Below are 288,358 nucleotides of genomic sequence, written 5' to 3'. Positions count from 1 at the left end.
ATTATTCTAGATGTTATATTATTAAAATGTACCTGCACCTGTTGGTTTTCTGTGCAAAGGTCCACCTGCCTACTCCTGTAGCACAGGTTACCTGTCTGCCCATGGGCTGCAGGGATGCGGTGGAGACATGGGCCGCAATGAGATACACCGGGCCAAACAGTTCCACGTGGGACTTTATTTAAGATGGGAAAGGGGTAGCGGGCGGGAAGGAAGAAGAGAAAGAGAGAAAAAAGGGAGGGGGAGAAACGCTGCCGGTTATATACAGTTATATTACAGGTAAAGGTGGGCCATTGAATTCTGGGTATACAGCGGCTGTTGCCTTGGCAACAGACCTATACATTGTGTTAATTGTCACTTGTATGACGTCACAGGCCTCGCAGGTCTCGGTACCTACAGCACCTGTAGCAATTGTTAGAACCTGAGCCAACAAGTTCATCAGAAAATGTTCAGGAAGTAGTCTGTAGTCAGTGTCATTGTTCAGAAGTATTCAGAATTTATCATCACGTTGCTAATAAACAATTTTATCACCTCTTAAGAGTTTTTAGTGTTGGCTCAAAGTCCTCAGTGAGGACCGGTACATTCTCTGAGGGCATGCTGCCCTGCCCGCCGGGATGGAGAGGGCCCTACTCGTGGGCACCACTGATCCACGCTGGTGTGAGGGACTCTCCCACACTGGCTCCTGGCTTGGCCTGTGGCTTGCTTTGCCATTTAAAAAACATGTTTTATTTTTTATTTGTGTGTGTGTGTGTGTGTGTGAATAAGTGCACATACATACCTGTGGAGGGCATTACATCTGTCACTAGAGTTGCAGTCAATTACAAGCTACCTAGAGGAGGTGCTGGACACTGTCCCTGCAGTGTTTCTAACTGCTGAGTCATCTCCCTAGCCTGCTTGGCTGTTTTTGTTTTTGAGAAGACCATGGGACGCCTAAGCTAGTTTGCATATCCAGTAGCTATGTGGCTCAGCTAACTCCAGATCTAACCACCAAACTAGTCAGCCTTCAGACTATGCAGCCCCAGTTCAGCCAGCAGGACTTCAGGCATGCATGCAGCTCCAGGTAAGAAAAGTCCGTGCATCTCAAAATCGAGCTCAACCCGGATTCCCTGATCCGTGGAATTCTGAACAGATAACAGAGACGCTGTCTGAAAGCAGTCTTCTGTGAAGCTTGGTTTTTATATAGCAATATATAATTAACATACCATGATATGAATTTGGCTTTCATCCTAAGTGAGATGGAAAGGTTATAAAAGAAAACAGGAAGCAGAGAAGAAAGTTGTGTGCCAAGAAGTGACATGATCTGACCTTTCAAAACCATCACTTTGATCGCTGCACTGACAAAACAGGAGCAAGAGAGCCAAAGAACGGTCAGGCGATCTGACCGTGGGGAGACCTGCTGTGAGCAAGCCACGACATGCTGTTTCTTAGGCCGCTTTAACGACAGATAATAAGATACGGTCCCAGTCCGGGTTCTGAATCTATAATGATGTGTTGATATTTTGAAAGTAAATGTGATGGTTAGTATTGATCAGTGACTGAGTAGGGCACACGCTTGTGCTCACTGTGGATGTCCCGACCAGCAAGCACCAGACCAAAGAGGCCGTGAAGCAACTCTGTGACACGGATGTGGCCAAAGTCAATGCCCCAATAAGGCCTGACAGAGAGGAAGCGCATGTTCAGCCACCTCCTGACTATAGCACTCTGTGTATTGTCAACAAGACTGGGATGTCTAAGCTGAGTCTAGCTGGCTAATTCTCAATATAAGCCTTTTTACCATAAAAAAGTAAAAAGTGTGGAAAGTAGAGAAAGCGTAGATCAGGACAAGTTTAGTTATAAGATACTTGTGAATCTTTTGTGCAGTGGCAGTCGTTATGATTTGTGAGAATATGGAAATCAAGTGCCCCAATTTTTTTGATCATTGATCTGTTTCAAGGTCATGCCGTTGTAATAAAATCTCAGTCTGTAGAGCTGCCAGACATGATACACAACACCTAGGAGAGGCAAGGAAACCTGCAGTGCACTGACCCAGGAAGCCACAAGGAGAGACAGAGTGTGGAGCAGGAGAAAAGGGAGATGTCCACGTGGGTGTGGCAGGCTGCAGAAGCCAGAGGGATGCATAGGTGCACAGCAGGCCGGAGCCCTTAGAGCAGAGACAACAGGTTAGACAGCAGGCAGAGGGCGGCTGCAGCTCGAGAGTTCTAGAGTCTGCTCCAGAGTTTGGACTCAAACGTCGTGGGTGGCAGAGGCCAGCAGAAACCAATGATCTGTCCATACTTGAAGAGAGTCAGAGGAGCAGCTTGGCTGGGAGTGGAGGCTTCCGGGGGACAGAGATTCACCACAGCCAGCAAAGGGCCTGCTCCTTCACTTTCTCCCCTCCGGCTAAGTGGCCATTCCTGGCTCTCAGCTGGGAACAAACTTTTAGACCCAACAACTGTAACTTAGAGACAGGACACTTAAACAGCCTGCAGGGGAGAGCAGACAAAACAACGAGGTAGGTCTTGGAGCAGAGAAAGAAGAAATAGGGAACGGAGAATCTCTTCCTTTCCCCTCAGTTACTCGCAATATTTATAAATTATAATATATTATTATAAATTATTATAAATTCCAACAGTCCCGAAGACTGTTGGAATCTAGGCCGCCGCTGGTCGGCCACATTTGGATTGATTATCTAAAGGACACCGGGGCCAGATTTTATTGCAAAAGAAAATAAATTTGGGGCCCTTTGGGTCAAGTGCCAGGTGGAAAGGCTGGGGGTTTTATAAGAGGCATTGTGTGTGTATGTGTGTGTGTCTGTGTGTGTGTGTGTGTGTGTGTAGCCAGAAGCTATGGATGACACTGTTCCTCTCAGGATGTTCCCAGGACTCAAAGAGGACCAAACAAGGAAGACACACGCCCTTCAGTGGGTTTCTACCACACCTCATGGGGCTCAGGGAGTCTTGGTGCCCAGTAACGGGGCTTTTGAAGCCAAAAGATAAAAAACAAAGCTCAAAAAATTAAAGCCTTGCTGAAGGGGAAGGGTCTGGAGTGGAGCGGGTATCTCCACCTCCAAGGCTAACAGAGAATCAGCTGTGAGTAGACTAGAGATAAACGGTAGGGTCCCAGTGCAGCTCAGTCCCCCAAAGGGGAACAAAGGCACAAGGATATCCTACGGCGTCACATAGCACCAATATTAACTTTTTTTCATTTATCAGAGAGCCAAGCAATGATGCAAAGATCACATCTTGCAGCAGATCCCACACCAGATATTTATTGGGGGCGGGTATACAAAAGATTGCCTCTTTGTGAGGATGGAACAAAAGAGGGTAGGCCTGCTGTGGTGGTTTGAATATGCTTGGCCCAGGGAGTGGCACTCTGTGGAGGTGTGGCCTTGTTGGAAGACTTGAATGACTGCATGAATGGGCCTTAAGACCTTTGTCCTAGCTGCCTGGAAGCCAGTCTTCCCCTGTTTGCCTTCAGAACAAGATGTTAAACTGTCAGCTCCTCCTGCACCATGTCTGCCTGGATGCTGCCATGTTCCCACCTTGATGATAATGGACTGACCCTCTGAACCTGTAAGTCAGCCCCAGTTAAATGCTGTCCTTATGAGTTGCCTTGTTCATGGTGTCTGTTCATGGCAGTGAAACCCTAACTAAGACAGCTGTGAAGATGTAAGCTTTATATAACATATTATATAGATTACATATAACATGTTATAAATATATTATATACATACTATAAACATATTATAACATACTATGCAGCTCATGACAACAGTGGAAATATGTTGCTTTGGCAGCTGGCAGCTGGTGGTAACATGGCCGCTGGTGCTGAGCCCCTGAAGACTGCCTGGGGGAGCACCTGGTTATGGAATGTGGATAGCTCTTGGTTTACCAGCATGCCTTACATTGTTCCCTCAGATTTATGTCACAGCCACAGCCGGTCATCCAACACACTGGCATATGTTCAGAGGGGTCTGTGAGACGAGATGGAAAGGGATTAGAAGGACACACACACACACACACACACACACACACACACACGAGATGGAAAGGGATTAGAAGGACACACACACACACACACACACGCACACACACGTACACAGGAATGCACACATATACATGGGACACACACATGCAAATAGACATGCACACAAACATAGGAACATGCACATGCACACAGACATACAAACACATACACACATATACACACGCACACACGTACATAGGCATGCACACATATACATGGGACACACACATGCAAATAGACATGCACACAAACATAGAAACATGCACATGCACACAGACATACAAACACACACACACACACACACACACACACACACACACGCGCGCGCGCACATGAACATACACACATGCACAGACATGCACACACACAAATAATATTTTTTTTAAAACCAAAGAATGGCTTAGAGGGTTTTTGTTTTGTTTTGTGAAGTAGGCGATCCTCAAATGAGGTGGTAAAGATAGGAGAAACGGCAAGTGGAGAGAAGAAGTTAATGCTCGGATTCTGGAGGCTGTGCTAATTTTGAACACACACAGACATCTCACCTTTCTGTCTAGCTTAGATTGAAAGCCCACCCTCATATCGTTGGGGGAAAGGGTTCTGCATGCGGCACGGTGCACATGCAGAGGTCAGAGGTCAACTCTGCGGAGTCGGTTCTCTCCTTTCCGCCTTTATGGGCTCTGGATCAGACTCAGGTCCTCAGGCTTGCTTGGCAAGCGCCACCACCTGCTGAGTGTCTCACAGGACCCTCTGAACAGAGCCTGACTCTCCTGACTCTCTTCCATTCGTACTTCACCAATCAACAAGTTGGGTTGGTGCGATCTGCAGGGTCCAACCAGGCCCTGACCTTTCAGGGAAGAGGGGGGACGCCCTGTTTCAGAAGAGGCAGTTAGTTAGCTTGCTCCCCTCTGCTTTGTAGTTCCTCCTTCGCCCTCAGAGCAGTGGCTGGCACCTGCCCACCATGGTGAGGGTGGGCCTCCTTCTTTGCTCAGTCTACTGATGTTCATGTACCTTCTCAAGAACACCTCCAAATCGTCCTGTATTTGCTATCTGGGTTTCCCTTAACCCAGACACAGCCACACACAAAATGAACCATCCCAGCAGTGACCAAAGATCTGGCTTTATCGCTGGAAGAGGCCCTGGCTCAGAAGCAATGGGCAGTAAACAAGGAAAGGAACCACTGGAAGGCAAGTGTGTAGGCGGGCACAGCCGCAGGAAACTGAGGGCACGCCTGCCAATCTTTCTGCTTCTATTTTCACTTTGAAGTAGGAGGGAGGCATCTGGGGAGATGGGGAGGAGGTGAAGGGTGTAGAGGCTGAGAGAGTGAAAAAGTGAGAGGCCGGGGGCACAGGCTAGGGAAAGGAGAGCTTGCCTGGTCATAACTGACGGGCTTCTCTTCAGCAAATGTTGACGCAGGCATTCCTGTAATGTACCCGATAGTTCTCATGGTGCCTTACACACATTTTTTTTTTTAAGACAAGAGCTTGCTTATTATGTAGCCCGGGCAGGCCTCTAACTCTCTGGGATCCTCCTGCCTCCGTTTCTTGAGAGCTGGTAGTACCTGCTTGGGTCAGCTCCAACTGACAGTTTATATTTGAAGATCTATCTGCAAGCCTTTACAGTGCATCCGGCTTTTTGACACAGAAACACAACAGCCTCCTCATATTCTAGAACCATGCAGTTGATGTATGAGGAAAACATGCAAAAATCAAGTGTTCTATGGCTGGGAGGTTGCAGCTGAATCCACCTGCAGTCATTACCATTCCTGCTGCAAAATGCATACCTTCCACCGTAACCAACTTAGGGGTGGGCATCTTTTAATTTTTCCTTCCTTCCTTCCTCCTATCATTTCTTTTTCTTTTTTCCTTTCTGTGTTGCTTGGACTTTATGGGGAGCTGTGCGTTGTGGTGGGACGGCACGACAAAGAGCTCAGAACATGGGGATAAGAGCTGTGTATTAGTTTGGGTTCTCTAGAGTCACAGAATGTATGGGCAGTCTCTATATAGTTAGGGAATTTGTTGACTTATTGATGACTTACAGTCTGTAGTCCAACTCTCCCAAAATGGGCAGCAGCAGCTGTGGATGGAAGTCCAAGGATCTAGCAGTTGCTCAGTCCCACGAGGCAGCAGGCAAGGAAGAGTCAGAGAGTCTTCTTCCAAAGTCCTTATATAGCTCCTGCAGAGTGTATAGCTCAGATTAAAGGCTGTAGGTCTCCATCAGAGGGTGTGGCCCAGATTAAAGGCGTGTGCCTCCATGCCTTTAATCCCAGATGATATTGAACTCGGAGATCTCCTTTTCTTAGCCACTATGCTTCAAGATCTCCATACCAAGATCCAGGTCAGAAACTTATATCTCTGAGCCTCCAAATTAGGATCATAGGTGAGCTTTCCAAATCTAGGCTGTCCTTCATTCCAGATGTAGTCAAGTTGACAACCAGGAATAGCCACTACAAGCAGGCTGCAACCTCTTCACACATGGAGGTTCTGACTCAGAGCAAACCAAGCTATCACCCGGAAAGCTTGCCCTCCTGTGATGATACATGGCCTCCTGCTAGGCTGCATCCTAAATGGTCGGGAACTTCTCAGCACAGTGCCACCACCTGGACAAAGCCTACAGGAGACACTCGGCCCTCTAAACAGTCCCAGGAAGGGCATGATCTTTAGCCCGCATTTCTATGGGCTTGTTTTTCTGAGATGATTCCAGAAGCATACTGATCATAAAAATGACCCAATATGGGCTGGAGAGATGGCTCAGCGGTTAAGAGCACTGACTGCTCTTCCGAAGGTCCTGAGTTCAAATCCCAGCAACTGCATGGTGGCTCACAACCATCCATAACAAGATCTGACTCCCTCCCCTGGAGTGGCTGAAGGCAGCCACAGTGTACTTACATATAATAAATAAGTCTTTAAAAACATGGCCTGAGATGTGCTGCCCTGAATACAGGAGAACACTGCCATGATGAGTTTGTGCCCTCTGTTCCATATGCCAGAGCAGACAGCCTCACTCAAACTTCTGGAAAACTCTGACCTACTTGTGGCCTTTGACATTGTCCTCCTATAAAGACTTACATTCCCAAAGACAGGGGAGGTAGCAGAGACAATGGCTTCCTGCCCAGGTTGCCAGCCTACCGCCTTCTCCCAACACTCTTTTCTCAGATGCTGGCTTTTCTCTGGCCCAATTTCAGTAACACTAATGAAAAATAAGCACACACCCTTAGGCTTCATATGTAGTATTTCATCCTATGCGACAAACTCATGCAGATGCTCTGATTTCCTCCCTTTGCCCCTGATGTATGAAACTGTGCACGTGTGTGTGTGCGCGCGCGCGCGTGTGCATGTTTTGCTGGGATTGAAAGCACTGGATCTTAACCACTAGACAATCAGGAAAGAGGCTGGCTAGAGATGGAACCCAGGGCTTTACATATGACGCAAGGCCAATGTTTCCCCACGGAGTCAGAGCTCCAGCCCCCAACAACCTTCATTTCACAGTCAAAACACCAAGTGATGAAGTTTCACAATTTCCTTCCTTGGTATCTTGCAGAATCTTCTGGTTTCTACCACCAAGAAGACTCCACGCTCCTCCTTTGGCTACTTCCTGTGTGAGGCTGAGTACCCTTGCCCCAGATGTCATTATCCCCATTTCTGAACCCAGTGCCTTGCATAGGAAAGGGGAATTCGCAGGGATTAGGTTAGGAGCTGTTTTTGTTACAGGATAAAGCTTCATAATGACTTAGAATATACTATACAGGCCAGGCTGGCACTGAATCCATGATGACCCTTCTGCTGGGGTATTAGCCCCAAACCAGGCAGGGGAGGATTAAGGAGAGGGTAAGAGTCTCCTGAATCATCTGGTCAGGCTCAATCTAATGACAGAGACCCTACAGGAGTAAAAGCGGACCCCAGGCTCCCCTCAGACCCCTGGCCTCCTGTGACCCCAGGCTCCCCTCAGACTCCTGGCCTCCTGTGGGTTGGCAGCACTTGCTTGCTTGACTGCTTCCAGCTGAGACTTCACATCTGAAGAGCTGCAAGCTTTGCAGCCTGACTTTTTGTCATGGAAACACAATGCCTTTCACATAATTCGTGTTCTAAAACCATGCACTTGAGCTGAAAACAAAAGCAAAACAAACAAAAATAACAACAACAACAAAAAAAAGACAAGCAAAAAATACAGTGTTCTAAGTGAGTTAAGATTCTGTGTTGGCGGGCTGGAGAGATGGTTCAGTGGTTAAGAGCACTGACTGCTCTTCTGAAAGTCCTGAGTTCAAATCCCAGCAAACACATGGCAGTTCACAACCATCCGTAAAGAGATCTGATGCCCTCTTCTGGTGTGTCTGAAGACAGCTACAGTGTACTTAGATATAATAATGAATAAATTGTTAAAAAAAAAGATTTTGTGTCCAGCTGTGTTCTTAGTGGTATGCGGTGGGCAGATTGGGTGACTGGGTGCACAGGCCCAGTCACTACCACAGTTGTTCAGCTGTTTTTCTGATGGGAGATGAGCCACAGATGCTATCTACACCAATGAAGGTTTCTACAGGACACCTACTTCAATGAAGGTTTCTACAGGACACCTACGTCAGACTTATGCTGAAATCTAAAGTCAATGTAATTTTCATTTTTCACGAAATATTTTTTCCTTGGATTGTTTTTTGAATGTTTGAAAAACATCAAAACTGTCAGGCATGATAATGTACACTTTGAATCTCAGCATTCAGGAGGTAGAAATGAGAGGATCTCTATGAGTACCAGGCCAGTTTGGTCTACATAGTGAGTTCCAGGACAGCCAGGGCTATACAATGAAACCATGTCACAAACAAACAAACAAACAAACAACAACAGCAAAAGAAAATATCAAAACAGTTATCTAGTAGATTATGCAAAAAATAGGTAGAGGGTAAATGTGGCTGTGTGCCTCATAGTTTGGGAACCTCTAGCCTCTTATGTGGAAGATCAGAAGAGAAGGGGCCCAGATCTCTAAGCAAAACTTGGTTTTTATTGCAGGGTCCTCTTGTTCAACACACACTGTGCTGTATGTTATAAAAGGGAAAACGAAGCCAGGGATATGTTTAGTGGAGGGCTGGTAAGGTATGGGGGAAGGGGTGCCTCTGCTGGCCCACACTGAGGCATCCCTTCCCCTGAGGTACCAGTCACACTATGGTATAGTACAGAACAGAATTTATTTAGGGCAAGGGGAGGGGAGTTGAGGTAGAGACAGAGAAAGGCAGAGACAGGGAGAGGAAGGGGGAGAGGAGGGGGAGGGGAGGGAGAGGAGAAGGGAGAGAGGGAAGGGAGGGGAAGGGAAGGGAGGAGGGGGGAAGGGGAGGGAGGAGGGGGGGAAGGAGAGGGAGGAGAGGGGAGGGAGATGGAGGGGGAGGGGGAGGGAAGGGAGGGAGGAGGGGAGGGGAGGGGGGAGAAGGAGGGGAGGGGGGAGAAGGAGGGGAGGGGGAGGGGAGGGGAGGAGGGGAGGGGAAGGGGGAGAGACTGAAAAAGCTGGCCTGAGAAGAAACAGAGGAGGGAGAGAGTAAGAGAGCAAGAGAAGTGTGTGTGTGTGGGGGGGGGGGGGGTCGGAACAAGAAGCCTCTTTTATAGCAAGTCGGGCACACGTGGCTGTTGCCAGGTAACTGGGGGGGCGGAGCCTAAAACGAAATGCCAACACACTGTGTTTGTGGTGGTCACTGTAGAGCTAGCAATGCGTCCGCTGATGTAACAACAGAACCTGGGTCCATTTCCTGAACCCATGTTTATTTCTATTTATTTGTTTGTTTGTTTGTTTTGGTTTTTTTGGATTTTTTTTTTTTTTTGAGACAGGGTTTCTCTGTGTAGCCCTGGCTGTCCTGGAACTCACTCTGTAGACCAGGCTGGCCTTGAACTCAAAAATCAGCCTGCCTCTGCCTCCCAAGTGCTGGGATTACAGGTGTGTGCCACTGCCCTGCTTGAACCCATGTTTAAAAGAGAGAATGTACTGTGAGTTGTGCTTTTACCTACACACACACACACACACACACACGTATGCACGCACAAATAAAGTGATAATGGGACAGATGTGGAAAGGGATTAATGGCAAAGCTGTGGCCGAAGTGGTGTGTCCTCGTGACACAGTCTAGGCAGGGGGGAAGGGAAGGCCGCAGTGACTGATAAGCTTCCTTGAAGAGGGGTTGAGAGCCACAGGGCCCTACTGAGTTCAGAGAACGTGTGTACTAGGAATGACATCAGGAAGGCCAGGAAGATGAAAGCCCCGACTTGGTGTGTATGAATTTGAGACATCAGTAAAGAGTTTCCGGTATGAGATGCCTGCCTCGTGTGGTTTATGCACAGGTCAAAGTCTTTGCCAAGAGAAAAAGGAACCAGGCGGTCGGCGATAGAGAGATGAGGTCAGAGTTTGAGGCGCGAGCCAGAATAGAAAGAACACTGAGCGGGGAAGAGGGGAGCCCGTGGATGGTCCGAGACACAGGAGAGAGCTCCAGCCAGGTCTGGCGCGGTAGGACGGCTGTGTTGGCTGCCTCCCTCTGTACTTCTTCCAGTGTCCAAATGTCTGAGAGAAGACATTTAAGGGAGAAAGGGTTTAATTTGGTGTATTGTCCTTCAAACTTGAGGAAGACATCGCAGCAGGAGTGGAGGCTGGCTGCTCGCATTGCATCTGCGCAGAGGGATGGAAGGAAGTGGGGGTCAGGCTGTGACACCTCAAGGCTCGCCTCCATGAGTTACTTCCTGCAGAGACTCACTACAACACCACCAGCTGGAGAGCACGTGCCCGAACATGGGACCCTCCGCAGACAATTCAAAGTCAAACCACGCTACTTCCCTTTTGCACTCCAGCTCTCCACTTACACTCCTATGCCCCCCCCCGAGGATCTAGGTCCTTCAGGGTCCCTTTCCTTCTGGCAAGAAAAAGCCAGTGCGAGACTAAAGGGTAAAAAGTAGGAACATGAAAGCTGAGGTTGTGCGTGGGGGAGACATTTCCCTTCCTTCTGTTCTTTATGGTTCTTTTAAAAGAGATTGTGTGTGTGTGTGTGTGTGTGTGTGTGTGTGCGCGCGCGCGCGCGTGTGTGTGCCCGTGTGCCCAAGGAGGACAGAAGAGGGTGATGAATCCCCTAAAGTGACAGGCTTTTGTGGGCTGCCCCACAGAACAAGTGCGCTTTCTCAGTCACTCATCTGAGCCATCTCTCCAGACCCTTCTTTCTCTTCAGCTGCCTCGTGGACTCTCCAGTGAGATTGTCCAGAGGCTTCTTAAGCTCTTCATTTTCAAAACGGAACTTAATTTCCTCCCTGGACACACCACTCTTCCCTTCTAGTAATTTCTATCTGCTTCGGTAACCGACATCACAAAGGCCCCTCCTCCCCACCCAAGCAGGCAAACGACTTCTGCTGTAATTTTCTTCAGTCCAAATGCAATATCGTCCATTCAATGAACTTGCTAATGTTCATAGTTCTTCTTCCCAAAGCTTTGTGTCCTTCATTGTATTTCTTTGTTCTTTCTTTCTTTTCTTTTCTTTTCTTTTTTTTTTAATGGTTTTTCGAGACAGGGTTTCTCTGCATAGCCCTGGTTGTCTTGGAACTCACTCTGTAGACTAGGCTGGCCTTGAACTCAGAAATCCCAGAAATCTGCCTACCTCTGCCTCCCAAGTGCTGGGATTAAAGGCGTGCGCCACCACTGCACGCCCTTTCCTTGGTCTTATTTTGACTTTTTAAAACATGTACTAAAATAACCTTTATTTTGATTTGAACATATTCAGCCGAAAGTGCCTCATCCTGTGCCCTCTGAGCCAACTTTCAATCTTGTCTACCTCAATCTGTTTCTTGTCAACCAAAACACATTTGTGACGGTGCTATGATAATGCTCAAAATCCCTCAGTTTAATATGGGCATGACGATGCACACTTGACACCCAGCCTCACCCGGGAGGCTGAGACAGTTTGAAGCCTGATGGGCTGCATTGTGAGGAAGAAGCCAACGGGCGCGCGTGGACACATGCACATATGAGTGCATTTGCCCTTGGATTCCAGAAGATCATGCCATGGGTGCTAGGAACTCCATCCGGGTCCTCTGGGAATCCGTGTGCTGGTTTTAATAAGAATGCCCCCCCCCATAGGTTAGTATCGCTGATTGCTTAGCTATCAGGAAGTGGCACTACTATCAGGAAGATTTAGAAGGTGTGGCCTTGTTGGAGGAAGCAAGTCACTGGGGCTGAGTGTTAAGGTTTCAAAAGCCCATGCTAGGCCCAGTTCTTTCTCTTTTGGCCTGTGGGTCCCATGTAGCTCTCAGCGCAGGCTCTAGTGCCATGGGTTCTGCCAAGCTTCCCACCACGATGAAAGGACTCAACCTCTGAAACTGTAAGCAAGTCTCCAGTGAAATGATAGATGCAGCCGCCTGTAATCCTGGCACTGGGGAGGCAGAGGCAGGCGGATCTCTGAGTTCGAGGCCAGCCTGGTCTACAGAGCGAGTTCCAGGACAGCCAGGGCTACACAGAGAAACCCTGTCTCAAAAAAAAAAAACAAATCCAAAAAAAACCCCAAAAAAACAAAAAACCAAAAAAAGATAGATGTATAGGTCACATAAAAATATAAATTTTATACATGTATATGTATATATACATACACACACATATATATATGTATGTGTATGTATGTATATATATTTGGTCATGGTGCCTTTTCACAGCAATAAAACAGTAAGACAAGCAGCAAAGCTCTTTACCACTGAACTATCTCTCCACCCCAAGACTGGTGATTTTCTGGTTCCTACATTAGCATCTTTCTTAGGCTAATTCTCTTCCTGCAGTATGCACCGCCATGGCTAACTTAAGCTGTCAGTGTCACAGTGCTGTCTTGGTGTCCACCTTACTTTACTTTGTTCCCTGTCTTGTTCCCAGGATGCATCTTTTCTGTACATTCCTTTGAACATGCTCATTTGTCTGAGCTGATTACACTGCTGTGACAAAGAGCTGGCAAAGGGTAGAGGAAGGGAGGGAGGGAGGGAGGGAGGGAGGGAGGGAGGGAGGGAGAAAGGAAGGAGGGAGGGAGGGAGAAGGGAGGGAGGGAGGGAGAAGGGAGGGAGAGAGGGGAGGAAGGAGGGAAGGAGGAGGGAGGGAGGGAAGGAGTAGGGAGGGAGGGAAGGTGGAGGGAGGGAGAGAAGGGAGGAAGAAGGGAAGGAGGAGGGAGGGAGGGAAGAGAGGGAGGGAGGGAGGGAGGAAGAAGGGAAGGAGGGAGGGAGGAGGGAGGGGAGGAAGGAGGGAAAGAGGAGGGAGGGAGGGGAGGAAGAAGGGAAGGAGGAGGGAGGGAGGGAAGAGAGGGAGGGAGGGAGGGAGGAAGAAGGGAAGGAGGGAGGGAGGAGGGAAGGAAGAAGGAGGGAGGGAAAGAGGAGGGAGGGAGGGGAGGAAGAAGGGGGGAGGGAGGGAGGGAGGGAGGGAGGAAGAATAGATTTTGTCTCACAGTTCAGTAAGAACCTTTCTCAACAGCAGAGCAGACGTGACCGTGGGCTTGGTGAGCTGCCACTCCCTGCCGGGGACCAAGTATTGAAATAGGTGAGTCTGGACATTTAGACAATATATTGTCTAAATACATAAATTGATGGACAGGAAACTTCATGTTTAAACATTAACGGCTCAACTTTGGAAGTCTCTTCCACAGTCTTAGGCTCAAGACTGTTCAAGAGTCCAAAGCACTTTCTGAGAATCAGGGCAAACTCTTTGCTGTCATTTCCTTGGAGTAAGAAGCAGCCTACATACTTGGTGCATAGAGCCATGGCACAGTGTGAATAATGGGCTCATTTTGTATTTGTAGCTTTACCCAGCAGACATCCCATGTTCCTGGCATGTCCAGTGGTTTGGAGTCTACACTACAACTTGGGCTTTGCCTTGTAGCTTCATGTGCTAGTCTCGGTAGTCCGATCTGTGTGTCGGGATGGTGCGTGGTGTCTTTCTTCCTTGCTACATTTGCTAAGGATCAGTGGCTTTTCTCTGAGCCCTGGGACAAGCCTCTACAAGTTCATAACTCTGAAGTTCTACATGTGATTAAAACAATGAATCCAGGTTATGTATTGTGGCAATTACCCTAGGCAGATCACCCCACTGACCAACACAGTCACCTAGTTAACTAATTAGCGGGTGCACAATAGCAAGCAAAAAAAAAAAAAATTAAACCTAAAACTATGAAGTAAAGATGTATGTACTATCATTTTGCAAAATGTTCTCCTATCAGGGATTTGAAGATGACAGGAACGTCATGAGGAGAGCAGTGTTGAAAAGCTTCAAAGCATAGTTGAAAGGCAAATAGGAAAGAGGGCTTCTGTCTCTTCCAGCTGCTGTGTGGCTGGGGGCCACTCCACACTTTTAGTGACGGCATCTGGGAGGCCCGCATGCACTTGTCCTGAGCTAGAGGCTCAAGATTCACATGAGGAGGTCGTTGGTCTCTAGTGTCATTGACGTTGCTGATGCAGTGGTTATTTTGTTGTCTTCTCAAAGGGAAGAATTTAGAGGAAAGGAACAGACAGTTTAAGTAGAGGTTTTATTAGCAGAACAAAGCAAAGCACCCCAAAATGAGACTAGAATGGACTGCCCCTAAAGAGAGGGGGGATATTTATATATGTTATATATGTGTGTGTATATAAATTATATATAAAATACATATTTATTTATATATACAATATATTTATATACATTTATATATAATTAAATCTTTAAATATATATATGTTTGGGAACAGTGTGCATGGGACACTCTGTTCTTTTGGTTTTTGATCTATCAGGAATGGCCTGTCTGCAGCCTCTAGGACATTTACCTACTATATTCTAGTGCTTTGACCACTAGAAGCCAGTTACCCAGACACCACTGCAGTTTTCTCACTAATTCCTTTGAGATTGCTCAAGGTCCAGGATTGATCTCACAGCCGTGGATTAAGAAAAGTAAGATAAGACTTTGTCAGGAATCCCGGGGCAGGTTTACAATAGCTTGTTGGAGCCAGGTGGTGATAGTACACGCCTTTAATCTAGTAGTCAACCTCCCTAATGCTGAGGTTCTCACCCAACCTCCCTAATGCTGAGATTCTTACCCACGTGCCTTTTGAGACAGGGTTTCTCTGTGGGTAGCTTTGGCTGTCTTGGAACTCATTCTATAGACTAGGCTGGCCTCAAACTCACAGAAATCCTCCTGCTTCTGCCTCCTAGGTGCTGGGATTAAAGGTGTGCCCCACACTGCCAGATATTATATCCCTTTAGTACAGTTCCTCATGTTGTGGTGACCCCCCACCCCTCACCCCCACCCCCAACCATAAAACCATTTTGTTGCTCTTTTAAAAACTTTTTTTTTTTTTTTGGTTTTTTAGATTTGGTTTTTTTGAGACAGGGTTTCTCTGTATAGCCCTGGCTGTCCTGGAACTCACTCTGTAGACCAAGCTGGCCTGGAACTCAGAAATCCGCCTGCCTCTGCCTCCCAGAGTGCTGGGATTACAGGCTGTGTGCCACCACTGCCTGGCTAAAAATGTTTTTTTTTAAAGATTTATTTATTAATCTTTTTATTTATTTATAATTATTATAAATAAATGATATAATTTATTTAGGCAGTAGATCACTTGCCTAGAATAAGTCTAACCTTGGCAAAACATATACATTTTTTTCCTTATTTTTAAAAAAGCACAATTTGGAGACAGAATGAGATTAGAAACCTGGGGAGCGGAGACTTTCTTGGGTGAGGAATCTCATCCTTGTGCTGTGGAAGGCGAGGAAACCCTGGCCAGCTCTGCTCAGTCAGCGTGTGGGGCAGCGCTGGAGCTCCACCTGGCAGGTCGGCTGCTTCTTCCTATTTTGGAATGTGTGCCTGATTCAGAATAGAAATGCTAAGGTTTTGTTTCTTTTCAAAGTTTCCATCAGATTGGGCAGAGAGTAAATATTTTAAGCATCAACAGTGTGACTTTTTGTAACCACCAAAAAGAGACTGATTGCAAAAATAGCCCAAGGAGCAAGATGCAGATTTCCTTTAGCCGTGTGCCTGTGACGCCTGCCCCTGTCTTGCGACTATGAAAGCCATCATGCTTCTCTTCTCTTGGACCAACTAGGCAGGGTGGCAGGAGTGTTAAGTCCTTAGTTTCATTGCAGTTCTGCTATGAGAAGTGTTCAGGACGGTCGTAACTCAGCGTGTGCAAGGACCTGGGTTTCATCCAGAGCGCTGCCAAAAGAAAAAAAAAAAGCCAGACAGACAAATGTGACATATTCTTCTCATGTGTGGGATATTTTAAATTATACATATGTGAAGATATTGAAGGGCAAATGAAAGAGGAGAAGGATTAAGGAGAGGAGTAGGGGAAAATAAACAGGGTGATAAAATATATGTGACAGGAAACTATTTAGAGAGGGGACCATAAAAGAGGGGAATGGAGTATGTGTGAGGGCTGGGGAGACGGCAAAGAACTAAGTATAATGACTGATATGCAGGTAGGTATGTGTGTGTAATATATAATATATATAAATATTACAGTAAAGTCCATTTCTTTGCATGCTAATCAAAAATGGAAGGAAGGAAGAAGAGGGAAGAGAATGTGAGATGTCTGACGCTGGGGTAGACAGTGCACATAGCCAGCTTATGCAGGATTTGGGTTCAATCCCTATCTCTGTGAACAAAACAAAACGAAACAACCAGCTCTTTAAAAATAATTAGCATGGTGTACATCTGTAGTCCTAGATCTTGAAGGAAAAAGCAGGATTGGGAGCTCAAGGTCGTGAGTTCAAGGCCAGCCTCAACCACAAAACCCTGTTTCAAATATCAAAGAAACAGTGCATTCAACTCTCACAGAAAAGCTGAGTTCTGTTTCAAGTCCCCACATGGTGACTCACATGAACCTGTAACTACAGTTCTAGGGGATCTGATGTGGGCTCTGTGGGCTCTGCATACACGCGATGCACATACATACATACATACATACAGGTGAAACATCATACACAAAATAAATAAATCTAAAAAATATTATAACAAGAACTGAGGGAGTGATTGATGTGTTTATAAAAAGATAAAGAAGCCGGGTGGTGGTGGCGCACGCCTGTAATCCCAGCACTCTGGGAGGCAGAGGCAGGCAGATTTCTGAGTTCAAGGCCAGCCTGGTCTACAGAGTGAGTTCCAGGACAGCCAGGGCTACACAGAGAAACCCTGTCTCGGAAAAAAAAAAACAAAAAAAACAAAAAAAAAAACAAAGCCAAAAAGCCAAAAAGCCAAAAAAAAAAAAAAAAAAAAAAACAGATAAAGAGGTATAAGAATACGTTCTATTGGGGTGTGGTGAGGTAAGAGAGAGAGACAAGAGGGGAAGAGAGGGAGGAGGGCCAAGAAGCCCCTCTGAGAGTGGGCCAGGCCTACCTGGCAGTTGCTAGGTAGCTATGGGGTGGAGTTTAGACAGAATGCTAACAGTGATGAGGTGTTTTTTGTCATGTTGTTTTAGTCTATACCCTGAATAAATTGCAAAGGGAAAACTTTATTGGATATCCTTTTGGGCCCTGTGGTTGGGGAAGGTGACCTTGCAAGGCATGTGTGGGTCTCCCTGCTCTCCTGGATCATGGGCCCATTCGGTCCACAAGTGCAGTGTGAGCAGAACAGGGGGTCCAGAGCCTTGGGAGTATATATGGCGAATGACCACACCAGGACCACTTGTCAGTAGGTAGATCAACTTAACTTAGGGTGATTGAAAGCTTATAAAGTTTTGGGGGACTGAGGGCAGGAACATCCAGGATGGGCAAAGACCATTGGCTGGGGCTAAGCCTACCTGCATACCTCGTTAGCATGCGGAAGCACTTCAGGAATCTCAGGTGCTGACTGGAAAGGTTTTGTCAGGAGAAAGAAAACTGATCCTTATAAACTAATTGAGGCTATGTGACCTTTCTTGGGTAGGGGTGAGTATGGGGGCTTGGAGTCCCCCAGAGGAGGTCAGAGAAGGAGAAATTGCCAGAGAAGGGAATCTCCCATATCGCACTGAGCCCAGAGACTGAGCCCAGAGGCTATCGGGTCGGAGTGGACTTTGATGAGCGGAGTTTTCCCACAGGAAAGGAGTGACTCTCCAGATTCTGGGTCAACAATGCAAGCAAGTTCTATTGGAAGACACCTTCAGCATCAGGCTGCAAAACAAAGGGACAGGAGGCAGGATGACTGACAAACCAGCCCACAGAAGCATCATACATGTTTAACTGTCTACATGTTCAAGCGGTCATGACAAGTGGGAAGAGCCGCATAACTTCATGGAACCTGATGTGTTCAAAACAGGCCTGCTCGATCGGTCGTATTTCTGAGGGGTGAGAGGACCTCCTGTTGCTAGTTTGGCCTTGAGTTTACCCTGTAGACAAGGCTTTCCTCCTGCCTATACCTCCTGAGTGTCTCGATTACAGGTGTGCACCATCATGCCCAGTTTGTGTGGTACCCTGGACCAATTCCAGAGTTCCACATGTGCCAGGCTCTGCCCACTGAGCCGCGTTGCTAGCTCTGGACCGGTCATCCTGGCCTTCCCACTGTTCCTACTGCTCAGTTGCTGCTGCTTTCTCCACTGGGTGTTCTTCCTCATCTCTGCACTTTGCTTGCCCTGCGTGCGGTACCCAGGTCTCATCAACTTGTCCCATTTTTTTTTTCTCTCCACTTGATTTTCACCAAGGACAAGATAGCTCAGCAATTTCCTCCTCAGTTTTCCCGTCCGAGTTTGTGCTAACGGAATAATGAAGGAACAACAGGGCCCCTATGCTTCTTGTTTTCAGTTTCCAGTTTAGCCTGAAATCTCACATGATGGTCACTGTAAAACGCAGACTTTACTAGAGGTTTCCCCGCACTGCCTTCTTTGATTCCACCTTGAATCACCTCCTTCCCAGTTCTCCCTGTCATGTTATTTTTCTGGACATGACTTTTCTTTCTTCAAAGTCACCACCTTTCCGCACAAATCCCAGTTCTGCCCAAATTAATTTTGTCATTGTTTCTAGTCTAGGCCATTTCCTTGTTCAGATTTTGACTAGATCAAAAATGGCCAACTCAGGCTGGAAGGATAGTTCAATAGTTAAGGGCACTCACTGCTCTAGCAGAGGAGCTGTGCCCAGCTCCCAACAGAAACAATGGATGGCTCACAAGTTCCTGAAACTCCAGTTGCAGGTGGTCCAGAACCCTCTGGCCCCTGTGGGCACATGTACACACAGGGTACACATGAGCTCATGCAGGTACACATACAATCGTGTAAATACAAATATTTTTAAAATGTCTAGCTTGAATTCTGTCCTCTTTTCAAGAACCTGGACCTCAGAATGCCTCTGCCTAGACCTCTGAGTGCTCAGATGTTAGGGGTACAGTTGTATACTTGCACCCTGGATTTCTATCCTTTAAATTCTACCTTTACATGAGGGTTCTGCCACAATTATTCTCAGATTATTATTTTTAAACCCATTTCTTCTTTTTCCTCCTCCTCTTCCTCTTCCTCCTCTTTGTCTTCTTCTTCTCCTCCTCCTCCTCCTCCTCCCCCTCTTCCTCCTCCCCTCCTCTTCCTCTTCTTCATCCTCCTCTTCTTCCTCTTCTTCTTCCTCCTCCTCTTCATCCTCCTTCTCTTCTTCCTCTTCCTCCTCTTCCTCTTCCTCCTCCTCTTCCTCCTCCTCTTCTTCCTCCTCCTCTTCCTCCTCCTGATGATGATGATGATTATTTTAGTTAGGGTTTGCTGCTGTGAAAAGACACCATGACCAAGGTAACTCTTGTAAGGACAATGTTTAATTGGGGCTGGCTTATAGGTTCAGAGCTTCAGTCTAGTATCATCAAGGCAGTAATGTGGCAGCATCCAGGCAGGCATGGTGCAGGAGGAGCTGAGAGTTCTACATTTTCATCTGAAGGCTGCTAGCAGAATACTGGCTTCCAGGTAACTAGGATGAGGGTCTTAAAGCCCACACCCACAGTGACACATCTACCCCAACAAGACCACACCTATTCCAACAGGGCCACACCTCATAATAGTGCTACTCTCTGGGCCAAGCATATACAAACCATCACAATTATATTTTGAGACTGGCCTTCTTTGTATAGCCCTGGCTGTTCTGGGATCACTTTGTAGACCAGGCTGGCCTCAAACTCACAGAGATCCACCTGCCTCTGCTTCCTGAGTGCTAGAATTAAAGGTACGTGCCACCAGAATTTGTTTTATAACTCATTCGGTTGACACCTTGCTGTCATTTATCATGTTATGCTTTCCATTCATAGATATTTTACCAATAATCTTGTGGTTCTCTGACAGCTGGGTGTGGTAGTGCACAGTTGTACTCTTAGCACTTGGGAGACTGAGGGAGGAGGACACTTAGGGCCAGCCTTGGCTATTTAGTGAGTCTGCAGCCATTGTGGGCTACATGAATCCTTACATCAAAGAAAAAAAAATATTAGGACTTGTAGACCACATCTGTAATCCCAGCACTAGAGAGTCTGAGGCAGGAAGATTGTGGTGAGTTTTAGACTAGTTTGGTCTAGAACATGATTTTCAAGCTGGTCTAGGTGAGAAACCATGGCATCCTTGTAGACTCTAACTTACAAGTCTTGTGCCTTGTATAGTGTGTTATTATTAATATTGATATGGAGGTTGTCTTAGTTAGGGTTTTACTGCTGTGAACAGACACCATGACCAAGGCAACTCTTATAAGGACAACATTTAATTGGATCTGACTTACAGGGTCAGAGGGTCAGTCCTTTATCATCAAGGCAGGAACATGGCAACATCCAGGCAGGCATGAGCTGAGAGTTCTACATCTTCATCTGAAGGCTGCTAGCAAAATACTGGCTTCCAGGCAGCTAGGAGGAGGGTCTTAAAGCCCACACCCACAGTGACCACCTACTCCAACAGGGCCACACCTCCTAATAGCACCACTCTCTGGGCTGAGCATATACAAACCATGACAGGGCAGTAAAATTTGGGTCAACGTTGAATAGCACTACCTTAAGGTAGGGGAAACAAGATCAATGGTGAACAAAATGTGCCTATTTTTTTTCTAGAGAAAGATATCAAAGCATGAGCCCACTTAAATCTTTGGCAACAATAAGAACAGTAACAGTACTGACCACCAGTTTTTCTCTTGTCTGTGTTTTCCTTCAAGATGCAATTACACTCATCTTTTGCCTCCCAGATTTTTGTATTTGCAGAAAATATGACAACTGAAATAGAATGTTAAAATTAGATATTGTTTATATATTACAGGAAGGAAAGAGGGGGAGTATTCACAAAACAGACAAATTTCCATGTTAACCTAGTTTCTTAAAATATAAAACCAAGGGGCCTATTTTTATCCTCACAAGCCTTCTGCTCGGTGTGCCTTGTGGTCAGGAGGGAGGAAACATCTCACCCAGTGGTGCCAGGGGAAGGCAGAGTCCTAAGATCAGAAGGTCCTAAAAGGTCTCAAAAAGTGATGACCAACCTGGGCTTGTTCGTTCACACAAATGATCTCAGCCTTTGGGAGGCTGAGACAGAGCTTATGAGTTTAGACTAGTTTGGGTCACAGCATGAATTAGAGCCATTGTGAACTACATGTTGAGATCCTGTCTTAAAAAAAATAAAAATAAAAACAAGACACGGTGAATATATTTGAAGGGGTCAAAGGTTGGTCAAATAACACATTGGAAAATAACCATCTGGATGAAGCCTCTACTTTCTCTTTCATTTTAAAATTCATTCATTTGATGATGATGCTTAAATTAACAGAACTTGTAAACATCAAATTTTACTAAAAGAAATATGTCATTAGAAAATAGAACTTGAGCCAGGCGTGGTGGCACACACCTGTGATCTCAGCACTTGGGAGGCAGAGGCAGGTGGATTTCTGAGTTCAAGGCCAGCCTTGTCTACAGAGTGATTTCCAGGACAGCTAGGGCTACACAGAGACACCCTGTCTGGGGGGTGGGAAGAAAGAAAATAGAACTTGGCCTAAGCTTTCTTAATATGAGTGAACTAGACTCCAGGGTTAGAGAAGCGGTTCAGTGCTTACAAGCACTTTCTGCTCTTGAAGAGGTCTGGAGTTTGCTTCCTAGCAACCATGTGGTGGCTCAGAACCAGGTGAGGCTCCAGTGACAAACATCCAGCACTGTCTTCTGGCCTCAGTCAGTACCTCACGTGCACATATTCCCACACAGACATGCTCGCATATACGTAATTAAAAATAAACAAATAAGGGCCAGGCGTGGTGCTGCCCGCCCCCCGTCGTCTCACTATTTTGGAGGAAAAAGGCAATTGGATCTCTGTAAGTTCAACATAGTGAGTTCCAGGACAAAAAGGATGAGAGAGAGAGAGAGAGAGAGAGAGAGAGAGAGAGAGAGAGAGAGAGATTCTCTCAAAATAAATAAATAAACAGGTGATTAAAATAAACTAAAATAAAAATCAAACCTTGAAAAAAAAATCTCAGTTTCAGGAAGCTACAGCGATTTTGTTTACGTGGGCTCTGAGTAGCAGCCTAATACCTACAAATCATAAACATATGGGAGTGAATAGGCAAATCCACAGCTGTGGTATGTTACTATGGTAAAGTATGTCAGATTTTTGTGTCACTGTGACAAACATCGAACACAAACAACTTGAGCGGAAAAACTTTGTCTTAGCTCATGGCTTCGGTGCAGAGTCTCTGGGTCTCATCTGCTTGGCTTGGATACCCTGGCAGGGGACCCTGTGGGGGAGGAGGCCCACTACCTCATGGTAGACAGGGAGGAGGGGCCAGGGAGGCAAGGAAGGGCACCACGCATGCTCTTCAAAGCATGTCCCTGTTCCTTCTTCCTCCCATTGTAAAGCTGTTACTACCTGACAAAATATTGCCATCCGAGGATGACACATTTGACACCGAGATTGCTATAAATAGCTGAGCCTGTGAGAGCATTTCCTATTGAAACCGTAACTAGAAATTAACTTCTTGCGCCTCTTCTCCCTGTGCTTTGCATTACCCATCCCCCCCCCCCACACACACACACACTCTAGCTCTTGAGGGTTGTTTTTAGGTTGATTTTATGTGTTTGAGCATTTTGCCTGCAGGACCACATGTATGTAATGCTCATTGAAGCCAGAAGAGGGCATCAGAACACCTGGAACCATAGTTATAGATGACTTCAAGCCTCAATATGGGTGCAGGGAACCCAACCCAGGCTCTCTGTAAAATAACATGTGCTCTTAAGCCCAGTCCTATCCTACAGGAAGGGTAAGGAACTCACCCATCTCATGGTTAATACATGACAGTCAAGATTTTAATTCAATGGAATTGCCGATTTGCTAATCCCTAGAATTATTAGATACACATATCCACCCAGTCCCCTCTTCTTTTTAAGGTTGGGTGTTGGGTGGTTGGCCTGGCTGGCTTGGTGTTTACTATGTAGTCAAAGCTGTCCTCAGCCTAGCTGTAATCTTCCTGCTTTCTTGTTCTGAGTGCCATCATAACAGGTGTGTGCCACTATGCCTATCTCCATCACAAGGCCATGTGCAGGGCAAGCCATTTTCCCCTTATAATAAATGTGTGATAAAATACCTGCTTGTATCATGAGCCAGTGGTGCAGTAGTAGTTTGTGGAAGCCGACAATGCTGATGTCATGGGGCTTGTGTTATTAGCAGTGGGGAAGAAACACTCGCCAACTGTCAGTATTTGGCTCATAGCAGCAGAAGGGATCACTTTGGCTAGTTATTGCACCGTATCACAAGGCAAGCAATCTGCTTTGGGGGTTCACGGTCTTTAGGAACTGATGTCTTGGTTGGAATCTGAGGCATGAGTAGGGTTCACTTCACTAGAGACAGGTGGAAAGATCAGGAAGGGGTTCTGGGCATCCCAGACACAGGTGGGAGAAGAGGAATGCTCGTTGTGTTTTGAGACAGGATCGCTTGTTGCCCAGACTGGCTTCAAACTCCCTGTGTAAGGATGAAGTAACATCTTCCAGCCTCCCCCTCCCGAGTGCTGGGATCCTAGACGCACGCCATCGGTCCTGACTAGAGGAACTTTTTACCCTGGAAAAGAGCAAAATTCATAATCTGAGGTAGGGTGTGGATTGAATGAGTATGGATTTCTTATTATTACAAAACAAAATAAAACTAACAAAACAACACAAAACTAAAAGCAAAGTCTGACAGGGCTTGCTTTTCTCACAGGATTTTAGTAAAACAGAAAAAGCGGTCCCGATCTGAATTCGGCATCTAGCATGCAGCAAACATACAATACCTAGTAGCTTTTATTTAAAAGCTAATCTGTGAGAAGAAGGGCAGCCTACGAAGCTGAGGATGCGAATCAGAGGTCACCTCATGATTTATTTGTCAGGAAAGTAAGCACTGTCCCCAGCATTAATTAAAACAAACGAGTACAATTCCCAGGAACCGGCTAAGCTGCAGCTAGGCTTAATTCCACTGAAAGTCTTCAGGAAGCATCTTAATTACAATCTCCTGTTGATGATGCCTCAGGCAGCAGGTATGCGCAAGCACTTTATTAGGGGGTCCGCTAATTAGGAGGCCAAGCCTGCTAACCTCTAATTGTGCAATTTGCAAATATTTTCTACATCACAACATCTTGTAACTCTGTGAATTATGTCCCATTAAACATTATCACCCAGCCTCGGTTTTCTTGCACCTCCCTGTATCTCCCTCCGGTTTGTCGCTGTTGTCTGTGGTTCTGCAGATTGAAGCCAAAGGCTCCTGTGCCCAGCAAGGCCTGGCCTTTGAGCTATGTTCCCAGATTCTTTTCTTCTTCCTTTCTGAGACAGCGTCTGTCTCACTCTGTAGCCCAGGCTGGGCCTCAAGTTTCAGCAATCCTCCTGCCCGCCTCTGCTTTTACATTTAAAGAGAGGAACTGATAACAAGGCAATACATTTTCCTTAGAAAAGCCCTCCAAATAATAAAAAGGCTCTAGTCTTTGGGTCTGTTGCTGGTGGGTGACTGTCAAACTGAAGGACTTTTGTAATTTTTTTTCCTGGGTAGGAGGGGCTGCAGGCAGAGAAGGACGGTCTTTCACCATGTAACTCTGATCGACATGGGACCAGCAATGTAGACCAGGCTGGCTTTGAACTACCTCCCTCTGCCATTGTGATGCTGGGGATTAGAGGCACGTGTTGTGTCATGTCACCATTCTCAGCTCTTTCTCACTGGAGCAAGGTAAAAGGGATCTCAGGGTCCCTACCCGCTTTTCCAAAGATCTGAGGCAGGGGCTTGATCTCTCTCAAAAGAGCAGACTATTTTCTTTGGAATAATTCAGCTTTGCCCATGGGCAAAATTCCTTTCCCAGGAGGACTTCCATTTGAAAAGGAGTGTCTTCATTCAGTGTCTCCAAAAGGATGAAATTTAGGTTGTGTGAGGACACTTAAAAGGTCAGCTAATTGGCAAGACAGTCCAGGTTTACAGGAAATGTCATCCACAATTGAACAGGGACAGCAGAAAAGGCCAACAGCACACATGTCCATGCAGGCATTTCCCTCATCAAGGTGTTTATCATCAGACCAAAGGCTGCACAGACTACCAGCAAGCAGGGTGAGGAGGAAACCACTGAGAACTGAATTGAAGAATTGAGTGCGGGAAGAGCAATCTTACATATAGATTTTATTTAAAAAATGGTTCATTAAAAAAATGGTTCAAAGCCAGGCGGTGGTGGCACATGCCTTTAATCCCAACACTTGGGAGGCAGATGCAGGCGGATTTCTGAGTTCGAGGCCAGCCTGGTCTACAGAGTGAGTTCCAGAACAGTCAAGGGCTACACAGAGAAACCCTGTCTCAAAAAAAAAAAACCAAAAAAAAAAAAAAAAAGGTTCAATGAAGAGGGAAAACAACATAAAGAATATGGGTTGCATTTGTAGTAAACCTTTGATTTCAGCAAGGATAGTTTAGGTGCTTAGAAAAAAGCTACAGGGGCTGGAGAAATGGCTCAGTGGTTAACAGCACTGACTGCTCTTCCAAAGGTCCTGAGTTTAAATCCCAGTAACCACATGGTGGCTCACAACCATCAGTAAAGAGATATGACGCCCTCTTCTGGGGTGTCTGAAGACAGCTACAGTGTACTTACATATAATAATAAAAAATAAATCTTAAAAAAAAAGATAAAGAAAAGAAAAAAGCTACATACAGATCCTGTAGGAAATTATTGGAGATTGTGATCTTTTTATTATAGAAAAGGATGGAAGTTTCTCTAGTTTAAAAAGTCTGCAATAATATATCTTTTAATTTTTTTTCTTCTTTTGAGCAGACTATTTTCTTTGGAATAATTCAGCTTTGCCCATGGGCAAAATTCCTTTCCCAGGAGGACATTTTTTTGAAAAGGAGTTTCTGGTTCATTACTGTTTCAAGTAATTTTTCTATCCTGTTTTAGTATTATTGAAGTTAAAAAGATCATGCTGATATCTTCATTTAAAAATTTTCCATTCCTGATAAATTCAGTGCTGTAATTTTTCCACTGTCATTTTCAATGTTGAATTCGGTATTTGATTTGAGTATATTGGTAATGCTGGGTTTGCCATATCGTAGGACATGATCTTGTTACATTCTGTGTGTGTGCTTCAACCCGAATCACTTTCTTATAGTCTGAACTGTATCTAATACCTCCCTTTGGCAGGCTCGCGATGTATATAGAGTGGGGTCAGTTTACAAAGACCTCACTGTTCTCCGGCTTCATTTCTCACACTGACTACATGCACTGCTAGAGGTTCTGTACTTAGAGCCAGCACTGTAGACCCTCCCTTTAGGCTTGTGAATGCTTAATACTTAGAGAGCTGGATGTGCAGGTGCAAACCCAGCACTCCAGCTTCCTGGGACAACGCAGCAGGAAGACTGCCACATTCAAAGCCAGCCTGGGCTGCATACCAAGGAGAGCAAGACCTTGCCTCAAAAAAACAAAGTTCATACTGACGCGCCAAGGAGTGTAAGGAAGGCTCTTCCAAGTGTGAAGTGACATCTATAACCCAGTACACAGTACAACTGCCTGTGACTGAAATAATTCTTTCAGGAAATAATACTTATTTTCGCTATTTGAGTTGCGCGCGCACGCGTGTGTGTAATTTTTTTTCCTTTTCCTTTTTTTTTTTTTTTTTTTTTTTTTTTGAGCCAAGCTTTTAGTCTGTCGCCCAGGCTGGCTAAGAACTCCGAGGCAATCCTCCTGCCTCCATCTTCCAAGTTCTGGGTTGACAGGTGTGCGCCCCAAACCTGGCTCTAACCAGAGGTTTCTTACTGAAATTCATAGAAAACCACCACTCGCACCAGTACCCCTTCCTGGTGGCTGTCTTAGGAAACATTAAAAGTAGACTCCTCTAGCATGCTCGGCAGCAGCAGTCTGTCCAGGAGCCAGCAAAGTGAGGCGCGGCTGTGCTGTCACCAGCGCCGGGTCTCCAGAGCGCTGGGCTGGAGCGTGGCTCGCGCACCTATCCTTAGGGAGGCTGGGTGGATGATGCAGGGCTCGACCGGCTATCCTGCTCTCCAGCTCAGCCCCGCCCCTCTCCTCCGGCCCGGCGAATTCAAATCGGCCCCGCCGAAGGGCAGAACACCGAGTGATCGATCGCTCCCGCCCCGCGAGCCGCCATTTTTGGAAGGTGGGAGGAGAAAGGCAGGTGGGCGCGGTGCCTGCTGTGCCTGCTCTGCGGGATGCTGACCGGACTTGGCGGCTCTCTGCAGCGCGTCAGGGCTAGGGCAGCACGGCTGGCCGGCGCCCTTCCTTCGGCTGCTTCTCCGGAATGAGGCCTCGGCGCCCGCGCGGGACGACTCGGTTCCTCAGAGCGTGAGTGCGGCGCGCGCGCGCGCGCGCCCTCCGCTGTCAGTTGGCGCGCGCTCCCGTCGTCCCTCCGCGCGCCCCCGCGGCTCTCCCCCCCCACCCCTCCCGGCGCTGGCTCGGCGCAGACTCGCTTGTTTGTTTCTGCAGGAATCCTAGGAGAGGCCGAAGCCGCCGTGATGCCGGGGAAGCTGAAGGTGAAAATTGTGGCCGGTCGCCATTTGCCGGTGATGGACCGTGCCAGTGACCTGACGGATGCCTTCGTGGAGGTTGGTTCCTGGTCCTGCCCCTCAGAGCACGGGGCGCAGAGCCCTGCCCTTCCCGCGGTCCCCGGCTCCGTGGAGGGATGCCGCCCTCCCGCCCCCAGCCCGTGGGATGTGGCCATCAGCCCTGGACTCGTCCCGCTGCCGGGCTCGCAGTGTCCCCCGGGGTCAGGGCGTCAGTCCGACCACCTGCCGGTCCGAGGCGTGGCCACGGAGGATTAAGAGGTTAAGGGCCATTGCTGCAGCAAGTCCACGCAGCCAGCCCTCTGGGGGCACCCGCAGTCCCACGGTGCGACTACATCCAACCCCAACACTGTCTGAATCATCAGTGCAAGTCACACACAACAGCAGCACTAAAACTGCCCGTGTGTAGACTGGTAGGGAGATGAGCTGTCTCTGGGTAATTTATTGCCTTGAGGTAGGAAGTCAATTAAGTGCCATGGATTTCAATTGCAAAATTGCTTTTTAAGTCTAATGATTAGTTTAAAAGTCATGCAAATTAGCACAGGCCTACTGTCCGGAAGTTAATAACTCAGAACCTGAAAGAAGCCGAGGAGAAATTGTAATAAAAGTTGACATGATGAGGCAGACCATTAGAGCAATAATCATTTGGGCTATTAATGCTTAGGGTTCAAAGACATATGACAGTATACTTCTACTCAATATATTTTTAAACATTCTAGAACCTAATTAACTGCAATTCACTCTATTTATTTTTTATTTTTTATGGCATTTGTTGAGTTCAACTTCATTTTTTTTTAATTTAAAATAAAACAAACAAAACCAGTTTGTTCTTGGGCCAGATGTTAACAGAGAACTAAAGATAACTGAAACTGTATTACCTTTCAGGAAGCCTGGAGAATGATTCACACAGCTGATATCTGTTGAGCTTCATTTTTGCGGCGTTTGTGTTATGTACTTTTGAATCCTTAATCTTTACAGTAGAGCTGCTAGGAGCCATATTTCCCATCTTCCAGGTTAGGCTCTGGAGAATTGGGCAGAAATAATATGCCTGTGATTACCTACCTTGTAAACCTCCACAGCCCAGCAGCAGCCTCTTCCATTCCTGCTTCTCTAGAGAAGATGCTATTATGTTTGAACAAGGGAACTTAAATTTGTATCAGAGTTCAAGAAATCCCTCCAGGAAGTAACGTTTGAGCCGAGCCATGAGGAGCACCTGGGACTTTTCAGACAAAGGCACAGAATTTGGTAAATGCAATGTTCAGGAAGCCATTTTAGTATAAGGTATACCTGGAGTAAGACGTGGGTACTGGAGTTTGGAGATGAAGCTGGAGAGATGGGTTGGATGGAGCCAAGCCTTTTTTTCTTTCTTTCTATGTTTCCCTTTGTAAGTGGGAGAGGGTTTTCAGTAGAAAGGAGATTGTTTGTTTGTTTGTTTTTGCCACCACTGATTTTTTTTTTAATTATGTTGTCCATAAGATGGCCTGAATGAGTATGGCATTTATTTTATTCTGAAGGTAGAGTTTCACTTAATTGGCCAACCTTATTTTGAGATTAAAATCCTATCTCAAGACAGGCTTGGTATACACACTCTTAATCCTAGTGTTTAGGAGGCACAGGCAGGTAGATCTCTGAGTTTGAAGTTAGTGTGTTCTATAGAGTTCCAAGGCCCACCAGAAATACATAGACTGTATGTCAGAAATAAGGGAATGAAATAAAAGCATGGCTGTTCTGGAGCTCACTCTGTAGACCACTGGCCCCCATGTTCTGAGAAGCTAGGATGACAGAAATGTGCCACCAAACAGCCCTTTCCATAAATAGGTCATGATGGCTGTTTGCTGGGCCCTGTGCTGTTCTGGTCTAGCTAATGTGTGTATGATGATGAACAAGATGAATTTGGTTTCTGATTTTAAGGAACTTTTATTTTGGTGACTAAGATAGACGATTAAAAAGTACAGAACTTCTGAAGTATATAATGCAAATTAGGAAGAAATTGTTATGGGTGCCTTAATAGAATACAGTGGAGAATGATAAGGATCATCAGTTTTAGGCTGTGAGGTCAGTGTCAATCAAGCAAACACCTGTTGGTTTGTGTAAAGGGATGAGGAGGCAGAAGAGAAGCTGGGGGAGCCTGGTGTGTTACAGGAATGTAGGAGCAGGTAGGTGACTGTCTTAGTGAAGGGGAGGGAGAGGAGTGTGAGCTACATTTGGGGAAATGATCAAGGCGCTAATGGTGCAAGGCATGGGAAGCCATGGCTAAGACTCAATTTTATAACTCACTTGGTAACTCATTGAAGGATACTTTAACTGCAGTGTGTTGAATCCAGTCTGTGTAGTTCAAATAACAGGCTCACATGGTGGATTTGGTAATGGAGAGAAGTGGATGCATTCCAGATCTATTTTAAAGGCAGATTAGAGCATTTGTTGGTAGAGTGGAACCAGGGACCAGGCCAAGGAGAAGTAAAACACAATCCCCGGCTTTCTGGAGTAGGTAGGCCATGTTTTCTACAACTGCAGGAGGATGGGGATCTCTTGAGAAGACTCAGTTTCCTCCTGGATGTGTTAGGCATGAAATGTTTTCTAACAACATTTGTCAAAGAGGCAGCTGATTTATGGCTGTAATGTTAAAAGAACACCTTGAGTTAAAGCTGAGGGCAGCTTGGTCTGTCCTGTGAGATCGACTACCCTTGATCCCTGTCATTGCTTTTTCTTCTTTTCTTTTCTTTTCCTTTTCTTTCTTCCTTCCTTCCTTTCTTCCTTCCTTCCTTCCTTCCTTCCTTCCTTCCTTCCTTCCTTCCTTCCTTCCTTCCTTCCTTCCTTTCTTTTTCTTTTGATGTGGTTTCTTTGTGTAGCCTGGCTGTTCTGGAACTCACTCTGTAGACCACTGGCCTTTGCCTCCCAAGTGCTGGGAGTAAAGCTGTGAACTACCATACTTGGCTCTATATTTTGCTTTTAAAACATATTCTTTGTATGTATGTATTATAGTGTGTATCTTGCTTTTTAAAACATATTCTTTGTGTGTATGTATTATAGTGTGTATCTGTCTGTCTGTCTGTCTGTGTTGTGTGTGTATGAGTGTACACATGCTACAGCATGGTGAATATAGAGGTCGGAGGACAATTTTTAGGAGTTGATTTTCTCATGTTGATTTCAGGGTTCGAATTTAAGTTATAAGGCTTGTGTGGCAAGGTCTTTACCTGCTGAGCTATCTAGCTGACCCTATATCATATATTTTGAAGTCTATCTTGAGATATATGTGTAGAAACTATAATTTATTTATACTCATGATAAAATGAGCTCAGATAGGACAACAGTGTGTGTGTTGTGCATGATTTCCGTATTGAGGTTCTTGCTCATAAATGTAGTAGAAAATGGGAACTCATCAGGATGAATCATTGGCTAGTTATTGTGCTCTGGTATATATTAGACACTGGAGTGGGCCAAGGATATAGTGATGAAAGCAAAAGACTTTCTTCAGGTAGGAGGGGGTAATTTATATGTCATATAATTAAATAGTGAGGTAGATGAGAAATTGGTCTGGACTACGGACTAGGGAGTATCTCCTGTGGATAAGAATTTCACATGGAAAAACAGTTGTATAGTTTTGAGATTTGTCATTTCAGATCTTCAGTGCTATTGGCCATCTGGTTTTCCAAAACAAGCTGTCATAGAAAATATTTAATCTCTCTTGGGGCTTTTTACCCTACCTTTGATTATTCAGTTCTCAGATAAAAGACACACAACCTTTATATTTATAATAAGCCTTAATCAGCACTTTAAAGCAGGGTAGATATCTACTCTCAAAGCTATTATGTCTTCTTCCCTGCCAATAACTCCACAATATGACTTGCTATGTTCTGTCTGGGCTGTTCTTAACTCCAACTGGCCAGTCCTCATGGCCATGATTCAAGGTTCTTACTTCGTGGCATCTTCTCCTCTTTCCATCTTTTGCTTCCTCACCCACTCCTTGTAGTCTCTCCTCAGACCCCCAAGCCCAGGAACCAAAACCCCTGCCTATCTCCTGCCCAGCTACAGGCAGTGAGCATCTTTATTTAATAAGTATTTTTAAATTAAGGAGCAAGTTCACATTGTACATGTGGATTCCTTCACTGCTGTGGGCAACTAGGCTTGGAGACCAGTATTTAGCATTAGACCACATGGCACAGGACCAGACCTCAATAGCCAGCAGCTCACCAGAGCAAGCAAGCAGTATTCATGTAATGTGATGGTTCTAGTTCATTTGTTGTTTATTTTAGTCTGTCACTGTGTAGTCCTGTGCCTCAAACTTTTGGCTATCTTGCTTCTGTCTCTGAAGGGTCTGGATCATAGATATCTGCCCGTGTGTTTAAGTTACTTTTCTGTTACTGTGAAGATGTACCATGACCAAGGAAACTTATAGAAGAAACTTTATTGTGACTTCCACTTTCAGAGGGTGAGTCCATGACCATCATGGTGGGGAGCATGGCAGCAGATAGGAGGACATGGTGATGGAGCAGTAGCTGAGAGCTCCCATCTGATCTATAGACACAAGGCAGAGAGAGACCAACTACCATGGCGACACACCCAGTGACATACTCTTCCAACAAGACCACAGCTCTAAATCCTTCCCAAACAGCTCTAACGACTGGTGTCTAAGCATGCAAACACAGAATCCTGTCATGGTCATTCTCCATCCAGTCAGGCCTGGCAAGAGCTATGGATTGTGAAAGTTATAAGGATATTAAGACCTATTACAAGGACTAGAGAGGTGGCCAGTAGTTAGGAGCAGTGAATAATCATGCAGAGGGCCCTGGTTCAATTCCCAGCACCAATGTATCCATTCACCATGGTCTGTAATTCCAGTCAGGGAATCTGACACCTTCTCTGGTCTCCACAGATACTAGACATTGCACGAGGTGTGCAGATATACATGTACACAACACACACACACACACACACACACACACACACACACACCTTATTACAAAACTTTGTTCTGTAAAACTGTCTTGGAGTCTAGGTATATTTCCTTTGAGACAAAGTCTTGCTTTGTAGCCCATGCTACAGACTTGTGTGGCCTTGCCTGGCTTTAGATTTCTCAGTCATGTGACTATCTATTGGGCTATTCAAAAGCCATGACAAGGTGGGAATCACTGTTGGGAATTTTGCATTGCAGGGCACCTAGTGTTTCTGGATCTTATATACTGCCTCAATTTCCCCAAAACATGACTAGAAATTTCTCAAACTTGAGGCTGGTGAGGTGGTTCAGTAGGTTATGATGCTCATTGCCAAGCCTGGGAACCTGAGTTCAGTCCCTAAAACTGTATAGTGAAAGGAGAGAATTGACTTCCAAAAGTATCCTCTGACCTTCATAGGTGCCAGGCACACACAAACTACATATACATATAAAGAGACAAATCAGTTAACTAGTGTTTAAAAAAAAAGAGTGACATTTCTAACACTCAATTAGAGGCTGGTCCTGTTCTTTAATTTAATGTGCATGGGATATATCCTTGAAAAAACTTGACTTTAAGAGGACATTCAAAGATGGGGTGTGGCGATGCATATCTTTAATCCTCAGAAGCAGAGTAAGGTAGATCTTTGAGTTTGAGGCCAGCCTGGTGTGTATAGTGAATTCTGTGCCAGCTAGAGTTACATAGTAAGACTGTCTCAAAAAATGTTATTTGAGTAGGAGGAGAAGGAGAAGGAAACTGTTAAGAGTATGGGAAAAAATAAGGAAAATAATAAATGTCTTAGTAAGTTGGCGAGGCAGTTTCTGCAAAGAGGAAACCCTCAGTTTTTGAAAATAATTTATTTTATTTGATGTGTGCAGCTCTTTGCCTGCATGTATATATGTGTACCACATGCTTGACTGGTGTCCAAGGAGGTTGGAAGAGAACATGGAGTCTCTGGAACTGGAATTGAGGCTCGCTGTCAGTTGCTGTGTAGGTCCTAGGAAGCAAGCCTAGGCCCTCTGTAGGGACTGTGCTTTTCCAGCAGAGCTGTCTCTCCAGCCCCAAGCCTCAAGTGCTCAGGTAGCACTGATGTGGAAGGGACTCGATGGGTCAGTATGGAGAGTTACTGAGCTCGTGTGTGAAGCTGAGGTCTTACTCTAGGGACTTGCAGAGAATTGGGATGCTTGAGCGAGAAGTGGCATGAGCAGGCCGTGATGCAGGAGAGGAGGAAGGCTGTGCTCTTTGACGTGCACAGAGTTTTTAGCAATTAAGGAAATAAGATTCTAGGACATATTGTCTAATAAGAGTAATCCTGCAGGACGGAGGAAATTAGCAGGAAATGGAGGATAATGAAGGATTACAATTAAAGGGATAAGCTCTGTGACACAGATTGTGAGATAAGCTGGGGGGAGAGGGGCTAAGGGAGCCTAGGCGGCTCACTCCTAATGAGAAACCCACCTCCCTCACATCCTCCAGCCTTGCCAGTGACAGCTCTAGTGTGCACTGCCATAGGAACTCGTGATGCTGTCTCTGGAGGATAGTTAAATGCACACAGGGACATAGAAAAAGTCCTTTTCACAAGAGTAGGACCACCTTGGTGATGGCAAGGCCAGGAATAGAACATATGTAGTTGGAAGGAGGTTGTTGTTGAAAAGATTAGGAAGTAAATCCTGCTTGGTAAAAGGGTACAGATTGTTGAGCAGTCTTGAACTTAGGGTGAGAGTCTGTTTAGCTACCTTCTCAACTGGTTCCTTTGATAGCCCATGGAGCTGTATAGGTTGTAGTGGTCTGCGTGCTCCTGTACTGTAGACTGCTGTCCAGTGTGCATGGAGTTTCCCATCACTTGTCTAATAGAGCACACTAGGAGGGACTTACGTCTATTCCCAGAGAGGGTTCTGTCAACTGTATTTATTATTGCTATTTATTTAAATCTTAGTACACCAGTAACATGAGTTTTAAAAGAGTTAGTCAGTGCTATATATAAAGTCTTATAGAAGTAGTCACTGCCCAGTGTAGGGGATGCTAGAGTAGTGGCCAGGAGTGGATGAGTGGGAGGAGGAGCGCCCTCATAGAGGCAAAGCAGAGGTGGGTTTGTGGAGGAGTAACTGGGAAGGGGGATGTCATTTGAAAATGTAAATGAATAAAATGATTAGTAAAAAAATAACAGTACACTAAGAAATTTTAAAATAAAGATTTAATTTTCATTGCCCCAAAAAAGTAGTCACTGATAATTGCTCTTGAATTAGGAGAAAAGACTTAAAAAATACAATACCTTGTTTATATTAAAATGTAAATTAAAATTAAAAAATATTACAACTGGCTTTAAATCATGCTATCATATAAATATAAGCCAGATTACAGATCATATCAGTGTAGTTTGTGCAGAAATTGTTATTTTATTGTAAAATGCATTTAATTTGTAATTAAAAAGATATTTTGTATGTGTGCCTGTGTGCACATGAGCATACACACACACACACACACACACACACACACACACACACGTGGAGTTCAGGGGGACTCTCTTTCTCTGTGGGTTCTGAGGAGGAATCTCACATAATCAGACTTGCAATTCATTTTTCCATACTGCACTTAAGTTTTTAGTAATTCTGTGATCTAACCAAATTTGCTTGAATAACATATCAAATATTGGTCCAAGTTGTGCTGGCTGAGGGAATTTCTCCTTTGATGTGAAGACCAAGTTGTAAAGGTGGTTATTCTTGAGCAGACAATGGAGCTCAGAGGTGAAATGTGTAAGACCCGTGGCCTAATCGCCAATACAGACAAAACCAAAATGTTCTTTTTGCAGGAGTCTTTAGGATGAATAATATAAGGAGTTTAGTAAATAGATCTTCATATTAACGTTCATGCTACAGATTGGCTAAACTGTGCTGTCCTTATCTGTTTATCGAATCATCTGAGGGAGCATGGAGAGAAAACTGATTTTTAATCAGAATTTTTCCATCATACCAGGTGTTTTCATGGATACCGTATAGTCATGAAATGTCCTGGTAACCTTATTTTTAGAGGAAAAAGCAGATTTGAACAACAGGTTAAGTAACTTGAGTAGAAAATGCTCTACCCCATTGTGGGACTCTCAGTTAAAATCCTGCTGCTCTAAAGGAAGTTGTAAGATGTTCATTTAATTGCTGAGTAATAAAATCTCCTTTGAAGTTAACTAGACTTAAGGAACTGTGGTTTTTCATTAGAAGGGTGTCACCCACAGTGGCCGTGTGTGGTCTAACATTTTCCCACTTTTGTTTATTGAAATGTGGGGATGATAAATCTTTAAGTTATTTTGAGTTGACAGTTGACAAAGAGAAAAGATGAATTATCCGTACTACCACTTGTCTACTCCTAAGAAATCCCTTTCCCCAAAGTGTGGCATTTAGACAAAAGACAATACCCACTCAGGGACTGGGGAATCAGCTTCTACCTGCTATCAGGAAGCATTCTTCTTATCTGCGGACCTTGGACTTGACCTTTAACACGTGCCTTTGGGGTCTTGCATATCTCAGTCTTTACTAGCTTCTAGATTCCTTCAAGGTCTACCCAACAACTACTCCAGTTTACAGATTTCCCTCCTTCCAGGTACTTGCTCCCTGAAAGCCCTGGAAATGTTTTCTGCACTGCCTCTCTCTGCTTCCCTAGAGACAGACAGCCTTGGCGGATGGAATAAACTTTGCCCTTTTCCGCCTGCAACCGCTATTTTGGTTTCTTTACTGTGCCCGGTGTCATTCATTACTGTTGTGGAAAAAAGAGGACTGTGAGCTTAACTTAAAATATTGTGAGCACTCTTTGCCATGAGTCAGAACCCTTCAATATATTTGGCTTTTGAGTGGTTTTGTAATTCTAACAGACATTTTACCTCAAATATAGAGGTTTTAGGTAAATTAAACAACAGTGTATCTAAAATACTTGGAAGAGCTTCTATTCCTTGATCACCTTTGGTGTCCTGATTGGCTCAGTCCTTCATATGCTGTGGTGAGCAGAGAACAAAGCTGTGAGTGGCAGCTGCACCTGCAGTCCCAGCCACAGAAAGGCCATGGGCTCTAATTTTTTTTTTAAAAAGTTTTAATTTATTAATTTTTTAAAAGGTAGGGATGTTTGAATGTTTTTAATCAGTATTAAAGACTGTTGGATGAACTATTTATGCTTTTAAAGTGTATTTTGTTACTTAAGTTAAATAGAAGTTGCCTTTTAATAGCTGTAAATAAGAATTAAAAAGTCTTTCAGTTTGGGTGTGTTAATGCTCTTTTGAGTATTTCCTTAGAGGTATATTGAAATGCTAGTTGTTAGAACTTGTGCTTTTAAGGTAGTATTCATCAATTATTTTAGGATACTAGTGGTTATAGAAAATGTCAACGTCTAAAATTCATGTTTGTTTGCTAGGCTTTTTCTTTTTTGAAACATGCTATTTTCATTTGATAGCTTGTTGCACTAACACCTGTAACCACGTTGTTGAAGAAATTTCAGGCTTATATTTGTTGTTATATAAAATTGTAGATTCAAGATGCTTCTTTTAACAAAATTTATTAGTAATATGTTTTTGATTTTGTTTAGAATTAATTTCTTGAAAGTTGCTGACTTGTCTTTGTCTTCTGTACTATTGGTAAAGGTGGCAGACTTAGAGGTGAAAATTATTACCACTGTGTTGATTTAAGGTTTTTTTTTTTTTTTTTTTTTTTTTTTTTTTTTTTTTTGTGAACCTGGAATTTACTCTGTAGGGCAGCTGGCCTTGAACTCTTGGCAAGCTTCCTGACTCAGCCTTCTCAGTACTGGAATTATAGGCATGTGCTATCTACCCTTCCCCTCCTGGCTGCTTGTGACAGACTGGGAACTTAGTTCGTCATTTGGCAAATGCCTTTCTCAGTTTATGATTTATCTTGATTGCTTAGATGAGGATCCGATGTCTTCTTTCTCTTCTGATTTTGTTGTAACTGTTCTCCTTCAAGTGGATGTACCAACTCCTCCCTCAGTGCTGATATAATGATGCATGTGTTCTGTTCCCTGTAAAGCCACTCAGGTAGACCAGTAGGTGGTCCCTGTGCCTTGTATCCTGCTTGCTTACCTGGGCAGATCAACCCTTCTTCATTTTTCTTAGGATATTTATCTTTCCCCCTTCATTTTATTAATCCTCACTTTGCTTAGCTGCCACTAACATTTATTAGCCCAATACCCCCCCACCCCCACCCCATTTTAGGTAATCTCTTGCTATGCAGACCAGACTGGCTTGGAATTTAGAGATCTGACTTCTCTTCTGAGTGCTAGAATTAAAGACATGTGCCACCACTCCAAGACTAGCATTTTAAAACTATTTTTGATGTTATATTTAAATAGTTTCTTCTTATTCTTTTTTTTTTTTTTTTTTTAGGTAAAATTTGGTAATACAACCTTTAAGACAGATGTGTATCTCAAGTCACTCAATCCTCAGTGGAACTCAGAGTGGTTTAAATTTGAGGTAAGCTGTTGAATAACTTTGTTGTTTGTGTGTGACTCCTTTTCCTGAGAATGATGAAGAGCATGTTCTCCTTTAAGTATGCTAGTTTTTATGCCTGGGAATATTTCCTCCTGTTCATTTGTGAGTATTGGCTTTGAAGCATTACATCATAGTTAAAATATATGCCAATGTAAATGGAAACTGGTGTCCTCATAGGCATTGTGTTCCTGAGTTCTTTGAGCTCTGGCATATACCAGATCTGAAGAGCAATGCAGACTTGGAGACAAACACAGTCTTGTCTTTTTAAACTACGTCGTAGCTATAATGGATCTGAGGTTGACCTTGAGCTCTTGGGCTTCCTGTTCCTACTTTGCTGGATCATAGGCATTTGACCCCAGGCCTGGTTCCAGCCACTTTTGCAGTTTGAATTTTGAGGCCAGGACTTGCAGTATTATTGTTGCTGGCCTCAAGCTGAGACCCTCCTGCCTCAGCCTCCCTCGCAGCTGGTTCATTCTTGCTCAGCTTCACTTTAGGCATACTCCATAGCATTAGGTACACTTAATGTTGTGCAAACATTACTACTATTTCCAAACCTTTATTATCCTAAACAGAAACTGTGCCCTGTGAGCCATAATTCCATCCCCTTCTTTTTATTGACCTTGGTAGCTTTTTATGTTTCTTGTTCCTTTGAATTTATTTAGGATATAACTCTTTATGCATTTGAGGATGACCTTGAACTTCTGGTTCTTCTGTTTCTATTTCCAAAGTTCTGGGATTATAGGCTTCTTGTTTTTAAATTTTATTCATTCATTCATTCATTCATTCATTCATTCGTGTACTCACTCACTCACTCACTCAATTTTTACTAATATAGGTGTTTGGCTTGCCTGTGTATGAGCACCATGTGTGTGCATGGTGGCTTGGAGAGCTAAACCTGTGTCCTCTGGCAGGGCAACCAGGGCTCTTAGTCACTGAGCCTCTCTCAGCTCCTGGACTTTATTTTTAAATTTAATTATTTATATTTTGTTGTTGAATTGTAGGAATTATTTATGTGTATATATATTTACATATATACCCAGGGATTGAGCTTAGGTCTTTATATGTTTTATATATTTTAAGTATTTATTCTTATCATATACCACTTGCAGATACTTTCTGATCTTTAGTAGGTTTTACTTTCTTTCTTTCTTGATTTTTTTTTTTTTTTTTGGTCAAGACTAGATTTCTTTGTGTAGCTCTGGCTGTCCTGAAATTCACTCTGTAGCTCAGACTATCATTGAACTCAAAGATCTGCCCTTCTGAGTACTGGGATTAAAACCATGTGCATCACTGACTGGTTTCTTGATACTTTTTTTTGATGTACAGATTTTTTTTTTTAAATGAAGTTTGGTACATGTATTCCTGTTGCTGTTTATGCTTTTGTATCACAAATTCACTTCCTGTTTTTTCTTCTGAGAATATCACGGTTTAGCGCTTATCTATAGGCCACTGGTTAATTTTGAATCAGCTTCTTTGGTGGTATGGAAGAGACTGGCTAATTTCTTTCTTGTGTATGAAGTAATTTAGATATTTAATTCTCATTTGTTAAGAGTCTTACTTCTCCATTGATGAGAGCTAAGACTCTCTCTCTTTTTTTTGTTTACAAGTCAACCAGGTGCTGGAGAGATGGCTCAGTGGTTAGGAGGACTGGCTGATTTTCCAGAGAATCATTTGGTACCTGACTTTCATGTGGGCAGCTCATAACTGCTTAGAGAATTTCTGAGGATCCAGTGCAGTTTTCTGGCCTCTGTGTGCACTTGTATTCATATATGTATGTGTAAATAGACATACATACAACACAAACACACATACCACACAAACACATGAGACACACACATCTCACATACACACAAATACACACTCGAACATACACAGATAAACACATGCCCATACCTACACTTTCAAAAGTCAACAGAAGAGGCTTTATGTTAGACTCACCGGGACTAGGAATTAATTCTCATTGGCTGTGGTTGCTGTGGGTTATTGGGCATAGATGTGACTCTGTGGGGGTGTCTGGCGGACAAAGGGTCAAGGGTGAATGAAAGTGGGGCAGGAGTTGAGTGGGCTGTGAGGTCCTGGTAGAGAAGAGCCTGGCTCAATGTTGGGTTCCGAGACGGAAGGAGAAGGTAGGCAGGGTTGAGAGGAGTGCTCACGTCCAAGAGCACTGCCATCTTCTCCAAGGCTTGGAGGAGGTGCTTCTTGTCCTCTTATCCATGCTTATTTTCTGCCTTCTTTCTCTATCTGCACTTTGTCTCCTGCCCAGCAGGGATCCTTTTGAGGCATCTTGGGTGTTTGGTGGCTGTGTGGAGTACTCTACACTATCCTGAGCCATTCTCTCTGTTATGCCTATGATGGGTTCTTCTAGCTCTCTGTAAAAACGTTGGTTTCTTGTTGTGCCTAGCTATCTCCTGGTAGTGTCTGCCTTTTTTGTGTGTGTGTACCTATTTACTTAAATCAATTGTCTCAGTTTCCAACAGTCTAGCTCTACCATTGTGAGTTGTGGGGACAGGGTTATGAGGCCTTGAAGAAGCTCTTACTTACAACACAGTTTTGTTGTGGTTCTTACATAGTACAGACAATGATTCCCTGTCTCCCTCCTCTGAGCCCTACTTTGCAGTCATTGTGCAACTGGGTAAAGGGTAGCTCCTCTGTCCTTTAAGGAAAGAGAATGAAGTGTAGCAGACTGTTGGCTAATCTGCAGGGTACTGTGGTTTTTCTGAGAGCCTTCCAAGCTACCAGGGAAGGAAAAAAAAATCACACTGCTTTGCTCCTGGTCAATGGCAGCATTGCGATCTCTCCTTTGGTGCCAGAAAATGTATTCTGCAAGAGTCAGGATGCTGTGAAATGCCAAGGTCTGACTCCTATTCCTAGTCCTGGCTAGTTTATCCATGTCTGCACTCATGCTACCCATTTTGAGTTTCATTTTCCTCAGTGTAATCTTTTCAGAGGTACATCAGGGTGGCTGTAATTCTGTGTTCATACAGGAAAATCTTGTGTGGTAATATGAGCTGGCAGCAGTGAAATTGGGTGTTACTCTTAAATCAGTTAGGCATTAAGTTGGTTTGAATATTGGCATTTTGAGACATTTGTGTTCTTCAGGTAATATACGGGCATGAGTAGTATAGGCATGCTGTCTTAGTCACTGTTCTTTTGCTGTGAAGAGTTACCATGACCAAGGCAACACTTAAAGAAAGCATTTAATTCAAAGTTAGCTGACAGTTTCAGAGGTTTAGTCCATTGTCATCATGGTGGGAGCAGATATGGTGGTAGAGCTACATCCTTATCCACAAGCAGAGAGAGATGGGCCACGCGTGGCATGGGCTTTTGAAACCTTATAGCCCACCCCCAGACACACTCCCTTCAACAAGCTCACATTTCCTAATTGTGTTAATCATTACCAATAGTACCACTCCCTAGTGATCAAGTATGAAATATATGGGCCTCTGGGGGCCATTCTTATTCAAACCACCACATTCTACTTCAGGGCCCTCACAGACTTGCAGCCATATCAAATTCAAAAATGCATTCAGTCCAGTGTCAAAGACCCCATAGATATTGCAGCCTTAACACTCTTTAAAAGTGCAATATTCAAAATCTCTTTTGAAACTCATGGAGGTCTATTAACTGTTACCCTGTAAAATCAAAAAGCAGATCATATACTCTCAGCATACAGTGACACAGATTATAATCATCATTCCAGAAGGGTGGAAAGGGAGCTTAGTAAGCAAATACTAGACCAAAGCAATACTGAAAACCAGTTGGGCAAACCCCACACTCTGCATTTCCATGTGATCCCAAAACACTCTTCAGAGCTCCAGCTTTTAGCTTTGTTGACTGCACCATACTTCTCTTTGACTGGTTCCACACCTCATCTGTAGCTCTCCTAGGCAGAGATCCCACAGCTCTTGTTGAATAGTTTTAATCCTAATCCAGGGTTTGTAGTCGTCTTTGACCATTTAGTTTCCAGATAAAAGACACACATAACCTTTATATTTATAATAAGCTTTAATCAGCACAAGAGCTGGGCAAATTTATACTCTGTGCTATTATATCTATTTCCCAGCCAGTAATCCTTTTATATAATTTGCCATGTTTCATCTGGGCTGCTCTTAACTCCAGTTAGCCAGCCCACATGGCCATCACTTTAAGATTCTTACCCCATGGCAGCAGCTTCTTTTTTCACCTTCTTCCCTCTCCTTGTGGTCTCCTCAGACCCCAAGGCTGGGAACCTATGGAGTCCCCCCACCCCCACCCCTCTCCATCTCCCTTCTGCTTAGCTATAGGCTGTAGGCATCATTATTCTCTAATCTTGGATAACTTGGGGGCAACTTTACATAGCATCGCTTGTGTATATCAGACTCTCTTGTCCATGGAGGCAACTAGGCAATGGGGGCCAATAGTTAGCATTACAATACAAGCAAAAGACCAAACTTTAACAGACTCTGGCATCTCTAACATCTTAGGGGTCCTTACCACAGTCCAGGCTTTGCCTACACAACTTCATGTTATGGCCTCTCCCTGCTTTTATGAGAGGACACCCTGATACACACCTGGCCTCAGCACCTTTGTCTCCTTGACTCTGAAACCTGAAAACATGGTCAAAACTTCCAAGTTCTACCTGTTAGGGCTGGAACATGGTTCCCTCATTCAAATACATTTTCATCAGCTTTCTGTTTCAATGATTTCCATCACTCCTTGAGTTTTTCTGAATTACTTTTCACAAGTTGGAGCTGAACTGAGGTTACCACTCTTTATTCCATTTAGTATCAGTCATTCTTTCTCTCCTCTCAACCCCTAACAGGATTTCTCTTTGTAGTCTTGGCAGTACTGGTTTACTCTGTAGACTAGGCTAGCTTCGAACTCACAGAGATCTGCCTGCCTCTGCCTCCCAGGCGTGGGGATTAAAGGCATGCACTACTACTATCTGGCTTTCTTTAAACTTTATATCTTTGTGCAGTGAATTTAGCTCCATTACACTTCCTGGTGCTCCTTCCTCCTCAAGCCAGACACTTTTTCCTTGTTTAGCTTGCTCCCTTTCATTTAGATGTGTATCAGAGTGATCACTGATAACCTCAGGACAGAGTCAGTACTAGACTGCCTTGAAATCTCTTCTGCCAACACTTAAAGTGTTCAGCTGCTTTCCTAATCTAAAGCTTAAAAGTCTATGTTCTGCCAACAAGCAGCATGGTCAGGCATGGTACAGCAATACCCTTCTCCCTGGTACCAATTTCTGTCTTAGTCACTTTTCTGTTTCTGTGAAGAGACACCATTACCGAGGCAAAACATAAAAAAGAAAGCATTTAACTGGGAGCCTGCTTACAGTTTCAGAGTCTCCTTACTGCATTATTATCATAGTGGGAGCAGACATGGTTCTGGAAAAGTAGTGGAGAGCCACATTCAGATCCACAGGCAGAGAGAGAGACAGAGACATTGACAGAGAGACCAAGAGACACGTGGGGGGAGTGCTCATACAGAGAGACAGACAGACTGCCAGACTGCACCTGGCATGGACTTTTGAAATCTCAGAGCCCTGCACCCCCTCCTGCTCACCCCCTCCCTATGATACACTCATACTTCCTCCAAAATGGTCATACCTCTTAATCTTTTTCAATAGTGACACTCCCTGGTGACTAAACATTCAAATATATGGGGCAATCCTTTTCAAACCACCACATATACTAAGGAAACAAAACTGCAAGTTGAAAACCTGCTCAGCTGAGCAGTGGTAGCACATGCCTTTAATTCCAGTGCTTGGTAGGCAGAGGCAAGAGGATCTCTGTGAGTTCCAGGCCAGCCTGATCTACAGTCAAGTTCCAGGACAGCCAGAACTACAGTGAAACCCTATCTCAAATAAAATGAAACAAGCTGCTGCTATACTTGTGCCTCAGCTCACAGCCAGTAATGGATTCACTTGTGATATGGGCATGGTGGACAGTAGCTACCATTCCTAAGTATCTCCCTGTGGGATGTGCCTGTGTGTCTCCAAAGAACCACGTCTGAGTAGCTTGGCTGTGTCCCCTACAAAGGGACTCAGATGTAGAAACTGTTTTTCCTAGAAGTAGCTTTTCTCCAAAGGTTACCAAGGGATGGATCCCTTTTAAGAGGTTTCCCATTTTACAAAGCTCTGGGTACTAGTTGCACTTGTAATTTACTACTTGAAAGAGAGGCTGGGAAATGTAGTCTTTTAATGGGGCATATTGCTATGCAGTTGATAATGTCTAAACATTTCAAATATTTCTGAGAAGCCAAGCTTGTTGACACATGTCTTTAATCCTACCATTGGGGAAGCTGAGGTAAAGCCCATCTTGGTCTATCTATTGAGTTCCAGGACAGCCTGGGCTTCATAGACCTTGTGGGGGAGGGGCATGCAGACACCCACACCCACACACCACACACATACCTAACATACATGAGGTCTAGATGTGTATCACAATGCTGTAATTAAACATCACAGTCCTGAAATAAAATGCATAAATGCAAAATTCATTCTAAAAACATAAACTTTTAGCTCATACTTGTAGAATTAGATTGCATATAGATTCAGATACTACCTCCTTTTCTATAGCAAATTTCATTAAAGACTTATTTCTTGAAGCCAATTACCATAGTATGCCTATAGTCTCAATATTTGGGAGGCTGAGAGGCAGGATGCTTTCAAGTTGGAGGCCAGCCTGGGCTACTTGGTAAGATTCTGCCTCTAAACACACACACACACACACACACACACACCACATCACATACACACACACACACCACACACACACACCACACCACATACACACATACACACACACACACACACACACACACACACACACACACACACACATTTCTGAGGAAGTTTTTATTTCTCGCTATTCTGGAATTGCATCCAAGGCCTTGTGCTGTATGCTGCAGGTGCTCTGCCACTGGTTTATAGTGCTTGGCCCAAGTCACTATGCTTGTGTTTGCTAATCTCTCTCCCTCTGCCCTTGACGATAATCCCCAAGATCCCTTTATGATTCAGCAGTGTACAGCTTAGTGATGCTTAAGGTTTCAAAGGTTTAAGCTTTAATTTCAGGGTGTGCTTTTAGGTGGATGATGAAGATTTACAAGATGAACCTCTGCAGATCACAGTTCTTGACCACGATACTTACAGTGCGAACGATGCTATTGGCAAGGTATACATTGACATCGACCCCTTGCTGTACAGTGAAGCTGCCACAGTCATCTCAGGATGGTTCCCCATTTACGACACCATACATGGTAAGGAGCAGTGCTGGGAGGAAAGGAGGTGCAGCGTGTCTTCTCTGTGTGCCTGAAGGACATTTGTACTATGCTGTTCTTTTTAACATCATATTTCTAAAAGACATCTTAGAAAATAGCCAAGTATCCAAAAGTTGCAGAGAGAGTCACCATTTCTCTGAGCAGTTAAAATGCCTGCTGACTCCATGTGACAGACAAAGGAAATGTGTCATTTAAAAGTTGTCCAAGGGGTAGGGTGGGTCTGCTAGAGCATTTCCTAGCCAGCATTATACTGTGGGATGGTTTCTAGCACTAACAAAAGAAAGAAAGGAAAAAGTAAAATACAGAATAATGATGTATTGATAGTCTATACTTTAAGATATGTTTTCTAACTGATTAATGTTGTTACTTAAAGCTAGCTCCTTCTCCAGAGATGGTAGTACGTGCTTTCAATTCCACTATCTGAGGCTAAGGGGAAAGACTGGGTGGAGGCTAGCACGTGGTCTGGGAATGTCAAGGCCCACACTACAGTTGTGGGTTTTGTGAGTTGAGAGCTATTTTCTTCACAGTGGTCACGTCAGTCATGGTTTTAGTCAGTTTCCCGTGTGTTTCTGAGGAGTTGTGACATGTGGAGCAGAAGTGAGACAGAGATTTGCAAAAATTGTTTTATTTTTATAAAGTGTTCAAGTTCATTTTTTATGAGTAAAGAAAGCAATGATTAAATTTTTAAAAATTGGCAACATTAATTTTATTATGATACATTTTAGTAAAATTTATAAAAATTTATATGAAAATTCCTTGAAATTGTCAATAGTTTTTAGACTGTAAAGTAGTTGTGACCAGCAAACTCCGATCCTTGCTAATCTAACTGGAAAAGAGCATGAGCTCAGATCCCCAGCACCAGTGCGTGAACACGGCACCTTCTGTAATACCAGCGGGAAACCCCTGGAATTTATTATTCTGTCAGTGATTCCAAAGAACTCATAGACCCAGATGAAAGCAATAAACTGCTATGTGCATGAAATAGTTTCCCAACATTCTTTTTTTCTCTTGTTCTTTCAAAACAGGGTTTCTCTGGGTAGCCCTGGCTGTCCTGGAGCTTGTTCTGCTGGCTTTGAACTCAGAGATCCACCTGCCTCTGCTTCTCACCACCACCACCACATGGCTTAATTTCCCAACGTTTAACCAACATTTAAGGTTGGTTAGTTAAAGGTTGAGCATAGTTAATTGGCTTAATATGGGCTCTGTATTTGAACTATCTCTTCTTGTTTTAGTAAATCCTAAAGGCTTTTCTTAGAAGTTGTTAGTAGATGAAGACAGTCATGAAAAGGTAGTCAGTCAGTGTTTAGCAGCAGGGCGGGGTCATTTCTTTTCATTGCAGCATGTTCCGAAAGCCCACGGATGAACGTCTCCTGCTCAGTCAGCGTCTGCGTGGCACAGGAGTGTGTCCTTGTTCCCTGCGAGCTGGCCTTTGTTCTTGACCTTCCCTTTGTTAGTTACTAGCACTGTGTAAGTTAGTAAACCTTACTTACATACTGCTTTCCTCGTTAAAATGAGGACGTGCTACTGTAGGAATGAGCTCCCTGGGTCGGTGCTCTGAGCGGGTCATGTCATGGCACACGTCCTCCATCACTGCCAGCGCCCACTATCAGAGCTGGGACTCGGGCCTCAGTCATCTTGGCTCACATGGCTGAGCTGGTAGGGAATGGATACAGTGCCTTTCTCAGCCTGTCTCCTGCTCACCGTCAGCGCACTGAGGGGCCTGCCGGGAGCAAGGCTCCTAGGAGCACAGCGGCTGTGCACAGAGGCTGGACATGGCCTGACAGGCAGTGATTGCGTATGTTTGTGGCATGATTTCATTGTATATTTTCTCAACTTAGAAACTTGATTTTCTTTTTTAAATCTGAAGGTATCCGCGGAGAAATCAATGTCATTGTCAAAGTAGACCTCTTCAATGATTTAAACAGGTTTAGACAGTCTTCGTGTGGAGTTAAATTCTTCTGCAGTAAGTAAATACATTGTCTTGTTTAACATTAGTAATTTTTAAATATGGAAAACTAATACTCAGAAGAATTAGTTGAGAAACTGTGTAGTTTTGATGTAAGAGGGAAAATGGTAAGTTTCTAGAAGTAATTGCTGTAGCTGTGACTGTTTAATCTTGTTTTAGAGAAAATGATGTCTAATTTTTACAAGTTCTTAGAAATTTTTGTTAGAAAAACCCTGAGGCATTTTGCTGCAGTATAAAATGCTGGGTAAGAAACAGAACTGTGAACAGCACTGAGGACCAGTGCAGCCTGGACACGTGACACCCGGGACAGTGATGTGTAGTGTCATACAAAGCCTGTACCCATGATACCCCAGGACAGTGATGTGTGCGGGTCTGCTCTGGCTGCTCAACACCAGCCTCTGTTATTGGGTGGAGCCCCCCAAGTAGCCATCATCAGCATGTGAATGTTTCTTGAGATACTGGTATGGGTGTCCCCCTTCTGAATCTGACTAGATCTGACCATACATTTATTTCACTGAGTGTCAAATACATCTGTTTACTGTGTACCCTGGACCGGGTATTGTGACTACTGTACCCGTAGGTTATATGGCTGTGGATGCTGCTAGGGACAGTAGGTCTGCGGGGCTCTAAAGTGTGAGATGGAAAAACTCACAACGCTCATCTTGTTTTCATAGACTTAAATTTATTTTTAACTTGTATAGATTCATGTGATACTGTGATATTTTGATTTTCTATTTAATGTCTAGCTATTCTCTGAATCATGAAAGTACAGTTTACATTTGTTACTCTTTTTTTTTTTTTTTTTTTTTTTGGATTTGTTTTTTTTCGAGACAGGGTTTCTCTGTATAGCCCTGGCTGTCCTGGAACTCACTTGGTAGACCAGGCTGGCCTCGAACTCAGAAATCCGCCTGCCTCTGCCTCCAAGAGTGCTAGGATTACAGGAGTGCGCCACCACTGCCCGGCTTACATTTGTTACTCTTATGTGAGAGAAGTGAGAGGTTTGACAACAGGAAATTATTTTTAGGATAAAACAGATCTAACAGGTTCTCTGAGGACTCATAATTGCATTGAGGTTTGTCATAGATACTCTTGCATTAGATCTAAAACATGAAAACTGGATGGATACTTTTTCTTTTGTTTATATGCATATGTTTTAAAGATTTAAGTTTGGCTTTATGATTTATTAAAGGATAATAACTAATTTATTTTAACAGCAACATCTATTCCAAAGTGCTACAGAGCTGTGGTAATCCATGGATTTGTAGAAGAACTTGTGGTTAATGAGGACCCCGAGTATCAATGGATTGATCGAATCCGTACCCCAAGGGCATCGAATGAAGCTAGGCAGAGACTCATTTCCCTAATGTCAGGTATTCTAGTAAAGCTCTTACTTGATTAGTAAAGCACTTACTTGACTTACTTGATTGACTTAGTCTTAAAATCTTCACTTTCCTTTCACATGGTTCTTGAAATTTTACAACATAGGTTGTGAATTTTAAGTGTTGATTCCTTTCCCCAGGTACCATCCCATGGAACCACTGAACACTTTAGCAAGTAGAGATCTAAATCAGGTTGTGTGTGTGTGTGTGTGTGTGTGTGTGTGTGTGTGTGAACATGCAGACACATAGGTATGTGTGTCGTTGTGGAGAATTAAGTATTCCTCAACCACTGGCTGTTAAAAAAAACTTTCTTTTTTCTTTATAAGACACGGTTTTGCTCTGGTCTGGAACTCACCAGACTAGTTTGACTGGCTAGTTGATCTCCAGGAATCCATTTCCTCAGTGTTCTGATTATAAATGTGAGCCACTTTTTCAAAACAAAACAAAACAAAACAAAAACGTGGTTTCTGGGAATTGAGCTCAGGTCTTTATTGCAGTATAAACACTTTTCTGACTGAGCTGTTCACCTGGCCCCTTAAAATTTCTCTTAACTGGGTAATGTAAGGACATTGTGTTACACGTGATATAATGTAAGGGAAGAATTGTGTAGATTCCAGAAGGAACTCTGAGCAGGGAGCAGTTGTTTTCTCCTTGGCGTCATTTGCAGTCACAGCTTAGGCAAGCCATGTTTCTTGCTCACGTGTTACCTGTGCACAGTCCTTCCTTGAGAACTGACTACATAGCCTTCTGACTTCTCTACACTTGCCTGACTACCAGTAGATACATGCCAGTAGATGTGGAATTTGTTTCTGTTTGTGTGAGTGTATCTGTACATGTGTGTGTTGCTGCATATATATGTGTGGGCCAGAGGTTAACATCAGTTCTTCTGTTTTCTTGATCCCCTTCCACCTTATGCTTTAGAGGCAGAGTTTCTCACTGAACCTGGAGCTCATCAATTGGCCAGAGTAGCTGGCCAGCAGGGCCCAGGGCTCTACTGCTGGGAGTGTAGGACTGTATTGTCAGAGTTCAGGTTTGTTTATATATATACATCTCTCTCTCTCTCTCTCTCTCTCTCTCTCTCTCTCTCTCTCTCTCACACACACACACACACACACACACACACACACACACTGAAATCAGGTTCTCATGCTTGCACAGCAGAGCCAGAGTCATTGCATGGTGTCTCCCTTCCCTGGATTTGGAGCACGCCTTTCTTGTTCATCCAACTGTCCAACACCTTGACATGAGAGAATGCAGGTATGCAGTGCAGAGCTTAACACACTTCTTCACTGAGTAAGGCACACGGATGAGCGAGTGAGCATTTACTCACCGTGCTTCGACTTATAGCCAGTAGCATCTTACCTCCCTGGGGTGGAGCCCGGGCCAGATAACCTGTTATGAAGTTACAACTGAGTTTCTTTCTTTCTGTAGGTGAATTACAGAGAAAGATTGGCTTGAAAGTCCTTGAGATGAGAGGAAATGCAGTTGTTGGGTACTTGCAGTGCTTTGATCTGGAAGGCGAGTCTGGGTTGGTGGTGCGAGCCATCGGAACAGCATGTACTCTGGATAAACTAAGTGGCCCGGCAGCACTTCTTCCTGCATGCACTTCCCCCTCCAAGGACATGACGGAGTAAGTACGAGTCAGTGCAGGCTTCCCAAGGAGGCTTCCATCTCTCACCGCACGTCCCACTTCTTCTCACACTTCAGCAGCAGTGTTCAACATACAGTTTGCACGTGTGTGATTTTTCTTAAATATTCCAGATCTTTAGACATCATCTATCTAAAGCATAAAATGAGTATTTATGTCCTGTGTGGAATTTGCCTTCCTCTCTAGGAGATGCTTAACTGTAACTATATTTACTGTTAGCAATGTGTAAAGAAGACTGCAGGCTGTCCTGTGTGGGATTCTCAGGCTCCAGTGTCCACCATGTGCAGGCAGTTCATAAAAATAAAGCATTGGCCTCATTAAGTAGTCATACTGGGTCTGTGTAAGGCAGGGTGGGCAAACCTCTTCCCACTCCTCCCCTCCCCTCTGCCCTTCTTCCTTCCTTCCTTCCTTCCTTCCTTCCTTCCTTCCTTCCTTCCTTCCTTCCTTCCTTCCTTCCTTCCTTTTTTCTTCCTTCTTTTCTCCCTTCCTTCCTTCTTTTCTTTCTTCCTTCCTTCTTCCCTCCCTCCCTCCCTCCCTCCCTCCCTCTTTCTCTCCCTCCCTCCCTCCCTCCCTCCCTCCCTCCCTCCCTCTCTCCCTCCCTTCCTTCCTTCCTTCCTTCCTTCCTTCCTTCCTTCCTTCCTTCCTTCCTTCCTTCCTTCCTTCTATCTTTTCTTTCCCTGTTTAGAGATCGGTTCTTACTTTGTTGCCCAAGCTGACCCAAAATTATTGGCTTTAAACTATCTTTAGCTTTTCAAGAGCTGGGATGGAGGTGCTTAGCACTGTGCATACTTAAGCAAACTTTTTCTTTGAAAGACCAGGTAGTAAATTTTAGATACTAGCAGTTTAGACTGTCTTTATTCTCTCTCTCCCTCTCTCTCTCTCTCTCTCTCTCTCTCTCTCTCTCTCTCTCAGACACACACACACACACACACACACACACACACATACGGACACCAAAAAAAAAAAAAACCAAAACTAAACCCAGAAAGCACCCTCCCACCTAGTACCAGACCCCCCCCCCAAACCCCCAAAACAACAACAATAACAACAAGTTATTCCCTTCAAAAGAATTCCCAGTCCATGATGTAAGGACGTCTAGACCTACAGACTGCTTGAAGGCTGTGTGCTCAGTACACCTAGTCAGTGTTCCTATGGCTATGAGATACCATGAGCAAAGGAACGTGGGGCAGAAAGGGCAATTTGACTTATACTTCTACATCACCGTTCATCATTGAAGGAGTTGGAACAAGAACTCTAACAGAGTAGAAATCTTGGGAGAGGAGCTGATGCAGAGGCCATAGAGGTGTGCTGCTTACTGGCTTGCTCCTCATGGCTTGCTCATTGTGCTTTCTTATAGCATCTAGGCCTACAGCCAAGGGATGGCACCACCCACAATGGGCTTTTCCCTCCTCAGTAATTAATAAAGTGTCCTGTGATTGACTTGGCCTGTGGTTTTCACTTGTTTCAAAGGTAGATTCAGAGTTTGGTTAGTTTTCCATACCTAATCAGAAAATTCTAAATCTGGAATACTCTAAAACTGGAAAAACAGTACCAGTCCCCAAGAGCCTTGGGTTTCAGAGCTTAGATTTTGGGGTTTTTAGGTTAGCTAGTGAAGTCTACTCAAATATTCTAAAATCTGAGATACTCGATGCTCTTGTTCTCAAGTATTTCAGCTAAGTTCTCTTCTGAACTGTCAGTGGAGGATGTTTGAATGATGATTTTTTTCTGTTGTAATAATTATGTTGAAAGTCTCATCAGGGACCAGAGATGCTGACTGGTCTATGTTAATTGGCAGGACTCTGTGCAAGTGAGATTCCGGGCTAGATGCTGTTAGTTCTTCTGTAAGGACCAGTGATCTGGAATTAGTTCTAGGTTGAGACTTGGGAAATTATGTGCTCAGTCAGGTAGGCCAGACAGACCTGTAACCTCTGCTGCTGCTGCCCTGTAGCTCTATCGTCATAGCATCTACAGGACACAACTAGGGAGGGGCTCAGCCTCAGCCCGCCATCTGTCGGCTTTTTCCTAGTTTATATTATCAGGGATCAGATTTTGTACCTGGACAGTCTAACTCATTTCCTAGATCAGCAGTAGTCAGCGTAAAGGAAATGGAAACAATTGCAAATCTCAAGAAAGGTTTTTCTCTAGTATCTTATTGAAAAAGGAAATTTTCTTCATCTTGAGCACATATTTGTTTAACCTCCTCCTTTGGTGGTCTTTAGTTATTTGGATCAAATTCTGCTCACAAACTTTAGCACAGTAGTAGCAAGTTTTATTGGGAAATGTACTTACAAATGAAATTAATTAAAAAGTGGTAACCTCTGTTTGCTTTATGTTCCATTAAACACATGTCGTAAGGCTGGGGATATGTTAAATGTTTGCCTAACATACATGAGGTCTAGATGTGTATCACAATCCTGTAATAAAACATCACAATCCTGTAATAAAATGCATAAATGTAAAATTCATTCTAAAAACATAAACTTTTAGCTCATACTTGTAGAATTAGATTGCATATAGATTCAGATACTACCTCCTTTTCTATAGCAAATTTCATTAAAGACTTATTTCATGAAGCCAATTACCACAATACATGCCTATAGTCTCAATATTTGGGAGGCTGAGAGGCAGGATGCTTTCAAGTTGGAGGCCAGCCTGGGCTACTTGGTAAGATTCTGCCTCTAAACACACACACACACACACACACACACACACACACACACACACACACACACACACACAGACCTGAGTCTATTGCCTGGGCTACTTGGTAAGATTCTGCCTCTAAACACATACATACACACACACACACACACACACAGACCTGAGTCTATTGCTTGCCACTATCTTGTTTTACCTATATGTCAATCATCTGGGCTTCTGCAGGCTCATGTCTGATGTAATCTATACACTGAGGTTTGAGTGAAAAGAAAGTGTTTTACTTCACAGACGTTAGTAAGATAGAAACAAGAGAGTTATGTTTAATGTACATTCCTAAGGAAGCTTCTGTAAGCCCTGGTGCGTGTGTCTCTCCTTTTCCATCACGGCCGTTTACTTTAAATGTGAGTCAAGGAGCGAACTGTCTACTCTGCATTATTAGGATATTGGGAGGGCATCTTACAACGGAGGCCATGTTTAGAAAACCGTTAGGATGTAGGTTGCTCTGTTTCAACTGGCTGTCCTGTATTTGTTACAAGGAATCAGTTTATGTGATATTTTAACATTAATTATGATTTATCTTCTAACTGATCTCATCTTTGGTTATTGCATAACATTGCTGGTTCTAGGTTGGAATTTGGTAAATGAAACGGCTTGGATTTAATAGGTTATCTCAGTGAATAAATGATTAGGATGGATTAAACACTAGAAATGTGTTATTTTGAGACAAACTTTCATCCAAGGAGACTGGTTGAACTCAGAATACATCATGGTAGTGCTCCAGTATGTTTGAACTTTGATTTTACCTGCATTAAGGACATGTATGCTCTCTGTACGTTTCTTCTCTTGCTCTTAGCTGTTGTGTAGCAAAACAAATCCCTTTGATTTTCTTCCCAAACACTCATGGTGAAGTTGTATTGCATGTGATTTATCCCTGCTCTGCACACAAGGTGCTTTCTAAAGGACTTAAGTGTGAGCTCTTGTGTGCACAGAACAACCAAGTTGAGGAATTAGAAGACCCTTCCTCACTTTAGCAGAGAGAAGAACCCCATTCAGTCAGTTGTCTGTATAAAGGCAGAGCACCTCAAAGAGCTTTAATGTGTTACTCATTCTGTTGCCCACAGCAGCAGAGCATCTGTCCTGTGTGAGTCTGAAGCTGGGTTCTCTTGCAGTCTGGGGCTGCATTAGTCTCTGCCGTCTAGTCTGTTAGGTCCTACGCCCTCAGCAGCCCCCGTTCTCTCTTCCTGCTGCCCGTTCTCATGTTCTTAAGTACCTTGCTCTGGAAATTCTGGCTTTAAAAACCTAAGTAACTTCTAAACTTTCTTCTTAGAAAGAATAAGTAATGGTGTCAGCAATTTCTATCTTAGTTTCAAAGAACATGACAACTCTGTATTTGACCTTTCCCTTTTATGGGTGGTCCTCCGTAAGTATAATAGGAAGTCCTGTTTGATGAAAACGAAAGCAAGTATGTTTAAAAAAAAAATCTTAAAATTCAAGTCGTAGTCGTCTTTCTTAGTTCCATTGACAATTATGTTTGCTGTTTTTCTTATTGACAGTTCTTGATTTACTAATCTGATGATTCTTTAAAATTATATATCCTAACACATTAATTATTAATTTCAACTTTTTGCATGTTAGGGATTAAAAAATAAGTTTTCTCCTTTAACAAAAACTCCTTTGAAATAATTTTAACATAGCTTTTTGCAATCTGTTGTATGTATTGTTTTCTTTTCTTCCACCTTGACCACAAATTCCTTCAGGTCTCCGCTGGTTCATCCTCCAAGCCATGGATGCCGCTCGACTCACAACAGCCCAATTCACACTGCTACTGGCTCACGACTCACTCAGAACTTCTCTGTGTCTGTTCCCACTCTCATCTATACTGGTACGAGACTGCTCAGACGCCAGAGCTGGGGAGAGGCAGACCACGGGCACAGTGGCTGCAGAGGCAGGCAGGCAGGTAGTTAGGCAGGTACCTTAGTCTTTGCTTCTTCCCTTTCTTCTTCTAATCCAGCATCAATGAAGGACTTCTGTTTAGCTGACACAAAGACTCTGACTATTGAAGTGAAGGTGTTTTTTCAGCTTCCAGAGTCTCTTCCACAGATCCTCTCAGAGCCCTATGATTTTGTGTATTGTATTCTAAGAGCCCTCCAATTGTATTCATATGGACGTTTTTGTGTTGTTTAGAATAAAATTAATATACTTCAAAGTGAAATAGACAGAATCACTTTGATTTGCTTATTTTCTTTATGTACAAAGTCTGCAGAGTTTTGTGATGATAGGGTCTGTTTGATTCTGTGGAAGAGGGCTATTTGGGGAAACAGGTAAGCAACTGTTTGCATCAAATGCAGTGTTTTCAAAGCCCTACTTATTGTCCTCTTCGCTGTGTTTTTAGCTGTAGCACTCTGATGCTATAGGATAAGGAAACAGTTTTTCTTTCAGAGATACTTATGTGTGTGTAAATATGGAGATAGTTACAGATATTTCCACACACCATTTGTGGTCATCATTTTCGTTTGTAATTTACTAAAACATTTATTTGAACTATTTTGTCATTTGTTTATTCTTTTTGTTTCTCTTTTTAATATATATATATATTTTAATCCCCATTAGTCTACCATTTCATGCTTCTTTGCTTTTCCACTTGGCTTATTAACTGTTTCAATGCAGATAATATTTATCTGGAGAATGACGAATGGTTAAACAGCAGTTCTTTGTCTTTGGCCTCATTCCCAGCTCCACACTTAAGAAATGACTGCCGGCCCCACCCCAGTTCTTTCCTGATGTTTGGATCATGCTGCCAATTGTCAAGCCCTTTGGCACATGATTGCTTAATATGTCTCCACCTTCTTCTGGCAGGATGCCCTTCAATGAGGACCCCAATCCCAATCCTCACTCATCAGGACCCTCCACCCCTCTGAAAAACCAAACCTATTCCTTTTCACCTTCCAAGTCCTACAGTCGGCAGTCCTCCTCTTCTGACACAGATTTGAGTTTGACACCCAAGACTGGTAAGGCGCTTCCTCCCACGTGTGTCCTCGTAAGAACTTGTGTCTGTTCTTGTGAGCTGCCCGCCCATCCAAACCTTTCCTCCTGTTTCTGCATTTAAGTTAACGCTAATGTGAATGCTGATCATTTCAGTTATTAAAGTTAATTTTTTGTTTGGAGAATGACATTTTAATCAATTTAATTATTGTTGATATTAAGTGCAGAGTTTAGTTTGGGTGTTGGCATTCTTCATATCATGTTGAAGTCAAGAGGAATGCCATTTTAGAATAAAGCATTTGCTTAGTAACCCTAGAGGTCTGCTATCAAATTGTAGTTTTGAACCATAACTCCTCTTAAGCATATGATTAACTTATTTCTTATTCATTTCTGTCTCAGAATTTAGTTCTGTTTTTATTATGGGACTAGTTCAGAACTAGAATGGTTGTATAGTAGTACAGGCATCTATCTGTTCATCTGCTTTTTCGCTTAAGGTTTGCTCAGTGTAGAGTATTACCTTGAGTTTAACTAGAAAACAGAAAACAGAAAAAAAAAATTAAAGAGGAACTGATATTGGTCACACCTATTTATTAATTTGTTTATATGCTAACTTAAAAGGTAATATAAATACCGATCATTTCAGTTATTAAAATGATTTTTAAAGAGAAGTTATTTTATTTGGAGAGTGACATTTCAACTGTCTTAGTCATTCTTGGTACAAGCTTGCGGGGCCAGGTGCTTGGCTTTGCGACTTACTCTTGCTCTCTAGGCTGAGACTGCAGCTTCAGGTTCCTCATCCTTGAAATGCTTTCAATTTTTTAAATTAATAATTATCCATCTCTATGTATTGTGAATGGTTTTGTTAATGTTTTTTGATTAAAAAGTTGATAAATATTAAATTGGCTTCTACGAGAGAATTCAATTTATTTAAATAAAATTTTAAAGAAAGATCGAAAACTTAAAGATTTTCTATTTCTAGTATTTTAAGTACTAGAAATAGTTTTCCTATCAGATTGGCTAAAACTGTTTTTATTTGTATTATTTTGAATTTATCATCTTTAATAACCTGTAATGTTTTAGTGTTAGAAGAATTTCTAAAATGGATCCAGATTTTTGAAATCAATCAAAAATATTACTTATTTATTATAGACTTAATTTCTTTCTTAGTTTTAAAATTTGATCACAGAATATAAACACTATAAACACCCATTTCTGTGTTTTTTATTACCATCCCTGTCACACCTCTCTAATACAATTTATTTTGTCAGCTACTTTATTTTTAAGTATATGCAGTCTTAACCTATTAAGCCAACTACAGATCAGAAATCCTTGAGAAACCACTGTATCTGTCCCCAGTACAGGCAGCCTTTCCTGTTTCCTTTTTGCCTAGATGATAACGCATTAGAACTGCTCTGGGGTTAGCATATATTATAAGTAATACAAAGATGAATTGAAATAGGCAGAAGGATATGCAAAGGTTATTTGCAGAGAACACTCCATTTTGTATAAGAAATTAGTATTTATGAATTTTGTTCCTGGGGTGGTGTTTATGGCCTCAGCACCACTCCCTACAGGAGCTAAAGCCTTACTGTATATAATTATGAGTAACAATTAAAAGTATGATAGCATTTTATAGTAATGGATGCTCTGGAATGTGGCATTTTAACTGTCTTTGTGCCATAAAAATTGAACCATTCAAATTGTGATAAAATGTTAAAAAAAAAAAAAAAAAAAAAAAGGAGTTAGAGCCTAGCTCGCATGTTCTGACACTCAGAACGAGAGACGGACGGGATGGGATCCGCTCCTCTGCTTCTTTCTATAGGCGCTGGAGATGGGACCCAGCACACAGTGCGTGCAGGGCTCAGCTCCCAGACACTGGTAGAGACCAGATCTTCAATTGCTGGCTGGAGCAGGCCTACTGCGCGTAGCCAGGACCCTGGCTGTGCTCTTATAAACAGGGAGATGTGACCGTAGCTACCAGGCTTTGGTCTGCTCACTGGGTTCTAAGCAACTTTTCAATATGCTTGCCGATTATGTGTGTCATACCACAGATAAAGTTTAGAAAATTATTTTTTTTTTGAGTTTTTTGTTTCCTAATTCTCACAAAAGGACAAACCTAAAAGTTGTACAGTTATAAGTAATGGCAGCTTTCTGACTGGCATCAATGTGCTAGCAAGGACTTCTGTAGGACTGGTCCTAAAACCTCATTTCTGAATGCTGTGACTGACCCCGTAAGCCGACTCTGAGTGCTTGGTTCTGTCGCTGCCTCAGCAGCGTGGGGAGCCCCTCGCCACCCCTCAGTTATGGAGCGCAGAATCATGTTCTAAACCTTCTAAGCTGAGGTTCAGTGAGCATCATTTCTGCCTCTGTCAGTCTTCTGAGAAACAGTAGAAGAAGCTGATTATGATTGACTTACTGTTTATAAACTGAGACGTCAGAAATAGAGCAGCATAAAGGGTACCCTCAGAAAGTTATTTTTCTGTTTATAATAAATGTTTTTGTTAGTTTTCTTAAATTATTTTTTACTTTATTAGAATCTAATTTATAACATCTTAAAAATGAGATTTAATTTTTTTCCCCATGTTCTCGACTAGTAGGAGTGGAACTTTGGAATGCTGGTGTAGGTGTGTGGTGGAGATTCACTCACTTGACTTGGGTTGGTTTTATGTGCTTAGGCAGGGTGGTCGTATGTATATATTACAGTACACAGGTACTTGACTTTTATATGTAAACGCCTGTGATTAGTGCTATGATCACATTAAAGTATGAGGATTAATGTGTACCTCAAAAATGGAGAGCAAAAATCTAGCTATTTGGGATTCATAATGCAGTACTCTTTATTTTTTAATGATTATTCTATTAGCACAAAATATGCAGTATCTTAGCTAGTAACATTTGAAAGTACCAAAATTTACTACTTTAGGTAAGTGTTTAGGATTGAAGCAACAAGCTTCTCACCGTAACAGAGAGTGGTGGCTTTCAGACATACGAGTTCTTAAATACAGTCAACCAACCAACCAACCAACCAAAATAAATTGGTGGGCAATTTAAGTATTTGAAGAAGTCGGTCAAAAGTGATAGAATGGCATAAAATCTTGCCAATGATTTAATGTTTTTGGTGAGTTCCGAGTTTGAAAGGCTTTGTTAATTTAGAAGGTGTCTTTGGTCTGCGTTATGTGGGCCTTGGGTGGGTGGGTCCTGAGCTCCTGTTGAGGTGTCTGCATGTGAAGCCATTGATTGATATGTTTTGCTCTTCACTGCTTTCCTTCTCCTGCATTTTCTGATCATCTTCTGAACCTACATCTTTGCTACTTTCCTCCACAGCACCTTACCCACAGGGGCCGGGGGTCTACCTGTGTCCCAGCTCCATCCCCCTCTCTTGTGGTTCCCTCCACCTTAAGTCCCGCCTCCTCTCGGAATCCACCCTTACCCCTCATCACTCTAGCCTTGTCAGCCCCGTTCTGAGGAAAAGTGTTTCTTTCAGTGAAGAGCTGTTCCTGGCTGCTTCTGGTAGGATCATATTATGTCAGCTTTTTAATAATCCCTTTATTTTAAGTCATCTTTGAAAACATATTATTTTATACCATAAAGAATGATTGTGTGCTTTATATGTCTATTAGTGATTTTACTGACCGAGTTAGTCAGAATCACAAATATGTCATTGGAGGTTACTTGATGGATAATTATGAGTATTCACTAAATTTTCTGTTTAACGAAGATTATGTGGATGTGGATGTTTACTGTACCTCTCGGTACCCGGGTTCTCACTCGTGTCTGTTGTAGATGCTCTGTTCCCCTCTCCACACCTGCTCATCCACATCAGACCTGTGCCATCCTGTGGCTAAACCATAAAGCTACATGAGAAAATTATTCTGTTTGAACCAGTTTAAGTCTCATTTTGGTGCTATTCTTTTATTATACATTTGTTTTCTTTCCACTACATTAATCAAGTTATTCTGCTATGTTTTCTGGTACTTTATTTATCACTGCAAACTTACCTTTTATTTTGTGATTTTTAATACGCTTCATATAAAGATCTTAGTTTTATTTCTAGTTAGCATTGTGTAGTCTCTAAAAACCTTAAGATTACTACAAGAAAAACTTGTTTTCAGAGAACAGGATGGGACTACACACATGTTAACCCTTGTTTCCTTATCCAAGAACAGCTAAAAATATAAAGGTGAATTAACTCCGTCCTCAGGCACTGCAGTGGCCGTGACTGGATGCTTCTTTAACTTTGAGGGTGGGACCCTCCCCGGCACTGGCCTGAGCCATTCCATCTCCATACAAGTCTGGGCCATATTTGTCCTTGTGCTACTATCAGAACAACAACAACAGTAACAAATGCTAGGGAGAATGTAACGTTAGCCTTAAAAATACATGTAAGAGCGAAGAAGCAGAATTCTGCCCTTCACGACTATGTGCACTGTGATGTGTTTCCACGTGCAGTGATTGTTGTTAGTGAGCACACTCCATGTTCAGAGCAGGGCACCAGCAGAGCATGTGCTTTGTTCTGAAGGCTGGTTCGCTCTTTAGCTTTCCTGTAGTTTTCACATGAGCAGCGTTAGTGTGTTATCCCCATATTTCACTAGATATTTTGATGTGTTAAAATTGTTAGAATAATAAGAGTTATTCTTTTGGTTATTTTATTAAAATTATCAACTTTTAAATATTGACTATTATCAAAGAATTGTTACCTTGTTTTAATATTCATATTAAAATAAATTGATTCTGTGACCAATCTGTGTCAACTTTGATATCTTACTTTAAAGAAAGTTTTAGTATAGTAGAGTAAAATACATGTGTTAGTTACCATATCAAGGTATGCTAAGTGTGTGGGTGATTTTATTGACACACTGTCTATGTAGGTGAATGCAACTGAGCTTGCTGTGTTATAGTTACATGGCTGTTGTTTACGTGCTGATGTCCTGTAGGAATGGGCAGTGGCAGCGCTGGAAAGGAAGGGGGGCCCTTTAAAGCTCTCTTACGGCAGCAGACCCAGTCGGCGCTGGAGCAGCGGGTAAGAGTCCACTTCCTGTTCTCGCTCTGTCACTGTGCTTTGTGTGCCTCTGCTCCTCTCCTGAGTGCTTAAAAGCTTCTGAAAGGTGGTTTTGATCATTATCTATAATGTTGCAGTTTTAAAGTTCAAATGTATTTAAGATATCAAAGTAATTTATTCACCAATATTTGCTTTTAGTTTGGAAAAATTCTGTAACTTTTCTGTTTTGTAGAGCTTCTTAATTTAAAATGCTTAAATTGAATTTTAATTTTTCCAATCTTTGACTTAAAATATTTCTTCTAAAAATATCTATTGAATACTGAAGTCATTTCTAGTTTTCATTAAAGATGCAATATAGAGAAGAAAATGGTTACAATTTTTGCAGAAAACCATCTCAGTAATGCTCCCTTAAATTGGCGCTCTAGTATGTTAACATTTACATTCTGACATCACCTTTCTATTCTTGGTACATTAAAGTTAAGTGTGACTGTCTAGCATAATATGTTTATTTAATTATCATGTGTAATGTTTACTTAACTTGTTGGGTGCAAAACTGAGTCTAGTTTTTGGATGATTTTCCTCTCTCTCTCTTTATAAATGTCCTTGCAAAGGGAGGATCACCTCATAGGTTCTGTAGAAGGCGGGTATGTTTCTAAATGTATGAGAGCCTGTTCCTTGTGCTAGAAGCTTTTCTACTTTTAATCTTGCTCTCCTAAGTTTTATTTAAGCTTTTAACCGATGTTGCTGGCAATCCCTGGACTTGGTACTGTGAGGCTTTTGCTCTTTTCTGCTGATGTGGTGCATGGCTCCATGTGTCCTGTCCTGGGCTTCACACAGAGCTCCAAGCTTTCTCTGTGTCTGCTCTAAGCACTTGGAGGACTGGATTCTGTGTGTTCATTTTACACCAGCACTTGGGAGAGAACAAAGGAGACAGAGTGAGCCCTTTATAGGCGCACCTCCTTCTGCACTTGTTCTGAGAATCGTCTGCTTTTTCTGATTCTGTGATAGTAAGGTTGTTTTTTTTTCTTATGCTGCAAGTAGATGTGTACACACATACACACAGACACATATGTGCGCACAAACACACACACACAGATACATGTGCTCACAAACACACACACACACACACACACACACACACACACACACACACACACACACACACACACACACCCTGTTTGGACAAGGGCAGAGCAAGCCGAGCTGAAGCATAGTAATAGGTTGAGCTCTACCCAGGTCCTGTTTTCTCCAAGCACTTGGATTGACGCAAAGGTCTTGTTAGGTCTTGTTAGGTCTTGTTGCTAGGTGAGCGTCTTCCCACTGAGCTGTGTCCCAGCGCCATGTCCTGGCCCCGTTCTTTGTTTTATACCATGTTTCAGCTACACTTACCTTTTCAACAGCGCCAGTCATCATGGGTGAAAACCAGACAGAGCCGTAGATTAGAGCTATGGAGAAGAGGGTCGGAGTGGAGCTGCGGGTGTCTGTTCACCATGTTTTTGGCCAGAATAGTTTTCTCTTTGCCTCCTCCCACTTTTAATCCAATTGATTGATGAATTGAGTGCACTGGAGATTTGGCTGTGTGCAGTGCTGGGACTTTACGGGCACTACAGACCTTTGCGGCCATTTCATGGAGAAAATAGTAAACTTATTTTGGATTGAGTTTGATAAGATTTGTGGATTTTATTGTTTTGTTTGTTTCTGTTTTTTGAGATGGTATCTAATCTGAAACCAGACTAACATGGATCACTATGTAGTTCAGGCTAGCCCTGATCTCATGATCACATGACCTCAGCCTTGCAAATGCTTGGATTACAATGCCCATGTGAAGGTTGTGTGGGTTAAATATGTTTGAAATTGAGAGGGAATGTCATCGCCTTTACTCCCTTCTTTCCCTGCGCCCAGCTCTTAGCATGTCTACCCACACTCACGTTTGTAGCCTCTTTTTAAAAATTATTATTCCATATATATATGCAAAAATATGTAAGTACAGTCTGCCAAGTTTGTTTTTGTTGTTTGTAGCATCTAGTTTCGGGGTTGGCTACTCTGGGTTGGACAGCCAATACCTGGCTCATCCCTGAGAGAAGCTGCCTTTTTGGCTGCTTGCAGTTCTTTGACCAGGAGTCGGAGCCGTGAGGGTCACCCCTTGCCTGTCAGCCGTGCACTGATGTTACTGTTGTTCTGGCTTGTTTATGTGACCCTTTCTAGGAGAGAGGGTTTCAGCAGACTTGGTGGGCTCTTACAGTTTTTCTGTCTTCTTTCCCTAGAGGCTCTCTGTGTCAGACCCAGGGGCTGTGATGTAGATGTTTCTTTTGGGGCCGGGCTTCCTATGATCCCTGCATGTCCAGTTGTGGCTTTCTGTGCTGGTCTCCATTTGCTGTGGAGAGGCTTCCTTGCTGAGGAGTGGTAGCTGCCCTTGCCTGTGTGTGTTGGGATTACACTTGTGACTGAGGAACTGTGCTGCTTTAGTAATGTGGCCGTGTTGATTGTTTTCTGATGTCCATGACCTCACTAGGTGGAAAGTACTGATTCAAATATGATTTTCCTTCTGTGAGTGCGCTTTAAGTCCATTTACACAGCTGTTGGTTACCACAGCCAGGTGAGTGTCACATGGAGAGCCTTTAGGATGTCTTGCATGCTGTTCATTGTTATGGGTCATAGGTGTCATAGCTAGGTAGGACTGTCTAATTCCATCCCTCTGTGCAGCTTGCATAGTAGTTTCTGATACTGTGGAGGCTAGATTGCAGAAAAAGAGAGGCTTTCAGATGCAGCTCAAGTCATCTGAGTGTGGAGTTGTGAGTGCATGGGGTCCTCAGTAATAGAGGCCCATGACTGACTTCTGAGAGACAACCAAGGTCTACATCAATAGTTTATATTGCTTTAGGAGCCACTTGGACTACCCTGACCAACCATTTGAAAGGGGTTTCGTGGCTGGTCCTGGGGGTTTTGCTAATGTATGCTTCTTGTAGGGAGCACTGTTAGACCAAATGCTTTAAACTCTGTGTGTGTGTATGTACATGTGTACATGTGTACATGCATATATACACCTATGTATTACTTTTAACTTTAAGTATAAAATATGATTCCACGTAGGTCTGTCAAGCAGCCTTGGTAGCCTTGGTAGCCTTGGTATGATTTGCCTCTTTCCTTCTCCATGTGTTCTGACCTTTGTTCTTCTACAGTTGGAGTCCATTCCCTGGCTTTTCTGTCTCTCACTTCCTGTTATCACCACCCTTCCCCCCACACCTAGGGTCTTTATTCCTTCTTGGTTTCTGTGGTTACTCTTTGTTGTATATTCGAACGATAGCATCTGAGGATTTGAGGCTAGGAATGTCAGATGAGTGAGAACACGTAAGGCCAGGGGCGGCTCAGAGGAGTGGCCCTTCTCCTTCCACTGTGCAGGTCAGTAGAACTCAGGTGGTCAGGCTTGGCAGCGAGCACCTTCCCCTGCAAGGCCCTCTAGCTGCTCGCTCTCTAATGTGCTTTTAAACAGTTTAAAACCTTGGACATGTTAGCACACTGGACATACATTACTAGATCTTTATAGTATCAGAAGCAAAGGTGTTGAGAACTACAGCTTTTGTGTGTACTTATGTAAAACCTATTGTGTATCACTCTTCTGTGCACTAAGTTTCCCCGTGTTCAGAAGCAGCCACACACAGTGCCTTAAGCTTTTCTAGTCACCTCTGGCCGCTGTTGATGCTGTTTATTCCATCCATGTTTCAGTCTAGGCCACATATAAACAGTTTCTGGGGATAGTCTTTCTGCTCTTCTTAAACAGTTTATCTGTTCTTGCCTTTATTAAGCTAAAGGTCACGTCTGAGTTCTGACCAGGTGCTAACGGACGCCTGTCTATGTACCCCATGCGTACTTTCTAACTTGTGCTCCTGAGGACAGAGGGCTGCTCTCCTGTGCTAGTGATTGAGCTTGCCGTGCCTACACCTGTGCTTGAGCTGCTTCTGTCTTCCTGCTTCCAGCGGCCAGCAGCCAGCCAGTGCTCTTGCTGCTCTTCTGTGCCTGCTTTCAGCAATAGCTCTTTCCTTTTATTTGCTTCATTTGATCTGTCGTAGCCTAGAAAATGCAATAATGACAAGTTCTTAAAATGACAAGCATTTTAGTATGTGTAGCTACTTGATAGCAGTGTGACATCCCCTGTGGAGATGCTTGGGCTGCCGTCCGTGAGCCACACACAGCACGTGCAGTCCTGGAGCGCTCTCTTGCGCTGTTCCCAAGCTTTCCTCATGTTGAGTAGCTGGGGCTGTGGGGGACTGACCTCCAGTTAGGAGAGTGACATTCATCTCTCAGCCAGGCAGCTCGGGCAGCATGCATGCCTTCCTTGTGTCACTTTGTCCAGTCAAATGGCCGGTGTTAGGGTGACTACAGACACTCCCTTCTCCTCCTGGTGCTCTTCCTGGGGTGCCTATCTTGAGTTTTCTTCTGGGTTCTTCATGTCATTCTATGGCAGAAGAAACTGCAGGGTCACGCTGCGTCCCTCACTCTGACCACGCACTTCTCTCTTCTGTTTCACGTTCAGATGTACTTCTGTGTGCCTCTCACTACACAACCACTGCCTCACACTTGACCCAGGTGTTTACCTTCCCTCTTACCCTGCCACCCTGCCTGTCCTTTCACTCCATGACCCGCCCTCCATTTTTCTCGGTCTCATGTTGCATGCTGGCCTCTGGAATATGTACCAATAATCTGTATTGCCTATATGTGTGAGAGACGACTTTACCGAGAAATGCAAATGGGTCGCCAGGTTGTCCAATTGTGTACCTCACTGGGAAATGGGGCTGGAGAGGAGTTGGAGAATAGAGGAGTGTGTTCTAAATATATCAGCTGGGAACTCTTGAATATTTCCCTCAGTCAGAATGGATTTTGAATTCCGCTAAGCATGTGGGGAAACAGATTTGGATCTGTGAATGTCTGAGAAATTTGAATGAAAAAGCAGGTCTAGTGTATTTATTTCAGGCTATGCATTTCCTGTGCTAGGCTCTGCATGAGCACAGCCTTCTACAGAGCACTTGGCCATCTTTATCCTGTCTCTTATCTTCACCAGGAGTTCCCCTTCCTCACCCTGACGGCCTTCCCCCCTGGACTTCTCGTGCACGTCGGTGGTGTTGTCAGTGCACGCTCTGTGAAGCTTTTAGATCGGATCCACAACCCTGGTATGTTCTCTAAAAAGTTTAATTTTACTGTCTTTATTTAAGGTGTGATTGTAAAAGATTTTTTTATTAATATTGAAAGCAAATTTAACCTGAGAGATAAAAACATATTATAAACTGGCATAAGTTACTCTGAGATATTTTTAGTCATCACAATTAAAGGTAAACTAAAGTATACTTTAGTTATTTTTTAATGTACAACAAATGAACACATTTTGATTTGTTTTTGACAGAGCTGTCCTTTTGAGGGCATCATTAATTAGTGTTTGGGCTAGCTGTTATATTAGTTTAGGGAGATCAGGGATTTTACTGTGTGTCCTTCATGGACATTGCATTAGGCCGTTAATTTTTTTGCTTGCTCGTATTGTCGAAAAGGAAGAGCAGTGGCTCACGTCTTTAAAGCACACAGAATGACATGGAAGCAGGCAGCTCAGTCCTGGCATGCTTTAGAGCTTGGATTACAGGTACTTAGAGTGGGGCCTGGAGAGATGGCTTAGTGGTTAAGAGCACTGACTCTTCTTCCACAGACCTGGGTTCAGTTCCCAGCACTCACATGGCAACTCACAGTTGTCTGTATCTCCAATATCTGACACCCTCCCACAAAAATAGGTGCAGGTAAAACACCAGTGTGCATAAAATAAAAACAAATACATTTGAAACAAAAGGAAAGAAATGCTTGGGTGAGTTTCTCAGTCCCCAACAAGCATGATCAACAATGGTAGCTCCCTTTGGAGTCACCTCTCATGACGTTTGCTGAAACACCATGAACCTGAAGTGATAGTGACACCTATACTTTTATATATTTTGGAAGACTTTAATTCATCATTTCCAACAGCTTCTTTGTGACATGTAGGAAAAGAAGGAAAGATTGCTCTGAAATATTGGATAGAAAACATTGCCAATAGTGCTTTTAAATATAACAGAGTATTGCTAATTTTCACATTTAAACTTAATCAGTGCTCTGTGACTTGATTTTACTTAAGAATCAGAATGGAATTCTTCTGACTGTAAATGAGACTTCAGAAGGTCAATGCTAGTTGTGTTTGTTTAGCTCTACAATGAGCAAATACATACTTTCAGCTCTAGTATTTGGTTTTGATTTGGTGTCTTTTCCCCATTCCTTTATGGTCAGTTTGAGATCTCATTTCCTATCGCATTCGTACACTCGGCAGCACGCACAGGGCAGTCTGACTGCTGCTGTGTAGCACATTGCATTCATGGAGCTGCCGTATTCCGACTTTCTGTAGGACACTCAGTTACCAGCTGTGGAGGAAAGCCTGCTGAGTGAGGCCTGGGGGCCCTGTGCGGTCCGTGGATGGGCGCTTAGGCTTCGATGGCTCCGGCTGATGCCATACTGCACGCAGTAGCTCCAGAAATGGATTTAAGTGATGTCCTCTCTGATCTTGGTGCTTTCAAATACTTAGATAAACCTTAGAGCCTGGGCAGACAAGCAAACATGGCTTAAATTAGCTTTCAATGGAGATAAATATCTAAAGCCGTTCTTTCCTTTTACAAACTCTTCTCTGACAGTTTCTTATACTCACCAGTTCTTTCCAGCCACACGAGAACCTAAGGGCCCCGAGAGAGGGCCTCACTGAAGGAGTTTTGTAGCTAGCAGCTCCCCAGTTTCCTCCTCCCTTTCAGAAGAGTTGTCTGTCCTCTGTAGCAAGCCTCAGTTACTGTAACTGTTATCCCCAGAACAAGTGTGCATTTGCTTATACGGAAATACTTTGAAATGCTATGGAGGTTCAACTTTTAGTTTACCCTGTTTTCAGTCAGATACTTACCAAGTGTTTATTCTGTGGCTCCAATATCTTATTTTGATTTAAATAAATGCTTTTTGGATTCTTTTGTGTATAAATTAGGAACAAAAAATGCATAACAGCTTCTCTAAGTCCCTTGAATAATTTTCATGGAAAAAAGATAAATTTGTTGAGGAAAGCTGGAAATTAACCCTCTGAGATAACCTGGAGAACCTCTCAGCACTAGGACTCAGCACTGCTACTGTGCTGAGAGAGACCGGAGGATTGGTCAGAACACATGTGTAGTGTGTTTCCCAGCAGCTATCTTTTGACTAGTGGATATGAAACATTTTAATTTTGTTTTCAGCAGAAAAAAAGAGACATTCTTATTTTAAAACCATTGCCACTACTTCTAACTACTGCTCATTATTTCAGAGTTCTTAGGACTTCTTTCTTTGCTATATCGCAGGCAAACAGAAGCATGAACAGGGAGAGACAGGAGTGGGTTTGAGTGCACAATGACCTAATCGCCAGAGGCGTTAATGTGAGGCTGCTGTGGCTGCTCCTCCTGCCTCTGTCTCTATTCCTTATTAACTCTGCTGTCTCTGTCTTCCAGTTCCTGTCAAATGCTGCTGTCAATTGTGTTCTTGTCTGTAGTTTTCTTTTGTTTGTTTGTTTTATTTCTACTATTCTGCACCTAAAACTGATCAACTAATTTGCTGTTTTGAACTCAGCCTTTGTCGGAATTATGGGTAACACAAGATCTTACAAACTGCTAGACTGGAATAGTTTCAATTCAGGTATTTTAATGGTCATTCAGTATTACATATGCTGACAGAAATTATGGCAGCTCAGTGAGGTTTTAGAGACAATCTAGATTAACTAGATCATTCTGTGATAGTTATGTCACAGCTTGTAATTTGCATGGAAATGCATGAGCTAAATGAATCAAAACCATACCATAAATTATGAATGACTTTGCTTATGTGACTAACTTTCAGAATATAATTAAATTCTATTTATGCATTTGGCCAGTGTTTTCATATCTGGTAAGTGATACAGGCATTAGCTTTATCATTAAGCCGCCTTTGTTAAATACATTAAACAACCAGCCTGATAAACCTTAAAGCATGCTTAAACTACTCGGTCAAACTTACTAGAATGTATCTACTGTCTTATAAATTACCAGGAAATGTGCCTCTTAGCACTCTTATATATAGTGCTAGAAATGTTCCAAAATTTCATAGCAGGACAGCTTGTTTAGGGAGATTAACAATATCTATAAACTTTCCTCTTTCCACATCAGATTTCCAGTTTTTCTTTATAAGTAATTTGAATACAGTCTGTAGCCATTAAAAAGTAACAAACCAAAACTTTACAGCTGATGATGTGTTTTAGTAATGCCAATTAGTTTCTTTTTGAAAAGCATATTTTTACTAATATACATATCTAAAATTATTTTTGGGATTAAAATTTGGAACTATTTTAAACACTAAAGTGGACATTTAAAAGATTTTTTTTAGTCCCTTGTCACAGTGTATCTTATAGCAAAACAATACCACCAAAGGGCTCAGCATTTTAGGTAATGCTTGTAGTATTTGTAGGCACCAGTTGAAGTTCTAAGCTCTGGAGTATATCGACTATGAAGGGAGTCATGTTCCTGATCTTGCTTTGTTAGAATGTGCAAATCTAGAGTGATCTCAATTCCTGACTCTTTAAGGAAATTACATCTGTATTCTAAACAGGGTTTTACCATTGTGGTGACATTTGTTAAAATGAAAATTATTGTGTTCTAGTCATTGCTTTTTTTTTTTTTTTTTTGGTGAGAAAAAGAAACATACCCTATTAGATTGGTTTTATAAAGTAAGATGATAGCCTACTTAATACATGGTCAGCTTGGTGCAATTAGAAAAATAGGTTGTGCATAAAAATGATTGGTCACTAACAACTTAAGGAAGTGAAATTTTGTAGATCAGCCAATTTTAGAGTCTGGTAGTTGACCACATGTTAGAAATGTTTTATAAAAGGAGAGTGTAGAAGTTAAATTTCCCAGACACAAGGGCACTGTTCCAGGCAAGCAGGGCAGCAGTTTGGTTAGGACAGACATGGTTGAGGAAGCAATATATCTTGCCATCACTGAAAGTAATGTTAGAAGGGAAGTGTGCAGCAGAGAAGTGGGTATGTAGCCACGTGCAGGAGGACGAGGGAGGAGGGAGAATCTGATGGCAGACCAGCTGTGTAAGCAGTGAACCCCACACGAACAGAACAGCTAGAGTATGACGATGACACTCTCAGTTTAATGTGCTCATAGTGCTATCCTGTGTCTGAAATAAGGCTGAGCTTGATGCTACTTTAGAAAAAAGACTAGAAAATTCTGAAGAAAATGTGATATATTTGGTAAATATATTAAATAATTTTTATATATCCTCTGAATTTGGAAGTATTATGGGAAGTATGCTATCCCATAATATCAAGATGTCAAGAGTTGACCATGCTTAGAGCTGGAGAGCTAACTCAGTGGCTGCAAGCTCAATTCCCAGCACCTACATGGCAGCTCATAGCTGTCTCTAACTCCAAGGGATCCCGTGCCGCCTTCTGGCCTTCACAGGTACTGCATGCACATGTTGTAGCCAGAAATACAGGCAAACACCCAAACACAGACGTTAAAATTACAAAAACAAACTAGGCTAGAAGCTCTCTAGGCCATTAGCCCTGAAGCTCTGAATACCGAAGACACAGCTCACATATCAACTCATTCTCAAGAAGAAGGAAGGAGAGGGCCCTGGTCCTGGAAAGGCTTGATACAGGATTGTAGGGGAGTACCAGGACAGAGAAGTGAGAGGGGGTTGATTGAAGAATGGGCAAAGGGAAGAGGGCTTATGGGACTTATGGGGAAGGGGGAACCGGGAAAGGGAAAATCAATTGGAATGTAAACAAAGAATATAGAAAAAAAAATACAAAAGAACCTAGGCAAACAAAGATTTGAACCTTATTAGTAAGAAAAATAATCATTAATATTATGTTTAACTCATACTTCATTTCTTGAGTTCTTCCACAGTAACAAGAGGCCAGTAACATACAGATACACACACACACACACACACACACAAAAGAGGGAATTCAGAATGAGAAACACTTGTTAGGTTTGTTACAGGAAACCACGGCCTGCTGCATTAACAGTAGTTTGGTCAGTGATGAGTCATGTGCGGTGTTGTTCCCCATCAGTCCTACTGCCGGCCCTCTGAGTCGCTGCATGCCAGAACCGCTCTCCAGCAGTGACACTGGCCAGCGCGGCCTTTCTGCCAGCACACGGCTCTGGCACTGAGTGATACACGAGCCGATTGGAATTATCTTTTGCACTCTACAGTTTGTTAGGCACTAGAGGACAAAGATGACCAATTGTCCTGTCTTCTTGAAACTTGGGTTCTTAGATGCTAAAAAAGTATTAAATGTTTTACTATGTTGTGTGGTATGCAGTGTGGAAGCAGGCATGACTTACCAACCCATGCTAGGGTCTGTTCTGATTCCTAAGCTCATGTTTGAAGGCTATGTATGTCAGATTTTCATAGGTTTCTATCTTTCAGAAAGATATTTAACACTGTGTGAATGCATATTCTGTTGTACCCCCAACCTCTAGCATTTGTGAGTCAGTCTGAGCCAATGCTTCTCTGTTAGTCAGTGACTATAGACCACACAGGGCCCTGCGGCTGAGCCCTCCATCTTTTCCTGTATTCACCACAGTGATGGAACATTGTTATGCACTAGGAAGAAGCAAATCCAGCCCATGAATCTGAGAATTTGTGATGTTAGTTTTTGTTTCCTCCTTTTTTCTGAGAACAAACTTTGAGAAACTGAGAATGAAGTTTAAGAAAAGCAGGTAGACGTTAGCACCTGTAAAAGGAGCCTGAGGTGTTCCTGTTTTCTGTGTGACACCCAGACTGTGATGATATTGTGACAAAATGCTTTGGCTCTTCCTGGCAGACACTGCCTCTCCACAGACCTGGAGATAATAAGCTAAAGAGGCTTGAGCATTTGCTACGTTTGACCACATCTGGATGCTTTCCAATAGCAGGTCATTTGAGTCTCAGATCTTTGAGGGAGACTCCAATCCTATGTGTGGGAACAAAACAAAAACCAGTAGTTTCCTTGAGGCGTCAGGAAAACACAACCAAAGCACAATCTAAACCTAAGTGACTTGGCTTTGGGACTTACACTTGACCATGGACGATAGACTTGGGTTTGCTGGTGAACAGGGCAGGCCTGTCAGCTGCCTATCTACTCTCAGGCAAGGGGGCAGGTGATTTTTTTCATTTGATGTCATGCCCAGAATAAGGAAAAGCAAATTAGTTAGATTGTTGGTTTTTGGTTTTGAGAATTTTTTGAAGTTTTAAGAATATTTTAGATGAATCTTGAATTTTAAGACATATACTTTTTGTTCTTAAATTATAATAGACTTGAGTTAGAAGGCAACCTTTAGTGATTTGAGCTTTAGAAAATGCTGGGTTTTGTTAATCACAATTACACTTTTTAGAAAGCTCATTTTGGGAGCAAAAACTCAGTTAAAACCTTGAAACTAAAATTATTACTTTACAAAATATTTAATTGTAAGAAAATTACCTAACCCAGGTGTGAACCAGGTGGTGGTCACACCTGGGTTAGGTAACCCAGCATTTGGGAGGCAGAGGTGGGCGGATCTCTCAATTTGAGGGCAGCCTGGTCTACAGAGTGAGTTTAGGACAGCTAGGGCTATGTAGAGAGACCCTATCTAAAATCAAAACCAAGAAAAGAAAATGTGAACTAGCTGCTGTGTGAGGAAGGAAGATCTGAGTGTATTGGTTCTCCTCTGTTCGCTTTGTTGTCACAACCCTTAACAGTTCTTGGTGTGTCAGTGGAGGCTGGGCATACTCCGGGAGCTGAGCGCTGGACTGCCCCAGAAGCACCAGGAGCCAGGTGGGCATCCTGGGTACGCTCATTTAGTCAGCACAGGGCAGGCCCCCATGGGAGTGTGGGTTCTGCCAAGGGTCTCAGCTGTTCTTTCTGGGTGGGGGGATGGGAGGGGTGGAGGGGCGGTGCTGATGCTCAGGTGAGGATTAGCGTGGGTGTAGGCAGCTTTTGATTCTCAGCTGTGCTCAGTTTTCAGGAAGTGATGAGGCCAATCGTCCCTGGATAAGGAGTGTCGAGTTACAGAGTGGATTATGTGTCTGAAGAGTAGCAGCATTCCATTAGATGCAGAACAGCTTGTAAGCCAGCTGCCATACTGACATCCAGGCTTTGATGTCCTCACTGTCCCTCCATATCACTTTTAGTGCAGTGAGGACTTTCAGTCTGCTCTAATCTAGACCCAGTTTGAGCATGTGTACTCTGTTGAACCTGAACTCGTCAGTTTCTCTTACTCCAGGGGACATCACTTTCCAAAGCTTGGGGTGCAACTTCCCCGTGCCCCTCTGCAGTTAGATTATCAAATCCAAACCGTCGCTTGATCCAGCCCAGCGCTTTTCTCTCTTCTTGCTCATTGTTAGTTTGAGCTGGATATGATGGCTCATAATCATGACTCATTTGAAGCTGAGGCAGGAGGATTGTGAGTTTGGGATAGTTTGAGCTGCACGCTGAACCCTATTTCAGCAAAAAAAAACAGTACTTATGTTAGGTAAACAAAAACAGAGCTGATTTTGAACACTTTGGGTAGGCGGGTATGTCTTAGTTACAAATATGCCATTGCCTCAAATCCCTTAAGGATTGAGTTTAATAAAGGCCTTTGTGTCTTCCTAAGATACACGTTGGCATTTTGAAATCTCTACTAGTTTCAACCACACTTTGAAGCAAAGATGGCAAGATATCAAGCTGTGACCATGCTCTAGAACAGCAACAAGAGAAAGTGGATTTTAGTGCTAGCCACAGTGGGGACGCCCTAAGGATCAGTGGTGTGCTGGATGCAGAGCCCAGTCGGTGTTAGCTGCTAACAGGAGAAGCAGCTCAGAGATCTGTAACCTACAAAAAGTTTGACCTATAGGGAAGAAGGCTTTAAAATAGTGTGAAATATAATTTGTATAATAATTAAAATTTATTTTTTCCTAAATTTTTTTAAATTAGAAATAATTGTATAGATGATTAGAACCTGGTATTTAATGCGCAAATCATTTTCTTACCACCTTTGGAATGCTTGTTAAATGAGTACACATCTCAGCTGTATTTTCCCAAAATGACTAATAGTATCCATGCACTACTACATGGATAATTGCTATACATTTTTCAGCTAACCTGTTTTGCTTTTTGTAAAAGTATATTAGAACTTCAAATTTATACTTTAGTACCTTAAATAAAATAATTAGGTTCAGTAGTGTGTTTCCTATTAAAATGTAGTTAGCAATTTTTAAAACTTAAAAGCTTCTATTATAGGGATTAAATAATGTGATATAGCTGTTTTTTATTGATAACAAGACCATACTAATTATAAGTACTCTTTGAGTCTGTGGCTCATCTTTGGCATGATTGTAGTGCAGCTTTGAAAATAAATAGAATCTTAATACTAGATAAACGGATTAGTCCATTTAATTTTCTAATTTTTCTGTAGTTAATAACTTCCCTCCCTTGCTCTTGCTTACAGTGTAGTGGCCGTGGTGGCCAGAGTGACCAGTGCAGTGCTCTTCCTGTACGCTTGCCGCGCTCACCTAGAGTCCAGGGCCATTCCTTTCTGTGACCATTTCAGTGAGCTGCCATAGTTTTCAGTCTGTGCTGTCACCTGATCCGAGCATGCGCCAAAACATCACTGTTCCTAGCTCCTGTCTGCCAAATCTGCTTTGCAAACCCTTTGTTCCTTAGCTTTTGCTTTAGCCAAAACCAAATGTAACATTTCCAAAATGTGGACACATGCCATCTGCTTCCTTGGCGCCCGCCGTGTCATGTAACCAGCTTCTTACACTTGTCACTACCTTGCTAAGTACAGTACTGGCATCTCATGCACTTGTGTGGCTGTGTCAAAATGAAGGCTGCTCGTGAGCTTGCCCGAGGGTATGAATGCTGCACCTGTGCTCAGTCAGCTCGCTCGCTCTCGCTCTCTCTCGCTCTCGCTAAGGTTTAATCAGCCACATATTCTTCCATGGCTTTGGTTTAACTATCTGTTGTTTTATGTTATATCAAGGTAAGTCTGATGTGGAGTAACTGTATTCTACGTGGTTGCACATACCTCAAGGGAATGACATTTCTCCATTTGAGTATGCTCGGCATTTCCAAATCAATACATTTCAAGCTTAAAATAAGTAGCTCCCTCCATTTCTTCATTATTTCGTTAAACTGTGGTGTGGATTGCTGCCAATAAAACCCATTTGTAAAAACAGGGAATCTACCACATGTTACTTGTGGTACAGGTAAGGTGAGTCTACTGTGAGAAAACTTTTAATATGGTGGGCAATAATTGCCTTAGGAAATAGTTCAAAAAGTAAATAGCAAATTCATTAATGACTTTAAGAAGAGGTAGCTTATTTGATACAGTGTTCCAGTAAAACAGTTATTTTCTTGACCGAAAGTTATTTCTGTTTGTGATACGTATTTTTGTAGAACTGTAATTTGATAGAAAATGTTGCTACATAAGCAACAGTTTGTTCTGTGCTATAATTTCCTTTTGGGGAAGGATGAATTTACATGGATGTTTAAATTGGCACACAATCATGCATGTCCAGCCAGGCGTGGTGGCTCACACTTGTAATATTAACTTTGGGGAGGCTGAGACAGGAGGATTGCTGCAAGTTTTGGCAGCCTGATCTACATAGTGAGCTTGAGGCCAGCTGGGCCAAACCCTACCTCAGACAAAGAGAATAACTAAGAGAGTGACTGTAGGCTCTGAAGCCAGCAGGACGAGAAGAGCATGCTCAGATGGGCGCTGGGTGCACATGGCCACTGAGTGGTCATAAGGGGCGGAGCCTTTCCTGTTCTTTCTTCTTTATCTTGTGCTCTCATCCTTCCTCGGTTTCCTGCAGTCTGTGCTTCTTTCTTTTCTCTAAAGGAAGCATTTTTAGGCTAGCTCTTTCTCCAGCCCCAGACTTACTCAAGAGCTGCCCGACATTTCCTCCCATTCCCGGTCCCCTCCTCCTAGCCGGGGAGACAGCCATCACAGGAATGTGAGCGCTAACATGCTTTTTAGTCTTTCTTTACTTTCTCTCTTCACTACTAGTGAGTATACTTCTACGTCATTTATTTTGAAAAGCTATGTTGAGAATCTGATATAACTGCCGTGTAAAACTAGAAAGTGGCATTTGCTCGTTTTTCTGTGCTAGTACCTTTTGTGTGGAAAATGTACGGTAAGAGCTTAGCATTGACTCTAGAGGCCAGCATTCAGTCCTCCCACACCTGCACCCACTTCAAAAAGAAGCAAGTAGCAGACCAGCCTTGGTCCAACAGCACTGCCCTGAAAAGCTGGCGGTGCTTGTTGACTTGCTCAGTCCAGGTGACTAAGAAGGGTGTGGCCACTCCTCCATTCACACGGCCCCCACAGGGATGCTGGAGTTCCTCAGCATGCAAGTCTGCAATCCTGAGCATTACTACCAAACACGGGGGTGAACCCAGTTCTCTACACGCTGGCCGTGACACTTCGCTCATGTCTAGTCCCTAAGCAGCCTTCGTTATGGTGAGCCAGGAGCCACATCTGCTGATGGCCAAGCTATGTTTAAACACTCCTGGGCCAGTTTCCACATACCCAGGACTTCAGGCATGGTTACCATGCCCATAGCCACCCTTTGAGTTATAGGCTATGAAGTTTATCATTTTGTGTTTGAAATTTGCCCTTCTATATTAACCAAATTATTTGTGTTAACCCTTGAAATGTAATTTTTTTCCTTTTCTGCCCCTCCCATTTTTCCTCGTTTTAGATTGGCTAGTCCTTTTATACCCTGTTACTCTGCCCTAGAACTTATATCTTTATTAAAGAATAACAAAGATTTATTACCATTTATAAATATTGATGGAACCTTACCTTGGGAAGAACTCAGAATGTAGTAGATTATAAAGATAGGTGACAAAATACAAAAATCAGAATTTAAATTAAATTTATGGATTGGATACATAACATATTTCCTCAGTGAGATGAGACATAGTGTGTCCTCCCTGTTTAGAATCTGTGCAGAGTACGATGGCACATGTCACTCTGCAGTGATCTAGCATTCAGGAATGGAGGCAGAGGATCAGGTCACAGTCATCCTCAGCCATACAGACTCTGCTCTAGGAAATCCTGGGCCCCAAATTAGTCAAACAAATAAGCAAGTTAGGAATCTGGGAAGTTGAGGTTTCCATTTTAAGTTAAAGCAATTAAAATATCAGCTGTTATAGTAAAATCTGTGCGCTTCCCTTGCCGTGGCAAAGCTGGCAGAGCAGAGTGATCTGTCCTAGCAGTAGTTTTAGTACTCAGTCTTGACTGTCATCTGAAATCAGCACTCTTGTACAACAGGAGGGGTAAGTGTGGGGCAGCACTTTGGCTCCCAGTCAGCGTACTGCAGACATTTCCTGCTAATGTGTAACTGCTGTCGAGTAGTCAACTGACTTAAACTTTATTTTTCAGATGAACCAGAAACTCGAGATGCATGGTGGGCAGAAATCAGACAAGAGATAAAGTCCCATGCTAAAGCCTTAGGCTGCCATGCTGTAGTGGGCTACAGCGAGTCAACTAGCATCTGGTAAATGGCAACTTGGATCTCTTGACTTGACATTGTGGTTTGATTTATTGTGTACAGAGCTGGGAGAAGGACAATACAGATCGAAGAAGACAGGCACAGTGGGAAGCTGAGACAGGCTGAGCGAATCAGAGCAAGTTCAAGATGCCTTCTGTCCACTTGATTGCTGTAAACTTGAGGGCCTCAGTTTATCTGTTAAATGATAATGTGTACAAATTGTGTTACTGGCTTTGAGGAGTCCTGTGACTGTATAATAACCAGCATGCCCAGTTATTATCCTTGGCTTGTAGTAATTCAGTTATTGCCTCTGGGGACTCCTTCCTGTGGGACATTTGGAGGGCCTGCTTGATGCTTTGTAAATGAATTGCCAAGTATCTCTCATGCTTGTCCTCAGCCCTCCTTAATCCCTCAACCCTCCTTAATCCCTCACTTGGGAGGCAGAGTGGTCTCTGAACTCAGGACCAGGCTAGTCAACATAGTGAATTCCTGGCCAGCCAAGAGCTACAAAGACTCTGTATTAAAAAGAAAAAAGGAAGGAAGCATGCACGTACACATGCACACACCCACGCATGCACGCACGCACGCAGCACGCACAGCCACAAAGCCACTGTACTTACTACATGTATAAGTTGGGATGGAACTACTTTTACTGACAAAATATTCCTCCTAACGGCTAAGTTAGGGCGAGCTGTGTTCTTTGCAAGGGTTTCCCATCCCCAGTCACCCTGCATGGCCCCTTGTCTGCTGCCTTCCTGTAGCCTCTGGGATCAGGCCTGCTTGTTATTAAGCCTTCTACTGCCACACAACTCTTGAGTATGTTGAAAATCTCTTAAAGAATTTGAAACTGTGAAGTTTTACTTTTAAATTAGATATAACCTAATATTTTTCCTACCAACATAGTTAGCTCATTTATACCAGTTTTGACCCTATTATTTTAGGCACATATATTTTTCTCTTTTTTAAAATTATGATTTATTTATTTTATGTGCTTTGATGGCTTGCATGCTTCTATGTCTGTGTGAGGTTGGATCTCCTGGAACTGGAGTTATAAACAGTTGTGGGTTACCATGTGGTTGCTGGTATTTGAACTCAGGTCTTTTGGAAGAACACTCAGTGCTCTTAACTGCTGAGCCATCTCTCTAGTCCCATATATTTTTCTATGGTTTTTGTTATTTTATCTTCCTGGAACCCTGACTCTATTCCCTTCTAGAAAGCTGATGATTGCTGTCTAATGCAGAGGCCATTAGACCCTATGCTATCTTACCTCTCTACTCTGTATTGCATAGTGCTCACAGAGAAAGGTCATTAACACACAGTAAATACGAGTATTACTGTGCTGGGCTGTTTATTGTTTTGTGCATTTTATTGTTCCAGACCATGTGTTATACATATGAACCATTCTAGTACCATAGAATAAACAGATTTTTTGTTTTGCTTTAGATTTATTTTTTGTAATTTATGTATAGGCATGTTTTAGCAGCATGCATGCATGTATAACACATGTGTGCCTGTTGAACAGCCTGGAACTGGGATTATGGATGGTTGTGGGCCACCATGAGGGTCCCGGGAATCAAACCTGGGTCCTCTGCAAGAGTGAAAAGTGCCCTCAGCTACTTAACTAGCTCTCTGGCCCCATTGTCACCTTTCCCCTCTTGTTAAGCATCACCTTACTAACAACTGCCCTGCCTGGCCTCTGGTAAGTAGTCCTGCCTTGTGAGTGGGTTTAGTGCATGCTTTTATGACTGAAGGCTTTGATGTTTAAGACATGATTCTTGCCATGAAATTTATATTGTGTTGGACAACTCTTGACGTCTATAGTAAGTTTTATTGTTGAGATATTCTAGGATGCGTCAGGATCCCAGAGGACCAGAAGTCCGCAGTAGGATAGGCGTGTTAGCGGGATTGGAGTGTGAGCGAACTGTCATCAGAAGTGTAGTGATGGGCTGATGCTTGAGTTACGACATGGAGCATAGACAGAGGGATGACAGCAGTGCAGAGCAGAGGCTTGTGTGGAAGGGGGAGAGCATGTGCACGTGTGGAGAGTGCCGGAGGGACAGCCTGGCGACTAAAGCTGTGTCACTGGCACAAGGCCTCTAACTGAGTCCATCGGATTTACTTTAGTCTGGATTCTCGTGCCACAAGCTACTGCTCTCAGGACGTTTGCATTTAAAGCTTCACTCATTTTTTCCTGTTCCAACCAGGCCTTCCTAGTGCTCTTGACGGAATTTTTTGAAGCACTGCTGCACTGACCCCTGGTTGTTCCTCAGGTGCCCACAGCCCATCTGCCTTGAACCTGCTGCCCTGTGCTCAGATGTCCCCGGGCTGGTGTCCCGCACCCTGGCTCTGTCCATTCATGTTGTGCTCCCTCCTCTGTTCCTCTGCACGGTCTCAGTTGCCGTGGGTGAGGCTCAGCCGTGTCCCCCCTCTCTTTCTCTCTCTCTCTCTCCCCCCCCCTCTCTCTCTCTCACACACACACACACACACACACACATGAGAGAGACATTTTAAGCTTTGTTTAGTATACTTTGGGTACTATTTTAGATATGTTTGTAATTCTAATTCAGATTATGTTGTAGTACTATAGATTAGTTACATAGTTGGGCTTTTAGAATAATTCTAATAAAGCATTATAGATATTTAGAGTTATAGTTTGGTAGCTTGTTACTAGATTTATAGTTGAAACATTTAGCATTTCAGGAAGCTGTAACTGTTAATTTGCCTCCTTCAGCTCTTAATGTGCAGCAGCTCTTGTCCCTGCATTTGATGCCCACTTAGCTTGTGTCTCCTGTCTAGGTTCGTGTTTGCATATGCACGAACATGTAGGACAGTCTGACTTGGACTCTTGATATTTAGTGTTTTCCAAAGGTTTATGGTTGGGAATGCTAACCTATTTTTCTTGTTGTTGTTGTTTTGTTTTTCTAGTGAAGAAGTCTGTATTTTATCCGCGTCTGGCACGGCAGCTGTGCTGAACCCTCGGTTTCTACAGGAAGGCACCGTGGAGGGCTGTTTGGAACAAAGGTTGTCATGGCTTGCTATTCTAAACTGAGGAGGGAGAGACTGGCATTTTAAGATCTCAGAGTCAGGTAGTTTTCTGTAGGATTGGTGAGAGTGGGCTGCTGTCCCACCCGTCCCAGGCACATGACTCTTCCTGTGAGCTGACTGTTGTGCGGGATTCTGTCCTACACAGCATGAAGTCCATGCATGGCTAACAGCAGGAGGATTTCAAGTATGCCTTTCCCTTTTGTAAATGTCATAAATTGTCATAAAACACATCTACTTTCTTTTACTCTTAGATTACAACCTCATGTCTCTAACCAATACAGTTTGCTCCTTTATACCAGCTTTGACCCTTTATCTTAGGTACACATATTTTTCTTTTCTTTTTTTAAATTATGATTTGTTTTTATTTAATGTACATTGGTGTTATTTTTGTTTATTTGTTTTTTTGTTAATTTGCCTCCTTTGGGTCCTTATCTGCAGCAGCTCCTGCCTCTGCATTTGATGCCCACTTAGCTTGTGTCTCTGCCCTAGGTTTAGGGGTAGTGTTTGAATATTATCTAATATATAGGGCAGTCTGGGTTCTTTTTGTCTCATTCCCACAACAGAATTTATTCTTATAAATTCCTCTTTCACAAAATAATCAAAGCACTTACTGTATTGTGTTAAACTGCTTAAACGTTTCTTTAAAAATGACTTTAATGCATGTGAAATGGAAAATGAAAGTATTAGGTAAAAATCAGCCTACTTTAACTTCATTATTGGCTTCTTTAACCTTTTAAATTGTTAGCTTTTATAAATATAAAATATTTTCTATAAACAGATGAAGCTATTCAACGTATATGTAAATGAGTATATTTAAGATATTAGAATTATTAACTAGCATCTACTATGATAAAAATAACCAAATTATATAAATTAAGGAAATATAAAAATTCTCTATATTCCAATTAAGTATAATTTTGCAAGAGAATAGAATGTAGAATGGTGTTCTACTGTTGGTGAAGAGGACCTTGTTGTTTTATTCTTTTGAGAATATTCAAGTTGATATTGGGCATTCCTTATTCTAGAGCCTTCAGAATAGGGGCATTGGTGAGGAATAGGACTCTATTGAGTTCTTTACCCAGTGCATAGTGTAGCTGTAGGCTGAGGATGGACTAGAACCTATGCTTGCTGGACAGGCTGTAGTCAGCTACACCTGAGGGATGCCCCAGTCTGACTACATTGTTGTATAAGGTAGAAGATTACTGGTAGTTGAATTTAAGAATCTGTTTATGTTGGACAAGTGCTTTGCCACTGACCTACATCTCCAGTTCCTTAGAAACCTAATTTAGTAACTTTTTCAAAGCTGCCTGGGTATTTGTCTTGTGGATTAGATGGCTACAGTAATTTTCAATGTAATACTGTAAAGCATCTATGTGTGTGTGTTTGTGTGTGTGTTAGGTTGTTATTGCACACATGCCACAACGTGTGGATGGTAGTTAGAGGACAGCTTTTAGGAGTTATTTCTTTCCTTCCACCATGTGGGTTCCAGGGATCAAAGCAGGTGATCACACTTGGTGGCAACCGCCTTTACCTGCTGACTGCTTGGTCAGATCCCCCTCACTCCCGTGGAATCTTTAGTGCTTACTAGAAATAATTTGGCAAATATAGGAGAATAGAAAGAAAAATGATTCCCTTAATCTCAGTATTCAGAGAAACTTCTTTGTGGCCTTCTTGTATTTCACATGCTTTGATAAATTGTCTGCTTTGGTTTTTACACCTCACGGTGTTCTGTAGACATTCAAGTCTGTGCAGAGCGCTTAGTTAAAAATGGTTCCACCCTCATGAGTTCAGATGAGTGGGAATTAAACAGGAGGTGGGTGTGGAGTGGCTCAGAAGCTGCTGTGGTCCTCCAGGCTGCTGCAGGCTGAGGGGACTTGCATCTGCATCTGTCAGGTAGACATTATATCTGCAAAGTGGGGAGATGTAGTTGTACTTTTCTTACTCTTCAAAAACAAAAAACAACAAATAAACCCATAAGACAGTCATTGCTAAATCGTCACTCCAGATTTTTTTGACGAGGCTGTGATTGGTTAGATACCTAGTGTGGATTCACGACGTTGAAGCAGCCTAATGGCTGGCAGGGCTGGGTTGTTGGTGCTCACTCTTGGCTTATTTGTAATATGCATGGCATAGAAGTTGCTCTCTTGGCCCCTCAGGAACGTTGTTTCTAGAAATAAGGGATTTCAGTGTATGCCTTCTTCTAGCTTACTGATTTTTTCTTTTTAATCTTTTGTTACAGCTTTCTTCCAGTTCCTTATTTTTCAGTCTTTGGTGATATCACACATGTATGTAGTGTGTGCTGGTCACTTGGCCCTCCATCACTGTCTCTTTACCCTCTCGCTCCCAATGTTCTCTAACAGGTCCCTCTTCTGCTTTATGGCTTTTTGGGGGGACAAAATCCTGAATTTAATTAGGGTTGCATCTGTGAACATGGGTGGAAGTTACCTGCGAGAATTATTCCCCCTCCCTCAGTAGCCATTAGCTGTCCAAGTGTCTGTATCCTCTGGAGGCCTGGGTCCTGAGCTCTTCCCTCGGGCATAGTGGGATATTAGTGGTCCTTAGTTGTGTTCTCAACATTCTTACCAGCCCTCATTGTGCAGTGTTCCTGCATTGTGCAGTGTTCCTTGACCAGAGTAGGAGTGGTACAGATGTTCCTTTAGGGCTTGAACTCAGTGTCCAGCCGCTTACTCTTCGCACTTTGACCACACGTGAGACTCTGCATTAACCATAACCCACAGCAGAGAGGAACTTCTCTCACTAAGGCTAAGAGCAGCATTAGTCTATGGGTAGATATAAATGGAAGTGTTTAGAAGCCAACTTGACACTATGTCTATTTAGCAAGCAGCAGCTGTAGTTTCCTAACAGGGCCTATGACCGTCCCAGGCAAGGACCAAGCTTACGACACTAGGTGTGAAGTCTTGCTACAGAGTGGGCCTACAGTCTAGTCAGAAAACAGATGGCCACTGACGGTAGTCATACCACTATTTTACCATGCCCATGTTTTGCCTGACAGGTTGCTATTGCAGCCCTCCTGGTCTATTGCTGGATAACAGTTTCCTTTAGAAGCCTATATATCTTTTAGCACTGTGTAAGCTGGTTGGCAGTGGGGAGGTTTGCCACCTAATGTCATCTTACCATTTGGTTCCTGTGGACAACCAAGAGTTGTTTGTTTCTTTGTTTCTGTGTGTATGTGTTTGTATTTATTAACCATTAGGAAAATGTTACCTTTGCTGTCTCTCCATCTGCTTTTATGATATTCCCCCCACCCCCCCTATTTTTGTGTCAGAAATCAGATCTGTCAATATTATGGCAAATAACATAACATTAGAGGAGTGGTAATGACTCTGATTTCATGGTTGCTAGTAACTTAACAGTCATGGTGCACACTGCTCTGGTGTAAGTTGTATTGTTTATACACAGATACACTGTATGTAATATATGTTTAAATGACTTAAGTATTTGAGAAATGCCCTATGACTTTTGTTTGCTATTTTTCTTTTTTTGAGGCTGACTATGTATTGGACTCTGAGTAAGGTGCCTTATTGCTTTTAAAATATATTTACGTAGGATTGAAGAGAATGTCCCTGCGGGCTGCGGCTTCTGCCATATCCCATACGATGAACTGAACATGCCGTTCCCTGCTCACCTCACCTCCTGCTGTAACTGCAGGAAACAAAAAGTACCTGATGTTCTCTTTACAACTGTAGATCTACCCACAGATGCACTGGTCGTTGGAAAAGGTTGTCTTATTCAGGCAAGGTATGTTTGTGACAACTGAATTTGGTGTCCTTGAAAAACCATGAGGTATAGTGACATAAACGTGAATGATATACATTGTTTCTTACATATTTGATCCTGAACCAACTGGGCAACTCTATTTGAATCTTGTGTTTATCCCATCTACAGCTGACAGTAAAATGCTCTCTATAACACTCAAGTGTGTATGCAGAGTTGTTTTAACATTTCAGTTTTGCTGTATATGTGTTTATTATATGTACAAGTTGGTTTGTTTACTAATTTGGAGTATGGCTAAATAGCACCTGGTTTAGAGACCTCTAAAATATTCTGAAACACGGTGGGGTTTTTGTTTTTGTTTTCTTTTAAAGATCAGTGCTTCCTTCTTGCAAACCTTAGCTGTTTATCATTGGAGTAGGACATCCTGGAGTGTGACATGCAGTAAATATCTTTTAAGTGTCAAGTTCACCAACAACAGCCAGGTTTCCTGGTCCCTTGGATGTTTCTGTCTTGAAACTTCAGCAGTAGTAGCTTGGTCCTTTTCTCCTGAGACTCCTTTGATTTCACTGTCACATAGAGTCTGTTTTTGGTTTTGTTTCTGTTTTTTTCAAAACAAAGTTTCTCTGTATAGCCCTGGCTGTCCTGGATCTTGTTCACAGAAGATAGCCTTGTGTAGACTAGGCTGGCCTTGAACTCACAGATCCTCTTGCCTCTGCTCCAGAGTGCTGGGATTAAAGGCAACGGCCACCACCTTCCAGCTCACTTGTTTGGTTTTAACCTGCATTGGTATTCTGCCTGCATGTATGTTTGTATGAGAGTCAGATCTGCTGGGATTGACATTACAGACAGCCTGCCTTGGAGGGAATTGAACTTGGTTCCTTTGGAAGAGCACCCAAGAGCAGTGCTCTTAGCTGATGAGCCATCTCTCCAGCACCCTGAGTCTTATCTTGATATAGTTAATGCCTTCAGTTTGTTGACTCTTCGTAATGGGAGCCATGGGTTTGGACCCTCTTTCACTCATAGGTATATGTGTTATGCTTATGCCTGTGAGTCTCATATTTCTTTTTTTTTTTTTTAAGATTTGTTTATTTGTTATATGTAAGTACACTGTAGCTGTCTTCAGACACCAGAAGAGGGTGTCACCAGAAAGGGTGTCAGATTTATGGATGGTTTTAAGCCACCATGTGGTTGCCAGGATTTGAACTCATGACCTTTGGAAGAGCAGATAGTGCTCTTACCCGCTGAGCCATCTCTCCAGCCCGAGTCTCATATTTCTAAATCTAGTGTAAAAATCTGTGTCTGAGCTTCAGAGCTGCAGACCTCTCTGCTTCATACCTACTGCGATGAGCAGTAAGTCTCACATTGTCCCAGTTGTGCCAACAGTCCCCCACTCCTGATCATGTCTCATAAGTCAGTAGCACCGCTCCCTCCCCTGTTCATGTCCTAGGTGGGAATCGTTGATGTTGTCCTCTTTTACACATCAGATTAATTCTAGTTATATTGAGTTTTGTTCTGGAATATATTTTACTCTATTTAGTGGTTTTTTTTTTTTTTTTTCTGTCTTCTGCTTCCACTTGGGATTGCCTCCCGCTCTCGTGAAGTCTATATCCTTGAGTATTTTTTTGATGATATGCTGGTGATGTGTATTTGTTTTTGTTTGTCTGGCAATGTATTTATTTTTATGTTGGAAACATTTTCTCTGCTTGTGTTTCTTGTGAGCACAGTAAAAACATCCTTTACCACTGCCTTTCTGGCTGTGTTACTGTTGTATGCGTGCTGTGTTGATCTATGCTCTCTTGGAAACCTTTCACTTGCATAACAGGTACTCAAGTAATTGTGAGCTTAAGCTAACATTTCTCTCTGCTGTTCATCCATCCTTTGGTTATGTGTATGGTGTTTTGCCTGTGTGTGTGTATGTATGTATGTGTGTATATGTGTGTGTGTATGTGTGTGTGTATGTATGTATGTATGTATGTATGTACAGCGCGTTTATACTGGTGCCTGCAGAGAACAAAAGAGGGCATCAGATCCCTTAGAACTGGAGTTAGAGATGATCATGAGCTGCCGTGTGGGTGTTCTGACTTGAACTCTGGTTTCTGTAAAAACAGCCAGTGCACTTAACTGCAGAGCCATCTCCAGCCCTGGAACCTAAGATTTTTAATTGTGTAGTGATTCTGACATTTCTAGAGATTCTGGGGTTTTTAATTTCTACTTATTTGAACTTCCAGTAAAGATCCATGTAGGGGCAGAAATGGCAAAACAACAGGTTACAGTGTAACAAATCTGTTTGAGACTAGTGTGCTTCTAAGCATGCTTTTAGGGAGTCTGTTCTCAGTGGTGGTGGAGATCAGACCCAAGACCTCAAACGTGCTAATGAGAGCTCTTCTAGTAAACCAGATCTCCATCTGGACATTTCTTAGGATGGTACCAAGAGTGCAGTGCACTTACAGAATTATTCTCCTTTGTAGATTATGTCGATTGAAAAAGAAAGCACAGGCAGAAGCCAACGCCACAGCTATCAGTAACCTCTTGCCATTTATGGAATATGAAGTACACACTCAACTGATGAACAAACTCAAACTCAAAGGAATGAATGCTTTGTTTGGACTAAGAATTCAGATCACAGTGGGCGAGAACATGCTGATGGGCTTAGCGGTGAGTGGAGAGGCTTTTGTCAACTCAGGCTGGAGACTGTTGTGTGGCATTCCGAGGGTTATGAAAGAGGTAGGATAACCAGATGTGGTAGTGCATCCTCATCACCCTGCACTAGGATCTGAGGCAGTGATCAGGGGATCAAGGCCTGCCTGGGCTACAAAAGAATAAGTAAACTAAAGGAGAAGACTTAGCTAAGGAAACAGACTCAAGCTGTTAATGGTTGGAGAAGTTTCAGGAAGTAAGTCTGGCAGTTTGCTTTTACATAGTCTTAAGAGATCAGTCTATCATTCCTAGTTTGTTGAGTTGAAACCACTGGTCTGGGCTCTATTATATATTGGGCTATTGACAGTTACAGGATTTTCATTTGTTTGTTAGCAGATTTCAAGTTGTATTTCTTATGTCATCTTCAGGACATATGGAGATACTTAATTTATAAAATCTATGGACATTCTAGTCTTTTTCTCTCTATAAATCTATAGTTAAAATACAAATTTGTTTTCAGTTTCATTTCCTCTTTTTATTGGACCAAATATGTAAATTTTATTTAATTGTTTAGGTTTTTGAGGCAAGGTTCTTCCTAATGAGTGCATGCCTTGATGTCATGATCCTCCTGCCTCAGCCTGCTGCGTACTGGATTTGCAGGTATACACCACCATGCTCTTCATTTTTCCATATAGGAGGTAATGATGTGACTGTGGTGAGCTGATTAGTTTATGGCATTGATGGATCCTCAGGCCTGCTCCATGATTTTTCATATTCCCCTAGTGATACCATTTCCAGCCGCCTGCCATTATCTGGGTCACTGCACTGTGTGTGCCAAAATCTCAGGATCTGAAGGCTAGCTTTTGTGACAGCTGACAGGAGAATCCCTTGCTAGATGTCACTTAAGAGGAGAAGACAGTGCCGTCATGGGGTAATTCCAGAGAGTCAGGCTCATATATGCTGACAGTGGTTTCAAATCCAGGCCCATCTGGTTCTGCAGTTCAAGGCTAGTGTGTCATCAGCCAGTGTGTTAGCAGAGTGTTAGGTGATGCTGAGGTTGGTCAGGGCTTCTCAGTAGTTGACACGAGGAGCTACATTATGGCTCTGCTAATGAAGTTCTGGAAGAGTGCTGCGAGGGCCAGTTTCAGCCACTCTGCATGTCATTTTAGACAGTCATTTTAGACTTGACAGTTGATGGATTTCACATAACTGTACCAGCAAACATCCAAGATGGAAGGCGCCACCTCCCCTAGATTCCCTTAGCTCCACTTGAATGCTCCTTTTTTCTCTCTTATTATTGTTTCACATTCATTTGTGGATGTGCGCGCACCATGGTGCACATACTGTGGTGTTCATATTGGGACCAAAGAACCGTCTGTGGAAGTCACTTCTCTCCTTTCACAATGTAGGTCCCATGGATGGCACTCAGGTCATCAAGCTTTGCAGAGGGTGCCTTTACTTGCCATTTTGCCAGCCATGTTTTTGCCCTTTTTGAGCTAGAGTTTCATATAGCCCAGGCTGGTCTTGAACTTGTTATGTAATTAATGTTAGTCTTGAATTTCTGATCTCTTGGCTCTACCTCTTAAGAGCTGGGATTGCAGGCATGTGCTGCCACACCACTTTTATGCTTAGGTTTCTTAACATTTTGTTCTGCTTGTGGTAGCTTAAACACACACACACACACACACACATACACACACACACACTTTGTCTTGTTTTATCTTTCCCATGATTTTCTAATACTGATAATGTATACTGACTGATATAGAATGAGAAATTGTTACTGTGTTAAATAGTAAAATAAGTGTGTCAAGTAAATCATCTGTGTTGGTGGCCATGGAATAAGGTGGGTGAAGGAGACATACAGAGGGGACCGCCTCTCTCATGGTTCCTTACCACACCCTTCCATACTTGATTGCAGCTGTTCTCAGCGGTAGCCCTTCAGAAGGCAGGCTGCCTACTCATTGGTGGCAAAGCTTTTGCTGAGGGATTCCTGATTTCAAGTTATTTGTATGTATTTATTTTAGGTATATTGAGACATGGTGTCATACTGTAGCCCAGACAGGCCTGGGACTCCCGCCGCAGCTCAGGCTTGCCTAGGTCATATTCTCCTGGACAGATTGCTCAGCATTCAACCTTCTTCTTTTTTTCTTTTTCTTGTATAAGTATGAGATAAAGCTTTAAAAAGCATAGCTGGTCATGCAATTATGTAGTCAGAGAGCCCCCTTCAGAGCTGCCACCATCTACTGAGGAATCTTCCCAGAGGACATCAACCCTGTTAGCAGAGAGGTTTTGTATTTTCTTGCGGACATGGTCTAGCCAGGTGTCTTTTGAACAGAGCAAAATGCACATTCCTAGACAGAGAACAAGGCCATTGTCATTTGGTATCCTGTCTGATGATATCCCTGTTATTTTCACAAGTCGGCCACAGGGGTCTACTTAGCAGCCTTACCAACGCCTGGTGGAATCCAGATTGCTGGGAAGACCCCTAATGATGGCTCCTATGAACAGCACATCTCCCACATGCAGAAGAAAATAAATGACACAATTGCAAAAAACAAGGAGCTGTATGAGATCAACCCCCCGGTGAGTGACCGAGGCCAGCGCAGTGAGCGAGCCCACTGGCCCTGGCTGGAGGGAGGGTTCTTGGAGGGCGTCTTCCTTTGGACTTGGTGTTCTTCACTTCCTTACTGTTGTGGTAAACCACTGACCCACAAGTCCCGCTTAAAGTGATCACAACTCACCTAATAGGAATACACGCTACACGCCTAAATTGGGCAGCTCCACCACTACACTGCTCTGTTCCCATCTATGAGATCCCATAGAACTTGCTGTTTCTCCAAGCCACGTGCTTCTCTCCATTTTCCTTCTACCTCCTCCTCCATTGTCCTCACTCCTCCTCCCACTCCTTCTCCCTTGTCCTCCCTCCTCCTCCATTGATCCTCGCTCCTCCCCTCTCCCTTCTCCCCCCCCAAAACCTTCCAGCTCCACTGTCCCTCCTCCTGCCCAATCACCAGCTCGAGCCTTTATTTGAAAAGTTAAGGTGGGGAGAAGGTTCACAAGGCAACTCCTCATCTGCAGCCCCTCTGAGGAGTGGAATTAGCATCAAAACACACGCCCAGGGCTAGCCACTACACCTTACTGTCCTTGCTTAAATGTCTTCTTCGATAAGGACAGGTCTCCTTCCAGGTTTTAACTTCTCACATGTGCATGTGCCTGTGTGTGTCTGTGTGTGTGCCTGTGTCTCTGTGTATGTCTATGTGTGTCTTGTGTATGCATGTTCACATGCTTGACTTTTGTGGGATATTATACACCCACCAATTATTTTCTCTTGCCCATTTTAACCTGTAGAGTAAAGCTCTGTTACAGCCATGTGTCTTGTTCTAGAAAGATCTCCCAAGTAACAGCCTCTCCATACATACTTGTTAAATGGCTGTGTAAGTAAGTTAAAATGTTCTTGGAATACTGACTTATATCTATAATCTCAGTTGTTGGGAAGCTGAGGCAGAAGGATTGTGGGTTTAAGGCCGTGCGGGATTGGCTGGATGCAGAACAGAGAGTGATGATGCAGAAGTCTGACTATATCATAACACAAAGACGGCATGTAGATGAACATCACAACATGTGGCAGGCCATGTGGCTGGAGGGCACGTGAAGGAAGGCACTCCTGTGGGAGATGAGGATTGGGAGCATGTGAAAAGACCTTACTGATCATGTCCATGCCTTGTGTCTTGTCATCATTTCTTAAATAGTGTACTATAAGAACTGTTACACAACTTCACCTCATGTAGTCTCGAGGGAAGCTGACCCTGTCGCTCAGTGCAGAGCAGTGCTTGGCCCAGAGTTGATCTCTGATGTTACAGAGTAAACAAAGCTCACACACAAGCAAACCTTGTATAAGTTGTGTGCAGATTATGTCATTTGGGGACGCCAACTTGGGCATCCACCTATGTTAATATCCATGGGATCCTGGGAGCAGTGCCCTGTGGACACTGAGGGATGACGGTAAGATGCCCTTGAAAGCCAGTATGTAATAAGAATACATTTACCTTCCTTTTCCCAGCAAACCGGCTTGCTTTTTCTTCCATACAACTCAGGTTATTGAGGAAGAAGAAAATCTGCTGTGATTTTAAAAATTTTGGCATGTATGGATTTTATTTCAGTATGCCTTTCCTTACTTCAGACATTAAAAATATTACTATCTTTTATCTTAGAGATAATTTGACAAAGTGCCAAGGTTGATTGCTAGGCCACTGGCACATAACAGTTTTAGGTTTTTAATTTTGTACAACAGTCAATCTATACTCACCTTTCAATATATAAATATTAACTATAGATTTTATTTTATTTTAATTATGTATTTATGGGGAAGCAGCAGTATGTGTATGTGGACGTGTGTGCTGGCAGAGGCATGTGTATGTGGACGTGTGTGCTGGCAGAGGCATGTGTATGTGGACGTGTGTGCTGGCCCTATATGGTCTCTTCACTTAGTCCCTAACTCACAGCTGCCTCTGTTTCTCATTTTTTGTTAAGTGTACTGAACACCCTCTTGGATGTGTGCAGGGAAGGTTTTATATATATATAAATTACACACACACACACACACACACACACACACTGTGGATTGGCCGTACTCCACAGGTGGCTTTGAACTCTACAGATGTCTTTTTTTCTTAGGCACATGCTAGCAGTGAGCATTTAACACCATTTTGGAAAACCTCTAGTATAACCTTTGTAAAGGAGGTTTCTAGAACAGCAGCACGTTCTGCTTGTTGTGCTTACACATCATAGCCTAGGTTGACTGTTTAAAACACACACACATCTGTGCAGGATAACACCATACACTGCTTGTAGAAGATCAGTTTTGTTGCTGTTGAGATTGTTTAGCATGATGAATTAATTGTACAGCCTGTACACTCATTGTATATGTATGTATTGTCTTGCCATATACACACACATGTCTTTTTTTTTTAATTCGATATATTTTTTTATTTACATTTCAAATGATTTCCCCTTTCCTGGCTCCCCACTCCCGGAAAGTCCCTTAGGCCCTCTTCCCTCCCCCTGTTCCCCCATCCACCCCTTCCCACTTCCCTGTTCTGGTTTTGCCCGATACTGCTGCACTGAGCCTTTCCAGAACCAGGGGCCACTCCTCCATTTTTCTTGGACATCATACTAAGTGCGGTAACCCAGTCTCAAAAGACCAGTAGTGGTATGCACTCACTGATAAGCGGATATTAGCCTAGAAACTTGGAATACCCAAGACACACACATTTCTTACTCTTCACATTTAACTGTCATAGAGCCTTGAAGGGTTGCTACTGGTGAAGAAAGGATGTGAAAGAGTAGTGCCCTCTTCTGGAGAATCTTTGCATCTTTATAGCCAGTTGTACTTCCTAGTGTGTCCTAGGCACACATGTGGGTAGTATGCAGAAGTGCATGTGCTTGTGGGGAGCTTCCAACCTCATTTTAGATCTCTGTGTGTGCACTACATGTCACCTGACCTTGTCAATACCTGGGCAGTTAACCTGCTATTGTAGATAAAAGAAAACATCTCTTGTCTATGACCTGAGAAATGAAACTTTAGAGTTCAGTGAATATATCTTGTGGATTTTTTTTTCCTCACCAGGAAGCTGTGTGTTAATATAAAGCTTTCAAAGCAAACTGAAGAATTCAGTGTCTGTAATTTCATTTCTTTCAGGAGGTATCTGAAGAGATGATAGGATCACCCATCCCAGAACCCAGACAGCGCTCAAGACTTTTAAGATCGCAATCGGAAAGTTCTGATGAAGTTACAGAGTTAGATCTTTCACATGGGAAAAAAGATGCTTTTGTTTTAGAGGTAAAACTGCATTGAAATAATGTCCTAAAAGTCTGAGAAGATAAATATTTTATAATTGGATTCTAAACTGATGTGACAACTTGTACTGTGTTAGAGCTACCAGGGAAATTGTAGAAATTTCATATATTTGACCATAGCAACACTTGGTAACTGGTGCTGTAATGTAAATAGCTCTAACGCCACTTGGGTTAAAATAATAGTTAAAATGCAAGTTGAGCAACTGTCATTGTGATGGTTTGAATAGGTTTGGCCTCTGTAGACTCTTGTGTTTGAATGCTTGGCCCCTAGGGAGTAGCACTACTAGGAGGGATGGCCTTGTTGGGGGAAGTGTTGTCACTGTGAGGTGGGCTTCTCCCAGTAGGGAAGAGAATCTCTTCATGACTGCGTTTGGATCAAAATGTAGAACTCTCGTCTCTTCCAGCACCATGACTCCATGCTTCCCTCTATGATGATAGTGGACTGACCCTCTGATGCTGTAAGCCAGCCCCAATTACATGCTGTCTTTATAAAAGTTGCCTTGGTCATGCTGTCTCATAATCACAGTGAAGCCCTAACTATGACGATCATTAAAAATCTAAAATCTGAATTGCCCAGAATTTCCAAACTTGGGGGCTGGAGCTAGCTCATTTGGTAAAGTGCTTACCTAAGATTCATGAAGCTTTGTACAGGACCCCCCAGACTATGGAAACTGGGCAAGCCTTTGTTTAAGCCTTTGTTCCTGGTGCTCCAGAGGAAGATTCCTGCACTGGATAGTGAGTTCAAGGCCAGCTTGAAAAGAAATTATAAATTTTAGTTTCTAGAGTTAGGGGGTACAGATTTTCAGCTTCCAACATCTGTGTAGACATCAGAGTCTGGAGTGCTGGGATCTGAAGGCACTGAGACCCTTTAGATGCCGGAACTCCAGAGAAAAGACACTCAGCCTGCAATAGTTTACCATTTGGAGTTATTTTTGTGAGCCTGAATGACTTTAAATCAGAAAATGTACTGATTTTATTCTATCTGTCCATCTATCTACCTACCTACCTACCTACCTACTTGTCTATTTGTCTAGATTTACCTATCTATTTGTCTTTTCAAGACAGAATTTCTCTGTGTAGCTGTCTAGAACTCACTTTGTAGACTAAGCTGGTCTCCAACACACAGAGATCTTGAACAGTGTAGTTCAAGCAGGGATTATAGCTGTGTGACACAATGTCTGGGTTAATGTACTGTTTTTAACACAGTATAATTGTCTTCTTATGACTGTATTTGATAAATATTGCTATATGCACTTTGTAATGCTCTCCCTGCATACTGAGTTCACTGTGCCTTGTTGCATGCATGGGTTCCTGATGACGGTCTGGCATGGTGCTCAGCAGGTCACTGCTCTCAGAACAGTGTCCCTCACCCTTCTCTGAGAGTTGCTCAGGAGGGGGGGTGGCTACTGGCAGATTGTGAGAGGAACATTGTTGAGGAATCTGGTGCTTTGAACGAACCCAGTGACTGCGAGCTGGTAGTGGAATTGTGTTGGAATGTGATTCGAGAGTAAGAGTCTGAGATATGGTCAGCCCATCAGACACGCAGTTGAGTGAGACGAGAGGGCTTTTTGGTTTTATATCTGGTTTTTAAAAAAAGATTTATTTATATGTTTTTGTGCATGTGTGTATGTGTGTTCATGAGTTTATGCAGGTTGTCCCTGAGGTCAGAGAGACCCAAATCCCCACTGCTGGAATTATAGGTATTTGTTATGAGCTACCCAGAATGGGTACTGGGAACCCAAAGCTGGATCATCTGCAAGAACATATGTGCTCTTAAATGTCCATCTGGCTCCTGCGATGAGTTTTCATATGCAGAAAACCCAAACTGTGGTCTGCTTTTTATTGCTTTACAGTTTAGGATGGGGAGAAGGGCGGTCAGTGGAGAAGCAGTTACTACTGCCAGCTACAACATCAGTGCTTCCTGGGGCTTGTAAGAAATGGGGTGGTTAGGACTCTACTTCAGATCTAGGAAAAGGCAGTGTCAGGTTGGGGCACTAAAAGTGTCTTAACAAGCTCTGCAGGTGACTGATCATCCCCTGCAGCTTGACCCAGAGGATAACTGATAAACTGGGTGATGGGATCCTGGCTGGGCAGAGTCACAAAAGAAAAAGTACTTCTCTTGTGGGCAGAAGATGGAGGCAGGGGACAGACTCAGTGAGAGAGGAGATGATGGGGAGCGCCTGCTTGCCTGTATAGTATTGGGGAGTCATGGCTTGAGGTGTGGCCGTGACTGGGCTGCGAAGGCGAAGTGCAGGTGCACATGGCTGTGGGCTGTTTATGTAAGAACACTGGCTTTGCTTAGGCTTGTTTATATTATATGTAGAATATTTTTATAAACATTTTTGAAAAGTCTGCATAAAAGTAATGTCAGTATACGTTAACGTATAAAAGGTTTTACTTAGAATTTGAAGTTGTTACTATAGGAAAATTTGCTGATGCTAGAATTTTTGTTTTACACTTTTATTTGTTTATATGCATGTGTATGTATGTATGAGCATATGTGTGCTGGTGTCTGCAGAAGCAAGAAGAGGGTATCCCAGTTACTCTTCTGTTGTTGTGAAGAGACACCATGACCAAGGCGACTTCTAGAGGAGAAGAGTTTATTGAGACTTCTACTGGCAGAGGGGTAGAGTCCATGTCCATCGTGACAGGGAGCCGACAGCAGGAGGTAGACGTGCTGATGGAGTAGTAGTGAGAGCTTTCGTCCTCATCTGTAAGTAGGGCACAGAGAGAAAGAGCTAGCTTTTGAATCCTCAAAGCCTACCCCAAATGACACACCTCCTTCAACAAGGTTGTACCTCCAAATTCTTTCCAAACAGTTCTTCCACCTGGAGATTGGGTGTTCGGATTCATGGTCCTATGAGGGCCCTTCTTACTCCGGCCATCACACAGTGCACTGGATCCCCTCAGGCTGCGGTTTCAGAGTGTTGTGAGCGTCTCAGCTTGGGGGCTGGGAACCAAACTCTCATCCTCAGTAGAGCAGCAGAACACTCTTAACTGAGACAATGTTCCAGCCCCCATGTTAAATGCATTAGCAGGGGAAATGGCTCTGCATTTTCTTAGTTCTTAAATCTTGAGCTTTTCAGAGAATAAAAATAATTCTTAAGGAATCAGGACAACCTCCATATTTGGATCAATGGTTACACAGTAGTCTTATCTTTCTGTTTCTAGATAGATGACACTGATGCCATGGAAGACGTGCATTCCCTCCTGACTGATGTCCCGCCTCCTTCAGGTATGCAGAAAGCTGGCTTTGAGATAAAGCAGGTGTGCATCGGTGTTCCGGTTCCTATTGTGAGGGGACTAGCTTTCTTTTAGTTAGTTAGTTAGTTAATTAGTTATTCATTTATGTTTTAGAAATGGGGTCTCATGTATCTCAGGTTGTATTGAACTCAGTATGTAGTCAAAAGTAATGAAAATTTTATATTTAAACTTTATAGTTGAGAAATATTATTTCTAAAAACCAAAATCAGTAAACTATCATATTTTAATTATAATTTGTTTTGGCAGGTTTTTATAGTTGTAATACAGAAATTATGCCTGGCATAAATAATTGGACATCAGAAATACAGGTAAACTTTTATCAGATTGAAGAGAACATTATGCTTTACTTAAATACTAATTCTTTTTTTACCCCAATAGCAATTACAAACACTATTCTTTTTAATTTCAGTAGTTATTCATTATTTGCCAGTTCTATCAATTATTAGACTTGTAGGAAGAAAATAAGATGTGTTATTCTTTCTCTTGTACCTAGATGTTCACGTCAGTAAGAGTGGTCAGACTAAGTAGCCTCAACTTGACCAACCAAGCCCTCAATAAGAACTTCAATGGCCTGTGTGAGAACCTGCTCAAGGTAGGAGCCTGCCACTCAGAATCCAAGTTAACCGGAGCAGTCTTCTTGTCCCTAGTCCCTCATATGGCTGTGAGTGTGCTGCTTCTGTGAGTCTGTCAGTCTCCCCTGTGCCACCCTGAGGCACTAGCTTGTGCTTGCTCTTCTAAGAGACAGCATTAGCAAAGAAGCTGTTTAGTAGCTTAACTTTCATAAAAATCTAGTACATCTGTAGAATGTTTTTAGGAACTTAAGTTGTTGACAAACTTTAAGCTTGTATTGGTGTGTGTGTGTGTTTTGCTCAGAGTGGTGGGTTGTGTAAAGTTGTATTAGCTAATTATGGTGGTATGCAGTGACTTGTCGTCCAAGGTTGTCCCACCTCACTTCATGTCCTCTGTGTTTACATGATCATGATCTATAAACATGAATACGTTAGCATGCAGTGAAGAGTGAAGTCACCAGTCCTCTCCTTTCTGCAGAGCCTGTATTTCAAACTTCGGTCCATGACCCCCTGCTGTCTCTGCCATGTGAACTTTACAGTGTCTCTGCCTGAGGATGAGTTAATCCAGGTAATGAAGGTGCCATTGATTATAAAAGAGGCTGTTAGCCCTTTGGGATCTGTTTTAGCTTAATGTTACCATAATCAGTAACTTCACCGAGTTTGAACTCCGATTTTCTGAAGGTATATATCAGCTTGCATCAGGCCGTGTATTTCCTTTGTCTTCTTGCTGGTTGTCTGCAGGGGAACCTCAGGTGTGCTCCCACTGAGCACACAGCACATAGAGTGGGGTGCATTGCTTAGGACTACGAGCCCCGTTTGGAGACCTGGCCTTTTAGAGGAGGCGCATTCAGAAAAGTCTAGGTTTGAGGTACATGTTGCATGTCTGAGTTTACATAGAATTCTGGTTGAGAAGAATCTTAATCCGGAAGGGAGAGCTAGTCAGTTGATACAGGTTGTCCCATGGTGCTGAAAGAAAATTGTAAGAAATTGAATTTTATCAGTGATTATTTTGCCAATCATAATTGTTTCTATAATTATAGGTTACAGTCACTGCAGTTGCAATAACTTTTGATAAACATCAGGCCTTACAGACCACAAAACCCCACATCGAAAAGTCACTACAAAGAGGTAAACTTTAAAGTCTAGCAAGTAAAGTTCCCCTTTGCCTGTTACAGTCTTGCCTCTGATAGGCTGGGGTTGAGGCTGAGATGGTTGCTAGGTAACTGCTGTGCATCTGCCTCTCAGCCTCCACAGACAATGAAGAGCTGCTGCAGTTCCCGCTGGAGCTCTGCTCGGACTCACTGCCTCCTCACCCGTTCCCAGCAGCTAAAGGTTGGTCCCCGGGAGGCTGGGGGCTGGGGGCCTGGGAGGCTGACCTCTGTGTCCTTAGAGTCAGTCTGAGAAGTCTGTCCTTCATCCTGTCATCCTGTGTTGTTCTTCCTTTGTTTCATAAAGAGATTTCTCTGTAAACAGTGAAGGTCATTTTTCTAATGTTCCATTCTTATACTTCAGTTTTACTTTTAATTTCCTAGTGTATATATTTACATATAGTGTATTTGGTGTATTATCTGGTAAGTTTTCGTCTAGTAGAGGTTTTTATTTGGGTTTTCATAGAGTCTCCAGGGGGATGCACAGATTAGACAGGATTGTGCTTCCGTCCTTTTTAACCCCCCCCTAAGCCCCCCAGACAGGGTTTATCTGTGTAGCCCTGGATGTCCTAGAACTCCCTCTGTAGAGCAGGCTGGCCTCAACCTTCCTCTGCCTCCCGAGTGTTGGGGTTAAAGGTGTGTGACTGCATCCCTTACACAGTGGCTGGAATGAAGGACAGGGTTTTTATAAGGAACTGATGGCTTTTAAAATACAAAATAATCTCCCCTTAATGAGAAAACTCTTAGTTCTACAATCTGCAGAAAAGAATGGGAGGACTGCTTTTCTCTATTTCTCTTTGTTTTAGTATAATTTTTACTTTGACCTATGCAGTAAGTGTAGTTTGTATTTTTTCTAAAGTTTTTAATTGAGAAATGATTCACTTGTTATTTAATATCAAATAACAAATGAATCATTTCATTAGTTACTATAATCACTATATTTCATAACAATTGAAATTGTTTCTATGAGTATTTTTATTTGGTAACAAATTATATGTAAAACAGAATGTGTGTGTGTGTGTGTGTGTGTGTGTTCACTAAATACATCATTGCGCGGTCTATCTGTCCTTGTAGGATATATGTTTATCTCATAGTCCATAGATTTGAAGAGATAAGCCATGTTCACATACTGACCTGGCAATTGCTCACCTTTCTTGTGTCACCAGCTACAATCCAATCCAGAATGTGTACAGGCAGTCTAGCATCCCTTAGCTTCCTCAGAAGAATCAAAAGGAACTCTAATTCAAGGGTGTCTGGGTTCAGATTTCTGAATAAACACACTCTTGAGGGAGGAAAATATCATTGTTAAGAATCCTCTCGAGGGACTTGGGATGTAGGTTAGCAGCACTTGCCAATTAGGATTGCTTTTAGTTCCCAGCACCCACATGGCAGCTCACAGCTGTCTGTAGTTAGTCTCAGGGGACCTCTGGCCTCTTTGGCTATCAGGCACACATACTCTGAACAGACATCCATGCATGCAGAAGATACTTGTACACACAAAATAAAAACACATCTTTAAGCTTCCTTGAGTTCCTTAGATACCCCTCTTTTCAGGGATCATTTGTCTTTCCTCTACAATGAGAAACCACCCCTAAAACCTAGTCAGTAAACGGTTAACCTATTGCTAATTTACAAGAATATATATTTGGAATTGGGGTACATTTTAGCTGGATTGTAACCACACTGTCTTTACAACTGGACTCTGCAGAAGATTAACATGAAGCTTGTAAGCTTCCCTTATCCATAGTGAAGCTTCCAAAATGTTGCAGATAGTTACAGCTCCTGCTTATGTGGTCACTGTTGTGAAATGGTGCTGTGAATTTGAGAACTGAAGAGGCCTCAGGCTGGAATGCCTTCCGTGTGTACGGCCTGAAGTGCTTACTGCTAATGTCAGGCACATCAGGGGCCGGCGTGGAGGGAAAGCCTGGGGCAGCACTGTCACTAAGCAGGTGACAGAGATCCGCTGTCAGCCTTGGCTTCGCACATCTACGATCTGAAGTTTTACACTTCCTCTTAGACTTTAAATTCAGTTTTATGTATTAATTTTTTGTGTTTCTATGTTTTGTGATTGTTAACATGTTTGTATTATTTAAAAAGTAAATGAAAGGCTGAATTCATGGCCAGGTTCAGGGAGCTTCCGTAATTACCAGTTTTCTAAGACTCTCCAGTGAGGCAAAGCAGCAAGTCAGACTCCTCTCTAAGCTCTAGAGTCCTTTCCAGCCACCTCAGCGTCCCCTCAGGGAGGGGCTGACACAGGGTGAGGAGTGAGCGGTCAGCTCTGTAGGTCACAGCCTTGACTCTGTGTCTTACTTAAGAAAGGGTTTCCAGAGTTGGAGAAACATTAAATGACACCACACCACCTTCACTGCAGCCTAAAGTCAGAACCTTCATGTCTACTAATATATAAAACATACTAAAATGTGTACCACTCAGTGGTCCATGCAAAAACTGTACTTGCCTGGACCATGAAAACTGGCAGGGAACGGTGTCTGCGCCTTCACTGTAGTGCTCTTAGCTCTGGTTTGTACTGCATGTGTATATAGACTTTACTGCTTTCATTCTTTAAGGAAGACATGGGCTAAATATGTCTTTAAAGTTATTTTAAGGTAATTTGGAAGGTTTGAGGGTAAGGTGGACTGTGAGAGGTTTGAAGACTAGAGCAGTGCTCTTCCGATGTGCTGGAATGGACAGTGCTGAGTGGATTAGAGAGTGTGTGAGAATCTAAGGGTAGCAGTGAGAGGAGTCTGGAGAGGCAGACAGGAGGGTGGGAGAATGTCGAGGGGCTCGCTCGTGTGGCCGTGCTGAGGTGCTAGATGAGCAGGCAGAATTATTTCCTGTAAAATATTCTGTAAACATGGATGGCTAATTAACAGTCATGTTCTCAAAGAAAAAAAAGGAATGATTTGTTATTTGTTTATTTCCCTTTTTGTTGACAAGAATAGTCTGAAGAGTCAAGCATAATGTGTTGTTAACAATTGTGCTTTGCTTTTAGATTAACCTTTTGTTGTTATTTATTAGTTGATTGATTGATTATTATCAATAAATGTCATGTACTGCTTTCATTACATGCATCTATCCTAGTTCACCATATGGAGTAAATCAGGGCCTGAATTGTCCATTCATGTTCAGTTTTCCCATTCATGGTGCATTGTTTGGTTTTGTTTTTCAGGGTAGCATGTTTATTGGTTTGTCTCGTCTCGGACTTCTGGTTGACTCCGTGTCACCTAGATAGTTACCATGATTTGTTAGCTGTGAAATATTAAAAGGGGTTGATTTCAGTCATTTCTTAAAGGTTGTCAGGATTTCCAGATAAGTCCTAGGAGGAGCACACATGCTGTGGTCTCACCGTGCAGTTCCCAGGCTGGGCTGTAGGGAGGCGTGGGAGGCCACATTCTACACTGCTTTCAGAATGCTCTAACCTCATCTGTGCCCATGTTTACAGCTTTCTTCTGTAGTTGTAGTTGTTGTTGTTTTTAATATTCTTTTTTAAATGATGCATATAAAAAAAGTAGAGATTAAATATAGTAAAAGTATCGAGTCCAAGTGATACTTGGGGTAAAAAGTTTTAAATGAAAAATTTCTCATAGGATGTAGATGAGCTCAATAATTTTCTGCTTTAATGTTTGTAAAAGGTCAACACCGCTTTAAAATCTGAAGATATAAATCTTGAATATTAGTAATGGTGAGCTGATGGACCTAAGCAACTATAAACCACATACTACTTTAATTATATCTCAAATATAAGTCTAATCTGTTATAGAGTGATAGTTTTATTTAGAGCTCCTCTGTTTGATACTATCAATAAATCTAATAGGGCAACATAGTTTTTATTGGTTAAATGACTAGACCAGGCCCTTTCCATTCTGTCTTGTTCCTGTCTTCAGACTCTTGGTGCCCACTCAGTCTTTCCTGCTCGGTGGCGGATGCTGTAGCCTGGCAGGGCGACTCGATTTAATCAGCCACTAACTCCGGGAGTCAGCATGAAAATCAGTAAACATTAACTTTTATTTTTCCAACAACTGAAGAATGTTTCTGAATTCTTAACTATATATAGTAGCTCTTTATACTACTACAAATACCTTTATATAGTAACAGTCTCTTAGATATCTGCTGTATCTGCTCTTTACAAATTGTATGTTTTTACATTACGATCAAAATGGGGACAGTAATAAAAGGAATTTGTGAATGGTCTTCATGTAGTTGGACAGCCAAAGTGCTGGCAGGGGACGGTGCTATCGGGCAGAGAATGAGGAGAATGAGAAACTAAAGAGAAAGGCGCACAGGGGGTAATCCCAGAGCTTGTTGGTGTGAGACCCTCTCTCCAAAACAAACCAATGAATGAAGGAATGAAGTGTAACGATAGGTCTGAGTGTCTGTAGTTCATCCAAGAGATGGACTGAAGGGAAGGGCGTAATCAACAGAGAGTAGAGGTGGGGGGCTTTCAGGGGCAGAGTGCAAAGCAAGGGACGACCTAGCCTATAGCAGGCTCTGCGGAGAAGCCAGGTGAATCTGTGCATTACTGAAGCTTCACTTTTGATTTTCCATTATAAAAAACTATTCACATTGAAGCTGCTATTTCTGTCTTTATACCTTAATAATTTACAGCTCCTATGGCAATTTCTTTATCAGTTCATTCACATCTACATAGGTTTCTATCAATCATTAGATTCACCATTAACTTAGTCATTAAGCCACATTTTATAGATATAAAGTATAATCAATCATTTATTATATTGATCAAAATGCCTGAGAGAATGTGAAACTCAGTTGTGATAATAACTTAAAACTTTGAGTGTTTAAATGGGAAAATAATGAAAATTAAAGACTCCGGGCTACATGCCTTTTATTCTACAAAAGAATATTTGTAGGAATTTTTAAGACTTTAAAATACATTCACTTCAAGAGATTTAGAGCACATATGATTGATAAATTTTAATGATAGAAATGAAAAGTCACAGGAGTTAGTGATTTCTGTTACAGCAGCCTTTGTCCACTGTGTGATACTCACCAGAAAACAGGATGACTTAGAAAGAATAGAAACTTAATGCCTCAAGAGTTCTGGAGGCTGAGAAGGCAGGCCTACATGGAAGTTCTGTTAACATGGAAGGGCCTTCTTACTGGGTTGTAGTGTAGGGGAGACCAAACTGACCCTTTCCAGTGCTACCAATTTCACTGGGGCATGTTAGCATGTACCTCGGAGGAGCTACACATACAGGCTATAGCTACAGCTGACAGGTGCATCTCATGGGCTATCATAGATGCCTGAGAAGAACTTTAGAAGCACACGAAAGGAGGGGGCACTTGCTGGCCACTGTGCTGCTACTGATTGGTCACTAACATACTCATTTCTGCTAGTCCGTTCTTAACATGCGATTGTTTTTTTCTCCATACTTGTGGACGTGTGGCTTGGTAATTGCTGCTTAGAGTAAGCTAAGAGAATAATCTGTCACCTTACTTGCTTTCCTAGTTAGATTTCTAGCCTCATATGATGAAAGAAGGAAGCTTGCTCTGTGCAGGCTGTCCCTTAACTGCTCACGTGGGTATATGCGAGTGTTTGTTGCACTCTACCACACAGACGTGCACACCACGTAGGTTCAGCGCTAGCTCCCCAGCAGACCTTGAGTGGGGCTTATAAGGAGTGATGAAAGCTGTTGTCTTTGGTTACTATTGGCCTGGAGATTGCTTATTGCTTTATTGTTAGAGTTACTAGTTTGTCAGCAAGCCAGACTGCATACAGTGCTTTCTTGTTTGAGAGTCTGTTACCTGGGAAGCCAGACCATGTTGAGGAGGAGCCAGGAGTCTGAGGACTTTTGTGTCTAAGGTGCCAGGTTCACTTGTTCCATAGCAGCTGACCTTGAGGGCTTCTCTAAGATCAGAGCAAGTGTGAGTGATAACAAGTGCACACAAAGGCTCCGTGCACACTGAAGAATGTCTGCGATTCAAAACTGTTGGAGCCAGGAAGCAAAGAACTCCTCCCCCGTTATAAAAAATAGAGAAAATAGTAATTCAGAGAGAAATGCACACAACATAAAGATCATGTAGGCTAAAATAGCCTCCTTTTCCCTTCATTTCCCTTCTTAAGAGTATGCACTCTTACTAGCTATGTAGGAAAACAAAATATTTATTAACTCTTTTAATTTATTTATGGTTTTGTAAGACAGGATCTTATGTAGCCCAGACTGAGCAGACTCACTGAGGATGGCTTTTAAATTCCAGATCCTCCTCCCACCTGCTTCCAAATGCTGGATTTAGATGTGTGCACCTCAGTGCTTGGCTTGTCACTGTCTTCTTTACAAACAGAAACATTTTGATATTGCTTTGTACTGTGTCTTTTCCATTGGGCACAGTTTAGGGTATAATGGCACAGTTGCAGATACAACAGTACAGAATTACAGAAGAGAATTTATTTTTAGTGGTTTTTAAAATTATTTGAGTAATTCCTTCTTGATCTTGGGGTGGGGAGTTCACAAGATGCCTAATTTGAATTATACGTTCTCTCTTTTTTCTGTTGGTGGAGATCAAGCCTGTGCACACTAGGCAGACAGTCTACCATGACGCTACTGTACCCTAAGTCTTGGTTCTTTAAGTCAGCCTTGAACTGTCTGTACATTCTGAATTGTAGGTGTTTGTCATGACCCCAAGCTCAGATATACCCTCTGTAATACTCTGGAGTCTGCCCTCCTCAGCAGTGACTCCAGAAAACCCTCGAGACCTCTAAGCCTGGAGTAGGCTGGTTGTGCTTCATGTATGTATAAGCCACTTCGTGTCCTGTGCGGTCTCTAGAGACGCTTAAGCTGCTGAATGTATGTCAGGACCAGTCTGGCGTCTTCCTGTATTCCCACCTCCTTCTGGACTACCGAATCCCTCAGTCTGCTGGACCAGGAAGACTGTACCCAGTTAGATATGTTGTCCATGGACATAATGGTCAGTGGTTGGACCTGTTTGTAACATGGTACCTTCCCAGTCCTCCTGTGGCCTCCACTCATTAGTCAGTGCCACATTCAGAGGACTGCAACTACTGCATGATCTCAGTGCTAGCTATCAGATGCTATTCCACTTAGGAGAAAGTCCTGTACAAGTCAGATTTTGAATAATTAAATTTTATAAATTTGAAAATATTACCAAAAGACCAATACATTAGAGATGGACAGTGTATTTGCTTAATTGATACTTTAAAAAAAAATTGGGTGCCCCCAAATACTTTCACTGTTTCTAATGAGCTATTCTGTTTTTTTTTTCAGTTTTATAATTCATTGAAACAAAAATACAAATATGCTAGTACAGAGAGCATGAACAGCATAATTCGACTTTAGCAGTACTTTTACCTTTTCACAATATCTTAAATATATGCAACAAATACCTATGACACCAGGATAACCTCTGGGTGTTACTCCCAAGGCTGCTGGGAAGGGTGTGATTCTGTTTGGAATTCCTAGCAATCTCTCTGGAGATCTGTAAATCACTTAGTTTCACAAAGGCTTTCTACCACTAGAGGGAGTTGCTGATAAAGTCAGATGTGAGGGTCATTGCTAGGCAGTGTGGTGTTAATGTGTGAGGCTGGTTTCCTGGTGTGTGATCTTCCATAGTACTAGCTCGCTCTCCTCCCTAAAACAGCCCTCTCCAGCACACTGACCCTGTCTTCTTACCTCGTGCCATGGTTCTATTAGCATGTTACTGTTTGTACTTTCTCCAGAAACTCACTTTGTATTGTAATAAGCGACCATCTTGGCATAGTATTTATTAATGGGACTAGTTTTCATATAAAGGAACTGCCATTTTAAATCCTAATACTTGTGCTTGGTTTGCTTTTATAATGAAGCCATAAAGATTTACTTGTTCTGTTCTTCTGGTTTACGGAAGATATTAACAAGCAGCAGAGAAGAGGTACTGGCTTGTCCTCGCATCCGAGCTAATGTTGTCTGTATTGTCTTATTAGAACACCTGGAGAGTGCGAACTCTAACTCAGGTATACCAGCTGCACAGAGAGGTGAGTTTGTCTACCTAAGCACACAGTCGCCATCGGCGTAAGCTTATAGATCAGTAGGCATACAGTCACAGCACAGGAATGCACTGGACAGTGGACTAGATCCCAGCAACGCTGTGTGGTATTTAGAAAGTTTTATAAATTCAAAAGTATTTACATTGTTATAGCTACTTTTTACTATGTAAATATTTCCCAAGTTTCTAAAGGTTTTATTCTTTAGTCTTTTACAAACAGCAGCAATGTGAAATGAAAGTTACTATGGCAGAGAGGTGCTAGCTGCTCCCCTCCTTGTCAGAGGCCATGCTGCTGGCAAGCAGACCATGGATGGCGGTGCACCTTTGGTTGTCTTGCTGGTCTCAGAGCTGGGCTATTAGTGGACACTTAGTAAGAGGCAGCTCATTAGCGGGGGGCGGGTTTCTTTTTTCTTTTCTTTTTGTTTTTGTTTTTTTCCCCTTCAAGCATTTTTCAACATTTTACTATTTTTAGTTTCAATTTTCAGCTAAAAGTAGGGAATGAGGTTGCTCATAATGGGTTGATTATGAATTGAACCATAAATTAAAATCAAATAGAAGCAACTAAATTCTTATAATGAGGAGAGTGGGAACAACTGGGCAGCCTGAGTCCTGCTCCCGCATCAGCTGGCCTGCCTGCACTGGTTCCAGACACCGTGCAGTCACGTGCCCAGCGCTCTGCCAACCGCTACCGGGTGTGGACACTGGGCTGTCTAAAGCTCGACTGTGCACCCCTCCTGTCTGATCTAAAGGTCGCGCTTTCTGTGAGCTGCAGTGAAGCTAAGTTACGTCATCAGAGCAGCGTTGGGGCGAGTACGACACATCATCCATATTTTTCTTTGTGTTTTCTTTTGTTTTCTGTCTGTGTTTCCAGCACCGTCAGTTGATTACAGTTCCTTTGCAGACAGATGCAGCAGCTGGATAGAGCTCATTAAACTGAAAGCTCAGACCATAAGGCGCGGATCAATTAAGACAAGTAGGCGGATGTTTCTACCACGTTCTGATGACCTGAGAAGCAGATCCCTGATTTCACAGTGGTGAAGGCTAGACCTTACTGCCTAGTAACAACCTTGCCAATCAGTCACAAGTTTTAGTGTGAAAGCTGCAGGTGCTTGGTCATGTGAGAGGAGTTACTACAGAGCCTTTTGGTGGTTACTTTTAGCTGTAGACTTGTCTTTTAAATTTTACTTTTATGAAAGTACACAGATGCATATTATATCCCTGTCTAGGAGGACTCGGTCAGCTTTCTTGTTGAAGAGACACTTCCAGGACCCAGCAAACTGCTGACAGCAAGGCTGTCACTTCCTAGTTCTGAGGGACAGGGACCGAGTGTGTATAGAGATAGTAGCTAGTGTATCTTACCACTTATCTTATATAGAGAGATGTCTTACAACCTGTGTTATGGCAGATTCTGAGGAAGCCATATTTGAGTGAGTTCATATTAAAAAGGGAAAATTACATTTTAAAGGAAAGAGGAAATTTATCAGAATCATTGATTTTTTTTTTTTTTTTTTTTTTTTTTTTTTAGTTCTAGAGGTGCTAAATTAATAAGTAGGTGACCTTGGTTTCCTCTTGAGGTGACAGGGATGGTGTGACCATGTGGCTGGTTGTGAGTTAGAAACACAGGTGTGTGTTTCTGACTTAACTGCAGTTATTTAATAACTGGTGGGAGCTATTTTACTGTTAACTTACTTCCCAAAACATCTTTTAGACAGCCGAGATCGATTGTAAAGGTTTAAGTTATATGGCTGTTTAATCAAAACAGTTTGGGAAAGACAAACAGGAATGTATTACACCCAGTGTTGCCTGGGCTGCCTACAAGCCTACAGGGGCCTGGCCTTCTGACAGAGGTGGAACTGCACTGGAATGTCACACCTTCTCTCTCCTCAGTAACCGTTCTCCAGCAGCTCCTCACTGCTCTGGCGCTTTCCTGTCTCACTCTGTCACCGAGCATTGTGTGTCTAGCTGCACTGCATCAACATTTTCCTTTGCAGGAATGCCATTTTCCTTCCCAAAGAATTCCATTCCGGCACCTCCTCATATCTGTCTCTCTCAGCTGCATGTGGTGCATGATAATTTCTTTTCTTTCATGACATGGCTTAGTCTCACAGACAGCTGAATGTTATCACCTCTGTTCGGAAGCCTTAGGGGATTATCCAGTTTCCAGTGTCTGTTCTTAACGTGTCCTTATCTTTCTCCAATTTTAGCTGTGACTGTTGAAAAAGCGAGTCCCATGGGTGATGGAAATTTCCGGAATCGCTCTGCGCCACCTTGTGCAAGTCCCACAGTTGGGGTTGTTAAGATGACGCCTCTTTCCTTCATCCCTGGAGCAAGGATAACAAAGTACCTGGGCATCATTAACATGTTTTTTATTAGAGAGACGACGTCTCTCCGTGAGGTAATGGTACAAAACTTAAGCGGTTTTTTGTTTTTGTTTTTTAAAGAATTAGAACCAAAGTTTAAGATAATGTGTTCCTCTAAATGACATAGACACTCGTGGTTTGCTTTCCTATTTGTAACCTATCTGGATAGACTTTAGTAAACTTACCAAATTTCATACAGTAACCCACTTTACAAGAGTTGTATCTGATTTAAGCCCATTTGTTTGTAGAAGTTATAGATCTTTGTTGTAAAACCAAGAACTATCTCCTGTCTTTGATTCAGGATTTAAAACTGCCTTGCTGGGACACGCTAATGTTTCTAAGGGGGCGGTTTGGAATTTTTTGAGATATGTTTAAATAGCGGTTTTCAAGGATCCTCATGTAGGAATGTCTATTTTTGTAGTAGGTATATGGTCTAGAGATAACTTTGGTTTGGCTTTATGGTTTCTTCCCTTTGAAAGAAGAATGAGGCTGCCTGTTGTCACTCTCCATTGTACACAAGAACTGTTCTGCTGGGTTTTACTGTACATGGGAAGTTGTTACACAGGAGTTATAAATTTTTTATGATTGTGATTAAATTTCAAAATCATTTGTAAGATGGGAATTTAACCTAAGTAAAAGGAAATTATGAACAGGGCTCCTGAACACACTCATGCTGTGTACAGGGAAAGTGACGTTATGGAGCTGGGAGGCCCTGTCCTGTCCTGTGGGTTGGACTGTCTCAGGCCTGTGCTGTGGAAAGGGCGTATTTTCCGAGATGACTGGGCTCTGTCTTGCTTTGTGTAGGGAAGCTCCTGTGTTCCCGCCTTCTCCATGCCACACTCCTCTCCAGCGTGGAACCTGCTGGCATGGAGCAATCACAGCCGTCTCTGTGCAAATGCACGCATCCTGACAGGACAGTCAGTTAGGTGGATGCTTCCTTCTGAGATAGTCTATTTGTTTATGTGGAGGATAGACCATGCAGTCTCCAAACCTCTAAGTGGAGAATTAAAGCCACTCAAGTTAGATAGAGTGGGTTGGTTTCAAATTTGCATTGTTTTTCTGTTGTTGTTCTCTAGTTGCTCCTAATACGGTTCCTTTAAGATTGATTATGTTGTGAGAGAGACAGGGGTGCTGTGTTGTGAGGCTGGGGTGCTGTGTTGTGGAACGGGGTGCTGTGTTGTGGAATGGGGCGCTTGCTCAGGCCAGTCTCCTACATGTGATCCTGTCTTCTCAGCCTCCTTGACAGTAGCTTCCATGCACAAGCTGCTGGCCACCCTGAGTCCGCCGTCTTTCTGTGTCTGCTGCTGTTGAGGCGGTCACTGATGCTGTGCTGCTCCCCAGTTGATCTCACTGTTGACTTAAGGCGCAGTGTCCATGTGCGTCCTTCTGCAATGCTAAATTATTATTAGCATATAATGTGGAAGATGGGTGCAGCAGGTGCCACCAGAGAGCTGCAAGGTAGTACACACGTGTAGGCCCAGCTCAGCTGAGGCCTGAAGTTCATGTCTGGCCCTGTGCAAAGTCAGGATGGTGGTGCTGGTGCTGGAGCAGCAGCCAATGTGCAGATCAGTAGTCGTGCATTGTCCAGGCAGGTGAGCCCTGGGGTTGTTCCCCAGCACCACATGTTCATCAAACATACAGTTTGTGTGGTAAAAGCTAGTCACAAGCAAATTACAATCATCTGAGCTTTAATGAAAGTCCTTTAAAATCCTTACTCAGATGTGTTTATTAAAAGTGTGTTTGTTAATGAAAAAAAACAAACCCTTACTCTGAGGAAAATGTCAATGGTTGTCTTTACATTAAGGTAACCTGGAATGTGTACTGTGTCCTTTGACATCTGCACGTGTCCTTCCTTGTATGTGACATGTATGTGGATATTGTTTTCAGGAAGGTGGAGTCAGTGGTTTTCTCCACGCTTTCATTGCTGAAGTGTTTGCCATGGTCCGAGCTCACGTCGCCGCGCTGGGAGGGAATGCTGTTGTCTCCTATATTATGAAGCAGTGTGTCTTCATGGAGAGCCCCAGTAAGAACCAGGTGAGACAGCGGCCTGCCACGGGGTGGGGGAGGTGGGGGTGGGGCAGATATCTGAGGAGGCCTCTGGCCCCCACCTCTGCCTGGGTGGGGGAGGTGGGGGTATGGCAGATATCTGAGGAGGCCTCTGGCCCCCACCTCTGCCTGGTTAGGACTTGAGTGTTGATGCTTCCAACGTGCTTCACAGACTTTATTAACCACACGGTCATCACTGCTCAGGTGCTGTCACAGCCCACATGACCACTTGTCACCCCTAATTAAGCATTTGTGGAATTTCTGCTCTGAGTCACTTTCTTGGTGAGCTTTTGGGATATGGATATGACTGCCTCTCCTCTCTGAGGAGACCTGAGGCACTCCTTACTCTGTGTGCTGAGATGTCTAGTTTGACCTGCCTTGATGGTGGAGAACACACCATGGGACAGACTGCTGGTTTGTTTCTACCAAAATATTACTCTCTAAGTCGGGGATGGAAGAGGTCTTGTTAGACTGTACCTTAGAATAACATTCTTTTATTAATTTTAACTATATAGTTCAAAAAAACATTAAAGGTTTCTTCTAAAATTAAATAATTATACAAGTAAAAAGCTATCTTGAAGTGTTGTATCTTATGAACAGGGCTCCTGAACACACTCATGCTGTATACAGGGAAAGTGATGTTACGAGCTGGAGGCCCTGTCCTGTCCTGTGGGTTGGACTGTCTCAGGCCTGTGCTGTGGAAAGGGCGAGTTTCCTGAGATGACTGGGCTCTGCCTTGCTTTGTGTAGGGAAGCTCCTGTGTTCCCACCTTCTCCATGCCACACTCCTCTCCAGCGTAGAGCTTGCTGGCATGGCCATATTGGCAGGATTTCATAAAATTTATCTCTTCTGTTTAGTATTTCAAGCATGACTGATCTATATTTTCCCTTTCTTCTAGATAGTATTTATATTGCTTCTATATTTTCCTTTTGTGAACATGGTGCAGTAAAAAGTCATGTCCAAGATTTTTCTCTAGGGGAAGTACAGACTCTGCTCTGAAAGACGCTGACAGATCACTCTTTTCCAGAACATGGGCTTTGTTGCCTTATAAGTATACAACTTTGACCACCTTCCAATTATAAGATTGGTCTCTTGTTGTCATCTTATAGGTTTGACTAATAGCAGGCTTAAATCGTCATGGATTCCCAGGCTCTCTGGATTTCTTTTCTCATCTCCTGCTGTGTTGTTTTTACCCTAGTGGCTGACTGGCTGTGCTACATTTTGTTTTCTACCTGAACCCTTACACAGCAGGCATGTGATCACCTGGTCTGTATGCATCTGAGCTTCTGTCTGCTATTTCCACAGGCACAGTGTCTCATAAATGTCAGTGGGGATGCGGTGGTGTTTGTTCGTGACTCTGACTTAGAGGTCATATCATCTCAGCAGCCTACTGCCAACTGCCAGCCATCATGTACTGGAGAAGTTACAACCTGAAGACAGCGGCTCAACTGAGGGAAATTCATGTGTCTCCATTGTTTGTCATCGTTTTCTCAGACCAGAAGGCCCAGCATGGGGTGGAGGACTGAGGAGAAGGGGGATGCGTCTGCTTAGTTTGCGTGCACATCTTGGAGATTTGAGAATTTCGGATCTTGATATTTGTTTGTCCAGTCTACACAGACAGGCCCCATGCATTCTGGTACCTTTAGTTATGGGAGTTATTTGTAATTTATGTTGATTTTAATAAAATTATAACTAAAAGTAAAATGGAAAGCTTATCAAGAGTATAGGATAAGTAGCTTCCTGTGACTTTGAAAACTAAGCAGGAATCCAAATTGCTAATGAGTTCATAGTTGATCTGAAAATGGAGGAAACTTATGTGTATTTTCAGAAAATTACTGTGCAGATTTCTCAATGTCTTTTACTTGAAATGGGGCATTTGTTAGTTGGATGGGTAATGTGTTTCAACCATCTTTTAAAAGGAAGGTTCTAAGGTGTGTGTCTGCAGAATTGCCTGACTGCTCTAAGGAGCTTCTGCGGGAGGGGTCCACACCCAGCAGCGGGGGGTTGGGGGTGGGAGGGATGCTTTGAGACTGGCTGTCCACACGAAGAGGGAGGCACCTCAGGACTGACTGTTGCTTCATATTTAATTGTCTAGAGGAGGCGTGACTTCAACTGGGCAGAAACTGCTGTAGAATGTATTTAAGTAGTGAAAATACAGTTGGCCTAGGAAGAACAGGATTATTTTCTAATGATATTATATTGCACTCAATAATCTTAGGGATTGGTGAGGGACACTGTTGGTATAGAACTTGGAAAGGAGACTTGAATATGCTGTGAAGTGTTGAATGTATGTATTAGGTCTTCCCTATGCCAAGTGCCCACTACCAATGAGGTAGCAAATTCCTCCTTTGTCCTTATAAAACTTAGGATTTTATTCTCTCAAAACAACAAATTACCCCAAAGATGAAAAGTCGTCTAATTGCTACACAGGTGTCAATATTTCTCTGTATTTTGTTTATAATTTTATTTTTTAAATAAAAAGTTTATAAATGGCACATTTGTAGTTCTTTGCCTCTGTGATGTGACACGTGCTTCTGAGACATTACTGTTTCTTCATCAGCAATGCCTCTCCTGCTGTCCTTGGGCAATTAGGTATTCAACACCTGCTGTTGAATGTCTCTTAAGTCACAGGGCATACATAGCTGTGGGTCATGAGCAACGACGTGTGAGCTCTTCCATGCATCGGGCTTACAGCTCAGTGCCTGCACACTGAAGCAGTTGAGTGCCTGAACAGGGCCAGCATCCTCACAGTAAGCATCCAGACAAGCCAGATGCCTTTGCCTTGACTTGATTTCCAGTTGTTGGGTTTTTTTTTTTTCCTCAAGGAAAAATTTGCCTTTCATTTGTGAGGGAGCAATTCTGCCTCTTTCTGGGAGGAAACTAATATTTGTGGTACAGATTGTGAAGTTCTCTCACTTGAACAAAACTGCCCCTGTGCAGGCACAGCTGGGTCCCAACGGGTTTGGGTTGCTCCCTGGCAGGCCTGGCAGATGTGCGGGAGCTGCAGTAGGTATTTCTAAGGTAGCAAAAGCCCTGTCTTCCCCAGTGCACCCTAACTGCTGTATTTGCCCTCAGCTCATCACAGGACTGCCTAGTGTGCCAGGTTCCCATCTGTCCTGTCGTGAGGTAACCCTGGACGTGGCAGGGCTTCCTGGATGATCAGTGAAGGAAGGAAGCGCTGTCGGACACAGGTAAAGAAGCCGGGGGAACCTCTCTGCAGGTGAGAGCCTTCTCACTCACTTGGATGTCCTTACTGACTAGGTCTGTCTTCAGTGTGTGGTCCGTCTGTGTGTCAGACACTGGGCACTACTGGAAAAGCCCTCTAAGGTCCTCGGCTTCTTAGTGGACAGGGGGTGAGACTGCTCCAAGCTCGCAGCCTCTCCCCTGAGGAGCACCTGTAGAGACTGACTCGGGCCAATAGGGGCTCAGAGCTTTGACCCTAAAAAGAGTGAGTACTAGGCAGTTGAGTCAACAGGCTTAGTGATTTCATAAAGAGGGTTAAGAAAAAGCATTTGTTCAGAAGAAAGGCACAGCCAAATAGGAGGGACCCAACTGTGGATGGCTTCTCTAAGAGTAAGCTGTTGTCTTCACAGCATATATAGCCTTTTGGAGACTCACACGCTACATCTCAAAAGGTCGCTAAGAAACCTTGCTGCTCTGGGTAGGAGCCATACAAGAGGAGTCTCCAGAGATGCCTTAGATGAAGCCGTAGCATAGTCTGATAAGCTGTGGTGGTGTGTGTGTGTGTGTGTACCCCTAAGGGTTGTGTTTGTGACATGTGTTGGCGGGATGGGGTGGTGAGGAGTGTTAGAATTCCTTTAGATGAGATTTCTGCTGAAATTCTTGGTGACTAAGCTCCTGTCTGGGAAGGAAGATTAACATGTGGTTGTTAATTATGCTGGAATTCTAGCCTCTGCTTGTAAAAATCCAGAGTCAATTCCAGAGTCAAGACCTTCTCATGTCCCCGGGATTTCCCCTGCCTCTCTGTGCTGCCTCAGGCCCAGCCTTTCTTGCTGCTAGCCCACTCCCCATTCCCTCATGGCCCCTTCAGGATTTCAACTGTAGCTTCATGCTGTCCACCACCCTGGCTTCTGTCTCTTCTTTGTCTTCCACACGTTCTTGGTGTGTGGGAAGTTCTTTGGGACTCTGGTACAGTGGCCCCTGTCTCCATTCTGTTCTCTCCAGTCCTTCTCATTCACGGGCTGGGTTCTCATTTTGTTCTCTCTGCACAGAGCTCTTGGCTGTTCCCTCTGTTCCTCTCAGGGTGGCCACACCTCAGGGAAAGACCCTGGTGCACAGTCACCAAAACAGCATGGAGACCTGACAGCCACCCTGGAAGATGGCCCTGTATCATCTAGCTGCCTCAGTATAGCTTCAGGAGCAAGGCACAGGGGGCTAGACCCCCTGCAGGGTTGTCTGCGGCTCCCAGGTGCCCCCACCCTCCTGAAGTCCCTCCCCAAGAGAAAGCCCAAGAAAACTGCAGTAAAATTAAAGCTTCCAGAAAGCTTTAGCAAGTTCACCGGGATCAAGGCCTCACAGGAAGCACAGGTTTTTGTGTGTATATTCATCATTTTACTTTTGGCACGGTCGTGTGTGCATGAGTGTGGAGGTCAGAGGTCCACAGCTGGGACCTCTCTTGCTCCCCACCTTTTTTATTGAGGCACGGTCTCTCCAGAGCTGCCTCCAGAGCCCCCTGCCTGGCCAGTCTAGCCCCAGCCTGTCACCTCTGGCTGCACCCACTCACATGTGTGCATGTTCTGGAGAGCCTGCCTCAGGCGTGCAGAGGGCTTCACCTACAGGACCATCACTTCAGCCTTGCCGTGTTTTGACACAAGGTCCCTATAGTTCAAGGCTTGCCCCAGCTTGCTACTTAGCAAGGCATGACCTCGAACTCCTGACCCTCCTGCCTCCTGCTGGCGCCCCAGGTGTGAGCCGCTGGAGGTCACTCCTCGCTCACAGCTGTCTCCATCTGCTTTGTACCCAGCAGCCCTTTGGGATTTCCTGGAATCCCGGAGCCCTTCCTAGGCAAAGAAAGAACAATGTGGGCACCACCAATGAGTGCCTTTTGTGTCATGTCTGTGAACATGTCTGCTAATGCATAAAAACCACATACAGACTGAGCTTGATGACAACTCCGTTTTATACGGACAGTTTGTCACTCAGCAGACTGCTCTGTGTCCCACATGTGTGTAACACTTGTGGAGGACTGCAGTTACAGATGGCTGTGAGCCTCCAAGGAGGTGCTGGGAATTGAACCTGGGTCCTCAGCAAGAACAGGCAGTGCTCTTAGCCTCTGAGCCATCTCTCTAGCTAATGTGTATCTGCTTTAAACTCTTCTGTGTCCTCACTACTTCGACTTCCGCTTGTTCTGGGTTATTGACTGGAGAGTCAGGACCTGAGCAGTAGTGGTGCTGCTCGTGCTGTTCGCCTTTCAGTCTGATTTGCTTTCTTTTTCATTTCATTTCTTTTGCAGTTCTGTTGCTATGAGCACATACATTCCTGAACCTTTTACTATGGTTCAGTGTCCTGCTTTCTCTCTGGCAGTGTCCCTCTCTCTGAAGCCCACTTTGTCTGGACTTTGCATCGCATTATCAACTGTATGAGATTAATCTGTTGTGTGTGACTCAGTCTTCAGCACACTTCTGCTGATGTGCACCCCACCCCAACATCTGTTTTCTCATTTCAGTTGGCTTTGGGTGGTTTGCACGTTTTCATCTTTCTTCTTTTGATTTCACTCTGAGTTTAGGGAAATCCCCATGTGTGTGTTCTGTTCGGTTCGTCTGATCTGAGTCTTTGCCTTTTAAAACAAGGACTAAGACCATTTTAATGTAATGATCGACACAGTTCTAGTAAAATCTATCTTGCTTTTCCCCCCTATTTGTTCCATATGTTCTTAGTGTATGTGTATACATATATGCACATACACACATGCATATACACACATACATACACATACATATACACACACATACATGCATTTTTGTCTTCCTTTAGGACAGTGATTTTTTTCTGAATTTATATCCCCACTCTGTAAGCTATGACTCCTCTTCAGGAGTCCTCACTCATGGCCTCTAGACTTCCCAGTGTGCACTTCTATAGACCCACTTTCACATAGATTGCAGGATCCATCAAATGAAGGAGCGTAGTCATGGGATGACATCAGTGAGCCCTGCTGTCCCCTCGCTCCCTTCTCATTGCCCTTGATCCTAACGGCCTGAGTTCAGTGCTCAGCGTGCTTACTGCTACTCTCTAGCTTTTAATAAGTTTATAGAGTTATAACTTCCCCTGCAATTTCCTTTTTAAAATTCCCACGAGTTTTACATAGTGCTTTTATTTGTTTTAATTCTGAATATTTATAATGACCATTTCAATTTCTGTGTTTATGAATTATTTAGAAATATATTCCTAGCCTTCCGGGGGACATTACTTTACATTCTTTGTCTTTTTCTAATTAAGTTGCATAAAAGATAGGATATTTTGGTCTAAATGACAAATTACTTGGAAATTGTTGATAGTTTCCTGGTTGCTTATTCCCTTTGTATAACTATCTCGGGTATATGTGAGAGAGAGATGGATTGTCTGTTGTTGTTGTATGCAGCATTCTGCCTCCCTTCCACACACGCCATCTTTAAAATCCAGATTGTTAGTTATATCATTGAATGGTGGTTGTAGTATTGACGGTCAACTTGACAGGGTCTAAAGTCACTGAAGGGACAAGTCTCTGCATGTGCCTGTGAGGAATTTCCAGATTCACTTCATTGAAGTGGTATCCTTGCTTGTTTCTTGTTCTGTAACAAGCTTAAAGGTGAGAGGGTTTATTTCCTGGCTCATGGTCTGGGGATATAGTCCACAAGGGCAGAGGAACCCTGGCATCACAAGCTGGAGGGAGGAGAGCCTATTCAGCTGCAGTCAGGAAGCAGGAACGAAGTAATGCTCTTCAGCTGGCTTGGTCCTTTTCATTCGGGCCAGTCTGTTGGTTGACGTTTTGTCCTTTTGACGGTGTCCTTTGCCTTACAGAAACTTTGTAGTTTTATGAGGTCCCATTTGTCAATTATTGATCTTAGAGCATAAGCTATTGGTGTTCTATTCAGGAACTTTCCCCCTGTGCCCATGTCCTCCAGGGTCTTCCCCAGTTTCTTTTCAATTAGTTTCAGTGTGTCAGGTTTTATGTGGAGGTCCTTGATCCACTTGGAGTTGAGCTTAGTACAAAGAGATAAGAATGGATTGATACACATTCTTCTGCATGCTGACCTCCAATTGAACCAGCACCATTTGTTGAAAAGACTATCTTTTTTCCACTGGATGCTTTCAGCTCCTTTGTCGAAGACCAAGTGACCATAGGTGTGTTGGTTCATTTCTGGATCTTCAATCCTATTCCATTGATCCGCTTGCCTGATATTGTACCAATACCATGCAGTTATTATCACTATTGCTCTGTAGTAGAGTTTAAAGTCTGGGATACTGAATCCCCCTGAAGTTCTTTTACTGTTGAGAATAGTTTTAGCTTTCCTGGGTTTTATGTTATTCCAGATGAATTTGAGAATTGCTCTTTTTAGCTCTATGAAGAACTGGGTTGGGACTTTTATGGGAATAGCATTGAATCTGTAGATTGCCTTTGGCAAGATGGCCATTTTAACTATATTAATCCTGCCAATCCACAAGCATGGAAGGTTTTTCCATTTTCTGAGATCTTCTTCAATTTCCTTCTTCAGAGATCTGAAGTTCTTATCATATAGGTCTTTCACTTGTTTGGTTAGAGTCACCCCAAGATACTTTATGTTGTTTGTAGCTATTGTGAAGGGGGTCATTTCCCTAATTTCTTTCTCAGTCTGCTTATCCTTTGAATATATAAAGGCTACTGATTTGCTTGCCTTGATTTTGTAGCCAGCCACTTTGATCCTCACCAAGCCCCCAGCCCATGGTAAGGAGCGGCCCAGGTTAGGCACACCCCCAGCCCATGGTGTGCCTCTGTTTAGGAACCACCTTCCAGTCCCTTTCCTTGCCTCTCATTTTTCTAAGAGCTGAAGAGCAAGGGCCCTGACCTGCTTAGGTTTTGGTGGAGGGGTGTGGCATGGCTGGCTTGACCTGGAAGGACCACTGTTCTCTGTGTCAGCTGTGAGCCTGTTTGCCTCCTCTTCTGTGTGCTCCCTGAAGCAGCCCTTCTCGGATTCTTCCAGGAATCTCTCAGCATGCACAGCTCTGCTCGCTGTAGAGCAAACGGGCTAGCTTCTAGCCCATCTCAATTGCTAACGGTTCCTTCTTCTGTGAAGCTAGCCATCTCCAGCTCCCTCACCCTCTTTCTTTTTACACAACACTCAGCGACCACTGTCTTCCTCCATTTCTTCCCATCTTACTGCTTGAGACAGGCTAACTGAACCTGCAAGCTCACTGATTTGACCAGACTAACTGGACAGCAAAGGCGAGGATCCTCCTGTCTCCACCTTCGCAGTGCCAGCTTGCACCCCTCGACAAGGCTATTGGCACTTGATGACTTCCGGAAAAGGGGAAATCAGTGTTCTTCAATGGGGTGACACTGGGTTTGTCAATCACACTCCAGGGCCTACCTCAGGCTGGGTTCATTGGCAACATAAAACCAACTCCATAGTTTTAGTCCTTTCTTTGTTTCTCTCTCTCTCTCTCTCTCTCTCTCTCTCTCTCTCTCTCTCTCTCTCTCTCTCCTTCCTTCCTTCCTTCCTTCCTTCCTTCCTTCCTTCCTTCCTTCTTTTCTTCCCTTCCCCCCTCCCGTTAGTTTGTTTTCTGGGTGGTCTCACTAGCCTAGGCTGGCTTTCTGCCTCCACCTCTAAACACTAAGCTCACAGGTAGATGCCACTAACTCTGCTTCCTTTATTTTACTGTGAGGCAGAGTCTCAGTGTGCCTCTCTGGCAGGTCTGGAACTTGCTATATAGTCCAGGTTGGCTTTGAACTCACAGAGCTCTGCCTGCCTCTGCCTCCTGAGTACTGGGATTAAGGCATGCACAATCACAACTATAGAGAGCCTTATTGGGGTGCCATGCCACCTGGCAGGAACTTGACATTGACCAAGGTGAAGTTCCTCTCCCAGCCTTTGAAGGAGAACTCCTGTGTCAGCCATAATCCCTTCCACCTAGGGTGGAGTGCTCAGACCAAGGTGAAGCCCATTGTTCTTCAAGGACCTGCAGTCTCCTGAGAAACACTAGCCACCCGTGGAGCAACTGGACTGGTTCTGCTGAGAAGCTTCCAGCCCTTTCCCCTGCCTATGTATATTTGGAGTTCTTCATTAAACGTTGAGACCTTGAACAGCAATGTTGTCTTGGTCTCCATCTCTTTTTGCTGCCTTCCCATACATCCCCAGCTTCCCTTCCAGGTAACCCGCTGGATGTAACTGCGGGCAGTTACACACAGCCTAGCTCTACCCAATTTTTGTGGTGATGAGGGAGGAAGCCAGGGCTTTGTCCCTGCAGGACACGCACTCTACCAAGTGAGCTACATCCCAATCTTTCCATATTACTTGTGATGTTTTAGTTTCCCAAAGTGTTTAAGCTTAGAGTATCTCTGTCCTCTCCAATAAGCAAGGATTTAATGGTATTGCCTGTGATGTATAATTCTAATATTCATATGTAAATTGTGATTGCTTTTACTTTATAAATACATATTTGATAACCACTCTTTTCTGATGTACTCTTCTGATGCCTCCTTAGTATTACTTAAGCTTCTGAGTGTGTAAGTTTATGTGTTTATGTGAGTGTATGAGTGAAGGTGTGAGTATGTGTGAGTGTGTGTGCTAGTGTGTATCTGAGTGAGTGTATGTGCATGTGAATAGGTATATATGAGTGTGTGTGAGTTTGTGTGTATGAGTTAATATGTGTGTGTATGTATGAGTGTATAAATGAGTATGTGAGTGTGTGTGTGTGTGTATTAGTGTGTGTGTTTGTGAGTGTGAGTGAATGTGTATGTGTGGGTGTGTGAGTATATGTGTTTATGTGAGTGTATGAGTGAAGGTATGAGTATGTGTGTGTGTGCTAGTGTGTATCTGAGTATATGTGCATGTGAATAGGTATGCATGAGTGTGTGTGAGTGAGTGTGTGTGTATGAATATGTGTGTACATGTGAGTATGTGTGAGTGTATGAATGTATATGAGTGTGAGTGAGTGAACTCTGTAGTCTTTGGGGTCAGAATCGAAGCTACGTTACTTCGACCAGAACTTTAATGCAAGCTCTTCCATGGATTGCAGAAGGCTTTTGAAAAACACCAGTTAAATGTCAGTTTTCTTATTTGAATGAGAGAAAAAGAATCTGTGTCCCAAATCCCAATGTATTTGGGTCCTGAAGTAAAAAGGACACAGATAACATAAAGTGCTATTTTATTAATTATAAAATTATATAATTTCTAGGCAACCAGTTGAGTTCTATAAAATAGTTAATATGAATTGAAAAGCATTTCTGAAATGTGGATTTAAATCTAGACCCATTTCTTGAAGCTTTGTTAAAGTCAGTTAACATTTTCCTTCTTAATACAACCATCTTATATCTTACAGACTCTCATCTGAGAAATTGAATTACATCTATGAGTAAAATCTGCAAAGCAGACTTTTCTCTTGTATATCAATATAGTGCTTTTATCTTGATGGCGTTTGAAATAAGTTCACATGGAAATGCTCACTTGGAAAACTTGATATTCTGAGCAGCCATGGGTCCTTGGCAGAGAATGCACTGTGGAGAAGATGACAGCTGAAGTGTTGCTGCGGATGACCAGCACTCTGAGGTTACGTTTTGTTTTGTTTTGTTTTACTGAAAAAAGGAAGTAAAATTTTATGATAAAATTAAAGATTTACATGGAAAATATTTCAGATAAAATAGAAGACATACATAGAAAAACACATTAAAATTGACAATTTTCATGGAAAATTAAAGAGTAAAGTGGTAAACATGTAAAACATTGCTAAACTCATTGAAATATGAAATAGAAACATTTTATGATAGAATTGAAGATTTACATGGAAAATATTTCTGATAAAATTGTAGAAAAATTTTAGGTGTTAAAAATTTTAAACATGTTAGAAATGAAGATTATCATGGAAAATTTTATATAGATGTAATAATGGTAGGCATAAAAGTATTCCTAAGTTGATTGAAAGTGGAATTATAAACATTTTCTGATAAACTTGAAGATTTACATGGAAAATATTTCTGATAAAAATGAAGAAATATATAGAAAAGAAGGTCAAAATTAAAGATTATCATGGAAATTATACAGATAAAATTATAGGCATAAAGATAATTCTAAGTTGATTGAAGGTGGAATTATAGACATTTTCAGATAAAATTGAAGATTTACATGGAAAATATTTCTGGTAAAATTCAAGAAATATATAGACAAACATTTTATAATTGGCTATTTCATGGAAAATTTTACATATAAAATGGTAGATATAAAAACTCTAAATTAATTGAAGATGGAATTAGAAACGTGTGATAAAATCAAAGATTTAAGTTGAAAACATTTTTGATAAAATAGAGGAAATATATAGAAAGGCATATTAAAATTGAAGATTATCATGAAAAATAGTGCAGATAAAATGGTAGACATAAAAAACATTACTGAGCCAGGCAGTGGTGGTGCACACCTGTAATCCCAGCACTCTGGGAGGCAGAGGCAGGCGGATTTCTGAGTTCAAGGCCAGACTGGTCTACAGAGTGAGTTCCAGGACAGCCAGGACTATACAGAGAAACCCTGTCTTGAAAAAAGTAAAAAACCAAAAAAATAAAAAAATTTAAAAAACATTACTAAATTAATTAAAAGGGGAATTACAGATATTTTCTGATAAAATTGAAGATTTACATGAGAAATATTTCTGTTAGTCTATATCTTTTTATTGGGGAGTTTAGTCCATTGTTGTTAAGAGATATTAAGGAATAGTGATTGTTGCTTCCTGTTATTTTTTAATGTTATTTTTCTGTTTGTGTGGGTATCTTTTTTTGGGGGTTGTTGGAAGAAGATTACTTTCTTGCTTTTTCTAGGGTTTAGTTTTCCTCCTTGTGTTGGCATTTCCCATCTATTATCTATTAATATTTCCATCTTTTATCCTTTGTAGGGCTGGATTTGTGGATAGATATTGTGTAAATTTGGTTTCATCGTGGAATATCTTGGTTTTTCCATCTATGATGATTGAGAATTTTGCTGGGTATAGTAGCCTGGGGTGGCATTTGTGTTCTCTTAGGGTCTGTATGACATCTGCCCAGGATCTTCTAGCTTTCATTGTCTCTGGTGAGAAGTCTGGTGTAATTCTGATATGTCTGCCTTTATAAGTTACTTGCCCTTTTTCCCTTGCTGCTTTTAATATTCTTTCTTTGTTTAGTGCATTTGGTGTTTTGATTATTATGTGCCAGGACGACTTTCTGTTCTGGTCCAGTCTGTTTGGAGTTCTGAAGGCTTTTTGTATGTTCATGGGCATCTCTTTCTCTAGGTTAGGGAAGTTTTCTTCTATAATTTTGTTGAAGATATTTACTGGCCCTTTATGTTGGAAATCTTCACTCTTGTCTATACCTATAATCCTTAGGTTTGGTCTTCTTATTGTATCCTGGAGTTCCTGGATGTTTTGGGTTACCAGCTTTATGCATTTTGCATTTTCTTTAACTATTGAGTCAATGTTTTCTATGGTATCTTCAGCACCTGAGGTTCTTTCTTCTATCTCTTGTATTCTGTTGTTGATGGCTGCATCTATGACTCCTGAATTCTTTCCAAGGTTTTCTATCTCCAGAGATGTCTCACTTTGTGATTTCTTTATTGTTTCTACTTCCACTTTTAGATCCTGGATGGTTTTGTTCAGTTCCTTCACTTGATTGTGTTTTCCTGTAATTCTTTAAGGGATTTTTGTGTTTCTTCTTTAAGGGCTTCTGCCTGTTGACCCATGATCTCCTGTATTTCTTTAAGGGATTTTTGTGTTTCCTCTTTAAGGACTTTTACCTGTTGGCCAATGTTCTCCTGTATTTCTTTAAGGGAGAAATTTAAGTCTTTCTTGAAGCGCTCTATCAGCATCATGAGATACGATTTTAAATCCAACTCTTGCTTTTCTGGTGTGTTGGGGTATCCGGGACTTGCTGTGGTGGGAGAACTGGGTTCTGATGTTGCCATGTGGTTTCTCTTGGTAATGTTCTTGCATTTGCCTTTTGCTATCTGGTTATCTCTGGTGTTAGTTGGTATTGTTGTCTCTGGCTGGAGTTTGTTCCTCCTGTGGGCCTGTAAGCCTGTGTCCTTACTCCTCTGAGCTCAGAAGTGAAAGCACTGCTGGGAGATATCTCTCTCTCCTGGCAGGCTATACACAGAAGGTTGTGGAGTTTCTAGGCTCCCTGGTGCAAATGGTGGCAGGAAGACTTCTGTCCCAGCTGCTCCACTGATCTCATGCCCTGTGTGCTCCTAGCTGTTCCCTTCCAGAGAGAAGCACCTCTGGTGTTTAGTGTGTGAGTGTGATTTTATTTGTGTATGTGAGTGAGGGTATGAGTATGTGAATGTGTGAGTGAATGTGAGTATATATGAATGTGTAAGTGAGTGTGAGTATATGAGTGTGTGAGTGTGTATGTGTGTATGTGAGTATAAGTGAGTGTGTATGTGTATATGTGCATGTGTGTAAGTGTATGCATGAGTATATGAGTGTTTGTGTGTGAGTGTATGAGTGAGTGCATGTGAGTGTGTGAGTGTGTGTGAGTTAGTATGTGAGTGAGACCTTTCTCTCTCTGTACTACACTCAGCCACCAGAGGATGTTCTTCTCTCTGAGAAGCTTTCAGAGAATCTGCAAGAAGGCAGTCCGAGAAAACAGGATGGACGAACCACAGGGCAGAGGGCTGCTCGCTGGGTACCTGCAGGAACGGACGCCATGCATGTCTTTGTAACAGGCAACTGGCTCAGTCCTTCTCACCTGACTTAGATGGTATTTGCTGAGATTTTATAGATAAGCCAGTTTATATAAAGATGGCATGTTACATGTAAAGATTCCTTACATGTGAAAATTGAGGAAAACATACGTCTCTTGTTGCACTTATATCTGATGGGCCGCCTCAAAATTTAAATTGACTAGCACCCTCATCCTCATCTTTGAAGAGAAGCACTCCAGCAGGATGGACTCCAATATGGACTCTGGAAACTATTATCAGTTCAGGAAGGCTTTGTGCTGGCACAAACACCTCGTTTACTGGAGTGGCTTCGCTGATGGAAACAGGAGCTGAAGTATCCTGTTTCATAATGGGTGGAAGGAGGTGAGGGCGAGCAGCTCGATATGTCGATTGCCATTTGCTCCCTCAGCAGTTTCCGGGAAGCCCCTTATTGTCATTCTGCTCTCGTTCCAAAGGCGCGCACTGAAGCCGTCTCCCAGCACTGGCCCCCAGAGCACAGTGCTCTCTGACAGTGGGCTAGACGAAGGCCCCCTTTATTCCTCAGATCTTTGGATTGGTCTAATAATCATGTTTGTAAACCGTTTCCTGCATTGCTTCAGCTAATCTTGGAGCATTAACTAAAGGTCTGCCTGGAACAGCACAGGGCCTGATGCACAGTATTGGTGCGGCCGATCTTTGCTGCATATAAAATGGAAGAACACTTAGTTTTTGAAATTAAAGTGCTATTACTGGGGCTGCGGAGATGGCTCAGTGGTTAAGTGTGCTTGCTTCTTTTCAAGAGGACTTAATTTTAGTCGCCAATATCCATGTTGGGTGGCTCACAACCATTTGTTACTCCAACTTCAGGGGAATCTCTGGCCTCTGCAGACTACTGAACTCATGTCCTTTATCCACATACAGCTACACACACACACACACACACACACACACACACACACACACACACACGAACCCCTGTGCAGGGGATCCTGTAAAAGTACCTTTTATTTGCCTGATAATTGTCTCCTCTGAAGGCTTACTGCCTCTGTCTGCTAACCTAGGCCTAGTCCTGGAAGCTTCTAGCCTCCTTATTATCTAGTGTAGGCCTAGAATGTTTTCAGCCTCTGAGACTTGCTGTTGAATAAGCTCACCCCTTTCCTAGTTCTGAGCTCTGGTTATCTGGTTCAACCCAGCTGTTCTGGCTCAAACTCCTCTCCAAGTTGACTGAGGCAATCTGGCTTTTAGCTTCTTACTGAATCGCTCTGCTTGGTATCCTACTAACTTTGGCAGGCTGTTCTGATCCTTCTCATTCCTGGCTCATTCTGTCTTCACCTGTGTCTAGTGTCTTCTCTCTTCAACCTGTCTCTGTAACTCTCCCAGGAAAACTGCCTCCTGCCTCTCTCTGGACTGTTCCCTTAAGTAGCTTCCATTTCCTCTTTCTTTTTGCGAGAGTTGGGCATATCCTTTTCTGTCAAATCTTTCTCTCATTCATCCCTTTGTGTATCACTCAATCAGACATCACTTTTAAACATGTGTGCTTCCTTCTACAAACTAACTCTACCTTCATTGCCTGAGATTAAAGGTGTGTATGCTAAGGGCTCGTCTATATCTTAGCCAGAGGGATTAAAGGTATGTGCTAAGGGTAAGCCACACCACAACTAGAAACAGGTTTTCTCAAAAATAACACAATCTCCTGGTCCATAGTCTGATCAAATATCCTGTAACATGATCCAATGCCCCTTCTGACCTCTGGATACTAGGGATGTGTAGTACATACATACACACAAGCAAATATGTATGTATGTATGTATGTATGTATGTATGTATGTATGTATATATGTGTATATATATAATTTTAAACAAATAAATCTAAAATATTATGGTGTTACTTATAGAAACAGCTTTAAGCATAAAGCTGTTTTCTCAATTGTATAAAGAGCTACTTCTCCTAATGTTTATGTATCATTAATAGCTTGTTGCTGTTTACAACCATGATGCTAGGTTGGAGAAATGGCTCAGTGGTCAAGCACATTTACTGCTCTTGCAGAGGACCTGACTCTACAGTGTGGAGCACCAAGTCTAAATCCTAAGTTGCTATAACCTTTGATGGCAGCATTGGTTTTAATCGATTTAGAGCACTGGCAAACTTTTTGAAGAGTAGAAAGGTTGATATCAAGTATCACAAGTTTCTGTTTATTTGTGTGTGTGTGTTTTAATTTCTGTATGGATGTTTATGGTTGACTATTGTGTGTTTTATTGAAACACAAATTGGATGCGTCTAAAATTCTGCTCATTTATGACAATACATGAGTTACTTTTCTCAGTACATGACCAAATACCTATGAATACACAGACAATACCTGTTCTATGCACTGCTCCTGACTATGCAATAGGGTGTTCATAACACACAACTGGGACCCCAGAACTCTGCAGGCAGAGTTTGGAGGGTTGCCTTAATCTGAACAAGACTGATCCACACAGTGAATCCCAGGACATAGGGATATATAGTTATTGGTGAGGTCTCACTCCTTCCCTTGAGATTCTTCCCTAGCTGGGCTCCCCGTTCCTCCAGCATCTAGGCTGGAGGCCCAGTACATGGCAGCCAGAGAGACTCACTGATTTCAGACGTGTCAAAGTACGAAAATCTTACATCTCGAAATGGCAAAAATGGGGCGATGGCTAGGCACCAAATAAATAAATAAACATTGAAAACTTAATCGAATGTTGTCAAGTGTTTGTGTCCTTAAAAGAGCCAGCCCTGGTCTTGATTTTGTTTTTCTGAGATTTGTGATATTTGAATGAGAATGGCCCCCCCATAGACTCATACCTTTTAATTCTTGGCCCCAGTTGGTGGAATGGTTTGTGAAGGGTTAGGAGGCGTGGCCTTGTAGGAGGAGGTGTCACTGGGGTGGGCTTTGAGGTTCTGTTCCCACTGTGTCTCTCTCTGCCCTGTGATTGCTGTCTCCGTATATCAGCCATCAGCCACTGCTGGACTGCCACGCCTGCCTGCTGCCATGTCGCCTACCGTGACGTCATGGACTCACACTCTGAAACTGTAAGTAAGCCCTCAGTAAGAAACCCCAACAAGGACAGAGATGTAGTTGGGTTAGAAGCTTGCTAAACTTACTTCTGCATAGGGAGTCAATGGCTAAAGTTGTAAAACGTACAGTAACAGCATTTTTAATGAACTATTAAAACAATACTCTGGCCAATCTGGTCTTTTAGGGTTCACTTCCCCAGGTCACACAAGAATCCTGCTTTGTCGTGGTGTATTGTGGTGGTCTCCCCCAACCCCACATCGTCCTTGAGGAGTGGAAGTAACTCATCTGAGCAGACAGGAGGCCGAGGCTCTGCACCCTTCGCTGCCCATGGTCTCTGTTCCTGACTGTAGTTGTTGAGGACACACTACACAGAGCATTGCCAATCGAATAATAAGAGGTTTACAGACAGGAATAAAATGCATCTTCACAGGGTCTCAATCCAGGAAGTGGAGCAGGGTGACCTCTGAACTCTACCAAGATAGGGAGCACTTGGAGTTGGAGCAGAACTGAGGCGGAGGGTTCTAGAAGGTTCTGCCAGAGACAGAGGTTTTTTGTATCTGGATGAAAGGACTGAGAAGGAAAAAAAAAAAGACAGTTTCTGTGTTTCTACTTTGTTTCCATGTTCTCTAGTATTTGATTTATTGTAATTAATTCCTTCCTGTCTGTTTCTTTCCCTGGCTTACTTACCAGAGCCTCAGTGGAAAACTGAGTACAGACGCTCACTTACATCAGCAGACTGCTTGGCTTGGTTTGCTTGGTTTGGGGTTAATTCGGAAGAGATCATTGGTTGGGCTTTGTCACGACAGCACATCTTCTATCTTGGCTACATGACACGGGCAGAAGCTGTCTAGCAGCAGGCCCAGTGTTGAGAAACCACACTGGCCTGGGAATCATCCTGGCATACTCTGAATTTACACTTCTAGGTCAGACCTGAAGATGCGTTAGGAGGAAGTTGATCTTGACATTTAAAGACTGAATCTTGTCCTAGCCTAGCAGTTTGGAGTTTATTACATGTACTAAAGAGGCTAAGTGCCCTGCCAAATTCTTGCTAATATTATCATTAAAGATATTTAGTGACTAGTATTTCTGCAGCAGCCGCAGATGGCATGCAATTACTACAGAATGTATTTTCTAAGAATGTATTTTCTCCTTTCAAACGGCAAAGCCCCAGAGGGTCTCAGTAACAGCCAACCTCTTCTAGAGGTATTACTCACTGCACATATATCCTTCTACAAGCCTAGATCACGGGAGACTGATGACCTCTCATAGTCTGAGCCATGGGCATCATAACTTAGAACAGGCATTACAAGCCATTTCTGCTCCTGGTCAGCAGTTTTGCCTTATTTATTTATTCACGGAGTGCTAGGGATGGAATGCAGACCTGGTGCCTACTAATTGGGTGCTCTGAGCTACAGCTCCTGTCTGGTTTGTGTTGTTGTTTTTTTTTAAATTTAATTAATTAATTTATTTTTTGGAGCCCAGGCTGGCCTTCATAATCCTACCTACCTCTATTTCTTAAGTGTTGTAATTATTTCTCCTTAATTAAATTTTTCCACACACCTGGGGATTAAGTCCAGGGTCTCACACATGCTAGGCAAGTGAGCTATGCCCCTCAGATTTATGATGATCATTGTTGTTAAATAAAAAGCCACTGAACAGCACCATTATGTTTGCAGCACTGGGAACTGAACCCAAAACCTCCCTCGTTTGCTCCCTCTCTCCCTCCCTCCTTCCCTCCCTCATAGGTAGGCATCCTGGCAATGGGCTGCATCTCCAGCACCACTAAACATTTTGGTAGTCAGTTTTAAAAAAATAAAAAAAATTGGAATAAAAGTTTTTGACATAACTCCTTACTAGATGATTGGCAAGTAAAATGAGAAATGGGTGAGGGATGGATTGAAGCCATCAACTATTAAAATGAAAGTACTTATCAACTGTGATTAGAAGAGATGCCAGACTTGAAACAGATACACGGAGATGTGTGTCCTCCGTTAAGACTCTGATAAATGCCGCCCTCACTTCAATGGGGTGCCAATTTGTTGTGGTAAATCTCCAACCCAAATAAGCCCGGGCAAAGAAAACACAACTCAGTTAATATGAATACAAGTTGCATGCCTAGATTGGGCAGATCTACCATTACACTACCTCTTCCCGCCTATCAGACCCCTGATAACTGGCGGTTTCTCCAGGCCACGGGCTTCTGCTTCAGTTTCTTCCCACCTCCTTCTCGTCAATTGTCCTCCCTTCCCCCTCTCCTTCTTCTCCCCCAAACTTTCCAGCTCCACCTTACCTTCCTTGTCCAATCACTGGCTCTAGCCTTTATTTTACAAGTTAACGTGGGGAAAAGGTTCACAAGATTCACCTGTGTGGCTCACTCCTCATTCACAGCCCTTCCTGGGAAAGCAGAATTAGCATCAAAATGCAAAAAGCAGGGCTATCCACAACACTTCCCCCTTTCTGTCCAATTAGAAGACTCTTTTATCTCAGATATAAATTGAGCACAACTATTATCGTTTTGTAGTTTATAAAGTATGAGCTAGACCTAACACCCAGTCCATCATTTTTGTCAATTAAATAGAACACTGTCATCTATTCTAACTTAAAAGACTTATAATTCTACACCAGACTCATGTCTTGCCTTTAGATTGTATGCCATCCTCTCAAATCTATATCATCTTTCTCAATGCTAAACAGCTTGAGTTGGCTATGAGACTGCCAGTCTTCAACCCCGTCAGAAATCCAAGAATGACTAATATTACCTGAAAATATGAGAAGCACAAAATAAAGCTTCCAAAACTTAGCCAATTTATAGAGATTGCTGATCACCTGGACAGGCCCTATACTTCAAAATGTTGGCGCATCAGTCTTGAGCCTTCTGGCCCAGGATCATCTGACAGACCTTTGTAATGCAGAATTTTGAAGGGCTAATTACCTTGTTTTGGCAGAGATTATCAGTTGACCATTCTGCACAGTGTGTCCTTTTTTTGGGACAGTATTTTATCTGTAGATGAAATGAGGTAATTCTTGCATAGTGTCTGGCTAGGCTGACATGTGGAAGCTGACCAAGGAATAATGTGTGAAATTCTCTGTGCAGAGGGCCACCTAGAGCAGCCTAAGGTCCTCAGGTACCTCTCGTGGTGGTACCAACACTTGGAAGGTGAAGCAGAAGGATCTTGAGTTTGAGGGAGACTGGGCTGCATAGACTGTTTCGTGAACAAACAAAAGTTCCTTTGATTGTGGTTTTTAGGAAAGGCATTTCCAAAATTAGGCTGCAGGTTAAACATTGAAGACACTGAGAAGTCTTAAAATATCAAATTTGGGACAAAAGACTTAAGAGCAGCCACAAGCAGAAAGATCTGCTCCACAGACTCTGCAGCTTACATCCCGTTGCTAAACCTGCCTGCCGTGCTCTTCTACGGCACTTAGAATGGAGTAAAATCCTCCCTCCTTGTGACTTGTCCTGCCTCCGCCTCTGACATCAGTTCCCATCCTCCTTGCCTCCTTGTCCAGCCCCCCTCTCTGAAGTCAGTTCCCGTCCTTTCTGCATCGGGCCTCCTCTTCAGTACCAGAAGGTCTCCATGGTGTGAGGCGTACCCATGACGTTATACACCCAGTTCTTGAGAAAGACCTTTACAAAAAAAGTACAGAAGACAGAGTTTTATAAACATGTAGTAAAAACATGTGCTTGAATATAAGAATGTTGTAAAGAAACTACTGAGATGCTAGTCTGTAACCTTCAGAACCCTATGGACAGAAAACGGCTGGAGAGATAGAGCCAGGCTAATAGCTGGCCCTACTTGGTTGGGGGCAGGGGTGGCGGTGGGAGGGAGAAAGTGACCAGAAAGCGTATATTATTAAAGAGAAATAAAAGTATATCATAGTTTACATATAGAACCACAATCGTATCAGACGTCCCTTGTCTGTGGATTCTGCATCTGTTGATTCAACAAAATGAAGCTATACATATACATCAAATAAAAATTAAATCCTCCAGAGGAAACAGAGTAAGAAATATTTGCACTGACAAGTATTTGCAGTATATTAGGTCTTGCAAATGATCTAGAGATTAAGAATATGAGGACGAAGGGAGGATTATATGCCAACAATGACACTGTGCAGAAAGGAGCACCCACACATTTTGGTTACTTCAGAAAAACCTGGAATCAACCCCTTGGGGATACCAATAAACTTCAAGCTTAGCCACCCATAAGCATGCGGTCACCCCAGTTTCCTGAAGTGCTGATTATAATCATAAACAAACAACTTCTTAAGCTTTTTTTCCTGACAGTGTGCTTCAATTAAATTAAAATAATTGGTTCTAAACATGCCAAGTTCATGTGATCTGCCTGCCCGAAAAGAATGTAAGTGACAGACAGCTAACCGTGAAAAGGTCAAAGTTCTTCCTTGTGTCTGATGTAGAAGCTGCAGGGTAATGGGTGGGGAGTCACACCACCTTCCACTTAATATTTTATTTTTTTAAATTTTAATTTAACATATTTTATTTATTCATATATCATTTGTTTAGTATATAGCATTTATATATGGTATATTACACTTACATAGAATAATATAAATACATATTTATTTATATAATATAAAATTTAAATTTAATATATTTTCTTTATTACACCTTTAATACACCTTTAAATTCTCCTCTCAGATTAATCTGATTTAATACAAACATGACTGTGTACCCAAAGACAGTAAGATGATTAATTTCTCTGCTCTGGGGGCCTGCAGGTGAGGTGTCTGCCTACTGTCTGGTAAGAGGGAAACAGGAGGACTGAGAGACCCCGAGACCAGGGAGTCTGTGGGGTTTGTAATTCTTCCAAAGGAAATATGCACACTGACCTCTCTCTGGAAGCATAGAACCTTGTCCTGCGGTGTTGTGGTTACAAGAACTGGGAAGTGGAAAATCAGGAAGAGAACTTTCTGATTACTGAGTACATTTTCCAGTCTTGGGGGTCAAACATTTTTCTTGGACAACATTGTTTTTCTTCCCAGATTCCCAAGGGTTTCTTTTGTTGTTTTGCTTCTGGGCACTGAGATTGCACGGGATCGAAGACCTTACAGTGTGTGTTATCCAGAAATGGTGTGTTTCAACAGCCCCTCCTCAGCCCTGGTGTGGGGGCTCAGGCTCCATACACACCCACAAAGCAGGGTATTCCTCGTTCAGAAATTCAAGCACCAGAACATGAATATTAAATGATTTTCCATAAAAAATATTCATACTACGTGAGTAAGCGTTCTCCTTGTTTTCCTGCTGTCTGACTGAGGTGTGGTCAGTCCGCTGTGTGCACCGCAGCCCGGATCACAAGTTGTGTGGTGTGTGTGGGCTCTGGGGCGGAGCCCAGACCGCCAGGTTTGCAAAGCAAGAGCTCCACTTGCAGAGGCGGCTTGCTGCCCTGCTGGTGCAGATCTGTAAACAGGTACTCAATTGCCACTATTCATGTAAAGCTCTCTCTGTCCTTGTCATCTCCCCACTGTTTTAGTTACACTTCCCCGCATTGCAGCAAAGTTCCCTACAATAGCGGCTTGAAGAAGTCCTCGTTTTGGCTTGTGGTTTGAGGATGGAGTCAACCCATCATGGCGGGGACTTCTTAGCCACAAGAGCGTGAGGTGTCTGGCCGCTTTTCATGCGATGCTCAGCGTATTCCTCTCTTTTCCTCTCTTTTTATTCCATCCGTGACCCTGTGGCCCATGACCCACAGGGTGGTGCCACCCTACTTCCCGATGGGTCTCCCCCTACTGTGTGCAAACATCTCTGGCATTGCTCTTCGAGAGGTAGATTTCCTGGATGATTCTAAATCCAGCCGAGTTGACAGTGAAGTTGACACACTGGAGAGTTGGTTCTCTCCCTCAACCACTGGGTGCCGGGGCTCCACTCTGGCCATCAGGCTTGGCAGCCAGAGCCTCTACCACGGAGCCATCTTGCTATCCTGACCCAGGTGGATAGACTCAACTTTCTTTCCAGATGGGCTTCTCATCAGTAAGGTTTGTTGATAGAAAACGCGCCCTGCTTATCTGAGAACTGCCTGGGGCCCTTCCTCCTCTGACTGCTCCATTAGGATTTGTTTTGTCTCTAGAGCTGATGGATTGTCTCTAGAGCTCTCTAGATTGGGAGAACAGCCGAGTCATTTTCCTTTTAAAATCTTCTGGCCAGAATTCAACTATCTTGGCATTTGACTTGAATGCTTAAAGAGCTATACCCAGAGAACTCGATCAGTCAGCAATCTCATAAAGTGGCAGAGATTTCCGAGGTGTCCCAAGTAATGACCGTTGGTGGACATACAAACAAAGACCCACACAATAGTTATTCCTTTTTACTCACAAAAGAAGCTGTCAAGCTCTGTGAATTTTATTATCACAGGTGTTTCAGAACTAACTGTGGAACAGTTTGATTATCAAGGCCAAGCCAACAAGATCATTAGAGTGTGTCTCTCCTCCGTGAGCTACTGTGGCGAAGTATTTTAATGCTTAATATAAGATAAATGTAAAAGAAACAGCATATTAGATGACTGTCTTCCTGTAGCAAAATACCCGACAAAAGCAATTTAAGAGAGAAAGTGTTTATTTATGGAGGGGCGGCACGTGGACAGGGCAGGAGGTGGCTGGCCGTGAGGCATCCAGTCAGGAGGCAGAACGTGGCGGGCACTCCTGCTCCACTTGCCTTCTCTTCTGTGCAGGGCTCTGTCCACATTTAGTTTGTCCGTGTCTCTCCACTTCAGTTAGCGTGATGTAGATAATCCCTTACTGATGTGCCCGGGGATTTCTTTCCAAGGTGGTTCTAAATCCCATAAAGTTAACAATCTAGATTCACCGTCAGACACAGTTTTCTGTAAATCATCGAGAGTTAAGTGACACGTTTAAAAATGTTACCGCCTATCAAAAGTAAACAGTCGGTCTGCTTGACTGACGGGACACTTGACGTTTCCACGGCTAGTAGCCACGGTGTCCTATGAGCTCTTGAGCCGGTCGGTCGGCTGTGGCTCATTTAACGATGCTGATATGGGCCACAGCAGCTGTAAGAACAGCCGTCTGCTTGTTTCCCTGCATCAGAGAGAGAGCACAGTACCCACCGGCCCTTCTAGGGGGTGTTTAAAGGGGAAAAGTATATGATGTAACCTTGAAAACAAAAGCGATTAGCCCAGTAGGGGACTGAACATTTAACTTCCAACAATTACTGTCACATTAGTGCCATTTTCTACACAGAGGACCAACTGTGCTTCTTCTGTCAGGCCCGTGGTACTTTAATGGGTATGTTCTTAATGGGCTTTCTGCTTTCACGGGGGTTCTGTGAAGAGCGCACAGCAATCACGTGCAGTTAGGTGAGTTCCGGCTCAGATTAAGGCTTCTGCAGGCAAGTTGGCTCAGGGGTAAATTCACTCTCTGCTAAGCCTGATATCCCAAGCTGACCCCCTGACCCCACATAATAGAAGGCGAGAATTGATCCCTTCACGTCTTTCTCTGACCCCTACAATGCATGCCACGGCATGGGCTTTGCCATCAGCAATACAATAAATTAATGTAATTTTAAAGGTCAGTTAAGAGGCTTAATTTATCGTTTCCCTCCTGGAAACTGTCATAATGGGGTGTTACATTGATAATAATAGGAATTTCTTTCTAAAGGGATTTACTTATCTTCTGTGCATGTGTATTTGCCTGTGTGAGTGTATGTGTACCAAACGCAGGCGGGAGTATGCAGAGGCCAGAAGAGGGTATGCATCCCCTGGAGCTGGAGTTCTAGGACGTTGTTGTAGCTGCCCTGAGGTGCTGGAAATGGAGCCTGGTTCTGCAAAAGCAGGAACAGTGCCTTTAAGGCAGAAGCATCCGTCTGGCCCAACAACAGGGGTTTCTTGTTGCAGGAACTATTTAAAAAGGCCTACCAACTCTCCTGCACCACCATGGCGCAATACGATGTCCCAGCGGGGTCCTGCTCTGTGTGACCCCAGCTCCCCGCAGGCATGGCCATATCCCCAGCAAAGGCCCTTGAGTTCATCTCACTTCCATGCAACACATGTCTCGCGCACTCATCCCTACCCCACCCCCGATCTGTCAGCCCATCACCTGATAACCTGGTAAATCACCACGACTCTTAATCTTAAATAGCTAGCCAATTAGATTTATGTATATTATAGACACAATTACAAGACGCCAATACAGCTATCTTAGAGCCAACTGACAATGATAAAAACCTTATCCCAATATTTCTAACCTTTTGATAGATTTACGTCACCATTCTGTCTTCCCCTCCTGAGACCTCCTTCGCGCGCCCTCTCACTCCAGCTCCTACCTCCGCCTCCTTTTTCCCGTCCTGTTGCATCAGTTTCTTTCTTGGATTTCTAGATGGTTTAACTTTTGACGGTCCAACCAACTGCCAGCAGGTGCCTGCCGCGGAAAGATGGCTGCCCCAGTGCCAGGTGTTGTCTCCTGAGCAGCTGAGTTATGCTTATCTTCCTAGCGACCTCTGTCTGTGACTCCTTCCAACATCATCTGGGGCACTTAGCGAGCATGCAGCACCCCATCCGTGTCTGCAGATGATGCAGGCGGGCACTTCCTGACAGCCGTGATTCTCACTCAGCCGGGAGCAGATATTCCACAACCCCTCCATCCAGACTCCAGTGCCCTCACCCACACACACATCGCTGGGAAGCGGCGTCAGTGGCACGCCTTTCCTGGTTCCTGAACCTACATCGTGGGTTGGAGGCAGCTTTGGCCCTAGCCAGGCTGCTGCAACAGACATCGCTCTGTTAGCTTGTGTCTGCGCTTCCCATTCCCAACTGTACTCCCGAAACCCTCCTCTTCCTTACCACTCCTCTGGCCTGAAGAAAAAAAAATCACCATTTTCTCCCTTTTGCTTCATTTTTAAGAAGTAATATATGTTCATGATTAAAAACAAACAAACAAAACAACAACAATAAAAAAAATCCACTACACAGTTGGACCAGTGAGGTGGCTCAGCTGGTAAAGGCACTTGTTACAAAGTTTGACAACCTGAGTTGGGTCCCCAGGACCCTCATGGTGGAAGGAGAGAAGTGATATGTGTTTTGTAAGTATAAATAATAGATGTATATTTTTGGTTTTTTAAATTTACATATTTAGATTTTTCTACTTAAAATGCATTTCACCAGTTCCCTCTGTCATTATATTTAAAATCTCATTCACTCTCTTTTTAAACCCAACCGGCAGCACTGTAGAGACAGCGCGCTTGTGCAGTGACTGGGGAATCCCGGAATGAGAACACTGGCGCGCAGGCTCATTCAGAATGCAGAGACTGCTCTACGCCCGACTTCCTGTTCAGCTATCGTTGGTATGTTGGCTTCTCCTCCTGGTTACATAACGATTCTAAGTCATCGCAGATAACATATTGGGATGGACCAGATCACCTGCTCCTCAGGAGAAGGGTTGCCTTTTCAAGAGTGAAGGGGCCTTTCCAGGAAGTGTTTGGCCAGCTTCCCCTCCCGTGTCATCTACATCACAGTCACAGTCACGTGTCACATCAAACACCCGCCCCCCCCCCCCCCCTTGACAAGCAGCATCAGGCCCGGATGCTCGCCTAAGCTCCATTAGGATGTATCCTCGGAACGACCTGGAAACAGTTCTCTCCTCCTTCCTTGAGTCCTGGATGGAGCTCAAGAGTCCTTCATAAAAGTCTACATTAGTCCCTCTACGTTTTAGTTTTATTACTGTTGATAAGGGTATCACACAGTTATTTTCTGGTAGGTTGTTGCTGCCTTAGGAGACTGCTGTTCTGTTTATATGCTGCCCTCGCACTGAACATCCTGGGCTCCTACTCAGCTAAGAGTCCCTGGGGCTGGACAGACAGCTCAGAGGCTCAGAGTGCTTGCTCTTAAGGAAGCCCAAGTTCAATTTCCAGCCCTGAGCGGCTATGCTCGGTGCGTCGCCCTCTTGTGGCCGTCATGGACACTGCATGCACATGCACAAACATGCAGACACCTACACTTCTACATGATTTAAAAATAAATCTTTACAAAAAGATTTGTGGCATCAACACTGATTGTTCTGCTCTCTCCAGATCTTGTGCTTGTTATTATTTTCTTTGCCTTATTTTGTTGTCCAGGACTCTTACGACACTAACAGAGAATATACAGGATATCAGATAGCGCCTGAGTTCTGGTTTTAAACAGAATGAACCTCAAGTTTCTTTATTAAATCAGATGACTGATGCCACCTTTGGGTAGGCAGCTCCTGCAGGTCGAGCTTCCCTCACCTTAAGTGGGAAGGTACACATGGGAAGATGGCGGAGGATGGCCCCCAAGTCAGTGCTACTTGTGAGTCTCAGGAATGTTTGCTGGTCATTCACTAGAGAAGTGGTTTTCAGAACATTCACACTTGATGAAAACATTTCACATAACTGGGCCATCAACAGCAGTGCTGCTGTTAGTCTCGAGGAGAAGGGTGGAGCCAGGAGCCAGGAGCCAGGACTCAGGACCCCGGAGGGAGCTGTGAACTCCCTATGAAATTTGAAACTGTTACATTCCAGACAGCAGTCAAGTTAAAAACCGCAAAGCTAAAGTCGAGCTGCATGTGAGTTCTGATCCACAGAAGCTCATTAGTGAAGCCACATTATGCCAATGACTCTGACTTATCACTATGTTCTGCAGGACCTGGCCCACTAACTCTGTCAACCAGCAGTCAGACTGAACCACCAGTCCTGTCCCAAGGGTGGCAGGGTTCTGTGGCTCCAGGCCACACCCCCCTCTTCCACTGACTATTGCTTCTTATCTTAAAAGTAATTGTAGGTAAAAATTGTATTTATGGAAAAATCAAATTGGGAATCCAGTTCTGGGAGCCACACATATCTTTTGACCACTGAGCCTCTGACTTTGCCAAAATAGTATAACAAGCAAACACAGAACTGAAAACCTGATTCTCCATGAGGCGGAGTCTGCCTCTGTTCCTAGCAGGATCTGGATAGCCTGGTCTACCAGATGGCTCTCTCTGCGTTTGTTACCTTGCTCTGCACAAGGCTCCCAGGGAGACCCTGCAGCTCAGCCTTAGCAACCCTCTACTTAGCAAGGCGAGTGACCCAGCTCAGAAACACCCAGGCGCACATTTGCATATTTAAAAATGGGAGAAAAATGGGATTGGCCGCACGGGCTAGTTTTGCTTCTGACATCATCATTGTACACAGGAGGAACCTGTGGGGCAATCCTGTAGCCAAAAGATAGCTCGCTTTGTCCGCCCTTGCAGCCCAACATAAATTGGCTTAGGTGTGGAAAAGTGGTGTCAAAAGTTGGAAAGAATCTCCTTTATGGTGGTGTGCTTAAGAGGACACCTGTTAATAGGTGTTTTATCAGCACTTAATAAAGCTTCTGGCATATATACAAAAAGATTGCTTTCGATCTAAAATAAGGAGTTATGACAATACATAAAAATGATTCAGGTTACAGTTTCTCTGTATTTATCATCATCATCATCATCATCATCATTTTACAGTCCAGTCATTATCCCCTTCTGGGTCTGACCTCTGACCTCTGACAGTTCCTCATCCATTCCTCTTCCCCCCCTTTCCAAGAAGATGTCTCCACAACACCCCCTCCCTCCACCCCACCAGACCTCCCCATCCCCTGGGGCCTCAAGTCTCTCAAGGGTTGGGTGCATCTTCTCTCACTGAGTCCAGACCTGGCAGGCCTCTGCTGTATATGTGTCGGGGGCCATGGTGTATGCTGCCTGGTTGGTGGATCTCAGGGGTCTATGTGAGTTGAGACTGCTGCTCCTCAGCTTCTTCCAGCCTTTCCCTAATTCAACCACAGGGGTCCCCAGAGGGAGAGAGAAGGACCTTGGATGAAATGCCCAACAGTGGAGAGAGGGAACTTGTAGAGCCCACCTCCAGTAGAAAGGCAGGGCATCAGTGGAGGGACAGGGTTGCCATCCCATAGTCAAAACCTTTGGCCCAGAATTGTCCCTGTCTAAAAGAACTTCAGGGACAAAAATGGAGAAGAGACTGAGGGAAAGGAGATCCAGTGACCCAAATTGGGATCCAGCTCAAGCGGAGGCTCCAAGGCTTGATACTATCACTGATGCTGTGGTGTGCTGACAGCCAGAAGCCTAGCACGGCTGCCCTGGAGAGGCCCAGCAATCGCTGAATGAGAAAGAAGCAGATAGTTACACCCAACCAATGGACAGGCTGCAGGTTTTGAAAAGTATTTATATTTTCGGATTTTTAGAATACTGGCATATATATAATAAACTCTCTCAGAGATGAGGCTTAAGCCTAGGCACACAGTTTACCTAGGCTGCATATACACAGGTGTAATAAATATAATATAATAAATATAATATAATATAATATAATATAATATAATATAATATAATATAATATAATATAATATAATAATAATATAATTCCACTGTATACCTGCGCACAAGACAAAGTGTAACAGTGGAACTTTCCCTGTTTCTCAGAAAGTTTCAGACTGGGATGGATGAGGGATTCTCAGCCCTATAAAGTTAACTAGGTTCTGTTCTCTTCCTTTCCTGGAGAAAGCATCTCTGGTCTAGGCTCGGCATCGTGGCTGAGGAGATGGTTCAGCCGTGAAGAGTGCCCACTCAGAAAGAGTGGGGGCTCACAGTTACCTGTAACTTCAGCTCTAGAAGAAGCCAATGCCTCTGACCTCTGGGGACATCAGTTCTCATGAGCACACATCCACACAATTACTGATGAAATACTAATAACTAAAAATGTTTATCAAACAGAACTCGGTAAGTACATTAGGGTTTCTTATCAATCCTGTTGATGCTTGTATTTGGAAATGAGTCCACGAAACAGAATGTTTTACCAATGATGACTTTATCTTTCCTTTGCAGTTTGCTGCAGGTTAAGACAAATTCTGGAAATTTTTGGCTAGTTTCTCTCTGGATTCTCAGGGCTAGGTCTATAACATAATTAAAGCAGCAACGATTCTGCCGGTCCTGATGGGAAGGAGGGAACCCGCAGTGTCAGAGCGACATAATAATGGTGCTGTGTCCGGGATCCTGCCTGGCATAGCTCAAGGTCCTAGGCTTGACCCCCAGTAAAGCAAACCCCAAACAAAAGCAAACTAGCAATAATAAAACTTTCGCCACTGTGCAAAGCTTTAGAGGGTTTACCTCGCGCTATGTAAGGCTGCTCTTCTCATTTATAAATGACCAAGATGGGCCACTACCTGAACAAGTCAGTACTCATACAATACAATAGGGGATTCTGCGATTACGTCGTCGACCACAGACGTCAGCCCAAGAAATCTAATTCTTAAACATAGATTCTCATTTTTATTTTTGCTTTATATACATGACTATGTTCTGCATTTGTGCCTGTGTACTGTGTGTGCACACGGATTCCCTGGAACTAGTGTTAGAGATGGCTGTGGGCTGACTGGCATAGGTGCTGGGGATTGAACTAAGTAAGTCCTGGGTCCTCCAGAGAGAGCCTGGGCTCTTAATCCTTGACCTCCTCTCCAGCCCCAGCAAGGCTGTGTGTGTGTGTGTGTGTGTGTGTGTGTGATTGTACTTTGTTGGTTTGCTTTGAGTGACAGAACTGTGTAGCTCAGATCAGATCCTTTTGTAATTCTCTTCAGGCTGCCAAGGGCTAGATGACAGGTGCTCACTGTAGGAGGCTTCAGGTGTAGGAAGCTAGATATGCAGCCATGTTGTGTTTGTGTATCTGTGTGTGAATGGGTGTGGAGAGTGTGTATGTCTTGTGTGTATGTGTGTGTAGAGTGTGTGTTTGTATGTGTCTCTGTGTGTGTATCTCTATGAATGTATGTGTCTCTGTGTGTGTGTTTGTGTGTGTGCAAGTGTGAGTGCAAGATTGTGCGAGTGTTTGTGAACATGTGTGAGTGTGTGAGGGTGTGTGTCTGTGTATGAAGAGTGTGTGAGTGTTTGTATGTGTGAGTGCAAGTGTGTGTGTGAGTGTTTGTGTGTGTGAGTGTGTGTATGTGTGTATGATGATGACATCTGTGAAGAGCTAACTTGCTCCTCTACAGCCAATGCATACTTTCTCCATGGATTTTCCCTTTTATTATGGCCTGAGAAATGGAAAGACTTAAGCCAAGGACAAATACCATGTGGCATAAAACTGAAATATTCAGTTTTAATGGAGAATGTGCTATATTCATACAGAGATCAACACTTTTATTTGTATGCAAATTTATACCAATTTAATCCATAATCTAGTTTCCCCCAAATATTCACAGAACTTTGAACAACTATAATGCCAAAGTTCCTAATGTAGTCAATAAAAATTTTCAAATACATATACATAAATTATCAATCATTGTCTTTAACACTTTTTAATGTATTTATTTAAATGTAAAATATATGTGCATGTGTGTCTTAGTCAGGGTTTCTATTCTTGCACAAACATCAAGAAGCAAGTTGGGGAGGAAAGGGTTTATTCAGCTTACACTTCCATGTTGCTGTTTATCACTAAAGGAAGTCAGGACTGGAAGTCAAGCAGGTCAGGAAGCAGGAGCTGATGCAGAGGCCATGGAGGGATGCTTCTTACTGGCTTGCTTCCCCTGGCTTGCTCAGCCTGCTCTCTTATAGAACCCAAGAGCACCAGCCCAAAGGTGGTACCACCCACAAGGGGCTCTCACCACTTGATCACTAATTGAGAAAATGTCCCCACAGCTAGATCTCATGGAGGCACTTCCCCAAGGGAGGCTGCTCTCTCTATGATGACTCCAGCTCTGTCAAGTTGACACAAAACCAGCCAGTATAGTGTGTGTAGGAGGGGCACACAGGTGCCAGGCATGAGCATTGCCACGGTGTGCACGTGGAGACAGGTTATCTGACTTAGCCGCAAGCACTTACACCTGCTCATCCACCTCGCTGGCCCTTAAACTTTTCTCTTTTCTATTTTGTGTATGTGGGTGTTTTGTCTGTACACCAAGAGTGTGCAGTATCCCAGAAGTCGAGACGAGGGCATCAGACCCCCTGGGATTGGAGTCACAGACAGTTGTGAGCTGCCGCGTGGGTGCTGGGAATCAAACCCAGGTCCCCAGAAGAGCAGTCAGTGCTCTTCACGGCTGAGTCACCTCCAGCCCTCTGAACATTTCCTTAAGCCCCGTGAAGACAGTGGAGTGTACCCGAGTCAGCACAGCACCTCCAGCCCTTCCTGATTGTCTTCTTTTTCTTTGCTGTTGGTGAGGGACATCTGCTGCTGTTTCTGTCACAGAGGCTCCCGCACAAGAGACAGAGACATTCTCAATTCAGGTCATGTCCTCCCATTTGCGAGCTTCTCAGAGCGCCCTCCGTCACTGGTACCTTCTCAGTTTGGATGAAATGTAATCTAAGGTTCAGTCCCTTCTTAGAAATCGTCTAGGCACTCGTGGGGGAACTTAAATGTCTTCTTAGTGCCTTTCAGAAGGGAACGGAGCCCAGTCTCTTTCCTAGAACCAAGAGCGTCTATTGGTTCCGAACCTCCCCAGCTCAGAAACCCCAATAAGTACCGATAAGAGCTCTAATGCAGTGATGTACCAGACAGGGATAACGATGTTAGAAGATATACAGGGCAGTGGCAATGTGGCTGTTTTGGCTAGGGTGGGTGGAAGGTGGTCCGGTGCACCTCAGATAGGCGAGCGCCGTTCCTGCCCACGCTATGAGATGCAACCAGTACCGGACCCGACTCTTGCCTTAACTGTAAGCACGGTATCACTAGATATCGCCAACTGAAAGGACAAAATGTCCTTGATTGTAAACTACCGGTAACGGAGTAGTAGCAAGAGTGCATGCTGCGGCTCAGAGAAAGCCAGTCCGCAGCCCCTGCCCTGCTGTGCCCTCAGTCCGCAGCCCCTGCCCTGCTGTGCTCCTGAATCTGCAGCCCCTGCCCTGCTGTGCTCCTCAGTCCGCAGCCCCTGCCCTGCTGTGCCCTCAGTCCGCAGCCCCTGCCCTGCTGTGCTCCTCAGTCCGCAGCCCCTGCCCTGCTGTGCCCTCAGTCCGCAGCCCCTGCCCTGCTGATCAGCAGGCGCAATCAGGGGCCTGAACTTGCAACAGCTGGAGCCTGGGAGAGAGGCCAGAAGACAGCAAAGGCAGGAAAGCCTGAGATGTCAAATGTGCTGGTTTTGGCTTTGGAAAATGAGTGGGGATTGATGACCATCAGAGGGTGACTCTGAGGAACTGCGTGTAAGTGGTATGTGGTGGCATATCCTTGCAACCCCAGAGGATTACCATGAGCTTGAGGCCATCCTGGGCTAAAGAATGAGGATCAGAGCCCTACGGTGACTTGACCGAGGAATGCCTCCCAAACGCTCAAGTGTTTGAATGCTTGGTCCCCAGTTAGTGGAACCATTTGGGGGCGTTATAGAAGCCTTAGGAGGAAGAGCCTTGCTGAAGGAAGTCGGTCCTCCCAGGTGGACGCTGGGAGTTTGTACCTTCATCTCTCATCTTTCAGCTCTGACGCCAGCTGCCACGGATCCTCTGACATTGTGGGTTTCCCACCTGGTAAGCCAAAATAAGATCTTTTTTCCTTTTTCCTTTTTTAGCCAAGTTGTTTTATCACAGCAACAAAGTAACTAATACATTGATCTTAGAACGAAGAACTGAACTTCCCAGTTTTTGCAGAGTTTTGTTTGGTTTGGTTGATATTCCGGGTTGGCCTCAGACTAGTGTGTAACCGGGGATGCTGTTGGAGACAAGATGCTCTGAGTTCGGGAATACATGCATGTGTCACCGCACCAGCATCATACCATACCATGCCATGGCTCTGTTACTCCGGCAGGTGCTCTCTGCCGACTGAGCTGCTCCGGGCCCTTAACTATTAGTGTTAAGTGCTCACATGGAGGCACGCGAAGGCATCTGTGGTTTAGGTATCAGTGATTGTGTAAGCAGTCTGACATGCTTAGGTGTATAAACTGGAAAACACAGTATCGAGTTGAAGATTATTATTCTGAGTTCATCTGAAAGGCAACGTGGTGAGTAACAGCCCTTCCAATCTGGTTGTCTCTGTTAACCTTTAATTATTTTAATTATTTACTGTTCTCAGTGGTCTATCTTTGAACTTCCAAGGGTATAGTTCAGCAGATGCCACATGCTTAGAAGGGGCTAGCATTGTTTCCTGGAGCAGGAGGTGCCTGCTAGCTCCATCTTGTCTGTTACAATGTTTTAAGGCATCCTCTCTTTATAGGTAGTAACTTTGTGCACATCTTTATCTGTCTTCTAAGTTGATTTCAATGTCATTTTCAAGTTCACTTCTCTGGAGGAAACATTTTTTGCCATCTGGGACACCTATAAAAAGAACATTTAGACAATTTCATTTTCTGAGCGAGACAGTGGTGTTTTCCTTCCAGCGCTAAGGGGAAATAATTGGCCATCTTTTTGCAGTGAGAACACTCCATAATTTGTTTCACTATATGAGAAATGTAAATCAATTTTTCAAGAAGTAACACTTGGCACTTGGTTGTCTTTGGTTTTGTTTTATAGCTGCAGCCCTGGGAAACACATTCTGCATAACAAAGATCTAAAACCCTCCTGTGGCCCTCACTTCTGACAGGATTTGATTTTTTTTGAATCTCCCCTTTCCAGGTCCCTCTTCCTTTACTCACTGTGCCCTCTCCTTCCCTTGTTCTCCTCCTTCTCTTCTTCACTGCTCTGTTCTTCCTTTTCCTGTCCCCATTTCTCCCCTCCTGTTTCTTTGTCACCTTGGTCAATTCTTTCTCTCTCCTTCTGTCTATTGCCTTCAGGTGATTTTTCCCCAGATGTTGGAGCCTTCAGCAGTTTTGCTAAGTTTCTTACTCATGGAGAGAATTGCTGCAATTTAAAAAAAGATCCTCCCACCTACAACATTTTTAATGACTTTCCATCATTTCTCTGTATGGGTCTGTATGGAAAGCGCTAATCCTTGGGATGATTAAAAGTACTCTGGAAAGGATCTAAGAAGATTAGATTTTAATTTTGCACATGGTGAAATTAAAACTTTCTTAGCTGCAGTTCTGAGCGGTGAACTATTCATAGTCGTATAATCAGCATTACCACAATTGAAATGCAGAACAGTTTTACAGCCCGGAGTGATTTATCATGATACCTTCTTGTCATCATTTCCTGCAGAATCCCAGTGCCTGGTACCACTGAGCTGAATGGTGCCTGTGGGAAGTCTCCCTTTCTGCCACGTGATGTAGTGGAATTGTACAGTAGCAGTGCGCAGAGTGCATGACTCTTTCTACTTACTAGGATGTGTTTTGAGATTTGCTCTTGTATCGATGGCTGCTTTCTTCTTTAAACTGTTGACTCACGACTCTTTTATAAATGCGCCAGAATTTGACACTCACCAGTGGAAGGGTATTTAGGTGGTTTCCACATTGGGCAACTATGTATTTGGCTGCTTACAGGCCTTTGTGTGACTCGCATCTTTGTTTCTTTTGGATAAATAAAGGACAGTGGGATTGCTGACTGTCTCAAGATGTCAGGCTTTCCCAGGGGCCTGTCAGGCTGCCTTGCTGCCAGTCATGGGTGGATGGGAGTTCTCTCTGCTTTGCATGCTAAGGAGAATTTAGCACTGTCAATGGCTTTTAGTTAATTAGTTAATCTTTCATTATTTTATTAACCTTCATTTAATTAATAAGATGTTCTGGTAGATATTTAGTAATGGTTCACTATAGTTTTTAAATAACCTCAGAATAAATTACAATGAGCTCCAGCTGTTCATGTGGTAATTCTACCTCTGCGTCTAGATTTTGTGAAAATGTGCATCAAAATCTCTTCCTTATTTTTTGTTTTTATTTTACCTCTTGGTTGTTGGAAGCAGAGACTCATTCCTGTGAGGCTCTTCTTGGGCTCCTGCCCCCGCTTCCATCTCAGAAGTGCTGGGATCACAGTGTGCACATCAGACCTTTGTTCCTAGTGATTTAGGGTTTTCAACTTTAAATCAGATTTTCACGGTGTGTAATGTATTCTCTTTATGCTCATCCTTCTCATTCTGTAGCCATTGATCTCTTCCTCTTTCCGTCTTTCCAAAGTGCACATCTTTATTTATTTATCTGTTTGTTTATTTATTTTAATCTGTATGTGAGTGCTTTGCCTGTATCTGCGTCTGTGCACTATATACATGCAGTGCCCAAGGAGGACAGAAGAGGGTGTGCGAGCTCCATTGTTATTATTAATATTGTTATTATTAATTTAAAGATTTATTTTATCTTTATGTATATGCCTATTATATTTGGATATGTACATGTAAGTGCAGGCACCTGAGGAGGCCAGAAGAGGGTGCTGGATCCTTTACAACTAAAGCTACAGACAGTTGTGAGGGGCATGTGGGTGCTGGGCATTGGACTGGGGATTCTGGAAGAATAGCCAGTGCTCTGAGCTATTCAGCCATCCTCTGATAGTCTTTTAAATCATCAACCTTGATCCTTTTGTTTGTTTGTTTGTTTGTTTTTGTCTTTCAAGACAGGGTTTCTCTGTGTAGCCCTAGCTGTCCTAGAACTTCCTCTGTAGACCAGGCTGGTCTTGAACTCAGAGATTCCTAAATCTGCCTGCCTCTTCCTCCCAAGTGCTAGGAAAAGAGACATAAGCTACTACAACTGTCTCAGACCTTGGATTGATTATTTATTTGTTTATTATTTATTTTTGGATTTTAAAGACAGGGTTTCTCTGTGCAGTCATGGCTGTTTTGGAATTTGCTTTGTAGACCAGGCTGGTCTCACACTCAAAGATATCTGCTTGCCCTCTGCTTCTGAGTGCTGGGACTAAAGGTGTGGACTGCCACCACCTGGTTTAAACCTAGAACTTCTATCCAGTAAAGTTAACCTTCATTAGCAAAGGCTAGTGTCTACACTCAGGAAAGCCAGAAGTAATTTATTATCAGCAGTGTGACTCTAAAAAAGAGTAGTTCTCTCAAGAGAAGGAAATGCATGTAGAAACTAAGATGACATGATAAATAAGGTTTTTTTTTTTTCATTTAAGGTAATAGAAATTCCAACAACATGTAGGAACATATGAAATATATATCTATTATCTATTTATCTGTCATCTATCTATCATCTATTACCTATGTATCTATATATCTATTATCTGCCATCTATCTATTATCTATCTATCTGTTATCTGTCTCTATCTATCTATCTATCATCTATTGTTTACCATCTATCTATATATCCATATTATCTGTCATCTCTGTCTGTATGTATATATCATCTATTATTTATGTATCTATTATCTAGCTATCATCTAACTAGCTATCATCTGTCATTTATCTATCATCTATCATTTATCTATGTATCTATCATCTATCTATTGTCTATCCATCTATCTATCATCTGTCATCTATCTAGCACCTAATTTATCTCTATCATTTAACAGCATATGGGAAGATTATGACATAAAAATAAATGAAGTAAATGTCACCAATGTGACAAGAATCAAGGAGGAGGACCTGGGAGTCCCTCCCCCACACCTTAAGATACCCACACCTCACAGTGTTATTGAAGGTAAACATAGTTAAATATGTTATATACATATTTATATAGACTTCTAGTTAAAGCTCTGAACTTCAGTCATGTGTTCTCAGGTCACAAAATTGACATTCCAATAGAGGAGATCAAATAGAGCATATTATGATAGTTATTGATGACATTAAGGGCTAATAAGGAGGGATGGAAAATAAGAAGCCAACCCATATTGGAACAATAAGGAAAATATTCAAGCATTCTGGTGGAAGGGAACAAAGCTACTTGCATGACTGACAGTCAAGTCTGGAAGCTGAGCAAGGTGGAGTGGCTCACACGGCTAACTCCAGCACTTAGAGGACTGGGAAAGATGATCACCAGCTTGAGGAGAGTTCTAGCTGTGTAGTGAGACTCATCTCAAAGGATTTTTTATTAGAGGTTTGGAGAGATGCTGGCTATTCTTCAGAGGACCTGTGTTTGAATCCCAGCACACACATGATGTGATGGATTATATATGCTCAGCCCAGGGAGTGGTACTATTAGAAGGAGTGGCTGTGTTGGAGTGGGTGTGGCCTTGTAGGAGTAGATGTGTCACTGTGGGTGTGGCCTTTAAGACCCTCTTCCTAGCTGCCTAGAAGCCAGTATTGTGCTAGCATCCTTCAGATGAAGATATAGAAATCTCAGTTCCCCCTGCACCACCATGCCTGCCTGGATGCTGCCATGCTCCCACCTTGATGATAATGGACTGAACCTCTGACCCTGTAAGCCAGCCCTAATTAAATGTTCTTTATAAGACTTGCCTTGGTCATGGTGTCTGTTCACAGCAGTAAACCCTAACTGAGACACACGGTGACTCTCCACTGTCTGTATTCTAGTTTCAGATTATCTCTCTCCTGGCTTCCAGAGGCACCAGGCACTAACATGGTGCACAGATATACATACAGCCCAAACACCCACACATCCATATTCTAAAAAGTTTAAATTAAAAGAAATTGAACATTTATGCTATCTCATTTGGGGCTAAAACACTAATATATAGAAAACTACATCGGGGGATAAGGTCAGGCTGAGTTAGTATCACACTTACAGTCTAAGCAGTAAGACCTGAGTCCACTTCTCAGCACCCACAGAAAAAGCAGGCACAGTGGCATGTGCCTATAATCCCACCTCTGTGGAGGAAAATCCAGGAAGACCCTCTGGCCAGCTGTCTAGACACACTGCTGTCAGTTCAGTGAGAAAACTCTCAAAAAACAAAGGTGGGGGCTGGAGAGATGGCTCAGTGGTTAAGAGCACTGACTGATCTTCCGAAGGTCCCGAGTTCAATTCCCACCAATCACATGGTAGCTCACAACCATCTGTAATGGGATCCGATTTCCTCTTCTGGTGCATCTGAAGACAGCTACAGTATACTTATATACATAAAATAAATAATTCTTTAAAAACAAAACAAAAACAAAAGCCAAAGCTGGCCAGAGGCTCACTCAAAGCAGGAGCCGCCACAAGTACTAGGTGGAGAGATGGAAGAGAAAGAGAAGCACAAGGGGTCGAGCATTCCGAGGAGAGGCAGAGCTGGAGACTCGAGGGTGCTGAGGAACAGCTTGATGTGAGCATCCTGTGCTTCCGCCAGAGGCCATGGTGATGTCCCAGGCCGTGCTGCTGCTGAGGGCCATGTCTGTGTCTGTGTCCATGCACAACAGGGATCTGTGTTGAGGTCTAGGTCCCATGTTACCACCAGAGGCCGTGTGGATGCTCTTGTCTGGGCTGCGACCTGGGGCCATGCTGATGTCCACCGGCTGTGCGGAGCCAGCTCCACCCCTCAGCGGCTGAGGCACTCAGGAGAGCTCATCCTTCCAGCATGGGCGTGGTTGAACTGGCAGAATGTCTAGTTCAGCCACCACCCAGGCCGGGATCCAGGGCTGTGAGTATCTACCCCTGACATCTACCCCCTCTGTGAATTGCTGGAGCACAGGAAGGGGCGGATCCTGCAGATTGAAGCTGCAGGATCTCCATGACTCAGGGAACAACAGGATAACCGAGAGGAGTCCCGTGAGGATCCAGTATTGATGGTGTAGCAGAAGCCTTGAATCAGACTAGGGACTCATTACAGTGAACATTTGCAAGTGAACGTATTTGGTCAAAAGGGGGTGCCACGTGACACACTATGACAACACTGTGGCTCCCGTGACAATATATTTTTATTTAAATTTAAATGCTTTTGTTTTATTTTAGTTTGCAAGGTGGGTAGAAAGGGACAGGAGAAAAGTGGGATTGGATGCATGTTAGGAAACTCACAAAGAATCAATAAAAAGTTAAAAAACAAAGGTGGGACTGGGCAGTGGTGGCGCTTGCCTTTAAGCCCAGCACTTGGGAGGCAGAGGCAGGCAGATTTCTGAGTTCGAGGCCAGCCTGGTCTACAGAGTGAGTTCCAGGACAGCCAGGACTATACAGAGAAACCCTGTCTTGAAAAAAAACCAAAACCAAAACCAAACCAAACCAAACAAAGAGAAAATTGGCCGGACTTCCCCACATATGTACCCTCGTGGCCCAGTCCTCCCTTATGCATGGGCAGTGCCCTCCCGGGTTCTGTAGCCAGTGTGCCAGTGTCCACCACAGACCGTAGCTTATCATGGTGTTAGGAGACCATTCTGTCCGTTACTTTTCTTGATGTAACAGAATTTCAGACAAGCAACTGAGAGGTGGGGGTGTTTCTTTGGTTTAGCATTGCCTTGTACAGTCAGTCCATCCTGCCGGGCAGGGAGGGCATGGCTGAGATGGTGGGTCACGGTCAGGAACTAGAGAGCTGGATGTATTTGGGAAGTTCCCATCTCTTGACTGCGCCCCTACTGTTTTCTATTGTTTTCAAGTCAATGTGGGCTTTCTCCTCTTAAGGACTAGGCTCCTGTACAGGATCTCTCTCTCTCCCCCTCCCTCCCTCTCTCCCTTTCTTCCTTCCCCTTCTCTCCCCTTCCCTTCCTGCTCTCTCTGTAAGCCAGAGGTGTCTGATCCTTCTGAGCCAGAGTTCTAAGAGGTGGTGAGCTCCGGGGCCTGGTGCTGGGAACTGAACTCTGCTCCTCTGTAAGAGTGAGCTCATTCTTCTCCGTGGAGCCATCTCTCCAGCCCCTCACCTTTCGTCTGATTGTGATTGATTCCAAAATCTAACCTACCACGCTGCTAAAATATACTGTAGAGTTCAACTATCTCATAGAGAAAGTGATGTCAAGTGTCTGTCCTTCCTTCCCATGAAAAGGGGAACTTTTCCTGAATTTCTTCTAAGGTTGTGATAGAGAAGAAGTTTAGCTAACCAAGGCTCTGTCAGGGCCACTTGGTGTGTTGGGTTTCTCCTGTGACTGCGATAGTCACTGATTTTTTTTTTTTTTTTTTTTTTTTTTTTTGGTTTTTCAAGACAGGGTTTCTCTGTGTAGCCCTGGCTGTCCTAGAACTCACTCTGTAGACCAGGCTGGCCATGAACTCAGAAATCCACCTCCCTCTACCTCCCAAGTGCTGGGATAATGGTATGCTACTTTGTTTCATTATATGACCCATTTACCTTTCATTTGTATCCCTTAGTATATGTTATAAGCCTTAAATATAGATAATAAAATGTATTTAAATATAATAAAAATTGTAATTAATACCAGAAATAGAGTGTGTGTGCTAATTCTCCACAGCTTGCTCCACGGCCTTGCTCCCTGACCTGGAAGGGGGATGGGGGATGGGGAGGGGCATCCTAGGCACACCCTAACCCTAACCCTAACACTAACACTAACCCTAACCCTATGTATCCCATAGTATATGTTATAAGCCTTAAATCTAGATGATAAAATGTATTTAAATATAAGAAAAATGTAAATGTAAGGCACGTGCCTCCACTGCCCAGCGATAGTCACTGACCGATCTGAGTCACCACAAACAAGCCAGTTCATGAGATCACTCCCTGCCCCTCCCCCTCCAGGTCAGGGAGCAAGGCCGTGAAGCGGGCTGTGGAGAATTAGCACACATACACTGTATGTATTTCTGGTATTAATTACAATTTTTATTTTATTTAAATACACTTTATTATCTATATTTAAGGCTTATATCATATACTGTGGGATACAGATGAAAGGTGAGTGGGTCATATAATGAAACAAAGTAGCATACCATTAGGAGCAGCTGCTACCTTTGTTGACATGAGCTGCCAAAATCAATTTTGCTTTTATAATAATCTCTAATATAATATTATTCTGTTTATTACAGTCTCTGTGCTGTGTTAGTTCTGTGGACCTCGTCACCCTTTGACCTACAATCTCCCTGTTTCTCTCTTCCTTATCTCTGCCCCCTGCTCAGCCCTGCTCTTTTGTCTCCGATTATTTTTCTAAAGATTCCTCACCTAGGGGCTGGGATGATTGCCCAGAGGGTAAAATGCTCGCCCTACAAGCAAGATGAGCTGAGTTCAGATCTTCACAACGCTCAAGAAGGTGGAGGTGATGACATGATTGCGTAATCCCAGTGTAACTCGTGGCATGACGGGAGGCAGAGACAGGAGGATCCCAGAAACTCACAGATGCCAGTCAGGCATGCTCAGGGGCGAGCAGGAGAGCCCAGCTCCCGTGAGGTGGAGAGCGAGGTTGGACACCCGAAGTCAGACTGAGAAGCTCGATTTTGACTTGATTATTTACCCTATAACAGTTAATCTAGCCCTCTGCTGTGTCCCCAAGACTGTAGCATGTACGGTTATTAGTGTACAGCTGAGGATTCCCCTCTGGACACCAGTGTCATCGTCTGCCCACTTAACAAGCCAGCGAACTGTACCTGCTAACACCCCTCTCCTCCAGCAGCTCCAGCACACCCTTCCCTTCCCTTCAGTGATTCAATATCAAAGGAAACCTGACGTCAAGGTAGGATATTTAACTTAAGACACTAAGACACAGGTGCCTTTGCCTTACACGGTGTCGAGTTAGCAATGGTCCAAGTAATTTTGAGGCTGGACGTTTTATAGAACCAAGAAGCAGTTCTTTCTTGAGCTTGTATGCGGACAGGCTTGCGTTGGCCTCTGAGCCGACATGAAGAATGAAAGCTACCTTCCCTGCATTCTTCCAGTCATGCAGACGCGGCCCATGCAGTTCTCACGCAGACCAGTCTTAGTTCCCAGTGGCTGAGGGAGAGTTCTGTATGGAAAGTACTTGCAACAGAAAAGCTCATTTGAGAGTCTAAACATTCACCTGAATCAGAAAATTCCAGGAGCATCTGGAGCAGGTCAAAGGGGATGAGACCAGGAATTACAGTCCCTGAGCAAAACACCGCAAAGCCTGCATCAACATCGTCGTCATGTCGTCGTTGTCATCATCATCACCACCACCATCATTTTATTATTATTATTATCATTATTATTATTTATTGTCATTGTTATTATTGTATGTGTGTGTAATGAATATGAGTAAGCCTGTCATGGTATAGATGTGAGGGTCAGAAGATACCTTTCAGCAATCAACTCTATGCTGTGTTCTGGGGACAGAACCCTAGTCTTCAAGCTCAGATGGTGAGTGCTTTGACCCACTGAGCCATCTTGCTGGCATGGAAGCTAGTGTTTTAGGTGGTCTGCAACTACCATATTATCAGGGAGAATTTAATGGCCACTTACCCTTTAATGAATCAATAAATTTGTATGTATGTAGGAAGGGAGGAAAAACATACTTAAGACTGTGGCTGCTACAGACTGACAGACAGGACACCCGGAAGACCGGGAAAGATAAGGGAAATAACACTGAAGTCATTGTTAATGCTCCTCAGAACCGGGGGTGGGGTGGGGTGGGGTGGGGTTTAACATAAGATAAAGGTCGCCCACAGGTTGGAAAACAGTGAACGCAGTGTGTTTACATTGTAACACAGTACTAAACGGGAAAGGTTCCCATGGGTCCTCACAACCCCTGTATGATCTTTTGCTTGTAGGTTTATTTCATTTACTATTCAGCTATATGGAGACCCAGAGGAAGAGAAATTGGGATCATTTGTGCTTTGTTTAAATTATAGGGAGGAAAAGCGATTGATGATGTGCCTAAAGTCCTCAAAGATGGTAAATGTCCCTATTGTGCCTTCCTAGAACAGAGGAAGTTGGGGGGGGGGGAGGAATCTTCATTTTATTTTAATATTTATTGTATTTTTAAATTATGTGCCTGTAACTGTGTGGAGGTATGTATATATATATATGTGCAGGTGCCCCAAAAGACGCCACCCCTAACCCCCATCCCAGTTAGATTTGTAATTGTGAGCTGCCTGCCTGTAGTGAGTGCTAGGGACTGAATACAGGTCCTCTATATGATCCGCAAGCTTCTAACAGCGGCGGGAGAAGTCTTTATTTTAACTAACGGTATTAGGTTCCACTCTGGGCACTGCCTGCCTATAGGAGCACAAAGCGGTCTTCCTGAGAAATGCAGAGAAATGCTGGTAGAAAGTTGTCCGCGTTTGGTAGATAACGGCACCAAAGTCTCAAGTTTCACTTCTTTCTACTGAGGTGCAAAAAAAGACTGCAGGGCACAAACTAGTCAGTGTGGGCCTTCTAGAGTGCTGCTCTTGGCTGAACAAATGAAACTGTGGCCTGAGGTTTCTGTCCTGTGAGGAGTAAGCTAGCTGGTTTTGGAGGCTACAGACTTTCTTCTTTGTCCTTGCACAGGATGCTTAAGCAAATAGAATAGGCAGCCGCTAGGAGGTACCCGAGCCTTTTCCTCTTCTGCTAGAGCGAGCAGAAATGGCTTACAGTGAGTCTCTCCACTAGGCGGGTCCAGGCGGGTGGCATGTTTCCAAGGTCGTGATTGTGATAAGCTTGCCTTTGCAGCCTTTTAAGAATAAACAGCTTTTTAATCTACAGAGGCAGAGGAGGCGTTATCTCCCCCAAGGTCTGCCTGCGAACGCCAGCCGCATGCTTATGAGAATGCCCCTCTATTCTCTGTAGGATGGAGGCAAGGTGGTGGATCCCAGTGTGCACGCATCTCCCCTTGTGCCCGCTAGCATCACTCGTGTGTGTGTGTGTGTGTGTGTGTGTGTGTGTGTGTGTGTGCGCGCGCGCGCGCGCTCGCGAGAACGCGCACGCGCGCGCACGCAAGTGCGTGCATGGAATCATAGCTCAGCATGGGCTGATCTGATTAAGGGAACCCGGGAAGGAATAAATATTCGCCAGCCTCCTCACTGCTCGGTTATAACCAATCAATTCCAGAAAGGGGAGGGTGACAGCAGCCTGGGCACAAGGAGTGCGGGTCCCCAGTCTGTGCATACTCAGGGACAGACATATGCGCGTGTGCATGCACGCACCAGAAGGGCTGCCTCTCTTATTGTCTGCCTCCCTCTGCGGAGAACAAGGGCAGCGGCGAGGGGCCTGCACCCTGGGCTAGCGTCGCGGCCCCAAGCAGGTCACGGGAGGCAATTTCGCGGGTGGGGGAGGGCGGGGGAGACCTTGATTTCCACCAATCCCGGGGCGCGTGTCTGCGGAGTCCAGGGTGCAGCGGAAGGCTGCGGCGCACCGCTGACTGAACTGATGAGAGAGAGTTCTAGGGTTGCCCGTGAGGGGCGCGGAGCGAGGGTCCTGGCGGGCGCGGCCGAGGCGCCAGGGGTGGGCTAGCGGTCCCGGGCCATCGTGGAAATTTCCAAGGACTTGGTGTGGCGCGGAGAGCGCATCTGGGGGGTGCCGGGCACCGCGGCGGCGCAGGAGGCGGGGAAAGGGCGGTGCAGGGCGCAGGAGCATCTCTTTCTGGAAGGGACACAACCCATCAGACGTCCGGGAGCCAGCCGCGCCTCTTCCAGGACCCCAGCCGAGGGCGACCGTGATGCTGCAGTAAGGGCGGGAGCAACCGGCACCACTGCTCTCAGACCCCTTCAGCGCCCGCCGCCTGCAGGGAAAGAGACTAAGGCTCCTGATTTGCCCGGAGGCCACTTCCTCTAGCAAGACATCCCAGTAAAAGTTGCATTGGCAAAGATCCTTGTAGCTGACCTCTGGGGCCGTGGCGTGGGGGTTCCCCAGCTGTGCGTTTGCGAGCTGGAAAGCCAAAGGTGTGTGTGCATGGGGGGCCGGCCACGGGGGCATCTTCCGCTGCCACTTTGCCCAGCGTTGTGCTGAGGGTAAACTGACTGGGACACCGAGGCTGCGATGAGCCCCTGCGGGCGGGCCCTACATACATCCAGAGGGGCCATGGCCATGCTGGCGCGGAAATTCCCGCGTACCCGGCTACCCGTGGGAGCCAGTGCCCTCTGCGTGGTGGTCCTCTGTTGGCTCTACGTCTTCCCTGTCTACCGGCTGCCCAACGAGAAGGAGATCGTGCAAGGGGTGCTGGCACAGCGCGCTGCTTGGAGGACGAACCAGACGTCAGCCAGACTGTTCAGGTACCTACTGCTGGCCTGCTGCCCTCCAGCATCCCTTCCTGCTAGTGTGCAGAAGACAGGGTCGCATGTGAGGCGTCTCTGCCCTGTGCCTTCTGTGCCGTGCCCAACCTAGAGACTTAAGTCAGGGTCTCTGTCCATCCCTCATCCCAAAAGACGTTTCAAGGTACCTTTGAGAAATCAAAGATTTATTATCTGTTCCCTAGTCCGTGCTGTATTTGCAATTGACCCATCTCTGTGGGAAGGGAGACCCAGGACAACTTAGAGTCTCTGGGGATGCTTGGTGCTAAAGAGAAGTAAGCTAGAAGTAGGTTAAGAAGCGTTTGGGGACAGTTTGTAACATAAATCAACCATGCGGGAATGATGGGCAAACCCTCCAGTCACGAAAACATGAAAACTAGCCAGGCCTTCACCGTGGCTTTGCGCAGTGTGCCGATTGCGAGTCCGGAGCACGGAACCATGACCCACTAAGCGTCGGACCTGCGTGATTTTTGTGTTGGAATTTCAACAAATTTTGGATGACATATTTTCTCTTTCTGACCGATTCTCTGGTAGAACAAGTTCCTAGCCCAAGGTCATTCCTTATCTATGACACAGGTGCTGGAATCTTTACCACTCTAACCCTGCAAAGCCACGGCCTCCTTTTGTTTTTTCTTAGACTCCGGAATGTTTGTGGGAGGTTTACGTGAGGGAAGGACTTGGAATCAGAAAACATAACCCAAGGCCGCTTTGAAAGAGGACAGTACAGAATTCTCCAGCTGGTAGTTTCTCCTCTTGGGGGAGGTGCTAATTTGAGGAACAGAAGACAGGTTTGCAGCAGAAGTTGGGTAGCCAGACTACAGCGCAGATAAGAATCTCTTTGCCTGTTACACGCATGTTGGGGGAACTGGTGGGCTCTAACCCGGCCCACGGGGCAGTGCCTTCTCATCTTCAGCCCTGGCACCAAGTTATTGCCTTGCTGGTCTTTTCTGTAGTGGTCTGAGGGAGGGGCGAGAGACAGGCAAGAGCCAATAGAAACCTTTCTCACTGCTTTTATAGTCTAAAGCAAAATCTTTAAAAATAAATAATTTCCCTCCTTAGGCCTACTTTTGGAAAGGCCGGAGGTTAAACAGTTCTTCCATAATCTAGAGGAATGTTTCCTTTTGAGAAGCTGATGTTTCCTTTCAAATTTAGAGGGGAGGTCTTTCTCTTTTCTCCCCTGGCAGCCGGACCTTCTTCACTCTGCCAGTGTTAGCTTTTAAAGTAATTCTGCTGCCCTTGAAAGTACACACAGATGACTTCTTTTCCACCTTAGCAGTGCTGTCTGTTGGGCTCCTGGCGGGTGGGCTGTACACCAGCCTGTGGCTCTCTACAGACAGAAGGCACGCATGTCTCCTCAGTTCAAGAAACGACTGGAGATGAGCAAGGAACTTTCCACTGGCTTGCGATGAAAAGACCTGTTATGTATATTGAAGCCCTGTTAGAAAATAGATTTCTTTTGAAAGGACACAGTCAAGAGCGAAAGGTTTCTTGGTGTGATAAACAGAGGCAGATAGATGGTTTCTGGGATACATTTGCTCCTTGTTGCCTTAAACCTAGGGTAGCCTTCATTCTTTAACTTGGTCTCTGCGTTCAGAGAATGACAGTTAAGTACACCTACTATCAGCATACATCCTCAAACTCGGTGTCTGCAAAGCTGTAAAAAGCACTTACTTCGTTGAAAACAATTTAAACTTTAAATTCTGTGTTATAGCCAGCCCCAGAGCAAATATCTCCAGGAAGTTACCTAAATCTGGGGATCTTGGTTTTCTTATTTATATAGACAATTATATTTCCTTCCCAGGGTTATTCTAAGGTTTAAGTTATATATATATATATAAATGGAACCCAGTATCTGAAACCTTGTGTGTTCAGAAAGCAGTCAGTCTGTGATTGTCATACTGTAATTTCCTGCATATGGTACAACTTTAGAGATGGACTCTAGCCTGCTTGTTACAGTTCTGAGCATTACCTGTTACAGTTATAGACACATTTATCTATGCTTCCCTCCTTGATCATATTGACAATTAATAAACAGAGACAAGGAGTCTGGAAAGACTTGAGAAATGTAATGTTTGTTAAGCTAAAAACACTTTTTTATTTTTTGCATTGAGCATTTATAAAATTCCTCATTTTTTTTTTTGTTTTTTTTTTTTTTTTTTTGTTTTTTTTGAGACAGGGTTTCTCTGTGTAGCCCTGGCTGTCCTGGAACTCATTCTGTAGACCAAGCTGGCCTGGAACTCAGAAATCTGCCTGCCTCTGCCTCCCAGAGTGCTGAAATTACAGGTGTGCGCCGCCACCACCACCCGGCAAATTCCTCATTTTTGGACATCTGTGTTATTAGCTGGTAGGCAGGAATGTGTATTTTTGATAGACAGGTGAGCTAAAGGTCTTTGAAGTGTTAGAGTCTCCTCTACTTGGGGAAGCATGTGACTTTGTTATTCTAGTCTTAAATATCTTCGTAGATGCAAAGATGTATACACAAATAGGCAATGCATATCTATGTGAAGAGATGGTTATAGACTTGTTGATGAATCCTGGGATGATACCATAGTTATGTATACATCTAGAGAGGTATACATGTAGCCACGTATTTGTAGTCACTTAGCTGATAACTAGTGAGTGACTGCTTGTACCTTATATGGGCCAGACCCATAGGACCTGGACATATAGTGTGGAAGAGCTGACCTCTCACTAGGGACATATGACAAAGCAAATACGTAAATAAATCAGAAGCACCTTCCAGAGCCGTGTCCACGGAGGAGATGACTTCCCTATGCTTCCAACCCAGTGTCTCAAATGCTCTCTCCTCCTTAGGATTCCCCCTGTCTTTTCTGATTTACTTTTCCTGCCCTGGAGCCTGTCTCTGGTGGCAGTGCTGTCAGGCAGCCTAGGAGACAGCAGCGTAGCCGTCCAGAGCTGCGACTGTTGTGAACTAACCAGGCTCTCATAGGTGGTATGTTACCGGCCCTGTCTTGAGTCTCACTGTTCTGCTCCGTTAAACAGATGGCTCACATGGTGGGGCACATCAACCTAGAGGGATTCTTGTCTCTCCATGAGTTCCTTACCAAATCCATTTGTTCTTTAGAAATGAGCCCTCATCCAGGACTTATGTATAAGGCTTTCTTCTTCTTTTTTTTTGAAAATACATTTTTATTAGATATTTTCTTTATTTACATTTTAAACGTTATCCCCTTTCTGGTTTTGCCTCCAAAAACCCCCTATCCCATTTCCCCCCCCCCTCCCCGCTCACCACCCACCCACTCCCACTTCCCTGCTCTGGCATTCCCCTACACTGGGGCATCGAGCCTTCTCAGGGCCAAAGCCTCTCCTCCCTTTGATGTCCAACAAGTCTATCCTCTGCTACATATGCAGCTGGAGCCATGGGCCCCTCCGTGAGTACTCTTTGGTTGGTGGTTTATCCCTGGGAGCTCTGGCGGTACTGTTGGTTCATATTGTTGTTCCTCCTATGCAGCTGCAAGCTCCTTCAGCTCCTTGGGTCCTTTCTCTAGGTCTTCCTTTGGGGACCTTGTGCTCAGTCCAATGGTTGGCTGGAATCACAGCATCCACCTCTGTATTTGTCAGATTCTGGCAGAGCCTCTCAGGCGAAAGCTCTATCAGGCTCCTATCAGCGAGTGCTTGTTGGCATCCACAATAGTGTCTGGGTTTGGTGACTGTATATGGGTGGAACCCCAGGTAGGGCAGTCTCTGGATGGCCTTTCCTTCAGTCTCTGCTCCATACTTTATCTCTGTATCTCCTCCCATGGGAGTTTTATTCCCCCTTCTAAGAAGGATCAGAGTACCCATACTTTGGTCTTCCTTCTTCTTGAGCTTCATTTGGTCTGTGAATTGTATCTTGGGTATTCCAAGCTTCTGGGCTAATGTCCACTTATCAGTGAGAGCATACCGTGTGTGTTCTTTTGTGATTGGGTTACCTCATTCAGGATGACACTTTCTAGTTCCATATCATGAAAGACATGATAACAGTCATGACATAGCAACCAAGCTAGCCAGCTGGTACTATCTTGTCATCGGTTTAGCTCTGTGAAGGCCTTATATGTGTTTTCTTTTAAAAGGATTTATTTACTTTTAATTTATGGCTCTAATTGTTTCACCTGCATGTATGTGTACCACTTGCATGCCTGGTCTCCACAGAGGACAGAAAATGGCACTGGAACCTCTGGAACTGGAGTTATAGATGGTTGGGAGCTGGGCACTGGGCACTGGGAACTGAACTAGGGTCCTGTACAGGACAGCAAGTGCTCTTCACTACTGGGCCATCTTCCCAGTGCCCTCCCCTGCTTTGTCAACTCCAATTCCCTTGAGAAACCTGTATTAACAGATAAAGATGAATGTGTCTTAGTTCCCTAAACAGAAGGACTTTCTAGACTCCTACAGGAAGAACAAACCTGAGTGCACGAGGTTGTAACCACCACTCGGCGGCGTCGAGCCACCCAAGAGAGGCAGCATGGTGGAGGGAGGGAGGAAGACACTAGAAATGATCCAATTGTGGCTGTGACTCTTCCTACTTGTGGTTCACTGATGATGAAAGCTACTCTCTGAGCTTCCTTCCCTAGCTTGTGAGATAAGATGTGTGAGAATTCTACAAGGGCCATAGGGCGGGAAGTGTGCATGGAACACCAGCCACATCTCTGCCTGCTTCAGGGGCATGGCAGCAGAATTGTGAGCCAGGTACTGGGGAAGTTCGCAGAACTCGCTCCTTGGACATCGCATGGAAGCAGGGAGATCAGCTTTCAGAGAGGGGAGAGGGTTTGTCATAGGAGAATGAAGTGGGGCAGGGGGTAGAAGAAGCTTGTGTTTTTGAGGGATGGAAGGATGTGGTTCCTGTGCAGAAACTTCTCAAGCGACCAATGGAGACTCAGGAGGCAGGCTTGCTTGGTGGTCATTGGAAGCCTGGTTCCAGTCTCTGACTGCTTTTCCGGCTTGTTACTTGTGAGATGGGGACCAACCTTAGCAGTGTTAAGATCACCAGGGGATTTGGGGGATGGAAGATGTCTTAATCCATCAAAATTGCTCTGCGTGTATGCACAGGGATACAGGATACGTCAGTGTGGGTGCGTGTGTACATGTGTGTGCATGCATGTAGATGGCAGAGGTCAATGACACCTCATGTCATTTCTGAAATCTCATCTACCTTGCTTTGTTGAGACAGGGTCCCTCCCTGAACCTGGGGTTTACTGAGTAGACCAGGCTGGCTGGCCAGGGAGCAAGAGGAGACCTCCTCCATCTGCCTCTCCAGCCACGGATGCCCAAAGTCTCAGGTATCGCTGCGCTGTCCTGGTGAGAAGGGTGTAGCTGTAATGTGTGGCATACATAGTAAGTGGCTCTCATGATAAGAGATAATGGAACCAGCTTTGGAAGTGTATCTTGGGAGCAAGTTGGTGTAATATGTTTAGATAGCCAAGAAAATAGTCTAGTAGGCACATGCTTGTAGTCCCAAAACTTGAGACTCTGACAGATGAGAACCATGAGTTTAAGGCCATGTAGAGCAATTGGCTCAACAAACAAACAAACAAACAAACAGATGCAAACCAAAATAAAATGTTATAGTTACCTTACGGCTTACAATATGGAAGGGTCAGCCGGGCAGTGGTGGTTTACACCTTCAATGTCAGCACTTGGGAAGCAGAGGCAGGGGATTTCTGAGTTCGAGGCCAGCCTGGTCTACAGAGTGAGACCCAGGGCGGCCAGGGCTCCACAGAGAAACCTTGTCTTGAAAGAAAAAAAATATGGAAGGGCCTCAGCAATAATCATCATAGAAAATAAAATCTATCATTAGGGCTTATTGGATACAAAATATGCTCTGCCTTGTTCTTAGCTGTCCCCAAAGCAACTCTGGCCAGGAGCTTTTTGAAAGGGTGGTGGTGGATTTTCCGTCTGGCACTGTTTAATTTAAACCTTCTGCCTTTCTCTGATGGCGCGGGCAACCGAGGCACAGGTGCATCTCTCACTGTCACTTCTTGGTTTCCTTGCTCTGTCTGGTACCATCGTCTGTCCAGCGCTGATTCGCATAATGTCGCCATGGCGGACTCACTATTATAGTGCTGGAAACAGACGATGGCACCACGTTGACTTGTCTTTCCTTTGGCTTGTTTCGCTTTTCCGGGATCTTCACCAGTCCGGTCCGCCTACCTCCTGGGGCTGTGCGACACTGATGGTAAACAATGCTTCTGACCTTAGCTCCCATTAACCTAATGGTACCCTGGCAGTCTTTGCTGCCCGCTGGCCTGTAAAACTTTTCTGTGAGTTTGCTCTGAGATCAGATTAGGCAGCAACTTAGAAATGCCCACGCTGGGATCCAGCGTGTAATGATGCTCAGGCCATGGGGGCACCCCTCAGCTTGGATTCCCTAGTCTCTTCCCCTTCTGGGCCGTGGTGTTAAAGGCCGCTTAAAGGAGACTCCTCTGTCTCCTCCTCTATCCTCCTCCTTTTCCCCTCGTGTAGTTCTTTTATCCTTTGTGTGCAGGTACAGGTGTGTGAGCGCACCCCCCACCCCCCCTTTACTTTGTGGCAGAGTCTCTGGTTTCACCCCTGCATACAGCCCTCACACCGGCCCACAAGCTTCTTGGGATTCTCCTGCTTCCAACTTCCGATCTCACACAGGAAGAGCAGGGAGTGCAGATCCGCCCACTGTACCTGTTCCTCACATCCAGGGATTCAAACTCGGCACTCACGCTGGCACAGCAAGAGCCACAGCAAGAGCCACTTCGCTAGGCCTTCCTGTCTTTTTTACGGCATGTGCCCGTGGTTGAAGCTACTGGGGAGACTGAGTCAGGATCTTCAAGAAGGTCAAGACTTGGTGGGCTCCCGAGTAATTTTCAGCCACATCAAGACCCTGTTCCAAGATGAAATAGGTGAAAAGAGGAGAGAAAAGAGGAAGTGGCGAGAATGGGGGGGGAGGGGCGTTGGTGTGGAATGTGCCATGGCAGCCGAGTTGCCGAGTTCAGCGTCTCACTAAAGACAGAGGGCTACTTTAGGAATTAGTTGGGCTAACTCAGTGATTGTGTATGTCAGTTTAGAGTGCGGCTTGTTTGAAGTCCGTGGTTTGTCTTGGAACGGTGCTTACTCCAGTCCTTCTACAGTCTCTCTTAAGGGGATTGGGAAGTTTTTAGTAAAATACAAGGCTTTCAAGCTTTTCACTTAAATTTGGTTCTGTGGGAAGCTGTGTGACCATAAGCGAGTCACTTAGCCTCTCTGTTCCTTTGACTTGTCATCTGACTTTGTGTATTTATGATGACAGTTAAGTCAGAAGCCGATGGAAGAGCTAGGACCGTTGTCCCTTGGATGACTGACAGGGAGGGCTGTTTGTACCTTGAAAGAACCTTGACTTTGGGCCTTGGGGACTCAGTTTGTGACCCTTGTTCTGTTATTTATTATTGAGTTATAAGTTTAAATGATTGGCCTGTTTGTTTAGGCAGTATCTAAGGTAGCCCAGGCTAGCCTCCTGTTCGTCGTGTAGTGGAAGCTAGCCTTGAACTCCTGATTCTCCTAGGTTTACTTCTCTCCAGGGTGCTGAGATTTCAAATGATTTATTTAGTCCTTTATTAACCCACTGAGGAGGAAAGCCATTGGGCGTATCCTGTGCCTACAACTGTCCCTTTGATGAAGGCCTATGTGGCAATAGAATGTGACCCTCTGGGGCTCTCCCCTGGGTACTGAGGACACTGTACACAGCCTGTGGTTTGCTGAGGGAGACAGCAGACCTAGTGTGCATGTGTGTGTATGTGTACGTGTATGTATAAGTGTATATGTATCTGTATGTGTATATTATATATAATATATATATTATATTTATATAAAAGTCACTGGCCATTTGTTTTTCAGCCATGCCTCCTCTCAGAACGCTTCTTATGGGACAATGGGGGGGGGGGGATGCAAGGACTCAAAATGGGATCTGTGACTTTATAAAATCTGAAATCTAGTAACTGAATCCCATCTCTTACTATGCACCTGTAATCTCAGACCTCTGGGGGACTGCTGTGTGCTTGAGACCCTCGTCTAAATCTCTCTCCACAACAACAACAACGACAACAACAACATTTTAAATTAAAAAAAAAAGAAATTTACTAATGTAGTACTCCAAGGGGTGCAGTCTGGGTTGGGTAATTATAATAATCTTGAAATAGTTGATCGAGTTCTCTGTCTGGGGAGACATCTCCTTCCGGCATCACTGAGAGAGAAACCTCCCAGACTGTGGGGCTGGGTCAGAGGCGCAGAGATGCTGAGGTGCTGAGGCGCATCGCTCCCGCTGCTCACCAGCCGAGGACCCCGCTAAGGCCTTCATTCCATGTGGCTCTGTGGAGAACAGGGTGACTGAAATGAAACATGAGCATTATACAAACGACTTCACATTCCTCACATTTATTTAAGCGTCCCACAGTGTTACTATGCATCTGATTTTTGGAAATAATGCGCATTGGACACAAAACATTTAAAATTCAGTAAAAGGAGGGGGGAAAGACCCTTAATTCTCTAAGTGGTACTCAGGTAAACCCACAGTTTGCTTGTGTCTTCTTACTCAGCTGTGCCTAGTTTGTAGACTTAGATTTATATTGTCCTTATTCACCCCAAATCATGCTCACTGGCATCTTGTCATATAATTGTTTTTTTGTTTTTGTTTTTGTTTGTTTTTTTTTTCAAGACAGGGTTTCTCTGTGTAGCCCTGGCTGTCCTGGAACTCACTCTGTAGACCAGGCTGGCCTCAAAATCAGAAATCTGCCTCCTCTGCCTCCCAAGTGCTGGGATTAAAGGCGTGCACCACCACTGCCTGGCTAATTGTTATTTTCAAAATTGTGATGATATGGCTCTATGATTTTTATTCTGGAAAAAATAACATTTGTTCTGAGTTTATTTTGTTGTCATCGTTTTCAACAAGTTCCCATACGGAAGAGCTAGCTTTCATAAAAGACAATCCATGCTGCCGGCAAAGGTGTATATTGACCCTTTGAAGACTTTCCACCGTCTGTTGGGCGAGTGGCTATATTTGCAGAAAAGTAAAAAGTTCCTTAGAGAGTTCGATTTGTGATGGAGAACATTGGCTCAGTGGGCAGAGTGCTTGCCTAGCATCCGTGAAGTCCAGGTTGAAACCCCAGTGCTGAATAACCTGGACATGGTTGACACACGGCCACCCTAGTACTTGGGAGACAGAGGCAGGAGAATTAGGAGTTGAAGGTCATCAGAGCTGGCCTAGGATAAAGAAACAAAAGGTCTGCCTTGGAAACAGTGCTAAAGGTAACACTGTTTATTTGTAAACTAAGTGGCGTCTAGCAGGCTTTCCGGTACCATGATTTCAGATACCCAGTGTCTGTGTGTGTTTAAAACACCTGTCTGTACCTTGAGCATGCATTGCAGACTCTCTTCTGTACAAGCATCTCTGGTCAGTCCCCTTTGTTGTTTGTTTGTTTGCTTGTGTGTGTCACAGGTTCTCTGTAGCCTTCAGACTTACCACCGTCCCCCCCCCCCCCACCTCCCCGGTGGGTGCTGGGGTTACCGGGGTGAGCCACCACAGCTGGCTAAGAATAACAGCCTGGTTGCTCCCATCAGCTCCCAAAGTGCCCCAGATGGTTGGCTGCTCGTAGAATGTCCTTGACTTTGGCCAAGGGCACTTCGGGTTTGTCCATCCTTGAGAACAGCAGAGGGTGCTTGCATAAGTCCTGGGCACATAATGGGTAATGGACGGATAAAATTCCCTCAGATGGCTCTTCAGGAGGTCAAAACAGCTAAGAGAGCTTCCACACACTGGATCTGACCCTGACACCAGCCTCTCCCTGGGATGGCTTTTATTTGGGGGCACTGGCACACATGGCTATGTCTCCCAATTACCTCTTCCATTCCAATACAGAGGATAATTAGCACCAGGCCCATAACAGGAAAATAATAGTGTCTTATCAAACCACCTCCAATATATTTTTTTAAAAAACTGGGTCTTAAGCAATTAAGCTAGATTGTAATATAAAAGGAAAGGCCACTTTACTTCGAGCTGAGAAGGTTTACGTCTGACCTTACTTCAAGGCAGGAGAAGAACAGCTCGGTCAAAAGAGAAACATAAATGACAACCACCGTTTGGGGACTTACTTCCCTCACAGTAGAAGGTGGGGAGTGTCTGCATGGGGAGAGGTTGGGTTACAAAGGGACCAAAGCCTCAGAACCACCTTTAGTTGGATCAGCATTTGGTGGTTGTATGGTGTGGAACAAGAGGCCTTTGGCTTCCTCTGTCATTGTCCTGTGAAGTGGCTGGCCACCCTGTGGTGTTTGAGGGCCAGTGTTCAGAGCCATTTATGTTGATCTGTTGTACATGTCATACCCTGGTCTCACTAAACGTCTAAGAAGTATCTGGGATGGATTGAAACATCCTTGGAAGGCAGTAGACAGCTGTCCGGGTTCCTATGAGGTAAGGTTGCATTGACGACCCAACAGATTCCAGGTCACTCAGCCACACCTCCATTCATGACTTCAGGAACAGCTGCATACTCAGGGGCTGCCTGGGCCAGACCCTGTTTGTCATGGTGCCCCGTGTTGTGCCACGAGGTCGCAGGGGCTCATATCTGCCCACGTGGAACACGTGAAGACCCAGCGTGTCAGCCGAAGCCAGCATCCTCCTCCAGGCCCACAACTGTGTTGTTTGTGTTGATGCAGACCTATTATGCAATCCAGGCTAGCCTGGGACTCATCCCCTGCTTCTGTGAATGCTGGGATTCCAAGTATGAGCCATCACATCTGAGTTTATTTACTCCCCTTTTTCTTTTATTTTGGAACAATATCACAGGGTATTATGTGGCTCGCGATGGTCTGAGATGAACTCCCTATGATGCCAAGGGTGACTTTGAACTCCAGATTCTCCTGCCTCTACCTCCCTGAGTGCTCAGATTCCAGACTCGCATGCTTGCATTTGGTGTATGTGGTCTTTGGGTTGTGATCCAGGGTACATGCTGGGCAAGCCAGCACTCTACCAACTGGGCTACGCCTACAGTCTTCCACTTGATTGTTTGTTTGTTTGTTTGTTTTTGGGTTTGTTTTGTTTTGTTTTTTCATAGAAAAAATAAGCACACATTCGATGTCACTTTCATAATTTACAGTGCATGCCCATGTTTGGTACAGTGTAGAGAGCGCCCAAACTCTTCTAGTTCCTTTAGTTCTAGGCCTGTGCTGTGATTGACAGGTAGGAGGTCTAGGAATATCTACTGATTCTTTCTGTCCTGAGCAATCTGTGGAATGTTGGGGGAGAAAACATTTTAAAACAGGAGCAGATGTCGGGGGAAGATGCGATCAACTAACCCAGAGAATGCAGCCCGAGGTGTGCGTTGACTTGGTAGGAACACTCATAGCCTAGGCTACTGCTGTCCTGGCCCAGCCACCTGGGGTAAGGATGGGAGGGAAGGGCAGTGAGACTCTGGGAACCAGGATGGGAGAATCTCAATTTGGAGGAAAAACAAAACCCACCATTTTTTTCTTTCACTCCATTTCTGAGACAGTGGTTTTTAACAAAGTCCTGGGTGGCCTCAAACTCATTACTTACATCCCTATCAACTACCAACTAGCCAAGGTGACTTTGAATTCTGAATCTTCCTACCTCCTTGTGTTGGAAATTCAGGTGTGCACCTGTTCCATGTGTTGGAATTACAGGTGTGCACCACCATGTCTGTCTGGCACTTATTTCTTTTAATGGTTCTGCTGTGTTGTGTGACAGAACTTTTCAAGGGGACACATAACCCATGACTATCCAGCCTACACAGGGAGGTCACAACACATCAAAGTATGCATGCTACCAAAGTCCCGCTTAGTGAGTCATGAGAGTTATTGGAGTTACTTACAGGAGTGTAGGTGAGAGGTTACTTGCGGAAACAGAAATTACTCAAAGACAGCTGCATCAACAAAGCCCACCCTGCATGGGTGGCAGCTCACAAAGGCTGGGAACTTGGACACACAGCCAGCCCGCAGGCAGCTCAGCTCAGGCTGCAGAGTGTCCTTTCCAAGTGCCTCTGGTCGAAGCCTCCAGTCACCAGCTCACATGGTTTTGGCTTCTTCCAGGCAACAGGTCTGGCCTCCGAGCCATTGCAGTTTGGTTTCCCCCTTGAGAAGGACCCACAGTTTTTTTTTTTTTTTTGGTTTTTTTTTTTTGTTTGTTTGTTTGTTTGTTTCGAGACAGTGTTTCTCTGCATAGCCCTGGCTGTCCTGGAACTCACTCTGTAGACCAGGCTGGCCTCGAACTCAGAGATCCGCCTGCCTCTGCCTCCCAGAGTGCTGGGATTACAGGCGTGCGCCACCACTGCCCGGCTGGACCCACAGTTTTTATTGGTTAATCTGGTGATGAGTGAATGTGTTCAGCTTTAGGAACTTCCTGAAGTTACTTTGGGTGGTTTGCTTTGCTTTTAAGGAGCTCTGAAATGTTTCGATCTTGGAGGAAACTGTTACAACACACAGCGGTCTCCAGCATCCTGATCCACTCTACCCCACATCCTACTTAGCTGTTTCGATGAGTCTCTGACTTGACTTGAACCCTGACCAGGGGGGAAGAGTCCACTCTGCTCACAGCCGGTGTGCTTAGCTGGAATCCTAGCGTACACTACCCACGGGAGGGGGGGCCCTTGCCTTCCTTTCCAGGCCGGGGGCGTCATCTTGGCTGGTCACTGCTCCACTCCTTGTCAGCCGTAGCATCACTTCCATTTCTGACATTTCCTCACAGCCCAGGAACAGAGTATTGCTCTGGGATGGAGTCTGCTGCTTCTTGCTGTAGACTTGATGTTTATGATGGCTGCTTTGGAGCCTCCCATACGTCTCCTTCCATGATTCCCCTCTGCCTCTGGAGATAGTGGTAGCCATGATAAGAACATGCCACTTCATTGCCGCCCCTGTCTGCCTTCTCAGTTTTTCCCTGTGTGAATCCACTGGGTGCCGGAAGGCCGGCTTCTTTGCCTTGGCCTGCTTAGTAACATGCCGCAAGAAAGCTAGTCTCTAACCATGATGGTATTCTTAACTTGAAAAGCCACCATGGTTTCTGTGGGGCACTCAGAGAAGAGCAATCAGTCTGCGTTTTGATACAGTTACCAGCTGAATAAGGGGTTGTGTCCTCAAACCCAGCCATTGGGATGCAGAGCCTCGAACATAGAGCAAACACTCTACCACAGAGGCACAGCCTGAGCAAACAATGTTGATGCTCCCTCTCTCCCTCCCTCTCTCTCCTACCTCTCTTTCCTCTCCCCCTTTCTCTTCTCTCTGTGACTGTGCCATACTGCCTTGCCTTGTGGCATCTCCTACTGCCAGCTCTGATTTTGCTTCTTAGCCCAGGGTGCTCAGGAATAGACCATGTCTACCAACAAACCAGGGAACGAGGCCTTTCTGGCCAGCTCCCAGATCTGTGTTCTCTTACATCCTCTCTCCTCTTCAGGGAAGGGAAGAATCTACACTCCTCAGTGAATCTAAACTCCTCAGCATCTTGGTTGTGCTAGTTGCACAGGAGATGGGGCGAGCCTGCAGGTTAGTGTCTATAGTGACCCTTTGGGAGACCTGGTCATGCAACCATGTAACTCACCTGCTTGCATCTCCAGCATGAAACCCCACTGGGAACCCCGTGACAAAATGAAAGACCCAGCAAAGACGCTGTGAGATTGTTCCTCATGTATCAGGTTCCAAGATTTATCACTTGTACATAGTCCAAGAACTTTTAAAATAGAGATGCAATATGGGAAATTAAGTTCAGATTTAATTAACATTTACGAGCCTCAATTACGTGTGAGCACCATAGTACATGCAGTCTGCGCAATGTGTCTGTTGAGCTAACCCCAGATTTTAGGCTTAGTTTTTTAGACAATGATATTTCTAGTAATACAGTTGTTTATTTTTGGTTTCCCTTTGTTAATTCTGTCTTATGCACTATATGTTATATGTTGCATTTTACAATCACGAGCACTAAGTGAGGAACATGTTATTAACCCTCTTTTACAGAGAAAAGGCTATACTGTTAGCCCAAGATGGACCTTTGATGGTAGTAGCCAGCATTCAAGGAATGCTCAGTGTTGTCCCCTCTGATAAGTTCTGGATGAGTTCTGACACCATCCTGGTGGCTCTGTAGTATGACATCATCCTGGTGGTCCTATAGTATGACATCAAGCTGGTGGCCCTGTAGGATGACATCATCCTGGTGGCTCTGTAATATGACACCATCCTGGTGGTCCTGTAGTGTGACACCACCCTGGTGGTCCTGTAGTATGACACCATCCTGGTGGTCCTGTAATATGACACCATCCTGGTGGTCCTGTAGTGTGACACCACCCTGGTGGTCCTGTAGTCTGACACCATCCTGGTGGTCCTGTAATATGACACCATCCTGGTGGTCCTGTAGTATGACACCATCCTGATTGTCCTGTAGTATGACATCATCCTGGTGGTCCTATAGTATGGCATCATCCTGGTGGCCTTGTAGGATGACATCATCATGGTGGTCCTGTAGTATGGCACCATCCTGGTGGTCCTATAGTATGACACCATCCTGGTGGCCCTGTAGGATGACATCATCCTGGTGACCCTGCAGGGTGACATCATCCTGGTATGTTAGAGGAGAGACTGAAGCACAAGAAAATAAAGGACCTTAGTTGTTACCCTGTTGGTAAGCGGCCTTTCTCCGGGGCCTGGAATCTTCCTTTTTGCAGGCAGTGTTTAGTCTTTGCACTGAGGATTTCAGTTGAAGTCTGCAGTCTTGTTATTTGTATCTTTTCTTTTAAGATCCCTTCAACTCCAGCCTCCCTGAGTACTGGGATTCCAGGCGAGAGCCACCACACGGCTACCACACATGGGAGGATGAATCCCAGGCAGTAAAACTGCGGTCTGCAAAGGAGAGTTACGGCCCGCTACCCCTTTCACGTTCTCTAAAACCGAGGCCTTTAGCCTTCACCAGGGCAGGAAGGGGTTCCCCCTCTTGTGTCTGCATCTGTCTGGTGTCTCTGGTTGAAACATAGTAAAGAATCCACTTGCTCCCCTCACTGCCTCTGTGCTGGCCTCCTTCCTTCCTCCTTTCGGCATCGGTGAGACGTGTGCCGTGGAAATACATTATTAACTGGGCTGTGGTCATGGAGCTGAAGCCTGTGCTCCTGTGAGAAGCCGGAGTGGGAGAACCCAGCAGAAAGTTCTGCGCTGTGTGAAAATGTAGCTTCTGCCATTTCTCTTGGCCGTGGAAAGCCCCAGGGAACTTTCTTGGGGCTCTGGAGCCTGCCTCTGAAATGTCTGTGATAATGCTTGGTGTTACTCAGTAAGATATCTTAGAGATGGCGTGCACATGTGTAAAATGAAACCGTGTATTTTTATAATAAAACTAAAGCTTTATGGAAGGGTGCTAGCTAGGCGGTATAGAAGCTGCCTGAGTCTTATCCCCACCAGCCAGTCACAGGGGCTTCCATGTATAGCCTTCCGGGTGGCGCCTAGCTGGGATACTTGAGGTGAGATCTGCGGCTTTTTGTCGGGACGACTGGCACGCGGGAGAGCTATTTTAAGCAAGCAGGGGTGTATAATCCTCTTCCTGCAGATGAAGCTGTGTGTCTGTGTCAGCCACATCTATGTTTATCATCTGTCAGCCAAGTGACTTTATCATCATCTAGTCGATTAAATATTCATTATCCACCCAGCATCTATTTATCTGTCATCGTTCACCTAGTCCTCTGTCAGTTTCCTCTGGATCTAGCATCTCTTATCTATCACTGTTTAACTGGTGTTTATCCATTCTACCTAGCATCCACTTATCTGTTTCCTATCATTTATCTAGTTATCTATCATCTACCTATCATTTATCTTCTATCTATAATTGATTAATCATTTGTGTATCTATCAATCATTTATCATGTGTAATTATCATCTACCAATTATCATTTATCAGCTATCATATGTTTATCAACTATCTGCCTGCTTGCCTGCCTGTCTGCCTGTCTGCCTGCCTGTTGGCCTACCTGTCTGTCTATCTGTCTGCCTACTTGTATGCCTGTCTATCTACCTGCCTATCTGCCCATCTGTCTGTCTGTCTACCTGCCTACTTGTCTGTCTACTTGTATGCTTGTCTATCTACCTGCCTGCCTGTCTGTCTGTTTGCCTACCTGTCTGCCTGCCTGCATGTCTGTCTACCTGCCTGCCTGCCTGTCTGCCTGTCTGTCTGCCTACCTGCCTGCCTGCCTGTCTGTCTGCCTACCTGCCTGCCTGCCCATCTGTCTTGTCTGTCTGCCTGCCTGTCTGTCTGTTTGCCTGCTTGCCTGACTATCTGCCTTTCTGTCTTTCTGTCTGTCTGACTACCTGTCTGCCTACCTGCCTGCCTGTCTCCCTGTCTGCCTGCCTGCCTGTCTGTCTTTCTGTCTGCCCCCATGTCTATGACCTGCCATGCATCTTTCATTTATTCTGCACAGTGACGCACAGCCTCCAGGATGGCCCTTGGTTTCCGAGCATCCCTCTCCCTGGTCCTCGTGCCCCTGTGCTGTGTTCTCTCACTTTGAGTGTGGGCTGCCTTGAGCGACTCATGTCTAAAATAGAACAGGATACTGCAGAGATGATGGGGCATTCCTCCCTCGGAGACTGGGCTAAGAGCAGCCTATGGCTTCGTGTGGATGGCCTCTTTCTCTCTGTTGGATGATTGCCCCACTGTGGGCAGTCTGGGGAGAAGCCTGTGCAGTAGGAGACTGAGGTCTGGTCAACAGCCAGGGAGGAATTGAGGCCAGCAGCAGCCCTGGATAGGAGCCGAGAAGGGTGTCCCTTGTGTCTGAGACTGCAGCCCCAAGTAACAGCGTGACTGAGTTAGAACTGTTCGGCTGAGATACTCCTGAGCCGCAGAGCAGAGAGAGCATGAGTAGTTTATTATGCACCTCAAACAACAGCTATTCAACAGTCACTATTGCTTTATTAAGTTTACTGTATTATTCAATTGCAGTATTAAAACTTCAAAATGTATAGCTAGCCATTTTGTCCGTATTCTCTCTCCTCTCCCATCAACACACCCTTATTAGTATCCCGCCCTGGATGTATTTTACAGAGCAAATCAATGGTAGATGTTTTCCTAGGGTTTGATTGCTCTTGCATTTATGTTAATATTCTTTCTATAAAGACTTTAGAAATCATCAGAAAATTGATGTCATCCATTTTTAAAACTTTATGACTATTTATAAATGATTTGCTTTTATTATTTTTAAATTGCGTATTTATGTGTGGGTATGCTCCACATGAATGCGGGTGCCCACAGAAGCCAGAGGCATCAGATTGCCTGGATCTGGAGAGATAGTCAATTGCGACCTGCCTGACGTGGGTTCTGAGAACTAAACCCAGGGCTCTGCAAGGGCTTTACATGCTCTTCACTGCTGGCCCATCTCTCCAGACCTCGCTTATGACTTGTAAACCTTCGTGTCTTGATGCACATGGCCCAGGACATTTCCATCTGATATTTTTATGATTGGGCTGGTGATCCGACCCTGCTCTTCAGTCTGGTGCCATCACTAGAATAAACCCAAACCCAAAGTTCACCTTCTCCTAGTGCTGTGAAATGTCAGGTCTACTGTACTCGATGACCCTCTCTATGTTTGAGTCTTAAGTAAAAGTATGACTTTTCTTCCTCGGGTTTCTTCCAGTTTTCATTAAAAAAATCAGACTTGTTCAATCTCTGTGGCCTTACAGTGAAGTTCTAGGATTCTTGTTGCTATTGTTTGCTTGGGATAGTGGCTGCACCTGGAACTCACTGTGTAGAGGAGGCTGGCCTCTAACTCACAGAAATCTCCCGGCCTCTGCTTCCCAAATGCTGGGCTCAAAGGCATACACCACCATATCTATTTTAATATCTGATAGGGAACGGGTTATTATTTCTTGTCATAATTTTCACTGAAACTTCTCATTTGAGTTTCAGTAATTTATGCATTCTTACTATAAAACTGAAACTTCCTGCCTGAGCATAAGATGTATTTCATTAATATTCAATGCCTGTTTTACTTTCCTAGATAGAGTATTCAGGTTTGTTTTTCATAGATTGCTAGAGTTCTGTTGAAATAACCTTAAAGGTATGTCAAGCCCTTCCTTCTTCTGTTACCGCACCAGAGTATCCCTCCTGCCCTGTAGTGTCTGAGAGGCTGTTGTTTGGATACAAGAAAGGTATTGATGGTCATGTGCATCTGGCTCTCTCATTAGAAATCTCAAAGTAAGAATCTCCTGGCTCATCCCTTCCAGTTTGCTAGAAATATGCTGATATATGTATATTGTTTGTAAATGACGATAGTTTCCTCTTTCTTCACCCTTGTTGCTCGTGCTTTCCTGTTCTTTAACGAGTATGAATTTAGTGTTTTCTTCTGCATTTGTTGTTGTTTCCTTGCTTGCTTTTTGTCTTTGTTTTTTTGTTTGTTTTTTAAAGATTTATGTATTTTATACATGTGGGTACACTGTCGCTGTCTTCAGACACACCAGAAGAGGGCATTGGATCTCATTACAGATGGTTGTGAGCTACCATGTGGTTGCTGGGAATTGAACTCAGGACCTCTGGAAGAGCAGCCAGTGCTCTTAACCTCTGAGCCATCATCTCTCCAGTCCATCTTCTGTGGGTTTCAGGCTGAGTTTCTTTACTCTCTTGCCTTGCCTGGCTCTCACCGCGCATTGGTTTCTAGCTCTGTGACCCAAGTCCACGACTCTCTTAAGGAAGGGAGTAAAGGTGTCAGAGGCAGAGAAGGGCTGAGCAAGGGTTGGAAACCCATGATGGAAAGGAATTGACATCTAAATGCTGTCTCCTCTCTTCCCTCCCCCCCCCCCACACACACACACACAAACAAAAACCAAACAGGGCTGGATAGATAGCTTAGCAGTTAAGAACACTGACTGTTTTTCCAGAGGTCCTGAGTTCAATTCCCACAAACCACCTGGTGGCTTATAACCGTCTGTATTGGGATCTGATGCCCTCTTCGGGTGTGTTTGAAGATAGCTCTACAGTACTCATTATTATTTTTTTTTTTTTTTTTTTTTTTTTTTTTTTTTTTTTTTTTTTTTTTTTTAGCTTTTCGAGACAGGGTTTCTCTGCGTATCTCTGGCTGACCTGGAACTCACTCTGTAGACCAGGCTGGTCTCGAACTCAGAAATCCACCTGCCTCTGCCTCCCAAGTGCTGGGATTACAGGACTGTCTCCACTGCCTGGCTTAAATAAATACATTTTTTAAAAAGAGAACGAGAACTTGCAGGCGCCTCTGGATGCTTGCCTGTTTCTTGGCTCTTTCTTTCCTATCCTCTCTGCATATGGTTTCTGGATACAGTATGTCTGGTCACCAAGACTCATCCCAGAACTCCAGTTGCTGCCACTGACTTTGCAACCACAGCTGCCATTGTGGGGACGACGAGGAGCCTGAGGTGGTTGATTGCTCTAAGAGCTGCAGGTTCAGGCATGGCAGCATATCACCGTGTGGTGAGGTCTGGGACCCACCTGAGTTTGTCTTCCCTGATGCTCTGATCTTTCTGGACTGTTCTGAAGTCCTCGCTTCCCTTCCCTCCTCCTCAGTCTCCTTATACTTTCCTCTTGTGCTTCTCAACCATAGGCAGCCAGTTTGACAGGAAACAGCTCCCTGGGAGAGGCTGAAATGAAATGGATCCGGCTTCTGGAAAGGTCATTATTTTAGGGGGTGGGGGAGCCCCGGAGAGAGGGAAGGAAAACAGCTTAGATCTTTGTGGAGGAACGGAAAGCAAGAGGCAAGATAGACACTCTGTAGAAGACAGGAAATTTGCCTTCGTGAGGCTGGGGAGACGGCTCTTGGTTAGAGTGCTTGCTATGCAAGCATGAAGGATGGGTTCCTCCCCCCAGAACCCACAGAAATAAATGCCAAGGGGATGTGTCTGCATTTCAGGGCATAGAACAGGGGACCTCACCAACTCCTGAGCAAAATGGAGAGCCAGACATGTGTATCTGTGAGCTCTGCATTCAACCGAGAGATTGCGCCTCAGATCCTAGGGTGGAAGGTGATGTCGGAAGACTCCTGACTGCAGGCCTTGATACACATGCACACACACCCATAAATACCCATACGCACACCGAGAAGAACAAAACCCCAAACTCCTTCGTATGCCTATTTTCCAGTTTTGGTCAGTGACAGGAGATCTTTTGCAGCTAGGATGGGGGCTCAGCAGAGGGTTGGGAACTGTTGCCTGCTCTGTGTGGATGGGTGTATGTATGTATGTATGTATGTATGTATGTATATATGTATGTGTATGTTCATGGTACCAGGACCATTGATCTATCTGTGGGCTCTCTCTCTCTCTCTCTCTCTCTCGATGTGGTGTGTGTGGTGTGTGTTTTTATTTGTCTGTCTCTTTGTGCATTTCTTATGGCCTGTGATGTGTGTGTATGCGTATGTCTGTGTGTGTCTGTTTGTCTGTCTGTATGGTCTCTGTATATAGTGTGTATTTCTGTCTGTCTGACTCTGTGTTTCTGTGGTGTGTGTGTGTGCGTGTGCATGTGCGTGCGTGTCTGTCTGTCTGTCTGTCTGTGTGGTAGGTTGGTAGAACACGCAAGGAGGCAGAGATAGGAGTTAAAAGTTGTTTCTGAGAGGAAACTCAAATGACCAATAAATCTATGAAAGAAAGTTGTTGGAGCTGCTGAGCTCCAGGAAGATTTGACAAGCCACCGGGGAACACAGACCAAAACTACCATGGAGGTATCAGCTGAAGGTTTTTGTTTGTTTTTTAAGACAGAAAGTAACACACTGGTGAAGCCACACAGAAAAGGGCATGGTGAAAATATAAACTGGTACAATCGTATGGGGGACCTTAGGAAGCTCAGGCTAGACAGCTGTGTGCCTGCGTGCCCATCAGGTGTGGCATCTGTTTGTCTGAGACATACCCACAGTCACTCTCCACTGCCGCTCGTGCCTGCTGAGATGCCCATCAGTGGGCGAAGGGATGGCAAGATGACGGTGCATCTATTCAGTGGACTATGACCAGCTGTGGACAGAAGCCTGTCAGCTCGTTTGCAGCAAGGTGAGATGGGAGGATATTATGGTAAATGAAATAAATCAGGTGCAGAAAATGCATGCAACTGGTTCTCACATATGAAAGAGTCCAGCTGAACATACAATAGTATCCCAGAGTCTGGCGGAGAGAAGGTAGGTTGGGTAATGGCTTATAAACCATAGAAATATAATCAGTTCTAGTGTACTATTACATGAAGTGGTGGCACATTTGTCAGATATTTCCTGACTATCTAGACAAGAGGGATGTCAAGGTTTCACATCAAACAAATGGTAAAGAGGTGGAAATGCTAATTGTCATGATTTGATCAGGACAAATGGAGACTGGAGATACAGGTCAGAAGCTAACAGCACACGCTGCTCTTGTAGAAGACGGGAGTTCTCTTCCCATGCCAGTCTCAGGTACCTGACAACAGCTTGTAGCTCAGGCTGTAGGGAGCCTGGTGTCCCCTTCTGGCCTCCACAGGCATTGCACTCACACATGTAACCAACACACACACATAGTTTAAAACCGTAACAAAACTTGTTACAAATGAAGAAATATTACACTGTACTTCATAATCATGTATAATTATATGTTTTTAATTAAGGTTGTTTTAATGAAGAAGATGGAAATATTTAAGACCCACTGATAGGGAAGTTGACAAGAAAGGATCTTCTAGGTGGTTTTATAGTCATAGACCCCTTGCATGTACTGACTCATGCTGAGCTCTGTGAGGTGCACAGTTAGGAGTCACCCGTGAAGATAAAGTGTCACTCTTTCTGCGATCTGACTGAGTCTAGAATACAGACAGGGCAGCATGGAATGGACAAAGCTAAGAGACTCAGCAAAACCCCTCAGGATGAGGAAATGACTTTGTAAAGTCAACAGAAGAGAAGGAGAAGGGCTGGGGCTGTAGCTCTGCTGGCTGAGCCTCTGTCATGTCCTGGGTTTGATAGTTAGTCCCTCACGAGTGGCACGTGGTGGGACCTACCCCTGTGGTCCCAACACTGAGGAGGTGGAGACAGGGTCAGAAGTTCAAGGCTGTCTTCAGCAACATAGGAATTTTGAGACCTGCCTGGAGTATGTCTGGAGAGAGAGGGAGGGAGAGGGGGAGGGGGAGGAAGAAGGGGACGGTCCATTGGTTGGCTGAGGCTCTGATCTTATTTAATGTAAGTTTGTCCTCTCAGGGTCCCCAATGGAGGAGCTAGAGAAAGGATCCAAGGAGCTGAAGGAGCTTGTAGCTCCATAGGAGGAACAGCAATATGAACCAACCAGAACCCCCAGAGCTCCCAGGGACTAAACCACCAACCAAAGAGTACACATGGAGGGACCCATGGCTCCAGCTGCATATGTAGCAGAGGATGGCTTTGTTGGGCATCAATGAGAGGAGAGGCCCTGGTCCTGTGAAGGCTCAATGCCCCAGTATAGGGAATGCCAGGCCAGGGAAGCAGGAATGAGTGGGTAATCGAGCAGGGGAGAGGGGATGGGATAGGGGGTTTTCAGAGGGGAAACAGGGAAAGAGGATAACATTTGAAATGTAAATAAAGAAAATATCTAATAAAAAAAGAAAAGATTGGAGTCTCAAGCGCTGCTACCTCAAAGGGAGTGGCCAAAAATAAATTTGACACTCTCCAGATCCACTTGGTCTAGTGCATCTGGAATTGTATTTTCCTCTGCCCACCGAGCCTGCTATTCTTTTCTCCTCCTCTTTAACGTTTTCTTGCAGTTGTCGGGTGTGGTTCTTAACATCCCAAGACAGCCACTTCATTAGCAGGGCGTTCTTTGTTCTCCAGGGCTCTGCTCAGTAGCCGCTCCCTCCGTGAGCAGTTAGCTATTGCTGTGAGCTCATAAACAGAGGGGGCTAGCCTCCTGCTTGATGACCTCAGGGGTGTTTGGGTTGACATAAATTAGGCCTGTGAAGCCGCTATTTGAATGCTCTTGGGAGACTGACAGGCCACAGTGATTCTAGGAACGTTTAGTCTGCAGCAGGAGAGAGCGTGTGCAAGGCTGCGCTGTCTCAGGTATGTTCTTGGTGGCTTCTCAGTTCTTCCCCGTCGCGTCTCAGCTGTGTCTGGATCTGCTGGGATTGAGCTGGCGGGACTCTGTGTTGGGGGCTCACAATATCCCATTCACTTCTTGTATGTCTCCTCAGATAATTCAGCTCAGTTCTTTTGTGTATGGGCATGTGTACATGTGCACATGTTTATGCATGCAGTTGCACATAGCCGTGTGTTTACGTGCACATGGAAGTTAGAGATCAGCCTCGGGTGTCGTTTGTCAGAGGTCGTCTACCTTGTCTTTTTGAGATATGGTTACTCACTGAGTCAGAAGCTCACTGACTAGATCCTGCTTGCTGGACACTGACTCTAGGGGCCCACCTGTCATCCCTGCCCACCTCTGGGATAACAAGTGGAATCTCCACACTGGGCTTTTATGTAGGTGCTGGGGGTAGACCTGAGGTCCCCTGCTCACATGGCCAGCAGTGTATAGTCAGCTGATGTCTGTAAGGATGCTTATTCCAAAGACTGCACACTAAAACTCCCCTGAACTCACAGGCACACAAGTGGGGCAAATACAGCCCAAATGGTTTCCTGTGCACTTTTTCTTTTGAGGGTAGACATGCAAAATGCAAGTCTCAAGATTTGTGTTCTGTGAAGATATCAATGTTAGGGGGGTTTCTTTGTTCTTTCATGCCAACTGAGGACAAAACAGTGACACAAATGCACACACAGTTGCATTGAGATAGTTGCAGTGAAGATGGTTTACTGAGGTAAAGGTAGAAAGCATATACAGGAATATGGAGAGGACGGACACGAGTGCACACACACATACACACATGCACACACACTCATATGCACACACATACTCACATGCACACATATACACACATGCATACATACACTTACATGCACACACACACACTCACATGCACACACACTCACATGCACACACTCATACGTACATGAACACACACATGCACACACTCACATGTACATGTGTGTATATGTACATGTACACACATACAAACATGCACATAATGCACACATGCACACATGCACACACACACACATAGATTAGAGTTTCACCATTTTGTCTATCTTGTCCGTTCTAGTCTGTGCCATCCCTTGCCTGATCCTAGACTTAAACCGTATCTCTGCTCTTTCATGTTCTGTCAGAATTGGTTTGAACTAGACTTTTTTTATTCCTTTTTGGGATTTGTTGGAGGTCTCCTGCTTGATTTCACAACTGTCTGCTGGTTATGATATTCTGTTGTTTTAACATTAAGAGGGGTGCTACTTCAAGAGGGGTGTGTTGTTATGAAAGGGGTGAGAATCTGGTACCAGCTGATCAGCCTGCACAGAGAGAAGGAACAAAGTACAATGGGGCAGGGCCTGTATTGCCTGAGCAGCTATGTCTGATACTGTTGTCTGCTATAGTGATGAGATAACCCGGCAGAGGTACTTGAAGATGAATGGTATTTTCTGGCTTGTGGTTTGAGGGTATAGGGCATTGTCATCGTAGGGCCGGAGAGGTGAGGCAACAGGGGTATTGCAGGCTGTGGCAACTGGGGCAGAATGCTGCCCTAACCACTGGCTCAGGCAGCAGAAAGAGGACAGAAACAAGTCTGAGCTGTAAAGCCTGGAGACCTGGCTCTGCCGACCCACTTCTTAAAGGTTCTGGAACCTTCCAAAGCAGTACACCTGCTCTGTGTGGGGACTGCGGGTAAGAGGGGCAACATTTTACACTCAAACCACACAGAGGCAAAAGAACTTATGAATGTTGGTGCACGGTTCCCATGCCTGAATGCATCAGGAGTGGTTAATTTGTGAATTCTCATTCTTACAGGCCAAAGGGTTAGGCTGACGCTCTCAAACAATTAACATGTTTACTGAGTTAATAAACTGCTCTAATGAAAACTTTTTAGAAGACTTTAGCATTGAATGATGGGCCTGGAGTTGCAGCTCAATGGTCAGGTGCTTGCTGGCGTGCTCCAGGCCTTCCGTTCAATCCCGTGCACCATACGACAGACACTAACGGCATACCCAAGAATGCTGCCTACATAGTTTTGTAAAGTTTTAAACTTGTTTATAATATTCCTTCAGGGCTCTGTAGAAATTCAAATATCAAATCACTTTTGCATCTTTTACGATTCTGTAATGACCACTCTTGGTTGACACTTTAAATGCAAATATAATTTACTTTTTGGTTCAACCAGCAATGCCTAATTTATGTTTACCAACAAAAGCAATAGCAATTGGAAAATCACAGTCCATTGCCCATGACACTGATGCCACTCTGATGGGCACAACCTTGCCCACTGCTGTGGCGATTCAGCGCTGAGCATGTGCTCCCACACAAAGCAGCCGCTGTTTCTCTGCCAAGTGTGACATGGAAAAAGCCAGTCTTCCTTGCAGACTGTGAGTAAGTGCCCTGGGTAAATGGAGATGTGATAATTTAGCATTTGATAACTAAATATTCATAATTCTTAAAAAAAAAAGCCAGGTGATCCCAGAAGGGTGTGTTGTTGCACATCTGAATGACAGTCCATGGAAAGATGCCATTCAGTTCTTACTGTCTTTCTGTTTTATCACTGGGACTGCTGTATGTATTTATTAAGAGGAGGAGGGGGATGTTTTAATATTAATTCTCTACTTCTGAAATAAGACTCTGGAGTTCATAGAAGTTCATGTACTTATCCTGAGCTTTCTTGGTATGTATGTATGTGTGAGCACATGTGTGCCTGGGTGTGAGCACATGTGTGCATGGGTATGCATGCTTGCCTGTACCTGTATATGTGTGTGTGCATAGGTGTGCACATGTATATGTATATGTGCATATGTGTGTATAAATGCCTGTCCATGTGTGTCCGAATGTATGTGCATGTGTGCATGTACATACGTGTGTGTGTGTGTGTGTGTGTGTGTGTGTGTGTGGATACATAGAGGATACCTCAGGTATTGTTCCTCAGGTATCATTCACTTTAAGTATTTTTGTTTGTTTTATTTTGAGACAGGGATTTTCTGTATAACCTGAGCTGGCCCTGAACTCAGAAATCTATCTACTTCTGCCTCTCAATTTCTGGAATTAAAAATGTGCACTACCACCACCACCACCAGACTCATGTTGTTTTTTGAGAGAGGGTCTCTCAATGTTTTGGAGCTTAGCAGGTAGGAAGGTTGGCCAGCCAGTGAGCCATCAGATGCCTCCATCTCTCCCTGTCCAGCACCTGGATCACCAGCGAGTGCCACCCCACCTTCTTACGTGCTCTGACTTAGCTCCTTTTGCTTTCTACACTGGCACTTTACAAGCTGCACTGTCTTCCCAGCCCCCGATTGTGGTTTAAACACCACACAAGTCTCAGTAACATCAGAAAAAAAAGGAGCACTATTTTCACTAATCCCTACCTAGGAGATAAAATCTAAAGGTCTCTGACATATCACAAGGCCCCTTGTCTTAGTGTGGGTTGCATTGCAGTGAAGAGACACCATGACCATTGCAACTCTTATAAAGGAAAACGTTTAATTGGGGCTGGCTTAGAGTTCAGAGGTTTGGTTTATTCTCAGCATGGTGGGAAGCATGGCAGCGTGCAGGCAGACATGGCGCCGAGGAGCTGAGAGTTCTACAAACGGAACAGCAGGTAAAGAAATGGCTTGAGCATCCAGGACCTCGGAGTGACACATCCACTCCAACAAGGACACGGCTTCTAATAGTGCCATTCCCTGTGGGCCCTTAGGGGACTTTTCCCCCAAACTATCACACCAGTCATAACTGGACCCCTGTCTTGCCAAATTGAATCTGCTTCGTAAATGATTGCGTATTAGTTTACCACGAGAACTGTGCCTACAGACCACATCAATTACTGCCTCAAGCTAGGACTTTCTGAAATTGAGGGATTTAGAAATTGACAAGTAGATGTTTAAGTGCACTGGATGTTGTTGATAGCCTATTTTTGGCAAGTAAGGAAACTATAAAATCCTGTTGTTTTATTATAGATGCTACATGTTAGGGTCGCCAGGCAGAAAGAAAGAAGGGACCAGGAGTATAGCTCAGTGGTAGAACATATGCTTAGCGAGTGTGAGATCCTGAGGAGAGAGCATCTTAGAAACAACAAGTAGACTCTCTCCTCTGCCTGACGCTCATTTTGTTACATTGTTGAAAAATAGTTACAGGTTGACACTGGCCAGTGGCGTCGGGATATTCGATCCCTCTGCCTTATCTTTCCCTGTGGAAACACTCCTGTTTTCATGTGGCCAGTGTCGTCGGGATATTCTGTCCCTCTGCTGTATCTTTCCCTGTGGAAACACTCCTGTTTTCATGTGGCCAGTGTCATCAGGACATTCCGTCCCTCTGCTGTATCTTTCCCTGTGGAAACACTCCTGTTTTCATGTTGCTTTACTCCACCTCCTGCCTGCAAATAAGTTCTTAGCATTGGTCTGGTCTCTTTGCACCTTTGTTTAGCCCCCCTTCCCGTGCTCTCGGAGGCCTCCTGCAACCCTCCCCCACACCACACCTGGACACAGGGCGAGGATGCTCAGCTTGTCTTCCCAAATCCACGGAACTCCTAGAGGCAGAGGCTGGGTCTTACTCACCTTCAGATCCAAAGGCTAGCACAAAGCCTTTGTCACACAGAGTGCGCAATAAATACCAGACAGATGAAAGACTGAAGGAGTGAGTGAGTGGTTTTCTTACTCTCCTTTGTCTGCGACTTGTACGTCTTCTGGGACCCACGGTGTCAGGCCTGGAGGATTTATTCAAACAGAGACTCTCATTGAATTTGAATTAATTTATGGGGTTTGACCTCATCAGCTCTTCTATTTTTCTGGGCCGAGGAAAACTAATTATGTTTGCCATTATCAGAGTGCCTGGAACAGTCCGCAGCTGCCCGCTGGAAGGCTTCCAGGGGCTGCTGCTTCTGTCAGCTCTTCTGGGCCACTGGTGTTTTCCTTTGGTTGGTTCATTGGGTGCTGCCACCGTGTTGATGAGCGTATTTTATGGGAAGAGGAGTGTAGGACAGTCCGCAATGTCTGTGGCCGGGTTCTCCACGGATGTCCGTGGAGGCTCCTGGTGCCTTTTTGTGTGTCAGTCCCTTTAAAAAACACACTTAAAAAAATCACTAAAAAACCCAGCCCCCTTGGCATCCATATATATAAAGGCACACATGTATCATGTGTGTGTGTGTGTGTGTGTATGTGTTAGGGGGGCATGGTGTCATTCCTTATGCCTGCCATCATTTTTTTCCCTTTTTTAAGACAGGTCTCTGAATGGCCTGGAACTTGCCAAATAAAATGAGCTGCCAGCAAACTCCCAGAGAGCCAGAGAGCCAGAGAACCATCTGTCACTACCTCCCCAGCTCTGCTATCACACCTAGTTTTAAACATGACTTGGGGGGGATCAAGCTAAAGTTCTTGAGCTTGCAAAGTAAACTCTTCAGGGACTGAGTTATCTCTCTTCCCCATTCCCAGGGACCAGCAAGGTGGCTCAGTAGATACAAGTGACTGTCACCGAGGGTAACAATTCCTTTGACCATGTAGTAGAAGGAGGTAGTTCTTTGGTGTTCACATGCAAGTAGGCCCACATCATCACATACACACACATGCACACGCACATGTGTACACACACATACACACACATACCCACCCCCCACATGCACACATACATGCATATACACACATACACACAATGCACATACGTACACACACATGCACATGCATACACACATGCACACACATGCATACACACATGCACACACATGCATACACACATGCACACACGTGTATACACATGCATACATGCATACACACACATGCACACACACATGCACATGCGTACACACACACACACCCCTAATGAAAAGAGAGTACGGAATTACTTCTGAGACTCAGTGTTAGGTGAGCACTCTTGTCTGGGTGGAGGATTCTCCCAGCACACCACCGTAGTGAATTAAATCACTAACCTAATCAGAGGACCCACCTCTGCCTTCCTCACGGCCGTGCTGCCTGGAGATGGGTCCGTTTGAGGAGTGACAGAGCACTAGATCTGGGCCTCCGTCTCACGGCAGCCTCTGCCCGTTGGCTCCTCACCCCTCAAGCGCTTCCTCTCACTGCTTCCCTTTGTTATGAAAACAGCTCGTTTGTTGTCAGAATCCCAATAATCACAACCATTTATAACCGCATCAGATATGCTGGGAGTGTTGCACAGCCTATTCGTTGTCTGCCATCTATAATCAACTAATTTTGCAAGCGAGGATGTGGGACAACAGAAAGCGCAGAAACTTGACGAAAGCCCAGAGCAGCGTGTGGACACCACCATGGCTCGCAGCCTGGGCCCTTCCTCAGCTTTGTGGCGCTGCCTTGGAAGATCATGGGCTTTTAGGACAGGGATCCTTGCTGGAAGAAACAGGTCATTGGGAACTTGATATTCTAAAGCCTGACCCTACTTCCTGCTTTGTCAGGATATAAGATAAAAAAATGTGTAGTTTGATAAGAAAGGAAATGAACGGAGTGAAATTTGTTGACCAGGCTGGTGTTGAGAAAGCAGTCATGAGTGCTGTTTAAGTGAAGCCTCCGGTGCTTTACTGGGGCGTGTGCTCACTGGGGGTGTGCTCACTGGGGCGTGTGCTCACTGGGGCGTGTGCTCACTGGGGGTGTGCTCACTGGGGCGTGTGCTCACGAGGGTGTGTGCTCACTGGAGTGTGTGCTCACTGGGGTGTGTGCTCACTGGGGGTGTGCTCACTGGGGCGTGTGCTCACGAGGGTGTGTGCTCACTGGAGTGTGTGCTCACTGGGGCGTGTGCTCACTGGGGGTGTGCTCACTGGGGCGTGTGCTCACTGGGACCTGTGCTCACTGGAGTGTGTGCTCACTGGGGTGTGTGCTCACTGGGACGTGTGCTCACTGGGGTGTGTGCTCACTGGGGGTGTGCTCACTGGGGCGTGTGCTCACTGGGGCCTGTGCTCACTGGGGGTGTGCTCACTGGGGCCTGTGCTCACTGGCGTGTGTGCTCACTGGGGGTGTGCTCACTGGGGCGTGTGCTCACTGGGGCGTGTGCTCACTGGGGGTGTGCTCACTGGGGCCTGTGCTCACTGGGGCATGTGCTCACTGGGGCGTGTGCTCACTGGGGTGTGTGCTCACTGGGGTGTGTGCTCACTGGGGTGTGTGCTCACTGGGGCGTGTGCTCACTGGGGCCTGTGCTCACTGGGGCCTGTACTCACTGGGGCGTGTGCTCACTGGGGCGTGTGCTCACTGGGGTGTGTGCTCACTGGGGTGTGTGCTCACTGGGGCGTGTGCTCACTGGGGCGTGTGCTCACTGGGGCGTGTGCTCACTGGGGTGTGTGCTCACTGGGGCGTGTGCTCACTGGGGCATGTGCTCACTGGGGCCTGTGCTCACTGGGACGTGTGCTCAGTGGGGCGTGTGCTCACTGGGGCCTGTGCTCACTGGGGCCTGTGCTCACTGGGGCGTGTGCTCACTGGGGCCTGTGCTCACTGGGGCGTGTGCTCACTGGGGCCTGTGCTCACTGGGGCGTGTGCTCACTGGGGCGTGTGCTCACAGGGGTGTGTGCTCACTGGAGTGTGTGCTCACTGGGGCGTGTGCTCACTGGGGCCTGTGCTCACTGGGGCGTGTGCTCACTGGGGCCTGTGCTCACTGGGGCCTGTGCTCACTGGGGCGTGTGCTCACTGGGGCGTGTGCTCACTGGGGCGTGTGCTCACTGGGGCGTGTGCTCACTGGGACGTGTGCTCACTGGGACGTGTGCTGCACAAGAGCCCATGTATCAAAAGCTCCAACTTGTGAAAATACAAATTCAATTGGGAAGGAGAGAGCCAGAAGTGAGTGTGTCCTTGAAGAAGTTCTCATCTGTGTAGGGAAGTGATTTCCTCTAATTCAGCCACCAACACCCATATATACATGTGTCACTACAGCTTGGGTCCAAGTAGGATGGCAGCAGAACTTGGCACCATCATGCAGATGAAACCAGTTCAGCAGGAAATGAAGATGCAGGAATGGGATGTCTGTGCAGGCTTGCACTAAGGTTCTAGAAAATGCAGGGTCTGATTCTCCAAAATAATGTCCAAAGAGGCCACTCACCCTGGGTAAAACTGTGGAGATCTGAGAAGCAGAGATACAGGCAAAAGTGGAGGGAACCCAGGAAATAGGCTACATCTGCTGTAGATGTTAGAACTGAAGAGGTGGGGCTACCAAGGCAGTTGGAACCCAGCTGACTCCATCTCGAGTCCCAGATGTTGAACATGTAGCTCTAGAATTTGGTGTAGGCTTTGCTAGGTTTTGCTTTTGCTTTGGCCTCATCTTTTATGGCTAAACTAAGGTTTTATCCATTTGGAAATGTTTGCTCTAACTATTGTATATTGGGAGTGTGTAACTTGCTTGATTTTATAGGGGCTCCCAGTTGAGAGATGATCTTGAGTTCCCAGAAGAGACTTTAGTGTAGAGAAAATCTCTTGAACTGAGTGGAAACATCACCTGTCATTAGAGGCTGATTGGCCAATGAGCTGTGGCGAGATTAGAAGGTGGGACATCCAGGAGAGGGAGAGAAATCCTGGGACAATAGTGAGGGCAAAAAGATTCACCCAGAAACTCTCAGAAGACATGGCATGAAACGGAGGACCGGTGGCATGGCTTAGGATATGGTAAATGGGATAAGTTATGGGCTAGTCAGAAAACAAGTCAAAGCTTTCATTTTGTTTTTTTAAGACAGGGTTTCTCTGTGTAGCCCTGGCTGTTCTGGAACTCCTTATGTAGACCAGGCTGGCCTCGAACTCACAGAAATCTAACTACTTCTGCCTCCTGAGTGCTGGGATTTAAAGTCATGTGCCACCACCACCTGGAGCATAGCACTGTTTTTATTATGGAAATATTTAATCTCAATCATGGGCTTCTACTCTGCCTTTGATTATTCAGTTCCCAGATAAAAGACACACATGACCATTAATTTATAATAAGCCTTTAACAGCAGTAAAGCTGGGCAGACATTTACCCTCTGCGCTATTAGAATCCACTTTCCTATCAATAACCCCAAGTTACTGCTTACTCTTTTCCCTCTGGGCTGTTCTTAACTCTAATTGGCCAGCCCTCACAGCCTTGATTTTTAAGATTCTTACTCCATGGCATCTTCTCCTCTCTCCACCTTCCTTTCCTCCTTGTGGTCTCCCCAGATCGCAAGGCTGGGAACCCCAAACCCCACCTATGTCTCTTCTGCCCAGTTATTGGCTGTCAGCATCTTTATTTAACCAATAGTTTTAAATTAAGGAGCAAAGTCAAACTGTGTGTATGGATTCACTCATTCCTGAGAACAGCCAGGTCTTGGTGGCCAGTATTTATCATTATAATACACATCACAATACCTAACCTCACTAGTTTTGAGTTGTTATAGGACCTTTAGGAGGTGCAGTCTCACCAGAGGAAAGGGATCATTGAAGACAGGGCTTGAGGTTCCATAGTCCAACCCCACTTGCTGTCTACTCTTTGGCTCCTCACTGAGGAGGTCACAGTGTGAGCACAGGCCTTATGTTGCTACCTCTGCCCCTTCCCACAATGATGCGCTATCCTCTCAAGCTGTAAACCAAAATCAGGTCCCTTACCCATAAGTTGTTTCTAGTCAGGCTTTTAGTTATAGAAACAAGAGGAGTAACTAACACAGCCTGCCAGTAGAGAAATTAGGCTGCACGGAAGCTAGGGCTTTGCTGAGCCATTGTGCCTACCCTCTCCCATCAAACTGCTTCTAGACCACCCAACCAAGGAGGAAATTCTTGTTTTCAGTCATCCTGTCCTCCAAGCAAAGCAAGCTGAGGTGCTGATGGTGCCGTCCAGATTTATGTGGGTCTCTAGGCAGTACATTGGATGAGATTATTAGCCTTTAGGGCATGGTTGTAAGGAACATGATTGTGATGTCATCCTTTGATATGAGTAGAGTGGGGGATTGTGGGAGCTAAAGTTTGACCATACTGAGCGTATGACCATACTGAGATGATGAGAGAAAGGAGTGTCAGTTTATCAGGAAAGAGGGAGAAGGCAATTCAAGGAGAAGGGACCATCTACAGGCTGGATGACATTCTTGTCATGGTTCAAGAGAAGTCAGGATGAGGAAGATATGAGAGAAAGAGGAGGCTGAATGGTTGGGTCAGATCATCATGGTTTGCTTTGCTCTAGCTTTTCCATTTCTTATTAGGGAATAAGAGTGTTCATTCGCTTTCTGCCATTATAAATTTCCAGTGTGCAAGTGGTATTTTTGATTTTGCAGGTTCTTATGATTAGGGGAGTGCCTGACTCGGTAGAGGATCTAAACTTAAACTTCCCCAGAGTGTCAGCCTGTTAGGAGTTCCAGAAACAAACCAAGTGCATTTTACAACCGAGTGCAATTTGTCGGTTGGGAAATGACATCGGAGACTTTTGGTGAAGGGTGGAATGCAATGATTTAATGATAGGTGCTCTGGTGTCAGCTTGACAAGGGGAGGGGCTTGGTGTAAATTCTTTATCAGATGTCCTGGATTAGGACTCATCCAGGAACACATGACTGTGAAAATGTTCCAGGTAAAAGGGAGACATGTTTCAACAAGGGAGTCATTGCCCCATGAACTGGGTCCCAGACTGAATAACAAGGGGAAGAAGAGGAGGAGGAGGAGGAAGAAGAAGAGGAAGATGAAGAAGAGGAAGAGGAAGAAGAAGGAAGAGGAAGAAGAAGGAAGAGGAAGAAGAAGGAAGAGGAAGAAGAAGGAAGAGGAAGAAGAGGAAGATGAAGAAGAGGAAGAAGGAAGAGGAAGAAGAGGAAGATGAAGAAGAGGAAGAGGAAGAAGAAGGAAGAGGAAGAAGAAAGAAGAGGAAGAAGAGGAAGAAGTAGAAGAGGAGGAGGAGGAGGAGGAGGAGGAGGAGGAGGAGGAGGAGGAGGAAGTGGCTTTCTGAGTGTCTACATTCATCCTCCCTCTGCTCCAGACAGCACTGTAAGGCCACCAGCTTCCCTCACACACTGCCCACCATGCCTTCCCTGTTGTAGTGGACTATACTCCCAAACAGTGAGGCAAAGCAGCCTTTCCTACTTTATGTTGCTTTTTTGTCACAACAACAAGCAAAGTATCAGGTCCAACAAGTCTGTATGAAGCTTGAAGAGAGCCCGAAAACCAGACCTTGGGGAGAATGAACATCCAAGTATTTTTTTTATCTTGCCATAATGTTTTTTAACTTTTAATTTCTCTTCCATAGAGTTTTCTCTAACAACCAACAATTACCCCTTCATTTTAATGGTGTCTAAAAATTAAACGCCTGCAAAATGATAAAGTTCTATGGATTTGAGACACTAAAAAGATACAGAAATGTCTGTGTGGCTCAGGTAGAGGACCTGCTTGGATTGGACTATGTGTCTGATCTCTAACACCACGACAAATATGCAGAAACTTATAAGATAAAAATTATAAACCCCTCAGGCCCTGGTGTATCATTTCCATTCTTTTAAGTGGGCAAGTGTCATTTTATCTTGGTAGACTTTCAGTAATTTTCCCCCCACATACACACTTTAAAATCAGAAAACACCAGAAATTTCCAAGTTAAGGAAGTTAAAAGAAAGATGTTGAAAGTTGAAATGGATAATACCATCTGGCTTTTGGTTTTCTGAGCTCTCAGAAAAGGCTAATAAAATGAGAATAGAATATAAACAGGCTTAAACTTGTAGGAAGAAAAGATAGTGGAAGCAGAGACGATAAATAGCAGATGAGAGATGTAAACAAAATTCTAGGAGACAAGGTGCAGATGGTCCGGTGGTGGTTAACCGGGACAGTGAAGAAGTTGGAACTTTGAGTGCCTACGGTATGGAGCAAGCGAGGAGGATTTCCATTCCCCATTACAGAATTCTTGAAAGACAGAAGAAATGTGGGGCTGATGCGCTAAAACCAGGAGAATCCGCTGGCTACTTGCCAGGTCTCCCCTTCCACGGGCTGAGGATGTGGCCTTGACCACCTATGGGAGTTCAGAATTGTCGCTTGGGATGTTAGCAGAAAACACTGCAGTAATGGGACGAGAGGCTGGGCATCGAACAGGGAGATCTTTCCTCTTCCCTCCCAGAATGCCAAATGCAGGCTTAAACCTACTGACCCATGAAGCTCCCCAAGAAAAACTGGGATTCAGCGGAGTCACCTGATGAGGACTCGCCTCTCCAGTCACCAGTTAAAGTCTAAAGAGCCGTGTCCTGTGTTTAGCATCTCTGAAGTGTAAATGGACAACTGGGAGTCAGGAAATATTTCTAGAAAACCTTCAACATGAAAGACAGTTCAAACCACAGGGTGTGGGGGTGCCAATACAGGAAACAGACAATGCAGGAAACAGAAGCATGCACAGAAAAGGTTTAGTTATCATCTTCCCAAAGAAAACATCCTGCATTCCTGGAGGATGGGGGCTACGAAAATAGAACTACTCAGTAGGAAGGAAGGGCCGTTTCATCACTAAAGGTGTGATACTGGGTGCATAGGGGAAATCATCGCAAAGGATGGCTTCAGGGGTGGAATCAGGTGTTTCAGTTGGGACACCAGAATTCAGGAAACAATGGACAATGACTTCAGGACCTTAAGAGATAATTATTTCTAAGTGTTCTAGAGTTTCCTTCTCAGCCAGACTACAAAGCAGAAGTTCCAAATCTGCTTTGCGTGTGTCTTCCTCCAGGAGGAAATCTTACACTTCCCTCGAATAATCTGTGTGGTAGTTATTCATTGTGGGCTTGGGGATATCTAGAACTATCCAGGAAGCAGGCGGCTGCTTTAATTAAAGCGAAAAGATCACACTGGCTGCCGCGGGTGGTCCCCACAGTGTCTCTGGGCTGTTAGAGCGAGTGAACTGACCCCCAGCGCCCACCCCCTTCCCTTCCAGAGTAGCCGCCTACTACTGACTTCCCCACCGTGATGGACTGGACCCTGGAGCTGTGAGATGTTATAAACGTTTTCTTCCTTAACTTGCTTTGGTCAGGGTATTTTTTTTTTTTATCATAGCCCAAAGAAAAGAAACAAATAGAACACGCTATCTTTACATTCTACTACATTCTCATGTAGTACACCAACATGCATTCTTTGTGTGACACCTATATATGACACCTTTGGCTTTCTGCAGAGATGTAGGACTGGGGCCTCTGAAAGGGAAGATTTTCAATCCACTATAAAATTTTTATTCTATGAAACTCATGGATATATATTCCCATATCAAAGTGTGGAGATATCAGTTATGCTGTGGCTTACGACTCTGATAAATGTTAACAGATAAATTCTCATTTCAAGAGACTCTTTCCTGGGGCTGGGGAGCTGGCTCAGTGGTTAAGAGCAATTGTTGGTCTTGCAGAGGACTCAGGCTTGGTGCATGCAAATAGATGCAGGCAAAACATACACATAAAATAAAATGGAGCTTTTTAAAAAAAAGAGTCTATCATTATATAACCTTAAAAGGTGGGTTAGTAAAAGCCTGATTTTACACTGCTGCCTGATGACGGCCTTCCCACAGTGTGTCTTCTTAATTCTAAGATTCTCTTCCTTCTGCCTAGGTTCTCACTGCACAAGTTGTCTCAACTTTGAAATGACCAGGAGGGGGAACTAAACCTTGTACTTTTTAACCTATTTCTCTAAACCATCTCCAAACACTAAGTGAATATTAAAAAAAAAAATTGGACTTCTGAGGGGCTGGGAAGGTGATACTCCAGCAAAGCACTTGCCATCAAGCACGGGAACGTTGAGTTCAAGTGTCAGACCCCACGTAAAAATGGACACAATCCACGTGCTTACGAGGAGGGACAAGGGGTCTCTGGGGCTTGCTGGAACCCCAGGGCAGAACCTGAGGAAGGACACACGATGTTGACCTTTAACCTCTGCATACGTGTTCATGCTTCTGCACATACATGAATATCCTCACACACATACACATTCATACACAGGTACAGAAGCTTTCTTGTAGCTTATTGATTTCCAAGTAGGCAAATGTTTGTCTCCACTGAAGGACTACCTAGCTAGTGAACGCTTTTTCTTGTTATATCCCCCAAACCTAGGAGGGACTCCTTAGCACAGGCTACTGTGCTGAGCCCTTGACTGCAGGTTCACTCTGACCTAGCGTGTACGGGATACAATCTCATTAGCGACACTCGAACCAGGTGCTCTTTTGAATTTTTGGATAATGTAGGCCTGAGGATGTAGCTCACTTGTGAAGGGCTTCCCAGCATGCCATTAAATAAATAAGCAAATAATATTTTTACTGATTCACTTCCATTAAACAAAGGAGAAAATGATTAAAAGCGTCAGGTCTACAGGCAGCTGGCCCCTGTGTTTTTACTTAGCTGTGGCTGTAGACATCCACGGTCTTCTTTGTTGGAATCTTGATGCTGTTGTCTCAGTGTAAGTATATCATAATGGCTCTATCTGGTCGGTTTTCAGGGTCTGACTGTCTCCTTGACAAAATTTAAATATTCCCCTCTTTTTCTGTCATTTTTTCTTTTGCCAATTGTCTTTTTTTTTTTAATCCACTTCTCATCAAATGATTCATTCCATCTACAGTGGAAATATCTTTTATATTCTCAAAGCCTTCAATTTAAAAATAAATCATCTTTCCTTTTGTTTGTGCTTCTAACCCCACACCTCTTCTTAGTTTCTCCTGTCAACTCAAATACCTCTGCACTTTCCTATGGTGGTGGTGGTGGGTCATTGATATTCACAAACAATTCCTAATGAAGTTTGGATACCGAGAACACAGTGGTGATGGGCAGATAAGATGAGCCCAACGTGGTGGGCATCAGCTGGGCTGAGCCACTTGATGCGAAGGCAATTTTAATCATAGGTATGGACTTATAGGGTAGATGCTTTAAAATAGTCGCATTGACACGATGCAAATGCTTGTGCTCGCTTGTGATTCAACTAGCCGTTTGGAGAGTATGAAGCTAGCCTCCCAGGAGAAAAATCCAGCTAAGACATCTCCTTTAATTGTGTATTTAATGGAAACTGGGTGACAGTCAATTAAATGTTGTTGACAAGCTGAGACACTGCTCTCTGTGCTGAGTAAAGAGAGAACCATATGTTTTAGGCAAGCAGGTGGCACCGTTAATATTCTGTAAGGAAAATGGAGAATCCCTGATTGTGTTTACACAGAATTCTTCCCTGTGAAAATGGGTCATAGCGCAAAGCCAAAATTGTTCTCAGAAAAAGAATTTTGAGTCTCTCTCACAGAAATGCCAGAAGTATGTGCTGTGAATCATGAAGAAGACAATTGTGCTCTGAAAATTCCTCAGTGAGCTCTGGCATTGAGTGGGTGTGGAGTTGGGCTGGTTTCAGGGGCCTGCAATCCAGGGAGGCAAGCCACAGACCCCGACTCCTACCTGCTTGGTGCTTCAGCCTCCTACCTTAGTAAAATCAGTATAGGGCAGTGGCAGTGGTGCACACTTTTAATCACTCCAGCGCTCAGGAGGCAGAGGCAGGCAGATCTCTGAGTCTGAGGCCAGCCTGGTGTACACAGAGAAACCCTTCTCAAGAAGAAGAGGAGGAGGGGGCTGGTGAGATGGCTCAGCGGTTAGGAGGGCTGGTTAGGAGGACTGACTACACCTCTGAAGGTCCTGAGTTCAAATCCTAGAAACCACGTGGTGGCTCACAACCATCAGAAATGAGATCTGATGCCCTCTTCTGGTGTGTCTGAAGACAGCTACAGTGTACTTACATATAATAATAAATAAATCTTTATAAAAAAAAAGAAGAGGAGGAAGGGAAAGAGGAAGAAGAGGAAGAAGAAGAAGAAAAAGAGGGAGAGGAGGAGGAGGAAGATGTAAGGAAAATCAGAAAGATTTGGAATTTGCATACTTCTCTTCATTAGCTTCTGTTTTTCCTTTGCCCTTCACCAATTTGTGTGCATCTTTCACAGACATTATTTCTCATGAGCTTCTTTCTAGGTGTAATAAGAGCAAAGGTGTGTGTGTGTGTGTGTGTGTGTGTGTGACCACAGTTACATTTGATGCAGTGTTCTTCCACAACCATGGATTCTGCACCTATAAACCCAGCCAATCATGAATGAAAATATTCAGGGAAAAAAAAAAGGACTGAATCTTTTAAAAAAAATTTTTTTGACACAGGGTCTCTCTGTATAGCCCTGGCTGTCCTGGAACTCACTCTGTAGACCAGGCTGGCCTCGTACTCAGAAATCTGCCTGCCTCTGCCTCCCAGAGTGCTGGGATTAAAGGCGAGGGTCACCACTGCCCGGCAAAAGGACTGAATCTTAAGGAAACATGCACAGCATCTTCATTGTCACGATGCCTTCAGACGTAAAACACACATTCTACAAGGTCTTCTTCCTTCCTGTTGACTCTGCCCGTAACGCCTTTGTTAGAATTGCCCTAAAAACTCTACTTCTATAACTTAACACGAAGCAGGAATGGCCAAGAAGTGCATAAAAGATGTTCAACCTTACTTAGTGCTGGAGAACTTAAAACGACACTGTCCAGTTAGAACGGCAGTCATTAAGAAACAGTAAGAAATGCTGAGCAGGGTTTAGGGGAGAAAGGAATCCTCCCCCCGCCCCCCAGTAAACTGATGGTAGAAACTTATAAATGTCAACCCTCCCCCAAAACAAACAAACTAAAAACAAACAAACAAACTAAAAAACAGCCAGGAGAGGTGGCACACGTCTGTAATACCAGCACTTGGGATGCAGAAGCAGGCAAATTACAGTGAGTTCAAGGCTAACCTGGTCTACATGGCAAGTTTTAGGTCAGCCAGAGTCATTTGGTGAAATGCTGTCTTGTTTTTAGTTTTTTTGAAATTAACAAAAAACTTAAACTAGAAATAGATCTAACATATAACTTGGCTTCACTCAGAGAAGCTCAAGGCAGCCCATCGCTGGGATATTCCACGGCAGTGTTTCCTGCAGCACCGGTCCTTAGTAGATGAATCAGAGAAGCAAGTTAGGTGTGAGGGCCAGAGGAGCAGGTTAGACACCCAATGGGATATTTTTTTCAGCCAGGAGGAAGACGAGAATTGCATCATTGATTGTGAAATAGATACAACTGGAGATAGTTACAGCACACAAATTAAGCCAGCTTTGGAAAGACAAATATCCTAAGTTTTCACAGGTTTTATACATTAGATTGTGAGTGCCATGAACGCCTCACTGAAACTGTGTAGGGGTTGGAGGAAGGTCATGCTGAGAGGGCGTGGCTGGGGAGGGTAGGTGATGCCGAGGGGGCGTGGCTGGGGGGAGGGTAGGTGATGCTGAGGGTGCATGGCTGGGGAGGGTAGGTGATGCTGAGGGGGCGTGGCTGGGGAGGGTAGGTGATGCCGGGGGGCGTGGCTGGGGAGGGTAGGTGATGCTGAGGGGGCGTGGCTGGGGAGGGTAGGTGATGCCGGGGGGCGTGGCTGGGGAGGGTAGGTGATGACGAGGGGGCGTGGCTTGGGGGAGGGTAGGTGATGCTGAGGGTGCATGGCTGGGGAGGGTAGGTGATGCTGAGGGGGCGTGGCTGGGGAGGGTAGGTGATGCCGAGGGGGCATGGCTGGGGAAGGGTAGGTGGTGAGGGACAGGGGGCGTGGCTGGGGGCGGAGGATAGAAGATGGGGCAAAATGAACAGTATATACTTAAGAGCCTCTCTTGAAGAGAGAGCAGAAGCAGAAGGGAGAAGTGGGTGGGGTGTCTCTTCTTGTCTTTCTGAGATGGAGCCTCCTATGTGTGGGATGGCCTTCTCAGGCCTGGAGAGGGACATGTGCTTTGATAGGATTACTCTACAGCACCTCCTAAGACCTCAGACTCTCTTCACCTCACCTCATCTACAAACCCACACGTTTGACCGCTCTCTGATATCCTTTTCCTTGGGAGGGGGGCTCCTGCATCAAATAACACTTTCATTGCATAAAATGGACGATTTTATTCTATTATGCCTGTTTAATTCCCGGGCTGGGCCAGGATGCTGGGACAAGAGGAACAAGAGTTTTGCCTCCTCTGCTCACCGGGATAGGTGTTTCTTTGCCTCTTTCTGGCCTTTACTTGAAGGTCGCTCACCCAGTGAGGATAAACAGAAATGCTCCAGCTGAAGATCACACCCTCCCAACCTAGTGCATGCAAATATTTATCTCATTGTGGTCGGCTCCTTCCCCTAGCACTGAAAAGGCGTTGGCGAGTTATAGCCCCTGAGTTTGTCATCTCTCTTCCCTCCAGCCCTGAGCATACAGAAGATGTTAAGTGAGTATTTATCCATTGAATAAGTGTATGTGCTCTGGAAAACAGCCCGCCGGCATATACCTCCTTAAATAGCAAATGGGTAACTCTGAAGGAATCAATTATATTTACTAGATGGTTTACAAAATAAATATGCATTAGGAAAACTAGACGGTCTTCAGAATACACGGGTTCCCAGCGCGTTTCCCATTAGCTCTGCCCATTGCTGAGAAATGCAAATTACACACTCTTCTTTCTGTATTGTACGCTCATCGCGACAGGGAAGAAGCCATGGCTGCGGCACGTGAGGTCACCTGCTACCTTCAGTTGAGGATAAGAACTATTTTGCTCTTTGTTTGCAGTTCTAGAAAAATGATCTAAAGACGAATCCCTAAAATGCTTCCTATTATACGTGTAGAAAACATTATTTTAGGCAGTAGTGTACTGTGAGCATTTCTTCTCTACACTACCAGACAGTTTTTTATGGGACATTAAAGAAGATTCAGATTTCTACCTATACTTAGTACATATGTTATTTTTATATATTTGAATTAATTTTCCGTTTTAGATTTATTTATTTTTTATTGCATGTGTATGAGTGTTTTGGCTGTGGGCGTGTCTATGTACCATGCTTATGCAGTTTTACTCAGAGACCAGAAGAGCACCTGTGATCTTAACTGATGAGCAAGCTCTCCGGACCTCGAGAATGTTTCATATCCCTTAGATGCGGTGGGGAAATGGCTCAGCAGGTAATGGCCTTGTAGGCAGGCTTCACACCTTGAGTTTGTTCAATACAAACCACACAGTGTAAAGAGAGAACCAAACCTCACAGATGACCCTCTGTGTGAGCCCTGGCACCTGTCTGCCCTCACCTATATATAAAATTTAAAATATATTTAGGGCAGAGATGGAAGCCATGGTGGGAACAATACTGTGGGCTTGGCTGAGACATAGTACTTTCCTCAGTACTCCTAGTCTCCTGCCATGATCCAACTGTGGCCGATCCTTCTCAGGGTCTGACATTACAATCTTCCTGGCTACACAGACCAATACAGAACTGAATTGCTCAATCTTTTATTTTTATTAGATATTTGCTTTATTTACATCTCAAATGGTATACCCTTTCCAAATTACCCCTCCGAAAATCCCCTATTCCACACTCCTCTCCCTGCTGATTCGCCCCTCCCCCAATTTCCTGACTTGCATTCCCCTATTCTGGAGAATCCAGCCTTCACTGCACCAATGATCTTTCCTCTTATTGATGTCTGAAATGGTCATCTGCTGCTACATATGTAGCTGGAGCCATGGGCCCCTCCATGTGTACTCTTTGGTTGGTGGTTTAGTCCCTGGGAGCTACTGGTTGATACATATTATTGTTCCTCCTGCTGGACTGCAAACCTCTTCAGCTCCTTGGGTCCTTTCTCTAGCTGATCCATTGGGGATCCTATTCTCATTCTATTGGTTGGCTGTGAGTCATGGGTATTTTGATCCGATTTCCAATAAGGATCAAAGTATCCACACTTTGGCTTTTCTTCTTCTTAAGCTTCATTTGGCCTGTGAATTGTATCTTGGGTATTCTGAGCTTCTGGGCTAATATCCACTTATCAGCAAGTGCATTCCATGCCTGTACTTTTGTGATTGGGTTACGTCACTCAGGATATTTTCTAGCTCCATCCAAAATTTCATGAATTCATTGTTTTTAATAACTGAGTAGTACTCCATTGTGCAAATGTACCACATTTTCTGTATCCATTCCTCTGCTGACGGACATGGGTTCTTTCCAGATTCTGGCTATTATAAATAAGGCTGCTATGAACATAGTGGAGCATGTGCCCTTATTACATGTTGGAACATCTTCTGAGTATATTCCCAGGAGTGGTATAGATGGGTCCTCAGGTATTGCTATGTCCAGTTTTCTAAGGAACCACCAAACTGACTTGCCAGCTTGTAATCCCACCAGCAATGGAGGAGTTTCCTCTTTCTCCACATTCTCCCCTAAGTTTTAGATCTTGGCTATTCTCACTGGCATGAGGTGGAATCTCAAGGTTGTTTTGATTTGCATTTCCCTGATGATTAAGGATGTTGAACATTTCTTTAGGTGTTTCTCAACCATCTGGTATTCCTCAGTTGAGAATTCTCTGTTTAGCTCTGTACCTCATTTTAGGGTTATTTGGTTTTCTGGAGTCTAACTTCTTGAGTTCTTTGTATATATTGTATATTAGCCCTCTATTGGATGAAGGATTGTTAAAGATCTTTTTTCAATCTGTTAGTTGCCATTTTGTCCTATTGACAGTGTCCTTTGCTTTACAGGAGCTTTGCAATTCTATGAGGTCCCATTTATCTATTTTTGATCTTAGAACATAAGCTATTGGTGTTCTATTCAGGAAATTTCCCCTGTGCCCATGTGTTCCAGTTTCTTTCCCACTTTCTCTTCTATTAGATTCAGAGTATCTGATTTTATGTGGAAGTCCTTTATCCACTTGGACTTGGGAAATAAGAATGGATCAATATGCATCCTTCTACATGTTGACTGCCAGTTGACCCAGCACCATTTGTTGAAAATTGTGTCTTTTTTTCCATCTGATGGTTTTAGCTCCTTTGTCAAAGATCAAGTGACCATAGGTGTGTGGGTTTATTTCTGGGTCTTCGATTCTATTCCATTGATCTGTCCCTGTACCAATACCATACAGTTTTTATCACTATTACTCTGTAGTAGAGCTTGAGGTGAGCGATGGTGACTCTGCCAGAAGTTCTTTTATTGTTGAGAATAGTTTTTGCTATCCTTGGTTTTATGTTATTCCAGATAAATTTGGAAATTGTTCTTTCTAACTCTATGAAGAATTGAGTTGGAATTTTGATGGGGATTGCATTGAATTTGTAGATTGCCTTAGGCAAGATGGTCATTTTTACTATATTAACCCTGCCAATCTATGAGCATGGGAGGTCTTTCCATCTTCTGAGATCTTCTTTAATTTCTTTCTTCAGAGACTCAAAGTTCTTGTCATACAGATCTGTCACTTGCTTGATTAGAGTAACACCAAGGTATTTTATATTATTTGTGATCATCATGAAGGGTGTCATTTCCCTAATTTCTTTCTCGGTTTCTTTATCCTTTGAGTATAGGAAAGCTACTGATTTGTTTTGAGTTAATTTTATATCCCGCCACTTTGCTGAAGTTGTTTATTAGGTTTAGGAGTTCTCTGGTAAAGTTTTTGGGGTCACTTAAGTATACTATCATATCATCTGAAATAGTGATAATTTGACTTCTTTCTTTCCAATTTGAATCCCTTTGACCTCCTTTTGTTGTCTAACTGATCTGGCTAGGACTTCTGAGTACTATATTGAAGAGGTAGGGAGAGAGAGAGGGCGCCCTTGTCTAGTCCCTGATTTTAGTGGGATTGCTTCAAGTTTCTCTCCATTTAGTTTGATGTTGGCTACTGGTTTGCTATATATTGCTTTTACTATGTTTAGGTATGGGCCTTGAATTCCTGATCTTTCTAAGACTTTTAGAAAGTGTTAGAAGTTCATGAAGCAGTGTTGGATTTTGTCAATACTTTCTCAGCAGCTAATGAAATGATCATGTGTTTTTTTTTCTTTGAGTTTGTTTATATAGTGGATTACACGGATGGATTTCTATATATCCCTGCATCCCTGGCATAAAGACTACTTGATCATGGTGGATGATGGTTTTGATGTGTTCTTGAATTCTGTTGGTAAGAATTTTATTGAGTATTTTTGCATGGATATTCATAAGGGAAATTGGTCTAAAGTTCTCTTTCTTTGTTGGGCCTTTGTGTGGTTTAGGTATCAGAGTAATTGTGGCTTCATAAAATGAGTTTGGTAGTGTTCCTTCTGTTTCTATTTTGTGGAATAGTTTGAACAGTATTGGTATTATGTCTTCTTTGAAGGTCTGGTAGAACTCTGCATTGAACCCATCTGGTCCTGGGCTTTTTTTTTTTGGTTGGAAGACTATTAATGACTGCTTCCATTTCTTTAGGGGTTATGGGATTGTTTAGATCATTTGTCTGATCCTGATTTAACTTTGGTACCTGGTATCTGTCTAGAAAATTTTCCATTTCTTCTAGATTTTGTACTTTTGTTGAGTATAGGCTTTTGTAGTAGGATCTGATGATTTTTTTTTATTTCCTCAGTGTGTGTTGTTATGTCTCCCTTTTCATTTCTGATTTTGTTGATTTGGATACTGTCTTTGTTCCCTCTGGTTAGTTTGGCTAAGGCTTTATCTATCTGTGCTGTTTTCTTTCAAAGAACCAGCTACTGGTTTGGTTTATACTTTGTATAGTTCTTTTTCTTTCTACTTGGTTGATTTCAGCCCTGAGTTTGATTATTTTCTGCCATCGACTCCTCTAGGGTGTATTTCTTCTTTTTGTTCTAGAGCTTTCAGGTGTGCTGTTAAGCTGTTAGTGTATGCTTTCTCCAGTTTCTTTTTGGAGGCACTCAGAGCTATGAGTTTTCCTCTTAGCACTGCTTTCATTGTGTCCCATAAGTTTGGGTATGTTGTACCTATGTTTTCATTAAATTCTAAAAGTCTTTAACTTCTTTCTTTATTTCTTCCTTGACTAAGTTATCATTGAGTAGAGTATTGTTCAGTTTCCATGTGTCTGCGGGCTTTCTGTTGTTTTTGTTTTTATTGAAGACTAGCCTTAGTCTGTGGTGATCTGATAGGGTGCATGGAATTATTTCAATCTTATTATCTGCTGAGGTCTGTTTTGTGACTGAGTATATGGTCAGTTTTGGAGAAGGTTCCATGAGGTCCTTAGAAGAAGGTATATTATTTTGTTTTAGGATACAATGTTCTATAGATATCTGTTCAATCCATTTGGTTCATAATCTCTGTTAGTTTCATTGCTGCTCTCTTTAGTTTGTGTTTCCCTGATCTGTTTATTGATGAGAGTGGGGTGTTGAAATCTCCCACTATTATTGTATGGGGTGCAATGTGTGCTTTGAGCTTTAGTAAAGTTTCTTTTATGAATGTGGGTGTCCTTGTATTTGGAGAATATATGTTCAGAATTCAGAGTTCATCTTGGTAGATTTTTTCCTTTGATGGGAAATGTCCTTATCTTTTTTGATTATTTTAGGTTGAAAGTCAATTTTATTCAATATTAGGATGGCTACACCAGCTTCTTTCTTGGGACCAATTGCTTGGAAAATTGTTTTCCAGTCTTTTACTCTGAGGTAGTGTCTGTCTTTGTACCTGAGGTGGGTTTCCTGTATGCAGCAAAATGTTGGGTTCTGCTTATGTATTCAGTGTGTTAGTCTATGTCTTTTTATTGGAGAATTGAGTCCATTGATATTAAGAGATATTAAGGAGAAGTGATTGTTGCTTCTGTTATTTTTGTTATTAGAGGTGGAGTTATGTTTGTGTGGCTCTCTTCTTTTTGGTTTTGTTAGAAGATTACTTTCTTGCTTTTTCTAGTGTGTAGCTTCCCTCTTTTTGTTGGTGTTTTTCATTCATTATCCTTTGAAGGACTGGTTTTATGGAAAGATATTGTGTAAATTTGTTTTTGCCATGAAATACCTTGGTTTCCCCACCTATGGTAACTGAGCGATTTGCTGGGCATAGTAATCTGGGTTGGCATTTGTGTTCCCTTAGGGTCTGTATGACATCTGCCCAGGATCTTCTAGCTTTCATAGTCTCTGGTGAGAAGTCTGGTGTAATTCTGATAGGTCTACTTTTATATGCTACTTGACCTTTTTTCTTTACTGCTTTTAATATTCTTTCTTTGTTTAGTGAATTTGGTGTTTTAATTATTATGTGACAGGAGGAATTTCTTTTCTGGTTAGATCTATTTAGAGTTCTGTAGGCTTCTTGTATGTTCATGGGCATCTCTTTCTTTAAGTCAGGGAGATTTTCTTCTATAATTTTTTGAAGACAGTTACTGGCCCTGTAAGTTGAAAATCTTCACTCTCTTCTATACCTATAACCCTTAGGTTTGGTCTTCTCATTTTGTCCTAGGTTTCCTGGATGTTTTGGGTCAGGAGCTTTTTGCATTTTGCATTTTCTTTGACTGTTGTGTCAGTTCTTTCTATGGTATCTTCTGTATTTGAGATTCTCTCTTCTATCTCTTGTATTTTTTTGTTGATGCTTGCATCCATGACTACTGACTTCTTTCCTAGGTTTTCTATGTCTAGAGTTGTTTCCCTTTATGATTTCTTGTTTCTATCTCCATTTTTAGATCCTGAATGGTTTTGTTCAATTCCTTCACCTGTTTGGTTGTACTTTCCTGTAATTCTTTAAGGGCTTTTACCTGTTTACCTGTGTTCTCCTGTATTTCTTTAAGGGTATTATTTATGTCCTTCTTGAAGCCCTCTATCAGCATCATGAGCTGTGACGTTAAATCCAAATCTTGCTTTTCCGCTGGGTTGGGATATCTAGGACTTGCTGTTGGGGGAGAATTGGGTTCAGATGGTGCCATGTTGCCCTGATTTCTGTTGGTAACATTCCTACATTTGCCTTTCGCCATCTGGTTATCTCTGGTGTTAGTTGGTCCTACTGTCTCTGGCTGGTGCGTGTCCCTCCTGTGGGTCTGCAAGCCTATCTCAGCACCTCTGGGTTACTGGCTCTCCCCTGGCACAGAGTGCTGTGGCATTGCCCAGCTCCTGGATGCAGGTGGGGCTCTGGTGGACCCTGTCCCAGCCGTCCTAGAACTCCACTGTTCTGTGCGTTCCTGGCTGTACCCACCCGCTCAGTCGCTGGAGAGAAGATGGCTCTGAAGTGCTCATTATTCAGCACAGCCTCTACTACTTTTACTAGTGGCTCTTCTCCAGCTAGGTGCCCCTTTCTCAAGTGTTCAGATCCATCTCAAATATCACTATCAGCCAGAGGACCAAGCTCCCTTTTCTGGCCTTCATGGTTATATCATGCATGTGTACTTAGCCACACATTTTGATACATGATCAAAAATAAGACTAATCTTTAAAACATAGAAACATGTGTGGGAATGTTAATGCACAGAAAACAGCTTTGAACTAGGGTTGTGCAGGGCTGGCAGGGAGGAAGGACAGTGTTTTAGCAATCAAGGGCAGTGGAGTGAATACTTACTGAGACCTATGAAGGGCTAAACACTCTCTAGCTAGGATCTCAATCTCAGAGCCATCCTCTGCTGTTGGGACTTCGGGCACCTTCACTTCTGTGACATTACCCAAGGAGTCAACATAAAATGGTCAAAAAGGAAATTCAGGAACTCAGCCTGGGGTAGTTTTCAGCAATGTCTATCGACTTAGCCATATGGAAGCAATGTCTCCAATATATATTTTGTCTTTCGCCAAAAGTTGAATATTAAAATCAATAATTGACCAGAGACAAATACTTCCAGTCAAGGAAGAACTTTAGGAAGACGGAATTGTATTTAAATCCCTGTAAAATGTTTTAAAAGTCACATTTGAAAGTTTGACACTTATGGTGAAAGAAAATTAATTTATCAACCTGTGGCTTGTCCCTGGCTGTGTGCCTACGTGCCCAAGGGCAGCCTGTTCTCACTATACTACAGCTCAGCAACAGGTAAAGGAACTTAAGTTTGGTGTTCAATAGATCTCAAGGTCTTAGAATCTCTCATCTTCTATTGCTGACAATATTTTTCAGTCTACAAGAATTATTTTTGTTTGCTTTAGTATTTGGTTTCTCTAGATGAAAATTGTAAGGAATAGAGTTCTTAAATCTGAGTATTGATTAGTAAGAACAAGATTTGCGTAGAGAGCCCCCTAAATTCTCTTCCCTTCCCTTCCCTTCCCTTCCCTTCCCTTCCCTTCCCTTCCCTTCCCTTCCCTTCCCTTCCCTTCCCTTCCCTTCCCTTCCCTTTCCTCTCCTTCCCTTTCCTTCCTTCTCCTTTCCTTTCCTCCCCTCCCTTCCCCTTCACTCCCCTCCTTCTCCCCCCCCAACTTTTTATCCAGTCACCCAATCAATATTTAACACCCTTATCAATGGCTGAGGTGGCTTTTCAGGAGGGGAACATTCAGCTACGAATATGAGATGTCTCTCTCTTGCTGGAGATTTGTGCTTTGTGCCCTGGAGCCTGCTGTGGCTGGGATGCAGAATGTTCCCTCCCCGTAGGTGCATATGTTTGAACACTTGGTCTTTCAACTATTTGCACATCTGCGAGGTTATAGAAACCCCAGGAGGTGATTTGCTGGGGGACGTACTTCACTGAGATGGACCCTGAGATTTCATAGCCCAGACCCACTGTGTGCCATTTTCCTACTGTGGAAATGAGAAGAGATGCTCAGAGTCTCTGAGCTGTCCTTCCCAGCTGCAGAAGACTGTATCCCTTAAACTGTGAGCTCAAGCAAACCCTACTTCTCTCAAGTTGATGTTTGTCAGGTATTTGATTCCAGTAATAAGACAGGTTACTAAAAGAGGAAAATAATGATCAAGACCATATAGTAAGAAAACAGCCTTGAGCAAAGCTCGGGAGACATAAATCAGGGAGGGGTAAAGGAATACAGATAAAAGGAATCAGAGATGTTTCCATCATGACTGCACTAGAGACAGTTTCTTACTGATACTCTTCTTAGAAATCGTATTCCTCATAGAACTTTTGCGGACAAATTTTACACCTAACTCATAACTTGGCAAGACAGAATATGAAGAGTTCCCATCTAAAGCAATTCCCCCACTTGACCAACTATCTTCAAAATTAAAATAACTGAAAATAGATATTGTTATTTTTCAAAGTTTTGAAAAGTTATTTTTATTTTATTTGTATGGGTGGTTTCCCTGCATGTATGTCTATGTACCACATGCATGCCTATTGCCCACAGAGGTCAGAAGAGGGCATTGGATCCCCTAGAATTGGTTACAGATGGTTGTGAGCCCCTGTGTGGGTGCTGAGAATCAAACCTAGGTCCTCTGGAAGAACAAGTGCTCTTAACTGCTGAGACATCTCTCTCTCCCTAGAAAGCGTTCTTGATGGTTAGTTTTTTAAATGTCTTAAATGCCAGTACATCAGTAATATATCATCTCAACTCCTTTGTCTTCTACATATTGCTATTTTAAAAATTGTGGTTCTGAACTGGAGAGATAGCTCTGAGGTTAAGAGAACTGGATGCTCTTCCAGAGGCCCTGAGTTCAATTCCCAGCAACCGCATGGTGGCTCACAACCATCTGTAATGGGATCTGATGCCATCTTCTGGTATACAGAAGTATATGAGTACAGCTACACTGTACTCATATAAACAAAATAAATAAATCTTTAAAAAATTGTGTTTGTTGTTGATAAACAGATGCCCTCTTACTTTCCCTCATATTATCTTCCAAACATGGGCTTTCATAATATTCTATTTCCCTGTCAAAGTTATGTGCTTACATTGTTAATATGTCTTCATATTTTCATATGCAACATTGGTGGCCTTCATCATAGATTTACGACCGTAGTGTTTTCTTCCTGTAGTGTCAGCTGTGCACTGCATGTCTCTGGGCTGATGGGAGCCAGGAGGTACAAGAGCACAGGCGCACACAGGGAGATTTTCGTTCTATCTCCTCGATGACTCTGTCAGAAATTTCCCTGTTTAGATTAGGTGGCGATGGACGGCGTGCAACCACATGGTTGTTCGGCACATGCAGTATACGTGTCTATGGATGCCGCAAGTGTCATGGATATAGATGTTCATTTTCTTGGTTATTCAGATCTCCGAAAGCTGAGTCTGAAACTGAATGTTCAAAGAAGCACTTTAAACAGTTTATGATTTGTTTGTAGTGATGACACCTCGCAGTTATACCTATCAGCAGCAGATTCTGGTCAAACCCCGAGAACAAGATAGACTCCCGGTCACTCCTCCTGCTTCAGTTCAGCTAGTCCTTGGAAAGAGTTTACGAGTGCCAGTCCTGGGAACGGCACTTTGCCAGCCCTTTTCAGGTCCAGAGACCAAAGCATTCAGTCTGGTGCCTGAAAGAACCTCAGAAAGGGATTCTGAGGCGAGGCACTCACGATCGAGTGGCCCTTTTCGTCACCCTTGTTTGAGTGTTTTCGAAATCTCAGACCTCCCCACCCTCCCCCAGTTTACAGGCACAAACAGATAATAGCTGTGTAGACCAGTTGTTCTTAAACTCTACCCACTGGTGACCTCTTTTTTTTTTTTTTAAACCTGAGAAACTTTTATTCAACCCTGGGTATAAAGGTATATGAAGGAAGTATGCAAATTAAACATTTACTAATAACAACTGATGGGTATAATTACTAATAACAAATCATAAAGAAACTGTTTAAAGCACTTCTTTGATATATGTATAATTTACAACTCATCCAAGATGAAAGCGAAATTACTTACTAATGGGACGAACATGCTGATCTCATACAGAGCAAAGATAAACTAATTTGATACTCAGTAATGGTGGCAGGAAGATACCGAGAGCCTTCCCTCCAGCCGTGTTGTTTCCATGAGATCAGATAACTTTTATGTAAAATCACTGCAGGTTGGAACACATGTCTGTGCTGAGCTGTTTCAGGCCAGTGTCCCTTGTCATGGGGCACGTGAAGTGCACAAATGAGTGTGTAGTATGCTCGTTCACAACCCGGGCAGCAGTGAAAGGTCTTTTTTTGTCTCACACTCAGAGGACACACTCCCTTCCTGGTGGGGAAGGTCCTGGTGGCAGGAACTGAGGGAACTGGCCACATTGCCTCCACAGTCAGGAAGCAGAGAGCCATGATGCCCCACCCCCACACTTTCTTCTGATGCCTGTGAGGTCCGTGTGGTGTACGTGCAGTGAACAGTGCTGCTCCCTCGAAGGGTGGCTCTTCCCCCCTCAGTAACCTACCTCTTCAGGGTAAGCAAACCTCTCGAAAGCATGTCTGTAGCTGGCTTCATCTAGATAGTGCCTTGGGGGCTTCTCTTGGGCGATTCTAGATCCTGTCCAGTTGGCAGTCATCAAGTTACCTATAACACAAGTGACAACTTCCAGAAATACTTTGGACGTAGTGGACATTTGTCTTTGACTTCACCCGCTGCGTGCTCTGTGAACCGTTTACCCTTGCTACCGTTGCTAACAGAAACACATGTAGGGTCATGACCCATGACTGAAGAGCTCTGTCAGAGGTGATGGTCTCGTGGCCTGTGACCCCTTGCCCTACTCCCACTAGGAGACCTGAGACCTCAGCGGCCTGTCTCTTGGGCTGAGCGTGTTTTCACTCTTGTTGTTTCTCTGCAACATCTTAGATGGGAGCAGTCAGAGGCTGGGATTCTGATCATAAACATGCTAAAGATGGAAAACTGTATAAAACCGGATTTTCCTCTGTACTATGAGTATTTATGTGTGTGCATGCATATATCCTCCGGCCATAAGACAACCCCGCATGTCATTCCCCTGCACCATCTGCCTTGTTCTTAGACATAAGATCTCTCCTTGGCCTGCAGCTCACTAAATAAGCTAGGCTGGCTAGCTAGTGGCCCCAGGGAAAGAGAGGGCCACCTCTCTTTCTTCTCAGCACTGGACTACAGGTGTGTATTACTATGCCCTGGCCGGTTTTTATGAATCTTACGTGGATTATGGTCAGGTCCTGGTGTTAGCACACATGCACTTCAGAGGCCAAGCCATACTCTGCCCTGGTCTTTCTTCTGACTTTTTTTTTAACCATGTGATTTTTTACTATCAAACACACACACACACACACACACACACACACACACACACGTATCATTCACTATCAGTAGGAAGCATGAGAAACGGGGAGGGAAACAAATTTGCCCAAAACTCCAAAAGCTGATTGTTCTGTACTATGCACTTGGGCAAATAGAATTGCATCCTCTTACCTCGTAAATCTGTGGCAGCAGTCCTGGCTAAAGCGTCCTGGCTGCCCCCTCCTCCTGCCAGTTGCTCCTAGGCCGGAGCTTAGGAAAGAAATCACCCAGAACCCTGGACATAACTCAACGCTCTTCCCTTTCTGAGCAACCACAGATGCCCACTGAGCCTCTGGCTACATCTCTCTGCAGACACAAGTAGTAACTTATTTGTTGGTTGGCCTTCTCCATTTTAAAAATACATTTGTTTTGTGTTTGAGGTTTATGGGATACACAGAAGATAAAAGTTTACTGTTCACCTCAGGGAAGCAGATTAAGTAAGAGTTTGTCATCTGATGATTACTTTTATTTGTGATAAGAGCAGCTAAAATATACTTAACAGAAAGCTGTCTGGTATTTTAATTTTGTTATCTCTGGCCTTCTAAACTCGTAGGTCTCTCCATCTTGAGCCTCCATTACCTCATTTGACTGATGGCTTCCTTGGCAGTTTTCTAACCCTTGAGCTACACAGCCCCACTCCTCTCCGCCTCCTTCCCACTCTGCTCTCGTGATAGTTAGTCACAGCTTCATCTTTTATACTTTTGTGGTTTGTTGGGTTTTGTTTTTTTTTTTTTTTGTGTCCACGTGCAATGGCGTCACACACGCCTTGTGCCTCGGTGCCTGGTTTATCTCACTTAACCTAATATCCTCAAGGTCTGTGAAAGTGACAAATGGCAGGGTCCTCTTGCTAAGGTGGAATTGAGTTCTGTTTTCTGTTCGTCCATCTGTTGATGGCATCTACATGGTCGCCATACATTTGCTGTTGCGAGTCGTGCCTCGGTGAACACGGGCTTCTTTATGAGGCAGCGATTTTATCTCTCGTGGGCACATACACAGAATGGAGATGGCTGGGTTACATGAGAATTTCATGTTTTTGGCTTCTTTCGGAGTCTCTGTGTTCTCTTCCACAGTGCCTGCAACCGTCCCTGTTTGTATCAGCAGGGCACGGGGCTCCTTATCTCCAACAGATGTTTCTTGCGTTTGCTCTTGGGAGATGGCGATCTGTACAGGTGTGGGCTATGACTCTTGGTGGCTTCAGTGCACATTTTCCTGATGGTGAAGGAAGCTAAGCCCCTTTCCATGTGACTGTTGCCTGCTGTTTTTAATTTTGAAAAAAAGTAATTATTATGCGTGTGAGAGAAATGAAGAACCAAAAAAAAAAAGGCAGAGTGAGAGAAAGAAAACCAAGGTGAGCCTAGGTAGGTGGGCGGAGCCTAGGTAGGTGGGCAGAGCCTAGGTAGGTGGGAGGAGCCTAGGTAGATGGGCGGAGCCTAGGTGGGAGGAGCCTAGGCCGGTCTGAGGGCCGGCAGCCTGAAGTACACTTAGTTTTCTCCTCCAGCCTTGTTTTTCAGGCAAGGCCTCTATGTTACTGACCACCATTCTTCAGGACTCTCTCTCTCTCTCTCTCATCTCTCTCTCTCTCTCTCTCTCTCTCTCTCTCTCACCTTGATTCCAGGTATCAAACTCACGTCATAAGGCGTGCACCTGCACAGCAAGCATATTTACCCTGAAGTCATCTTGTCCTTTTTTTGCACCTCTGTGTCTTTAGGGGACAAGTATTTGTTTGGGTCTTACCTATCAGATTATTGGTTTTTCTACTGTTGAGCTGGAAGAGCTCCTTATAAAACGTACATATTAACTTAACAGATATGTGCTTGGTACTCTGTCTCTCTCTGTCTCTGTGTCTCTGTCTCTGTGTCTCTGTCTCCCTGTTTCTATCTCTCTGTCCCTTCCTATCTCTGTCTCTCTGTCTCTCTCTATCTCTCTGTCTCTCTCTCTATCTGTAAGTTGCTTTTCCATTTTTTGTTTGTCCCTTTGCTGTACAGAGCTCCGAACCTTGCTGTGGTCTCATTGGTTTATCTGTGGTTGTAGCCTAAGCTTGCTTTCCGTCTTCTTATGTTTTCAGAAGGCAGGTATGGCTTTCTTATTTTTGGATCTACTTTCATATCTCAGGAGCCTCCTACCACAGTATTACCTAAGAATTAAAAACAACCTTCATTACACATTCTATGATGACATGACTTCTGATGCACCTACGGCTCTGCTTGGTTTTCATTCTTGTGTAGCCCACGGTGGCTGCAAACCTCCTACTCTCCTGCCTCAGCCACCCAGTACTGGAGTTAAAGAGTGTACCTGGTGCTACTGCTGCTTTCGAAGCGTTTGCTGTGGTCTCTGTAGGTCGTGAGCTAGTTTAGGCCCTCCGGCATGAAGAATGTATGCTGCACAGGCTTTTTCTCACTGTGGTTCCTTAACACCTCCATCGATCAGCATGACAGGGGATATGGAGGATTTGTGGGGAGAGAAAAATGTTGGAGAGGCACGTAGAAAACTGCACTGAAGAGAGCAAGAGGATTACAAGTTGGCTAGAAATGTAGCATTTCTGGAAATATTTGTCCTCAGGGAGCACCTGCTATTTTTTGTCTAATTCTTCATTCTCCCAGTAAAGGAATAAGAAGTCATTCATTAGCTTAACAAACTTGTGTAACTATTGACTTAGATGCTGGTTTCATTGTCGGTGACTTCATAAAAAAACGTGACTGGATTTTTGTTTTTTCCCTGTGTGATTGCTTTTGTTTGGGGTTTTGTTTTTGCTTTTTATAATTCAGAGAGGAAACGCACTCGAATGTGATTTGTAAGCTGTCAGGCGCCAGCCAGAAGACAGTGCTGTCGTTCGACTGTGGCGAGGGTTTCCTCTGTGATTTTTTATACTGAAGCAGGATTTAGTGGCATCCAGAGGTGAGAGCTTCAGTCTGGATGGAAGCTGGAAAGCCTTGAGTGGGCCACGTCCCTCCATGGTACTGGTTTTGTGAGCTGAGAAAGACTGCAGGGAAAGAATGGTAAAGTTTCCCAGCTCCATGGAATGGTGGGAACTGCGTGGAAGCACTGCCCACAAGGTATGTGCTGTCCGGCAGGCGCTGGGCCCAGGAGTGCAAACGCTTCCTTGGGTAGAGTGAGGGGAAGGGGGTCTCTGTGGCTCCGAGCAATTGGCAAGGAGAGGGGAGGCAGCCCAGACACGGACCCTTAGGTCTGCATGTGTGGTCTTCCCATGGCCCGGGCAAGTCTTTAAACCACAGGCGGTGCATTTTTGTAGATGTGGATTGAGCTCAATGACGCTCACAATCATTTCTTTGCTTGCTCTAAGAACGAAAGACTGTGAGATATCACCAGACCCATGGCAGGAAAACGCAAACTCAGTGCTTTCTCCCCAAAGTTTACATTCACACAGGTAGGGCTTTTCTCTGCATTAAGAGATTGTCTTTTGGCATGTTGCTCATGTGGATGGGATATAGTGCCTAGGGTGCTCTTTTGACAAAATATAGAGAAAGCTCATGAGCTGACTGTGGTAGCGAATAGTCCTAATCTCAGCATTCAGTAGTCAGGAAGGTGATGAGTTTAAGATCAGCTTGCTGTACACAAAGAGAGCCTGTCATGATGATGATGATGATAATGGTCGTGGTAGTGATGGATGGGACACCAGCCTACGATACATGGAATGCTGGCGTAGCCACAAAATATGACATTAAAGCTTTGATGGGGGAAAAAAAGACTTTTGTTCCTCACCCTCTTCTTTGCCTTCTTCCCATTGAAACTAGTGTGAAGGAGAAGCCGGCCAAGATCACCTAGCATGTCTAGTGAAGTTTTAGTTACTCTTCTCTGGTAACTCATGGTTACACCGCAAAGTGTGCTTCGGGAGTCTCACAGGTGCTTCCCGGTACAATCGAGGCACGCCTTCACATCTTCCCAGGTGCCAGCTCACTCACCCCTCAGCACGGCGACTGATGGCTTTACCCGTAAAGCATTAACAAGGCCAGTACTTGAGGACCCAACAGGAGACTACAAGGTAGAACATTAGGGGCAGGTAATCCTGAGTGAGGCCAGTATTCAAACTTGGAGGGTGAACAGCCAAGATAGAGGTCAGAGTGTTCAACTGAGTCAGGTCCCACTGAGGCGTAGATCAAAGGACTGCAGTTCGTAGTATTCCTTTCATGTCTGCTTCTATTCAGAGGGTCTGCTGAGGAGCTCTCTGTAATCAAGCCCTTAGTTTGGGGTGCATACTAGTTTGGAGCACTCCGTTTCACATGCCTATAGCATCCATCCACATGGGTTTGAACCTGATAGTTGCAGCCCGGCCACAGGTGTGTCTCTGCTGTCACAGATGCCTAGCCCTTCAGAGCCATCTCAAGTCTTTCCAGGACCTGGATGGCTGCACTAATCTGTGCGTCTCCGAGGATCATGCATATTTTTTTTTTTGCCTCTAAACATATGTCAGACACACCTGAGAGCCAGAATGTTTTCCTGAAATATTTTTTGCAAGTGAAATATTACAGCCCTGCAGCTCAGGGACTCGGACGGGGGGTGGGTGGGAGTGACTCAGAGTGCGATCTGAACCGTGGAGTCTGCAGAGCGAGCTCCCTCGGGGCGAGGCTGCACATTCCCGTGGGGATGACAAATGAGTGACCTGCTGCTCACTTAATCTCTTCTCTTTCTCTCCTAGGAGACAAATGGAGGACTGCTGCGATCCTGCCCATCTCTTTGCGATGACTAAGATGAACTCCCCCATGGGGAAGAGCCTGTGGTATGACGGGGAGTTATTATACTCGTTCACCATTGACAATTCCACATACTCCCTCTTCCCCCAGGTGAGTGGAGCCTGTTGCATTGTGATATAATTCACTCTATTTCTCGTGGTTGCTAGGACACGGCTCTGCTGGCCCCCTGGGCCCTTCTCTCTCATCTTCTCTTTCCTCATCTTAATCTTGCATACTTTTTCTCGTGTCTTTCCATGTTTTCTGCTTTGATGCAAGGGTGGAAGTAAAATATCACCAAGAAGGACCTTACAGATCTGCAGCTGCCCCTGTCACTTAGATCTCTATGGAATGGAACTGAGGCAAATGATGGTCAGGCCACGCTGGCGTCCTCGTGGTCTGAGGTCGGAAGTGGAACGGTTGTGAAGATTTGAGATGCTGGAATGCTTTCTTAGGACTGATGCTGCCCTCAGGGAATGGGGACCCTATGTCTTCTCAGAACTCTGATTGCTACCCCTGTGGCTAGATTCCTACTATGAAGTAGAGGACTGTTGGACACTGAGAGAAAGAGTTTAGTCTGACCACTTTTGAAGTGGTCTAAGCCAGTCTTTACTTAATCAGTGTCTTCCTGCTTAGTTTCCTGAACACTGTAGTAACATGATTTTTACTAGCTAGTTTGAAAAAGGCAATTTTTATTTTAGAGACCTCTTGGTGAAGGATGGGGAGATCTTTGGTAAACAACCATTAGGGAGAAGCTAAGAAATGAAATCTTGGTCTTCCCAGGTCTTTTGGGTAGCTTTAGTTTGGCCAAATGATTGCCTGGAAAGAGGATTGATGGCTGGGGTTGGATAGTAGGACTGAGCTTCAAGTACCCATGTAATGAATAAATAACAAGCACAGTCCTAAAAAAAGGGCCTATACATTGTCCCTTTAGATCCAGAGTCACAGCCTCTGCAAAGCGAGCCTGTAGTGCTGACTATATTCCTGAAGGGTTCTAAGTGAGAACACCACAGAGATATCTGCATAGCTACATTACTCCTGCATTGCTCACAGTAACTCGGAAACCGAGTCAACCTCCATGTCTGTCAGCAGAGGAAGTGGGGAAAGAGGATGTGGCCCAGGCATAAAGAAAAATGAAATCATGGCATCTGTGAGAAAATGAACAGAACCAGAGATCATCATGTTAAGTGAAATAAAACAAGCTCAGAAAGTGGATGTTACATGTTTTCTCTCATGCAGAATTGTAGTGCATGCACATGTGTGTGTGTGTGTGTGTGCATTGTGTGTCTCTGTATATGTTTGTCTGTGTGTATATCTGTCTGTGTGTGTCTGTGTGTTTGTCTGTGTGTGTGTATCTGTGAGTGCATGTGTGTCTGTGTATATGTCATATGTCTGTCTGTGTGTCTCTGTATCTGTGTTTGTCTCTGTGTGTTTCTGTGTGTGTCTGTGTATGTGTGTGTATACATATGTACAGGACATGAGCATATGAGAGGGAGGAAGGACCTAGAGGACATGAGGAAAGACAGAAAAGGATGATGGGGTGTATGTGACATGAAAGCAGAGGGAAGAGATATTTGGGAGATAGAGAGAGATGGGAAGAGGGAAGGAGGGGAGATGGGGAAGGCTGGGGGGAAATCCAAACAAAGGATAATGGCCTACTCGTATGAACATGTCACAACAAAACCCAGTTTTGGCTACTCTAACCAAAAATTAATAAAACCACAGTGAAAAGGAAAGGTCCTGGATGTGCTAGATCCCTTGGGTGTGACTGTAAATGCAAAGTTTTAGAAGGCGCACTGTTTAAAGTGCAGGGCTGGGAGGGAACCAGCAGTGAATGGGGACTGGAGAGATGGAGAACAGCTGTTGCTCTCAGAGGGGACCTGGGTTTACACTTACAAGGTGGCTCACAACGTCCATAACTGCAGCTCTAATGGCTCTGATTACCTTTCTGACCTCCATGGGCACCAGTCATATATGTAGCTCACACACACACACACACACACACACACACACACACACACACACATACACATACACACATACACACACACACACACACACACACACACACACACACACACACACACGCTGGCAAACACTCATATAAATAAGATGAAGCAAATAGAAATTAGCAATATAGGTTGGGCTTGGTGGCAAGAACACTTGTTCTATAAGAGTGAGGACCGGAGTTCAACTCGCCAGTATCTATGCGTAAACTGGTCATGGCTACATGCACCTGTAACCCCTGCATTGGGCAACTGGGGTGGGGGGCAGAGACAGGTAGGTCCCAGGAGCTCACTAGCCAACCAGCTTAGCTAAATCAGTGAGCTTCTACTTCAGTGAGGGGCTCTGCCTCAAGACATTCAGGTAGAGAATGCTAGAAGACAGGGAAAAGACTTCTGGCCTCCAAGTGTGTGATTGTGGGAGTGCACACTCACATGCTCATATATGTGCACCACACACAGGCATAGCACACTATACACACTTGCATACATATAGCACACACACTCCCTCATACGCACATGCTAGTAAATCAAGTTTTAATTCTGGTCATGTCCACTGCTTCTTGTACTAGGGTGCTTTTTGCTGTGAGGATTCCTACTCTCAAAGGAAAGTGGAATTAAGATATGTCTGTGTCTCTTACCAACTAAACACATTGGATACGTTACCTGTCTCTTCTGAGATTCAGCTCTCATCTCTGTATGACGGGAAGAGAAACACGGCTCCTCTTTCTTCATAGAGTGGCAGTGTAGACTAATTTATCAGTGTGTGACACAACCTCTGATTGCCAGTGACATCTCCCTTACTCGTGGGCTGGATCCAGAGACTAGGAGTCTTAGTCAGGCTAGGAAATGTGTAGAAATCACCCTGGGTACTTTAGGTGAAAAGATAATTTGTCAAGGGAGTTGGGTGCTTCTAACACTAGAAGGGTGAAGCAGGGGCCAAGATGCCACTCCTAGAGTCCAGTTCTAGAATCTGATATAAGTTTTCTAGGATCAGAAGATTCTGGAAACATTGCCATTCCTGTGGCCATGATTGCCTCCAGAAGAAACAGTGGCCAGAACATGGGTTTCAGGACTTCTCTCCTTCAAGTCTTATTCAAGGACATGCAAGGCAAAGATTCCAAACCACCCATTGTTTAGAAGTGGGAGACTTTAATTCCCAAGCTTCAGCAAGATGATAACGAGAGGGAAATATCCAGCCTGAACCAGTTCATGAGATCCTATGAAGTTAGTGCTAGCCAGGCACGATGGCACACACCTGTGATCCCAGCACAGGGGAGTCTGAGGCAGGATGCTCACACTGGATCACACCGAAGGCTGCAGCATTCCTGGCATGCTTGACCTCAGTCTGTCTCAGTCTATGTCACCGCCCTGTGACTAGACAGCACCCATGCTATGCTAGACTCAGTCTCAGGCACAGTGAGTTCAAGGCCAACCTGAGCTACACAGCAAGCCCAAGTTCTAAGACAAACTGAGAAACGAAGGACGGATGCTAATGAGTTAAGTGAAGGTGAGAAAAAATAAAATCGTCTTTAACAGTAAGAAAAAAGTTAAAAACAAGCCAAGCCTTTTGTAGTTGAGGGCTTTCAGTCATGCTATGTGACATCAGCATCAGGGTAAGAAACATTAGAGGGAAAGAAATGATTAAAGAGACACAAACTCACCTGCCTGCCGTCACAGAGGCAGGAGAGAAGGGAACATTTCCTTCTCAAGTGTGTGTGGATGAATTCTGTGTCTGTCATCATCCCAGAAGAATAAAGGAAAAATGTGTTTTTCTGTAGGAACCAGAAGTTATTACATCACCGTGTGTACATAGTTGTGTAAATCACTCAGTGAGCAGGTTTTTTAAAGTTGCATGTTGATTTTCCTGTGAGATTCGGAAATGACTAATTACTTTGTTAATACTCTGGAAAGCCAGTAGCAACAAGAGGTTTCCACCCCTTTGACCCTTCAGGGATTTCTCCTTTCTTACAAGCAAACTAAGTTGCCAGCTAGTTGACAACCCTCTTTTATGTTGCTCCTGCGAAGGAAAGAAGTGTAGCCAAAAGGCAAGTGAACAGGCGCTGCTTGGTTTGAGGGTCAAACATGGCTTCCCCTGAGTGCACTGGTCAGCCCTTTAAAGGGCTGCAGTCAGACTAGCTCAGATTCAGAGTTTACATACAGGGTGTAAAGGAACTAGCTGCTCATACTGTGACAGACAGGAAGCAGACTGAAGTCATAACAGGAAGTGATCAGGAACAAGTCTGGGCCCCAAAGACGAGGCCCTAGTAACCTACTTCCAACCACGCATTGCCTCCGTCATTCCAAGGCCTTCCAATAATCTATCCCCCAAATCACATCTCTCACTCATTAGGGCCACAGCCCTCATGACCTAATCTCTGTGAAGGCTGCCACCCAGAGACGCAGTAGTAATCCTTGTTTGCTTCTTACTCTGGTCAACCTGCTAATCAAGATTACAACTCATCAGACTGAGTTTCAGTAAAACAATTCCCTGGTCACCCATTCTCTAGCCCAGACTGTGTATCTCTACTGAGTGTGTCTCCCTACACACCACATAGATGTTAGCCAGTCTTTTTACGGTATCATTCCTCTGGTACTTTGGCTCATCATCACTGTTGATACCAAGGTACAACAGGAGAGAGAAAGGTGTCCTATTTATTGCAGTGTTTTGGGTCCTCTTTGGGCTGTGTCCTTAGATGAGGATCTGGAGGGTGCCGTATCTTGGAGATGTCACACAGAGCTCGGTTCTCACAGTCCCCCAAGTCTCCCTTGGACCTTTCACAACTTGCCATAGCTTCATCAAGGAAGCTGCACTCTCAGGAGATGGCTTAGTAAAGTGCTTACTGTGCAAGCATTAGGACCTGAGTTCAAGTCCTCAGTGCCCACATGATAAAAGCTGTACACGATGACAGACACTTACAGTTTCCAGTGGGGGGGGGGGATGCACAGACAGGTGGGTCAGTGGGGCTCAGTGACCCAGCAGTCTAGGTAGATTCTAGTGAGATACTGCCTCAGACAAGGCAGGTGACCCCTGAGGTTGTCCATTGGCATCCACATACGTGCATGTTCATGCGAGACACCATTTTCCTTATTACTGTAGGATCTTCCACCCCTTCTCCCTGTTGTATGGTTCTGGGGCACCGAACCCAGGGCGGAGTGTGGTAGTGCTTGAGCCACACCCCCAAACTTCAGGACTGTCCCTGCTAAGTCTTCATGGTCTACCACATGTAGGAATTACTGAATAAAATTTATTTTGGATTAAAATACTTTCCTTAGGAGAAGCATACACTTGTTTAGAATTGAGCAAGAAAGGCACCAGAATGTTAGAAACCACATCTGCACACATATGATATGAAAACGTCCTTCTTGGTGCAATACAAATGTGGTTAGCTTCTCACTTTCTCATGATAAATAGTCACATGGTGTGGGTCACACACTAAACCAGTTTCTTCAGAATGTTCCCCTAAGCCATGTACAGAGAACAAACATACCACACGCCACTCTAACACTGGCTACCAGCTCCTCAGTTTAATCACAGTGCTCCCCTTAGACTGGCTGTGCTGTGTCCTTGGCCTCTGGGCAACCCACTAGGACATTCCAAAATAGTTTCTGCAAATGGCCTTGCTGAAGTGACAGTGCATATTATCTTTCTACATAAACCTGCGCTGAATGTAATTTTCTCAGCTCCTGGATATTCCTGTGTCTCATAGAAATTTCTTTTTCCTCATAGTGAAATCTGTATCCTGCTATAAATAGGTGTGTTACTGTAGTCACTTTCCCAAATACACATTCTTCCAACACACACACACACACACACACACACACACGAAGCTGCACACATTCATGCACAAAAAAAATCTTAAAACATTGTATCATTTGTTTATTTCTGTTGGAGACAGGCTCTCTAGTAGGTAAATTATTCCCTGTTATTTGTTACTTTGAAACTGTTTAAAGACTTTCATTTTCCCTACCTTGGGACAGCTGGAGGCTTTCCATTTGACATTTTTCAGGAGAAAAACAAGTGTAGAGTTGGAGACTGCCAGACCCGACACAATACCGTGGCTTTACTGCCCCAGTAAACTTTGAAGAGAAACAAGCAATTACATTGTTTTGATGTTTATACAAGAGAAATCCAGCTCCCCAGAGAGACTCAAGCATCCTCTGCATGTTGCTTTCTTGTAGGGATCTAGAACCAATCCCTCCATTATCAGTGAGTAACTCAGGCGACTCATCTTGCTGGTTTTGGTTGAATGGTGGATAATACAACATAAAGAAAAGATTCAGGTCTATCCTTGGCCTTTTCCTGATGACATTTATGATTCTATTTAAGTTTTACTAACCAGGTCCAAGCTGATTGTATAACTTGTAAGATAGAATGAATGACCTCTGGTCTTTAAATGTTGTGGTATTTTCAGAAACAACATTAAAACATGTTTATGGATGTAAATGTGTCTCACAATAATTTCATTAAAGAAGCATGTGATATTGTTATCACTGTTGTTTTTCTGTTATTTGTTTCATTTTGTTTTTAAACAGGGTTTCCTGTGGACTAGGCTGGCTTCCAACTCACTCAGAAGCCAAAGATGGCTCTGAGCTCTGGATCCTTATGCCTCTACCTCCCAAATGCTGGGGTTATAGGCAAATCCTACCATACTCAGTTTATCCAGTACTGGGGAATAAGCCCTGGGCATCACCACACATGCCAGGCAAGACACTCCACTAATTGAGCCGCATCCCCAGCCCCTATCTGTTCTTATCTGCCAAAGCTTTTGCAGACTTAAGCCTTTCTTTGGAGTTTTGGTGATACCAGGAAGTGATATGGAAACCCCACTAATCAAGGGCTGAAATCACTTTCCCAAGACAGGGTAGGAGTCTGTTGAGTGTAGGGTACAGGGGAATATGGACTACTGATACCAACCTATAGATTCTGCAGCATGTACTGTTTTATAAACAGATAACAGGATAAATCAAAGCATAATGTGAAATAAAGTGCTAATTTCCAGTAAACTGAACAGGAGTTCTTGCAGTGGATTATTGTCTGTTATTCTCCAAAGAGCTATTGAGAAAACAAGACAGGTGGATCATCACAGGACTGAGTAGTTAACATCTTTGTTTTTAATTTTAATTATTATTTATTTATATGAGTGTTTTTGCCTACATGGATCCATGTGTACCATTTATGAGCCTGGTCCTGTGAAGGCCAGAAGAGGGTGTCTAATCCCTTGGAACTGGAGTTACAAGCAGTTGTGAGCTTGGGACCTAAGCCCTGTTCCTAGACTGTTGTCTGAAGGGACAGCATGGCCACAGTTCTCGAGGTTTAGATCACTTCTGAGGTAGCACTGTGTTATTGTCATGGGCTCCAAACTTCTGACAGAATTCAGGCTGTCTGTAGAGAATGAGAATGAGTCCCATGAGGCTGTAGAATTTTTTAGACAAGATCTTTAGGTTTTACTTTCTGTTGTGTCTAGCCCTGTGGAGCCCGACTACAACAAAGGAATCAAAACTCCAAGGGAAGGAGAGGATTTGGGCACATCATTAATGAAGGAATTGTCTTGGCAGCTTGTTAGAAAGGGGGTGTGTGGATATGTGGTGGAGAAGTTTAGGATGGGGAGCACTTTGGCGAGCGAGATAATGTTTTGTAAATTGAAAATGAATAGTTTTTTAAATATAAGATTTTGATTTCTCTTGGCTAAACTCAGGGTTTTCAAGTTTTCAGCTCTTTATTAAGGTGGGAAAAAGTGTTGAGATCAAGGTAACTGTAGCTGAATTCAATAATGGTTTTCCTGCAGTGGCTAATCCACTCTTTCCATAATGGCATTAATTGCCCTTCATGGCTTAATCATCTCTTAAAGGACCCTGCCTCTTAATGATATTATAACATGATTAAATTTAAACATGCATTTTGGAGGGAACATTCAATTCACAATGGAGCAGAAAGAAAATTTGATGTTCTTTCTTATATCCATTAAATTTTTTTCCCATTATTAACATTAGGTTAACATCTCCTCGGATGTAGCAAGGAGTCTCTGTCCAGCAGTCTCCAGACAACTCCTAATGAGTTCCTGGCATTGGGATCTGACCTCCGCTCTGGTCCATTTTCCAAGTTGCTGCCCAAGTTGCCTTTCTTTAAGTTAAGACTCTGGCTGCTTGTGCTTTGCCCATGGCTCTCGGCTATGGTCCCACTCACTTTAGGACCAAGGCAAACTCCTTAACTGCCTCCCACCTCCATTTGGCCTGGTGTCCTCTGCGCCTCCAGTATTAATTTCCACAGAGCTACACCTGTCTTTATACTTGATCATACTGGTCTTCATAAATACCCCATGTGCCCCCGAGTGTAACAGAGATTCCAACACATTGTCCCCTTTCCTGGAAGCTCCTGCCCTCTTTTTCATTAATTTCTGCTAATGTTTTAGATTTGGTTTGAATTTCATTTTTTGGAGGGTGGATATGTTTCACTGCATTAGGGCCCTTTCTCCACATCCCTGGAAATTTCTTAGAGAAGATACTCAATTAGGGGTGGCAGGGAGCTGCAGTATCCCTGCACGCATCGTGCTTAGAATATAATAGTGACTCAATACATTTTAGCAGAAGGAATGAATGAGTTGATTCCCAGTTTTTCTTTTTCTCACAAACACCTTAACATCCATCGGAGAGTTTTTCTTTTTCTCATGTCAAATACATACAAACAAACTTGGTATCTTAGTAATGTTCCTTATGTGTTCAACTTTCTCGTTTGCTCATTAGTTACCTGTTCATAATTGTGCCCCTCCCCAGATATTCTGTATGTCCTATTTGGCTGATATGCCAAGTCTCTTTTGAACAATGATGACTCTCCTGCTGGTCTGTGCTGTAGTGTAGAGACCCAAGGTTCATTATCAGAGTGGAGGTGACAGCTGTACACTAGAAGAAGTGTGTTTGGGCAGTCCCAGCCTTAGGCCCTTAGAAAGAGGATACAGATGTTTTCAGCCAGCTGCTACAATGTACTCCTTTTGTTTCTGTGTGTTTTTCTGTTGCCATGCTCAAACACCTATAACAAGCAACATATGGAAGAAGGATATATTTTGGATTGCAGTTTGGGGGTACAATTCATCATGAGCAGGAAGGCACAGCAGCCTTGGGGCTGTGGCTAACGTGGCAGAAATGGCAAGCACTTTGTCCACATGGTTTTGGACCAGGAACACAGACAAAGGTCAACTATAAACGAGGCCCGCCACGTTCAGAGACTCATTTCTCCTATCCTGCTCCCAACTAAAGACTCCACCACCTCTCCAAACAAAGCTCCCAGGAGGACAAGAGCTAAAAAGCAAGAGCCTGTGGGGGAGGTTTTCCATCCAAGCCCTGATTTAACATGTGGCTCATGTCACTCCTTGAGAGGCAATATGTCATTACAAGGGCTCAGGTGTTGTGAAACACCCAATCTTGTGAGACACAGTAGGGAGAAATTGCTATTTTGTCAGAAGATTTATATGGCGATGTCATCTCTGTCCACCTTCCAACCATACAAACATGACAGAGTGTGGTGCAGAACCCTGGGAACCCGGCCTCTTCCTCAGTCTCCCCGGTGCTGGTTTCAGCGCTGATGCTAAGGTTTCCGCCTTAATTCAGTCTTCCTGCGTCAATGTTTCTGCATGAATTTCCCCATAGAATACATGAGTGGGATTCATGTTTTTAAATTATCATATAGCCCGCATGTTTTCAAGTTATCTTGGCTCAGCTGGCGGAGGAAAATATCTTTTCATTTTGAAGCACTCAGGAGCCAATATGTTTAGGAAACTGGCCAGTTGGTTCAGCCTCTCAGCAACCCCTTGCCAGAGACAATCGTAATTTTTTAACCCCTGGGAACCTTTACCATTGAAGAATTTTCAGCAGCAGGAATAGAACAATAGGCCTTTGGCTTGAAAACTTTGTGACTTTTCTAGGATTAGTAACAGTTATAAATGTAAGTAATCTCCAAATGTTACTCTTTTAGGCTATCATCACATTTTAAGGAAATTGTCCTGAGAAAGAAATGCCAAAGCGAATGGCCATTCTCAAAAGCCAAGATCAGGTTAAGAAATGAAGTAAATCCCAGCCATTGACTTCAGAATGTACCTGGTAGCTTTATGTCTGACCCTTTGTCTGAAGAACAAATAGAAGCAGGAAAGACTTACAACGCGAAGGGTGAGGGCTTCTGAAGATAAACACGGAGCAAGCAATATTGATAAGACATGAGCCGCATGAATGAGAGTCAGAAAACCTGGGGGAGAAAGGAGACTGTGCTTCAGGAATAAAACAAAAGCAGAGCGCTGACGCTGGAGATCACTGCCGTCTCTTTGAAAAGAACATTCTTCTAGGGAATAAAAACTGGGTTTTGGGTTATGCTAAAACCCACAGGACTCTTGCCTCTCTACCTTGCTAGATGTTTGACAGAAAACTAGTGAGCATATTTAATTATTAACAATTTATTTACTTGTATGTGTACCTGTGCATGTGTGTGCACATGTGTGTGCACATGTGTGTGTACATGTGTATGCACACCATTTGTGTGCAGCCATTTTCAAGGCATCAGACCCCTGGAGCTGGACTTATAAGCAGTTGTGTGCCCAACATGAGTGTTGGAAACCAAACTTGGGTCCTCTGGAGGAACAAGCTCTCTTAACCCCTGAGCCGTTTTCTAGCTCCTTATTTAGTTCACTTAATAAGTAGTAGAGACGCTTTTCATAGCTGAGGGAAGCTGAGGTTAGGACTCAAGTGATTACCCCTCAGGGACCTTCTGAGTGGTCCACTTTTCTGCTCTTGTGTCTAATGTGCATAACCATCATGGTCTCTTAAACAACCTGGGTCATTTTTATGAACTGTGCATCTACAAGAGGGTTGTAGAATATTTGGCTAACATGAACAATACATGGAAGATTTACATATTCTATCATTCCACCTCTCTGCAAAGTTTTCTCTGATGAAGTTATGCTCGAAAAGGGCTGAGAAACAAAATGGTCATTCCCAAACCTGATAGTGCTTCTATGGTTTTCCTATCATGTTTGGTGTATTCAAAAAGATGATTCAGCTTCAAATATTAGGCTGTATCCTTTTCCTCATAGACTTGGTTAAAGGATGTAGGAGCCAAAAGGCTCCCTAGGCCACTGCTAGACAACCAACCAAGGCTTCACCTTCCTGAAGTTCTTGTTGGCAAGAAAAGGGAAATTTGGCATGAGAAATCCAAATACAAAGATACCAAACACATCTAGACCACAATCTTTCTCACACCCAGACACACCCAGACCACACCCTCCCTCACACCCAGATTTATAGTTAATACATCCTCCTTCACAGTCATACAGAGAGATTGCTGCCCTTAATCAGGGAACCAGATGCCAGAGAGATGGTGTTAGAAAGGGTATATGCAAGTAGATAGGGCCAGCACATAGAAAAAAATAGACATTCTGGAGACTTTCCAATTTTGTTTCCTTTCATTGGTTAAGATTTTATACCCATTATAGATGCAAATACAGCAAATTGAATGTGTGCTTACGATCTACAGAGACTGATCCCTGTTCCCCCCACCTCAGTCTTCTTTCTTGGTTTGTTGAGACAGGGTCTCAAACTTTAACCAAGGCTAGCCTGAAATGCACTATATAGCCCATGATGGCCTGATCATCCATGATTCTCCCAAACCAGCTTCCCAAGTTCTAGGATGAGGCATGTTCAATGACAAAAGTTCTTAACTGGATTAGCATGAGCATAGTGTGACAATACATGTACAAAGTCCTGTTCACCTCTGAGAGTTCTTAATGAGCTGGATTAGCATGATCATAGCATGATGATGTACATATAAAGGTACCATGATGAAATTATCCCTTTGTAGGTTATCCTGACAAGTCAGGGATGAGAAGAAGAGCAGACAAGCACGCCATTTTAGAGGCATACATCCCGTGAAACATTTTTAATTTTAAATCTGTTTTTATTTTTCAATTTTGTTGTCAGTGGCACTTATGATCCTTCCTCCTCAACCCCCAAGGGCTGGGATGATGGATGGGTGTGTGCACCACCATCACGCAGAACTGTGCAAAAAATGACAGAGAGCATTCAACACTAAGGAACTGATTAAACTGTGAATCACCATTGCAGTTTAATAACATGCTGGTATTATGAAATGAAAAGAGACTCATCATATACCTTAAGCCTCCAAGGCAGAATGCAGAGTATTGGTGAAATGAGTCTATTTTGGTTTAGGAAGCATAAGAAGCCTCAGTGGCACAGGGCTAGGGAACGGCAGGCAGTGATAGGTGAGTATTCACATGTTCTCAGTAGAAATCAGAGGAGCTTTTCAGAATCCCTTTGGATTTTCCCTTGTCATGTAGAATCCAGGGTGTGTCCTTGTCAACCTGTCTTCTAAGGTAAGCCTCAGGAGAAAAAGAGAAATTTCTCATCCACAGGTGTGTTCCTGTCTTTTTTCTGAATAATTTAGGTTTGCTCTGCCCATGACTATTGCACTTTGAGTAGCCGAGTCTACTGTAGTCTTGCCTGAGTTCTAGAGAATCACATACAAACCACATCTATCCTCCAGATGGACTTGATCTGGATGCTACTGTGTTGAAAACCCATTTGAAGCATATGCCAACATTTTGTGTATGTATGTATACACACATGTTTGTGTGACTGTCTTTGGGTGTGGAGTCAATTCAGATTCAATTCTTTGGGTGCTGGACACCTTGGTGTGTGCAGGGGAGGTGATTGAATGCATGCATCCTCATGTGGAGACTAGAACACGAATACCCAGTGTCTTCTATTGCATTCTGCTTCTTGGCTTTGAGACACGGTCTCTTACTAAACCCCTGGCTTGCCATTTTTCTGGCTTGGCGAGCCTGGCCAGCAAGCTTTCAAGATGCAACTGTCTGTGCCTCTGTATGTACAGATATATACAGCCGCATTTCAGCTTCAGTGAGTGGCTAGGATTTAAACTCAGATCTTTGTGTTTGAACAGGTGTGGACAGGGTATGGATATTGGTCCCTGAAGGTAAGATTGGTCAGGGAATGTTCTGGGGTAGAGTATTATTTACTTTTTCTATTCCTGCGACCACATACCTTATAGGAAACTATGTAAATGGGAGTGTTATCTAAGTTTGTAGTTTGAGAGAATAGCTATCATGGAATGAAACCACTATGGAAGGAGTGTGAGGCAATTAGTCACAGGAATAGCCAGGAAGCAGAGAGAGATGAAAACCTCTACTCTTCCTGACCCCTCCCCTTTTCAGTTAGATACCATAGATGATAGAAATGTACAAACTGAGGAAGTGGGTCTTCCCTCCAACTGCAGCCTTTCTGGGAACACCCACAACAACACACACACACACACACACACACACACAGGAGAGAGTAAGAGAAAGAGAGAGAGAGAAAGATAGAAAGAGAGAGAGAGAGAGGAGGGGGAGGGAGAGGTGTTATTATTATGAGTAGCACACCAGAGATGACTGCTCAGACACAGTTTATAGACAATTGACAGCGGCTAGGACCACACCTACATTTTGGCCCCAAGTGTCCAGAATGTAGGGTCATTAAAGGCAGAAATCACATCCAGGCATCTTGCTGAGCAGCTGCAGGAGGACTTCAGTTTGAAGCAAACAGTTTTAACAGAAGCTATACGTGGTTAGCTAGAGCCAGTTCCACATAAACAAGTATTTAACAGAAGCTAAGCCAAGTTATCTAGGACAGCCTAACATTGGGTTCCTAGAACAGAGTTGGATGGTTTTCCATTGGATTCTCAATCAAAGAGATTGAATTCTAGTTGAACCAGAAATGGCCTCGGCAAGAATATAAGATGGAGGGACCTCTGCACTGTCTTGCCCTGTCACCCAACGAAGACATTAATTCTAGTCCAGTTGACAGCGATGTGTGTGAGAGTTTGGGAAGTATCTGATTGATTTTATACAACAGTATTATGGGACACTTCCAATTCTAAGCTCTACCCAGAGATCTTTTTATCCGTGTAGAAGTGACACTGAATTAATACTTTTCTGTTGCTGAGATAAGACACGGACCAAAAGGAACTTGACAAGAAAGGGGCTAATTTCAGCTCATGACTCTCGGGTCATATCTATCACTGAGGGAAGTCAGGTTAGGGACTCAAGCAGGAACCTGGAGGCAGGAACTGAAGCAAAGACAATGAAGAATGTTGCTTGCTGGCTTGATTCCCATCAATTCATCCTTATTTCTTGTAGTACCCAGGACCAGGGTGGCATCACCTCCAATAGGGTTGGCCTTCCTACATCAAATATTCATCAAGAAAATATCCATCAGGCTTGCCTACAGCCTGATCTTAGGGATCAGTTGAGGTTCCCTCCTGTCAGATGAGTCTAGCCTGTGTCCAGTTGACATAAAACTAGTCAGCTCAGGTACCAGAAACATGTGTCATAACTATTGGTGCTGATGAGCTCAGTTTCTGGAGACCACATCACGAAGAATGGAGAGAAGGTGTCTACAAGGCAGAAGGAAGGAAGTTGACATAGGATTGTTGGTGGGAAATGTAGAGGCTCCCTGAGTTAAGTGCTTGGAAACTTATCAGGGGAGCTCCTGGTGATGTTTGGGAAACCTTCCTAAGAATAAAGGATGTTCAAGAGCTAACTTCACTCCCTTTAGTGCTATTCAGAGAGCTGGGGAAATGCAGGGAGCATCATTCCTAGAGCAGGGCATCTGAGGCTTCGTGTCTTTGTTGTTGAATAGATAAAATAATTGCATACAAGACAATCATTCTTGCTTTCTTTTCTCGATGCCCATATTTAGTTAGTGGGCAATCGATCTTGGTACTGTTCGTTCAAGTCTCTAACCTGTGAAACTGAATTAACAGTTTAGCAATCCACTGTGCTACTGACTGACTATACAATGTTTATAGCTGAAGACAAAATGGAACTCTTAACTCGTGTGACCTTTTAACAGAACAACAGCAAGCCAGAGATCGGAATCTTTTGACCTGGCTCTTTGGACAGTGCCCAGTAGCTGATGGCTTGACAATAAACATTTGTCAAATGCCCTTAGTTGGATATCACTTGATGTCCGCAGTTGTTGATTTCAGGGGAACCAGGAAGAAAGAGTACTGTTGTGTCTCTTTTGGTGGCAAGGTCGCTTCTAGAAGTAAGTGAGAAAACAGGAAATCAGGGACAGGCACCCAGTCTGCAGTAAACTGTGTCCTCCCGCCGATACTTTAGTAATGGTTTTGTTGTGGGCAGGGTGTAGGGGGTGGTTTCCATGAACTGCCTTGTTTGGAAACAACAGAGGCTTTCAGTTAGAGACAAAATAACAGACAGTGCACCCTAAGCTCTCTGCAGTGTTGAGGAAATGATTCCATCTGATTCCATATAGATTTATAAGCCAATGCACACAGTTCTGACACATAGCTCTCATGACTCATTGAGCATAAATGAATTCTAACTTGCATCTAATCTGCTTGCATTGTCAAGTGCTCCTTGAGCTTGTGAACATCCTGTCTGGCACAGTACCTGCATATCTGAAGGGCAAAAAACCAGTCCTGTGGGTAGAAGGTGGGGTGAGGAAAACAGGAGAGGGGCACAGGGCTACCGGGCATCTGCCTAGGCCATGTGGGCACAAACAAAGCTCATGCTGGTGAAGGGTTCTGGGTACCTTGGTGAAGATCAGTAGCAGGGGACATTTGGTTCATGGTAAGATGTTTAGTTTGAGAGTGAGTGTCTTATATCAGGACTTATTTTGCAGGAATTAGGATGCGAATGACTATTTGCTATGAGATGAACTAGAGGCCATTTATGTGCAATCAGTAACTCTGTCTCTGTCTCTCTTTCTCTTTTGTGTGTGTGTGTATGTGTGTGTGTGTGTGTGTACTGTGTGTACTCTTAGTTACACTGAGGGGAAGAATTCGAGGGCCCCTGAGGCAGTAGATGTGGAAGTGATTTGAAGACAGAACCAAACAGAAAGCAAACTCCATTTCTAGCCTATGGTGCCAAAGCACTGTCAGTTCATACACAACTAAAGCAGCAGCTGTTGACCGCCTTGTGTCTGACATGATGCCTCGGATCTTAGAGTTTATGGACTGGGCCCCAGTGTCACCCATGAGAAACCCAAGGGACTGTGTTTCAAGAGAGTGGGAGGAGCCGGTGAAGCCGGGAGTCAGATGTAGGCTGGTGACATCCACTAACACAGTGGTCCTCATCCTTTCCATCCCTGTGACCCTTTAATACAGCTCCTCATGTTGTGGTGACCTCCCCCAAGCCATAAAATTATTTCCATTGCTACTTTATAACTGTAATTTTGCTACTGTTATGAACTGAAATATAAATATTTTTGGAGATGGAGGTCTGCTAAAGGGGCCACAGGCTGAGGCCCGTTACACGAACAGGAAGGTGGACCCTTCCATAGCTTTGAAGAACCTCTTAGCACTATTTTCAATGAAGGCTGTGCAAGTATAGAGGCCTAGCATGGATGGGGGAGCCGGTCCCTCTTGCTCTCAGATCTACCATGGAGAAAACTTCCTGCTGCTTTTGAAATGTTCCGTGCTCTTCATATTTCCTTACACCATGAGGAAAATAACAGCTTTAGTCATTTTGATGACTTTTGAAATGTGGCCACACAGGCATGGTATAAGATTCAGCCTCTGTCACTGCTTTGCCACTTGTGAGACAGAAATGAGGCACCAAGTAATTAACTTGTCATTGGCTATAAGATTTTCTGAAAGTCTTCCGAATGGTCACATGGAATCAAACCATAGGGAATTGTGTCCTGAGCTAACAGATGAAATCAAATATGTGAACTTTCAAAGTGTTACTTTTTATAGTTTCTTGAGCAACAGATTTTAATGGACAAAGCACCCGGTTTATGATGGGCATGCAAGAAAGAAGTCCTTAGTTCAATCCCCAGCACCCACCTAAAGGCTGGGTATGCTGTTTCCTTGAAATTCCAGTACCCCGTATATAGAGGCAGGAGGGTTCCTTATGCTCTCCGGACAGAAGACATACTCAAATGCTCAAGCTCCAGGGTCAGCGAGAGACCCTGTTCCTAAAAGATTAGGTGACGAGTGGTTGAGGAAGATACCTAACATCACACACACACACACACACACACACTCACTCACACTCACTCACACACACTTATACATAGACATACAAGCATACATAGACATATACACAAACATATAGACACACACACACACACACACACACAAGAAACCAGCATATAAATATTCACTTCATTCAATTTCCAAAGTTTGCATGCTTTGTAGAAAACGTAGTGCTGACTTTTCTTTTTGAAATCACGATGTTGTTAGCAGAGAGGAGAGTACAAATTTTATCATTAGCATTTTTGGGAAATCGTTCTTACATAATTGCAAAACTGTTCTGCAAATATTCAACAGTCAGTACTTACATATCCCTAGAGAAAGTTTGGGGTAATGTTCAACAAAGAATTCAATAACTAACTATCTGTAATAAGAAGCATTTTCCTTGAAATAAATGAACTAATTACTAGATGTTTTTCATCACAAAAATGCTCACACACGCAAAGGAAGAACACAACTGAAATTGATTTGTATTTCCAAAGGCTTTGTCAAGTGTCTGGAAAAGCAAATGCAGGCTAGTTTACCTCCTGGGAGGAACTGGGGTTTCTTTGACTCAATTTGTGCCTAGCTTGCCTGGCCGACGGGTACCATGCTTGTTAGGGATTTCCTTCTAGAAAATTGTCCATCTTTAGTTGAAGAAATGAAGCAGTAGGGTAAGAGGCACCGTTTGTGTGCTTCTGAGGGATATTGGTGGAGGGTTGGGGCTTAATTGGTGTGTTGCTTCCAGTATAATTAGGTCCTTGAACGGGGCAGTGCAATTAAATATGTTGAGGGGGCATAATTAGATGGGTGGATGATAGTGTAATTACATTCATAAGAGGGGGGCTATAATTAGATGTGAAGAAAGGAGGGGGTATATTTGGATGCTTAGGTGGAGGGTATAATTAACGTATGTGCAAGAAATTAAATTATGTGTGGGGGCGAAATATAATTAAGTGTGGGTGTCCATCTCCAGTTGTAGGTAAGGGGACAGAGAAATGACCGGTCTGGGTGCAGTGACGTGTGTGTTGATGCCTTTATGGTCAAAACCCTGAAATTTTCATGAAGAAATGTGGGCATGTGCTTTGACATGGTAACTAATAGCAGTTGACGTGGTGGTGACAACCTTTCGGGTCATTTAAAAGGTTAGCAAAGCAGACCTGCTTCTACTTGCCTGACATGATTTCAGTTCTCTGCCTTACGCTGGCGATCACTCTTTCCAATAGTCTCAGGATTTATTTTTCCCAGCTTTAATTTGTAACCGGCAAGGAGAGCTTGCTCTCTGAAGCCATGAAAGAGAACAGAGGTTGGAGGGAAACAGTGGGATGAACAGACCAATAACAGTGGTGGAACCCCAATGCTCTCACCACCCACAAAAGTGAGAACCCTTCCCTCCTGCGTTATGCCCTTTGTGTGGTGTGAAAATCAGTATTGACTCTTAACTAAGAGTGTTCCACCTGATGGTCCATGTGTAATGAAACCAGCAAACCTTCACCTGTGGCAGCTTAGTTGTTTCAAACTTCTAAAATGGTATTGGTTCCTAAGCAGTTGTGATATCCACCCTAAAAAGGGGCAACATAGAAAGGGTATGGACCATAGCTGAAAGAGGAGCTAGAAAGTGATGCAGGAAGTGAGGAGGAGGAGGGGGGAGAGGAGTAAGAGGAAGAGTCAATGGCAGGTTAAAAAAAATCATTCAACGTACTGAAGAACTTGGTGTCAAAGTAGGAAAGAACAGTGAGAATTCTAACATCAGATCTAACCTAGATCATATGCTAAAACAAATGAAGGCTGTATCATGCCTGCAGTGGTGGAAGGCTGAGGCCGGAGGGTCAGGAGCTCAAGGCTAGCCTCAGCTCCATCATGGGTTGAAAGCCAGGCTGGATAACACAGTGTCCCCTATCTCAGGAAAGCCAAATCCAGCCAAACGGGAGCAAAGAGGAGCAGAACCGACAGGGACGAGACGGAAGCAGCCGGAACAAGCACCAGAACAAGCACCGGAACAAGCGCCGTCTTATTGGGGCTTTCTTGTTCCGTTTTTGGCACTTTGGGTCCAGTGATGAACTGAGATAGAAAGTGCTAGCCAGATGAACCCCTTTCTCCCAGCTTGCTCTTGGTCATGGTGTTTGATTGAGGAAATGGTGACTCCATTAGAATACTCATTACAGACAATTGCTGTGTCTAAGAGCTGCGACCACAGTGTACCAGCCACCGAGGTCACAGCACTGGCTCTGCTGCTGGCCTGGGGGTCCTTGACCCTGCTCTCCTGTGTAGACAGCACAGGCAGGGGAGGGAGGGCAAATGTGCCTGGCTTTGTGAATGACTCTGGTTAGTGATTTTTTTATTCACTTAATTATAAAGCCATTTAGAGGTGTTTGAGCACTGTGAAGAGTCAGGCCCTCAGGCACAAGTATTTAGATGTTAATGGATATTTTTCCACAGGTCTTGTTTTGGCCAGGTATATTTTCACAGCTGGCTGTTGGAGTTTGTGGCCGACAAAATCTTCTACCTTCCGAGGCTGGCAAGATTGCTCAACAGTTAAGCTTGCTGCCCAAGCCTGGTGGCCTAAATCTGATTCTTATAACTCACCTCAAGGTGGAGGGAGAGAATGAAAGGACAGAGTTGTCCTCAGACCTCTAGCAGAGCACCGTGAGGGAAATTTGTGCCCACAGCACACGCTCAATAACACATATAACTTTTTGAGAAACTCTTCTATCCTTCAAAAGTATTTTACTATCATTCCTGGTGCAAAACACCTGAGAGTGTGATTTTCATTTGCATCCATCAGCTGAGTCCCTGGGAGACTATCTACTGCATGGGGAGCCTCAGGCTCTCCTCAGTGCCTCAGACCCGCACATTTTAGCCTCAGCACTCTCATTTAGTGAAAGCCTGGTTTGTGTTCAGCTAGGACCTGGTGTGTCCTGGCTTTCCTAAAGGCTCCAGCTCATAACAGATGTTCATCAATGCTTGTTGAATAGACATAGAACTTAGTTACCTGAGTTAGAAAGAGGCCCAGAGGGTGCAGTGTGTAGAAGATGGTAAGGTGTGTGGGGGTCTCTCAAGCAAGACCCTGGTCAGCTATGCAAATCACCTTCAGTCTAGTGAGTGATAGGACTTGTTCTTCAGGTTTGGAGATGAATTGATCTGTCTGCTGCATCAAAAGGAAATTCCACTTTCCATCCAGAAAGTACAGGAAAAGGGTTATTTGTATTCACCCTTGAATTAAATGGCATTCGCCCCCCCTAGGCTCAGCCATTTGGACACTCCATCTCCAGTTGGTGGCACTGTCTGGGGATAGTTAGGAGGCACAGCCTTGTTGGAGGCCAGGCATTCCTGGAGGCCAGCTTGTGTGTTCACAGCCCCCCCACCTGTTCTTCTCTTCTTCTTGCTTGTGTTTTACAATGCCCACGGCCATGCCTCCCACAGAAGTGGATGTTAGCCCTCAGGGTCTCTCTCCTTTAGCAACTAAGGGACTTGCAGCTCGCATTTATAAATCCTGCTATGAGTGGGGAGTACCTGGAGTTTTCTCTTAATCATACGGCACGACTATGCGAGGCCCTCACTGTGTATATTCACATGTTAATGGCATTTTTCTTTTGGTAAGGTTTTTCTATTATATATCAGAATAGATATACATTTATATTCCTCCAGCTCAGCAGATTCAGGTCAGTTTTCTTACTGCTGCACCTTTCCTGGTCAAGGACACCGTGGCCTCCATGTTGCCCAGCCTGCCCCGTCACCGCAGGTTCAGCAATGCCCTCCATCTTTTAGGAGCAATTGACTATTTCCCTCCTTCTTAGAGACTGCCTTCCTTTTGCTAGGTTCCCTAAGAGCTCTTCTTTCTGTTCTCACTCTGGGCTCTTAAATCCAAATACCAGGTCCCTCTCCACCTGTCACTCACACAGACCAGCTCCCTGCCTGCTCATCGCCCACTAGACAAGGCCACTTGGCCGTCACATGACTTTCTCAAGCCCTAGCTTTTAATCAGTCCCCAGACTTGCCCCTGCAGCGATCTTCTATATTGCAGGAAACAGCTGTCATCTGCTGAAGACAAAGGCACCTTTCCCCCATCCTTTCTTCCTCTGCTTTCTTTCCTGACTTCCTCTCTGCACTTCCTCCGGGATCCCTCCAGACCTGAGGACTCTCTCCACCTCTGTTGCCCTGGTCCAGGTCACCAAATTCCCTGGCTGTCCCAGCAGGTTCCTCCCTGGCCCAGACTTCTCAGAGCTTGTTGACACTTCAACACGGATGGATCAGAACGCTACCTCTCTGCCCGTTGCTGTGTGGATTTGGCTCTCATCCTGGAATACACACCGCTGTCCTTGTGGTCCCTTGCCTAGCCCGCTCTCCCAGCTCCCACTCACTTCCTGCAGAATCTTTACCCCTCCCCTTGCCCTGCTGACTTAGCTGCCCTCCCCCCTTTATCTCACCCCAGGAATGTTCCCTCCTCAGGGTCTTTGTGCCAGGGGACCCTACCCAGATCTTCCTTCACACATTCTCAAGTCTTACAACATCTGCTCAGGGGACTTCCTGTGTGCATGGTGGGTCACCCTGCTGACCTTGCAGTTCCTCTTAGGAAGTCTCTGGACTCTCTCATGCCAATCCCTTGTCTCTCTGCACAGATCACCTCACTGTCTGGTCTGTCCCACTGTTTATCCCCCCACATTCCTTCACCCTTCTCTATTTTCTCCAGTAGAGTGTGGGTCTCAAGGACAGATGGTTTTTACTTCAGTCTCCACCACTCATAGGTTACAATAAACATTGGTGGTATACACACCCGCCTACATGGACAGCAGAGCCTAACTCTCCATCTTACTGTCGATAGATAGACAGCACTGTGGTTCAAGTGTTGATTGCAAATGCTCCTTCAAGGAGTGACTCAGTATATGCTGTCCTGAATGAAGCTGTCAGATGCTCTCCGTGGCCAGCCTCTCCTCATGCACCCCTCTCTGACTTTTGAAAAAGATTTATTTATTTATTATATGTAAGTACACTGTAGCTGTCTTCAGACACCCCAGAAGAGGGTGTCAGATCTTGTTATGGATGGTTGTGAGTCACCATGTGGTTGCTGGGATTTGAACTCGGGACCTTTGGAAGAGCAGTCAGTGCTCTTAACCTCTGAGCCATCTCTCCAGCCCCCAAAAGGATGTTATGATTCCCCATCGGGGAGTCGAACCACAGTCTCTCTTGTGACAGGTGGGGATACTCACCACTATGCTAACGAGGGCCACCATTCTGATGGGGGTTTTGGGGGGTGATCACTGCTGTGGTAAGGCAGGCGATCCTTTTCTCCCAGTGGGCAAATATTCAGGTACTACACTTCAGACACCACATATTTATCACCAATATTTATGTAGCTCTGGCTGCTCATTTTACTACTAGAAACGAAGGGAGTAAAATCTTCCCACGTTGGACTAATTGCTTCCTTCATCTACCAAAGAAAGCAGAGACTCTTGGGGATTTTTTTTCCTGGTTGAGTTATTACCTCATGCCTAGGCAAAAGTCTTCTACTATATATTCGTGAGCTAATTCCATTTTATCTTTGGTGTAGACTGTGTTGTTTGTACGCCACTCACCCAGCATGGCCGATCAATCTAGTCATTGCCTAGAGCAGTTGTGTTTACAAGGTCTTTCCCCTAAGAATTCCAACAACTGTGTTCTGTTCCAGTCACTTCAAGGAGTCCTGGTACCTGGCAGTTCCTGCTGACCCAGCTAGAAGGGGCCAAATGATTCATTTCACTTTCAGGGACTATTATGGGTTTCCATATTCCCTGACGCTATAAATAGTGCTCTAGACTGGAGCGCTTGAGTACACAGAACATTTTCTTTTCAGTCTAGCTGGATATTTACAGGAGAAAGTCACATGCTGTCTGGTTTGACACAAGTCACCTGCCCCTTAATGGCTCCTGAGTTCCACACAGAACCACCCAGAGCGTTCTGCTTACAGCAGTGCGTTTTCTTCCAGCAAACATTATTACCTCTGTGTGTGTGTGTGTATAGGTCAAAGGTCAACCTAGTGTGTCTTTATTAGTTGTTTTCCATCTTAATTTTCAGGGAAGTGTCCTGCACTTACCTTGGAGCTGCTGATTCCAGTAAATGCTGGGATCTCCTGCCTTCAACCTGCCCCGCCCCCTCCCCATGCTGAGATTCCAAGCACACACAGTCTCATCCAGTGTGAGAACTCACATTCACACTCACACTCAGGTGCTCATGCTTGCTGGGCAAACCCTTTACTGGCTGAGTGATCTCCCTAGTTCCCCTCTTATTCTTCAAGTGACAAAGCTTTGTCTGCATGCTGCGGGACACTATGACTCCTCCTCCTTGGTGCGCGGTGGCTTTCTCTTCAGCCAAGTCAGCACCTTTGTGGCTTGCTTCAGTCAGCCGCCTAAGCTTCAGTCAGCCGCCTAAGCTCACATCCTCGACGCCCTGTACTCTCTTGAGACTCCTCACTGTGAATCTTGAAGCCTCAGACTTCTGTGTTCTTCTGGTTTTCCCCAGCAGCTAGCATAAGACACACCCAGAAGCCTTCAGGGAAGGATGGCTGCCTGTGTCTGGGATCACACAGGAGAACAGAATTCCTTTGACTCTGCCCTGTTTGATGCCTTTAGAAACAATCCTGTGCTTTGTTTGGATTTTTCTGCTTTCCCTAGCAAACATCCTGTGCTAGGTGCTCAGCCAATTTGAGAAAGAAAAAAGAATGTTACATTTAAATAAATTCTAGGGATTGTTTTGTTGTTCTTTCTCTTTTGTTTTATTCTTTCCCCCCCCCCCAAAAAAAAAAAAAAGAAACAGGCTGGCTTGTTTCCCAAGAAATCAGTGACATCCTTCTTCCTGATACTCTTGTTTGCCCTGCTGGGACTTCCTTCAAATTCCTCGGGTCTGCTGTCGATAATGATTTCAGAGCAGTTGTGTGTTCTTTGCAGTGAAAACCCGCCTTGTTTTCTGTTGCTAGGCAACCCCCTTCCAGCTGCCATTGAAGAAATGTGCGGTGGTGGGAAACGGTGGGATTCTGAAGATGAGTGGCTGTGGCCGTCAAATAGATGAAGCAAATTTTGTCATGCGGTAAGAGAGAGCACTCACTGTGTGGCCTCTGACTTCTCTCCCTTTCCCCAACCCTTCCTTAAGTCCCCTGGGCCTTTCAAACCTAGTGGCTTGCAATTAATTTCCTGTCACCTGTCTTTAGCTTCTCTTCAAGCTGGTATACAAGAGAGGTTAGGACTGCACCAATGGGGGGCTGGGGGACTAGGGAACTTTCCCCAAGAAAGTTCAAAGCCCTGGAGCTGGAGAGATGGCTCAGGGGTTAAAAGCACTGATTGGTCTTCTGAAGGTCCTGAGTTCAAATCCCAGCACCCACACGGTGGCTCACAACCATCCGTTATGAGATCTGACTCCCTCTTCTGGTGTCTGAAGACTGCTTCAGTGGATGTACATATAATAAATAAATAAATCTTTAAAAAAAAAAAAGAAAGAAAGTTCAAAGCCCAGAAGGCTCCCTTAGCGGGGGTACTGCTCTGCTGCTGATGGGAGAAGCAGGGAGAAGCGGGGAGAAGCGGGGAGAAACAGGGAGAAGCGGGGAGAAGTGGGGGAGAAGCAGGGGGGGGGGGAAGCAGGGAGAAGTATGAGGGCTCAGACCTTCCCTGAGATTATATAGTTGGGAAGGAAAATTGCTCCTTCCTCTGGAATAACTCACTATGTATTAACCCTTTAGTCACTGCAAGTGTGCTCTTTTCTTCTTAGTTTTTCATGGAAAGAGCCAGTGCAATTTAAAGTTGGAGGATGTGTGTGTGTGTGTGTGTGTGTGTGTGTGACTGAAACTGGCCAGAAGGGTGAGGGAGAGAGCTTCACGGAAGAAGGGAGCTTCTTGGTTAAGGGTCGAGCAGCACAGAGTATGAGCTTTGGTGAAGGACCATGATAAAAACTGCTGAGGCTGACCAAGGGAAGGCCCCTTCGGACTGCAGAGGCCAGCCCGCGCTGGCTGCATTCGAGCAGACACTTTGAGGGCACAGCAAGTGACTGCTGTGGGGCAGATGGAGTTTGTCTAGCGAAGAAGAAAGAAAGGTGGAACACCCGTCTAGAGGAGGGCTGGAGATAGAAACCCTGGGAGGTGACACATCCGGAAAGCAAGTCAGGCTAGAGTGGGCTCTGCAGCGTGAGGTAAAGTGACAGAGTAAAGGCCGAGCAAGAGACGGGGCCACTCAGGGTGGGGTCGTGGAGTGGGGGTGAGGGACATGTAGAATAATAATTAATGAGCCCAAGGCTAAGCTCTGCAGTACAGAGCTGAGCATGTGTGGGACATAGTACGGAAAAGGAAAATATGTCTCGTTGAGGAAGTAAAGGAACATTGAGAGGTTGGGAGAATCTTTCAGATGAACCTCGAAGTTTCCAAGACATGGGAATGACGATGAGCCTGGAACCAGGAAGGACTCAAGTTCGATTCTTGGTGTCTACCTATAAAGCCAGGCATCTCCATAAGTCCAAAGCTAGGAGGGTGGGGACTGGAGGGAGCCTTAGGCTATGGAGCAGCCAGTTTAGCTGAATAAATGCACCTCAGGTCCAGTGAGTGACCCTGCTTCAAAATATACTGTGGAGAGTGGCTGCAGAAAACGCTGTTGCAAACCCCTAGCCTCTACATGAACACACATGCACACGCACACACACATACACACACACAAACACATGCAGACACAAACACACATACATATACACAAATACACATGCACACACATATACACAAACAAACATACACAGACCCAAACACATGCATACACATAAATACAAACACACGCACAAACATGCAACACACACAGACACAAGAACACAGAGACACACAGATACACAAACACAAATACATACACATACACACAAACACACATACATAAACATGCACACAAACACATATATATATACATACATATACATATACACATATACACATAAAACACACACATACACACATATACACATCTACACACATACATACAAATACACACAAACATACACACACAAACACATAGAAACAAACACACACAAACCCACACAGAGACAAGCACACACAAACACACACACACACAAACATACCCCCCCCCCACAAACACACTCACTCTCCACTTGCGTGTGTGTGCAGGGTGGGGGTGAGGTTCTAAGTATCCTAATCCATATTGGATCACTGAGCCGTCTGAGTATTTTAGGTGGATCCGTTCTCCTAGAGAGTTCCACACACCCTCTCAGAAGAGTGCTGGTTTACAGTCAAGACATGTTCTCACTTCCTGAACGTCATGGAGGTGAGGGGGAGGTAGTGCCCTTCCACTCCTGCCTTTCCTTCAAGTGGTACTCCAGTGGGTGCTGCTTGGGTGTCATGGAACATGGAAGAAGGCGAGGAAATCTGTTTTAAGTGAGAGGAGTGGATGCAATCCCATGGGAGACAAAGTCAGAGAAGGGGAGCAGAGGAGCCCCGCTGGTGTCAGGCACCCACTCCAACCCCGGGCCTCCCAGGAGGCTGAAGAGCTAATAATGAGCACAGGGCTGGGAGGCCATGCCTGCCTCATGGTGACCAGATTGGTGCCTGCGTGGTGTTGGCTTTTCCCTTTGTGAGGGTGTTTGAGGTGGGGGAAGGAGACATCCCTCAGTCATTCCCGGTTTCCCATAGTTCTACATTGCCGTTGTGCTTGCTTCCTTCTCAAACCTTCAAGTTGCTCTCAAGCACAGTTAGGGTGCTTTCTCCAAAGATTCAGTGAAGTAGAGTTAGAGGAGGTTTTAAGGCAAGGGCCTAGTTCAGCAGCTCCAGCAGCCCATGGGGAATTAAGCAGTCCCGTGGTCCCGCCTTCACTGACCTCAGCTCTCATCCTGTCCTGCAAGCTTGTCCATCCTGCTGAGTTCTTCCCTAAAACTGCTAACCTGTTCATCAGGGAGGGTATGTACCTGCCCTCGGCCAGCCGAAACCGCCTCATCGGGGCAGGAGGTCTATCCTAGGAGGTTTCATTGCCTGGACTGAAGGGTTAAGGACTTACTCCTGCACTAGCACCCAGAATGTAGACACAAGATGAGAGAGGAGGTGCTGGTGTCTCCTCTTGCTCTCAGTTAACCATAGCCCTAGGGAGGGAGGCATCAGCTTCTTAGCAGATTCTATTACTCTTGATGTGTGTGTGTGTATGTGTGTGTGTGTGTGTGTGTGTGTATGTGTGTCTATGTGTCTGTGTATGTATGTGTACATGTATTTTCTGTGTGAGTGTGTGTATGTATGTGTTGTGTGTGTGTTTTGTGTGTGTATGTTGTGTGTGCGTGTGTGTTACATGTATGTGAGTGTGTTTGTATGAGTGTGTGGGTTGTGTGGATTGTGTGTGTGTAAGAGTATGTATTTTTGTGTGTAGTATGTGGAGTGTGTGTTGCTGGCATGTGTGTGTGTATGAATGTATGTTTGAGTATGTGGCGTGTGTATTGCATGTATGTGAGTGTATGTGTCTGTGTGTTTTGTGTGTGTGTGTGTGTGACTCTGTGTGTATGTGTCAGACTACCACTAGCAAGATGAAGAACATGTAGAAGAACATGCCTAAGTAACAGGGATCTTCTCGTGGTGCCCCACTTATCCTAATAGACAGAGTCAGGTTGGCATGTGTCATGACCTGCTGTTGATATCACACAAGCTCGTACCTACTGAGCGCACAGCCGGCGGTGTGACGCCCACAGGGTGAGCGAGCCGAGGAAGTAGACTCAGTTAAGAGAACACATCCTGATACTCAGAGCTGTGTGTCCATGCTCCTCTGATTTCCAAAACAGCACTGCTTTCTACAAGACATTTGAAGTATTAATGAGGCTTAGCTGCGACTGCTAAGAAGGAGTGCTGAGTGTTTTCTTTGGTGTGTGTGTGTGTGTGTGTGTGTGCACACGCCAATGCTAGTTGTGAGAGGGCTTCTTTGTGAGGCCTGTTCTTTCCGTCCCTCCACATTCATGCATTTCCCAGGTCGTCAGGCTTATATGGAAAGCATCTTCCAATGTTGAACCATCTTACTAGCCCAAGAGTAACAGTAATTGATAAATTGTTTTAAGTTTAACTTGGCAACTAACAGATCTGGTTGTGAATAGGTGTTTAGGGTGGAGACTGGGACACAGCTAGAAAACTAATGCACTATTAGATTTTCAAAATGAAGCATGTAGTGAAGAAATGGGATTTGGAAAGCATGTGGCATGGGCCCATGAAGCGGGGAAGGGGTCTCCACATAGGCCTGCCTACACCGTGTACCCAGATGACAGCTGAGAGTGTCCCCCAGGCCTGCCCTCTGATGTTTGCATATGTTCTTTGCATAGACCTTTTCTAAACATAGCCTTCAAAATACTATAAAAACAAATTCCCATTTTTCGAAGTACACATTTATCTTATAACCAAAAGCAGCACTTTAACAAGAATTTTGTGGGCTGGGTGTGTTGCTCAGTGGGTAGAGTCCTTGTATAAAACTGGATGTGGGAGTCCCAGCCTGGGAGGCACATTAGGGTCATCCTGGGCTATATAGTGTATCTGAGGCACTCTTGGGGTATAGGAGACCCAGTCTTACAAGATCAGCAAGGGCAACATCTACCACAAACTCTTGAATTCAGTTTCATTTGGACATTTACGAGGCAGAAGTGATAACGGTGACATGTTGGAGACAGACTCTGTGACTCTTGGTCACAGTATGGTGACAGTCTTTTGGGTTATATGCATAGGAATCTCACACACACACACACACACACACACACACACACACACACACACACACACCTTTGTTTTCCATTCTCCTATCCATTCCTCATCTACTCTACTCACCAATTCAAAGAATTTCTCAGTCTTCTGTCCTTGGGTGTCTGTCCGGATCATAAGCATTGCCACTCTGTAGGCACTTGAAGTCACTGCTATCTCTCAGGTGTGCCACAAGCAATAATGTGAACTTTGGGACACTTTACACAATTATGCCTTATTAGAAACAAATTGACTGTGTTAAACGGGCCATTTATGTGAATCCATGTAATTATCAGTTTAGGAATTGAGGAACTAAAATCAGAGTGCATTTTTCCTAGGAAAGAGATTCAGAATAGGCCCCCGTTGTTTGTGCTGGAAGGGAGCATGCACCCAGATCTGAAGGAAGGCAGATGTTGCACCAACGTGCACTTTCATTAGATTTCAGAAAGCCATATGCCAAATCTCTCCTGCTATGAGAACCCCTCTGTTACAGGAGGAAGCTGCTTCTGAGAATTTTACTGTTGTTTTGGTTTGGGGGGTTTGCTGTTGGTTTACTGACAGAACTTTTCTTGAGGTTTTACTCTGAGGTAGAAGATATGAAGGAATCCAGGCATATGAATCGTGGAACATAGAAGGACACGTGTTGTGGAGATACTTAATCTCAACTGGGGCCTTCTTCCTTGCTTTTGATCATTCAATTCCCAGATAAGAGATAAACAACTTTTACATTTGTAATAAGCCTTGGTCAGCACTGATGCTGGGCAGGTATCTACTCTCTATGTTATTAGGATTGATTTCTCCATTGATAACCCTGTTTTGATAATTTGCCCTTTTCCATCTGGACAGCTCTGAACTCCAAATGGTAGACCTTGTAGCCATATTTTTATGACTCACCTACCCCAAGACGACTTCTTCCTCCCCTCCCCCCTCCCCCCCTCCGCCTCTTCTCATGGTTCTGGGAATCCTAAGCCAGGGAACCCCAAACCCCACCTATCTCAACTCTGCCCTGCTATAGGCTGCAGGCACCTCTATTCACCAATCAATAATAACCTGGAGAGTGAGGTCACATAGTGTCACTTGGGTCTACCTGTGGACTCTCTGTGGGAAACCAGACTTTAGGGGCCAGTATTTAGCATTATGATGCAAGCAGCATCTGACCAACTCATTACAAACACAAAATATTTATACATGAAAACCAATTTGCTATTGGGAAAACAGGTTACTGAGGACTCTCTAGCAAGGGTTAACAACTACAGTTCATTCTCAGATAGAAGGGCAGTCAAGATCAAAGCTTCCTCAAGGAACACATCCAAATCTTAGCTTAAGTTTTATTTGGGAGTCATCTTGTCTTTGTAAAGATCAGTTGAATCATGCAATCGTGATCTGATTTGCAATGAGGCGGGATGCAGCCTGGTATTGATGTCTGAGCCCACCCTTCCTCAAGACTCCTCAGGAAGCCATATGGACTGTGGTATCAGCATGAGCTTGGAGATGCCTCAAGAGAGGGCTTAGTGTGCAGCTTCTCCTCAGCCTTCTGAGGCGCCCACTGTTTGCCTTCAATGAGCATTCACCAAATCACCAGCAGGATGACTGACCTGCATGTGGTTACCAGAAAATGCAGTTTTTATTACCCAGAAGCAGATGAAAGGGAGATTTTAAATCAATGTGGAGACGGTTCTGCCTCATTGGCCTGGTGTGGTTGGAGTCACAAGGCTCCAAAGAAAAAGGAACTGGGAATGGGGGCAGATCAGCTGACAGGTATGCGGGCAACTTCATCTCCCAGGGCACATTGGTAGAGAAAATATGGCAGCTCAAAGAGACCACAGTATTCGTAAAAAACAACGCTTTCTATAAATAAATGACACAAGTTAGACATGCCTTGATGTGGCAGGAGTCAAGTCAGACGTGTGACTGGAGAAGAGAGAACTTAGACTGTGTACAAGAATCAGATTTCTGACATGAGAGTTTTGAACTCTTTCTTTGGGCATCAACATAGAGACGTTCAGCTGAGGTCTCTTAGTCCTTCCTATGGGCCAGGAAGGGAGGCAAAGTCATCATCTTAGTTTCAGTTTGTGGAGGAACTGTGGCCAGAAAAATGAATGAACCTCCTGATACCCACAGAAAGTCACAGCTGTGGGTATGAAACAGTCACGTTTCCCACCGGGTACAGTCATAAGGCATCGTTACCAAGGGAAACAATTAGTGGAGAGATGGAGTTTGGGGGCGTTAAGTGGGGTGGCTGCTTCCTCTCATGGAGAACACGTCACTTTTGGGGCTGGTAGTATGACTCAGTTGGGAAAGTATTAGCCGTACAAGTTTGAGGGTCTGAGTTCCACCCCCCTCCCCCTCCTAGTACTCAAACAAAAACCAGACATGGTGGCATGGAGTTATAGTCCCTGTGTCATGAAATGGAGACAGGAGAATGCCTGAAGTCCCCTGGCCAGGCAGTGCAGCCAAATCAGTGAGGTGAGCTTGACTCAAAAACTAAGGTGGAAAGTGATGGAGCAAGATGTTTAATGTTGATTTCTGTTCCCACATGTGTGCACTTGTGTATATATCACATTCATGTCCGTGTGCATGTGTGCTAGTACACACACACACACAGATACACACACAAATACATACAGAGACACACAGACACATAGACATACACACACATACACAAATACACAGAGACACACAGACACAAATACACACAGACACACACACACAGACATACAAACACACACACACACACACTGCTTTCAAAGTTTGTTGGGCAGTGAATGCACCCTTGTGTCACCACCCTCACCAGCCTATACCTTGGCTACATACACAGAAATATTCATGAATTAGGTTAGCTGAATAATACGTGGCCCAGAAAGTGCTGCTACAATGTTAATATTTGGGAAATAGAGAAAACCATGGGTGGACGCCATGATTCATCGGTGTTTATATGTAGAGCAGGCGAGCAGTGACATCAGCCCTTTACCTCCTGAGCCCTCACATCAGGTTTAAAATACTGTGTCCTGCCGCTTTAAGTGCCGTTTCTTTTTCATTGCTTATAAAGATTTATTTTTACTCTGTGTGAATTTGCACATGTCTGTGTGAGTTTATAAGCGTCACGTGTGTGTAGGTACCAGCAGAAACCAGAAGAGGGCATTGGATCTCCTGAAGTTTGGATTTACGGGCAGTTATGGGGTGTCACGTGGGTCCTGAGTCCTGGTCTGTTGTTGCAAGAGCACTAAACACTCCAAAGAGCTGAGCCATTTCTCAAGCCCTTTTTTTAAAAAATAAATTTATTTATTTATTTATTTATTTATTTATTTATTTATTTATTTATTTATTTATTTATGACTGAAGGTTTCATGTAGCCCAGGATAGCCCCAGACTCACTGTATAATTAAGGTTGCCTTTGAACCGTTATCCTCTTGTCTCTACCTCCCAACTATAGGATTGCAGGTATAAGACACCACACCACACTGTAAAAACAACAAAACAGATATATAGATCAGCTACTTCCATCACTTCACACACACACACACACACACACACACACCAAAAACCAAAAACAAACAAAAACAACCCCCCAAAACCATCCAACCAACACCCGCACCCAAGCATTTCGATGATGCTAATGGCTAATTCATTGTCTAAAGCCTATGAAAAGGGAAAGGTAATGAAAACAGTTACTTATAAATCGAGCCTGAGCCAACATTCCCATTTGTGTCCTAATCACCGACTTGATTCACAAGCGCATGAGTCATTCTGAAACAGCCCTTTCTGCTTTTCTAGGTGCAACCTTCCTCCCTTGTCAAGTGAGTACACCAGAGATGTGGGTTCCAAAACTCAGTTGGTGACAGCTAACCCCAGCATAATTCGCCAGAGGTAAGACTTCCTGGTTTCTCTTAGTGGGGGACCAGAGAGGAAGGTTTGTGAAGTCATTTGCATCTAAGGGAGTGAGCATAATTCAGCCTCGCCCGCAAACAAAGAGGGAAGCCATCTGGACAGGCAGGAAGGATGGAGGAGGGAATCGTAAATAAACTAGACAAGTATGACAGGCGTCGGTCCCCATCCTCGCTTCCTCTGGGGTTTGGCTTCTCTCTGCTGGAGACAGCGGCGTAAATGACAGGGGATTGAATGTTTTGCTCAGAGCATAGCATCCTGCCCACACATTACTACTCCCGTATCGTGCGCGCGCGCTGGCTCCGGTCCTACTTTTTGATCAACCACTGTGAACTGACTCGTTAAAACAAAAACAAAGAAATGACCGATTCACCATAGGCACGCATCAAGACTGCAATGTCTTCAGAATGTACAAGAGCAACGTGCGGTTATAATAGATTGGTTCTACTATGTCAGACCTTTGGTGGCAGGTGAAAAATCCTTTTCTTAAATTTTAATTAATTAATCAGCTAACTAATTAATTAAATTATCACTTATTTTACATTCGAATTTTAGCTTCCCGTCCCTCTTCTCCTCCCTATTCCTTTCCTTCTCCCTCCCCTTCCCCCTATCTTTCCCTCCTCCTCTTTTCCTCAAAGACTGGGAGGCTTCCCATGGCTATCAACCAGACTTGGCATATCAAGTCGCAGTAAGATAAGGCACATATATTCTTGAAGGCTAGACAAGGCAGTCCTGTTATGGGAAAGGGCTCGAAAGGCGGGTCATGTAGTCAGAGATAGCCCTGATCCTGCTTTAGTAGTCCCACATGAAGACCCAGCTGCAGGAGAATTACACATGCACAGAGGGCCTTGGTCCATCCTATGCATGCTGGCTGGTTGGCAGACCAGTCTCTGTGAGCCCCTCTGGGCCCAGGTTAGTTGACTCTGTAGGTTTTCTTGTGGTATTCTTGACCTCTCTGGGTCCTTCAATCCTTCCTCCCCCTCTTCCACAGGATTCTCCAAGCTCTGCCTCAATGTTGGGCTGTGGGTCTCTGCATCTGTTTCCATCAGCTGCTGGGTGAAGCCTCCCGGGACAGTTAGGCCAGGCTCCTGTCTGCAAGCATGACAGAGCATCATGTGTCAGGGTGTGTCATGCTGTCAGGATGGTCAGGCTCCCAGACATGGCCCAGTCTCAAGCTGGGCCAGTCATTCTCATTTGTATTAATTCCAGAAAACTTGGCAGCCACGGCAGGAGCACTGGGGTCTGTCTCTAGTTGAGGAAGTCCCCCAGGTGAGCTCGGAGGATTTGCTAGGAAGGAGAGCATGCGGGCACCCCCTCAAGTCTGACCTACTGCACTTCAAACTTGTTTCTTCACGTAGCCTTCAAAATCATTTTTAAGACACCGTCATTTTCTTTCTTGTTAGCATTTATCTAGTATTGTCAGCAGGAGTTAAACTGTAGATTTTCAGCTCCTGATGCGTCCGTTACATGCTTTATGCAGATGTTGTCAAAAATCTCAGGGCATTTTTGGGTGCAGCATGTCCTCCTGTGAGAACCAAGGCTCTCTGTCAGGTTTCTTTCTTACCTTTCTGTCACAGAGCCTGCGTTTAGGTTCAAGTAAGTGTTATACAGTGTCACTTGATAGAATCATCTCCATGACACCTAATTATTCAACACAAGAATAAGGTATGGGGATCCTCCAAGAGCCTGGAACCTCAATAAGATAAAGCACAACCTGTTTGGGTTTCTTCTAGAGATATTTTTGCCCCATCCCGACCATCCTCCTCGGAATCTGGTGGGCAAGCTTCCTTTTGTAGTCTGGAGGTTTTCCACAACATCAGACTTATTTTCATTCTGTCTTTCTTCCACCTCTGTGTGTGTGTGTGTGTGTGTGTGTGTGTGTGTATGTGCATGTGTGTGTATGTATGTGTGTGTATGTATGTGTGCGTGTGTGTCTGTGTGTCTGTGTGTGTGTGTCTGTGTGTGTGTGTCTGTGTATATGTATGTGTGTATGTGTGTGTGTCTCTGTGTGTGTATGTGTGGTATGTGTGTGTCTGTGTGTATGTATGTGTGCGTGTGTGTCTGTGTGTGTCTGTGTGTGTCTCTGTGTGTGTGTATGTATGCGTGTGTGTATGTGTGTGTTTATGTGTGTGTATGTGTGTGTGTCTGTGTATGTGACTGTTTGTATGTATGTGCGTGTGTGTGTATGTGTGTATGTGTGTTTGTCCATCTGTGCATATATGCTGGAGACTGGAGGCTGACATTGTGTGTATTCGTTGATTATTTTTCCATCTTACTTTCTGAGACATAGTCTCTCACTGAATTTAGTATTGCTGATTAACTGGATTGACAGGCAGAGCAGCAAAGCCACAGGGTCGACACACACCTCTGTCTCCTAAATGCTGGTGTGCTAGGTCCTCACTGCAGTACCTGGCTTTTATGTGGGGTACTGGGGATCCAGACTCAGTTCCTTATACTTAGAAACAAGTACTTTACAAGTGATCCATTTCCCACAGTTCTTAGCAAACATATTATGTACATACTTTTCACAATTATACTATGGCTTTTAAGGAAAGTAACTTGATCCTGAATAGATCAAAGCAGTTTCTCTTTCAAGTTTATGATTTGTGTCTTAGATGGTTCCTGAAACTTCTGTCCCTTCTGCTGACTTCTTTTTTTTTCCTTTTCTTCAAACTCAGGGCAGTGTTTCAGTGTTGGCACCAAGGGTCAGCACCGTTCAGTTTGATGTCTGTAGTATAGCAGCGAATTAGAAAGCAAGACCTAAACCTAGAGCAGAACCTGGTAGAGATGAGAAGGGAATGGCCCGGGGGGCTGTGAGTGCACGGTGCGTATGTGAGAGGCAATGTGACAGAGCGGTGAATCGCAGGGGTCAGGAGCTGGGTATATAGCTCGGTGCTCACCTGCCACATACAAGGCCTTGGGTCAATCCCTGCTACCACCTTAAGCAGACCTGTTCCTGAGTCTTAAACTTCTATACTCACTCTCTTTGTAGCCTGGGTTGTTTAACCTCCTTTCTGTCAATTGAGAATAAAATTATTCATCTCAGGACTATTGAGAAATTGAGAAAAGGAAACCAAGTTCATGAAGCCTTGCTGATTGATGTCCCAAATTGTTCAGGCCATCAATTGTCAGTGTCCAGGTGATCTCCGGTCGTAATACATCCTGGTCTTGGGTTAAACGTGCTTTTAAACACATTATTAAGCACATAAGAAAGTTCAAAGGGCATCTACTTTCTTGCCCCCATCCTCCCAAATCCAAATACACAGAACAGAGAGTTGGCCCTAAAACTTGTAAAGGCTGCACGATGATGCCTAGAACAAGAACCCAGGCCCTAGACACACAAGGCATGGGTGTGCCACTGGAGGAGTGGCTTCCTGTGATTGGTGGTCAGGAGCAGCCCTCAGTGTCCAATGAGATGCTAACATAAGCACTGGAGGAGTGGCTTCCTGTGATTGGTGGTCAGGAGCAGCCCTCAGTGTCCAATGAGATGCTAACCTAAATTCATCCAGAGGAACTCTCTCAAAGTTCTCATGCATCATGTTCAAACAAATGTGTTCTCATAGTCGCACTACAAAGCATGCAAGTCTGAGGCGAAAGGCAAACAAACAAATCACAGGTATAAATGCCTGTGTATAAAGACTTTCTATAATCGGCAGGTATGCTTTTACAAATATGAAATCATTTTAGCAAAAAAAAAAAAAAGTAAGATAAACCAATAGAGAGTAAAATAACCAAATGAATGTGCCGAATAGATCTGTTTTGAAACACATGGAATAGCTGACGAAATGGACTGACATCAGATTAGACCCAGATGAAAAGAGAATTACTGAACTGGAAGGGGAAAAAAAAGAATTTTCCAGATTAAGTATTAGAGTACAGCACGGGACTCCACAATAGACACAGATCTTTAGATGTGTTAATAATAATTAATGAATAGTGTCAGCTGTGAGTAATAGGAACACATACATAATCTTAAAGCAAAGCAAAAACCATCCTGAGCTCGGGACTGACTGTCATGGGCTGCGAGGATGCATCCCAACCCGTCAATGGAAACCCTTGTGACAGATAAGGGATGTGCTTCCAGAGAAAAGTGAGTGTCAGATTTGAGGATGATTCCCAGGCCATTTGGTGGCTTCACTTCTCTTCGTCACTGGACTTTCTTTTCTTTCTCTTTTTGGAAAGCAGTTGGAGTGATTACAATTAGGGGTTTATAGCTGGTGTCACACCTGAGCCATGGCCAGGAGAGAGATGACTTTAAGATATAAACGGTGAACTTGTATTTGAACTAATCTTCTTGTCAATCACAAAATGCCCTAAAGAAGCAACTCGGGACTGGAGAGATGGCTCAGTGGTTAAGCGCACTGACTGCTCTTCCAGAGGTCCTGAGTTCAAATCCCAGCAACCACATGGTGGCTTATAACCATCTGTAATGAGATCTGATGCCCTCTTCTGGTGTGTCTGAAGACAGCTACAGTGTACTTATATATAATAGATCAATTTTTTTTTTAAAAAGCAACTTAAGGTAGAAAGGATTTCATTGTTGTTCATGGTTTGAGAAGTCATGGTAAAGAGCATGGTGCTGAGGTGCTCATGGTGCTGAGGTGGTGACATGGTGCTGAGGTGGTGACATGGTGCTGAGGTGGCTCATGGTGCTGAGGTAATGGCATGGTGCTGAGGTGGTGACATGGTGCTGAGGTGGTTCATGGTGCTGAGGTGGCTCATGGTGCTGAGGTGGTGACATGGTGCTGAGGTGGTTCATGGTGCTGAGGTGGCTCATGGTGCTGAGGTGGCTCATGGTGCTGAGGTGGTGACATGGTGCTGAGGTGGCTCATGGTGCTGAGGTGGTGGCATGGTGCTGAGGTGGTGGCTCAAGGTGCTGAGGTAGCTTATGGTGCTGAGGTGGTAAGATGGTGCTGAGGTGGTGGCATGGTGCTGAGGTGGTGACATGGTGCTAAGGTGGTTCATGATGCTGAAGTGGCTCATGGTGGTGAGGTGGCTCATGGTGCTGAGGTGGCTCATGGTGCTGAGGTAGCTCATGGTGCTGAGGTGGTGGCGTGGTGCTGAGGTGGTGACATGGTGCTGAAGTGGTTCATGGTGCTGAAGTGGTGACATGGTGCTGAGGTGGCTCATGGTGCTGAGGTGGTGACATGGTGCTGAGGTGGCTCATGGTGCTCAGGTGGCTCATGGTGCTGAGGTGGCTCATGGTGCTGAGGTGGCTCATAGTGCTGAGGTAGCTTATGGTGCTGAGGTGGTAACATGGTGCTGAGGTGGTGGCATGGTGCTGAGGTGGTGACATGGTGCTAAGGTGGTTCATGGTGCTGAGGTGGCTCATGGTGCTGAGGTGGCTCATGGTGCTGAGGTGGTGACATGGTGCTGAAGTGGTTCATGGTGCTGAGGTGGTGGCTCATGGTGCTGAGGTGGTGGCTCATGGTGCTGAGGTGGTGACATGGTGCTGAGGTGGTGGCATGGTGCTGAGGTGGCTCATGGTGCAGAGGTGGTTCATGGTGCTGAGGTGGTGACATGGTGCTAAGGTGGCTCATGGTGCTGAGGTGGTTCATGGTGCTGAGGTGGTGGCATGGTGCTGAGGTGGTGGCTCATGGTGCTGAGGTAGCTCATGGTGCTGAGATGGTGACATGGTGCTGAGGTGGTGGCATGGTGCTGAGGTGGCTCATGGTGCTGGGGTGGCTCATGGTGCTTAGGTAATGGCATGGTGCTGACGTGGTGACATGATGCTAAGGTGGTTCATGGTGCTGAAGTGGCTCATGGTGTTGAAGTGGCTCATGGTGCTGAGGTGGCTCATGGTGCCGAGGTGGTGACATGGTGCTGAGGTGGTGGCTCATGGTGCTGAGGTGGTGACATGGTGCTGAGGTGGTGGCTCATGGTGCTGAGGTGGCTCATGGTGCTGAGATAGCTCATGGTGCTGAGATGATGACATGGTGCTGAGGTGGTGGCATGGTGCTGAGGTGGTGACATGGTGCTGAGGTGGCTCATGATGCTGAGGTGGCTCATAGTGCTGAGGTGGTGGCATGGTGTTGTGGCAGCAGGAACCCATTACAGCTGGCACAGCTGGAGCTGAGGGCAACTGGTGACTGTGTCGGTATATCAAGTCGCAGAGAACTAGGGCTGGAAATGCGCTGTCTCATATATCTCAAAGCCTGTCCCAAACCTTCTTCTTTAGTGAGAGCGCCCAAAGATGTCACAGTTTCCTCAGACACTATCCCTGGATGAGGACCAAGTATGAAAACACACAAGCCTGTGGGGAGACATTTCACATTCACACTGTAAGTAGGCACTCTTTAACAGGAAAGATTTACCTAGGACTTTGCATCTCGTGGTCTGATGGTTCTGACAGTGTGGTAGTTTGAGTGAGGTGTCCTGATAGTCTCAGGCATGAATTTAAATATTTGGTCCAGTGTTGGAAGTGCTGTTTGGAGAAGCTTAGGAGGTGTCGCCATGTTAGAGGAGGTAGGCCACTGGAGAAGGGTTTTGAGAGTTTGGTGACTAATGCTGTTTCAGATTATCTTTCACTTCCTTCATGTGGTTCAAGATGTAAGCGCTCAGCACCCATCCCCAGCTGCCATGCCTCACCATAGATGACTCTTTTTTTCTCCTAGAATTCCACATAAGTTTTCTTCTGTAAGTTGTATGATCGTGATTTGTCCCAGTGATAGAAACACTGGCTGATAAAAACAGTAACAAAATTCATGGAAGGGTGAGGAATCCGCCTCTGATAGACACTGACGAACCAAAAGTAGGAGTGGACCAATCTGCAATCAAGCTACAGCGTGCCTTCCTTAACATGATGGAAAGAGACCGCAGGCCTCCCTGGGTTACTATGGAGAAGCTTTTGATTAAACTCTAATTGACAAGACCTCCTAGTTCCAATTGGCTTGGAGCTATTTATTGCAGAAGCTCTCTACCACCAAATAATTGCATGTGGAGGTAGCTTCCGGCCAGACCCTCTCCATATCCTGCCTGGGTGATCCACAGCAATCACTTCTGTCTAAGATACATCATCATGACTCTCAATCCGTATCTCTGCTCTTTCTGCTGCTCATCTTTTTGTATCAATATATTCTGATACTTTGACTTTCTAAGTCCGGGAATGGTTTTTCTTCACTGGAGGCTGAGTCGCTGTCTGTGCTAAGCCTGTTCCCACTTCTTCCCACCATGCCACTGCAGGTGGCCTCTGCTCTTCCTAAGGAGCCGCCACACGGAGCCTGTGAGCCACATTCCTGTCTTGGTGCCCATCTTTGCTTCCACCACCTCTCCCTAGCTACGCCTGACAGCCTGGAAAGAGAGTAGCAGAAGGCTCTCTGTGTGCCACTAAGAACACATAGGCAGCCTGAGATCCCTGCTCCTGTTGGCTCATGCCCCATCTTTAGAGGACTGCACCACATCTTTTGCCCTAACACTTCTTCCTCATTCCTTTCCTCTTGACTAATAATCTCCATTTCTGTTTCGTGGAGGGAATAAGAAGGAGAAGGAGCCATCAGCATCCATAGCTCCACCTCAGACACATTCCCGTGTCAGTCACCATGGGCTGCTGCTCCGACGCCTTCCCCTGGGGTGAACACTTGTCCCACTTTTGCATTTTGAATGCTCTTGTCCGCCAGGAGCCAGGTCCCACAGAGGAGCTAAGGAGTCGTGAGGGAGGGGTGAGTCAGGCAGGGGCTCAGGGGATCTTGTAGACAGACTGACAGGCAGTCAGAGTGCTTTATACAGAACCCAGCCAACAGGGATAGATCCATGTAGTTCCAACACATAGATCATATCATTTTTGTCCCAAACACGTTTAACTTCTTTAACTTCTTCTTCATCATAAGATTAGTCATCGTTGATAAACCACGACAGAACAGAGTTATCTTTTACAATCATTTTCTCTCATCAACCCCATAACCCTACTTTTAAGAATCTTGTAGTTTCAAAGACAGCAGACAGAAAGAAAATCTCTAAGGTAGCCTGGGCAGATTGTCATGTGCTGAGCAGTATATTATTAACTCTTAATGGTCTTAGTCCCAAGACAGATCTTCAGGCCAAAACGGCTACAGTTATTATTCAATGTCTGCTACATTATAATGTTTATACCTTGGCAGAATTTATTTGTATGTTTAATCTTGGTATTCTTTGATCCTTGGTCATAAGACCCCCATAGTAGCCCTGCATAAGCTAACTTTTCTAAGGGAAGGTCTTCGTTCTTTTATCATTTGTCCACACCATTCTTTGTCTATAAGTATAAGCCCCTGTGTAGGGCAGAGCAAACTCTGGCCAATCTAAGTCCATTGCTGTATTCCTCACGGGGAATACCATGAAGGCCCCAATCTTATGCACCAGGTAAATGCCTGAGTGTTCAGTAAGAAGAGGTAAGAAGAGGCTCTTAACCTGATCCATGGTCAACTTCTCTAGCTGGCTGAATCTTGTTTACCATTTTAGCTTTATTTTGTTCTGAGTATCTTGTTACTGAGTAAGTACAGGGACAGATGGTCTAAGATCTCAGGGTCAGTGCCACATAAGGAGATCTCTGGCGTCTTTATTTGAGTCACAACCTCCAGGCCCTAAGGAAGCTTCAAGGAGGGCCAGAGAAGGTTATCTCCCTAAAAGCGGGAGGGGCTGACTTTTCTGGGGAAGCTTAGAAGTAGAAGTCCTGACAGAAGGCACATATGATTCATAATAAATTTCCCATCACTCTGATATCTCCAAGTTGTACAACTATTAAAAGCCCGCCGTACCACCCCAAGCAGGCAACACCTAGCAATCGAGACCCAAAGCGGAAGACGGCGCAACCGTGATTGGTGATTGCATTGCTCTGCTCAGCTTTGCTGGACCCTTGTCAAGTAGCTTTGCTGGCCTGTTGACTTTCGCTGTTCCCATTAGAAGTGGCTGTAGCATTTGACTCTAGCGCAGGTTCTCAGATCTTAGCCAGGTGCACAGACAGCATCAGTGGTAACAGAAGGCGGCCTTTTCAAGGAATGTGTCCATTCCTTGAAACATACACATCTTATTCTCTAGTGCAAGATTATCATTCCAGAACCTTCCTTCATTGGTGTCCTACAGATTAATAGGACTGAACAGGTCCTCTGAATTCCTGGAACCAGAATCATCTTTTTCTTAGGAAAGTTTGTTTATCATTGTTTCATTTTGCTCTGTATTTTTTTGAACACATATCCTCCAAGCATTTCCTCAGGAAGAGCAAAAGAAAGCAAAGGTTTTGAGACCCTGTATGTCTGACATTGTCAGCAGTATACTTTCATATTCTATGGCTGTTCTTGTTAGGACTTACTTCTAAACATGCTTTTTTTTTTTAATTTTTTTTTATTCGATATAATTTATTTACATTTCAAATGATTTCCCCTTTTCTAGCCGCCCCCACTCCCCGAAAGTCCCGTAAGCCCCCTTCTCTCCCCCTGTCCTCCCACCCACCCCTTCCCACTTCCCCGTTCTGGTTTTGCCGAATACTGCTTCACTGAGTCTTTCCAGAACAAGGGGCCACTCCTCCTTTCTTCTTGTACCTCATTTGATGTGTGGATTAGGTTTTGGGTATTCCAGTTTTCTAGGTTAATATCCACTTATTAGTGAGTGCATACCATGATTCACATTTGAGTCTGGGTTACCTCACTTAGTATGATGTTCTCTAGCTCCATCCATTTGCCTAAGAATTTCATGAATTCATTGTTTCTAATGGCTGAATAGTACTCCATTGTGTAGATAAACCACATTTTTTGCATCCACTCTTCTGTTGAGGGATACCTGGGTTCTTTCCAGCATTTGGCAATTATAAATAGGGCTGCTATGAACATAGTAGAGCATGTATCCTTATTACATGGTGGGGAATCCTCTGGGTATATGCCCAGGAGTGGTATAGCAGGATCTTCTGGAAGTGAGGTGCCCAGTTTTCGGAGGAACCGCCAGACTGATTTCCAGAGTGGTTGTACCAATTTGCAACCCCACCAGCAGTGGAGGAGTGTTCCTCTTTCTCCACACCCTCTCCAACACCTGCTGTCTCCTGAATTTTTAATCTTAACCATTCTGACTGGTGTAAGATGAAATCTCAGGGTTGTTTTGATTTGCATTTCCCTAATGACTAATGAAGTTGAGCATTTTTTAAGATGCTTCTCCGCCATCCGAAGTTCTTCAGGTGAGAATTCTTTGTTTAACTCTGTACCCCATTTTTTAATAGGGTTGTTTGGTTTTCTGGAGTCTAACCTCTTGAGTTCTTTATATATATTGGATATTAGCCCTCTATCTGATGTAGGATTGGTGAAGATCTTTTTCCAATTTGTTGGTTGCCGATTTGTCCTCTTGATGGTGTCCTTTGCCTTACAGAAACTTTGTAATTTTATGAGGTCCCATTTGTCAATTCTTGCTCTTAGAGCATACGCTATTGATGTTCTGTTCAGAAACTTTCTTCCTGTACCGATGTCCTCAAGGGTCTTCCCCAGTTTCTTTTCTATTAGCTTCAGAGTGTCTGGCTTTATGTGGAGGTCCTTGATCCATTTGGATTTGAGCTTAGTACAAGGAGACAAGGATGGATCAATTCACATTCTTCTGCATGCTGACCTCCAGTTGAACCAGCACCATTTGTTGAAAAGGCTATCTTTTTCCATTGGATGTTTTCAGCCTCTTTGTCGAGGATCAAGTGGCCATAGGTGTGTGGGTTCATTTCTGGATCTTCAATCCTGTTCCATTGATCCTCCTGCCTGTCACTGTACCAATACCATGCTGTTTTTAACACTATTGCTCTGTAGTATTGCTTGAGGTCAGGGATACTGATTCCCCCAGATTTTCTTTTGTTGCTGAGAATAGTTTTAGCTATCCTGGGTTTTTTGTTGTTCCAGATGAATCTGATAATTGCTCTTTCTAACTCTGTGAAGAATTGAGTTGGGATTTTGATGGGTATTGCATTGAATCTGTATATTGCTTTTGGCAAAATGGCCATTTTAACTATATTGATTCTACCGATCCATGAGCATGGGAGGTTTTCCCATTTTTTGAGGTCTTCTTCCATTTCCTTCTTCAGAGTCTTGAAGTTCTTGTCATACAGATCTTTCACATGTTTGGTAAGAGTCACCCCAAGATACTTTATACTGTTTGTGGCTATTGTGAAGGGGGTCATTTCCCTAATTTCTTTCTCAGCCTGCTTATCCTTTGAGTATAGGAAGGCCACTGATTTGCTTGAGTTGATTTTATAACCAGCTACTTTGCTGAAGTTGTTTATCAGCTGTAGGAGCTCTCTAGTGGAGTTTTTTGGGTCACTTAGGTAGACTATCATGTCGTCTGCAAATAATGATAGTTTGACTTCTTCCTTTCCAATTTGTATCCCTTTGACCTCCTTATGTTGTCGAATTGCCCAAGCTAGTACCTCAAGTACAATATTGAAAAGATAAGGAGAAAGGGGGCAGCCTTGTCTGGTCCCTGATTTCAGTGGGATTGCTTCAAGTTTCTCTCCATTTAGTTTGATGCTGGCTACCGGTTTGCTGTATATTGCTTTTACTATGTTTAGGTATGGGCCTTGAATTCCTGTTCTCTCCAAGACTTTAAGCATGAAAGGATGCTGAATTTTGTCAAATGCTTTTTCAGCATCCAATGAAATGACCATGTGGTTTTGTTCTTTGAGTTTGTTTATGTAGTAGATTGCATTGATGGATTTCTGTATATTGAACCAACCCTGCATTCCCGGGATAAAGCCTACTTGATTATGGTGGATGATCGTTTTGATGTGTTCTTGGATTCGGTTGGCAAGAATTTTATTGAGTATTTTTGCATCGATGTTCATAAGGGAAATTGGTCCGAAGTTCTCTTTCTTTGTTGGATCTTTGTGTGGCTTTGGTATCAGCATAATTGTGGCTTCGTAGAAGGAATTGGGTAGTGTTCCTTCTGTTTCTATTTTGTGGAATAGTTTGATGAGTATTGGTGTTAACTCTTCTTTGAAGGTCTGATAGAATTTTGCACTGAAACCATCTGGTCTTGTGATTTTTTTGGTTGGAAGACTTTCTATGACTCCTTCTATTTCTTTAGGCATTATGGGACTGCTTAGATGGTCTAGTTGGTCCTGATTTAATTTTGGTATTTGGTATCTGTCAAGGAAATTGTCCATTTCCTCCAGATTCTCCAGTTGTGTTGAGTACAGGCTTTTGTAGTAGGATCTGATGATTTTTTGGATTTCCTCAGTTTCCGTTGTTATATCTCCCTTTTCATTTCTAAGTTTGTTAATTTGGATACTTTCTCTGTGCCCTTTGGTCAGTCTGGCTAAGGGTTTATCTATCTTGTTGATTTTCTCAAAGAACCAGCTCCTGGTTTTGTTGATTTTTTGTATGGTTCTCTTTGTTTCTACTTGATTGATTTCAGCCCTGAGTTTGATGATTTCCTGCCTTCTACTCCTCCTGGGTGAAATAGCTTCTTTTTGTTCCAGGGCTTTCAGGTGTGCCATTAAGCTGGTAATGTATGCTCTCTCCATTTTCTTTTTGGAGGCACTCAGGGCTATGAGTTTTCCTCTTAGCACTGCTTTCATTGTGTCCCATAGATTTGGGTATGTTGTGTTTTCATTTTCATTGTGTTCTAAAAAGTCCTCAATTTCTTTCTTTATTTCTTCCTTGACCAAGGTATCATTGAGTAGAATATTGTTCAGTTTCCACGTGTATGTGGGTTTTCTGTTGTTTTTGTTGCTATTGAAGACCACTTTTACTCCATAGTGATCTGATAGAAGGCATGGGATTAGTTTGATCTTCTTATATTTGTTGAGGTCTGTCTTGTGACCAATTATATGGTCGATTTTGGAGAAGGTGCCATGAGGTGCTGAGAAAAAGGTATATTCTTTTGTTTTAGGATAGAATGTTCTATATATATCTGTTAAATCTAATTAGTCCAAAGCTTCAATTAGTTTCATTGTGTCCCTGTTTAGTTTCTGTTTTCCTGATCGGTCCATTGAGGAAAGTGCAGTGTTGAAGTCACCCACAATTATTGTGTTAGGTGCAATGTGTGCTTTGAGTTTTAATAAAGTTTCTTTTACGAAAGAGGGTGCCCTTGCATTTGGAGCATAGATGTTCAGGATTGAGAGTTCTTCTTGTTGTATTTTTCCTTTGACCAGCAAGAAGTGTCCCTCAGAGTCTCTTTTGATGACTTTGGGTTAAAAGTCAATTTTATCTGATATTAAAATGGCTACTCCAGCTTGTTTCCTGAGACCATTTGCTTGTAAAATTGTCTTCCAGCCTTTTACTCTAAAGTAGTGTTTGTCTTTGACCCTGAGGTGTGTTTCCTTTAAGCAGCAAAATGTAGGGTCCTGTTTATATATCCAGTCAGTTAGTCTGTGTCTTTTTATTGGGGCATTAAGTCCATTGATGTTAAGAGATATTAAGGAATAGTGATTGTTACTTCCTATCATTTTTGACGTTATTTTTTAAATTTGAATCCTTAACTTCTTTTGGGTTTGATGAAAGGTTACTATCTTCCTTTTTCCAGGGTGAAGTTTCCCTCCTTGTATTGGTGTTTTCCTCCTATTATCCTCTGTAGGGCTGGGTTTGTGGATAGATATTGGGTAAACTTGGTTTTGTCATGAAATATCTTAGTTTCTCCATCTATGGTGATTGAGAGTTTTGCTGGATATAGTAGTTTTGGTTGGCATTTGTGTTCTCTTAGAGTCTGCATGAGATCTGCCCAGGACCTTCTAGCCTTCATAGTTTCAGGTGAAAAGTCTGCTGTGATTCTGATAGGTCTTCCTTTATATGTTACTTGGCCTTTTTCTCTTACTGCCTTTAATATTCTTTCTTTGTTTAGAACATTTGGTGTTTTGATTATTATGTGACGGGAAGTATTTCTGTTCTGGTCCAGTCTCTTTGGAGTTCTGTAGGCTTCTTGTATATTCATGGGCATCTCTCTCTTTAGGTTAGGGAAGTTTTCTTCCATAATTTTATTGAAGATATTTGCTGGCCCTTTAAGTTGTAAATCTTCACTCTCATCTATGCCTATAATCCTTAGGTTTGGTCTTCTCATTGTGTCCTGGATTTCCTGGATATTTTGGGTTACAAGCTTTTTGCATTTTGCATTTTCTTTAACTGTTGAGTCCATGGTTTCTATGGAATCTTCAGCATCTGAGATTCTTTCTTCTATCTCTTGTATTCTGTTGTTGATATTTGCATCTCTGTCCCCTGATTTCTTTCCAAGGCTTTCTATCTCCAAAGTTGTCTCCCTTTGAGTTTTCTTAGTTCTGCTTTTAGATCCTGGATGGTTTTGCTTAGCTCCTTCACTTGCTTGTTTGTGCTTTCCTGTAATTCTTTAAGAGATTTTTGTGTTTCCTCTTTCATGACCTCAGCCTGTTGACCAAAGTTCTCCTGTATTTCTTTAAGTGTTTTTTGCATTTCCTCATTGTTGGCTTTTGTATTCTCCTGGATTTCTTTCAATGATTTTTGTGTTTCCCTTGCAAGGGCTTCTAACTTTTGATCCATTTTCTCCTGAATTTCTTTAAGTATGTCCTTCATGTGTTCCTGTACCAGCATCATGACCAGTGATTTTATATCCAAATCTTGTTTTACTGGTGTGATGGGGTATCCAGGACATGTTGGTAGAGGAGAATTGGGTTCAGATGTTGTCATATTGCCTTGATTTCTGTTAGTGACGTTCCTGCGTTTGCCTTTTGCCATCTAGTTCTCACTGGTGTTAGTTTGTCTTGTCAGTGCTGGACTCACCAGTGCAAGCTGCCCCTTCCCAGTTGGCCTCTGGTGCACAGCTTATCTCTTGGACTGCCTGTAAACAGGGTGCTGCTGCCCAGGCTGTTCAGATCCCAAAGCAGACACCCGAAGGCTCCCGCTGGTGCACGCTGGATTCACCGGAGCACACCGACTTCTCCCAGCTGGCCGCCCAGAAGTCCCTCTATACTCTTGCAGGACCTGGAGATGTGGTGCCGCCGCCCAGGCTGATCTCAGTCTGTCCGATCTCTCTGGAGCCCGAAACCAAGATGGAGGTGAGCCTCTTCTGACTGGCGGGAGGCCGAGTTCTGAAGTGGCTTCCGTGCAGCGAAAGGCCCCGCAAACTGCAGCTGCTTGTAGCCTGGCTGGTCAGCGAAGGTCAGTGGTCATGGGCGCAGGGCCTAACTGGACCCTGTGTCACCTTGGTTCCACTGCTGATGGCCCTTCAGCTGGACCAGCCACTGCCACCGCTGCTGTCGCCGCTGCCACCCCCTAAACATGCTTTTTAGATTTTGTTTTTAATTATGTACCTCTCCCCCTGCCTGAGTGTGAGTGTGTGTGTGTGTGTGTGTGTGTGTGTGTGTGTGTGTGCAATACCACTGAAGGCCAGAAGAGGACATAACATCCCCTAGAATGTGCTACCCATTATGGGTGCTAGTCACTGCACTCTGCCCTTCTGCAAGGTCCGCAAGTGCCCTTAGCCTTCATGCTATCTTTCTAGACCCAGAATTTATCCTAACTTGGAAATCCTTTTAGCCAGTTGAATAAATTCATCTGGCATTTTCTAGGGTCAGGGTTTAGGGGAACCAATGACATCTGTGTCCTGATCTCCTTACATGTGACCTGAATTTTACTGTACCCTGCTTTCTAACCTGGTTCCCTTCTACTCTGTGCTGAGTGTTTTTGGATTTGGTTTTTAAGAAAGTCTCACTCTTGCTTGGGTTGGCCTCAAACTTGTGGCAATCCTCCTGGCTCAGCTTCTGGGTGGGATTACAGAGCGCGAACCCTGCCACCCAGCTGTTCTTCCCTGCCTGTTGAAATTTCATAATTATTGTGGTTTGTGACGTCCCTTATCAGCGGCACTCAGTGGGCCTTTTCAGTCTTCCAGTCCACATCTTCCACGTTGTCAGTTTCCATCTTTTAGTCATTTGGCATTTTAAAATCCATGGCAGCACAGTCTAAACATCAGACCCTGGGCCTTAGCACTAAGAGTGATTAGCCTGTCCTTGACCATCACAGTGGCCCAAGTCGTCTCAATGTTTGCAGAAGACAAGTTTGTAAATTTAGTTGGCTGTGGTGCTGTATAGCCCTAACTCTGAACTCCCATGATTCCAAGACATTGAGGGCTATCTATCTATCTATCTATCTATCTATCTATCATCTATCTATCTATCTATCTATCATCTATCTATCCATCTATCTATCCGTCTATCTATCCATCTATCTATCTATCATCTATCTATCATCTATGTATCTATCTATCTATCATCTGTCTATCATCTATCTATCTATCTATCATCTATCTATCTATCTATCTATCTATCTATCTATCTATCTATCTATTTGATCTTACATAGTGAAATCCTGGCTACATAGTGAAATCCTATCTACCTCCTGACACCCTTCTCCCCAAAACACCAAATAGTAACAACAAAACCCAAAACAAAACAAATTATTGTTGCAAAGGGACAAAAAGCCCAGAACAGCGTAAGGTAGTTTTACACCAGCCCCACCCCCTCCACTATCCTGTTGTGTCTGCTGTGCCTCTTAACTACAAGAGCTCTCCCCTGGTAATGCCCCTGTTTCGGATATCCCTCTCCTCAAAACGATAAGGAGGCCTCAGATAAGCTAGTCCTTAGGAACACATTTACATAGTTAATGAGGGTTCAGGTTTTATTCCACTCTGTGTTTTTGTATTTTGATCAGAGTTACCAGTAGAGTGCTTAGTGTTTTCACAAAACACAGCGATTCTTTATGAGAAGGAAGTAAAGACACTTTGGCTGTCTCAGGGGTGGAGCAGGGGACTGAGGGCTGGGAAGATATTTTAGGCAGAAGATTGGAAAGGAATTTTAGTGGTCTTTGCCTCACAGCCCTTTGACGGCTGGCTCACTCTTCCCAGGATGGAAGCTGCTAAGGTTAACAATGGCATTTGGGAACTAATGGGAAACAGACCAGACTCTTCTGTGCTTCGAAGTGCTGCAGAGGGCAGAAGCCGGAGGTCTCCTGCTGCCCCCAGACCGGAGGCTCTTACAAGCTTTTTTTCTTCCCCCTACTTTTCTGTTTCCCTTGGGTTAGTTACATCTCACACCATAAATTCTGTGAAACGAGGAGGCTTGTGGCTCCAATATGCATTGGATAATAGCGTGTGCCCGGTATTGTCAAACTCCCCAGGGCACAGGCTTCATAACACAGAGTCTTATTAGATGACAATGTGTTCTGAGGAGAGAGCATTTGTGCCGGGTAAGACTTTCTGGCTACTATTAAATAAATATTTGGTGGTAGAGGCTCCACAATTTGGAAGGTGGACAGCAGCAGCTGTCCATGTTTATGATTCAAATGCTATGTTTGTGTTCTGGAAATCAGTTTTCCCAGAGGGCCGCCATCCTTACCTGTCTGCCCAGTGAACCCTTTCCCCCTTCATGCTGTAATTTTGGCTGGCCTCCTGTCCTAGCTGGCTGGTCACACCTTTGCTGTATCTTGTCTTTCTCTGTCTGCTTCAACCTTGCTTCACAATGCTCAGACCAAGGTGTATAAGAGAGACAGTAGGGCCTTGCAGACTGGCAGAGAGGAAAGAAATCTCCAGGACAGTCTGAGGTGAGAAGACCACAGTCACTCTTGGAATTGAGGAGGTGGAGGAGCACGTTTTGGTTACTGCAGGGAGAATTCGAAGTCCTTGTCTAGAAAACTACAACCAGGTTTGGTGGTGGATTCCAATGGGGCCAAGGGGTGGTGATCTTGCTCCTTTGTCTTGAGTATAGAGATTTATAAGCAATGGTTACTCAGATATACATCTGCAAGGAATCAAGAGAAAGACCAAGTAAATGGAAGGAAGATGGGATGGGTGGACGGAAGGAAGGAAAGAAGAAAGGAAGGAAGGAAAGAAGGATGGATGAGCAGACAAACTCAGGGATCTTTTCTCTATGAGTAATTTGTAAGAGACCAATGGTGGAGGGCTTTTCAAGGCATCCTCTCGGGTGTTGCTTCTGGCCTCTCCTCTAAGAAAGCACACAGTGGCAAAAGAATCTCCTGGGATTTGGATGTAGCATCGACTTTACTGTGGTTGTTACTCCCATTACTGTGCAACTCGAAAGTTATCCTCTGACCTCCATAAGTGTGCTGTGGTACATGTGCACATGTACACACACACACACACACACACAAATAAATAATGTGTGTAGTTAAATATTTTTCAAAGATTAATCATCACAGTTGCTGGAACAATTTACAAAAACTAAGTGCCTTCAAACAATAGAAACGCATGTGTGCACGGTCTTGGAGACAGGCTCAGGCAGCGCTGTGTGCTCTTTGAGCTGTTTGGAGCTCTGGGGAGAAACCTCTCCCCTTCAGGCAGCTTCTGTTGTTGGCCAGAAGTCAGCCCTCAACCCTCTGTGGTTCCAGAGCCTCCTTCCTGTGTTTGCTTCTCTAGATTCTCCCTCATAAGGGCGTTGGGCTGGGGACCACTCTAACCATCCCCTCATTTTGACCTAACTGTGACAGTCTATAATGAGCCCCTTTGCAAGATCATATCCTGAGGTCCAGAATGTACGTTACCTTTGGGTGGCGGCGGACAGGAATTCAATCCAGGACAAAGGTGAGCACATGAGAAATAAGGAGCAACCTACAAAAATAAAACGTATTCATGTATGTGTGCTTCCCTTCCTGAGAACAGTACTTTTTGTTTGTAGAAATGGCAGGAAAAGTGATTAAAATTTGTTCTCATCAGAAAATTGTGGAAAAAAGGGAAAGCCACACCATTTAAAAAAAAATAATAGTTACCTTATAGCCAGAGAAAAGATGGAAGTCTCTTCTCTGTAGACACAGTATGTAGGCGTTCACGCAAAGTGAGGACACCTCGGGAAAGTCTTGGATGCGGAGATAGGGGAGGTAAATACAGACGGGAAGGTTAGTAAGTATCCAACTTCGTTAATAATTAAATACTTTCGCATCAAAACAGCACCTTCTCTATTTTTAACGACCAGAGTAGCAAAAATAAAGAGAAAAGCTGTGGACGCCCCCAGGCTCCTGGACCACTTGCTAATGGGAGTATAAATCGGTGCATTTTGTGGAGACAAAGAAAAGAATTAACATGTATTGAGAACTTTTAAAATGTTCCCACCCTTTGAGTAAAAAAAAAAAATGCCTCTAACAAAATCAGTCCTAAAAGAACAATCTGGAAATGTTACGGCTTAAAAGATCAGATGGCAAAAGGTATCATGGAATCCTGTGCTTCCCTCAGTCAGTGAGGTTAGAAGCATTCCGGATTTGGATGTTGAGGGTGACCCAGTGACATTAGCCTGCAGGTAAAGGCTCTCTCTGTTTAAGACCCTTGGGGCCATGGGGACGGGGTGTGGGGCAGTCTGATGGAGGGAAACGGAGAGAACATCTGCTGTATGATCTGCTTCAGTCACTAGTCACCACAGTGAGGAAACCACCTTCCACAACCAGGAGCCCCACCTCCTTACCTCCTCATTTACCCCAGTCCAGTATTAAAGGCACTCAGAAATTCACATCTAATTGACTGATCCCGTATTTCTTTGACTACACCCATAGCCTATCGACTGAACCTATATCCTATTGGCTGACCCTGCATCCTATAGCCTGGATCCCCTTCTGACCAACCAAGTCCACATCCCATTGACAGAGTCTGGGTGCCATTGACTGAGCCCTCATCACACTGGCTGGACCTATTGCCCACTGGCTAAGCCAAAATCTCATTGTCTAACCATGCAGTAAAGTGGGAGGAGCTCTGCTATGGATATTGTAAATCCAGTCTATATATTTACTGCCCCCGTGAATATGGGAACCCAGTCCATGTATTTACTAGACCCTTAACACTCCAAATCTTTTTTTAAAAATACATCTTTAAATGACTCTGAAATACTTTTGACTTAAAAGGTTTTTTGTTTTTGTTGTTTGTCGGTTGGTATGCTTTGGCCAGAGCTACATAGTAAGACCTTATCAAAATAGAAATATATGTGTATATGATCTCATTTAAAGAATACAGAAACAGATAGCAAGTGCTCTTGAGAAATGGCCCAGGATTTTAAACCGTGTTAATTGCCTTTCTCCCGTTAGAGCTATTGTTTTCCGAACACTCGTCGTTTCCCCGTCTTACCTTTTCTGAATTACATCTTTAATCTTTTCTAAAAGATCGTGAATTAATTTTAGGATCATCATTTTTCATCAGAACTGGCAAACCATGTTAGTTCAATAAAAACAGGAGTTAATGAAGGCATGCAGGAGGAGAAAATAAATATGCATGTGGCTTTGTTTTCACTGTTTGAGGTGGGAAGAGATATTTTTAAAAGACTTGTTAACACCCACGCCACATGTGGCTTTCCGTTGCAGACATAACTTGTGTGGCTAGTGGTAGGGTAGGCACAGGGGGCGTAAGGAGCTAGTTTAGTTTGAATTCAGACCTTGTGTTTGTCTTAAGTAATACATAAAGGGGGATATATACATATACATATATATACACACACACACATATATATATATACATAATCATAGATTAAATATATGTAATAATGTACTTTAACATATATATGTACAACATATATGCATATATACATATATGCACCTATATACATATATATGGTAAAGTACATGATTATATATAGAATCTTATTTAAGGTTAGTAGGCAAATTAATTACATTTATTCCATTAGTTAGTTTTCTCATTACTGTGTTTAATTAAATACCCAAAAAGCATCTTCATGGAGAAAGGCCATGCTTGCTTATGGTTTGAGGATACGTCATCGTCATCCGTTATGAGAGAGAAGACACAGTGGTAGGAACAGATCTCAGCTTTGGCCACGGGAATGTGAGGTGGCTTGTTCACATCTGAGCAACTCAAAATCAGTGCAGGCAGGCAGCGGGGCTGGGTGATAAGCCAAGACCTGTCCCCTGAGACCTACTTCACCCATCGAGACTCAACTTCCTAAAGGTTCCCAAACGTCCCCGAATAGGGCCATGGAACCAAACACAGAGGGGGTGACTTCGAGTTCAAACCACATTAAGCATGGAGGAAAAGAAAACAATAGCGATTACTCACAAAGAAACATAAAGTTCCACAGAGAGGGTGCATCTGCTCTCTCCCTGACTGACCAGTAACCAGGTCACCTGCTTCTTTAAAGATGCCTTTAGCATCTTAAGTAGATGGCCTTTCCTGTCAACTGTGACAAGAATTCCAAGAGACAGTGGCTTTTCTTCTTTCTTCCTAAATGTTAGAAATTTTCTTTTATGCCAAATTAGACATGTTCTAATGCAAATCAATTCCTGAAAGAAAGCCGTGGGGATGAAGCAGAGGGGATCCTGCAGTTCTCGCCTGTGAGGCCATCTCTGCCTCAGCACGATGAGAGTCTGACAATGTGGTGGTTTATTTATGCCCAGCCCAGGGAGGGGCACTATTAGGATATGTGACCTTGTTGGAATGTGTCACTTTGGGTGTGGTCTTAAGACCTGGAAGTCAGTCCTCCACTAGCCACCTTCAGATAAAGATGTGGAACCCTCAGCTCCTCCTGCACCCTGCCTGCCTGGATGCTGCCATGGCCCTGCCTTGATGATAATGGACTGAACCTCTGATATTGTAAGCCAGCCCCAATTAAATGTTGTCCTTATAAGAGTTGTCTTGGTCATGGTGTCTTTTCACGGCAGTAAAACCCCAACTAAGACACTGCCTGACAGTTTGTCTGCCGCAGCCCATTAAAAACTGTAGACCAATATGTTTAAAATGTAATATACTGTGTCAGTTAACACTGTCAACTTGACAGTGTCCAAAGTCACCCAGAGACAAGCACCTGGGCACGCACACCTGGCCGGCGAGGTGGGAGGAACCAGTCTGGATGTCGGCTGGTGCATCGTACCGACTGGGGCCTCGGGCTGCATAAAAGGCAGGCGGCCACTGATCAGGGACAGGCTCTCCCTCTGCTTCCAGGTGTCCAGGCTGCAGGTGGGACTGGTTACCCACCAGCTCTCTCAAGCCCTGCCACCAAGATGGATAGTGCCTTAACCGGGAACCTGAGTAAACCTTCCCTTCCCGTCTTAGTCAGCGTTTCTATTCCCGCACAAACATGACCAAGAAGCAAGTTGGGGAGGAAAGGGTTTATTCCGCTTACACTTCCACACTGGTGTACATCACCAAAGCCAAGTCAGGACTGGAACTCAAGCAGGTTAGGAAGCAGGAGCTGATGCAGAGGCCATGGAGGGATGTTTCTCACTGGCTTGCTTCCCCTGGCTTGCTCAGCTTGCTTTCTTTTTTTTTTTTAATTTTTTTTATTCGATATAATTTATTTACATTTCAAATGATTTCCCCTTTTCTAGCCCCCCACTCCCCGAAAGTCCCGTAAGCCCCCTTCTCTTCCCCTGTCCTCCCACCCACCCCTTCCCACTTCCCCGTTCTGGTTTTGTCGAATACTGCTTCACTGAGTCTTTCCAGAACCAAGGGCCACTCCTCCTTTCTTCTTGTATCTCATTTGATGTGTGGATTATGTTTTGGGTATTCCAGTTTTCTAGGTTAATATCCACTTATTAGTGAGTGCATAGAACCCAAGAGCACCAGCCCAGGGATGGCACCACCCACAAGGGGCTGGGTCCTCCCCTCTTGATCACTAATTGAGAAAATGCCTTACAGCTGGATCTCACAGAGACATTTCCAACTGAAGCTCCCTTCTCTGTGATAACTCCAGCCTGTGTCAAGTTGACACACACAACCAGCCAGTTCACTTCCTGAAGTTGTTCTTGTCAAGTGTTCTGTCAAGCAGAGAGCAGTGTAACTAAGACAACTTTGTTTGTTTTCTTTTATTACACTTACACTTAATATACATATATCTTCTCTCTTACCCTAACACATTGCAGTTTAGAGTTTAGGGCATGCTTCAGTATAGTCTGGACTATTTATTTTTAATCGAACTTTCTCTCCTCAATTTGAAAAGTAGATGAAGAATAGTGATATTAACTATATTTTAGAGAAATAATAGAGTAATTGATATGTGTATGTGTGTGTGTGTGTGTGTGTGTGTATGTATACTTGGATATAAAAATGTATTTGCACTTGATCTTAGCCAAAAGGCTGAGAAGCAATATAAAAATGTATTTGGATGCATACACACACACACACACACACACACACATATGACTCTACTTTTTTTTGCCTAAGCAGACAGTATCTCAGGACAGATTGGGAGAAACTGCTCTTTGCCCTGTATCCAAAATAGTTGTGGGCTGGGAAATGAGTTCCCCCTAAACACTGATGTAATTTGCTCACACTTGGATCATCACCACATGCAATGAAAATAGATGTTCTGTTTTCAACAACTGTAATATAATTAACTCTGAGACTCCATTTTAGCCCAGCTACTGAATCGACAGAATCGCAGTCTGCCATGTTCTCTGCTCAATGTGTATTCACTGTGGCAGGTACGGACTACACTGGTGGCAGGATGGGAGTGAACTTTGTCCCCCTTTCCTTTGTACCTCGGGAACTCTATATGATGGAAGTCTTGGGTCGCCTGATTTCATCCTGCTGTTTGTTTAGGGGACTAGTATTCCTCTCCCTGCTGCTCCGTCATTTCCTGTTCCACCCTGGGTCTTCTTTCTCTTTCTTCTCCCCATTTTCATTCTGTCTTTCCTTGTTTCCAGGTAAGGGCTGATTTGGAAAATCGGGGTGGCTATGATGTTGATGGAGGAGAGGGTATATCAGAAAGAGCAGCCTGGACATAGGCTCTCTTGATGAATGTATCCTCAAATCATGAGCAAACATGGCCTTTCCATGACGTTGCTTTTATGAGGTGTTTGACCATAGTAATGAGAAAAGAAGCGAATAGAATAAATGAATTGGCTTATTTGCTTATTGACAATAATCAGATTCTGTAGAATTATGTACTTCAACATAAACATGTATATACCTGTGCATATGTTTACCTAAGACAAACCCATGCTCTGAATTTAAGCTACCTATCCTACACTGTCAATATTCACAACTCATGTCTGCCACAGGAAAACCAAGTGTGTATGTGTGTGTATGTGTGTGTATGTGTGTGTGTGTGTGTGTGTGTGTGTATGTGTGTGTATGTGTGTGTGTGTATGTGTGTGTGTTTGTGTGTGTATGTGTGTGTATGTGTGTGTTTGTGTGTGTATATGTGTGTGTTTGTGTGTATATGTATGTTTGTGTGTGTATGTGTGTTTGTGTGTGTATGTATGTGTGTGTGTGTGCCAGTAACAAGCCTTTTAATGATATATCTTCTTGCCCCTCAAAACCAAAACCTTAGCCACTAATAAGAGCAGTAATAGTCATAAAAGCTTCCAGGGATAAGCAGGAATAAACCTCGGCTGTTTGTTTAGGGGACTAGTATTTCACTCTCTGCACCCTAAGGAGCCATTTTGGGAGTCATGGCATTTCTATATTTCCATTAGGAAAAATTCAAATCACCAAAAGTAGCAAGAGCAAGAGTGGGATCTCTGGGACTGCAGACAGACCACAGATCTGAGGCATGGCCACCAGCCTCGTTCCAGAACAGAGGTGTCAGCCCCTCCTCTGCAGATAGGGGTGCCGAGTCTGAGATAGCCTCACTGCAGTACACACTCTAATTGAGGGACAGTGGAGAGAGCTAATAAGATCCACAGAGACAGGAGTAGGGACCTCCTGAGAGGAACGCGGCTCTGAAGAAGTCTTGTGCTTGTTGAGAGACACTAAAATATGTTAAATTAGCAAATGTTGAACCTGTTGTTTTTATTCTCTCTTGCTAGCCATGAAAATGAAAACATTGCGGAAAGCATATCTCTCTCTCTCTCTCCCTGTCTCTCTTTCTCTGTGTATGTGTGTGTGTGCCTTCTTCACATATACCTGTGTGTGATTTTTACTCTTGTTACTAGTGTGTACACAAGATAGAGATCACCGTGTTAATGGGGGCTGACTCTGGACAGCAGGTTTGTTTGGTGGTTATGATTCTTCCTCCGTTTACATATTTATATCATTTATATCCACTCCAAGCTGTGCCTCCGCCATCATTCAGAGTATATTATTGTACATTTAATAGATGTCAAATATACTGCTTTGTGCTTAATTTTGTTGCCTAATTTTCTGCCATTAAACAATTACCAGTTTGCTTTTTGTAACCAGGAAGAAGTAGTTAAATGGTATCAAAGAATAAATGGCTCCTCTTCACATCTAGTTGGACAGGAGCGACACCTGCCTTGCCTCATCTGCTCTCACCCAGGCTTTCGGAGTGACGTCTTTTCAAGAGTCACTTTTCAGAAATCTCAGTCTGCAGAGCTTGCGGGGTGCTGAATTCCCACGCAAACATTCCATTCACAAGTTTGGACGGACTGTGTTGTGATGATACACAAACCGTGTTCTGGTTTTGTTTTGATCTGTGAGAGGAGAACGTGCCTGGGGAGTGGCAGGACACTTTTGAGAATCGCACTCCAGTGCACTGTAAGGGCTTATGTGAAAGTGAGGGTCAAGACTGGTGGTTGATTCTGTTTCCAAAGTAATGGGTTCTGGGCAGATGCTGTCACTCTGGAGGAAATGGAAACTCTTTACAACTGAATCATGGACACCCTCCTATGTTGGTGGCAGCCCCCCCTTTGCCCCCCTTTGCCCCCCCCAAGTAGTGTTAGTCGTCTGTGTGGCACAGACTCTTCAGTAGCCTGCATAGTTTGTCAGTGGTTATCTCATGATGATTTTAGAGTAGGCGTTCTCATCAAGGGGGCTTCCCCACAAGTTACCTTATACTCAGAGTAGCCAGTGTTCAGCCTGCTAAAGCCCTAGCTAGAGGCAGGGTGGGCAGAGCAAGGCTACAGAGTCTCGAAGTCTGCCTCCAGTGATGCACTGCCCCCAGCAAGGCGCCATGTCTTGAAGGTTCCCTAACCACCCCAAAGAGTGCCACCAACTGGGGACAACAGACTGTAATATAGTTCTCATCCAAACTTCCATACTCTCCTACATTTTGAGTCTAAGTTGAGTCTATGTAAAAAAATAAATGGAAATTCTACTGATTTTTTTAACTTTTCAGCTAAAAAAATCATAAGTGGCTATAATCATATAATAAAACTAAGATGCCATGTAATTTAGATTTGTGATGTTTTGTTGGCCAAAACTTTTATTTACATAATGCTTGGATAATGAAAGCCATCATTACGCAAGTAAATGTGGCATCCAGGATAAATGAACAGTGTATTAAAAATCCTCAATGCAAGAGTAGTTCAATTAATTACTCTAGAGCTTGTGTGGCACAGCAAAGTTCTTTGATATAAAATAGAAGTGTTTCGTTTTATACCATTCTGGGGGCTTTATTCTCTTGTCCAAACCCACTTATATTTAGCCTTCTCATCTTCCATATCAGAGAGATCCTTTGATATTCTTGTTCTACTGTAACTGAGCTAGCTCTACCATTGTTTTAAAGACTTTCTACATTATATATATGAGTATTTGCCTGCATAGATGTATGTCCACTGCGTGTGTGTCTGGTGTCTCCAGAGGCCAGAAGAAGATGCTGGATGTTCTGTAGCTAGTTATAAATGATCGCGAGCTACCATGTGGGTGCTAAGTACTGAACCCAGGTCCTCTGAGAGAGCAGAAAGTACTTCTAACTGCTGAGTTATATCTCTACCCAGAGTTTTATTTTTAAATATGTGTGTGTGTGTGTGTGTGTGTGTGTGTGTTGGGGAGGTATGTCTGCTATGTTCTCCACATAAGCCAGCATAAAGCATCCAGCTCCCTGGAATTGGAGTTACAGGCAGTTGTAAGGTAGTTGTGAGCCTCCCAACATGGATTCTGAGAACTGAATCCAGATTTTCTTCAAGAACAACTGTTTTGACAGCTGAGCCATCCTTCCTGTTCTGATGTGAATTTCCTACGAATTACCTTGCTTTACCATTCTCTCTTTTTGTCCACTCATTCTTCCTTTTTGCTTCTGTTTATTAACGGAGAGGTTGTAAGATTAGTCATGTGTTTGAATTTTGAGTGGCAGAAATAACGGGATCTGAACAGCTACTGGCCTGTGTCTGCTAATCCTCGTCTAAGAGTACATGCTGGCCATGCCCTGTTTAGTAAGTGGATTCTCTCCTAAGTTCTGCCTTGATTCCACAGAGGAGACATTTCTGTAGGCCTTGCCAGGAAAGAAGAAAGGGCAGCCACATGCCGTGAGTCCTTTCTGGAAGGCCATATATGGGAGCCTGCATTGTCTGCACAGGGGTCCTGTAGTTATGAGCGCCATTGCCCCCTCTTAATTAGAAGAGACCATGGCATGAGAAGACAGGAAGTGCCATGTGTGATATTACATTTTCTCTATAGAAGGGGTTCATACTATCTTCTCAAAGTAGCTTCTCTATTCTCTATCACCAGTTAGCACGTGGAACCTACCATGTATGTTAGACATACAGAAACACATATGACAGAATAATCACTCACACACACACACACACACACACATTATTTTACATCAAGAGGGTAATTATTTTTACTTAAAGGGTAGCATTCAGGTTGGAGAGGTGACACAGTGGTTAGAACACTTGCTGCTCTGGTGGAGGACCTAGGTTTGAGTCCCAGGATCAAAACAGTGGTTCATGAGTATCTCTAACTCCAGTTCCAGGGGATTTAACTCCATTTTCTGTCACCCCATAGGTGCTGGCACACATGTAGTGCATATACATACATGCAGGCAAAACACACATGTAAAATAAAATTAATATGTCATTTAAAAAATGGTGGTATTCCACAGGTTAGGACACACCTCTTTCTGTATGGCCTCACAATGAATTGGTCACTGTTCTTAAGGTTGATTATGGCGTTACTTCATATGGACAAGCAGACCCATTGGCATGACTGCTGCTCTAGGGACCACCAGAAAGAGAAGGATATTACAGCCAGAACCATTTTCCTTCCTTCTGGAAAAAGAGATTCTTATGTTCTAAGCAGTTCCTGAGATTAAAACTGTTTGTGTGATTTCTTGGAAAGCTTGGTATTTCCAGAAATTAGCATAATGTGTTTACACAAAAAAAAGTGAGCTAGCATCTAATGAGGGACTTTTAGGCAAGACTGCCATGTTGGTATCTAATTACTCATTTTCTGGTTTCAGGCAGGGGATGTGTTTGCATTAAAAAACAAATCAGTGATAGAAAATGGTGTTTGAGGAACAATCTAATGCCTCTTGCATTATAGGGATTTTCCTGAAAAGGGAGAAGCTGTTTGCTTGCTTGTACCAAGCCTTGACATGAATGAAATGCATGTTGCGGTAATGGTCCAAAAGTACTTGTCTGTTGGCCTTAGACTTTTAACAAATGCTTCCCAGATCCCTGCCCTTCGGAAGGCACAGCTTTGAGCTGAAAGGCAGTTCAGAAAAGACCGGAAAGTGAGGCTGATAGCATAGGACCAAGTGATAAGAAAATCAAGTGATAAGACAGTGGAGCCGCCCAATGGGTGCTGGGAGCCAGTACTGAGTCCTGAGGAATCATGGGAGCCAGTAGGGCAGGCGGAAGGAGCAGCAAGGGTCTGCTGAAGTCTGAGAAAAGCCAGGTACAGTGACCAGTGGGACAACCCAAGGCAGCCAGCTGCCGCTGGTGACTAGAACAGCTGGAGGCGTAGGCAGGGGTTATACATCCTAAAGGGAGAGCTTGGACTCCATTGAAGCTGATAAAAGGAACTGAAGAACTCCCCCTTCTCTTGTCCTGCTTTCGTGCATGGAGTTGGATGTGCATGTGTGTGCATATGTATGTTTTTCCGCATGTGTGAACACATGTATATGTGCACATGTCCGTGAAAGCCCAATGTCTGTGTGATGTCGATCACTCTGTGCGGAGCCAGGATAAAGGCCGTGTGGATCTGGCAACCAACCTATAATTCAGCCCAAGAAGGACTCCTGTGGAGACAGGAGTTCACACTACCCTTTCCAGCATTCATATGGGTTCCGAGGATCAAACAGAGTTCTTCCTGCCTCAAGGGAAACCCTTTAATCATCACCATCACCATCACCACTCCCAGCCCTAAAGATGAACACTTTAGGTGTATACAAATGCACTTCTCCCCTCAAAGGGGAAGAGAGACAGTTTATTCTTGAGCCACATATGAGCAACCAGAGCCTGAGAACATGGATTCAGATTTCCCACAAAGACAAGTTCAGCTGCAGAAGAGTTTAAAGGAGATTGTGTTAGCGACAGAACAAAGAACACCCTAAGTCAATTCATTTGCCAAATCCTTCTGTGGGGACCATAGGTAGGCAGGTTAAAACAGCGCAGGAAGACTGGCTTAAGTCTAGACAGCATCTGATGACTGTTTAGCTTTCAGGTTGGTGGAAGCAGAGTGGTCTGCTAACAATGTTTCAAAGATTAATAGTTATAAAGATGTTAAGGCAGACACATGAATCAGTGACATTAGGCTGAACTCCGTGCTGTTTTGACTCCCCATGGTCATGAATCTCTCACCAGTCCACACAGGAGAGTTTTGTTTGTGTTAATTTGTTCTCAATCAGAAAAGTCTTGGACAAGTGAGCATGTGGGGTGAGGGCCGATGAGGGTGGGACTGAGGAGAGATAAAGGCTACTTAGAGGATGTCAGTCAGCAGGAGAGTAGGATGTAACTTTCCATAGGAAAAACCTTGTAGCACAACTGAAACCCCCGCTGGATCTGTAAGCCAAGCTGAGGGAGAAGCTGTCCAGTACAGTCCTGAAACAGAACTCCTTCCCACCATCCTGGTGCCCTTCAGAGAGCTACAGCAGGAAGGGACCCCCCTTCACAGAGCTACAGCAGGAAGGGACCCCCTTCACAGAGTTATAGCAGGCTTAAATAGAACAGCACGCGTTAAACAAGAGCCTTGGTGTGTGAGTGTGAGGTTTGTATGTGGTACTGCACCTGTGTGGCTGTCTGCACCTCTGTGGTATCTGCACCTGAGTGGTATATACACCTATGTGGTACATGCACCTGTGTGGTTGTCTGCACCTCTGTGATATCTGCACCTGTGTGGTATATGCACCTGTGTGGTACATGCACCTGTGTGGTATCTGTTCCTATGTGGTATCTGCACCTGTGTGGTACATGCACCTATGTGGTACATACACCTGTGTGGTACATGCACCTATGTGGTATCTGCACCTGTGTGGTACATGCACCTATGTGGTACCTATACCTGTGTGGTACCTATACCTGTGTGGTACCTATACCTGTGTGGTACCTGCACCTGTGTGGTACCTGCACCTGTGTGGTACCTGCACCTGTGTGGTATCTGTACCTGTGTGGTACCTGCACCTGTGTGGTATCTTCACCTGTGTGGTACATGCACCTGTGTGGTACCTGTACCTGTGTGGTACCTGCACCTGTATGGTATCTGCACCTGTGTGGTACCTGCACCTGTGTGGTACTTGTACCTGTGTGGTATCTGCACCTGTGTGGTATCTGCACCTGTGTGGTATCTGCACCTGTGTGGTATCTTCACCTGTGTGGTACATGCACCTGTGTGGTACCTGTACCTGTGTGGTACATGCACCTGTGTGGTACCTGCACCTGTGTGTTACATGCACCTGTGTGGTACCTGCACCTGTGTGGTACCTGCACCTGTGTGGTACATGCACCTGTGTGGTACCTGCACCTGTGTGGTATCTGCACCTGTGTGGTACATGCACCTGTGTGGTACATGCACCTGTGTGGTTGTCTGCACCTGTATGGTACCTGCACCTGTGTGGTATCTTCACCTGTGTGGTACCTGCACCTGTGTGGTACATGTACCTGTGTGGTATCTGCACCTGTGTGGTACATGCACCTGTGTGGTATCTGCACCTGTGTAGTACATGCACCTCTGTGGTACATGCACCTGTGTGGCATCTGGACCTGTGTGGTACCTGCACCTGTGTGGTATCTTCACCTGTGTGGTATCTGCATCTGTGTGGTATCTTCACCTGTGTGGTACATGCACCTGTGTGGTACCTGTACCTGTGTGGTACATGCACCTGTGTGGTACCTGCACCTGTGTGTTACATGCACCTGTGTGGTACCTGCACCTGTGTGGTACCTGCACCTGTGTGGCACCTGCACCTGTGTGGTACATGCACCTGTGTGGTATCTGCACCTGTGTAGTATCTGCACCTCTGTGGTACATGCACCTGTGTGGCATCTCGACCTGTGTGGCACCTGGACCTGTGTGGTACCTGCACCTGTGTGGTACCTGCACCTGTGTGGTATCTGCACCTGTGTGGTATCTTCACCTGTGTGGTACATGCACCTGTGTGGTACCTGTACCTGTGTGGTACATGCACCTGTGTGGTACATGCACCTGTGTGGTACCTGCACCTGTGTGGTACCTGCACCTGTGTGGTACCTGCACCTGTGTGGTACATGCACCTGTGTGGTATCTGGACCTGTGTGGTACCTGCACCTGTGTGGTACCTGCACCTGTGTGGTACATGCACCTGTGTGGTACATGCACCTGTGTGGTATCTGCACCTGTGTGGTACATGCACCTGTGTTTTACATGCACCTGTGTGGTATCTTCACCTGTGTGGTATCTGCACCTGTGTGGTACATGTACCTGTGTGGTATCTGCACCTGTGTGGTACATGCACCTGTGTGGTATCTGCACCTGTGTAGTACATGCACCTCTGTGGTACATGCACCTGTGTGGCATCTGGACCTATGTGGTACATGCACCTGTGTGGTACATGCACCTGTGTGGTACATGCACCTATGTGGTCACAGGTGTGCGCTTGTACTTGCACACAGGGGAAGGGGGGGGACATTGGGCTTCTTCTTCATTCACTCTCTATTTAATCCTTAGGGGTGGAATCTCTCCCTAAATTTGAAACTAGTGTTTCAGCTAGGCTAGCAGCTGTTATGCCTCAGTGTTCCTCCTTCCCCTGTCCCCAGCATCACTGGGGTCATGGGATGTGGGACCACACCTGTTCCTCCTGCTCCTGTCCCCAACATCACTGGGGTCCCAGGCATGTGAGAACATGCTGGTGTGTTACGTAAGTGTTGAGAATCCAAACTCAGGCCCTTACCCATGTGCAGCAAGTCTCTCCCACTGAACCATCTTCCCAGCCTCCTAAGTGGAAATTTGTTGACTATTTCTGTTGTTTAATTGTGTTGCCTTTTATCCCAGATTATCACTAATGTTACAGATAAGAATCCAGACTGGCTTAGAACTCACAGAGATCTAGCTGTCTCTCTCTCTGCCTCCCAAGCTGGGAGTGAAGTTGACACCACTGGGATCCATCCACAAGTCTGTTTCGGAAGCAATTATGTTATCAGTCCCTTGCTTAATGACTTCCGCTGTTATGGTAGGGAGCTTTTTGTGTCCCCAGGTCTTACAGACGTCTCCTGTGTTTTCTTTTGTTTGTATATATGTACACTCATTCTATCTGAAGTTAAATTTCCTGAACGGTGGGGCAAACATCAATCTTAGTTATGACTGCTGATTACCTGATGGTCCTGGTACCATGCACAATCTCACAAAAGCTGGTTTGAAATGTCATTAATCAGACGAGGAGTCCTCAGGTGTGGAGAGTTGTGTCCTGTCTGGGGCCTCCTGACTTACTACAGTTCTATGCTCAGATTTCGGACTGCAAGCTGCCTCTCCCCCAGGCCCGCCCACCCTCCACCACTCCTTCACTGAGTGTTGTCTTGAATGCATGCTTTGATTTAGTTTACACCTTTCCAGTGAAATTCAGGCTCATCTCAAATTTTACTTTAAAATAATAGTGGCATTTTAGTTGAGACTATGTTGTATTTACACATGTATGTGGGGGAAGACTAAAAAAAAAACCTATCCATTTTAATGTCTCTGTAAAATATCACATATTTGTTAAACTTGTTTCAGGTTGTTTGGAGCTATGTTACAATAATGATTTAGATATTTTATTATTTTTTTTTTGAAAAATCCTCCATGACTGCTGTGTAGTAAGCTGGCCTTGTGCACATCTCTGCTGGCTCCAATGGCTATTTCAGTGGTGTTGCTGTGTGCACTACATGGATGGCTACTGACGGACTTCCTCTTACAGACATTTTTTAAAAACCTTTTCTTCCATAGTGTGTATGTCTTTATGTTGTTGAGTTCTTATTTTAATACTTTTATGATGACAATATAGCCTGCACAGCAGTTGTTTCATAATATTGATTTCTCTTTTGTGACAAATTGTGCAGTTTTTAGAAGTTTCTATTCTATATTTTTAAAATGTACATTTTTAAACTGAAGACTAACTATGTGGAGTTGTGAATTTTTACTATCTGTGGTTTTATGTGTGTGTACATATACATATATACATGCATACACACATACATGGATGCATATATGTATAATACATACACATGCTTGTACACATACACATTTATGCACACATGCATTCACATGCATATGCACATGTATAATACATAATGCAAATATACATTTATGCATAGACACATACATGCATGCATATATACATAAAACATGCATACATATGCACATTAATGCTTACATGTATATACACATGCACACACATGTATAATGCAATCATACATTTATACACACACATGTACATGTATACACACACTATATACATATATACATAGATCCATACATACTTATATATTATCTTTTTAGTGACATAAAATTTTCATGGTCTTCTGAATCTGATCAACACATTTTATAAGCTTTTCAGGATATTAAAAATTAAATATTCAGTTTTATAAAAATAATGCATCCCACAGTTTTTTTTTTAACAATCTAGGAGAACAATAAAGCTTAAAAAGAAAAGCAGCTGTCCCCCTCACCCCTTCTTCACCCTCCAGTCATCTTTCAAGAAATCAATTTTTTCCACTGTCTTTGCCTGACCTTTTTTCTTCTCTGATTTGAAAGCAGCGTGCTTAATTACAGTTTTAAATTTTCTGACGTATCTATTGATTTCTTGTGGGAAAATGAAGATTGCTCTCTCTTCTCGTGGCCCTCTCAGCAGGCCCGTCCTGGATGCTGCACTTTGCCAAGCTCCCGCTCAGGTCATGCCTGCGCTACAAACACATAGCTTGCCAGGCAAGCAGCCTGGTGTGCTGTTTTCCGTCCCGCTCAACTTTTCGTTTTTTCCGAGTCTTACAGAGCCCCTCTGTGCCGCATTCCTGTGGGAGCCCCAGCAGCTCCCTTGCAACTACCACAGCTTTTGGCCTGTTAGGGCAATTAGGGACGTTGAGACAACCATTCCGGAGGTTCGGGCTTTTGCTCACCCCCCTCTGACGGACAGCTTTCTTTCGAGCCTACCATGCAGCTGTTTGCTTGGAGTCTCCCGTTGCCAGAACCCATATGTCTCTGTATTTTTTAAGTGCCAACAGTTCTTATCACCTAAATATTCTCCTTTTTATAGTACCCCAGTCTGGATACAATCACAATTAATATTTTTAGACAGACTAATATAGATTTCAAGGCATTTCTTTCTGAGCTTCTAATGATCTTGGTTCCTTCTGTGTCTGAGTTCCAGGCTGTCCCCCAGTGCTCTGAAGTCTTGACTCTCTCTGTTCTCATGTCAGGACCTGTTAAAGGTGGCCTTTGCAGAAGCTGAGACTGTGACACTCTAGGTTTCTCTTGGATGGCTCCCGGGATTCATTGTACTCGGTCACATGCAGATCTTTGTTCTTGTGCTGGTTAAGGTAAATGCCACCATTCCTCTGGGCTGCGGGAGTCTGGCTGTGGATGCTGTGTGCATAGGATATTGGCTGTTTCCCTCAGACTGAGCACACATCTGTCCAGATGTGCTACATCTTCACCCACGCACTGATTACAGACAGAGCATGGCTTTTGAGTCTGACCCTAATACCTCACATTCACACTGATAACCTTTCTGTTTGGGATGCCCTCTTCCACAGTGTCTCCTGACTGTGGGCACAGGACGCTGCCACCTTTTCTACTCTGCAAATGGCTTCTTGGTTTGGTTTCTCTATGGTTTCCATTTTGTTTTGCTTTCTGTGGATAATTTTTGTGGCAACCCATGGGGTGGGGGAGATGTTTGGTCCCCAAAAGTCTGCTTTCTTTCTTGCTTTCACTGTGGATATGGGTTTTTGAAAAGCAATTGTTTGTCTTCTTTCTGGAGATCTGCTGAAGGGAAAGAGAAATAGAGCCCTTCTGTTTCTAGATCTTGCTCAATTTGTAATCCCAGCAATGTGTAATAACCAGCAACCTGTTAACCGAACAGTTTAATCTTCTCCTTAACTGAGACTTGGAGTATATTCTGTGCCAGTGCTTTAGACTGTAAGTCCCACCTGTGCCCAGCCACTCGTTAGCTTTGTTGTAAATATTTTTAGAGCTATTTTCCTTCTATGGCAGCTGCCTTATGCTTCATCACGGTGACAGCGTTTCGCTCCCTGGCATCAGCAATTTCGTTAGTATTTGTTAGTGTCTTCTGAGAGCCTAAGCCCACAGGTTTTCTTTTGCTTTTCTATTATTTTATCTATATTTCCAATAGCTGTCTTGCTCCACTGATAATTATGTTGGAGTTTTCTTGTGAGGCATGAATTTTTTTTCTTATGGTTCCGAGTATCGCAGTGTCTTCATTAAATAGAAACTTAATTTTCCTTGTTTTGCTTTGCTTTTGAAACAAGGTCTGGATATGTAGCCCAGGATGGTCAGGAATTCTCTGGGTAGCCCCAGCTAGCCTCAAACTCAAGCAACCCGCCTTCCTCAACCTTGAATACTCAGATTACAGGCATGAACAGAACTTCATTGGTTTTTTATCTTTATTTAATTTTAGTATATGGGCTGCTGAATAGTACACTTCATTTCATTTTAGTATGTGATACACAGCTCCTCTGAGCTAGATTATAAAATGTAGAGGGTTAAATAGATGGATCCCTCGTCTCCAGGGAATATGCAGCCTTAAAGGATATATTGACTCTTATTGAGAAATTCAATAACTTTTACTACTTTTAGTTTAGTCGTTGCTACTACTCTTTTTGTTTATATAGTTTTCTGTTATTCATGCACATGCAGGTAGGCACTGGTGCACCACAGTCAAGTCTCTCCTTCTACCACGTGGTTCACAGGATTGAAACCAGGATGCAGCCTCAACCTGCCTATACCTACTGAGCAGTCCTACCTGCTGTGTGTTGTGTTTTCTGAGAAAGAGTCTTCCATTCTGTAGCCCAGGCTGGCCTGCAATTTACTATGTAGCTTAGGTTAGCATATGAATCATGGTATTCCTCCTCCTTCAGACCACAGCAGCCAAAGAAGACCATTAAAAGGTTCAGTGAGGATGAAGGCGTTCACTGTAAATGTTTGGGCTGGATCTTCAAGAGTCAGGAGAGTGTCACGGGGCAGCGAATGGATAAGTGACCCCAAGTGTGTGAAGTATGTGAGTGCTGGTGCACACAGACGCCAGAGCGAAGTATGTGAGTGCTGGTGCACACAGAAGCCGGAGCCCAGCCAAGGGGCAGAAGGCAGCTGGTACCACTCCTGTGTGGTCCTCACAGGACTTTATAACAAGTTAGCAAACCTCAAAACCAACACTGATAAACTGTGGATCAATAGACGGTAACTACATTTAGACATCTGCTGCACAGTGAACGATTACAGAGTTGAGTAGAGCTCAGATTTAAAATTGCATTTTAGTTACCTACTTTGTGTTTCTGCTAGAGGCAAATGAGGAAGGGGGAAAATGCCCGGGACGGACACTGGGGGCAGATGAGAGACAGCGTGCAGCTCACAGGGTGGGTATATCAAGATGAATTTTTGAAATAAATTCTAGCCTATCGTAATAATCCTTTTACAGTGTGTTTGCATGTGCCAAGATTACAGTGCATACTTGGAATAAACACATCTTTGAACTGCCAGAAACCGGTCAATAAAGCTAGGGAAGGGAGGCTAGTCCCCATGTCTAGAAGCCAGAGGGAGCGACTCCCTAGAGGAGGGGAGATCCACCTTAGAGCAGAACATTTGGGAAGGGGTACGAAGCTGGTCCTGAGAGGCAAAGGGGGGAGGATGCAGTTAGGGATGCAGAGGACAGTGAAGGACAGGGGGACCGTTCACAGGGACACTCTGCTGTATGCATCTCTCACAGGGACACTCTGCTGTATGCATCTCATTGCTACGAGAAACACCCGGCAGCTTAGGGAAGCGTTTGCCCATCCAGGAGGGGCGGGCATGACTGGCGGCAGGAGCACGATGAGCATGGCTGATAGCACCATGTGTGCAGTTAGGAAACAGAGAGGTGGATGCTGGGATTCAGTTGGCTTTCCCTCCTTTCTACAGTCACCGGCCTCAGCCCAAGGGCTAGTGACGCTCACATTCAGGGCAAGCCTTCCCTCCTTACAGGAACCGTTGTAGAAATACCTTCACAGATACACCAGGAGTATTTCCATGGTGAGTATAACAAACCCACTCAAACTGGCAACAATAATTAACCATTGCATCTTCTAAGTGGGTGTATCTCACAGACCCAGAGAGTGATGGATACAAGGGTCCAGCGGTAGACTGGCTAGAATTCCAGACCGTGGGGTAGCAATGAGGTCTAGGTTATTCTAGCCAAAGTGCAGAGCGGTTTAGTTAGGTCATCTGTGTGCTGCTTCTACATCACTGGGAAGGCATCTTGGAATTTAGGAAGAGCAAAGGATGTGGGTGGGCGAGAGTAGACATGATTGAGTTGCTGAGCAGAGCCCACATCCAACTTGGGAATTCATCAGGGGGATGTTGGCACCAGTCTAGTTCCTTAGGTTCCTAGGGCAAAGGTTCTCAGCCTGTGGGTCTCAACCCCTTTGGGGGTCACATATCCGATATCTACATTACAATTCATAACAGAAATACAATTACAGTTATGAAGTCCCAGAAAAATAGTTTTATAATTGGGGTTGCCAGCGTGTGAGGAACTGTATTAAAGGGTCGCATCGTCAGGAAGGTTGAGAACCACTGGTCTAGGTGAGTAACTTCTGCAGACACAATTGTCACCTTTCCCTTGGAAATGGCTACTGTGGCTTCTGGGTCAAGGGTGTGCAGACAGTCTGGGGGCCATCCTTCTGGGCTTGAGAAGCACACCTTCCTTCCTCTTCACAGGTGAAGAGCCATGATGGCCACAGTGCTTTGAATCCGGGTCGCCACAGTGGAGCTCACACACTCACAGCAGGCCTGCCCTGCCTCTCCTATGTCTGGCTCTGTTCTGCTCAGAGCTGTACTGTTGCTGCTCTCCCTGCGGAGAATGGGAACCAGGACAACTTGCCTCAAGAAGTCTTACTGTACTAGTTCACTGCCTGCCTCTGACCACCTCCCTCCGCCTTTCTCCCTCCCCTCTCCTCTGTCTCCTTCCTCTCTCTCTGCCTCCCCCTCTGTCCCTTCCTTCTCCTCCTTCCCCTCCCTCTCTCCCTCCTTTTCCTCCACCTAATCTCTATCACTCCTTCCCCGACTCTTTTCTCGTTCTCTTCTCCATTTGTATTTCCACAGTGGATCAGCAGCCTCTTATCCGGTTTCCCAGCTGCCAGCCGCTTTACTTCCTAAACTTATCTCCTTTCCAAGCCTGACACTGATACGTGCTGAGGACAGCCACTGTGGCATGAGGGGCCCTCAGCACAGGGTGACAGTTAGGGCAGAATGTTAGAGATATGGAGGTATTTTACAGCACACCTTACCCTCAGCCACTGTCTGCACCAGCCCCTCCCTCATGTCTCAGGACCAGCAAGCCTTCCTAGTTTTTGTGGCATTTCGTGCACATACCTGTGATCTTGTAGCTTTATGCTCCTCTGTTTCCCTAGCAAGGATTCTTGAAGTGTTACTCATTCCATAGCTTTCTCTGACCCCCCCTCTCTCTCTCTCTTTCTCTCTCTCTCTCTCTCTTTCAAGGCAAAACTGATTTGTGTTTTTGTTGTTGTTTGGTTTTTTTCTCCTGCATTCTATAGTACTTTGCAGATCTATCAAGCAGGGAACTTGAGATACATCATGTTGTGTTTGTTACGCTTCTGTTTCCTAAACGGGACTTGGATTTCTTGAGTTAAAATATGAGGCATTATCCTGAGGAGAGACAGCTTGGTGGGTGAAGCAGGGCAAGTATGAGGGCCAGATGTCAAATTTCTGGAACCCACCTAAAGCTGGGCACAGTGCCAGGCATCTGCCATCTCAGTGTTCCCACGGTGGGATGAGGGACAGAGACAAGAGCATCCCTTGAAGCTTTGGGAGCAGCTAGCTTGGCGTATACAGCCGCAAACAAATCCCAGAAACCAACGTGGGAGGTCATGACTGACACCTAAGGTTGCCATCCGACCCCTACAATGCACAATATGCCCAAACTCACATATGCCAGCAAGATCAGTAAAACGTTAAGTGAAGATGCAAATAAGCCAACGACGCCATTTCTCTCCTGGCACCAGGCCATACATTTCAGTTACTTTTGTTTGGATGAGGGATTCTTTCCATAGGCAACCGTGGATGATCAGAGGGATGTAGAATTCTTCAGAAAGAGATATGGGCAGCTGTCTGCATGGAGGTATAACTGTAGTAAAACTATCTTTTCCTATTTAGTTGTGGAACCACGTTCTGCCTCTCTGCCTGGGGTGCCCACTATGTTCTGCCTCTCTGCCTGGGGTGCCCAGGTACTGCCAGCACATCAGCTGGAGAAGGCAGGCCAAAGTCCAGACTAGAGTGTCCACAGCTGGTGTTTTGCTTTGGGGCATCAGATACTACTATATGCTGAACCTGAAGGGAAAAGAGGATCTGGGGTGAATTCTGTGGTTCCTGAGTCCCTCTCTGGGTACCTGGGTTCTGCCAGTGTGCTACCTGGAGAGGAGGACTGGAATGGGGATCCATGGTCCGTGTTTATCCTCCTGGCATCTCCATGCTAGACAGGAAGGAGACCGTGGAGCCCGAGAGAAACAGAAGAATCTGATCCAATTGGGAAGGAGTGTGGAGAAGCAGAAGGGCGAGGAAGGAAAAGCCTTCTCTGAGAGTCTAAGGCATGGCTCTTTTGGGAGAAGGCCTTCCCCACAGAGCTCTCGAAAGAAGCAGCTCTCTGAGATGAGCCTTGCTTGTTCATACTGCTTTAATGGAAGTGGATGTGGGCACATACATCTTATTCAGGGTGAACCAGGGATTATATACCTCTTGGGGATGGGCGTGAGACTATCAAGGAAAGGAAGGTCATTGGCTAACAGGTACAGCTATTGAGATACCTCATTAGCATGGAGACAAACTCTGGGTGCTCTGCTACCTGACTGAGTGCCCAGGATCCTCTCAGTTGGTGAAAGAGTCTGGGGAGGGGCTACCCCACTCCTACCTGATCTCGGAGATTCCTGGCTTTGCGCATGCCTCACCGCCCCAGTTCTTAGGCCTATCTAGCAGGGCAGCAACAAGGCCTGCGTATAGTCTTCGAGTTAGAACATCAGCCAACTAAACCTTCCTAGAACGTGGCCTTGCGATGGGAAAAGCTGTCTCACAAGTAATTCTTGTTAATTACTTGTAACAAGATGAAGAAACCAGTTTTATGTTACCGCTGCCACCACCACCTCAGCCGCCATCTTTATGGATTCACAAACGTTAAATTGTTTTACATTCTAGGAAAGAACAAGACAGACAGTTGATATTAGTCTAGCAGAGCTTCACTGAGAGATATCGATGAGTTCAAGGTTGGGGGGGTTGATAAATTGGGGTATTTGAAGAGAAATTCCAAGTAAAGTTTTTTCCCCCCGTGTTCCCGAGCCTTCAGAGGATTGGGTGAACGGTGGGCTTCGATCTGTCTCTGTGTCTGCGGTTTAACTGACCCTTTTGTTTCTCATAGGTTTGAAAACCTGCTGTGGTCCAGAAAGAAGTTTGTGGACAACATGAAGATCTATAACCACAGTTACATCTACATGCCTGCCTTTTCGATGAAGACGGGCACAGAGCCATCTCTCCGTGTGTATTACACACTGAAGGACGTTGGAGCCAATCAAACAGTGCTCTTTGCCAACCCCAACTTTCTGCGGAACATTGGAAAGTTCTGGAAGAGTAGGGGGATCCATGCCAAGCGCCTGTCCACAGGACTCTTTTTGGTGAGTGCGGCCTTGGGCCTCTGTGAGGAGGTGTCCATCTATGGCTTCTGGCCCTTCTCTGTGAATATGCAAGGGGAGCCTATCAGTCACCACTACTATGACAACGTCCTGCCCTTCTCTGGCTTTCATGCCATGCCTGAGGAATTTCTTCAGCTTTGGTATCTTCATAAAGTCGGCACACTGAGGATGCAGCTGGACCCGTGTGAGGAGCCATCACCACGGCCCACTTCCTAGGGACTGCAGAAGAAGAAAGGACTGGATGGGGGTATTTTTGCTAGTCATTTTTTTAATGTGACTTCCAAAAGGAACTGCCAAAGTGTGCCGTGGATTGGCATGATAGGAAACAAACAAAATCCCAAGCAAACCTGCTTTTTGATGTTGGCTTGGAGAACAACAAGAACTAAAATGTCCAGGGGAATGTTTTTATAGAGTGTTGTGGATTCACAAGTGAAACAGCCCCAAGGAGACAATGCTGGCAGAACACGTGTCTATGGTTCAAAGCTAGAAGATGCAATTCAAGGACCAGATGAACTCTAGTTGCTGAGGCCAAGGTGCCAATCATGGCAACCTGTGGGAGATGCTGGGGTATTGCTGACTGTCAACATACACTGGCATCAAAATCATTTTAAAAGACCTGTCTTATTGAGACTGGCATTAGAACTATAGGTTTAAAAAAATATTATTGATTTTGCCCTGTTTAGGGCTATGGGTAGGTGATGGTATAGACTTACAAAATCCTTCCTGCTGATTATTGTGATTCATTAAACTAAGTCTATGATGACTATAGTCCCCTCCACTAGTTTGGTTTTAAATAAGAATCGCTTCTTGCCTTTTTTTGGTTAAGTCTACCTAGCATGAAGCTCTGTTGAGTTTAGACTGTGTTGATTCATTGTCTAGATCACATGAGCCACTTCCTCAAATCAGAAGTTGAGAGAGAAACTTAATTTTTGGTCCCCATTACATCAGCCCATTGGCCCTGTTCTTTTCACAGACTCACTAGACATGCAAGTACATTGTTTACTTGTAAAGTAGCAGAAGTGTCTTCATCATTTAACGAGAGGTAGAGCAGCTCACAGAGTGAGAGCTTAGTCTTTAAAATAGATAGACCAGAAGGCAGGGCCTTTTCCTCTCTAACATGAATATTTCCTTTCAAGATAACTCATGAGTGTATGCACATATGTCTATACATATAGATACATATGTATAGCATATGTCATAGGTATACACACATGAATATAGCTACATATACTCTGACACTCTCTACACTCTGTACAAAGAAATCAAAGATTATTTTCATGTAATCGTCTGTACTGAGTGTGTGCCGCCTGGAGTCTGTAACCAGTATGGGAGAGCCACAGAGATATAGTGTGAACTCCCTTCCATGTTGGCATGGTCAAGCTGGCAGGGAG

The 288,358-nt window shown here is 44.2% G+C and overlaps 2 protein-coding genes across 8 annotated transcripts; both read left to right on the top strand.

The window, feature by feature from the left end:
- Positions 1-27,755: 27,755 nt before the first annotated feature.
- Positions 27,756-112,916, top strand: C2cd5 (C2 calcium dependent domain containing 5). 7 transcript variants are annotated; one of them, XM_052175232.1, is made up of 27 exons: positions 27,756-27,934; positions 38,198-38,284; positions 45,376-45,547; positions 47,436-47,531; positions 48,749-48,904; positions 50,345-50,543; positions 56,076-56,227; positions 59,526-59,711; positions 61,136-61,221; positions 66,257-66,365; positions 77,652-77,766; positions 80,686-80,781; positions 84,373-84,564; positions 87,009-87,195; positions 89,599-89,763; positions 92,879-93,019; positions 96,208-96,271; positions 96,547-96,608; positions 96,794-96,892; positions 97,348-97,437; positions 97,910-97,997; positions 98,115-98,201; positions 105,954-106,004; positions 106,887-106,988; positions 108,220-108,410; positions 110,263-110,409; positions 111,727-112,916. In XM_052175232.1, exons 1-27 carry the CDS (start codon positions 27,845-27,847, stop codon positions 111,853-111,855), a joined length of 3,339 nt encoding a protein of 1,112 aa, XP_052031192.1. In that variant the 5' UTR covers positions 27,756-27,844; the 3' UTR covers positions 111,856-112,916. The 7 variants fall into 7 exon arrangements, with proteins under 7 accessions (XP_052031192.1, XP_052031193.1, XP_052031189.1 ...); XM_052175233.1 differs by lacking the exons at positions 56,076-56,227; positions 59,526-59,711 and adding an exon at positions 54,977-55,101; XM_052175229.1 differs by lacking the exon at positions 59,526-59,711 and having other exon boundaries at positions 27,757-27,934.
- Positions 112,917-155,308: 42,392 nt separating this feature from the next.
- St8sia1 (ST8 alpha-N-acetyl-neuraminide alpha-2,8-sialyltransferase 1) lies at positions 155,309-287,699 on the top strand. Its single transcript, XM_052172767.1, has 5 exons — positions 155,309-156,042; positions 213,443-213,587; positions 237,460-237,569; positions 245,992-246,084; positions 286,697-287,699. Exons 1-5 carry the CDS (start codon positions 155,810-155,812, stop codon positions 287,181-287,183), a joined length of 1,068 nt encoding a protein of 355 aa, XP_052028727.1. The 5' UTR covers positions 155,309-155,809; the 3' UTR covers positions 287,184-287,699.
- Positions 287,700-288,358: the final 659 nt, after the last annotated feature.

This window comes from Apodemus sylvaticus, chromosome 2, assembly GCF_947179515.1.
Source record: "Apodemus sylvaticus chromosome 2, mApoSyl1.1, whole genome shotgun sequence".
In the NCBI taxonomy this organism is placed as follows: Eukaryota; Metazoa; Chordata; class Mammalia; order Rodentia; family Muridae; genus Apodemus; species Apodemus sylvaticus.
The sequence above is the reverse complement of the archived record's forward strand: the minus strand, read 5'-3'. Positions and strand labels throughout refer to the sequence as shown.

Coding starts and splice junctions, on each gene's coding strand:
- St8sia1 (XM_052172767.1), top strand. CDS start 155,810: ATGAGCCCCTGCGGGCGGGCCCTACATACATCCAGAGGGGCCATGGCC. Junction 213,588..237,459: donor CATACTCCCTCTTCCCCCAG/GTGAGTGGAGCC, acceptor TTCTGTTGCTAG/GCAACCCCCTTCCAGCTGCC. Junction 246,085..286,696: donor CCCAGCATAATTCGCCAGAG/GTAAGACTTCCT, acceptor TGTTTCTCATAG/GTTTGAAAACCTGCTGTGGT.
- C2cd5 (XM_052175232.1), top strand. CDS start 27,845: ATGCCGGGGAAGCTGAAGGTGAAAATTGTGGCCGGTCGCCATTTGCCG. Junction 56,228..59,525: donor GAGTTTGACACCCAAGACTG/GTAAGGCGCTTC, acceptor TTTCCTCCACAG/CACCTTACCCACAGGGGCCG. Junction 108,411..110,262: donor AGACGACGTCTCTCCGTGAG/GTAATGGTACAA, acceptor TATTGTTTTCAG/GAAGGTGGAGTCAGTGGTTT.